Raw genomic sequence first — 271,339 nt, forward strand, 5'->3', positions numbered from 1 at the left:
ATTACAGCGCACGGCACTAACAGTAACGCTGCATATTATTACCATACAGTAACGTGGTGCTGATGTAGAAACTAACCCTGTGAGGTTAACTCCCGCTAATCAACCTGAGCGCAAAACTCCCTTAGTGGCCGCGAGAGTAAGAGAGCCGTGCGGTGGCACAGCGTTTGGTTTTCACGGGGGCGCGGATCTCGCGGCGTTTCTGCGAGTCGCCCTGCAACGCACGGCGCACGCTTCCATTAACGAGCGCAAAGACAAGCTGTCATTTTTTAAAATCAACTTTATTTTCAGATTTTATTTTACCATACAGGTCTTAAGGCATCTGCACAAACCACATTTCTGCAGAGGTTAAAAATCACTTCCTTTACATATCGGCCAAGTAAAACTGTGTGTCTTAAAATGAGTTATTTTTCAGTAATTTAAATCATTCCTCTTAATCCGTAATTTCTTCCCTACGGTTCGTCCAACGGGCAGACGGAGTGCGCTATGACGGAGACGGTGCTCGAATTCAGTAAATATGTACATAGAAAAAACACCACTGACAAGACGGGATGCACAGCACGATGGGGGAAGACCACACCAAGTCAAGCTCCAGATACAACTATTTACAGGTCCCTAGTGCACACGACCTCGAGGCGATGTTCCTGCTCTTACTCGGGGAGTGGGAGGGGTTCGTCTGCTTCATGAGGGTACGGTGGTGCGTGGGGGTCATGGAAGTGACACGGCGGTCAGCCACACGGGGGTTTTCTCCACGATGCTAGAGGGACGGCCGCCCCCGAGGCCGGTTTCGGGCAGGATGAGAGGAGAGCGGGGAGAGGGACACGCCGCCGGCATCGTGCGTCTCGGCCCTACTCCATCACCTTCACCCGGAATGCCACGCGACCCAGGAACTTGTCGCGGTCGTCATTGTTCCGCAGGTCAGTGCCCTCGATTTTACACTCCACGGAGAGCTCGGCGTTGTAGTCCTCCTTGGCCAGCAGCAGCTTAACCGCGACCAGCGGCTGAACGTAGGACGGCTGCGGAGAGCAGACGGAGGAGCTCAACCTCTGCAATCCTGAGCGAGTTTGGGTGCGACAGGAACGCTGAGGATACTACTTACGTGGGCCTTCTTGCCATAGTAAGGGAAGTACATCTTATCAAACCTGCCCTCTGCTGGAAAGTACTGCATCTGCAGTGTGCCTTCTCTCTGTCGACGGGGTGAGAAAAAGGAGTCGTCAGCTGGCAGCGAGGGTCAAAGGACAGATTGCGTGAACGGAACGAGGAAGAGAGAGCCAAATAACTAGACCAAAACACACACGCCCCTGCCGACGAGATGTTACGCTCTCAGCTGATTCTAACACTGCGAAATGACAAAAGAGGTCCGACATGGAGGGAAAAGCCACCTTCAGCCTCGGTTCAAACATCAGGATCAAAGGGTCGGGGTCACGGGTCAGAGGCTGCAGAATGACGGCACGTTTCAGATAGACATGAGTCGTGAAAACACAGCAGGTTTGTTAGAGTCGGGCAGCCCTGCTCTGGTGCCCAGAGCACGTCCTGGAAAGTGACTGTACTTGAGCCGCATCCCAGCTGTTACCAGTATTGCGCATCGTTTCTTTAAAGTCGCTGCTGAGATTCATTAGGGGTCTGCGGTGGCGCGGCGGGTTCGACCGGGTCCCGCTCTCTGGTGGGTCTGGGGTTCGAGTTCTGCTTGAGGTGCCTTGCGATGGAGTGGCGTCCTGTCCTGGGTGTGAGTGTTGCCCCGTGTTGCCAGGTTAGGCTCTGATTCGTCACCACCCTGCTCGGGACGAGCGATTTCAGTGTGTGTGTGTGTGTGTGTGTGTGTGTGTGTGTGTGTGTGTGTGAGATTCGCTACTGAAACTTCGGTCGTTTTATTTGGGCTCAGATAAACACCGATTCGTTCATTTTGCCTTTGATTTCAGTTGCTGTTGAGAAAATTTATTCTATTTATTGTATCAGACATCAAGACGCGAAGCCACCGAGACGTCCACCCCGTCCCTCCGCGATCGCGGTACGCTATGTTATTGCTCGTCACATCAACGTCACGGCAGCAAAAGTGCCACGGAATTTTCGAACTTCAGCAAACGCTTGAAATTGCTCAAAATGGAGGTAAAAGTCAGATCTTCCTGCTGGTTGCTCTTTATTAGCAACACAGGCCTTTACACGCTTCCATACAAGAACCCAGCTGCGGCACTTTGTACGCTGGCGGCAAAGCAGAATAAAAAGGCCGTCTGGGAGCGGATGCTGCTCCGAGCAGAGGATGCTGTGCTGCGTTTGCGCATCCGCACACGTTTCCCAGACCGAAGCCGAACCGAAGGGAACGCGATCACCGCGGTAGTTTACGCGGTAAAGAATACGAGGGACGAGGTCGACAGAATGACGTGAGCAGTGAGACGAGTGGCCTGTGTTACTCAGCGAGCGAGAATCTTGGTATCTGGCTACTGGTTCACTGACCACTCAGCCACTGACCAAGTGTGATTAGCAGACGGCGGGGGGTCCGCAGGGACACTCCGGTGGGCCGCCACATGATTTCTCATTAATGACGGAAAAATAAGACACGTGCTTTCATTTTTGGGCGATTTGTCCGCTGACTCTGTGGAATTTTGCAGCTGATATTTACTTTTACGTGGTGCAAAAAGCGTAATTTCTACATCTGTTTCACATAACCGCACAGATTCGCCGAAATGAATGAACCCGAAGGTCCGGTTACGCTCACTCTGGTGAGCCGCAGCAGTTCAGAACCAGGGCTACCCGAACTCAGATGTACACGTTTAAGTAACTTGATGAAAGTATGAATTTCAACTTCCGACTCAAAAACCGAGTCACTTACTTACAGGCAGTGATTTAAAGGTACAACATGTGTACAGCGGGAAAGCTAAGTAAGCACCACACACCACCACAGAGCTCAACACACAGGGTGTGACCTGCTGGTACCAGGATTCCCCAATACCTGGCAACCCTGACAGCTTACCCTCGTGTGTACCGCTGACCCTACGGGCAGCGTGGGGAGAAATGCAAACGCAAATACATGTGTGAAAAAGAGACAAGAGGACTGACATGTACACACACACACATATTATACTTACTGGACATATACTCATACTCACATGTATACACACAATCACAGGTAGTGTGTTTGCACTTTTACTCACATATGTTTTCGCACATACAGGTACATCCATCCATTTCCAAAATGCTTCACCTGCTGAGGGTCACGGGGACGGCAAGTTGAGCAGGACACACCATAGCTCCATTTCCAGAGCAACGGTTTCCAGCTCCTCCTGGGAAAGCCCAACGTTCCCTGGCTAAACCAGAGATATAATCTCTCAGGTGTGTCCTGGGCCTGTGGGATGTGCCTGGTGGACCTGCTCCACGAGAGGCCACGGGTGCATTTTTAGTAGATGTCTGTTTCCTCTCACTTTGGAAGGGTGGTGACCCAACTCCAAGGGCCTCCCTCACTTCTTCTTGTACTTGCGATCTTGTTCATTTGCTCTGTATCTAGAGCTTGTAAGCACAGGTGAGGATGGCATGTACGCCGAAGGGTCGATTGCAAGGACTCGACTCCTGGTCCAGCAGTAAAGCTCAGCAATGCAGATCGCTTTCCAGTGACGCCAACGGAACTAGAATCACATTAGAATCGTCTTCTAACAGCTGCAATGAAGCCCTCGTACCGCGAACCCGGATACGCCTCAGACCCAAACTGTGCCCCGATGTCCTTTTTGAGAATGTCACTGTAATGGAATTCATGGAAACAACAAGGGTTATGCTTCCAGAGAAGCTTTATTCAAGCTTTGCAAGGCTGATTGTCAAGGATGGTTCTGTAAACGCTCACACTAAAGACCCTGTCAAGCCATCTTACGTTGTGATGAGGCTAACAAGAACACATCATCTGCAAACAGCAGCAATGAAACCCTGGTTTCCCCAGCATGGACACCCTCAGAACCCTGACTGTCCCTTGATATTCTGTTAATAAATTCCACAGGAAAAGAGGAGACAAAACACCGCCATTCCTCCCACTGAACGGGTTCCTCTTAATGCTGAAAACATGAACGTCACTCTTGTCCAGGTCAAATGGTACTAGAAGAGGCTCTGACATCTAGCACCCACTCAAGCATTTGGAACAATATTTTGCTTGAAGACTGAGAAGTGTGATCCTTCAAAGGTTAGAAGACCATCCCTATTTCAAGATGGGAACCACCATCATCTCTACCTGCTAGAGGTACCAAAGCAGCTGTACATGAAACACTGAACAGGTGTCTTGGTCAGGAGACCCCAAGAACAACTAGATCTTTCAGCATTTCTGGACAAATCTCATCCACTCCTGCAGGTCTCCCACTGCAGAGTTCTCTCACCACCACAGAAATCTCAACCCAAGAGATAGACCCTTGAGCTTCTTGCCTTCAGATGTTCCTCAAAGTGTTCTTTCCATCCTCCAGTGAAGTCCCCAGATGAGGATTGCACAACCCAATGATTGCTGAGAACAGCCCTGGAAACATTCCTCTTTCTTCTCCTGTGTCACCGGATAGTTTTCCAGAATGTTTTAGATGATTTCCAAAGTCACCTTCCATGGCCCCCTCAAGATACTCCAACATTAACGCTTTTGCTTCAGCAACTGCCGTGGCAAGGCCTTTTCAGCCAGTACGGCATCTTTCTGCCAAATCTGGACTCCTCTGTTCCATTAATGCTCGGTAGACCTCCTTCTTTAGCCTGACGGCTTCTTTTACCATTGCTGTCCGCCAACAGTTTCTGCTATGACAGACACCGACTACTCACGTTGTGGTCAATGCAACAGCTTAATACCTCTCTTTACCGGAGTGTCCAGAACATTAGGCCTTAGATCCAACAAGACCACTACAAAGACAAATATTGACCTTTAGAGGTACTCTGGTCCTAGGCACATTGCTCATTGACCTTGTGCTTCAGCATGGCGTGTGTTCTGGCAAATCCATGGAAAACACAGAGGTCCAAAAACAACTTTGGTTCACATCAGGCTGGATGTTCTTCTTGATTTCTCCCCTGCAGGTTCCTACACATGCATTGATATTTCCCAGTGTACCAGAATCCATGGGCAGCACCACTTCTACAACTGCATACCCCATGTCGAGAAAGGCTCTGCACTACACAGCTGTTTTGCAAACAAACACATAACCATCAGTTTTCTTTCAATGTAACTTGTAGTCACACCAAGGCAATACCTGCATCCAGCTCGACAAACTGCAGCTACGCACGATCCCCTCACCACACACAACATGTGGGGCTGCTCCAGACACGGGAAGAGATCACCCCTGATGGAGACGTCTGGTACCAGAGACAATACGGTGTGAGGAGATAAGACCAACTTTTGCACCTTTAGCTCCTTCTCAACCAGCGTCCTGACATTCAACATCCAAAGAACCATTTTCCATTGCTTTGATGCAAGCAATCCAGATCCATGTTTGTCACCTGACAGGCACTGGACCTGACCTCCACGCCTCACCTTGTGGGTGGTGAGCCCAGAATGCTGCTCTATAAAGTTTTTTTGGAGCACAGCCCAGCTGAGCTATGTGGGTCACTGAGCCACCAGGCATTCACCAGCAAAGACCACCCCCAGGCCAGGCTCCAATGGTGGATCTCAAAAATCCAGTCCGGGTGAGGGACTCATTACTATTTTGAGCCTTCATTAGAATCTGTTGCTTGGAATCTGTTATTTGCATTGTTTTTGTCTTGCTCCTCATCTTAGACCAGTTTTCCAAGGATCACCCCAGCGGGTGTGTAACCTAGGGTGTTCAAACCCCAACAGCACCGCAAATTTGCAACATACAAAACACACACACTCATACCCACAGATGAACGCACGTGCATTAACATGTGCGGTACATACACTCATATCCACATGTAGACATATTCACACAGTCACATCCTCACCAGCACTAACGCACAGGGCTGAAACCAGACTGGACAGAAGAGATATAAACACATTTAACAAAAAACCCAAAGTGAAACAAAGCAGACACAGTGTGGAGAGTACAGAGTGTACGGAGTAAGTACAGTGATGTGAAACCCTTCCATTAATGCCATACCTGCTCTCTCTTTTCCTCATGGTGTCGTCATGAGCTCTAACAGTTGCTGTGTTGACAGAGGCCTGTAGATCCCAAATGTGCCTTTTGGGTTCCCTACAATTTCTCTGTGCAGCATATGGCCTGATGTTGAGGTGAACTTGCTGGGACGCCCTCTCTTTTTTGAACGTTCTCCATTTGTAAATGACCTTTCTCGCCGTGGAATGATGATCTCCACGTTGGCTGGAAATGGCTTAATGGCCGATCCCAGACTGGTGAGCAGCAACGGTTGTTTCTGAGATATCTGTTGCCCGCGGCATGCTGTGCTTCAACCAACCTGAATGCTCCAAATCAAACCTGCAAGGTTCCTGCTGCTATATACAGTTGGCAGAATTTTTTTTTTTTTGATGATCAGCGTATCATGTGTATTTGATTATCTGCACTTGGTTTCAGCCCTCAGGTTGTGTTCCAGCCTAAATTGCCATAAGGCTTCATGACATCCTTCCACACCAGGCATCTGAACATATAAAATGAATGATTTCGCTGAATTTTAAGTGTTTATTCAAATCCGGTCAACTCTGAGCAAAGGAAGTGAAGGAGGGAACCTATAACAAAGAGCAAAGAGTATCACATGCCACAGTGAGGAGTTCACACGGACGAGTGGTATCATTTCAGGTAAATGATGGCTAAAAGGAGGATTGCAGCACCAGCTATCATTTATATTTCATATTTGCTTGATAAGCAATTACAATGGACCTTCCAGTTTTGGAGGATAACACGAAAAACGGAAAACTGTGGGAAACACAACCCAAGGGTTAATCACCTTCTTCAATGATATGGAACCAGTAAGGACACAGTACACTTAGCGTTCCACATTCCTTCACTTACTCTCTCTGTATGTTCAGTGGAACATGGTACAGCCATCACCGCGTTCTGCACTGACCGCACCACATATTTTTGGCCGGACTGGATGAGCTTCGGTTATGTCCTCGTACGAAAAACTGGAAATGAACGAGGGTCGACTCATTTTCACCGCACCGTCATGTGGTTGCGTACACCGCACATGCAGTGCAGACGGGAGGTGACACGAGGAGTGTTTGTGTCTGCGTATGTGCGCGTGTTTCAGAGAGAGAGCGACACACGCACGGATCTGACTCACCTTTGCCGTGCAGTTAATGTACGGATCACCTCTGGGCTTCAGACCAATGATCTGCAAGGGAAGAATTGATTGTCATATTTGAGAACATCTCTGAGGTTGTTCCAGGGGCATCACAGTCTAGAAGCAATAAGAAACACTGCAAAAGTAAGACCTTTCTGTCACTGCGTGATGTCGAGAAGCTGAGCCACAGATTTGTCTCTAGCAGGCTGGATAACTGTCATGTTCTGCCGCTGGAGTCCTGACCAAAACAATAAAAAGCTCATACGAGCCGTGTACTTACTAAACCGCACTGGTTACCTGTGAGCTTTAGGACCGAAGGTAGAATTCTTGTGTTTGTTTATAAAGGCTCAAATAGACTGGTACCAGGGTACAGGGTACAGTACGTCTCTCAGGAAAGTCAGTGCTGAGCAGTGCTTCCAGACCTTCAACTGCAACAAAGAATATCCTTTTAATTCTACTTTTTCTCTCCAGTCTGGTCTTCCAACCTCTGCCATCAAACCTCCCCAGCTGATACAGAATGTTACAGTACAAGTCATGTTTGACCTGCCGAAGCATTCCCATGTACCCCCCCCCCCCCCCCCCGTCTCTCTCACATCGACTTCCCACAGCTTCCCAGATCACATTCAACTGTCTGGTTACGGCCTACAAAACCATGATCGATGGATCTGCTCCGGATACCTAAGACCCGATCACTCGCTACACCCCAACCGGAGAGCTACGCTCCTCCACCCCTGTCCACTTCATGGTCACACGCACAAAAGGTCCAAAATCAAAAGCATGAAGGTCTTAGATTCTGCCTTCAGTGTCGTGGAATGACACCCCCCCTCCCACTCAGAACTGCTGAATCCAACTTTACATTCAAGAAAGGTCTCAAAACTCACCTCTTTCAAAGGTGCATGACAGTGCATGATAAACATGTGTTTATGGTCAATCACTTTTTAATAACAATGTTTAATGATGGAAAATCTTTTATGCAGCTGCTCCTGTAACTGGTTTATACCATGGTAAGTCACGAATAGACTGTACTCTAGAATCACGTGTGTGCATCCAAGTCCCTCCTTCTGTTGGTGTGACGCACTCTGTGTTTTTCTCTGAGATGTACGTCGCTTTGGAGACAAAGTGTCTGCTACACAAATAAATGTAAATGTAAAGTAATGCTTTAAATTATCATTTTAATAAGCATTTATTTATTTGTTTGACTATTTGTTATTTATAAAAGGTTATTCTGAGTTACTCATTTTTACAAATCATTTTTTAATTCTAATTTACAATTAATTTTCTTTTTGTCAAGCACTTTGAGCAGCAAAAGTTTGCATGAAATGCGCTATATTAATAAAACTATTATTATTATTATTAGTTTCATTATTATCATCATCATCAAACAGCTACAAATGGGGCAGAATGTGAGCTTCCTTAAACACCATCGCTGCGTCCCCCTCGCTCCCTATGAGGTTTGCCGACGCATGAGCCTTTAAGAACATGCCCAATATAGGACACTGGACTAGGGTAGACAGCAGCTGAAGTGTGGGGGTGTACTCCTCCCGCACAACGACGTGCAGGGAAACCCCACGCCTCCCATTGCCACTCCCGGGCTTGGGGGAAAACATGTGGGGCAGACCCTCCTCACTCCTCCCAGGAATGCAAAATGCACCGACCCAGTATCGCCACCAGCATCGGTCACTGAGAGGTCCAGTCCCCCGCAGGACCGGCTGGGGGACACAGACGCACGCAGCTGAGGGGAACCTCACCCTGTTCATCTTGACGAGGACGCAGGGCTTGCCCTCGGCGTACCCGAAGGAGGGGTCCGACAAGCCGGAGCACTGCCTCAGCGTGCTGCGCTTAAACTGGCACACCTTCTTCTCGGGCTCGTTGTCCTGGTCAAAGTACTCGCCCGACACACACAGCTCGTTCTTCTCCTGCTCCGTGTCGTTGTACTCTGAGAGGAAGTCGCCGACACACACAGAAAGACACCGATTCACACATGTGCTCCCGCTCAAATAAGGAAGCACACACCTTTTGACACACGTTAGGCTATTTAATGAACGTAGACATTATCTAAAATTCGGAGAAACCTGCGTGACCAGGGAGCGCACGCTCTAAAGCTGCTTGCGGTGTGAGATCGATGAGACGTGTGGGGGGGGGTTGCAGTGAGGGGGGCCTTACGTTGCAGGAAGGCCTCCAGAGGTCGGACGTACTGGCTATACATGGCAGGGTCGGTCCGGTTGAAGACGATGTCCATGGACTTGGGCCGAATCACCAAGCCTGCGAGGCAGAAACATCAACAGTCAGCTGGTCTCAGAGACCAATGTGGTCACATGTGGTCACTGGATCTTGAAGTCTGGCCCACTGTGGTCCACCTGTCTTGTTCAGGTCGGTCCACTAAAAAGGCAGCCAGAGGGAAGGAGGCGCAAGCAGAACGACAGCAGAAAACTGAGAAAAGTCCTTCGAACATCATCACCGAGCCCAGACAGAACCAAACGCGCATTCGCCCATGATATATTTGCCAGGAAAGCGAGTCGGAGGCGTTCGTCAGCAAGCAGAGGGCAGAGGCGGTGCGTGGTCATGGAGACAGGAGGTGGGTGGAATTGAACACGAGCCAGTAAAGGATACTTGCTGGGTACAGAGAGGGGATCCTGCAGGCAAACCTCTTCACTGCGATCAACAGCATCAATACAATCAGGAGCTCAGGGCCACACCGCTGCGGTTACACCGAACACACCGAAAAGCACAGCGTGTGAGGATTAAAGCTTCTACTTCACATCCACAGCGCAGTTTTCACTGCTCATGGTGTGACATCCCAAACCATGAAATTCCCACGCTATAAGACCTGGAAAGAAGTCAGTAAAGAAGCCCTGCCACTCCCCGCCGCAACACCCCTTCCCAACCTTTTCTACTGTCACATGACCTGAAGACGGTGCCCCATCCTGGTACACGCACACCCCATATATATAACACAGATATATATTAACATTTAGGTACGAACATATGAACACCAGCACTCACCATCATACTCATTAACACCAGTAATGTAAGAGTGCTGCCATCACCTGGATTGGCGACTCGGTCCCGGTACCGCGGGGTGTAGTCGTCCAAAGTCTGCAGCATGACCCACATGGTGAGCGTAAACATCCCTGCCAGGAACCCATAGAAGACCAGGTAGAAGAGGAAGATGAGGGCTGGAGGGAGAGAGAGAGGACCGTTCACAACCCTTCCTGATAAACACACCTACAGGCATCACGAACGAACACGCAGCGACATCCACGCCCACATACACACTTGCGGTCCTGAAGAGACGGGGCAAAGTGCTCCGGTACTCTTAATAATATAGATTCCCAAAAAATAGGCAGTCCGTAAAAAAGCTGTTTTACTCAGCCGCTGACTGATTTCTGTAACAAATTGCAGCACTGACTCAGACAGACGTATTGATTTGTCATTTAGTATTTTTGACCAATAAAAACGAAACACAGCAGCAGATAAGTAACCATAATATAAACTGCTTTTTCCTCATTATTTCCAGTAGTGAACTGAAAACTTACACTATTTTCAAATACTTTATTTCAGTTTTCAGGAGTGCCTGTACACTGATGAATTTGCATATTCTCTGTCAAACGATATCCTTTGGAGAGAGAAGAACACAATAAGAAACTAATAATTCACACTAAGCCGTAGACGATAACATCAAAAGCGTTCTACTGGCGCTACAAGCCAATGGCTTAAAATCGCTGTAAAAACATCATGTATTTTTGCTTTACTATGGTGTTTAACTCAGGCTGTGCTGCCAGATTGGTTGCACTCTACGACAAAGCGGGCACATTTCAGGAGAGACAATCGAAGCTCAGTTACTAGGAAGTTCCATCAGATAAATTCTCCATTAGAAAGGGATGTAATATAAGTCCTAACAGCCACAACTGCGCTTTCAGGGTCTGTTGGGATATGCTGCTCCTCAGCATTCAGAAACTGCCTCCTAAATCCTCTGCAATCTACGAGCTGAAGGACGAAAATGGACGCCGGCATGATACGGCTTTCGGTCACTGTTCGTCAATCGTCCATCGCCACAAAACTGGGGCCACAGGTGAAGCATGAGGTCACAGCAGCAGCGTCCCTCCAGGGAGCTTGCATGGTGGTCTCACTGACAAGGAGAGAACGTCTACCAAGTACACACACGGTCCGTATGTGTTATGTGAACCTGGGTGGGATAGAGCACAGTCTGAGAAATACAACACAGACAAGAAGGTGAAAACCACACACGTACATCTGGAGATGCAGCACGGGAAGGGATGTGCACCGCAGTCAGGAGACAAACAGCATGATGAGTCGATAGAGCCTACAGTGGGCGATGCAGAGCGATCAGTGAGATACTGTACAGTGAGTAGGATGGGCCATGGTTGGGGACGTATCGTATGGGCAACGAGGCAGAGTGGTCATGGTCGTAGCTTTAGAATTCTTTATTACCTTCCGAGACTGTAAGAATGAGACAAAGAGCATGTTTTCTTAGCAACCCAGGCAGGGTTGTATCCCCACCCATTTCACCTCCACTAAGTCACCCTGCACCCATGCTGGGCATCGTCTCAGCCCCCGATTTTATCGACTCGTACCTCTGCATTCCAGGACTACCACAAGGCACAGCAAAATGAGGAATTCTAGCATGACCCATGCTACGGTAATGAGGCATAATTCGGTTTGTCCAGTGTAACTGAATACTCAGCCAGCACTGAGAGTTAAAAATACCAAGAGGGAAACTGGAGGGCTGGTATAGCAGGCATGAGTATTGGTGAAGGGCTGAGTCTCTATGAGGTCTGCTTGGTTTTGGCTCCAAACAAATGGCCTACACACTGGTGACTGAAAGCATCCTGGAAACACACCTGTGTGAGCTCGACAACTAGTAGCGACTCAGAGAAGCAGTATACCCAGGTATATCAAAATATCATCATCCATTGATCATGCTGTTGAGAGAGATGAAGCGTGACTAATCCAATGCATCAGTGATTCCCCCACTGCTTTTTCTTCATTAAACCACTCATTTTTCCCCATTGTATCTCTTGAGAAAACGAAAAGTAAACAAATGAATTACACTGATTGGTGGCCCCAAGAGAGGACAGACTCAAAGTGCTGTATTGTTGTGGCTTTACAGCACTTTACAAAGAAGAATCTTTGTAATTTACACGGAAAATCTCTCATCGCCAAGCATGAGCTCTAAATTCTCTTCCGTACTGCTCAAAAACAGGCCACCGTGGCCACGTGCGCTTTACGAATGTGTTCGGGGCACCGATTGCCGAACGTTTCCATGCAACACCACCTTTCTAGCATCAACACCAGCCATCGTCCTTAAATCCAAACATCCAGAAAAACAGGACGGACCTTGTCCCATTCAGTTGCTCCGAGTCATTTCTTCAAACCCATGTGCACATGCAAACACAAGCCGCCACCTGGATGTATCTGCTGGAGAGCAGCTCCCCAGCAATTCTGTGGCCCCGCTGGACATTGCCTTCATCCTTCCAGGTTACCCGAAAGAACCACACGCTCAGTCGCTTTGGCACTCAGATGTCGACTGAATGCTGGCATGACAATAGTGGTGCACATCACTTGTATTTTATCCGTGACTAAGTCCAATGCTGGGGGTGCGGTGGCGCAGGGGGTTGGCCCACAGTCCTGCTCTCTGGTGGGTCTGGGGTTCGAGTCCCGCTTGGGGTGCCTTGCGATGGACTGGCGTCCCGTCCTGGGTGTGTCCCCTCCCCCTCCGGCCTTACGCCCTGTGTTACCGGGTAGGCTCTGGTTCCCCGTGACCCCGTATGGGACAAGTGGTTCTGAAAATGTGTGTGTGAGTCCAATGCATCACTAGATATGGTATACTTACACATCTTTATATTTACATTTTATAACAATAGTCAAATATTACTCTTCATTAATAACACACATTCAGACTATTTTGAACTCCAAAAAGGGCCTACACGAAGACTGCATGTGGAGTATGTGCCGAATGCGCAAAGGACGCCATTTGATGCCAGAACTACATTTCCCATGATGCTCATGCGTTCCGCAGCGCGAGAACCGCCGCTCTGACCTTGAGAGTGAATTCGGCCGGGTTTGTTCTGCTCCTCCTGTAAAAATGTACCATAAACCCGCACACCTATCCAGTATATCAGCTGTGGAATTATTAGTAATATAATTATTGTATGGACCATGAATCGATTAATAATTATTATTGGATTCAGTGTGCACTGTACTGTACTGAAGAGCCACCACCGCACAGGACGTGCAATGAATGCCGGGGACCGACCGAGGAGTGCAGTCTTGCCCACTGTGTGTCATTTCATCAAAACTCACACGGCACACACTGGACACACACATGCAACGGCGGGAGGGTGACAAGTGAAAAACGTCCTGCGTTGCCAGTGCAAGACGGTGGGGGCGGGGGGCTCATTTACATGCGAAACGAGCGTGGAGCGCGCATGCGCATTCTTAGCGCGCGGGGGGTCGAGTGAGTGGGAGCGCGCGCGGCAGAACCGCAGCATCTTGACAGCCCGGCGACGAGCAAGTGCTTAGTGTCAGCGAAGGAGATCCAGTGATCATCTCCATCATGGGTCTGTGACTTCATCTACATCATCAGCGTCATAATCTTCATCAGTCATGCCATCAGTCCATCAATACGTCTCGGTGCCGTCACCTCCTTCTTGCTCTGGAGTCAAAAGGCTCTCGCGAGATACAGTCTACCTGTGCCTATCGATTATTAATTATGCGTGAACATACGGTGTGCTCCTCTGTGTTTCAGACATTGATCATACATGAACACATACATTGTGTATCTGTGTATCACACACTGATCGCATGATGATGTTTCACCGAGGGCCTGTGTGTATCCGACATGGATCATACTTGATCATATGTCGTGAATCTGTGTATCACACATGACATTGATCAGAAATCAATGACCATCCGCCTGTGTGTATAACATTATTAATTAATATATTCACAACTTATACGACACTCGCACTGCTCGTCGCATTTAACATCTTACATCGCATGATGGTGTCACTAAGAAGGGCCGATGGCATTAAATGTCACGGCACATCTATACTTAGAATACCCCACCCCCCGCCTCGCGCAAGAGCCCCCCCACCGAGACTGAGCGCGAGGAACACGAGGAGGACTCCCGCTGAACGTTCTGAATTAACAACATATTAATGCAGCACAGCAATGAAACATATTAATGAAACGTGTCAATAGAAAAGTGCACCGCGGTTAGTGCTTGTCAAGGAACACACAGTCAGTGTCATCAGAAACACTCGCTTTCATATTTGCTGTGACCACCAGAAACAATCAATGTTCCATATTTACTATAATCACAAAATACACCGTCTCATATTTACCGTGGTCGTGAGATACATACAGTGTCTCAGATTTACTGTTGTCACAAGAAACAGTTTCGTATTTTCTGCGGACATGAGATACAGTGTTTCAGATCTACAGCGATCACAAGAAACGATGTTTCATATTTTCTGTCATCCTGAGGTACACCGTTTCAATTTTCCGTGATCGTGACACACAGTTTCCTGCGACACGAGCACAGTCCCGTTCGTTCGCGGAGCTCCAGCCTATGGATGTGATCGGAAATCGGTTTCTAATGCGGATGCTATAGTATCGATCCGCTCCCGATCGCTCCGGGTTTTAGTGGCGAGAGAGCCTCGAAAAGCCGGCTACCGTGTCACAGCGAGGTGTGTGTTTTATTCCTCATGTAAGGCTGACCGATGATTCCGCCGTTAAAAATACGCTCCTTTTCGAGCTCAAAGGAGCGAACCGCGTCGAGGAGCTCGAGAAACACCGGGACTCGGGGAGCGCGGCTGCAGTCGGCAGCAGCTCCACATTTCTGCGCCTTTAAATATTTGATGAAATGATGAATTTGAGCAGTGGTGCAGAGACCGGAGCGACGCTCTCATCGCTTCTCCATTTTCACACGGAACCGCGCTCTGATGGACAGTGAAGCCTCCTATTCATGACACGTTCACACACACACACACACACACACACACACACAGGGCGCTCATTTCCCACTGTAATCTCCGCAAATCCATCGAGGAAATGAACGAAACAGCTGATATTGGCGGCGATCAGCTATCGTCCGGTGATCGTCGCGCGCGAACCAGCTGCTGCTCGGGCTTCATGTTCATGATGTTTCATTCGCTGCAGATGTGTTGTGTGTGGTGTTGCGGTACGAGCCGTGCGCGTGTAAAACCCAGAACCTCGAACCCCAGAGCCCAGAGCCAAAACCTCGGACCCCCACACCTCGAGTCACGAACCAAAGTCCGGAGTCACTGGACACCGGACCCCAGACCCCGAATCTCAGACCTGAACCTCTCAGTCAGATCACTCACAGACCTCAAACCCGGGTTCCCGGACCCAGAACCCCGAGCCCCGAGCCCCGAGCCCCGAACCCGGCTCCTCACCCCAGCTGCTGGCCGTGCGACCCATGAACTCCCCACTCCGCGGATTGTAGATGAAATCTTTCCAACTGGACTGATTCTGATCTTCTGATTTCTCCTCCTTGCTCGACATGGTTCGGTTGGGTTCGGTTCGGTGTGCGGTGAGGAATCAGGTGATGAAGGCGGTATGAGAGACGAATGAAGGGGGGCTCGTGCAGCTCTGATGTTTTATACAGAAACCCGTGACGTGCGCGACCCGCTCCTCGTGCAGCTCCGCCGCGCGGCCGCGTGAACGAACGGGCCCCGCTCGGCCTTTTCACGGCATTTAATTTCAGTAATATCACCTATGGAAATATTGCCGTCCTCGCTCGTTTAAGCGCCACCAGCGGTGCGCGCGGTGCCGTTTATTTCTCACTGCAACTCCGGCTGCCAGCAGGGGTGGGGAGGCCCGCAGACACACGCGTGCGGCACGTGAAGGGTTAACGCGCCAAGGCAGTCAGACTGCACTTCCAGAGAGTCTGCAGTTTGGACCGGGTTCATATGTGCATCCAACGTTCCTTTACGTGGTCCACAGGCGATCCACTCTAGTAAATCCAGGAGAGACACACTGGTTCGCAGGACCACTGGACCACTGGACCGCGGGAGCACGGATGCAAAGGTCCACAGCAGCAAAGATACACTGGTCCACATGACCACAGGTCCACAGCTCAGGTGAAGCAAATACCTATAATATTGACAAAAGAAGTGTGATTAAATCACAGAAATCCCACGAGAATAGGGGGGCGAGCACAAAAGCACCACACACCATTTCCTGTAAGTACGAACTGAAGTGGCGTCTCTTCCCTGCATCCTCAGCCTGTCTGCACAGCTGTCTGGACCGTTTACCGGTCTGGATGGATAACCATGAACAGAGTCCTCATAACACAGTGAGTGGTACAAATTCTTGAAGTCTAGGTAAGTAAGTGTCCATGTAAGGAATGTCCATTTAAAGGGACAGAGGTGTATCCAGGGTAACGGAGCTCAACCTGATGAAACCTTAGAGGTCCACTTTAGCCTGGCTCGCCATCTATGAATTCTTCGCCGATGGGTAAATGGCAGCGGTCGTTTTTGTCAGTATCAGTTCACATAGTGGAAGGCGATAGTGAACGCAGCTGGTTCTGTTCCCTGAATGAGATCTTTGGGAGACAAAGCGGGCTGCTGGACGTTTATATCTTGAGCTGGACAGGCTGCAGGCGTCGGCTTGCTTTAATGTCCACGGGCGACTTGTCAGTGAAGAAGGAACCGTCGTGTTTTCAGTCACCCAAGCACCTTATTGATTAGTGTTTAGTGATCATTGTGACTGTGGAGAACAGTCCAACTTCAGTTCGCCAATAAAAAGTCACCCTGTCCAACAGTCTGCACGCAGCGCCTCTATATTCTGCTTGTTGAATAAGCAGAATAAAAGTGGTACATTTAGTATTCTAACAAACAGGACTTCTCAGCTCCTTATTTTCCTGTCGGGGGTGGGTGGGGGGGAGGTGGGGTTCGTGGACAATTTCCATTACTTTTAATAGAAGAAGTTTATTTGCGGCTCCTGGAGAAACCGAACACCATCCCAATGGCTCCTTCCGACACGCCGGGCCTCGGCCTTTCTTTCTGTACTGACTGAAAGATTGCATTGCTTCACCATCTTTTATTTTACATTTTAACATTTACATTAGTATTTATGGCAAACTGAGAGTAACGCCTTCAAAAGCCTTGCTACTTTAAGTAGCACGGGAAAGCGGTGGAGCAGCGATGTCTGCAGTGGATCTTCGGTAATTATAATGGTCTCTGGATGTGCCGTTTTCATTGAGTGTTTAATTGCAGCGGCTGCAGCCTGTAAATGGGAAGCATTATAGCACAAAAGGTTTGGGCGACATGAAAACTCTCACAGGAATACGGCTTGTTTTAATGCGACAGATGCTTCCAGTGGGTACAGTGTAAGAGCCATTTCATTTTTTTGTCAAATGCGGTGTGATTTGTTAAGAGTCTTTCACGTGTGTCTGTGCATATGTGTGTAGTTGTAACAAGGGGGGAAGTACCAATACAAATACCAATACAAATATAAATACAAATACAAAAAATACAGAGAGAAATGCAACAATCAACATGCAGGATAACAACCAAAATATAAATGTCAAGAGAAGTTTGAGAGATGTGTGGAGTTTGTCTGTGTGGAGTTTACATGTTCTCTGTTTGGGTTTCCTCTGGGTGCTCTGGTTTCCTCCCACAGTCCGAAGACATGTTGTTCAGGTTCCCCCATAGTGTGTGAGTGACAGAGAGAGTGTGTGTATGTTCCACTGATGGATGGATGAGTGACCCCTTGTAAGTAGTGTATCTAGCAGTGTAAGTCACCGCGGTGAATAAGGTGTGTGGGCTGACAACACTACAGAGAGTTCATTGGAAGTCGATTTGGAGAAAAGCCTTGGCTAAAAAAATAAATGTAAATGTAAATGTAAATGAAAAGCAAAAGGCAGAAAGAGGAAACAGGACTGATGAAGAACAGAGAGATTATAGGGTCCTCTTTCCGTATGACATTTTTGCATGAGCATCAAAGAGTCAGGATTCCCATGATGTAAAGTTCGCCAAGGGAGATTCTGACCCTCTGTCGTTTCGTTCATCATACTGGTCATCACAGCCGAAGATGGAGTGGATGTTCATTGACTCTGCATTTCTGAACTGTGACCGCGTGGTGTTCGTGGCATGAGGCCTTTGAATATCTGCCACAAGCTTTAAGACAAATAACTTCACTTTAATGTTCCAGTAAAGCTAGATAACGCTATATAATCAATGATTGTTGAAGTATGATGTTAGTTTGCCTTCATTAATGTATTGAGATTAATTTATTTGGTTATTTAACATCAGTTTCCCAGCAACCTTGACTCGCTGCCGCAGGAGGAGTTTTCAAAACTGTGGCCAAATTATGGCTTTATTATAGGGAAAACATACAGGCTGTAAAATTGCCTGTTCATACCTGGGTCCTGGCAATGTGGCGCAAGAAGCCCAGAACCGAGTTTGCAGGATGAACTAATAAGAGCCTGAAGCTGAGACGTGGAAACTAGGAAGCGCTTTAATACCTATTGATTTTTTTAAAAATGTCTCTTTCCATCTCTCCTCTGGATGGTCATGGCGGAGTGCGTGTCTCAACGGCTCGACCGTGTACTCGCCACCTGCATACGAGAAAGTGATGATGGCATATGTGAGGAAGACGCAAACACGGAAAATAATCTTTATAATGGAGAAAAAATGCGGTATTAGCAATGTGAGCGGAAGACTGTGGCTGTGCAGGGTGAAGAGCAGAGGAAGAGCTCCTGAACCACCAGCTCCCTCAACACTCCTGAACCTGCTCTGGACGTTCATACTCTTTTCAATCATGAAGAGATACGATCTCACTTCTTTAAAGGCAGAACAGCTGAATTCATCATACATGAGATTTTTACAGTACCAGGGTTGACTTTTATGGCAAATAAAGGTGGACAATTTGCGTCGGAAGAATAACCGATGATGGCATCTGGAAGACATTCATCATTCCTGTGAGCAGGACCTTCAAATGGTGAGCCATGTATGAATGTGCCCTGTACACTGCAGTGAGGGTAAGAATAGAAGTAAATCAAAGTAATTATTTCAGTTGTCACAAGCCCTAATGGCAGTACCTCAGGAAACCACCTGAGATCCCCCTTTCCCAAGATGTGGCTGCCTGCCCGCCTGCCTGCCTGTCTGCCTGCCCACCTGCACACCTGGTTACCTTGGGGAAAGCAGCCAGCAGATGCAGCCCTTTGCTGAGCCTTGTTTGTCTTCCCTTGTTAGCAAAGTTCCTGAGATCTCCTCTACCGTGATCGTCCCTGCAACCCTGACCTCACCTATAGGTCCACCATCCTGCGTTTGTCTGGAGAGTCACCTCACTGTCACTATTACATTACATTTATTTATTTATCAGACACTTTTGTCCAAAGCGACTTCCAGTGAACTCTATGTAGTGTTATCAGCCCACACACCTTATTCACCGCGGTGACTTACACTGCTAGATACACTACTTACACTGAGTCACTCATCCATACATCAGTGGAACACACACACAAACACACACACACACATACACACACACACTATGGGTGAACCTGAATAGCATGTCTTTGGACAGTGGGAGGAAACCAGAGCATCTGGAGAAAACCCATGCAGACATGGGGAGAACATGCTAACTCCACACACACTGAGCGGGGATCAAACCCACATCCTCTCGCACCACCCAGGCGCTGTGAGACAGCAGAGGTACTCGCTATGCCACTGCACCCCCTGTTATGTCACTCTATTACACTTCACTCTCCGTAAATAGACTCCGCACCTGAGTTCACCATCAGCCCACACGTCGGTGTCACTGTATAAATATGCAATAAGCACAATAAAGCTGTTCGGATGCGTATCTGTCCTCAATACGTCCATATCTTAAAAGAAAGAGCAAACGATCATTTTTCTTTAAATCGTAATCAAAACATATCATTCTCCAAAGGTCAAATAGCAGGTGTCATGAAAATGAAGTAAAGCAGGTAGAAAATTTCACAGGAAAACAAATCCGGACAGATTGCATTTTAATTGGCAGAATATTAATAAAGACAGTTTACAGGTAGCTCATATTAACCGTGATCAAGACAGTTACACAAAAGGAGCATGAAGAACAGTGTTCAATGGCAGCGACAGACCAATAGCGCAGCAGCAGTGCTTTTTGAGGGCCTGTTGAGGGTGGGCAGAGTGGAACCAGTGGGGTCAGGAAGGGGCCCTATCGCCACTCTCACGACTCTCACAGCATGAGCAACTCGTAGAGAATATGTCTGATTGACGCTTGAAGCTGAACAACGGAGCAAATGAAACGCTCATCATCGCAGGCACTGGATTTCTCTCTATGGGACCTGAAGGTGTGGGCGGTGCTCCTGTGGCTCCACCCCCTCTCCGTGGATCTCCACACCTTTCAGGAGGAGGACAGCTGCGGAGGCCAGGAAGGATTGAAAAAGGTGAAAATGGTGATGAAATATTCGCAAAGCAAATCATACAAAATCTCAGCTAAAGAGTATTTTTGAGAAATAGCCCTTTACGAAACATTTCTTGCTGTGTTTACCCATTCAGGTGATCATCTGGCGACGTCCTGGCATCACCTACAAAGTAGCTCTCCGAGGACTCGGCCGCTCCGACGGTTTCGAGGGAGAAGTTCTGCCCGCGGAGACCGAGTACCACCTCCATCCCCAGAGTTCCGTTTCGAAACCACGGGTTCCATTACCTCTGCATCTTAGGGGTGTGTTTGGTACTGTTCTCACACAGCCATAGATACATCCTCTACACACACATTTTGTATTGGAAGCCACACTGGAATTGGTTACTGGAACTTCTGAAGAAGTGAGAAGTTTGACCTCATGCGGAAATCGGAGGTTCAGCTGCAGAAAGGAGCCGAGAGAAGAGTGCTGAGCTCAGCAGGAGTGCAGATCGATAGGGGAGGAGAAGATGTAACTGTGACCTGGACATCTTTCCCTAATGCACGGAAACACTTCCCACTCAGTCCCACTCGGACGACGCGCTGAGCCCCACCCTCCCAATCACCTGGTAACACATTAGCCCCGCCCACACACTATCCCAACAATGCAATTATCCCCACCCTCATAATCTCCTGATGATGCTCAGGGCTTCCCACCTCCCTCCACGACACTCACCTGTAGTGTCAAGTCCTGATTCTGAGAAATCAGGTTCTACTCACCAGACCTCCTTCTTCTCAACTGTGGGGCAGAGAGGAAGGTGCATGGTTGCGGTCGTGTTGGTGCGTGTGTGTGTGTGTGTGTGAGGGGTACCAAAGATGACTAAGCGCAGCAGTACCCAAGTCAGCCGATGCAGGTGTGGCCTTGATGCCTACAGAGACAGTGTTCTGACCACCTCTAGGTTCCTCTCACCAGACCTCCTTCTTCTCTTAGAAGATCATGGCCTTAAACACATTAAGGGCATCACAGACATGGTGGCGGATGTTCTTCTGGCCATACACCCTGTGCTGTATACACACACACACACACACACACACACACTCATTAAAAACGTAACAAAAACAATTCCCCAAAGGAGAGAAGCCGCAACCGCTGTGAATAGAGCTCAGGTCATGTGTTGGGGTCAGAGGGCGTCTCCTTGGTGACCATCACAAGCCACGCAGGATCCCTGCAGTCTACATCACTGTGCCGCTTCGTCATAAATCCTTTTTAATGAGAGTTTAAACATTCCTCAGGCTTAAGTAGATTAGCCCCCCGGACGAGCTGTGCCGCGAGCGCCCCGGGCCCAGAGCCCCGCCATGCCCCTTGTGCTCGGGTCCCTCCCCCAGCCCCATCATCCCCGCCCTTGACCACCTCTGCACCTTCTCGCACACCTTGACGTGGGAGCGACTCGGGCCTTTCCCACACCTCTCCTCCCGCCTCCATGGGAGAAACACGCGACCGCACGTAACGCCGGCACCCTTCGCACTCGCGCTGGAGAGGGACGCGCCGGCGCACCTTCTGCAGTGCGGCTGGTGCCGCAGGAAAAGGGTACGGCATCTGCGTGAACACACACAGGCCTAGCGATGCACACACACGCGTGCGGCGTGGGGAGAGCTGCAGTGCTGGGTGCTACACGTGCCTCTTTGTGGTAGTTAATGACTGTGAAACACGGTGTTGCGTAACGAGCGCCAGGAGACCCAGCAGCAGCGCGCCGGCGGCCGGAGAGGAGGATGGGTAGGGTGGGGGATGGGCCAGCGGGGGCTGGGGAACCAGGCGGATCAGGGCCGGCCCAGGGTTCCAATTGTCGGGAGACATTTGTTTTCGATTCCCGCGGCAAGGAAGTCGGAGACGATGGAAAACGGCCACTCTGCCGGGACGGCACCGGGAGGAAACGCTCCGCCGTTCTGTCGCATCAGCCGCAGCTTCAGGGTCCGCGTGAACACGTGCGGCTTGTGTGCGGCACACACATGTCAGGCGGCGCGCTTCCTGCTGTCACCGTATCTGCAGAGCGCCCGGAGACACCGGGACGGGCCGGGGGAGGGGGGGGGGGCGATGTGGCGTGCAGGGGGCTGCGGACACGAATTCTCGGAGACACGGATAGAGCCGTTCCTCTCCGAAGCTGAAAGAAGTGCAGAACCGTGAACGGAACCCAGATCGGGGGAGACAGTGGGTGGAAGAGGAGTGGGCGGAGCATGTGACACTGCGTGGGCGGAGCATGTGACAATGGGTGCGAGTCACAGACACATCGAGAGAGCGAGAAAGAGAGAGAGAGAGAGCACAAGAGGGGAGAGGGAGTGAGGGATGTATGAGGGATGTATGTGCATGAAGAGCCCCCCCTCTGTGGGGGAGCCGCCTGCAGCACCCATGATGCTCAGCACTTCCACATCCCGGAGCTCACAGCGCCCCCCCATGTCCCACATGAGCTGCACCAATCAGATTTGCCTGGAAATTCACCTCAAACCGCGTGCTGTGACGTGTAGCCAGGGAGGGAAGTCGATCGCAGCCGACCACCAGATAGGGGTACCCTGGAGCCCCCCCGAAGGGAGACAGTGGATTGCGCAATCTTTTTCCCATGATTCATTTGTGATTTTTTTTTTATTTCACAAATAGACATTTGAGAATTCATTCTGAATTGTCCTGTAGCTCAAATGTTAATTTTTCAAGATGAAGAAAATTAAAAGCGTGTGTTTAGTGTGATGTCCTGTCCTGTCCTGTCCGAGAGACGACAGACACCGCTCCGTCTGCAATGTCCCTCCCAGGTACGGCTAAGACGCACACCTGGTGCGGACGGTGACAGACGCGATGCCACAGAGGTCACAGGTTGTATGGGTGAGGGGCACAGGAGGAGGGCAGCCACAGACCCCTTGGCTTCACCTGTCCTGGAGACCCACAAGTTTTCACCATGTTTTAACCATGTTACGCGACCCACTTAATCCCAGACAAAACTTCTTTGTTTTCCTCTTGATGGGAACGATCTCCAGATTAATCCCTCCGCCAGCACTGCTCACTTTAGCATAAATGCGTTTATCGAATTAAGTATCATGGCACATTTATAACATGTCAATATATCATGTATTTTTAACCCTTAACTTCCAGTTTTTCATCATGTAGACTTTTGGTCCCAAAATTTTTTTCCCACCCGAACAACTTCTGCCAGTTTGGCGACGATGAGGGACGAGGGAACTGGGATCGACTCCCTCACCCGGCATCTCCTTCACCTGGGCAGAGGGAAGAACTCAGGAAAGTGGTCTGTGTGGAGCAGAGTGAAGTAAGAGAGATTAACAAGGGGTAATGGTCAGGTAATGGGGAGCAGTGTGGTGGTAACAGGGAGTAATTTATCATAATGGGGAGTAATGATAAGTAGCAGAGAGCTGTTGAGTTTAGCGGGGATTAATAGGGAGTGAAGACAAATACTCAGCAGCTGTCAGGAGCCACGTTAGTAGGGGGGAGCAGTGTGAAGTACTGTGCTGTACTGCAGTGAAGGGAACAAGAGTGTGGACATGTGGGCACAACAGTGAGGACAGGGAAACCCAGCACCTTGTACCCCTGGTCCTCGAACCCACTCTCTCACGCAACAGGAACAGGAATTTAGACTGAATTAAAAGGGGAATACAAAATATATGATCGTGTGCTGGAGCCCTGCTTCCTGTTACAGTGTGAACGCATGGTGAAAGAGAGGTGGTCCTAGTGGCGGCAGCGGGGGGTTACTGGTGGAAGGGGCAGTTAGAGTGGAGGTGGTTATGGCTCGTGAGGTTAAAGAGCAGGAAGGTATGAAGCTGCCAGCTGGTGACGGATACAAAGTGGTAGATGGACTGGAGGACCCGGAGGGGTCGTGGGGGTGGCGGACTGGAGCTGTGATGCCCCTCCCCCTCGTGCAATGTGGTGAAGGTCCTGAAGTTCTCCAGATGGTAATGAGCCTTTCTGTGACCACAAAGTGGATAACAAGCTCATTAGGGCAATTCGAGTGTCACAATGCGGGGCTGTTCTCAGCAAACAGGCCGAACCGGAGCAGCGGGAAACATGGCGACCGGGAGGCTGACCCAGCGCAACACAGCCGATGACCGTGCTGCCACCTGCAGGCCTCTCCAGGAACTGCTCTGCAGAGCCACACCGTATGTAAACTGCAGGCGAGTCGCTCTTAAATGAACTGTCCATCCATCCATTGTCAACAACCGCTTGTCCTGAGCAGGGTCGCGGCGAGCTGGAGCCTGACCTGGCAGCACAGGGCAGGGCTCAAGGCCGAAGGGACGCACCCAGGATGCGACACCAGTCCGTCGCAAGGCACCCCAAGCTGGACTCGAACCCCAGACCCGCTACCTCAGATCTGAAATACTGCCGATGAAGTTACAGCAGTAGGTAGGCAGTTTAATGACTAGTCTCTGTGACAGCGCCCCCCCCAAATATCCTTAAAACAAATGCAAAGGGCAGGTGTAACTCTCTATCCACCACTATTTGGCTCAAAGTCCCACATGCGGAAAGGTGAGGTCAGAGGCCTCCTCCCCTGTTAACCTATAAACATATATGTGTATACACACACACACACACACACACACACACACACACACACCACTCAAGAGCACATACATGAGGGAGGATGAACACCACAGAGCCAACAGACAACACAACAGCAGTTTAAGAACTGCATTGACCCTGTAACCCTTCTGGTGGGTGGGCAGCAGGGCATCGATACAGGGTCCCCACACACAGGAACAAGAACATCACCAGGAGGTTTTTATTATTATTATTTTACATTTATTTTAATAATTTTTTTTTTTAACTTTATTTAGTAAAGTTATCAATAATACACAACCAAAACAAACCCAACACCATTTTCCCACAGTTGGTCAACAAAGTTACTAAGCAACCATTACACAAAACACATTGTCAAGACAAAGTCTTTCCCATAACAATCCCTTTCTGGCTTCAAGAAATATAACTGACCCATGTCTTCCGCACACCAACATACCCAAAAGGACTGTCCCCCAGTAGCAGCTCAACCGAAGTCATCATCATAATACATGCTTCCTTCAAAACACATAAAATACTTCTAAATTACAACATAAAACTTGATCATACCCCTAAAAACAGACAAATAAATACAAGACAGACATACACATGAGTAATCATCAGTATTTATTTTAATAATACCTTTATTCAAAGCAGCTATGCAGTAATTATAACTACAGCTCGGTACTTTTCACTGTTGGGATACAGAGTGAGTCTGTCAAGGGATCCACTGCAGAGTGGGATTCGAACCAGAAACCCTGAGGCCACGGCACCATTCTCCGAACTACTACACGACCTGCACTCCGGCTTGAAATCCATCTTTAGAACATTTCTGGCAACGGCTGAGTGGTGCGAGGCTGCGTCCTTCCTTCTGAGGCGGCACAGCAGGACGCTGTCAAAAACGGAGACATTCCAACACAGACAGAGTAATTATTCTTTCTTTGGCCGAAAGCAACTCTGTAAGCACAGTGCTTGTTAACAAGGTCATACAGGTACAGTTCTTTAGAAGAGCAAATATGACATCGATATTCCATTGTCCCTCCAGGGGCATGAGGTCAAAGGGCAGAAAGGTGCTTCGATACAAGCAGGGATGCGATTCGGGCCGGTTGGGCGAACACTCGTTGGAAAAGTGATCGGTCAACCGAGCTTCCGCTTGCAGTTTTCAAACCATTAAAGCGTAAAATAACAAAGAGTTTGAGTGCTGCGTGAGGGTCTGCAGAAAATGGTCACCCCCCCACATCTGTCAGCTGGTCCTGCACCTCCGGTGCCCAGGCTGTCGGCTCTGATTGGATACACACTTGTGTGACGCGCAGCACAAGACGGGAAGCTGTTGGCTGTTCTGAAAAAGAAGGAGGGAAGCGACTGGATGCTCCACAGAAGATGACAGGAGGTAAGTGGATGTTGCAGGGATGGAGTCACATGTCATGCTTGGTATGCCCTGTGTTCTCCCCATCAAATGGAGACGCCTGATCTTGTGCAGTATGCAAAGTTTATCCTAGGATGCAGTTATTATGTTAAATACATGTAAATACACTGGATCCACAATGCATGAGCACAATTGTGATGGGAAGACTGATTTGTTTGTAACCGCAAAGTCACTTTAGGCTTTTTTAAAATGCTGCGTAATACAAACATCCATTCACTGGCTCATGGGTTTGGTTGAGTAAAAACTTGAAGCTGTAATAAATTTTAAAAATATTATGTAAGAATTTCAGCTCCTCAGAAAACGGAAATCTGAACCAACCAGTGACAATTTCATCAGTAAGTATCAATAAACTCCGGAGCATATCTCAGAAAGAAAAGGAGCCAAGGTGGGGTACCAGTCAACTGCAGTGTAATTTTTACTATTGACTATTGACTCTAGAGTACAACTTCATTGTCATTGAAAATAAACATACAGCTCCACAACATCCTATTCAATCCTGATAGAACACATAAACATATCTGGGGTTCATCAGCTTCAGGCCACTTTCCACTTTGCTGCCTATGTACTCAATAAAAATTTTATTAATAGACATCCTTCAATTTAATTATTAAAGTTCTATAAAAAATCTTGGCTATAGTTATAATAAATAACACTTGGTACATCTAAACTTTTTCATTTACATTGAGCTAAAAATTAAAATGATGGCAAATTAAAAATACTCTCATCTGAAATTCCAATTAAATCCCCATAATTGTGCAATTTATCCCATCTTGAAAATGCATGAAAATACTGTTTTCAATAAATATACGTATATATACTGGGAGCTGTTTTTTTGTCTTCAAATGACTCAAAGGTTTGTAACATAATGAGCCAATGTATTTAAAAATAGTTTACTTTTAAATGAGCTGTTTGAGATGTTACACTCATATTTCAATATCTTTATGCTAAATCTGAAGGGCAATCTGTTATTTATATGTTAAATGTAAAGGTCAACCAGCAGTTGATGAGCTAGGAAATTTGTCACACACAGCAGTTCAAGGACAGGTTTTAAAAATTGTTGTTGACATTAATAGCTCATTGAATAATAAAGTTCTGACTGCTATGTGTGAAGTGATGTGTACTCAAGTGAACAGGCAAGTCAGAAAAGCCTAATGTCCATCACAAAAGTGTAAAATTAAACGTTGGACCTTCTGTCTTGACAATAAGACATGATGCAGTACAGTACAGTACAGTGCAGTGCAGTGCAGTTTGTCATTTAGCTGCAATATCAATATCGGCCACAGGATGGCGACAAAACCCCTATTGACCCCCTCGTTGCAGCGCTGATCTGTTCGAATTTTTAGTTCCTGGTAGCGCGTGGACCTGTGTGCGAAACGCACATCATGTGCATAGAATTAACAACCTCGTCTAATGTTATTTACTCTGAGGTCATATTAAAAAGTCATATACAAAAGTATTCAGGCAATATTCTTCAAATGCAGATTTACAAAATAATGAAAACACTGCGTAGTAAAGGAGTTCAGGAGTTTAACTTTGAAGTAACTAAATCACAATTACAAATGCAGCTGCAAAAGTGAATATTAGGTTCACTGTCAGTTAGCTGTGTGTGTGTGTGTGTGTGTGTCAGAGCTACAAAAGAGGTCTGACAGTTAGCATGTTGACAGGTGACTTGTCAAAGTGACAGACTTTTCAAAACTACAACTACTATAGTTGGTACCTGAATTACAGAAACTTCAGTCAAAGAGTGAACATTTTCTTTGTTTGTCAAGGGGAACAGTCTCAGAAATAATGACAATATACATACAGCAAACGTGGACAAAAGTGCACCAGCAAACACACACACACACACACACACACACACACACACACACACACACATCTTCAGAGCCGCTTGTCCCATATGGGGTCACGGGGAACCGGAGCCTACCCGGCAACACAGGGCGTCAGGCCGGAGGGGGAGGGGACACACCCAGGACGGGACGCCAGTCCATCACAAGGCACCCCAAGCTGGACTCGAACCCCAGACTCACCGGAGAGCAGGACTGTGGTCCAACCCACTGCGCCACCGCACCCCCCTCGCACCAGCAAACAGGAACTGCAATTAATTTGAAGGGGCAGACAGTTAACAGGATAATTGGCAAATCCCCCAAAAGTAGAGCCTCGAAATTACAACAATTAAATCAGCATCTCTGCGTCCCAGTCTCAACAAAATGTGTGCATCCTGAGATTCACAAAGCTGGAATGTATAGCAGGGCTGCCATTTGGAAAGCACTTGAATCCAAGGCCCACACACACAAACACACAACCTGGTATAAGGAGCACAAAATCTCAAGAAATGGAGACAGCCAAAAGACCTCGCGAATACGAGGTAGTTTTACAGCACCAGGTGCACCCTATGGTGCAAGCATTGCTCTCTTGCGAATGCCTCTCTGAGCACCGCTACAAAGTCAAACAGCTGCTATGGCCTCCGCTGCCACCAGATCTAAACATAACTGAACTTTTATGGGATGTTCCAGAGCACAGTGTGGAGCAGATCCACCTCATTCATATATCTTAACTGGATGCTTTTCTTCTAGAAGAATGGTGTGAGATCCCACGACAAACGGTTGAGGACTGGTACGACAGCATTCCGAGAATTACTGGAGCTCTTCTGGTCCCACTCCTTATTAGGTCCTTGCTACTAATATGTTATGTGTTTCCATTATTCCATTCCACTATTTATATTTATATTTATAACTATTTATCACATCATATCTCTTACTCACACTTCTTTGCATTTGTATCTAGTGACTATTTTTGTATATTAGGTACTTTATATTTTTATATATTTTTAATCCCTTATCTTCTCATCTGTCTTGTCACTGTCATTCTGTCTGTGCTGTGGAAGTTCCTGTCACCAAGACAAATTCCTTGTATGTGTGAACATACTTGGCAATGAAGCTTGTTCTGATTCTGACTCTGATTCTGATTCTGATTATTTTGTCCACCACCTATCGTTTCAGTGGAGCAGAAGCCGTGTGAGGACAGTTCTCACTGCGGACACCAGAGGGCGACAAATCAGCTCTGCGGGGCTGTTCTCAATTAACGCGCCTCTTTTCCGACCTTTATTACAGTCAACAGTCACAACGTTTGCGTCAGCAGTGATAACTACTGACCTTAGGCCTGAAAGAGAAGAAAACTGAAAGCCTAATTCCTAATCATGTATTTGTGGTAATAATATTTGCATCAAATTATATTTCTGCTAGAAAAATCAAAAATTTCAATAGAAAACTACTTCTAGCATTTGGACTGTACAATTTAGGGGCATAACATGTGGTAAAAGGTATTAAAGTTCTCTGTAAATGTGCACTTTTGTCTGGAGTTAATATTTAGCATGTGTGTTTGTACTGCAGCATCAAAGATCGCGTTGGGCACAGCGGTCTGGCGACTGGTGCCAGCTGCCTGGAAAACAAATACAGCATCAAAGCGAGGTCTTTAATGTAAGTAAAGATCAATCAATTGATGCATCTCCATCTCCATCCCCCACCATGCATCCCTCCCCCTCATCTCTCTCCGGCCTTCACAGCTCCAGACACTGTTGCTATGGAAATACTATGACAACGTCTCTGTTCATTTCCTTGGTGATGTCATGACTACAACTGAATATGAACTCCAGCAGCAGTCCTGGAAAATGGCTACGGGCACTTTGTGAATATGTGTGTGTGTGTGTGTGTGTGTGTGTGTGTGTGTGTGTGTGTGTGTGTGTGTGTGTGTGTGTGTGTTACTAAGCATCTCTGTCTACTCAGCTGTCAGCAAGCAGAAATCTCCCAAGGATCCTCTGCTAACATCTCAGGCTCAATTTTAGGATGCTGAAGTAAGATTTACAGTAATAAATACATTAAAAGTATATGCAGTTTTTTAACATCAGTCAGCATGACAATAGCTTTAAATGTGACCTTATTGCTTTCCCTGTGTCTGCGTTTCAGAGCAGGTCCAGTCCGTCCCATCGATCACGGTCAGTACGGCTATAGATCAGCCTACTTTTAAACTGGCTGTTCGCGACAGTGTATTCATGTACAGACACACATCTCTGTTTCCTAAATGGTAATTACTTTTATCACTATTTCCATATATGGCTGAAAGTGGAGTTGCGTCCGAGACAGTTTCGGAAAGGCTACCGCAGCAGCACTTTCCACAAGGCAGTGTTCCCACTGCCATTAGGACTCTGCCTCTGGAGCCACAGGTTGCTGCCACCATCATCATACTTTATTGATCTCCGTGGAGAAATTCACTCAGGCTGCTGCAATGGTGCCAAATGCATGTTTTCAGACTGTGGGAGGGAACCAGAGCACCTGGGAGAAACCTGCAAACTCCACGCAGACCGAGCGGGGATTGAGCTCACTTTCTCTCACGCTGTCCGGGCACTGTGAGACAGCAGCGTGAACCACCATGCCACCCTGAGGAGAGGGAGCTGTGTACGCTGACATAGCAGAGCAGGAAACGGTGCACTTTTCAGATCTATTAGCATTCTGTCCTATTAGTAAAAACCAAAAACAAAGAATTCTCAAGAAATGGGAAAACAGAACCAAATTTCCCTGAACTTTGAATTTCCATACACTTCAGAAGTCTCTCAGCCACAAGTAAAGTTAATGTCCAGCAGCCCTCTCACAATCCAACTTCTTCGGCAAGCTTCAGCCCCTCCATCACGACACGGTCCTTGCTTCTTGGCCGAGCCAGAGGTGTGTTTCTCAGCTCCTACCTCGTACACTCCTCCCATCTGGGAATGGGACACACACCTTGCTCCTCCCTTTTCCCCAGAGCACCCCAGCATCACGCCTCACGTTCAGAGCAGAGGGAGCTGAGGACGCGTGCGGTCCGGGACAGGGAAACTGACACGCGTGGGTTTGGGAAGGGACACGGGGCGAGGAGACAGCAGGGAGGCAGGCAGGGATAAGGAGAGTTTTGGGGACGTGATCTGTGAGGAAGGGACACGGCCAACAATTCCGGCTTGGGCTGGGACGCTCCTGTGGGCCTCGGAGACCGCGGCTGCAGCCCCGCGGTCTCCACCTCCACCACTCAGAACAATGGTGGGATGTGGTTTCCACCCAACTGCTCAATGGAAGTGGGACCTCCCCCAGAAGATGTCCTGGAGATCTACTTCCATGCCCTCCAAGGTCACCTCAGGGTCAGGACACACAGGTGGGGGAACCCTGGGTCGGTGCTGCCTGGAGCTCCGTGCGTCCACACTCCCAACCCCTCGACGCCCTTCGTCACGCACGTCGGCTCCTCAGCCGACGAGACCTTTTCGCGATCTCGACCCTCCAGCTGCTCGCTGCACCCAAAACACTGCTCCCCGAACTGTCTCTGCGCCTTTGCCATTGGGCAGTCTTTCAGCCTGTGGCCCGCCCACTTAACACACCTCACACACTCCAGTCCCCCGCTCTTCCGGGCATGTGTGTATGGCGCAAACCACGCGTGCTGCCAGTTGCCTTCCATCTTGGGAAGCATCCTGAGCGCCACGCCCTGGGTGGGGCACCTCCTGGGTTCCCCTCCAGCACAACGTGTAGCACAGGGAGGCTTGTCTGGTCTGGGGGGGGTGTGGCTAGGCGCAGCAAAAGGTGGAGACACCAGGAGGACTCACCCACCCAGGGTGTACGCATCGCATCTCCACGAGTTCGCTCGGTGGAGAGAGAGAGAGAGAGAGAGAGAGAGAGAGAGAGAGAGAGAGAGAGAGAGAGAGAGAGAGCGCCAGCAGTTTCCCGGCGCATTAAATTATATTACGGTGATCGCATTATCTACTTAGTGAGGACGTTCAATTCAGTCCTTTGCCGCGTCTCTCTCTTTTCCTCTCCACGCGCAGCCGCTCACGCGACTGGGATCGGAGCCACGCGGCCGGTTGCGCGGGCGCGCGGGCTACTGTGCGACTCCCGAGCGGGAGGAGAGAGATGGCTTCGCGAGCTGACAGCAGCCGCCCCCCGAGGGGGTAGAGAGTGCCCGTCGCTCGCGCGCGAGCCGCCGCGCGCCCGATGCCTCTGCACGATGAGCGTGGCTCTGCAGGACCTGCGCAACACCGTAAGTGTCCTCCGGCCCGGTCCGCTCTCCCCTTCCCGCGTCACACTGAGTGACTGACTCGCGCGGGATGCTGGAGGCAGCGCGATCTCCCCGCGCGGCTGCGGCTGCGGCTGCCTCCCTCGCGACTCGGTGTGTGTGTGTGTGCGTGTGCGTGTGTGCGCGCGTGTGTGTCCACGCCTTCGCCGGACGCAGCTCGGGAGCCTTAATTGCAGCCTGTTACCTATTACCTGCCCCGTATTTTTGCCCCCGCCCCCAATTGGCGGGCAATTTGCGATGTCGCGTGCGGAAGCTTGAGGAGCGCCGCGCGAGGCCGTGGACGCGTCGCGCTCAAAATCCACGCGCGGTGGAGCGTCAGCGTGTGCGCCTCTGCGTTGACGGACGGATCGGGCTGCTGCAGCCTGAGTGAGCAGCGCCTGCCTGGCGTCGTTGCGCTACACGATTTTGTGGGCGATGTGCTTGTGACCGGTGACCGAGGGTGAAGCTGAAGGGTGAGTGTGAACGGCTCGCGTCCGTGGAATAAAATACCCACATCACATGATCACGAGCAGTTAAGTCCTTAAGTTAAGAGCGCGCGACTTATCCTGCGCTTTCAGCATGTGCCGCGTCAGTGTGCTTTCTGACAGAACTGGGCATTGAATGGCATTGCACGCACACACGCGCACACAAACACACGCACGCACGCGCACACACACAGCGCTCCTCTGCTCTCCCGCCAGTTGTTGGAAACACAGACAGAGTAACTGTTACCCCGTTAACTCGAGGTGAGGAAGAAGGTATCAGCTCTGGATATGAACGCGCCAACATGTACAATAAAATCATGTGAACAACGGGCAGTGGAAGTTGTTGTTGTTGTTGTTGTTGTTGTTCACTAAATGCGAACAGTAAAACGCGATGAATGAATAGCAGCGTCGTGTGAACAGTAAATATGTGAGCGATAAAATATGAACAGAGCAGAGAGAGAATGAACACACTCACAGGGAGGGTTATTATGTAAGATCATATCAGCCTTGTAATCCTCCTCTCTTTTTGGAATATATGCATCTAACCCCGAATCTTGCAGCTGCTCCTTCTCATTACATGATTTCCTACTCTTCACATCATATTTACACTTTCAAAATTGCCATTTGGCAGCAGGGTTACAGCAGTTCTCTAAATGAACTCTGGCTTGATTCGGCGGTTACATGATGTTAATGGTGCCATCTGGTGCGTGGAAGAAAGCAGCTGTACGTGTGAGGAGAGTGCATCTGTGTAGGGAACACAAGAGTAAACCACACGCGAGACCCTTCTCAAGGGTGTCTGCCTCTGTTCCGATTTCCGAGCATATGGAATTTTGTATATGAACGAGTTTTGCCTTTTCCTGCTTCTCATCGGTGTCTCAAGCCCTCTGTGTTCTGGAACATTGTTGCTCGTGCTCTCCTTCCTCTGGCGTGGCGTTTCCATGACAACCCTTGCCATCACAGCCTCTGTGGACACCAGACCGTGAAAATGTACCCCGACAAAGTAAGTGCTTCCGAGATAGCTTTGTCGTTTGAAATATGTTAACTAAGGCATATGGGTGCCTCATACAGTATATATATTCATTTAGTGGGTTAACATTTAACACATAACATTGCGGATTTGACGGGGTGTGGTGGCGCAGTGGGTTTGCCTGCGGGTCGGGTTCGAGTCCTGCTTGGGGCGCCCTGCGATGGACTAACGTCCCCTCCGGCTTCGCTCCCTATGTTTCCAACATTGGCTCCAGCTCGCCGCAGCCCTGCTCGGGACAAGCGGTTCCTGACATTGGTTGGTCGGAAAATTGTGGATTTGTACTTAGCGATTATTTTTTCAGGAAAATTCAGCAGAAATGCACTTTCCTGGGGTGGAAAAGGTGAATACACCTCTAGTTTCATAATTTCATTAACTCATTATAATTGTCCTCTGGTGCGCCGTGACCGTGTTGATGAGAGAATACATCGTGCCAAGGTCAGCAGAGCTGTCAAAGAACCCAAAAAGAAAAAGTGTTAATGTGCATATGTGTCTGGGAATGGATGACAACCATTTCAAAGGATCTGCAAGTCCATCGTTCTTATAGGAAAAACTTAATGTATAAATGGAAAACGTTCCAAGTTTATTGAAAATCTACAAAGAGCAGGCTTTCTTACTAAATCCGGACCACGTGTTCCCAGAAGTTCCAAAGTAGTCTAGGTTAAGATTAAAGAATTTACAGGCATCTCCTCCCACAGTCAGTGTCAGCACACATGAGTCAAAAATCAGAAATAAAAGTAAGAAAGAGGAGTCTGTTCTTACAAAAAAAATACATAAAAGCACATCAAAAATTTGCTGTAGATCCCCTGCATTTAGGATGTGACTTCTGGAATATTGTGCTCTGGACAGAGGAGTTTTTGCTTGGCAGCAAAGCCAGACATCACCTCTGGTGCAAAACAAACGCTGCTTCCGAACATAAGAAATGGTGGTGGGAGCATCATGTCACGGGACAAAATTCACACAAATCAAAAAGAATAAACGGAGGCTGTTGGCATGGCCAAGGCAAAGTCTAGATTTAAATCCAATTTTAAATGTTGTAGAACGGACTTGGAGGGAATGTGAAAAAGCTCCAAAGATCACGTTGTTAGTTGATATGATAGTTCGCAGAAAATGCTCTCGTGATCATTTCTGTCAAAGGGAGCAATGCGGAATACACTACTTTGTTGAATGCACAGGGGCAGTAATTTGTTCACCACAGGAAATTGAATTTCTGTTGAATTTAGTTGAATAAATCATTGCAAAGTACAAATCTCCGATTTAGATATGGTCACTTTAACCCATTCGTAGCTAAACGACATGTCATATTTATGAGATGGAATGACAAAACTTTCCAGACATTTATTTTTCTGTATCCCTGAGACTCTTGGACTTGAACAGGGGTCCGACTGAGACGGAGATCTCCGAGCTGAAGACCCCCAATGCGCCACATGCACCCGCTTGGCACGACAAAGACAAACAAAAGGCCAAAACTTCCTTCTTTCAGACTCTCATCAGACTGAAAGGAAGAATGGATGAGAGCCAGGAGAGGAGTGCAGAAGGGGTTTTTTTATTTATTTATTTTATTTTTTTTTTTTTAAATGACTCGACTGACCGCGGCAAAGAGCAGACAGCAATGAGTAGAACCACGAAGAGAACTTCAGAGAGAGATAGAAAGAAGCAGCTCGGGTCCTTCCTGTCAGCGAGGACTGTGATGTGTGTTCTGCAGATCCTGTCTGCGAAGACCTTTGGGAACATCTCACGCTTCCAGACACTGCAATCGCGGTGACTGTCGGAACCTGGAAGACGGCTCTTGGCATCGCTGTCGATTTGGTTATTCGTGATGAGTTTGCATCTGGTGTGTTGAGTCAAACTTTCCCTTTTATGCATTCAGCTGATGCTTACAATGTTAAACTACTTACAACGATTTACCAATTTACACAGCTGGGCAATTTTAGTGGAGCAATTTAGGGCAAGTACCTTGTTCAGGGGTACAGCACTTGGAGGTGGGATTCGAACCTGCGGGTCCAAAGGCAGCTGCTCTAACCAATTCGCTACCAGCTGCCCCCTTTCCCACGGTACGGTAGCGTGTGTACCGGGGTTGGGCGTGTTTGGTGTGGAGTCTGAAGGCCGTTTCATTGTAGCACAGCAGCGTTTGCGTCCACCAGTTCAGTGGTTTCCTGAAGGGGGTGCTCTGTGCTGAGCTGAAATACTCAAACCGTGGGCTGCTGGAGATGGTGTGTGACCTCTCTGTGACCTCTGTGTGGGGTCAGGGATTAAGTCCAGCATCCTGCCACTGGGTGTGCGAGTCTGGGGAGTCGGCAGCTCTTTCCTGTCCACCCTGACTGCGTCTCCATCTGGGGCGGGGCAGGGTCGCGCAAAGGTCATCTGGACCCGAGTGACACCGGAGAAGGACGGCGAACAGTAAGAACGCGAGATGGTGCTGATAGCAGGAGCTCCGAGGATGTCTCCGAGTGTGTGAGCTGCCGGTGGCTGTCTGTGTCATGGAAGCAGGAGTTCCGTTGCACGCGGCCTGGTCTTCCCCATGTTGGACACTCACACGCTCAGACACAAACCGGAGTAAATAGATCAGTGGAAGGTGGAGCCGTGTTCCTCGCTCGGCGTCCTCTCTCTCCGCCGGAGACCTGCTCTGTCTCACTGCATCTCCTCCCTGGGTCTTTAACATTCTGCCAACTCTGCACTGCAGATGCGGGGAGTAAAGGTGGACTGAAGGGGACCAAGGAGGTGAGAGGGTGAAGGTACGCAGGATGGGTGAGAAAGGAAGGCCTCGCTTTCATTGCCTAATTTAGATTAATGACTAGAGTGTGTGTGTGCGCGTGCGCATGCTAAAATTCGCTTAACAGAACCTCTTGGCAGTCACCCTGAGCCCATCAGATGCGGTAAACAAGCCTGAGAAGAGGACATCAGATGTCTAGGGGGCCTCCAGCGGGGGGGTGGAAACACATCCGGTGTCGGATGGTCAGTTGACTGTGGTGTAGTGGACCGTGTGTGTGTGTGTGTGTGTGTGTGTGTGTGTGTGTGTGTGTGTGTGTGTAATGAAGATGATCATCAGTCACAATGGATGAACTGATGTGTGTCTCTGGAAGAGGGACAGACCAGGACTCTGTGCACTTACATTAGTTCATTAAGCTGACATCTTCCTCCAAAGTTACTTAGTGTTTTGCTGAATTACTCATTTATACAGCTGGGTAATTTCTACTGTATCAGTTCAAGGTAAGTGCCTTGACCAAGGGTTCTACAGGAGGAGGAGGGATTCGACCCCATGAGCTCCCAGTCCAGAGGCAGCAGCTCTAACTACTGCGCCCCCTGCTGTAAATTATCTGCAGAAAATGAGGGTTTATCATCCACTTTGTTCATCATAGTCAGGTGTCCCGTGTGTCCCTCCGTGTCCTGCTGCGTCTCCATGTCTCCGTGTCTGTGCCCTAACAGGTCCTCGTCCTCTTCCTCTCCCGACCCTTTCCCACACTCTGTTCGGCCTTCTTTCTGTCCTCCCTCCTTTCTTCTTTCCCTCCCCCTGCTGTGTTGGACTTGGTGGAGTGACCTTGATGGTCCTGACGTCACCGTGCTGTCCCAGCGCGCACCCCCAACCTCCCCCCACCATCCTCCGTCACAACACTTAATGTGTATGGGGGGGGGGTGCAGTAGGACGGCAGGGTAAAAACAGGAGAGAGGGAGAGAGAGAGGGAGAGAGAGAGGGAGAGACTTCATGACTTCTCTGTTTTCGGTACAGTGTTGTTGTTGTTTCTCTGTCCCTCACACACAGAGCTGCTCCTCATTTACAAAAAGAAGCCGCCACCCTCCGGCCCTCAACGCTCCCCTGCGCTCTTACGTAAGGTGCTCAAGCGAGGGCCCCCGCTGTAAGCGTCCCCCCCCGTGTCCCTCTCGTCCCCCGTGCCCGTGCTGTTCTCGCTCGAGTGTCTCACTAAATCGGACCATATTTCAGTCAGCAGAAGAGAATGTCCCTTTGTGCCACAACAACAGTGGCCTTCTCTATGCTCTGCTGCGCTCGCGGAGGGCAGCGCCACCTAGCGGGACGGCCTCGCGCCCTCCTCCTTTGATGACCCAGCATGTTTTTGCGGGAGCGCCGAGAGCGGAGCGTCTCCGACGGGGGGATCCGGAGCGAAGGCTTTACGAGCCCTTCCGCCCGGCCCCGTCCTCACGCCCGCGTCTTTGTGCGCGTTTGGCCCTCCGCGGATCTCCCGGACTGCGGGAGTTTGGCGTGGCATCGCGACCGGAACAGAGAAGAGTGCGTTTTGGTTCTAACGCACGCAGGGATTGCTGTTGTAGTAGTACATGAATTTCCATAACATTTAAAGTAAGACCGAGTGTGAAGATGGTTGAGAGAAAGGTGCATAAAGAAAAGCCTCTCGACTTCCCGTTTTCCCACCCCTCCCCCGCTCCCCACTCCGCACTCCCCGTCTCTCTCTCTCTGTGTGCTCTTTTGAAACGTACAGCTTGTATGTAAGGAGGACCATCTGGTTTAAACAAACCCTTTCCTTGAAGCCCTCGCTGTCTGGCGCGTTTCATTGCGTTTCGTCCATTGTCCTCCTCTTGCCTCCTCCCAGCCCCCTCTGCCTTTTCTCTCCTCTCGCTCTTTATCAGAACTATTATGATGTTTCTGAGCCCCCGAGTCTCTCCTGCTCTCTGTCAGTTTGTCTCCCGGGGAACAGTCCTCGTTGTTTACTTTCATTTCGTGGAGAGGGGTGCGTGCTGGGTAGCAGATGGAGCGCTGAGAGACGTGCGGTGATGTGGAAGGTCGGCACCTGGTGCCGCATCTTCCTCTCCTTCCTTCGCATCCCGGCTCCGGGTGCCGCGCTCGTGGCATGGCCACGCTGCCTTTTTCACCAGGGATAGGGTATCTTAGAGCGTTACTCTGTTTGTACACTGGTGTGTGTCATTATTCGCCGTTTGTATAATGATGCGTGCGGTGCTGATGTGTATACTGGTGTGTGCTGCATGTCACTGTATCAGTTTGTTTTGTTCTGGGCGGTGGCGAGGGCAGCCAGGGTTCGTTCCGCAGGGGGCGCCGTTCTTTCCATTGCATCCCCTCGGTGTTTCACGGAGATGCGGACGCACTGAAAGCGAGTTCTCCTCTCCATATTTTACAGTCGGTGTGAAGCTATTGCAGTATTGTGCATAGCAGGAATGTGTGTGTTTACACGTTTCCAAGTGGGTGCATGTGCTGGACTTGGGGGTGCGTGCGGAAACGTGTATCTACGGGAGTCCGTTTGTGTGTGTGTGTGTGTGTGTGTGTGTGTGTGTGTGTGTGTGTGTGGGAACACATGTGGATGTATGTACCTCCCTCCCTCCCTGGGTGTATCTCCTCCGTGTGCCTTCTCGTACCGGTGGCCCGTCCCTGGCTGCTGCCATGATGCCGCTTCCTTTGAAAAACACTCAGCAGGAAACCACTTCAAACAGGCCGTTCCGCTCAGGGAAAGTTTCTCCTCTCGGAAAAGCCGCTCCCTTCCTCTCGGTGCCCTGAACGGAGGCTCACGGACACACCCTCGCACGACCACACAAACTCCCACTCCCACAAAGTTCGAGCATAAGCGACGATCTGTCGCACGCTAAAAGCAGCGGTTCCCAAACCCATGGTCAGGACCAACATGAGGGTAGCGAGGGTGTTTCAGAGCCTCGGGGGAGGGTCTCAAAAAAAGACTTTCTGTATAGTAAGTGGATTGCTTTACTAGAATAATTTGAGGGATTATTGTGAATAATATAGTGTCCACGTACAGTAGACTTGATTACGCAAGAGTCCGTTTGCATCCAATATTCGTGCGTCAAACATCCCAGCAAGGAGCCTGTTGTGAAAAAGCATTCTTTTCTGCGTGCAGTATTATCGATGGCGGTCTAATTTTAGCAGAGCTCACCCACAAAATGATCTTAATAAAAGATCTTTACTTGCAGCGGATGGGACAGCACATACTGTATGATGCGTGGCATATCCCACTTCTGGCACCACTGTACGTCTGCGCAAGCAGTCGGAAGCAGTGTGGACTGACGAGTGACGATGAAAAAAGACTGGTGTAGCGTGCAGGCGTTCACGTTTATTACTCTGTGACGTCCTACGTATCTGCGCAACCGGTCCTCCTTCCTTTTTTCCGCCAGAACGTAGCCTGGCCCCTTTGCTGCCAACAGGGCATGAGCCTCATGCGATAGCCGCAGCCCCGTCTCCGTCAGCTTACACTATAGTGTCATGGAGGTGACTGCTGCGATTTTTTTGTTGTCTGATAGTCTCGTATAAATTTTTGAATTTTTTTTCCATCTTGTCCAATTAGCAGCTCTTAGAATGTCATTATGTAGTAGCAGTTAATTCAATGAAACTATATGAATAAATAACTGGTCATGTGACTGGTCATTAGCGATGCATGTAGCAGCATTTAGGGTTGCCACCAAAAACTTTTGGGGACCGCTGGAGAAAAGGATCTGCGATGTCTGCCAGGCACAAACAAGGTCTCAAATTGAATCTTTGTCTTTTTGTGTGTGCGTCTGGAGCTTGGAGGAGTAGCTAAACAGGCAGGCCAGATGGGGTGGGGGTGGGGGGCGCATGCCGAGCAATCGAGGAAAATGCCGATCGGGGACAGGTACCGAAGGGTTCGGCCGGAACAACAGGCGTCAAACCCTGGACCTGCGAGGACCAGGCTTGCTGACTCCTGCTAGGCCTGTAAACAGTTTACAGATGAGTGGACGGGGTCACGTGGCTGCGGGCGCAAGGTTGTCATGGAAACCAGCGCATGTGTGCGCAGAGAGGTGGCTGCGTGCCGAGGGAGCTCCACCACGTCTCGCGCCGGGGAGGCGAGTCGGAGAGCGAGGCGCAACACATTGTCTACGCTGCTGCGGGCTTTGCAGTCCTCACTCGCGCACCGAATACGTCCGGACAGTGACGTGTGGAGCTGGGAAGAGGAAAGGACCTGGTTTTTGTCAGACGGACAGTCTCTGTCCGCCCCCTCGTTTCCCCACTCTTCCCCACCCCTCCCCTCCCCGCCGCCCGGTGTAAACATCAGCACCCCGATGGGCTTTAAACCATCCGTGAGACATCGCGTCGGGAAAACGATGGCACACCTCTCCCTCGGTGTCCCTCACCGGGCGACGGTCGCTGGGCAGCGGTACCTCCGCAGTTCTGGGTGTGCCTTCCTCAACTCCTCATCCTCTCCTGCAGGTTCCCATTCGCTGTCCACCCGCCCCTTTGCCCCCACAGCTGTGTGATTACGTGCTCTGGATCAGGGAGGTCTCTTCCAGTCGTTCCGACTCCGAATCTCCACGTCTGCGGTCCTGTGAGTGAGGACGGGCCGCAGCCACCCAGGTGCGGGAGCTTCAGCTCGGATTTCCATCAGGCCAGGTCTCTGGAGGAAACATCTGACTTGCCTGCTGTTTAAGGTCAATGTGGGAGAGCTGAGGGAGGGACGCGGATCCGGTCGGCCAGGGGGATGGCAGCTCTGTCTCCAAGGGAGGGCTGGAGCACCGGATGGATCTGCGAGTCTGTCTTTCTTTCCAGTCCCAGCTGATGCAGACTGCCCCATGGATGGCTTTTGTGGACGTGTGCGATAGTCCCGTCTCGCACCTTCCGTTCGGTGCATCTCCTCAGTTGGGAGCTGAGCTGACCGAAAACCCTCTTGTTTTGTGCTCTCTCTGCAGATGTCCAACTACAAGCGTGCAACTTTTGAGGAGGATGAGGTGGCTGACATCCCAGCGGACGGAGCCATCTCTCCGGACAGCGTGGAGGTCCGTGTGCCATATAATAAAGCTTTCGTTTGGATAGTCAAATTATTGCGTTTTATTGTTTGCAGTACGGCCATTTTGCCAATTAACAAACAAGTTATTTGTCTCGTCTCTAATACGGAAAAGTATGTCCCGGGCTCCGCTGCTTCTGAAGGTCCTGGAAAGCGTTGATGAATGTAAAGATCACAGAGAACGTTGAAAACGGCACCGAGGGTCTGCTGATCCGGGCCGATAGCGGTTGTGTTTCTCTGACCGCGGTCGCGAGATCTTCGCTGGCAGCTGGGTCACATTAACAAATGTTCTGTGCAGAAAACATTACAGCACACTTATTTACAGCTGTTTAAACACATTTGACTTGAGTTACTAGTCTGCTCTCCCAGTTTTTATGACCGGCACTCAAGCGCACAAATGAAACCAGGTGGAGCTGGCGGTTCACGTTGGACCTCGAGGTGGAGCCGAATCTGTTCCGTCTCGCCGCAGTAACAGCCTCATGTGGAAAACAATGATGGGTTCCTGTGCAGGTGGGGTTCCGGAAAGGGGGCATCCAGCTCCTGGGGACACTGGGCCAAAGGACTCAGCTGGAGGTCGTTCTCTCGGGTCTGCTTGTCGCCTCCTTGCTGGCCTTGTTTGGCTGCGTGTTGGCACTGGGGGTTCGCTGCAGCACAGGTGAGCTTTTAGATCTCCCAAAAGGTGCAAGTGAGCCTTTTAGCCACTCCGTGGCTCGGTACCACTAAGTATGGTAAATCATGGCTCGCTCTGTTCCTTCTGTCCTTCATCCCCTGCAGACCCTGCCCGCACCCTGTGCCTGACGGAGGCTTGCGTCACCGTGGCGGGTAAGATCATCGAGGCCCTGGACCCCCAAGCTGACCCCTGCCAGGACTTCTACCAGTATGCGTGCGGGGGCTGGGTCCGTAAGAACCCGCTACCCGACGGGAGGTCTCGCTGGAGCACCTTCAACAGCATCTGGGACCAGAACCAGGCTGTGCTGAAGCACCTGCTGGGTGAGCAAAGCTGTTCCCATAGGGGGCGCCGTTGCTGCTCTGCTCTCTGCCTTGGCCCCCGGAAGCTCAGCAGTTTCTCGCGTCTCGGCTGCGCTCCTGCACGTTGCGCACGGTCGCTCGGTCTTTTCGGCCTGCAGTCGTGAGGTCGTTCCCTCCTCCAGGGGGTTCGGTGTCGCCGTTCAGCTTACGACCCACGTTCACGCGCTCAGTGCTGCGTTTGTGAACGAGGACGCTGGACCCCGGAGCAGCAGCCAGGTGCCCATGTGCGCTGGTTCTTCAAACTGATGTTCTCATTAATCAGCCTCAGTCGAGCTGTTCGCTGAAATTGCACAGTTTAAACACACATGAATGGCTACGTTGGTGCTGAATATTTCACGTCCGTGTTTGGCACCGGTGTGATTTACTGCCGGGCTGCGTGCTGCTTCTCTTTTTATTTCGCTGCCTTCCCCCTCCTTCTTTGTCTCTTCGTGCTCTTTCTCCAGGACGTCTTCACATACAGGGGTTATGATATCTAATTCAAAACAGCTGTGAGAGATGACGGTGATTTGGTGGAATAATATAGTGCGACGCATTGCCGAGAGAAGGCCGCAAACGCACTCCGTCGGCCTCGCATTAACCCACCCCACCTGCAGTTCCAGTGACAGGGATTTCGGTGACTTCATGCATCTCAACCTCCCTCCCTCCCCCCCAGAGAACGGCACCTTTAACTCCAGCAGCGAGGCTGAGAGGAAGACTCAGCAGTACTACTTGTCCTGCCTGAATGAGCAGCGCATCGAGGAGCTGGGTGCGCAGCCACTGATCGATCTCATCAACAAGGTGTGTCTGTCCGCCCGGTCCTCGTCTCTCCATCTCTCTCCCTGTCTGTCTGTGCGTCCGTCCGTCCGTCCATCCATCTCTCTGACTCTGTTCCTTCATCACGTTCATCCAGTCATAAATCAGTGGCGTTATTACCATTCGTCTCAGCAGCGAACCGTTTCACGTTGCCGAGCCCCAAAATATACGAACGTGTGAGACTCAGCATTTATGCATCACTTCAACCTTTAATGCAAAAAACAGAGAACCGTAAAGACAAAAGAAGTCAATGAAAACGGCACAAATGAACTGACACGCAGTGACGAGTTGACGAACAGGGACGTGAGATTACAGCTGCAAACGGCAAACAAGGGCTGATGGAGGCCGAGAACTTGACGCAGCAAAGTGAGACTGTAACTGAAAAGAGGACCGCATGGTCGACACACTCGTTTCTTAGGTGGTGTGCAAAATCCAAATTCAGTTCTTCTCCTGAACAAGAAGAAATGCTGGAAGTAGTTCTACAGGGACTCTTTAGGCAGCGAGGTCTCGGAAGCCCTTTCAGCTCTGCTGTGGATCCTGAGCAGAGCTCCGCTTGGTCCCTGCAGATCGGCGGCTGGAACATCACGGGCTCCTGGGACAAAGACAACTTCATGGAAGCTCTGAAGACCGTGTCTGGACCATACAGAGCTCAGCCGTTTTTCTCTGTGGGAGTCAGCGTGGATCCGAAGAGCTCCAACAGCAACGTGATCCAGGTGAGGTCTGGGGGTGCAGAGTGTGTCACGCCAGCTGTGTCAGTGGTTGTGCAGGAAATGTATGTATGCTGCTCTGTGGCCCAAATCCTGGTCCCGTTCATCTACAGAATTACTGCCTTATATTGGAGATGAACGCATCGCTTCTGTGCTCAGCTGTGTCTCGCCCCACTCCTGCCTTAGGTGGACCAGTCAGGGCTCTTCCTGCCTTCTCGGGACTATTACCTGAACAGGACAGCCAATGAAAAGGTGAGGCGTGCGTGTGCGTGTGCATGTGCGAGCACGTGTGGGCGTGTGTTCAACCCTGACTTTGGGCTCCTGTTAGGTACTGAAGGCATACCTGGAGTACATGGTGGAGCTAGGCTGGCTGTTGGGGGGGGACAGGAATTCCACCCAAGCCCAGATGCAGCAGATCCTGGACTTCGAGACGGCCCTCGCCAACATCACGGTCCCGCAAGATGAGCGGCGCGACGAAGAGAAGATTTACCACAAGCTCACAATCGCTGAGCTGCAGGTGTGTGGAAACCGTCGGTCGCGCCGTATCCACGGAAACCTGTGCGCTTTTCCTCTGTATCCCAGCGGGTGCCGTGGCGCTCGTGCACAGGGATGGGGAGGGTTGTCACAAACAGAGCAAGTAAGTACTGTAAGAGTAGTGTTACTTTCAAAAATCTGTTACTCAAGTAAATAAACGAAAGGTGTCTTCGAGAAAAATGTACTTGGCTGTCGAGGATCCAGCATTCCAGAAGGATCTCAAAGCTCGTCTCTTCTCTCTTGATCTTCCGAAAGCTACGTAAATTTGCATCGTCCCCTTTATGATCATATTTGCATTTTTTCCTAGTTCTGCGCCACCAACAATGTTAATAGCTCAGATATCAAGTTTTAACTCAAATGTATCTGTATATATTTTCAATAAATTGAATGTGCTGTTTCAGTAAAATGAGACAAACTAATGAATTAGATGCAGGACAAATAAAAGTCCACAATCTTCTAGCTAATAAGCTGGTTAGTCACATTCTGTGAGCTTCCAATATTAAGTCGCTGTAGCGAGTTGGATGGATACAGTTCCGTCGAATTACTGGCATCCTTGGTAAAGACCAGCAAGAATGTTGCATAAAACTTTATGAAAAGTTTTCTGTGCAGCAAAATTGTTGTACGATTGTGATACTGTTGCTAAAAAGGAAAAAAGTAGCACAAATCTGTGGCACTTGAAACATATATTTCCTACCTTTGCACAAAAGTACAGAAGTACAAGTAAGGGAGTCGATGAAAGTCATTACTACCCAGCTCTGCTAAAGGAGTCAGACACCTGGATTACTGTTAATCGCGTTTCTTTATCCCCTTTTCCTCTCTTAATGTTCCGCCAACCAGTGGTGGAGGAGGACACGACGATCGAAGGGTTCTAACAGGCTCTTTTACCCGTGGGGCATCTTGACTGTCCCGACGTTTCTTGTACCAACGACCTAAACTTCTTTCAGGCCTTCGACTTCAGCTTTGCGTGAGATTCCACAGCACAGCAGTGACTCCTAGTGTGTTTGTGTGCGTGTGTGACCTCTGACCCTTTAGCTTTGGGCCCCGACGGTGGATTGGCTGGACTACCTCTCAGCTGTATTGGCCCCTCTGGAGCTGAACGACACGGAGCCGGTGGTGGTCTACGCCAAGGAGTATCTGCAGCAGGTGTCCGACCTCATCAACCGCACGGACCGCAGGTGAACCGCCCGGCGGCGTCTAGGTCGGCATCCCTGTTCGGGCTGGAGCGCCGCTCTTCCTCACGTCCCTCTTGTCCCTCAGTCTTCTCAACAACTACATGATGTGGAACCTGGTGCAGAAGGGCGTGTCCAGTCTGGACCAGCGCTTCGAGAACGCCCAGGACAAGCTGCTGGAGAGCCTTTATGGCACCAAGAAGGTGAGGGATCGTCTCCAGGAGGTCCCGTCCGAGAGCGCGCTCTGACGTGGCAGCAGCCGCCCTGGTTGCGATCCGGCTCCGACTTGGTTCCGATCGGACTCTGTGGTCTGTCCCCCAGTCCTGCACACCCCGCTGGCAGACGTGCATCGGAAACACGGACGACACTCTGGGCTTCGCTCTGGGAGCACTTTTTGTCAAGGCCACGTTTGACAAGCACAGCAAGGAGATTGTGAGTGAACAACTCGCGTAGTGTGTAACGTGGAGCATGCACGCGACACACACACGCACGCACACCTTTTTGTTTCTCGGATTGTCTTGCTCGCGTTATCAGGCTGAAGAGATGATCAATGAGATTCGCTCAGCATTCAAGGAAGCTCTGGACAAACTGACCTGGATGGACAAACAGACACGCGAAGCAGCCAAGGAGAAGGTGAGTGTGAGTGTGTGTTGTAAGGCATTCGGAACTATAAGTGTTTATCTACCCAGTGTTACATGAATTTATTTGGTTTTTTTCTCCATTGCAGGCTGATGCCATTTATGACATGATCGGCTTCCCAGACTTCATTTTGGAGAACAAGGAGCTGGACGACGTGTATGATGGAGTAAGCGGAACGCACACGGCTGCTCCACAAAAGCTGCCCTTCCACACTGTCATTTACTCTTCGAGCACCTGTGAAGTGCTGTTGAAGGTCTGGGGGCTCACAGGTCAGGGGATGTGTTTTTTGTTTTCTTTCTTTCTCTCTCTCTCAACCCCCTGCAGTACGAGGTCACCGAGGACAATTTCTTCCAGAATATGCTCAACTTCTACAACTTCTCTGCCCGAGTGATGTCGGATCAGCTGCGCAAGCCACCCAACCGGGACCAGTGAGTCTTTGCTGTCCTGTCCATGTCCAAGCAGCAGGGGGCACCGTGGTGAAAGACCTCAGTGTACCCAAAAGAGCTTTTTGGTAGCGTGGAGGCGGACGGCGAGAAGTAGACCTCATCAGCTGAGGGAAGCGGATGTGTGTGGGGGTAGGATGTGGTACTGGACCAAGTGACTGTACTTTGTGAATCCTCTGTCTCTGTGTGTATTTCTCCCTCGGTTGTTGATGCACTTTTGTTCACTCGGTGTTGTGCGTCGCTTTGGGTAAAAGCATTTGCTCAATGAATAAATGCGCATGTTAATTTGTAGCTGACAGGTTGGCACCTGAAGTCCCGGAAAAGACCGTGTTGTAAATCTTTGAGGGGAATTTGAGTTTGAGTTAGACTCAGCCGTGTAAATGGATGAAACTGTATGTTTCTTAGGGGGGCACGGTGGTGCAGCGGGTTGGACCGGGTCCTGCTCTCTGGTGGGTCTGGGGTTCGAGTCCCGCTTGGGGTGCTTTGCGATGGACTGGCGTCCCGTCCTGGGTGTGTCCTCTCCCCCTCCAGCCTTACGCCCTGTGTTACCGGGTTAGGCTCCGGTTCCCCGCAACCCCATATGGGACAAGAGGTTCAGAAAATGTGTGTGTTTCTTGTGAAAAACGTGAGCAAAATAGTTGGCAAAATATGCTTAAACGGGTTGCTGTGTGCGTCCTCCTAGATGGAGTATGACCCCCCCCACTGTCAATGCTTACTACATGCCCACCAAGAACGGCATCGTGTTCCCGGCTGGAATCCTGCAGGCTCCCTTCTATGCTCGGGATCATCCCAAGTGAGTTCTCCACCCATCCCACGTGCTGTGCTCCTGTCTGCTGGCCCAGCGTCCCGGTGACCCGTGTCTCTCCACTCGCAGGGCGCTGAACTTCGGGGGGATCGGAGTGGTGATGGGGCACGAGCTCACCCATGCTTTCGACGACCAGGGTCAGTGGGCGCGTGTGTGTGTGTGTGTGTGTGTGTGTGTGTGTGTGGCTGCGTGTGGGGCCGCGGTTTTGCCTCGCTCGTGTGTTTGCGCTGAGCTCCTGTCTTCGGCCCGCCCCCTCAGGACGAGAGTACGACAAGGACGGGATGCTGCGACCCTGGTGGCAGAACGCATCCGTGGAGGCCTTCAAGAACCGCACCGAGTGCATGGTGGACCAGTACTCCCAGTACAGCATCAACGGCGAACACATCAATGGGCGGCAGACGCTTGGGGAGAACATGGCGGACAACGGAGGCCTAAAGGCGGCGTATCACGTAAGAGCGGTGGGGAGCACGTGCAGTGTGGAACCTGACAAACGGGAGCCGTCTCCTTACCCTCACGGTGGTGTCTTCACAGGCCTACAAGTCGTGGGTGAAGGCCAACGGGGAGGAGAAGCGTCTGCCGGCTCTGGGTCTCACCAATGACCAGCTCTTCTTCGTGGGCTTCGCCCAGGTGAGGCATCACAGTTAAGGTGTCAAGCTTCGTGGGCGGGGTCACGGCCGGCTTTCATCCGCACGCTCTTTCTAAAGCCCTTCAGCTGTATCGTGATCACGTCGTGCACCCTGTGTGCTTTCTCCACAGGTGTGGTGCTCCGTGCGAACTCCAGAGAGCGCCCACGAGGGGCTCATGACAGACCCCCACAGCCCTCCTCGGTACCGTGTCATCGGCACGCTCTCCAACTCGCCGGACTTCGCTCAGCACTTCGGTTGCGCCGTCGGCTCGCCCATGAACCCCGGCCACCACTGCGAGGTGTGGTAGGGGGAGGAGGACACTGAGGAGGGCGGGGCCCAGCTCCCTCCAAGCGCTGGATTGTGTCGGAGCAGGAGGAGCGAGCCGTCGGGTTTGGGTCTGGCTGCTCTGTGGTGGAGTCGGCCGTGGTCCCGCCCCCCCGCGCCCCTTGGGCCTCCGCTCCTTCATCGCTCTGCTGAACCGGGGGACGTAGTACCCTAGTGGGCCCCCTGCCCTCGTTTCCGTGCTTCTGTATCCCCCTGGCTTCGTGCTCCGTTTACAACCTCAGCTTCCCGAAACAGAGGAAGACCACTGTGACTGCGCAGGAAGTGACCTCACAGGAAGTGCTCAGCTGGGCTGCCTGCCTTTTGTTTGCTTAAAAGTCTGCAGATTTTTCCCTGTTTTCTTTTTTGTTTTGTTTTGTTTTGTTTTTGTTTTTGATCACGTTAAAAAGCTTCTCATTTTAACTGCTTTTTGCCAAAGACGATGTTGTTTCTCAGCGTTGTCAGTTGGTCTGCACTTCTGACGGCGTCTCTGCGTCGACCGCTCCGTACGGGACGGTGTCAAACTCCGGGGTCGTGTGCTGGTGAACCTGGAAGACGTCGATGTCGCGGAATTCCGGAAGTTCAGGCCAAATGACTCAACTAGCGAAGGTGTTTAGGGGTCTCTGCCGCTCATGTGACGTTAACCAGTCCAGTCATTGCAACGTCTTTCTGCTTGAGCCCGAGTTCGATCTCCTGAGTCACGCGGTTGACTGACCACATTAACGCCCGTTTCCTAAAGAAACACCCGAAGCCTTTAGCCGTGTGTAACGTGCCCATCTGACGAGACGTGTTAATTGACGCGCCGTGTTCGCCGTTTGCTGTCAAAGCCACTCGCTGCTGCCCCGTCCCTTGCTTTGCCTTGGCTCTCCGAGGTCACTTCGCCTCTGTCTGGGTAGCAACCGGGCTCGGGGGTTCACGTCCGTGGGGGTGGGTTCACTGCACACGTAGACACGTGTACATAACTGCATACATATATTTAATGTGCAAGTGGAAGATTGAAACTTGAAGTGTAAAAGCCTTTAAATGCCAGATGAGGCCGTTGAGTGTTCGCTCCCATTGTCCCCTGCTTCAAAGAGCCTGCCAGCAACCCGCAGCTTCCCCAAGCCCCTCCATCACAGAAAACAGCAGGATTCCGTGTGTGTGTGTGTGTGTGTGTGTGTGTGTGTGTGTGTGTGTGTGTGTGTGTGTGTGTGTGTGTGTGTGTGTGTGAGATCGCCAGGGGATGAGAATATCTTCATTGTGCATTTTACTCCGCCTGTCATTTGCCTTTTTATTTGTGTTCCAATGCTGTGCCATTCCAGTGTCTTGTCTTACTGTCCAGCTGTGTTATGACAGAGTGCTTTACGCTGAAGTGCACTACGATGAGGTGTGTTTGTCCAGCTGTGTTCTGTTGTTTGCCATTTGTGTGGTTTGGATCCTGGATTTTTGATTAAGGGTGAAACTTGGCTGTATCTGACTTGGGCGGCACTCAGTTCCTAAAGACTATAAAGGAAAAACTAAAACCAAGATCCTGTGTGTTTATATATTTGTGTGTGTGTGTGCGTGTGCGCGCAATACGCTGTTCTCATTCAGCCACCGGCGATAACCAGAGTTTTGCAGGGGACTCCGCTGGCCGTTTTGCTCTTTTGGACAGGAAGAACCTGCAAGAGCCGCTCTGTATGCGTTTCTGTCACTTCTCATGTCAAACAGTAGGGGGCGGTGTGACTTGACCCAGCATTCCTCCGGCAAGGTGGTTCTCTTCTGCTGAAACACATAAATGGTAACAATATAATTCTCTCATGCTGATTAAAATTAGAGACATTAAAATGTTTTCTTGACATTATTTGCAAACTTCACACAACAGTTTCAAAGTGAAGCATTATATAGCTGAGATATACAGTTACTCGTTTACATTCCCGATCGGACATTTTTCTCCAAATTCACTCAGAGTAAACAAAAGTGCATCAAAAACAAAGAGCTGTAGAAACAGACGCAGGATTATGGACACAGTTTGTGTGTGTGACACCACCATGTTGCTAGTTCACATCCCTCCAGTAGCTCCTATAGGAGTGACTTTCAAATAAGAAACAGATAATCATAGCAGATGGTGCTGGACTCATTTATGGAGCTGTCAGGAGATCAGAGGAGAAGTGGCTCTCAAAGGGATGAGCTTAAGACCCTTTTGGAATGTGGGAGGGATTCAGCAGCTCTGAGGGACACAGGGAACTCATTCCACTACAGTACAGTGAAAACTGCTGAAAAAGCCTAAACATTTGGTGTTGGACCCTTGTGAATGGGACCACTGAGAGGCCAGAGGTAGAGGAGCACAGCACTCTTGCTGGGGTGGAGTGAGGGATCTGCTCCGGTAGGTATCGATACTTCTGTTTGTGACCTGCCCAGTTTGCTGTCTAAAGGAAAGATAAAAGAGATGGAGGAGGAAGGAGTGTGAAGGAGAGACAAACTCCACCTCCAGAGCAAACATTGCCTCTTACTCTCCCTCCCTTTCACTCTTGCTTTGGTGGCTTGTCCCTTTTTCTCTCTCTCTCTCTCTCTCCGAGTCTACTTAGTAGCTGCACACAGCTGTTTCGCACAACCACAGCACACTAAGCGCAGGTTTCAGACTCCTTGACCTCATGGAGATTCACCAGAATCACTGAGCCCAGCGCGCAGGTCCCAGAACCTCCTGGTCCAGCGAGCCGAGGAGGGTCCAGGAAAGAAGCGGCTGGAGATCTTCGGTCAAAGTGTGGCAGACAGAGCAGGTAGGATGAGCGGGAGATGCTGAGGGAGACTCTGAGAGCAACTTGGAGGGTGTAGAGTGCTGCCGTGCGTGTGTGTGCCTGTTTTTCAGGAAAATGTCCCCAAAGGAAGAGTAAACCGTCCCTTCTGGAAAGGTCATTATATCAACCTTTTTTAAAAAAAGTAGTGTGTTGACAATAAAGGAACCATGGGTATATTCCAACTTTTGCTGTCCCAATAAAAGAATTGCACCTCGGCAAAATTCAAAATAAAAACTTCACATTTTCATCTCTTATTGTATTCATTCAAAAGAAAAACTTTTTACAGGTGGAAATAGTTTAATTTTGCCCTAAAAGCTCAGAAACCTTTTCTTTTTAATGGCTTTCATACAGTTCTTGGATTTTTTGGGTGGAGTTTGGATTTAATGGAATTGAAATAAGTTGGTACGAAATACCCACAGTCGTATGTAAACGTGTGTGTGTGAGTGTGTGTGTCTGTCCGACTGAGAACGGCATTTTGCGCGTTGGAGTCACAGAGTCCAACATTTACCGCATTGCTGAAATACACACACACACACACACACACCAGTGAGCTCAGGGTGAAAATGCTTGAATTTTGGTAGAAAAATTAGTTTTGATGAAATATATACTTGTATGTGCATAATCTAAATTAATCTGAATTAGTAATCATAATAAGAGGTCATCACATCTCATGTCATCTAGGACTTGGAATTTTAGTTAATATATATTGATGGAGCACAATGGCTCAGCAGGTAGCACTGGTGCCACACAGCACCCAGGCTGTTAGTTTGGACATGGGTTTGAATCAGCCTCGGTCTGTGTGGAGCTGGCATGTTCCTACAACGCTAAGACATGTCTAAGTTGTGTGTGTGTGCGTGCAGTCCTCTCTGTACCAAGGGAACAGTGTGTGTCTGTCAGGTCCAAAGGGCCTCCCCGAAAGCTACCACGATGCGGAAGAGCGAAAAGGGGGAGGACTATACCACCCTCATCGCCATGGAGACCCCGGTGGAGCAGCTCTACGGCAGTATGGGGGTGTCGGTAGGACCTTCCACGGGTGTGAGTCCCATTTTTGTCAGCATTGTCCTGCACCTTCCTGTTTGTGGGGCTCAGGGAAAGTGTAATCAGGACCTCTGATTAGAGGCACAAAGAGCGACGACGAGCGAAGGGTCACACGCCCACAAAGAATCAACACACACACCACCCATCAGCACAACCGCCAGTACGGTACAAAACCTACAACAGGAGAGTCGACCTTATTGAAATCCCTAACCAGTCCATTTGTGTGTGTGTGTGTGCGTGTTGGTCTATCCAGGTGCTGGGCCACACAGGACTCACACACAGCAACACATTTAGCAACGGTACCACCCAGATTGGTAAGTGGCACAGTGCAGGACAGGGGACCCTTGCTCCGGGGGGGGGGGATCCATCCCACGGGAAGTCTTGGCGCGTCCAGCAGGGACACACCTGGATTCCGGAGCAGAGCCGAAGAACAAACACTCTGCTCTTGGCCTCACGCTCCTCAAATATCCTTGTGACCAAAGAATTAACGTTATTACTTCCTTGTAAGCTATGTCAAATATACAGTGGAATTACAGAGTCGGAGAGCGTGTGTTTGTGCCTTAGTGTGAAACTGTGTGCGTGTGTGTGCGTGTGCGCGCAGATTTCGTGCTGGTGTGGGAAGAGAATGGAGCGGCGGACAGGAAGGCTGCGCACATGGACTCAAGCGGCGAATCACGGGAGAACTTCTTCTCCGAGCTGCAGGCAGCAGGGATCCAGCTGGAGAAGGTGGGTGATGGTTAAAGGTCAGGGGGTCAGAGGTCACAGGCTGCTCCTAATTAGCATCAGTCTCTTTAAAATTCCTCCCGACTGGGCCGTGTCTCTCTCTCCAGGATACTGCCTCGAGCAGCGCTCTTGCACAAATATTTGTCCAGGTCCTTCTCCTGACAGGAGAACAAGTTTCTGAGCTCAGCTGGAGTCGCAGCTCGACAAGTCACACACGCGCTCGTTTGCTCTTCCGACGGTTTCACATTCCGCACCACCTGCCGTAGCAGGATGTCCAGGCTGCTCGCTAAAACGACAATAACGGTGCGTCGCTGACAGATATTAAAACTGTCAGGTTTCGGCATTTGAAGCTGGACGCGTCTTCTGCGCATTCCTTGGATCTTCTCGCTCCCCGGAGTCCAGATTTCAGCTCTTTTGGTCAAACGGTCAATCCGCACCTGCCCGCCACGTGCCTCAATATGCTCCCTTTGTTATTCTACAGCTTGATTTGCATCCGTATCACGCGGCGGCGCTTGCGTGTATCGGTCAAGGTGCACAGGGATCATCGCTGCCGTCCGATGCCCGTTTCCAAAGTGCGGAGGCCGTCCTCCCTCCACCTCCTCGCCTGCGTCCAGCGAGGGAGCTGGGAAGCGACCTGTAAGCCGGAGGGAGGTGAAACTATGGCGCGGGATAAGCTCTACAGAGTTTGATCTCGAACGACGGCTCCCTAGGACCAGCTCCACCCCAACTCATCCAAATTTGCTCGTTCGATGAAGGTTTGCTGCGCGGCGTCGTTCGGAAAATTGAGATGATCTTTCAAGGGCAGCTGCTCTGGAGAGAGAGAGGGGACCGGAAGGGAGGAGGTGATGCTCGTCTCACCCTCTTGTGATGTGCTGATCTTCTTGGGTTTCTTGGGTTCTTTTCAGTTTCGCCCACTTTCAGCTTCCCATTTGTCCGGTAAACGAGATGGTTTTGTTCGGAAGCCCTGCTGTTCCGGGCCTTTATTCCCCCATGTGTGCACCTCCAGCGCCGATGTTCACAGCGGATAACCGGAATGACTTCTGCTCACAGGCACAGCAGATTCCGCTGATGATTTCAGTCCTGAATATCACTTTTTTAATACAAATTAGTAAGACGTGGAAACAAGGACGCACGCAAACCAGCCTACAGAAATAATAACTTTAGACATGTAAATATTTGACTGTTGGTACAATTTTCAGTCTTAGGTATTAGCTTGACATCTATCAGCACATGGAGGCTCAATGGATTGAAAATAAATCTAAATAAACCTAAAATATTTGAGTTGCTGAGTCCTGCGGGTCACATTTTTGTGGTAAAATACATGTCTGGTGTGTCTTTCTTGCCTGTCTGTGTGGATTTGTCAGAGGGTTGTGGAGGAGGAGAAGACAAGGGTCACCTATGTGCTTCTCAGTGCCCCATGGAGTGTGTTGTGTTACTACGCCGAGGAGATCAGCCTGAAGGCACCTCTAGAGGTGGGTTTTCAACACTGTGCCTGGAGGGATTATATTCCATTTTGACATCTCGCTACCCACTGACAGCCCCAATACAGACACATTAATACATAAAAATGAATAGATTTCATTTTGACCATGTTACAGGAAGTCCCACAAACAAACCTCCACTGGTCAAAGAAGGTTCTGGACAAGCTGTCCATCCCAAACCTCATGGCTCAAGATGTACCAAATCCTCCAAAGGACTATTACACCTGTCAGTTTCGCAATAACAAGCTGGAGAGGTATTGAGGATGATGTCGGGGTCTGTGTACGTGTGTGTGGTGGGGGGTCGGGGGGGGGGGGGCTCCTGCAGCTATCTGTCTCAGGTCTCTTGATGATTCGGCAGCAGGAGGATTAGCGTAACACACTGATCACAGACGCCTGTGTTTACACAGAAGGTGTTGGCAGACAGTGGCACACTTTGCAAACATACTTAACTTAAATGACTGGAGAGAGTTTTATTTCAGTGCTGGATTCCCAGAGTTCCACCGTGCGCCATGTTGCACTTTCTGCTTCTCTTTGCACAAGAGGGACTGGGGCCCTGAATCCTAACCTGTGTCTGCAGGTTCCTGGGAAGTGAAAACAAAGACACCTTCTTCACGAACACCCAGAGACACCAGATTGTGAGTCCAGGTCCAGGTTGCTTGTCTGCAGGTCTCTCAGTCTGTCTCTCAGCCTGTCCCTCTGGCACTTCGATGATGGCTGTGTTTAAGCCGGACTGATTGATTGACACATGGACTCTGGACGTGTATGACCCGTGCTGCTCATCCCCAGTCTCTTTATTTGTCCAGCTGTATGAGATTTTGGCCCGAACGCCATACGGAGTGATGAAGAAAGGAGAGGTGGGAATTGACAGACTTGTTGCGGAGAAGGTGTTCACTGCTGCATACCCTCTGCATGAGGTGACTTGTCCCCTCCTTCACCACAGTATGCCCTGTCTCCCTGAACCCAGTCCACTCCATCTGACATGATGGCCCCCTTCCTCCTCCCTCTTCTTCTGGTAGAGGAGCTGGAAGATGTTGCTGTTTCCCCAGCAACCACACTCATGGCATTAGGTCTGCAGTCAAAGCAGTGGGTGTCAAGGGCTGCTCTGTGTTTCGAAGGTCATTACTCTCTGGTGGTGTGATCCGCTCCCTCCAGGGTCCGTTCAAGGTTGCAGAAGGCCAGGTGGACCCATGTTCGCTGAGCATGAGACAGATTCTGTTCCGTTACTGGGCCCGCTGGGCCTGCTGGAGGAAGTACCAGCCGCTGGACCATATCCGAGAGTACTTCGGGGAGAAGGTTGCGCTCTACTTCGCCTGGCTCGGTGCGGTCACTCTCTGACGTGGAGGTGCTGCCGTGGAGACTCTGGTTCCTTAAGCTCCGTGGTCGGCTGCTGACCCATCTCCCTCACTCCCACAGGGTTCTACACGGGATGGCTCCTGCCAGCGGCCATCGTGGGACTGCTCGTCTTCCTCTTTGGGATTTGGCTCATGACCACAGACGTGCCCGCGTGAGTGCTTGGGGGGTGCGGGCACCTGGTGCGGGGCTGCAATTATATGGCAACTACTGAAAGGTCTATAGCCATGAATCACACAGGAGGGAATAACACGCAACTTTGCACCATCAAATAAATATCTATGAGAAAGGAAAAAAGTCTCGGAATGTATAGAGCTCAGAACACACGGCGGCTGCAGGAGAAGTAAACAGAACGTTAAACTAGTTGCTGGTGACAGTCTTTTGTGGAAACTGCCTGCAGAGGGCAGCAAAGCAGCAGTGTCTCTGTGTGTGTGTCAGTGTCTCTCTGTGTGTCAGTGACTCTCTGTGTGTGTCAGTGACTTTATGTGTGTCAGTGATTCCAAATCTGATCTGAATATTTGTATCTGTCAGGAAGGAGATCTGCAACAGCGGGGGGACATTCATCATGTGTCCCCTGTGCAACATCTGCACGTACTGGAACCTCTCCAGTATCTGCACCACCTTCAAGGTGCGTGACAGTAGGTGTGTGTGTGTGTGTGTGTGTGTGTGTGTGTGTGTAATGTATGCATGCCTGCCTGTTTAAAGATGCCTAGACGAGTGTTTCAGTGACTCACAGCATAGCTCTGTGTCTTTGGGTCTCTGCAGGCTGGGCTGCTCTTTGACAATGGCGGGACAGTGTTCTTCAGTATGTTCATGGCGCTGTGGGCCGTCACCTTCTTGGAGTACTGGAAGCGAACCAGTGCCGTGCTGGCGCACCGTTGGGACTGCTCTGAGTTTGAGGAGATCGAGGTGGGAGGGGCATGTTGGAGTGATCCTCAAGACAAGGCGGACTTTGACACTGTTCACACTCGTTCACCTTTTTTATTATTCAGGAACGCCCGAGACCAGAGTTCACTGCCATGGCACCCATGACCCTCCGCAACCCGGTCACTGGCGCAGAAGAACCGTACTTCCCTCAACACCGGAGGTTCAACCGAACCATAACTGGTTGCATGGTCATCATTGTAATGGTGAGGCACTCATTCTGTGAAACCATCACCCTCAGTCGGCATGAACTCAAGAACGGGCCACTCGTACCATTTCCATTTCCACGAGATTGACATACTGCTGGTCTTAGAGAAAAACATAAAGAATAACCTCCGGGGGAACTGTGCCCTCAGCTCTCTGTGGTCCTGATATTCCTCATGGCCATCATCCTCTACAGGAGCATTCTGAGCATCATCATCTACAGGTCCAAGAACTCCTTCTTCATCTTCTCCGTGAGTCACTTCTTCACCACCCCAGAGGAACAGACTGAAGCAAATTTCCACATCCACCTCTCACACTGCTGGTGTCTTTGTCTCCACCTGCAGGCGGGGAGGATAGCAAGCCTGACAGGGTCAGTTCTTAACCTGCTGGTGATTCTCATGTTGTCTCGCCTCTACACCTTCCTGGCTCAGGTGCTGACTCGATGGGGTGAGCAAGAGTCCGCGAGACTCCCAGGAGCCCTACACTTGTTGGAAACATTGCTTTATCAATTGGATTATGATGCCAGTCTCAGATACAGACCTCTTGATTTTTTCTTTCTTCATGACAGAAATGTGCCACAGATTTAACCAACCTGACATGACTTTAGATCTGAACAAAGAAACCCTTATTTCACACATGGGTTTGGAATGAGTTGCGTGGTAGTGTAGGGACGAACTGTGTTTAGACTTCCTCCTGCTCAGCAATACAGATAAAATTCTACTATCGAATTATTAAATACATGACTGAATGGTCTTCTCTCAGCTGTCTCACTTTCTATGGTGACCGTTTATCTTCTGTGTTCCCTGACCTTTTCAATCAGAGATGCACCGCACTCAGACCAAGTACGAGGATGCCTTCATTCTTAAAGTCTTCATTTTCCAGTTTGTCAACTTCTACTCCTCGCCAATCTACATCGCCTTCTTCAAGGGCAGGTGAGTCCAACTCCTCACTTAACACAACTCAGGGCATCTTCAGCAGCTTGGGCTCCACTGGCTGCTCCAGGGACCCTGTGATACCTCAACATGGAACCACTAATGGTCATGCAAAGAGCAGGTGAAGGGAAGCTGTGTTGGTGATTGAATTCGTAAGGATGGGCTGTACATCTCGACTCCTGTCAAAACTTACTATGGAACATCGGTCTGCATCTCCTTAGACAGCTCAGTAGTCTTTCCAAAGAGCAACAAAGATCTTATTCACAAAGTCCTCCATGCACACCAGAGTTCACTTCTCACCATCACCCTGCACTCTTAACCCAAGTCTTCTCTCACTCCCAGGTTTGTTGGCTACCCTGGCAAATACCACACATTTTTTGGAATTCGTAATGAAGACGTGAGTTCTCCTCGCCGCTGCAGCCTCTGAGTGTGCTCTGTGTGTCCTGCCGGCCTCCAAAGTGTCCAATCACATGTCGCTTGTCCAATGTGTCCCATGTGCTGTGTAGTGTGGTGCAGGGGGCTGCCTCATTGAACTCGCCCAGGAGTTGCTAGTTATCATGGTGGGCAAACAGATCATCAACAACGTCCAAGAGTTTGTTTTTCCGTGAGTGCTTCTCTCAGTGACAGTTTCCTCTGTTCCTGTTCCTCCTTGTCCAAATCCACAGCAGCCTCTCTTCCCTGCTTGTCTCTGCAGAAAGCTGAGAACCTGGTGGCAGAACCGTAAGCACAACCCCCATGGAGGGAATGAGCAGGGTGCCAGGAAGAAGCCCACTCTCATGCCCTGGGAGAAGGACTACAAGCTGCTAGTGTGTGAAGGACTCTTCAATGAGTACCTAGAGATGGGTGAGTTAGCTGGTTGCACCTCCACCTGGGAGAACCAACATTATTGTTCTCTAAGAAATGCCGTATCCATATCTGATATGTGAAGTAATGGGACACAGGATCCCAGTCCAGGGTAATGTAATTGTTCTAATAATTGAATTGCTGTAAGATTTACTGGAATGTGGTTTACCGCACTGCTAGTATGGCTCTTGCAAAAAGTTGGAAGTCTGGGATGAGCTGTTTGTTCCAGGCTGTCGGGGGGTTCCATGGGTTGTGCGACCGAGAGAGGCAGACTGACAGTGAGACACGGCGAGACACTGTGATGGTGTATCACAGAGTGAATTTTGTCTTTACGCAGTCCTCCAGTTCGGCTTCATCACCATCTTCGTGGCAGCATGCCCCTTGGCGCCACTCTTTGCACTGCTCAACAACTGGGTCGAGGTTCGGCTAGATGCTCAGAAGTTTGTGTGCGAGTACCGTCGGCCCGTCGTGGAGCGTGCCCAGGACATTGGGATCTGGTTCAACATCCTGCAAGTCATCTGCCACCTGGCTGTCATCAGTAACGTAAGGCAACAATCATCATAGCCCTACAGTATGAGACATTTCAGTTTCCCAGCTGGATATAACATCTCCTCCCGTTGCCAGGCCTTCCTGATTGCCTTCACTTCCGACTTCCTGCCCCGCCTCTACTACCGTTACACCACCGAGGGCACCCTGAAAGGCTACGTAAATTTCACCTTGGCTACTGCCCCTCACAGCTACGCTGAGAACCAAACTACGTGCAGGTGGGTAAAATGTGGACACACCCCATGTAGACAAAACCACACCCCATCAAAGGGGGGACATATGGACAGTCATACTCCATTTGACTAAAAGTCACCCCCAGTGCAGGTCTTCTATCCCTTTTACCCATACATCTTGCGTTAAGCATTTTGTTAACTACAGTAACATTACGAGTCCCACTGACTATATTCTCTCTTGACATCTGTGTAAAATTTTAAGGTATTATGGCTACCGAGACCCGGAAGGACACCTGTTGCCTGAATACTACCAGCTGTTGGCCGTACGTCTGGCTTTTGTCATCATCTTTGAGGTGAATCTAATTCTGATCATCAGTATGATCTCACATTGTTACATTTACATTTATTCATTTAGCAGACGCTTTTGTCCAAAGCGACGTACATCTCAGCAAAAGTACAATTTATGCATTACATTGAGAGAAGGAGACATGGCTGCTGCAGATATGAAAGTCTCAAGCAAACCTAGTTTGTTCCCTACTACTTGCTGCACCGAGGTTCACCGCGGTTGTTAATGTGAATATTTCTTAACACAAGCTGCTGATATTCTGCAACATGGCAGCCCAGACCAGGCCCGTCTCCCAGATTCACGACCACGTCGGAGTCGTGGCCTTTTGAAGCGTAACAAGAATCCCAGTAAAAGGAGAGCAGACTTGAGAAAAGGAGGGAGATTCGAGGAGAAGCTCTGAGGACTCCGGTTCTCTGAAGTCAGAGCTGCGGTCGTTTTGTGTTGACAGTCTGTCTTATCGCTGTGTTGGCCCCTGATAAGGCTTTTCCGTTCTTTGTGTTCTTCGCTATCTGGGTCGTCAGGCCATTTGCTCGTTTTTTGTCGATTATTTTGAGAGCGTTAATTTGATTCTCGGGCTTTGTGTAGTCGGACCGTACAAAAAGCGTACGTCCGGGAACGTGCAATCAAGCCCTTTAGGAGCTGCAGGATCACGGAATTATTCACAAGGAAGCGACTAAAGGAGTTGAGTTCTGGGACTCGGAAGGGTCGCGATACCCTGGGGCAGCCGGTGGCGTACTGGTTAGAGGTGCTGCTTTTGAATCTAAAGGCCACAGGTTCAAATCCACCTCCAGTTGCGGGACCCTTGAACAAGGTGCTTACCCTCAATTGCTCTGGTAAAATTAGCCAGTTGTATAAATGGGTAAATAGCTGCAAGCAGCTTGACATTGTGAGTCACTTTAGAGAAAAGCATCATCCAAATGACTAAGTGTAAATAAAGACTAATTTATAAATGAGACCTAAAACTTAGCTGGTGACTCTTGCTATCAGTTTAAATGTATTTCCTGCTTTTAAAACTCATTCATGCTGCAGGAATGTGTGGCCTTTCATTATCTTATCTCTCACGTTTTGTTAGTTCATTTAATTTGTTAGTTTTTTGTGATGTCATGGATGACTTTCCCTTCCAGGGTGTCCCCTGCCTTGCCCCCCCTGTGCTTCCAGGATAGGTTCTGGACTACAGGGACCAAGCACTGGGGGAGCAGTTATAGGCAAAGAATGAATAAATGTCAGTTTTTTGTAATCTAGCTCAGGTTTATTGTACATCACTGTAGATGTAGTTCATAATTCATGTCAACTGGGTGTTTTCAAGAATGTTGCAGGTTGCACATTTTAAGATTTACATTTAAATCGTTTCCAGTTGATTTCGAAATGCATTTCTCAATAAATTCTGCGTTCGGGCCTCTGTCTCCCCAGCATGTCGTGTTTTTCATTGGCCGTTTGATCGACATGATGGTTCCGGACATTCCCGGGGAGGTGGAGGTGAAGATTAAACGGGAACACTACATGGCCAAGGAGGCACTGGCTGAGAACCAGGTGAGGCTGATGATCTCAAAGGTCCTGCGTCTTCAACCAGGGAAAGTTAGGAGCACATGATGTCCAGCCTGTTTGGCCCACACTGCATCCCACGGGTACACAAAGGTTTCATAAGGAACTAAAGATATGCCTGTTTCTCTCTCCGCATCTCTCTGCATCTGAAGTCACTGGCTAAGATGGTGACTTTAGAGGACAAGGAGAAGCCAACTCTGAGATGGAGACGCAAACCTGAGGCCTCGCCTTCTACAGATCCGGAATCCCCAGCTCCCTCATTGATTCCTGTTTCTGATGGTCATCAGAAACCCTCTCTTTGATTTATTGATCCCAGAGATGATGCACCTTATGGACTCATGAAAAAAGGCGCTGTCATGCTCTGGGTGGGAAGGAGTGTTCTCAGGAACTGATATCAGTCAGTAAAATGAATCACTGAGGGGACAGAAAGCTGATAAACTCCTCGTTTTGTGCTGGGACTCATCTGGAGCTTATTATGAGCTTTTTTTAACAAGTGCACCAGATCAGCTTTAACAGAACTAAGAGGAGTTTTACACTGTACTTTATGAGACGGCCGATGTTATGAAAAGGAATAGGTGGTGGCTGGAGGCCAAGATGGAGATTCTTTGCTGCCCCTGCATGTTCTCGTCTCTCCACAAATAGACCACCGTGTGGAAATCTGTGCCCATTTCCATAGTAAAATAGTGGCTGGGAAGGTGGAGGGTGCTGGTTTGTAAGATTCATATGACTGCAAATGACAGATGGGACTGACATGAACATATTGACGTGAGATAGTTAAGTTACTGAGTTAATATTACATTATATTATACAGGTTATATTATTCCCGATAATGAGCTACAGCTGACACTATATACAGTAAATGAGCTTAAAAGACATATTTGTGACTGCACAGAACAGATAATTTATGGTCTAACAGTGCATAGGGTAGGAGGAACAGGTACAAAGCAATGCTTTATGAATTTCTACGAACACTGCCAGCTGAGTGTCTCTGTACTTTTCATATACAGTATTAATTGCTCCTGGGCAACTTATTGAAAAGTGTGCTATTAAGAAATAAATTACTTTGAAATAAGTTCCTCTCTCAACCACATTGTCAGCCTGATGTTATTACTGTCAATCATAGAATAAAGCAATTAATCCACTTACTTTCATTAACACACACACACTAAGGGCAGTTTAGAGTCACCAGTTCACTTGAAACACACGTCTCTGGACTGTGGGAGGAAACCAGAGCACCTGAAGGAAACTCACAGCAACACGGGGAGAACATGCAATCTCTACACAGACTGAGCCAGATTGGAACCTACCTCTGAACAGCACAGAAGCTGTGAGGCAGCAGCACTACGTGTCGCACCCCCTACCACAATTAACTATCAGTCTTAAATTAGCCTTCAATTTCATGAAGACACTCTGGTGAGGATTCGGAGAAAAACCGAACGACTGACCCTCCGCTCTTCATAAACAGTGGACAGGGACAGCAGATGGCGCAGCGATTAGCGTTGTCACATTAACATCAAAAGACCCAGGTTGTACCCCAGACAAAGTGCTTCCCTGGAACTAGTACTTTAGTGTGTATGTGTGTGTGTGTGTGTGTGTGTGTGTGTGTGTGTGTGTGTGTGTGTGTGTGTGAGTGAGTGAGTGAGTGAGTGAGAGTGTATGAGTGTGTGAGAGTGTGTGTGTCTTGTTAGCAATGGACTGATGTCCTCTCCCAGTTGAGGTGTACCCTGCCTTACACCCTAACCTGTGCTTCCAGGATAGGCTCCAGACCACCCCAACCCTGCAACGGACAAGAGGTTACAGTAGTGGTAGGGGGTGGTCAGTGACAAAATGGTAAATCCTTGTTAGTGTAAAAGAATGCTGTAAATAGAAAATTCCAGCAAAGTCTGTGTTTTGGTTACTTAGTTTAATTGGACACAAGTGTACGCTGTTCGACGACAACATCATGCACCGAAAACGTGTTACGTGCAGAGAACGAACTACGACCGGATCATCTCGCCGAAGGCGGTTTTTTTGCGACCTCTAGTGGTCATACTTCGTACATCTCCATAAATCACTGACATATATGGTATGATACTACATTTTTTATATATATTTTTTTTAATTGGATATATTCACCATGTTAAAACTGCTGTGTCTTATAAATACAGCATTAAAAACAAAAAAAAAATAAAATGAAAACAGCAGAACTCGCTGGCGTGCCTGCGCGTGCGCGTCGCTGCTTGGCGCCAGGGTGCGCGCGTGCGCAGTGCGTTCACAAGACCTGAGCCTTAGGCGAATTTGTTCGGTTGGTTGCTTGTTTTGTAATAGAATATTTCGTATTTGTGCGCCATTAAATTACAGAGTTTGAAGTATCAACATGGAGACGGTTGAGTTCGATAAAGCTTTGTGTTTGAGTGTTAAGAACGTCGCTTTCTGACGGTTCTGTCAGAGTTTCAGTTGTATTCGGACAGATCATTCTGTGTGGCAGGTCGGTCGTACGTCTTTTAGAAAAGTTTTCCATTTTTTATTTTTAAATTAATCAAGTCGTGTGTGTTCGTGATGTTTTCAAGTGAAGCATGTTTCTTCTTCGTGTTTTTGTATCAAGTAAATTTGTTGTTCCTGATTTAAAAATTCCGTAACCTCTGTGGATTCATATTTGTTTAGCTGTAACTAACTACTCGAAGTCTGAGTTTCTCTTCTTCCTCCCCTAAATTTTCTTTTCTCTGTAAAAAAGTCATCGTGTAAATACTGTAATTTCGTAATGAACTAGCGGGAGGTTCTCGATCGATGTCAGTTTGGAATATAATATCTACATATCATAGTATATTCTGTATACATAATTATTAAACCGGTTGAATTTGGTTCAGAGTCCATCAAAACGTGAAATTTTAAACCCAGATGTTGTAGGACTGACAGCTGTTTCCTGCAGGCCTATAGGACAAACCCTGTTTGAACCCAGGACAGAGGCACAGAAACACACAACAACGTACACGCAAACATACAGGAAGATGCCCCCGGTGGCTGAGTCAGAGGCCAAGGCAAAGTTGGCCCTGGCTCAGGGGGGTGCCGGTGAAACGGGGACGCTGTCCTGGACCGACTGCCTTTGCCCTGTTTGCCTGGAGATCTTCCTGGAGCCCGTGACATTGCCATGTGGACACACCTTCTGTAAGGCCTGCTTCCTGGAGACGGTGGACAAGGCGAGTCTGACCTGTCCGCTGTGCCGCAAGCGCGTGTCCAGCTGGGCGCGGCTCCACGGCCGCAATAAGACGCTGGTCAACGCCGAGCTGTGGCGCCGCGTGCAGGAGGCATTCCCCATGGCATGCCAGCAACGGCTCAACGGGCACGATGCTGACAACGCAGGGGGTGCGTGAGTGTAAATGTGTGCAGCTGAGAAAGTCTTGTTTCCATTGATCCGCTTAGCAGACAGTTTTCTTATTCTTTTTTCCAGTGTCTCTCCTCCCAGGTTTTAATACAAAGCCGACGCTGAGCCAGCCAGGGGAGCTGCGGAGGGAGTACGAGGACCAGATCAGCCGTGTGAGTCCTTCTGAGATGCATCTCAGATCTCTGTGTGTCCCCGTGTCTGTACAACTCACATTCTAAACATATCGTAACTGTTTTGCTTCGGTGTGTATGTACGCAAACTTGTTAACTTCCTTTGACCCAGTTTGCTGAAGAGAAGCGTGCCCTGGAGGAGGCCGAGCGTGTGGCCAGTGAAGAGTACATTCAGCGACTTTTGGCCGAGGAAGAGGAGCGAGTAGCTGAGGAACGGATGAGACACGAGGAGAAGCAGTTGGAGGATGATGAAAGACTGGCAAGACTGCTGAGCCATGAACTGGTGAGAGGGAGGCAGGCGGTGTTGATGTTGTGCTCCGATGTCTTAAACCATAGTTAATAGACGGTGGTGTGTTTTTTCAGAATAAAAGTCCAGTGTGTTCAGTTCAGAAAAGTGTACGGCCAAATGAGAAGGTGAAGAAGGGTGGTGCAGGAGACATTGGAAGGTCAGACATTGTCTCCTGAAAGCTTCAAAAAGTGTGAATTCAAAAAGTGTTAGTGGTGTGTCTGCTTCTTGTGGCTATGTTCTGATGTGTGTGTTTCTGTGGTTTTAGGTTTCTACTCCCACTGCCACATAGATCTTCCTGCGGTTCTGCCTCCAGCTTCACAGCCAACAAGGTGTGTGAGTATATCCATCCCACTCCACAAGAGTAACATTTTGGTGGCTTCCAGTTTGAATGGTTCCGTTCCTTGTGTATTAAAAAAAAATTTGCACGTTTATGGAGCTAGAAGTGCCCAGTTTGTGATGTTTTTCTTGAAGGAGAACCTGCCGAGCCACCAACCGAAGACTTCTTTGCAGCGATGGGTGGACACAGAGAAGTCAGCGGAACCCGAGGCAGCCCTCCTCGTACATGGGGAGGAGGAGAGATTAACCCCTCTCACCCTGCTGTCCCAGACTGAGCAGGACAGAGGCTCAACACACCCTCCGGGGCTGCATTGTTCAGGCACACAGGCTTGCCACAGTACACAGACAGCAGCACAATTTTCTGTCCAGAGAGTGAGCAGTGACACAGAGTTCGAGGGACTGAGTGATACAGACAGCACACGGCCCTGCCCGACAACCACTCCACTGTGGAGGGAGCTGGCGCAGCTCGAGGAGGAGCTGTGTAGCCGCAAACAGCAGGAAGCAGAGGATAGGCAGCTGGCCCTCCGGCTACAGAGACAGCTGGACCGCGAGGAAGCTCTGCGCGCTGTGGACCGCAGCAAAGGTTCCGCAGACCAATACGAGCTCCGTGGGAAGTCCAGCACCACACCTGGCAATCCCAACAGTCCCAGTCCTGGCCATTGTGCACCCTCGTCCAGCAGGAAGCGCTCTAGCTCTGGTTTGGCACAAAAGGACGTGAAAGATAAAGTCAGGAGACGAGTGTCAGCCTGCAGTTCCTCTGAATCCCAGAAGAGGGTGCACGTTTCGTCTCGCGCTGAGAGACACAAGACCTGCAAGCAGACCACTCTGACGAAGATGTTTTCTTCACTGAACAGCTGATCATATTGGAATTGATCTTCTATAATAACCCCCCCAGACTGCTGATAGACTGACATGGATTGTACTGTTGACACTGGAGATCATCCATGGATGAACAGTTACCAGAAAATCACTTAAATCCTTTTTGTGAATGTATAAATCTAATGATTCTTTGAATAAACAAGTGTAATATGATTTGTGTTTTATTATGTTTTATTTATAAGCATACAGATTTCTGTTGAGCATTTCCTGGAAATGATAAAATGTGTGTAACTGCTCTCTTAAACTCTGGCTGTGCTGCACACATTACTTCTTTGTGTGTGTTCGTTGCTCCAGCTCAGCTTCCTGTGATGTTCAGACATCTTCGGGTCCAATACAGCAGCAGCTGGATCCAGGCTAGGAGCTCCATTCGTGCTCTTCTTTGTCCCACATAAGTTTCTGTCTGGGCCTTGTTGACGATCCTGAATAAATTCAGCCTTCAGGTTGGATGCTGTGAGCATAATTTCATCGGTTTCAGTCACGTTAAATGAAAGTAAAAATAACTGGCAGGTTCATTGAACAGGGTGGGACCCTCCTCAGAGCACTGTACTTTTCCTACTTCTCAAAGGTCCAAGGTTTGGGTTGCCCTTGGATACCATGGGTACCAGTGCTTTCCAGACAGTGGACCTGCAGTGAACGCTGACTTCGTGAGTCATGCCAGACCATTTGTGTTCAGAACCAGCTTAAAGCAGTGATGCTGCACTTCTGTGGTCATTTTTAATGTTCAGATCTTGAGATCTCTGTCTCTGTGACACTTTCCCCGTTTCCCATTTGTTTTCATGACTTTCAGAACTTTGACATATTTACTAATTTAGCAGTTTTGGAGCTCAGACTCTTTGACCTGTTGGTTTGAAGTCTCATGTTGAGTTCCTTCTCAGACCTCTGTTATACCTTAAAAATAATACATATTGGTATTCATATGAGCTGCTTGTGTACCTGTTTTAAATTATGATTTTTTTTAATTTTTTTTTTTTACATTTTGTCTGAGGCAGTGATGCTATTCCTGTTTCTCCACCCCCTTGGAGAAGACAGATCAGGCAGGACTCTGAGAAACAGGGAAGTTGTGACTGTTCACAGCAGCTGAATGTGACACATCTCTGTGGAAAGCTGCTGTGGGGGTGTTTGTGCTTGTGTGTGTGTTCTTGTAAGTTGTTTTCACAGCTTCTTATTAGTGTGTGTGTCATGTTTTTCATCAACTAGCTATCAATTAAACATTTACGTACATTATGTTGGGACACCCTGAATAAAGCTGTCAGTTTGAGAAGCTATTAATAGCTGTACATCCAATGGCCTTTCTGTTCAGTTGCATAGCTGTTCTTTGTCAATGTTCAGCATGACTTGACAGGATAGCACTTTATAATTGTGGGTAATGAGCTGTGACCAAAATGGTCACATGCCACCTTCCTATAGAGCACCAGATCCCCTCATGATGTGCCATTGATGGCATAATGCCTGCTATATGTGTGTGGTGTGATCATGGGATATGGTTGTGTTGCGCTGTACTGGTGCTGTACTGGTGACACTGCCTGTGGTTGCACCCGTTTGGTGAACAAGGTTAAAAATGTCCAACATCAAAGACGAGCACCTTAAGCTGTTTCCTGAAGAAGTTGCCTCGCTAGTCTGAGTTCTTGCTCTTACCGTGATGGAACGACTCGTTTCCAGTTGCAGCATCGCAACAAACGCACACGTACACGCAGGGTTTGAAGAAGCCTCGGGGCTCGTCGCCAGTGATCAACAATGCTTCTCTCCCAGTCTGCAATTGTTCAGTCTCACGATTCAGCTTTCCTTCCAGAGGACAGTAGTAACACAGGAAAAACACTGATTTCACATGGAGTGTCGCAGTGTGTAACCCGGGCATTTCCCGAACCACCAAGATCCGCCTGCACGGTTTCTCAACCAAACCCAAAATAGGCCCGGAGCGCCCTGTGATGGGAGGACCGCCCCTCCGTGGGCCGTGCCCTGCGCTCCCACAAGCTCTGAACCATGCGGGATGTTACCGATGGATTCCGTGGCAGCAGTAGGGGCCCAGGGTGTGCCAGGGCGTAGGGAGAGGGTGTGTAACTCAGACTGGACTGGGATAGCAGATGTGGGAGAGGCACATGAGATGAGGGGTGGAGCTTTGTCCCTTTCGGGTGTGTGGATAAGTGTGTGTGAGGGAACAGTATCTCTTCCGCAGCAAGTGTCTGTCACACTGATTCCCTCTGAACCTCGAGCGTGTCCTGGCTGCAGCCTGCTGTCTTCATTCAGGTAGGTGTTCCTCGAGCTCCGTTTCAGGTGTGTGCTATGTGTGTATGTGCCATGTATGTAGGTATGTATGGTACACATTTTAAATAATTGATCGATACCACGGTGTAATCCGCAGCCACCGTTTGCCCCTTTGCTTTCCCGTCATGCAGGAATGTGTGTCGCTCGCTGCTCCCGCTTTGTGGGCGTGTCCCTGGTTCCCCTGGCAGTGCTGTGTATTCTTGGCAACATCTTGCTGCTGCTCCCTGACCTGCAGACACGCTACCTGTTGGAGGGTCACGTGACCCGTGAAGCAACCTGGGGTAGTGGACTGTGGGCATCTGGCTTCTTGGTGAGGGCCCGTTGTGCGTGTACGTGTTCTCTGTGTGCTTTGAATGTGCTGTGTGTGTGTGTGTATGAGGGAGCTTTCACACAGCTTCAGTCACAGTAAACGTGGATCATCTTTTCCACAAAATCTGAAAATCTTGAGAAACATGTCCATCTCAATGTGTTTCGCAAAATAAATGTACATTTAGTCATTTGTCGCACACTTTTCTCGAAATAACAGATGAAGAGGTTCAGACACAAACACAGGAGTATCAACCCACAGCTTCTGACCACCATGTTGCTGGTTCACATCCCTCAAGTAGCTCTGATAGAAGTGACATTTCAGTAGCAAATACGGTGGGTCCTCAACTCACAAATACAATTTTGTCCCAAAGGCCACCTGTAACTCGATTTGTTTGTAACGCTAACTGCTATGGCATGGTGGCACAGCGAGTGTCCTTCCGATCTCACAGTACCTGGGTGATGTGAGAGGACATGGGTTTGAACCTTGATCAGTCTATGTGGAGTTTGCATGTTCTCCCTGTGTCTGTGTGGGTTTCCTCTGGGTGCTCTGGTTTCCTCCCACAGTCCAAAGACATGCTGTTCAAGTTCACCCATAGTGTGTGAGTGACAGAGAGAGTGTGTTTGTTCCACTGATGTATGGATGAGTGACCCATTGTAAGTAGTGTATCTAGCAGTGTAAGTCACCTTGGGTAAAAAAAAAAAAAGGTGCTGGATGAATCCTACAGAATATTCATTGTATGGTGCTTTGGGGAAAAATATTGGCTACATGAATAAATGTAAATCAGTTGTTCTCTCATAAGGAGAGCAGATGGTGTTGAACTAATTCGTGTAGCTGTCAGGAGATCAGGAAAGAAAGGGGTGTCAGACCCTTCACAATTGCTCGGAGGGACTCAGCATCTCTGAGAGACAGAGGGAGTTTGTAACGTGACTTTGGGGCCAGAACGGATCCTACAGACTTTTGATTTTGGACCCTTTGTGAGCGGGACCATCTGGAGGCCGAACGGGAGGAGCAGAGACCGGAAGAGAAGCTCTTGACTCGTGATCAGATGGAGTCTGCTGTGGCAGTGGAAAAGAGCTCAGCAGCACGCTTTAAATGGACCGCACACACACAGTCCTTTTTTCTTACCTATACACACCTTCATCGACTCGCTTTCCTCTATACACACCCTTAACCCTTCACATATCCCATCATTCCTGCAAGTACACCTTCGCACACACTAACTTTACTCCTGTTCCTGATGCTTTTCTCCAAAGAAACTTACAATGGTAAGCTACCAACAATTATTTACCTATTATTTTTACTGAGGCAGTTCAGGGTAAGTACCTTGCTCAAGGGTAGTACAGCTGGAGGTCAGAGTCGAACCTGTGACCTTCAGAGCTGAAGGACGCCATGCTGTCCACTACACTGTTAGATGCCCTATGAACGTACACACTGATAAGCCTGTCAGTTTTCAGACGTGTTGAAGTTTCCCTGCTCCTCCTTTCTCGTGTCCCACATGAACACTCGTGAGTGATCTCATGTTCCGTGTGACCGACACAGGGACCGTCGAGGTGCAGTTTCCACACGAGACCTCTGTCAGTTGTCATCGTCACCACCCTCAGTCAGTAACATCCCACATGCGTCCACCACCAAACACGGACATCGCTGCGGCTCCGGGCCGCCGCCGGCTTTGACTGACAGTTCGGTCACGTCCCCATCGCTGCTCTGACTCACCGCCACTTGACACTTAGCAAGTTCTACCGCAGTTCTGAAGAGGGACTCACGTGAGGAAGTGTTTCAGGACTCGTTCAGCTGCCTTTCCCTTTATCAGCCACCAGATGCCCTTATCGAGCTGAGTGTAGTTTGTGCAGACTCTTCCTTGTAAGTGTGTGACTCTATGTGTGTGTGTGTGTGTGTGTGTGTGTGTGCGTGTGCGTCTGTGGACCTCTGCAGGTTCTCCTGGCGGCCAGAAGCTTCATCTCCGGAAGCTTCATGAAGGGCTGCTGTGGCTTCAGGATGGAGGTGAGCTGCTCCCCCGTGAAGTGCTGCCACTGTGTGATGTGTTAGCATTGTGTGTGTGTGTGTGTGTGTGTAACTTAAGTGTGTGTCTCTCACATGCCCAGATGCTGTGGCTGGTGGGCTACTCGTGTATCGCCATGGTGGCTGCGGGGATCTGCTTCGTGACCAGCAGCACTGGACTAGTCAACGGTCCGCTGTGTCTTCACAACAGCACTGAGGGACCAGTGTGGGATGAGCCACCGCAGTGGCAGAGGGGCAGGTGGCTGCTCCCTGTGTCACCTACACACACACACACACAGTTATACATGCATATATCACAATTTGTACTGTATGTAAGTGTGGAGAAGCGTGATGTTCACCGCACTCTGTGTGTGTGTGTGTGCGCCTGTAGGTTCCTGTATGAGCAGGTGAGCTGGCCATCGGTCTGTCAAGAGCCACGGGGGGTCGTGCTGTGGAACGTGGTGCTTTTCTCCATCCTCATGGCAGCAAGTGCCATTCAGGTGCTGCTTTGCATTGTTCACACACTCAATGCCATTCTGGGCATGCTCTGCGGAAACTCCTTTGGAAGAAACAAGGTGCGTGTGTGTGTGTGTGCGTTTGTGCGCGTTTGTGCTTTCATACTGGTTGAAGGTTGTTGTGTGTTCATGGCTGATGGATGTTCTCTACTCCTGTCCACACCATGTGTTCCCTGTGCTGCAGGTGAGCCCAGCGTGACACAGGAAATGAAAGAGAAGGACTATGAAATCGGACAGAACACCGCACACGCACACGCACGTCACACACCTGTCATCAAGGACGTCCCTCCATCCTCTGCCGGGTCCCTCCACAGGAACTGGGCTAACGTATTTATTCACGGCTCACGCATCTGCTCGTTCGGTTCTCATGGGCGCCACCATGTGGTGCAGTCGGTGGAAGAGAGGAGATGGGTTCGGGGACTCGTCTTTCTCGGTGTTTGTGAAGGACACCTGCACCTGGAGATGACCTGCTGCTCCTGGGCTTCTGAAGTCTCACTGACCACAGTGTTGTCAGGTTCAAATGTTACGGCGATATGACCAAGTCAAATGGAGATGAAGATGTGCGAAGAGAGGAGCGAGGGGAAGGTCCTGGACACATGGCAGAGATACCCTCACGAAAGTCGGAAGTTAACTGGTTATGGAGACGCTTCGGGATGTCCGTCCTGGACAAACAGATCTGTGGTTCTTGGGGGATCTGACAGCGGCGCCAAGCCCTTCGGTCCCTCCTCTCTTCTGAGCTCTGTTTCATTTCTTGTCATTCCAGGACACTCAATAAACTGATCCCATTTCTGCTCAGCATGATGTTTAGAACACTTTTACCCATTTTACTCTGTTTTGATCAAAGAATTCTTTGTAAGGCACACACACACACACACACACACACACACACACACACACACACTTTCAGAACCGCTTGTCCCATACGGGGTCGCAGGGAACCGGAGCCTACCCGGTAACACAGGGCGTAAGGCCGGAGGGGGAGGGGACACACCCGGGAAGGGACGCCAGTCCATCGCAAGGCACCCCAAGCGGGACTTGAACCCCAGACCCACCGGAAAGCAGGACCGTGGTCCAACCCACTGCGCCACTGCGCCACCGCACCCCCCTTTGTACGGCAATATGAAATAAAATATTAACAAAGACATTTATACGTTTTTCGCAGCATAGAAGTAGTTTGTCTACAATAAGAAAATTGCTGTGTTTCATTTCACTTAATGTCATCAATACACTGTAAACTGTTTATGCTCTGTTCCGTTATCAGTAAGCACTTGTCCAGTGTAGGGTCGCAGTGGTCTGGAGCCGATCCTGGAGGCATCCAGTGTAAGGCAGGTTACACCCTGGAGCAATAGGTCGTTACAGGGAGACACACACACTAGGAGGCATTTAGAATCACCAATTCGATTGAGACAGTGGGAGGAAACCAGAGCGCTTTGAGGAAACCCATGCGAACACATAAGCCCTATTACATCTGTAATATTTAATTGCTGTTCCCTACAGGGGGGTGCGGTGGCGGAGCGGGCTTGGCCGGGTCCCGCTCTCAGGTGGGTCTGGGGTTCAAGTCCTGCTTGGGGTGCCTTGTGACAGAATGGCATCCTGTCCTGGGTGTATTCCCTTCCCCTTCAGCCTCACACCCTGTGCTGCTGGGCTAGGCTCCAGCTCGCTGCGACCCTGCTCGGGACAAGCAGCTTTGGCCAATGTGTGTGTGTGTGTGTGTGTGTGTGTGTGTGTGTGTGTGTGTGTGTGTGTGTGTGTCTACAAAGTGCTGCTGCACGAGTTGTGTTTGACTTGCCAAAGTGTTCCCATGTATCTCCTCTTCTCATTTCTTTGCACTGGCTTCCTATAGCTGCCCGAATCAAATTCAAAACCCTGATTATTGTCTTCAAATGCATCAATAGAACTGCTCCCAGCTATTTACAAGACTTAATCAACCGCTACACCCCAGCCAGACCCCTTCGCTCATCTACTTCTGCTCGCTTGGTGCAAGTCCCACGCACGAGAGGCAAAGCTCGGAGGTTCTCGGCTCTGGGTCCGTTGTGGTGGAACGACCTTCCCCTCTCACTCAGAACTGCGGAAACTCCGTCTACTTTCAAGAAGGGTCTGAAAACTCACCTTTTCCAGACTCACTTTGCCCAGCATCTCTCCAGCTCATGCATAGTATAAATGTTCATACACTGTAACTCTATGAGCATCACGAGATAAAGCCTTTATTCAGCCACTACTCCGGCATTGTTTTTGTTTGCTTGTGTATCTTATAATATTATTTAAAAAAAAATGGTAGGAGGGTGTATAGGGGGTGCGGTGGCGCGGTGGCGCGGTGGGTTGGACCGGGTCCTGCTCTTCAGTAGGTCTGGGGTTCAAGTCCCGCTTGGGGTGCCTTGCGGCGGACTGGCGTCCCGTCCTGGGTGTGTCCCCTCCCCCTCCGGCCTTACGCCCTGTGTTGCTGGGTAGGCTCCGGTTCCCCGTGACCCCGTGTGGGACAAGCGGTTCTGAAAATGTGTGTGTGGTAGGAGGGTATCAGGATTCATCTATCCTGCGTTTTACGCACCCACTCGAACGATAAACCTCGGTGCAGCAAGCGGTAGGTAACAAACTAGGTTTAGTTGAGAGTCACATGTCTGCAGCGATGTCTCTGTCTCTTAATGTAATGCATAAATTGTCCTTTTGCCGAGATGTACGTCGCTTTGGACAAAAGCGTCTGCTAAATGAATAAATGTAAGTGTAAATGTGTGTGTGTGAGATTCCCATCTGGGACAAGAGACATGTTCATAACTCATCCACCGAGGAGTCGAAAGGACTGTTTGCGTCTGTTGCTGTGGACTGGACTGAGCCCACTGCTATCCCGGTTAGTGCTCTTTACTGCCACCTATTGGCTCGGAAGGTGAACACACCGACAAATTTCAGAGCGCAGGTAAGAAAATTGAGAAATAAGTCATCCTCAGCCTGAGTGCTTTTCACTGCCATCTGTGGAGCTGGAAGGTAAACAGTGATGTTTTCTTCAGATAATTTTTACAAAACACAGAGTCTCCATCCCCTTTCCAGGTGTCCCACTGACTCCGGTCTCCGTGTCCGTTTCATCCCGAACACGCACGTTTGGTTCCTGTCCCAGTGAGACGGTCCTGGGTTCCTTGTTTCCGCCGGACGCACCACGGATCCCATGAACAACAAACAACCATCATATTTATAGAGTTGCATCCGCTGTGTCTCTTTCCACTCTATGTAAACACACACAGTTGTCCAGGTGACAAAACAATCACACCCCCAGCAATCACTACAAGGATGAACCCTTCTGCAGTTAACGTGTTTGGTCATCCTCGTTGCTATTATTTCTTCTTATTATTTTTGTCATTAACTCATAGTGATGAGCTGAGTAGATAGATGAACTTACTGGATGTTACTGCTGCTGCTGTAGCTGCTGCTGCTGCTCCTGCTGTGAATCTTTATCAGTGTGGGCCGTGTTCGTTCTCCCCTCTGTTTATCAGATAGAGTTATGAAACAAATACAGTTATCTGGACAAGATTTCTCTAACCCGACCCTGTGTGGGACACACTGCGAGGGTTCAACGTACCGTCACTTCAAAGCAGCGGCGCAGCCACTGGTCGTGGTCACATGACCTTTCCTGCAGTCACGGTTTTGCCAGAACTGTGTTTCCCATGCAGCCCGAAAAAAATCACGACTGGCCGACACCCACGATTCCTTAGAAGGCGCCGCAGCCGGACGTGTGCGAAGCGCCCCGAGTTCGCCGAGCCGCGAGAAAACAAGGCCTAAATGAAAGAAAGAAAGAAAGAAAGAAGTGCAAAACATCTCTGCGAGTGTCACTCGCTGCTCTGTGGTTTTCTCCATCACTCTTCACATCCGCTTCTCAGAACCGCCTTCGAAACCGATAGACCGCAGCTACAGAACAAAACTCGGATGGGTCAACACATGGCAGCGTGGCCCCCCTGAGAGTGGCTGTCGCAGGGCAGCTGGTGAGGAAGGGGTGTGACCGAGGAGCGGAGCGGGGGGGCAGAGGAGGAGAGCGAGAGAGAGAGAGAGAGAGGGAGAGAGAGCGAAAGAGGGCAGGAATATGTAACGACTGTGTCTATTACGGTCAAAACCACAAAGACTTATGAGTACTTTACAGAAGATACTTGCTGAATGAGGATGATCACAGATGGATGTGGCTGAGACCAGACATGTGATGATGGACTAATGAGCCTTCAGAGCTACACGAGACCTCATTCGCACCCCCAGGTGGGTGTGATCTGCTCACTCACTTCTCTCTCCGTCTCCGTGGCGACTGACAGCCTCTCTGCTCGAAGCAGGTGGCGAACAAGCGGAGTATCTCCTTGCCTCAGCTGACCAAAAGCTGACACCGCGACGTTCCGCTGGAGCGGCGGGACCTCCCGAGGTCGGTCGGGTCACAAGATCCTCTCTCGGGCCACGAGCGAGCGTGACTTTGGGGCGGCAGATGAGTCTCAGATAGATGATCGCAACGCAGACGCAGCTCAGCTCGCAGGAGAGAACAAGACGGGTTCTTTTCGTTAATCCCTCCAGAAGAAGGCGTGTGGTGTCGACAGTCTGACTCCGGCTGCCTGTTCCCACACGCCGCTCCGGAGAGGGAGTCCATGAGGACCTGAGCCTGGAGAACTTCAGTTCCGCACGTCCCGCCGCAGAAGAGCGTCTCTTAGCCGAAGGAAGTCGGACAGAAACGTCGTAGACGTTTTAGCTCGACCCCTGATCTCGCTGCGTGCCACCGAAAGGCGACCGTAGGGTAGGAACATGGTAGGCGACAACTCGACCGGACTCCCGTCCAACGGGACCGACTTCAGCAGCGTCTTGACCCGGGACGTCTTGCCCATCCTCTACTTTCTCATCTTCGCCGCGGGTTTGGTGCTCAACTCGTTGGCCGCCTGGATCTTCTTCAAAGAGGTGGGCGGCTCGGGTCTCGTCGTCTACCTGAAGAACATGGTGGTCGCCGACATGCTGATGCTGTTCACGTTTCCGTGGCGCGCCGCCAACGACCTGGGGCTGGGGGGCTTGAACCTCCGCGTGGCCGTGTGCCGCTACAGCGCCGTGCTCTTTTACTCCAGCATGTACGTGAGCATCGCGTTCCTGGGCCTCATCGGCCTGGACCGCTACGTGAAGGTGGTGTGCTCGGGTTCGTGGCGCACCCGTCTGCAGAGCGTGGCCTTCGCCCGGGGCATGTCGCTGCTCACGTGGCTGCTGCTGCTACTCGTCATGTTGCCCAACAGCTTTCTGAGCAGCCAGAGGCCGAGGCAGAACCACACCTTCAGCTGCATGAGTCTGAAGACGCCGCTGGGGATGCGCTGGCACCACGCCTCCTCCATCCTGAGCGTGGCCATCTTCTGGGCGACGCTGCTGCTCCTGGCCTTCTGCTACGCGGCCATCGTCCGCCGGGTGTACCGGTCGTACCGGCGCGTCCGGCGCAGCAAGGTGCACAAGAAGTCGAACCGGAGCATCTTCAGCATTCTGCTGGTGTTCACCGTGTGCTTCGTGCCGTACCACATGTGCCGCATCCCCTACACGCTGAGCCAGGAGTCGGACTCCGCCTTCAGCCCCGGCGTCCGCTACCTGCTCACCCAGCTCAAGGAGACCACGCAGTTCCTGTCCGCCCTCAACGTGTGTCTCGATCCCATCATCTACCTGTTAATGTGCAGAACCTTCCGGGAGGCTCTGATCAGCAAGTTCTCCAGCAGGTCCGTCAAGGCCAGCAGCAGGTCCCAGGACTCCCCGGCGAGTATTAGCAATGCGTGAGGAGGGGCCTTCGCGCTCGTTGTCGTCGTGTGTGTGTGTGTGTGTGTGTGTGTGTGTGTGTGTGTGTGTGTGTGTGTGTGCGTGTGTCAGGTTGTCTCCTCGCCCGCGTTTCCTAAAACAGATCAAAACGCTGCTCTCGGAAGGCGCGTCGCTGTCCTTTGAAGACGACATGGGACGGGAACTCTGACAGGAGGGTCCCCTCAGGCACAGGAAGGAAGGAAGACCATCTCATCACACAATAGGAAGCCCTGCAGGGGACATCCCTCAAGCCACCGGGCAGGACATCCCCTGGGTCCTTGTATGACCAGGGACACGTGCGAGCTCTGGATCTCATTGCGTGATCATGAGCAAAGTGCAGATGCACGACCTGTTAAACCTTCCGGAACGTTCTCTTCAGGCGTGTGGGAAAAGTGTACAATTCACACTGAAGAGACAGTGGATTCACTAAATACTCTGTAGCATTATATCTGTGGAAAAAGTGGCCATTTGTTCTCAGGCTGCGAGTGTGTTGGACTTGAGTGTATGTGGCACAGGGGACAGGCAGGAGTCACTTGTTCGCATCATCCAGTCTCTGAGATTCTGTATAGGTTTTAGCAATTTTGATGAGAGGGCTGAAGCCAGAGGAAAGAGCGAGGTCCCGGAACAGAGACCCTGCTCTCCAGAGCCAGCAGAGCGTCAGACAGAGCCTCTTCACGAAAGACTGAGCGAGAATTGGTGGAAGAGTGAATGTTTCGGCACCGTTTGCTGCTGGACGGAGGGTGCGGTGGCGCAGTGGGTTTGACCGGGTCCTGCTCTCCGGTGGGTCTGGGGTTCGAGTCCCGCTTGGGATGCCTTGTGATGGCCTGGCGTCCCGTCCTGGGTGTGTCCCCTCCTCCTCCGGCCTTATGCCCTGTGTTGTCGGGTTAGGCTCTGGCTCCCTGTGGCCCTGTGTGGGACAAGCAGTTTTGAATGATGTGTGTGCACTGGTCCCTCTAGACCCCCCAGGGCACCGAGGAAGACTCACCTTGACTCAAGTCGCAGGGGAATCATTGGCAGGAGCCCAGTGATCCAGGAAAGGTGACTCGCCACCGACCTGTCGGAGCTCCTCAAGCGTCCCGAGGCCTGGGAGCAGCGTCCAGGGTGCGAGACTCCACTCGCTCGTGGGAAAGCGATGTTCCGGCGAACAAGATGGACTATGATGTACAGTGCTCAGGAACATGCGTGACGGTCAGCTTGACATCGGGAAAGCGGAGGACTGACACCCGGAAGGCCGTTCCAAACGTGCACGCATGTAAATGATAATATGTTCCTGGGCAAGTGTTTTAGAGGCACACCTGAGGTGTATCGTGTCCTTTATTGGGGTTTATACTGTTTTGCTACGAAATACTGTCATGAGGTACATTACTGTAAGAGAGACATTCTGGTTTTGTGTTTGCAGGATCCCACCTTATCTGCAGAAACAATCTGCAGTTCAAAAGGCATCTTATTTTAGTGGAACCGCAAAACGGCCTCATACACAAACTCAGAGCTGGGAAAGTTTATGAAAATACAAAAATGAAAAATGTAAGAGGTGCTGGAATGCTGAGGCTGTCACTGCAGTATGCTGTATAAAAAAGTAAAAAACAGGTATATGAAACATTAATTCTGTATCCCTGGGGATGGCCTTAGATTATAGACGCAGCTGTTTTAGGTTCACTAGAGTTGTATTTTATTGTTATTATTTTGCAGTGTTGAAACATGCCAAAAATGATTTGGCAAAGAGAGCAAGATCCTGCTGAAACAGGGATGTGCCAGTTATTCCTCATATGATGAATGTTTAAAGTGTAAATTGTGTTCTGACACTCGTGGGAAATAAGTACTTAGTTCTGTAAGTAAACAAAACAGTTTGAAGGGCATGAATCCAGGTTCAGTTTGGTTCATTCATCATGTAACAAGGCTCTGGATCCCAGTAACATAAATATGCCTACAAGAAAAAGTAAATAAATGGATAAAAATGAGAAATATTCTGGCCAGAACTTCTTTTGTTTGTGTGCTGTGTGTGGTGTGACACTCATTTAGGAAAGGTGCCTTTGACCTATATTGAAAAGGTCACCATGTGGTCCCACTGTATCCGCTGACAGTTGACCCTTAAACACATGTCCAGTCCGTGTTGACCTCCGCTGTCTGGACAACGACACGCTTCTCGTTGCTTTGTCTCTGCACTCTTGCAAGTTGGACTGGAGATGAAACGTTGACTCTGAGGTTAAAGGGCTCACTGTCAGCTTCGTAACGGGGGTAAACCGTGGAAGGACCGCAGGTCTTTTTACACACAGACCTCCCACATTTTAGGGGACGAAGGTAATTGGACACTTGGGAGCTCAGCGGGCGTGGCTGCGCGGCACAGCATCGGCACTTCAGGCACGAGAACCCGGAGAAGGTCGGCAGGTGATTCCAGACGAGGCCTTTGCATCTCGAGTCCGTCGCTGCTGCCTCTCAACATGAGGACCAAAAAAAGTGTCCATAGTAGTAAAGGAGGCCAACATGGGGCTGGAAAGGCAGGGTATGTTCATCAGGGACATCGGCGAGACATCAGGAGTGTCAAAATGGAGTGTGTGGTACGTTGGTCAGAAGCAAGAACACGCTGGTGAGCTCAGCAGCAGCAGCAGCAGGAACAAACAATGTGGTGGACCATGGAAGAGCGTTGCGGTGGATGGCTGGAGAAGAGCTTCGGTTGTGAAGAAGAGCCACTTTGGAGCCGTTGGACAGATCGGGAACCCTGTCCAGCCAGTAGGCAGAGGTGTCATAAAGACTGCCATCAAGAGAAGGACACGAGCGTAACCTCAGGGTTCATCACACGATCCGAACCACTGAAGAGCCTCAAGAGGAGAAAGACCAAGCCAGAGTTTACTAAAAGTAGATTTAACAAGCCTGCAGAGTTCTGGAACATTCTTATGGACAGATGGAAGTGATGGAAAGAGCGATGGAAAGAGGAAAGTGTGGAGGGAATAAGGAGCAGCTCATGGCCCAAAAGCCACCAGCTTCTCTGGAAACACGGTGGAGGAGGTGCCACAGCCTGTCCGTGTACGGCAGCCACCGGCGCCGAGTCACATGTCTTCGCTGATGCTCACAGGACCGCGGCCCAAAGTCACAGGGACAAGCAGTGACCTGCCGCTCGTTGCGGCGCAGAGCTGCACTCTTGCTGCCGTAACGTCCCCTGTGCTTGTGCTGCTGTCGGTGACGCTGCCATTTCCTCCTCTGCTCTCCCAAGATGATGAGCCACCCACTGGTGTGATGATCATCATTCTGCAGAAGTTCTTCTCCTGAAGGGGAAAACCCAGCGTGTGAGTGCAGCTCATTTCAGAGACGCGGAGTCACATCATCTGTCAGGTCCTCCTGAGAACCTGCCGACGTAGGTGGTGAACCTACAGGTGGACTGAGCTCTCTTGCCAAAACATGCAAAGTGGCTACAGACATGACGTGTGACAGCCACGCTGGTGCCCGTGATGCTTTCGGGGGAGCTTGGCGCCTACGGTCCACTGTGGTCTGTCTCACTTCTTCCGACGCTCCGCATCCCAGCTGCCCGTCCTCCTCTCGAACGCGAGGCAGGCTCATCGGCAATGTTCTCGCAGCCCTTCCACGATGTCACGTGTAGCCCAGCAGACTCTCGGCAAGCTAAACTCTGACGTCATCTGAAGATACGAGTCCTGCAGAGCGGTGGCGCTGTCGCACCTCCCGTGACGTGTCCGGGCGTTACTACGTTCCTGAGAGCAGCGAGTGCTGCTGAGCTCTGTGCTCCGACTCCTATATCAGGCAGCTCGAACACGTCTTCACGTCATGGGTTTTGGAATTTTTCTAACTCTCACCCTCAGCTCTGCTCGAACAAAGCCTCTGCTGAAACACACGCCTCGCTGTCTGCGTGTTTCCCATAACATGACTAATAGACACACACACACACACGGGCTCCTCAGTTACAAACACACATGCAGCCAGAAGTCTGTTCATAACTCAAGTTGTTTGTAACTCCAGAGTCACTTTCAGCACTAACGAAGCTGGAGCTGGAAGTTTCTGTGCACCTGCTCTTCCTGGTAACACGGTGGTTCTCTGACTTGTCCACATCCGTCCCACAGCAGCGCAGCTAACGGCTCCACGGGCGGCCCTCGTCACAGAGGAGAGCGCCCCCTGCTGGCCTCACCGCGCCTCGCACCCGGAAGCCCTCAAATTGCGTGTGAACTGTGACCGCCAAAGAACCGCTAACTAACCACACCCTGAAGGCCACCTACCCCACCCCCGTGTTTCCATGGCAACGTGGGTGTTCTCTGTCAGCAGGGGCTACATTTCAATTCCTTCTCAGCAGGAAGTTCAGTCCCCCAGAGGAAGTGAGCAGCGCAAATGGAGTGTCACACACAGCCCCTCCACAGACCTCAGCCGCCACCTTTCCTTCACTTCCAGATTCTTCTTGTCTAGATCGCGAGGAGTTCGAGAGGCGAGCCACGGAAGTCCAGAGGCAGCCGCCGAAAGGCCATCCTGTCCAAAAGGGACGTGTAGGCGCCTGCCCACGTGTTCCTCGGTCTGCATTGTCCCCGCTCGTCCCCACTTGTCCCCGCTTGTCCTCACCTGTTCCCGCCTGTTTCTGTAGGACATTCCATGTCCAAAGCCACCCCGGCTATGTTTCGCTGGGTGCTCCTGACGTGTCGCACCGCGAGAGTCCCCCCCAGTTCACAGAGAGAACCTCATTCGTCTCATGGGCATCGAGAGAGAACTTCATTGACAGAAAGCGTCCATCCTGAAAGAGGAACAGACATCTCACTCCGTTTCAAGAGCATCAGGACACTCTTATTTGATTTTTTAGTTTGTTGCATAACTCCTCCATGGTTCGGCAGTAAGAAACCCTTCCATGAAAGCGTTAGAGCTCTTAATCTCGTGGTAGCGATGAGTAAATACGGCGGTACATTCAGCCGTTACTGGAAGTCTGTTCATTTTCAGGAAGAGGTCGTCGTCCAAACCACACATGTAAATTTAGGTTCCATGAGAGGCGACGCACGTTACTCATCTGGGGCATCGAGGAGAACTGAGCCTGTGTGTGTGTGTGTGTGTGTGCGTGTGTGTGTGCGTGCGCGCGCATCTTTGTCTCCGGGGGCCCCGGCGTCTGGATGTGGACTAAGAGAGCGAAGGGCGAAAAAACTGAACAGAAAGTGTCGGTTTCGAGAGCCGCGTCCGGGAAAGTTCATCTGTCTGTGACGTCAGAGCACTTTGTGCAGGAAGAAGATGCTCGAGACGCTCGGAGAGAAAGACAGAGCAAAGACAGCGAGCCGTCAACACCTCACTCACACACTCTCACTCACGTGCGCGCGCACACACTCCGCCCGTGGAGCTGAAAGGCCAACGTGCTGCAGGTCGGCCCCGGAGACGAGAACTCCAGCATGAGGTGAGTTGTCCGTGAGCCCCGGGTGCGACATCGGTATGAAATACGCAAACACTTTGAGAAAAAAACCGTTTTCAAACAGTGGGCTGAGAAGGTGTCACTTCGGCCCCACGGATATTCGTGGTGAGTCGTTTGGAGAAAAATGTCTGACAGATGAATTAATGTAAAAAACTGTTTTTCATCTCATCATCTTAATTTATCTGTTTTATACATGTATGTACAGTTTTGCCTTCCAATATTCTACTGGACTATTTCTCACTTTAAGCGTTTTACCTGAATTCTTCTTTGATATTTAAACATTTCTCTGCTGCTGATTTCATCTACAGGTATGAACTTTTGAAGTAGGTGCTTTCATATACATGTAAATAGATATATTCTGTAAATAATAGGCAAATGCTGAGGTTTGCAGAGTCACTCCCGTCAGACCGACCGGAGCCGCTTTCAACTGCAGATTTCACACCGTATCAGCTGTTCATTTACACTTGAGCGTGAACTTTTTTCAAGATGAAATTGTGTATTAATACAGCCTGAATGCTTAAGAGGCCTTTCGAGTCTATTTCTTAAGGTGAAAGAGCAGCCCTGCAATCGTCAGTCTGAGCTCCTATGATGCTTTATGATATGTCCTTCGAACCCGTACCTTCTGCTGTAAAACCCCCGTGGGCCCCGATGGTCCCTCGTGACCCTCCTGGCCGAAGCTAAGCTGTCACAGGTTGTCGGTGAACCTGCGGGAGTCACTCGGAGTCAAGTTTCTCTCAGCCACCGCGTTCGGAGTTAGAGGAAAGGTTCCCGTTGGAGGTAAAACCCGGTAATCAGAGAGGAGCGAAGGTGAAGTGCAGTTCAGTTCAGCGCTGGACAGGGTCCCAGGATCCCTGCACAGTGAGCTGTTATCCCAACTGAAGAGCCTGAGGAGAGGAAAACAAAATAACTCCCAAACCACAGAGAAAGGGAGAAAATAAACCCCTGGGGGGTGCGAGTACCGGTGGCAGCCCACCCCTCCTGGCCATTCTGCTGCAGTGACGGGGACCTGTGCGGACAAGTCTAGGGCAAAAAAACCTGTACAGCACTGTGTTCTGGTCTATGGAGGGTCACGGTTCGCAGCCGTTGGCTCCTGGCAACACGGCACAGTGGTCCTGCGAGCCTCAACGGGGGGGCGAAATGAGATGCGATCGAGGATTCTGCGTCAGCAGGGTCTGTCGGCCCCCACGGCGTACTGGTAGGTGACAGAAAAGAGCCTCTACTCACATGGATGCGTTCAAGGTCTTTACTCTGGTAATTAAGAATGAAGAATGCAGCATATGGGTGGACACAAGTGTGAGGAGCAGAACTAAAGCCTGGGTGTAAAAGCTGAGAGTGTGGGAGTGTTCCTGATACCGCCTGGAAGGCAGAACATTCGAGAGTTTAGGGGCTCTGTAGCGACAGGCAGGTCACACTGAACTCATACTGTTAGTCCTTGAGATTTTAGGACATCCAGGATCCAAGAATCGTAGGAATTGTTCAGGAATGTAGCAATTGTCAGGAAGGTGATTCGGAGCACCGCCGTTAGCTGATTGTCGGATAAGAGGAGGATCGTTTAATGAGAAGAACCTCTGTGATATATAGTCATATTTCCTGATTCCAGTCCTAGCAGCAGAGTTCTGGACCAACTGCAGGCTGGACACCAGTCCCATATGGACATCCTACCAGTAGAGCATTACCTTAATCCATTTGGCTCCAGATGAAAGCATGGAGCAGCTTGTCCACACCTCATTGAGGTAAAAGGGGTCTCTGTTCACCTGTATCTCTCAGCTAGAGGACGAAGCACCTGGAAAGACAGACGAGTATGAAACGAAAGGGCCAAGAGTGTAACGCACTCGGAGCAGTTCCAAGCGAGTCCTCGAAACCTGAACCATCCCGAACGTGAACGTGAACTCGGTTTGGGCTCCTAAACTCATTTCCTGTGTGCAGAAATTTACCGGCCCCTCGGTCAGGAGAGCAGAGGATTACAGCCCCAAAGTGTCTGAAGGCAAAGGTCCAACCAGGTGATGGCGTCCTTCTTTCACCGGTGCCAAGGTGGACAGTCAGGCGTGTGTGGGCTTCGCATGGCTCGTCTCTATATTGTCCTCACTGCTTCTTTCAGAGAGTTCGAAGAATTGAGACTGTGGTCACACCAGTGTTTCTCTGTCGCTGTGGTCAGAACGTTGGTTTCCTCCACAGGTTTGCTGCCTGACACACTCCTTCCTGCCTCCACCATGACTCTGAGTGCAGCTCTACCCCTGCAGCCAAACTCGAGCAACCAATCGGAGAGCACCCATGGCTGCAGGGTCGACGATCAGATGGTGCCCTTCACCTTCTTCTACATCCTCATCTTCCTGGTGGGCATCGTGGGCAGCCTGCTGGCTCTGTGGGCTTTCTGCCACAGTCGCAACGCCAAGATGTGCATCAACGTGTACCTGATGAACCTGCTCACCGCCGACTTCCTGCTCATGTTAGCCCTTCCGTTCAAGATCACCGTGGACCTGGGCGTGGCCTCCTGGAGCCTCCGCATCTTCCACTGCCAGGTGTCGGCCGTGCTCATCTACATAAACATGTACGCCTCCATCGTGTTCCTGGCCTTCGTCAGCGCCGACCGCTACCTGCAGATCGCACAGAACTCGCGCCTCTTCCGCATCCAGGAGGTCGGCTTTGCCAGGATGATGTCGCTGGTCGTGTGGGCGCTGCTGCTCTTCCTCATGGTGCCCAACATGGCCATTCCCATCAAGTCCCTGGCGGAGAAGCCGCACCTCAGGTGCGCCGAGCTAAAGCAGGAGCTCGGCCTGCACTGGCACACGCTCACCAACTTCCTGTGCATGGCCATCTTCCTCAACGCCTGCGTCGTGGTGCTGCTCTCCAACAGCTTCATGCTCAAGCGGCTGTGGGCGGGGCGGGGCGGGGACCAGGCGGCGCAGGCGGGCACATGTCGTGCCACCAGCAACATCGCCGGAGTGACGCTGGCCTACGTCGTGTGCTTCGTGCCCTACCACCTGGTGCGCACGCCCTACACGCTCACGCAGAACCAGGTGCTCAGCGGCTGCCAGCTCGCCCGGCGCCTCTTCCTGGCCAAGGAGTCCACTCTTATGCTGGCCATCATGCACATCTGCTTTGACCCCATCCTCTACTACTGCCTGTCGCACTCCTTCAGGCAGAAGGTCACCGAGGCCTTCGGTGCGGGGAAGGCGGTTCCCCTCAACAGTCCGGAGCTGATCTCGCAGCCCTCCCCGCATCAGGAGGAGAATCCACAGGCCCTCGCTTGTCTCTCAGAGGCCGACGATGCCTGAGGGCTCTGCGGGGGGTGGGAGGTGGCGGTGAACAGACAAAAAAGCCAGTAAAGAGAAAGCTATGTAACAACTGTGCAAGATCACAAAACTGACCTAAATAACCTAAATTCAGCACAGACATATGGCACAAAAACACATATTTGAAACTACCTGGAGTGTTTTTATTTTGCTGTAGTATTATTATTTTTATCATTATTCACTTTTGTGTACAGTCAATGGTGCCACAGTGAAGGTCAGACTGTGAACCTTTTGTAAGCATCAAATGTCAAATGTGATCTGCAGAGAAATTGTCGCTTTTTTTAAAAGCCCAGCTTCCCTCTGTACAGCACAACCCCCCCACTACACCCTGGGGGGGGCAGCACTGTGGGGGCGCTCTGGGAAGGCTGGAGGCCTGGAAAACACTCATACAGCAGTGCAAGATGCAAAACCATAACTTTGACTCGCCAGCTGTCACTGTTTTATGACACACATTTGCAGTCTGATGTTACAGGGACTTCAAAGTTTCTGTCCGACGAAAGGAGGAACTTCATGGCCCTTGAAGTCCCGCTCATTGAAATATTGAGGAACTGCAGCGAGGTCCCTCTGCTGGCGAATTGAGGAACTGCAGCGAGGTCCCTCTGCTGGCGAATTGAGGAACTGCAGCGAGGTCCCTCTGCTGGCGAATTGAGGAACTGCAGCGAGGTCCCTCTGCTGGCGAATTGAGGAACTGCAGCGAGGTCCCTCTGCTGGCGAATTGAGGAACTGCAGCGAGGTCCCTCTGCTGGCGAATTGAGGAATTGCAGCGAGTCCCTCTGCTGGCGAATTGAGGAACTGCACCGAGGTCCCTCTGCTGGAAAAAAGATGAACAGCGCGTTCTTAGGGAAAGGCGAGTTTCTGAAACTCAACAATATGGACCTGATGAAAAAGGTCAATTAAATGAAATATTTAGTGAAATGGTTTAAAATGTTAATTATTTTAACTGTCTGATCATGGATTCAATACATCAATACCTCAAACTGAATATATTTGTACCCCAGTTAATGTGTGATTTTGAAGATTATTTACATATGAAAATATATTTTTTAGATATTTTGGGGTTTTTTTTATCCCCTCTGTTTCATTCTCGAGAGAAGACAACAATATCTGTGGAGATTTGTTTTGTAATATAATTAAATATACTTTGTTTGTACCCATAAGGCGTCATAAGTATGAGTGACAAACAGCTTATCTGTTGCTGTAATGTATGAATCTCTGCTACACAGTGACACACAGAGCCACAGTTAAACGCCAATTTTAATTTCACGAAAAGCCGGTTACAACCATGGTGAACAACAGGCAGGCACAAAGTCATTCTTTCCGTTATTTTAACGCAGCTCGCGCTACCCAAACATTAGCGACACATTTGATTTGCAGCGTATAGAGCATTTATAATATAGCCGAAATATATTTTTAATAGATTTCTATACAAAGTGAGCGCCCGTCCCAACCTGGACGTTTCGGGAGCGCGCCGTTCCGTGGCTTTCCCTCGGGAGCGCGCAGTCAGACCGCCGCTCTCGCGAACTTCCTCCTCTCGGGAGACACTAGTCGGTCCATCGCAGAGCAGCAGCCGGGGCTTCGGAGAAGGACGTTTATCTCACACCTCTACAGCGACCCCGAGTTCGAAAAACGCCTCCGAGTTTCATTGATTGACAACCCTCCGGCTTCTTGGGGGGGTGGAGCGGTCCGGCGGGCGCAGCTGAGCCGCTCGAACCGCAGCAGGTCACTCAGTCAGCGTGCGTCTGTCCGCTATAATAAAGATCACTTTATTATAGCTCGGGCTACAGGTCGGGCTACAGCAGCAGGGACAGGTAGGTAGCGATCATGTCGAACCGGCAGAAGAAGGCGCTGTTCTGCGTGTGCGGCGCCCTGAGCTTCGCGTGCGTGTTGGGCGCGGCCGTGGCCGTCGGGAGCCCGCAGTGGGTCAAGGGCTCCATCCTGTGCCACACGGGCGCCGAGCTGGTCAACGCCACGGACAGCGAGCTGGAGCAGTTCGTGGGCAGAGTCGCCTACGGCCTTTTCCACGGACAGAGACTGCGGCAGTGCGGCCTCGGGGGGAGACCGCTGCGCTTCTCCTGTGAGTGTGTGTGTGTGTGTGTGTGTCAGACATAAGTAGTAAAGAGCAAAGAGCATGAATGATCATATTCGGGAGCTCACGCGCGCACACACACACACACACATAATAATTATTACATACACCCCATACACTCCAAAAGGAAAACTTGTGAAAATGTCTAGGAATAAAGTTGGTAAAAAGGTGATAATTAGGTGATCATCTGTGGTTTCATATTTGACTCAGAAGAAATTACAGACAGACAGGGGGCCGCACAATTTTGGGAGGGACACACACCAACACAGCACCACACAACACACACAGCCACAGGTGTGTGGAACACAACCCCCAAGCGGACCGCACTCAAGCAGGGTGCAGCAGGGTAACACCACCGTGTACAGGTGTACATGTATTATTCATGGTAAAGTACCGAACACCGAAACAAGGCAGCGCGACGATTAATTATTGATCCATTATTGATTAATTATTGAACGCTCTGGTGAAAATTTAAAGCGCTGCAAGAACAATCAACTATTTACATGTACCGTGATATCCGTATAAATACAGCAAAGGTGCAAACTCTGTATAATACGGTACAGTAGAGTACAGTACAGTAAATGGCTCTGCTGTACTTCACAGTACGTGTATGGATGAGATGAAAGTGATCAAACGCGTACAGTCAGTGTATCGATACGATGGTGTAAGGAAGGCACTTACTCTGAAGTAACACGGTAAAATAACCCTGCTGCTGCTGCTGTAGGGGGGAGAAAAGCATAAAAGAAATAAATGTTTGTACTGTAGTGTTTATGCGCGTGTCGGGACACCGGTGACCTTTTCGCTTCCATTTCCTTCCCGTGATGAAGAGCAGCGACTCGGATCGAGACCCGGGCAAAATGCCATGGGCTCGTTGTCCAACACAGATGTGACCAAGAAAGCGGTAAAACACGGGGAGAATCAGTCGGTGTACTGGGAGGGTTGGGTGGGGGTGGAGACACGCGCTCCTCCTATCGGCTTTATGGCGAGACTCGAACCCCTCAGCCCCCTGTCTCCGTGGTGACGGATTGCGCGCGGACCGCGTTACGCAAGAAGGGAGCGCGCAGTGAGGGATCGTTAAGCGCGCGCCGCTCCACACCAAATTCCTCATTAATGAGTCCTGGACGAGCTTCAGAAGGACTCAAGAGGAATGGAACTGGACGTCATTGTCCATTGTCCGAGTCCAGAACCAGGGCATCGGTCCTTACTCTCTTACTCTTTCCCCTGAACGTAGTTAACATCATTGTGTTCGGGTACGGACCGGGTCGGACCGGGTCAGACCGGGTCAGAATGGGGGTGGGGGTTCGCTGAGGACAAAGAGACAAAGATCCGAGCCCCTCGAAGGACATTTATTTAGGTGAATAAAGTTGTTTCTTTGCGATAATCCGAAATGAACATTTACACTGGTAATACCGTACAGTATTACCAGTAAGAGCGCGTGCAGCAAACAGCAGCAAGTTCGAGTCCGACCGAGCAGCGGGGCGATCACTGCGCTCGTGAGCGACTTTTTTACTCTCTGTTCCAGCAACTAAAAACACTTCTGTTTGTCCACTTCGTCCTGTCCACAGAACAGCAACTTTTCCCCACTTGACAACAACATCACGTGCAGAAATGTGTCACTCTTCCATAAATTGATATAAAACATTAGCAACAATATATGTCTCATTTTGTCCCTTCACCCGAATAACGGGCGTCATAATTATTCCACAAAGGTTATTATGTATCAGTTCCAGTGGACACAAGAAAATACGGTAACACAAAGTAAAGCGTTTCATTGGGCCTCAGCAGTACTTCGCCGCGTAGCCCTTTACGGGGTAAATAGTACCGTGCGGCTGAATCCGACTCACAGACCACAGCGGCAGTGTTCGTGGTAAACGGGCTACGGAAGTGGTAGTTTACCATAGTCTTTGAGCACACCCAGGGCAGGATTCGAACCTACACCCACACTCACTCACAGCCAAGGCACGACGAGGCACCAGCGCTACCCCATCCTTAGAGCGCAGCCAAGTAACAATAATGGTAAAGGCGCTCGTATGCCTTCCTCCGACATGAGCCCTGCGTGGCGTCGATGACGACTGCGTGTAACTCCGTGCGAGGGGTCCGTGACAGGCAGGTGTGTGTCGGCAGTTTTCCCGGACCTGATGGGCGTGATTCCGATGGGCCTCCACGTCTCCGTGCTCCTGTTCTGCGCTCTGCTGGTGGTCTTCTCCTCGGTGACGTCGGCCTTCTGCCTGTACAACGCCTTCGGAAGCCCCTACGAAACGCTGCACGGCCCCCTGGGCCTCTACCTGTGGAACCTCATCTCCTGTGAGTTCTCAGACGCGCAACGCACACACAGGCCGACGGAGTGAAACGCAGGGATACGCGCTCACCCCTCCAAACACATTCGCTCTCCTTTTGCTGCGGTCTCGGTGTCTCCGTCGTGTCCTCCTCGCTGTGATTTAAATCGGCAGCCCGGAGAACCAGGGTGCCGGAAGGTGACGCTTACCCAGAATTCTGTGCGGCAGGCCTCTGCGGCAGTTTGGCGATGATCCTCTTTGCGTCCGAGGTGAAGGTTCACCGTTTGTCCGAGAAGATCGCCAACTTCAACGAGAGGAGCTTCGTCTACAAGACGCAGGCGGAGCAGTTTGATCGCTCGTTCTGGATCATCCTCTTCGTCTTCCTCACACACGCCGTCAACATCCTGCTCGTTCGTCTGGCGGGAATCCAGTTCCCCTTCCAGGAGGCCAAAGAGCCGGAGCTGAGCACCGGGGCATCCGACCTCATGTACTGACGGCTCTTCGTGTCGGGATTCGGCTGCAGACGCCGGGTCCCTCCTCGTACTTTGAAACGATGGTAGATTATGAGTGAGAGTCTTTTCCCCGAGTGCGAGAATGTGGAAATATCCCGTGTTACGTTCATAGAAATTATTATTTTATACCTCACTATTAGTATCGCTAACCTTGTATGTGACCACCATCTGAGTTGATCTTTGCAAACACTGGACTTAGTTGTCGGATTTGTATTAACTCCTGGGAAAAAAAATAGTATTTAATAATATAAAGTATTGGTGGCACCAGAAGAATATTACCACACCGTAGTTTTATGAGGTTCGGTGAAATCCGGTGTCTCCTTCGTGGATGGAATCTGTGCACGGCGATGGGACGTCCACAGTACGAAGTACAGATCCTGCCTGGTCCCCAGGGATTCGGGGATAGGGCCCAGACCACTGGGGCCCTGATGAGGATAAGAGATTTATGAAGGTGTGTGCAAAAAAGTACCTGTAACCGAGGAAATGGAAACATATCCAGAGAAAAGTTTGACTAATAATGTGCCAAGTGTTGTTAAAGAGACACAAAGTTGTGTTTTTTAATCATGTTCAGAGAAAGTACTTGTGCTGTAGTCTAAATATGTGTCCGTTTATTCTTTGTTCACATTTGTATGATTAAAAGGGCTGAGAAATTCCCCGATGTTGCAGTAAAACGAAAGGTCGTGTTCCAGAAAGCAGCAGTTGGGGACGCCGTCGCGACGGACACGTGAACCGCGGATCTGCTCTGCGTGTCCAGCTCAGTCGTCAGCAGACAGTGCTGAAAACACACTTTGCATTAAACGTTCCCATGGCTCCAAAGGCATCTCGCTCACTTTCTTACTGCAAATGTGAATGTGACAGCGTCACACGTGTAACGTAACCGGACCGTGTTCGCATGACGGAGGTTTCCGGGGCCGTGCGAAGGTTCTGCGAAGGAACGAGTGGCTTTCAGGTCTCCGACACCTACAGCCACACGAAGCCTCTCTCTGTGCCTCGTGTCACGGAGGACAGAATAATAGGAACACGTGTGTTTCTGTGGACGGTGGACGGTTGGACCGGCGCCTGCACGGGTCAGGCTGCCTTAGCTGAACATGAATGACAATGAGCTCCCAGGAGATGCAAGACAGCAGCAGAGCTTGAAAGAGTCCAGTTTATGGGGGGGATCTGTCAGAAAAACCGAGCATTTTGCTGTATTTTTGTCCCACACCTGGTAAAAAGTCAGTGAAGATTTATGGGAGGTTCACGGTTCCAGTGTAGTAGTGTATCTAGCAGTGTAAGTCACCGCGGTGAATAAGGTGTGTGGCCTGATAACACTACATAGAGTTCATTGGAAATCGCTTTGGAGAAAAGCGTCTGCTGAGCGAATAAAAGTAAATGTAAGTGGATCTGCACCTCCATCAGCCCCTGGCTGGAGGAATGGAGCATTTAGCTTCTCGAGAACGTCTACACACGGTCTCTGGCCCAAGAGGACCGAAGGACCGAAACTGTCCTGAAGGCAACAGGTAACAGGTAGTGTTTCCATTATTGTGGCCACGCGTTCGTCTGGGTCAAGAGTCGAACCTGAGGTCGGGAAATGAAACGGTGCCTGAAACTAAGGAGGACAGAGAGAGGAGGGCGATGCGCGGCGCTCAGCGAAGCCTCTCAGAAGCCGAGCGGCCCCTTTAATTTAAAGTTGAAAGGCGTCTCGCGACGCGCGCGTGTCCGAGTGCAGCCAGATGGAGGAGGGATCGAGGCCGGACAGGAGGGAGCTGGAGGACATCCTGAGACAGGTGTCGGAGCTGGGGCGGTGGAGGGGAGCGCGGCGGCTCCGCGGGTGGGGACCGCGCCTTCGTCCTCCTCCTCCTCATCATCATCATCATCTTCTTCTTCTTCTTCCTCCTCCTCTTTCGATCGATGTTCTCCGCTCGAACCCGTGTTTCACACAAATCGGCCGTGTTCTCTATTCTCCCTTCGCTCACGGGTTCGGATTCTTAGGAAAAGCCGGTGTTTTTTTATTATTATTATTATTATTATTATTATTATATTGTTGTTGTTGCTGCTGCTGTTGACTTCAATCACTTCTGAATTATATTATATTATATTATATTATATTATATTATATTATATTATATTATTATATACTGAATGTCAATTTCCATCCTCCTGCCTCTTCCACATTCCAGGCTGGACTCGCACACTTGTTTTGTGAAGGTGGGTTTTTCTTCTGTTTATTTCTATCTTTCTTGACAGAAATTCTTCTCATCCACTTAACACGTTAAAAGACATTATTGTTACTGCAGCAGCAGAACAACCGTCTCTCTGTAAAATCATGTAACAATACATTTATATTTACATTTCTTCACTTTCAGCAGACGCTTTTGTCCAAACTAAGCGACTTACATCTCAGCAAAAGTACAATTTGAATTTATTTATGCATTAAATAAATCGATCGTTTCTAATCTGCTCGATTTGAGGCTTGTGAGCAAAAGCTGTTATTAATAAAAGGTGTAATAAGTGCTGAACACAGTGACCTGCTCACTCATCCAGAAGGGAAGTGTGTGTGTGTGTGTGTGTGTGTGTGTGTGTGTGTGTGTGTGTGTGTGTGTGTGTGTGTGTGTGTGTGTGAGGCACCTTGTCTCCTTACTGAACCTGATCTGCCCACTCAGGCACAGGGTGTATTGATTTACTTTTCTTGCTCTGAGGCCTTTTCTTCTGCTGTCCGGATCTGCGTCCTGCGTGACAGTGCGCCTGTGTGTGTGTGTGTGTGTGGGGCGCCCCGTGTCTTTGCGCACTGCTGTGTCCGTGCCTCATGACGGACCCTCAGGAGCTGGTGCGGTCAGTGGGGCCCCCGCGACTCCCCAACTACATCCAGCTCCTGGAGGACGATGTGGAGAGGAGCCTGCATGTGAGTGCGTCTCCCCTCCAGCAGCATCTCTTTCTGCTCACACACACTCTCGCACCACGGTTCTCTCTGGGACTCTGCAGAGTCCAGCTGCACAGGAACGAGAACTAGTGTCAGAGTAACCTTGTGTCCACTCGTGCGCGTGCGTGTGTGTGTGTGGACCATGGGTCACACGTCTGATATCTCCTGCGTGCGTTCTCTCTGCAGAAGCCTGTGGAAAGGGGCAAAGCGGAAGGAGACGGGGAGGACGCACCTAGGAGACCACCTTCCCGCACCCAGCACCCCCGCGGTCTCCCCACCCTCCCGTCGCCGCCCTTCTCGGTCCCTCGGACCCTGACCATCTCCCCCGGCCCGGGGGGTCTCCCCGTGAGTGCCGAGCAGGCTGTGGTAAGTCCGGGACCCGAGCCGTAATGCGACACCTGCGTGTGCAGATGTGCGCATCGACCGCAACCGCGTCCCATCATCAGCGCAGCTCCGCAGCCACAGAGCCGCAGCCTCTCATTTATTAATTTATATTCCCGTATTAATTTATTCATGGGTCTGACATGGAGGACAGCAAAAGAATGGGTTTCTGGAACACGTGTGTGTGTGTGTGTGTGTGTGTGTGTGTCACAGGGGGCTGTCCTCACCTGTCCTCAGTACCTTCTCAGGGGTCACTTATGTATCATCAGAAATAATTCCTTTCACTATGAATCACATTTTCTTTTTAAAAGTACAGGGACTCAGTGGGTTTTGTCTTCTCATATTTCGTTTTTTTAACTCCATCTTTCTGTGAACAGGAGCTCAGAAAGATTTTATTCGGAAATACTTTCCGCATCTTTAGCTACGAGTGGAAGAAATCCTCCTTCAGGTTCAGGGAGCCAAATTCCGAACTGTCTTACACCCTGGAGGCAGAACGAGTGAGTACAGCAGTGTGTGTGTCGGTGTGTCTGTGTGTGTGTGTGTGTGTGTGTGTGTGTGTGCATCGGTCTTTGTGTATCCCTGTGTGTGTGTGTGTGTGTGTGTGCCCCTGCAGGGTGGAACCCGTGCCGTTCACATGGTGATCCAGGCGAACATCATCAAACACCTGCTGTTCACCCCCCACGCAGACCACCGTGCCGGTCTGCCTGTGTATGTGCACCACGGGACGGTGAGGGCCAGTAGGGGGCGCTGCGGGTCGCGTGGGTTCCAGACACTGAGGCCGCCCATCTGCGTGTCTGTCTGTACGCAGCCTTGGGGAGAAGGAACAGGATCGGGCCCTGACCGCCGCTCTGGCCAATGTCCTGTGGACGGCCGGCGAGGATCAGGCTGCCACCGTTTCCCTGGTGACCTGCGGAACGAGCTTCAACCCCCCACTGGGCTACAAAGTGGACAGCGTCACCGAGAGGGCAAGTAGGAGGAGCAGGGCCGCCTGGAGAGGGGTGGACGTAGTCGTATGGGGGAACGGAGAAGCGAGGACAGTGGGTGTCGAGGACAAAAGGGGCTTTATTGGAGCAACGCAGCGCAAAGAAAAAAGGGACGTGGCCCCTTTAAATATTACATAAATACTGTAAATACTGTAAATACCACGTTCCCCATCTTACAAAGGTAGTAACATGTTCCGGAAAAACCCTTACAATGGAGCATTCCAGAACTCGTAAACTGACGCCCTTTTATGCTAAAATTGTTCAGCTCTTTGGCAGCAGATGCAGGTGGGTTCGATCCCCACTCTGTGTGTGTGGAGTCTGCATGTTCTCCCGGGGGCGTGTTTGTGTGTGTTTCCTCTCACAGTCCAAAGAGTAAAAGATAATGGATGAGTCTAGTTTGTGTGTGTTCTGGAGAGCCGTCTGTCAAGGGGAGCCCCGCCCACCTGCTCACGCCAGGAATACTCGTTCACTGTTATCAACTCATGAGGGTTTATGTGAGGGTTGGGGTGGTGCGGAGCCCATCCCGGAGTCCCTGGGCGCTGGGCTAGAAGAGCTACACGCTCACGGGGCTCCGAGGCGGCATAAACAACCACGATAACTTTGCTTTTTCACCGGTGGCCGAAACCCTGAGAAAACATTTGGGAATAACTTGCATTTTATTACTAACATAAAGTTATTCTTTGCAGTTACACCTTTTTCGCTTCAGCAGAAAAGAGGATGTTCGGAATTTTATCCACGAACACATTCGATGTGTGAGTAATAAGTACTTTTTTTCACATTTTCAGACACTGAAGAGAGCAATAAAGGACGGGTTGCTGATGTTGTGCAGTTAATAAATAGCTCTTCAGTTCAGGTGTGCAGATTACAGCGCCATGAAAAATTATCTCATTGTGCACGATATTACATCATCATCATCATATTACATGATGACATCATATCATCATCATCATATTTGTATTACATGTCAGTCTCTATCACGTGTTTGGTACCCGAAGGGGTGTAGGCTCTGTGTTTCCGCCTTTATCCGAAAGAGAAGCACTCCTGTGGGGTCATGCTGTCTGTGTTTGCGTCTGTATTATCTATTAATCTGTGTGTGTGTGTGTGTGTGTGTGTGTGTATGTGTAGTTCAAGGAGGAAGGCAGTCATGGTGTCATCCTGCTGCTCTACAGTCTCATCTTTTCCAGGACCACAGACAGGTACATCCAGGGCGTCAGCACAGACAGGGCCAGTTTCTACCTCTCTCTCTCTCTCTCTCTCTCTCTCTCTCTCACACAAACACACACACACGCAGCTGGATTTGTCCAGAAGGACAAAACGCATGTTTTTATTCCCTCAAAGGCTAAGAGAGGACCTGGACCCCACGACCTCGCAGCTCCTGCAGCCGAGTCTCGGCAGCTTCGCGTGTCGACAGGTACGCGGGCGCCGCCGCCGCCCGTTGATCCCCCGACACCCAGTGGATACACATTATTAACCCTGGTATGAGAAACAGTTGCGCCCGGTCGCACGGGGGAGTGTTTTACTGGACACCGTCCACTTAACCCCCTTCCTCAAAGGTCCAAGGCAGGACCCTCCCAGCCCCGAACCCGGGCCGCCGCTGGTCCTATCCGGACGTAAAGGTTTCGAAGTAGGCGGGAGACGTGGACACGGCTGTTGAGCCAGTGAGCGTTCGGCACTCGGCTCTTGGGTCTGGAAACCGTGCGCGCGAACGGGGGGGGGGGGTGTGTGTTGCACAGCGATACTCTGACTGCACTCAACACACATCGGGTGTATAAGCAGCGCGTCCTAACGTGATCTCAAAGAATGTACCGCAGCGATGTGCTCCTTTTGCGCCAAGCGTGTGTCGGTTTGTTGGTTTGAGACCCATCCTGGAGCTCTCTCTCTCTCTCTCTCGCCCCAGGCGCTCTTGAACCTGCTCCTCACAGGCCGCGCCACCCCCAACGTCTTCAACGGCACCGTGCAGTATGATGAGAACGGGCGCCTGCTGGAGCGGCCCCTCCGTGGAGTTCTGACCCGCAGCGACATCGGCTACCTGCACTGGAGCCGGGAGCGAGGGGGAAGCGGCAAGCTGCCCGAGGTACCACGCTTCACCCTGCACTTTACCGCACCGCCGCAAGTCACCGTGCTCCCGAAGGCTGGAGAGCAGAGCTCGGTGCAAAGTACAACAAGAGGCTCCCAGTACAACCGATCCCTGACTTGAGAACTTCTGAGTAGTGAACTCGTCGCTGATACAGACTCTTCTGACGTGAAAAGAGCGCCCGTCTACCGGTTCAGATCGTTCGCCGGGGCATCGCCGTCACGCCGGCCGATTGCGATCGCGATCAATACGCGCCGAATTAAGTGCTTCAAAGCGGAAAAGGTGGAAGGGAAGTAAACGGAAGGTGAAAAAGCCGTACGTGATGCCGTCAGAATCTGCCGGGTTCGGACCATCGGTGAAGTCGTTCCTCTCCGCCACCTTCCACCTCCGTGCAATATCAGCGGCTCCGAGTCGACGCGTAGCTGTTTTCTGCGCTGCGCGGTAAATAAAATACAATTTCTTAGAATTACGATTTTGTCTTATTGTTATGCTTGCATTGGGTATCGGTGCCCCTCCGGCCTTGCGCCCCGCGTTGCCGGGTTAGGCTCCGGCTCGCCGCGACCCCGCTCGGAACAAGCGGTTTCTGACTGCAGCGTGCGTGTATTCGTGAAATACGTGAGATGTGTGGGGTAGGAGGAGGGATCGAGGAGCCGCAGGTGAGCACCAACACCCCTGCTCCAGCTCTGCAGCGCGGCTCTTTATTGGCCTTTCTTATTTACACCGTGCCTGGGGGCTCCGAACACCCAGGTATGCGCACGAGGGGTCCCGGCTCGCCGCGAGGAGGGACCGTCTTCCTCGTCGCTCTCCGCGGTCTGCGGAACGGGAGAGGGTCCGACGCACCGTCTCTTCCTGTCCCCGAAACCCCGCGTTGCCTCCCACGCCGCAGAGCTGACCCTTTGACCAAGCGCTCGCTCCCACTTAACCTCGCGCGTTGCTGTGGACACATGTATCGCCCCCTTTTCCTCCAGGTGGGCAGCATGCTCAAGACCCCCAGGCTGCCCATCTGGGTGTGCTGTATCAACGGCACCTGCAGCGTCCTCTTCAGTCCCAACCGCTCGCTGCTGTCCGACTGGAGGATGGAGCACCTTTTCGAGCTCTACTTTTACAACGGACAGCCGACCCAGAGGAGCGCGGCCCTGCTCACCATAGGTAGGTATCTCTCTCTCTCTCTCTCTCTCTCTCTCTCTCTCTCTCTCTCTCCCCTTTTCTTTCTTTTGTTCAACTCTCGCTCATCTGCTCCACTTCTGATTTTAGACACTCATTCCCACCACTGGGAGCTGAAGGCCCTGGATGCGCACGAGGACCCCGAGAAGAGATTCCCCTCCGTGGAGATGACCATTCGGACCAAGTGGGAGGGGGCGGCTATTAACTGGAATGGGACGGTTCCATTTTTTTAGCTACGTGACGCTGCCCCTCCCTTCATCGACACTAGCAGTTTACACACACACACACACACACACACACACACACACACACCATTATGGTCAATCACATTGCTGATAGATCTGGTGCTTAACAACAAAGTATGGATAAAAACATGATGATGTGACACGTGAAATAAAGGGTCCTAACATGTAAATATATACTAAGTGATGTTATATTGCCACCGTTGTGTTCACATTACATTAAAAAGTATAAAAATATATATGTATATATATATTTAGCTACCACTATGAGTGCTTTATTCGCATTTAAAGTAACTCAGTCATTTTTTTCCATCTGATGCCTTTTTACTTTCTCACGGCAAATTTTTGGTTAAGTCCTCACACTTTAGTATTTTTGACTACCTCTGGATGATTGAGCCCATGTTGTGGGTAATTTCAAATTAAATCAAAAGATCTATGGGTAATTTCTCACTTGTTTATGTGGAACTTCCTTTGTTTGTGTCATTATGAAGTGTCCAGATGCGTGTGATCGGTGTAATGAGCTCTCATTGGGGTGTGTGGGGGAGCGGAAATAAATGGCTCCTTGGATTCAGCTGTTTTTGTGGTTTCTTTCATTACTGAGGTCAACAGAGAAAACTCTTGAAATAATTCTTTTTCAAAAAAAAAAAAAAAAAAACCTTTTTAACGCTGAAAAAGGACAGTTTCAGCTGGTTAAAAGGTGAACTTATACCTCATAGTCTTTGCAGCGTTTGATCTAATGGTCACAGTGAAATATCTGAACCGTGGGCTCGTTGACTGAACATCAGGAGAAGACCTCTTGGAGATCCATCAGAGCCTCTGACTGGGAAGTCCTTCTACTACATCAGCACACTTGGTATGTTTGTGTGACCATCTTAATGTGAGACATAAGAACGAACTGAAAAGAGTGGGTATTGCCAAGAAATGGTGCACAACAGACGTCTCGTGCTTTTATGCTGTATGAGGCATGAAGAATATGAAGCGTCAGCTGTTAAACTAGTCCGAAACATTAAGGGATGGACACCCATCTTCTCCTTCTGAAGCTCAGTAGGTTACAGAAAATACGGCGCTGACAGACTATAGTTCAACTAACTTTAACTGACCTTTAATTGAAGAGACTCTTTGACCTCCCGTTTCAGCCCTATTCAACCTGACCTCCAGCCCGTGCCAGCAGGTTACTGGCGTCCCGACGCGCTACAGCCCCTTCCCCCTGGCTCTGTGAGAAGTCCATGAAGGAGATGTCTTCCAGCCCACCGTTGCCCTGCAAGGTGTGACCGACTGCCTGTTTCGAAGACCAGCCAACAGGGCCAATGTTACAATTATTTAACCATCTTCTGAACCATTACCTGTTAACGACTGTCTTGCCTAAAAAATGAAAGTGCACGGAAGTCTGTTTCTATAGACCCTGACCCTAGCCTCGTATCAGGGAATTTTCCCCATTGACCTGTATGACCACTTGTCGCAACCCAGATTGTCTGACCTTTGACCTGTGCATGCAGTTTGCCACCACCGGCTGCCCGCTCACCCTGCGGCGCACGGCCAAGCTGGAGCACGAGGAGCTGTGCAAGTTCCAGCCGTACTCCTGCCCTTGTCCAGGAACACCCTGCAGATGGCAGGGCTCCCTGGACGCCGTCGTCCCCCACCTGAAGCAGCAGCACAAGTCCATCACGACGCTGCAAGGCAAGGACATACTCTTCACGGCCGCCGGCGTCGACCTGCCCGGCACCATCAACTGGGTCATGGTGCAGTCCTGCTTCGGTTTCCACTTCCTGCTCGTGTTGGAGAAGCGGGAAAGGCCCCGCGAGCACCAGCAGTTCTTTGCCCTCGTGCTCCTCATTGGAACGCGCAAGCAGGCCAAAAAATTCGTCTACCGCCTGGAGCTCAGCAAAAGCTCTCGGCTCCTTGCCTGGGAGGCCTCGCCCCGCTCCATCCTTGAGGGCGTGGCTTCGGTGATCACGAACACTGACTGCCTGGTGTTTGACAAGGCCACCGCACGTTTATTTGCTGAAAACGGCAACCTGGATATCAACGTCTCCATCTGCTACACCTAAAACCTGCACAGGTGTGTGGCTGTTCTCTCTTTTGTGAGAGAGACTGACTGCATGATCCTGCCTGCAGTACTGAAGCGCTGTCATCAAGAGCGGTTCTAAGGACAGGCCCTCTTCAGGGGGGCTTTTTACAACTTTCACTGTGTTCTTAAGGTCTCAGGATCTGTCTGTAAAACTTGGTCATTTTAAATGAATATTACAATAAAGTCAGCAGAACATTTTATTAAACGAATGGGCGAAGAACACGTGGCCCAGGTCCTGCACTCGACTCTACGCCATGCCGCTCCACTGCAAGGATGTGTATGCCACGGTACCCTCGCTGCTGGGGGAACAAAGCAGGACAGTCTTCTTCACGTTCACGCCCAGCCGGGATAGGGCCAGCACGTCACATAGGGGCAGCGCTGTTTCCAGGGCAACGCACAAGGCTATGAAGTGGGCGTGGAAACGCAGGGGGTCACCTGGGGAGTGGGTGGCTTAGCATTAATGTTAGCACTCGACAGAGGAACATCAACCAGGCAAGGTTGCGTCTGCGTGTGCGCACACATCCACAAATGTCCATGAGACCTACCTGGGTACACAAGGTAGTCGCCACCAAACTTCCCACCTGAGGTGAGATAAAACCCCTTATTTCTGAGGTCCCGGAAGACACGGAAGCGGATTTCGAATTGTTCGTCCCGTGTTCGCAGCAACTCGGACACCAGAAAGCGGCGCTCCTCCGGGTCGTGACCCAAACCCGCCCTGGCTGTGCTCAGCTGGACGGCCATTGCCGAGCGAGGGAAGGAGAAGGTGTCGTCGAGGTTGCCGAGACGATCCCGCACGGCCCGATTGTCGTCATCATCAGCACCTAAACGGAGCTCACAGGGTGTCAGGTGCACACTGTACAGTGAGAAAACACGGATGCCCACCGACAAAGGTAAACGGAGTACGGGGAGGGGGGGGGGGTTACAGTGCTGAGCAGAGACGGTCAAGACCTAATCCTCCAGCATTCATTAGAAATATGACTCAGGACAAATGTGAACATCTCCGATAATAAAATGAGACACTTGAGTCGGGACCACAGCAACAGCATAGATTCTCTTGTCAACTGTACAGTCAGCATGTTGTGCAAGTGTCAAAACCACAACAAGGGTTCTCCTCTTGTAGACATTGTTTCGCTTTCCCTTCGATAGTAAGCGCAAACTGCTGCTTTTTGACCCAGATCCTCAAGGGATGTGTTTCGTGGGGTTTGTTCAGAGAGACTGATCAGTGTTCAGTCTCAACAGTCACCGTGCTGCCGCCATCATCATTGCCATCGCCATCATCATCCCGGGGAGAGGTTACCTGGACTGCACTGCGGAACGTGCTCCTCACCTTGTTTCTCCGCCAACACCCTCTGCAGGACCGCTTTCCTCTCCTGCAGGGCCAACAGGCTCTGCTCGGCGTAGCTGTGCTCCATGCGCTCTCGGTGCTGCTCTGCGAGCCCTGGGAGGGGCACCGGGCTGCGCTGAAAACAAGAGTAACGGCACGGGTGTGAAGGGGTAGGGGATTCCTCTCGGGAGGGCTTTGCGCAGCGGCCATCACGACAGCCATTAGCTAAACTATTATCCAAACACGGTAGATTGGCGAGGGGTCCCAGTGAGCAAAGGGGAAAATCAGTGTAAGAGGCTTAGTGTACAAACCTCACACCATAGGGCACCTTGTTGAAAGGAGACAGGTAAAATACACAAGCTAAACACCCTCATGCACTCCCCCCCCCCAAAAAAATATTCCATCTTCAGTGAGCACTCGGGAGGAGGAGCTGTCCGTGGGCACTTTGGACTCCACTGACACAGGACCCCAGTCAGGAGCTGCAAGGCGAGCAAACATCTCAGTTCCGGAGCACAAGTTTCCCAGTCAGTCTCTTATTGCCGGAGGAATGGTGCGGTGTCAGTCCGGTACCACATTTACTACAAATGTACATGTAAATGGGTGGGACGGTGGCGCAGCGAGTGGTGCTGCTGTCTCAGCGCGCCTGGTGGGGCGAGAGGACATGGGTTCGATCCCCACTCAGTCTGTGTGGAGTTTGCCTGTTCTCCCCATGTGCTCTGGTTTCCTTCCACACTCCAAAGAGATGCTGCTCAGGTTCACCCATAGTGTGTGTGTGTGTGTGTGTGTGTGTGTGTGTGTGTGTGTGTGTGTGTGTGTCTGTTCCACCGATGTATGGATGAGTGACCCAGTGTAAATAGTGTATCTAGCAGTGTAAGTCACCGCGCTAAATAGTGTGGACTGGTAACACATAGAGCTGTGTTGGAAGTCGCTGTGTGTGGAAGCATCTGCTAAATGAAGCGACGCGAACGCACGAGCCCTCGGTGACCCCCGCTGACCTCGGAGCGCTCCGGCGCGTGGCTCAGCGCCCAGCCCTCCTCCTCTCCCAGCAGCCGCGCCTCCTCCTTCAGCAGCTCCACGGGTCTCCCCAGGCGCGCGTTCTGGCGAGGCTGTCGCGCCAGCGCCCCCACCAGGGTGCCCACGATGCCGGCCCGCCGCGCCGCACGCGCCTCTGCCGCGCGCCACAGCAGGGCGCTCGAGCCGCACGCGTGCATCACGCAGTCCGTGTCCATGGCAGCTGTTTTAATAACTCTGCGTCCAGTACGCGCCGCGCCGCGCCCGTCCCCCCCACCGGACCTCCGCCAGTCCGCCTGTTTAAACCTTAATTCTGTTAATCTTGAAGCAGCTTCCCAGCCAGCGGTGTCATTCAGGTCCGCTGCTCAGTGTAGTCACACGCGTAGTCTATCCTGTTTTACATTCGAACACCAGCGGAAAAACTTGAGAAAATACGCAAAAGAAGTGACGAGAAGAGAGACCACGCGTTCACTGAAGCCGCGCGACACCACTTCCGCAAACAGGACGTCACTCACAGGCGGCCGTCAGGAACATAGAAGCGCCATAAGCCCCGCCCAGCCCCCCTCTAAGCCCCGCCCAATTCTCAGCGCTTTGTATGTGAATAGTGGGAACCGGGCTTCTGTTAACGTCCTACCCCGTTTGTGATGAATAAATCTTTTTACGTGTACCTATGCTTTTATATTTAATGTATTAATCGTCATCTGTGTTATATTCGCCCTGACATCGCTGTTTTCTGTCAAGAAAGTTTAAAGAAATAAAAAGAGAAAAAATGTTACTCATTTTGCTTCGGCCGCTGAGCGCTTGCCACGCCTAAGGAAACAGGGCGAGGCGGCGGAAGTACGGCTCTCGCCGGAAATGACGTTTATAACAAACACTCAGCTCCGCTTCCTCTGTGTATGGTGAAACAGAGGGTTCTACTCTCTCTGTTCATAAGGGCTGAGGAAAAGATGGCTGAGCTGTTCATAACACAATGCGTGTGTGCATGCATCACAGCACCCATGGGCCAGGGGGTGGCGTAGTCATTAAGGTCAACATTTTACTAACAAAGCCCTCACTTGCAACTCACACTATAATACCCTTGATCAAGGTGTTTACCATGAACTGAAATCACCCAGCAGTATGAACAAGTAGATCACTGCAAGTACCTTGATGTACAAACACTAGCTCATCTTGGAAAAAGGTGTCAAATGGTTATTTATTAATAATTCATTACTAATCACCTCTAACAGAGTGAAGAAACAATAGTGACAAAAACACACATCCTCATACATAATCCACTTTAATATCATTTAAGTTCCACTTCATAGCTATAAAAAGAAATATAAAATTACAACAGCTGTGAAATTAATTTTAATCGTTAGACTTTCATAATCAGATCTGCAACTTATTTCTCTTCTGAATCAAATATAAAATACATATCACTGTACTTAAGCTCTAGATGGGTTCGGATGATAAAATGTTGAGATTTGGTTCTCATTTAAACGTCACAGAAACAGAAGTACAGGTAAGACGTGTGGCTGCGGGGCCTCAGTCTGCGGTGCGGAGCATGTCCTGGGGCTCGGAGGAACGACCGACTGGGACTTCCAGTCTGCACTTGCAGTGTCCTGCCTTCAGTGCAGACCTTCATTGGAGTCGTCGTCTCAGCCTGGGGATATGCACACCTCGAACCTGCAGTCTCACACAAACAGGGCAGCTGAGTCACACATGCATGGCACACCAGGAACCTGAACTGATAAAATGGGTAACAGAGAAAAATCTAAGTCAGGAAGAGAGTGATGTAGACATACAGGGGGCCCTGGGACTGCACACAGGAACTGGAGCTTGTTAGGAGCGTTGGTGCGGGAGAGCATCCATATGAACGTTCATCTTCATCTCATTGTCCAGGATCTGGACCAGCTGCTGCATGGAAGGAAGGTGGCCTGACTGCAACTTGGACCACACTGGCACATCTGTGCAAAGACGAGCAGAACTCAGAGATATACAGGAAGAGGGTGCTGCCCCTTTTGTCCGCCACATCGACAATGCGGCGTCTCTCTCCAGTGGGGCAGAAAGTGTGCTACAACCTGCCCATGCCGGAGCCCATCTTATGTAACACTGAATCTTTAGAATATTCAAAGCTTCAAAAACGTACCATTAAATGTGATTTCAAATGCACCTGTAGACATGCACTGGTTCTCAATCATGTTGCTGAGGAAGAAAACCATCATACAGGCGTAGATCTAAAAGATAGAGAGACAGAATTAAAAAGTGCAGCTCCGCAGGGATCTTCTGATGAGTAAATATGTGTGAAACAGGAGCAGCTCAGTCATTTCAAAAAGCTTGTCCTAATAAGAGCTACTGTTTGCTTTCACAAAGCCCCTCCAGAGATGTTTGCGGAAAAGATGTGTTTTCATCAGTCCACCACACACAGTCCCCAGAGCTCTCCCAGTGAACACCAGTCAACAAAGATTTCCCTTGGACATTAGTTAAGGAGTACACAGGTACAGGATAGTATTTTTAGCAGTCACCCAACTCCCCTTGTCTCTCAGCTCACCACAGCTCTGTTCTTTAGCCCTATCCTCCAGGGTCTATTCCTTCTGTAGCACCACAGTGGATCTTCAAACACAAGACACAAACCAACTCCATAAACCACAACTATTCTTCCATCTTACCTTATTCTCTTGCCCCCAGACCCAGAGGCCAGGAGCTTGCATACCAAAGAACCCAAATGGGTCCTTTCCCAGGATGATCAACCCAATCACAGCAAACTTGAAGATGGACAGGAAGGAAGCAATATACCTACAGAGGGCAAAGTGAAAGCAAGAACACCCGTTGTTTAAGTTAAGTCGTTACAGTGTCACACTTGTGGTCTAACCTGGTAGGACAGAACAGCTGTGATGGCAGCAGGAGGTTCCTTCCACACTCACCGGTAGACAGGAAGGGGGAGGTAGTTTTCTCCTTCGATGCGGATGTCTGGGTAACGCTGGTTCAAGACCCGCGTGTACTCCTCAAACACCCGCCGATATCCTCAGGAGACGCTGTGCAGAACAAGGAAACAGCTGTCGGCACACAAACTACAAACCTCAAGAATGCGAGAAGCTTCGAGGACCAGGTCTCGACCACCTAATGTCGAAAGATGGGGATTTGCGCACAGGAGTGAGGTTCAGCGGACACTGATGTGCACAGCTTCAACACAAGCCGGGTTACTAAGGGAGTTAAGGCATGTTTTCAGATTGAAATTTTTATTTCCCTTAATTTAGTCGTGAAGTGCGATTACTCTGGGAACAAGGTGCGCTGGAAAGGAATTCACCTTCAAACATAGTAAATTTCAGTCTATGCATTCTTCAGTTTAAACTGTTAGAACGGAAAGATAACCATGGAAACAACTACAGTTTTCTGGAAAATTGAATAGATTCTTAATATGAGAGGTTAAACTTTTTATAAAAAGCAAGTCAAACACAGATGTTTCGGTATGAGGGGGAAGGCTGGATGTGTGTAATCCTATAATCGACACAGCAAACTAACTTATTTAGCAGGCGCTCTTCTCTAAAGTGATACACATCTCAGAGAACAATACAAAGAGGAGTAGAGATTTGGATGCAGACATGTGATTGTAGACTACACTCCATTTGTCACATACCACAGTATAAACCAATGTACACCACACGAATAGCTGCATAAAGGTTTATCCTGACAGCCCCCCCAAGCGAAAGCTCGTTATCCCGGCTGTTTCGGTAATCCTTCGCCAATCCCCACAGGCAACAAAACGGCACCCAATTAACCCCGATTATCCCGGGACGTGGATAAAAACGGATCCCGAGATCTAGGAAGCTCCAAAAGTTGAATAACTTCCAGTGCTGACAGCCACTGGTCCAGCCAGCAACACAGAGCTAGAGGAGAATGTTCACTGACCAGGCAGTGACCACAGTCCTCATACACTGACCATATGCTGACCACTGAATTTAATACAGCTATATACTCAAAGCAACATAACATTTTTACATAATTGTTTCAAGTCTTAAGTACCCGATCACCAGTGCTAGAACAGGAAGGGATTCATTCAAACCCGGCACAACTGCAGCTCTAACCACTGCGCCACCTGCTGCTCTTCCCAGTAGTAAGAAACCCGACGAGCCGGATCACGCTCACGGGAAACACACAAGGACTAGTAGTTGAAGATGCCGGGTAGTTAGAGACTAGTAAAAGACTAGAGTAAAGGGGCGAGAGCAGTACAGGCAGCTTATGTTTATTAGCCAAAATACTACTACACTAGTCTAGTCAGTCACTCAGTGTCGCTATCGTATCGACATTCTGATCTGATTCTCTCGCTCGGGAGCAGCAACCCGCCGACCAGCAGCAGCAGCAGTACCGACCTGTGCTGTGGCAGTACTGAAGACGGACAGCGACAAAATAGGGCCGCTGCAGCTGGCAAGCGAATCATTCGCCGAATCGAATCATTGTGCCATGTGCCACAAACGTGACAAACCAGTCAGTTAGTTTGTTAACCTCCACAGCTAGTCAGTCAGCCGTTAGCCGTTAGCCTTTAGCTAACAGTTCCGCTCGCCTCAGTGAGGACGCCGTTACCAGTATCACCGCTCATCATCTCATCGTTTTAGTTTCTCAACTCGTCCAAACGGACTGTTCCCGAGTTACTCGGAGTCGGAGCCGATTAAGACGAGTTAGGGCGCGGGTCCTGCTGTCCAATAATCAAATAAAAATCTAATCATTACTGTTACTGAAGAGGAGAGGCCTGACTGAGGGCGCAAGCCCGAGCGCGCGCTGCCTCCTGCTGCCACCCACCAGATCTGGAACTTGAGAAGGGGCCCAGTGGCGAACTGCATCTTGAGCCGCTTCACGCCGCCACTATCGGCCGAGGCGCCGCACGCCAGCAGGAGCCCGATGAGGGGAAGCCCGACAAATAAGAGACACGCCGAGAACCGCGGCCACCGGAACCTCTCCATCCTCTCCGCCCCGCTGCTCGGTCTACAGCGGACAGCCGCTTTCTCGAGGAGGAAGAGGAAGAGCAGCGGGGCGGGGCTTGTGTGTGACGCACGGGACGTACAGTGACGCAACAAGGACGTTCTGGGAAATGAAGTCTGAAAACAAACGATCAAATTTGTAAAAACCAAAATTAAAAATAGAAAATTTCCTGGAATGCATGTGACTTTGTATAGATAGGCTACACGTGCTTTCAAAATACTTGCCATTTTCTTTGGTCTCCCTCCTTTCACTTTCAATAACTGTGGGGTCACTTGGGGAAGCAGCCACAAAATTGTAAAAATAACCTGCTTTTGAAGGCGTACACTTGAGGAAATCTGTCAAGATGATGTAATCATTAAACATTATACACTCAACATTATTTAAATGTTATGCAAAATTATTTAAAATTGAGTGCTTCTTGTTTTAAGTATTGTGATTTTTAAAAAAGATATAACACACAGTTTAATTCTCATTAGGGGATGTGTTTCATTTAACTAGTAATCATCATGGAAGAAATTTGAAATGACTAAATATACACCTGAACTGTACTGCAACAAAAAACATCGCGATCAGAAACGGCAAAAGTCTAATTAACCACACAGAAACTTCCAGAAAATACAAACTCACTAGCCCCCCCATTTAATTTCCTTTTATTCTCAACTTTGTTGTTAATCCAGTAAATCAGAAAAACAGGTTTGCTGCAGTTGTAGAGAAAGATCCCTTTAACAGGAATTCAGCAATTACAAATGGGATAACTATACAGCTTTAACTACTGGGTCCTAATTCAAGATGGAATTTTTTAACATAAAAGCAGCTGTGCGATTCAAAGCGTTTGAACCATACACAATGGAGAAGTGATACCCGTCACTCCATCACTCTGCACAACCGCTCTGACCTCTGAGATAAAGATTCAAATCTAACTATAGCCAAAACATTCAAGCAAACTGGTTTCAAAACGAGCCTTTTTCCACAATGCATGTTAGAAAAATGCTCCCTGTGTGTGGAACCAGGGCACTGGGCCTTCATGCAGCACTCAGCATCTGTGTCCGGGAAAACTGATTCAGCGACCAAGTGTGTGAGGGGCTTATGGATGGATTTGTGCTCCTCAGTCTATAGTCCCAACTCCAAATCTTCGAGTTCTTGCAGCAGCTGGGACTCTTTCAGAATCTTTTCAATCTGAGGATAAGAAACAGACGACAACCGTAATTCACACAGGTCCACAGGCTCCGCAAAACAACGAGCAGAGACACCCTGCTGCCCACTGATTCATGCAGACACAGAAAGATTAACAAACTGGAAATGTCCTTCACCTGGTTCTTCTCTAGTGTTTTTCCAGCTGCCTGCTGTTCCTTCAGCTGTTCAATGGCCTTCAGTTTCTGGGGTAAAAGTCATCAGGGACATGATTCTCAAAGCCTACACTGAAGCCATAGATGTAGTGTGTGTAGAAAAGCATAGTCGGTGCTGCGTCTTGCTCACCTTTCTCAGGTTCTTGATCTTCTTGTCAGTCTCTGGATCTCCTGATGTTGGTGCAGGACAGTTAGGGACAGGGGTAGGGACAGGTGTGGAGAGCTCCTCACTGATGATATCAGCCTTCGATTCCTGAAGAAACAGGAAGAAGGTCACCATGAGAGGAATGCAAAGGCGCACACTCAAAGGAAAGGAACAGAACCACATCGCTGAGGTCCAGCGAAATCCCCAGGATGACTGCTGTACCCTCTCATCTACCTGTTTTGCCGCTTTCTTTGCCTCTCTTTTTTTCTGGTTCTTCAGTGCGGTCTTGGACAGAGGCTTATCTCCAGAAAAACCTGGCTTGAGGTTTTGCGGCGGCTCCTCTTCATGCTGACAGGGACAGAGTCATTAATACGTAGACACACTCACCACTGGCACAGCTTTCCAAACGAACCACACACAGGAGGTCTCCAGTTACAGCACCTTTAGATCCCAGTACTGAGTGAAAACTTAATCCAATCTTAGGGAATAATTAAGCCTATCAGTGTTCAGGTACAACAAAAAATGCTGTGCCCACTCTGATCGACTGAGACCAGAAGCGAAGACCTCATGCCTCAGTCACATCATCATCATCCTGGTCCCCAGAATTCCCTATGCAAGTTCCCTCCTGAGGCTCACCAATTTGGAGCTGGCAGTGGCAGGTTTGTTACGCAGCGCAGGTGGGCGGTACGCTTGGGCAAGCTTCTGTTCCGTGCTACCCAGCTCACTTGATGCTGCCTGGTACCGAATGGCCCTTTCAGGAAAGGTACCATCAGCGAAAGGCTGCCACAGGACCTCCCAGAGCTCCTGTCCTTCAGGAACGAGGTGCTGGTGCAATACAGAGCCCGTGTAATGCCAGATCTTGAAACCATTGCTGACTCGGAGGCGCGGGGAGCAAGTTGCTGTGACAATGTGCTCCCCATCTGGGCACCAGGAGAAGTGGGTGGAGTCCGGCGCCTGGGGCTTCGACACCTGCTGGTACTTCTTCACATCCCACACCTCCATCTGGCCGCGCAGGTTCCCGAACCCAGCCAGCACCAGCAGGTGGCCCTGAGGACTGTAGAAAGCAGCGTTTCGGGGGCCCGTGCCAAAGTCAAACACCGTGTTGCACTTGAGGTTGAACACCGTGGCTTTGGCAGGCATGAAGCCGTAGACCACGCAGAACTCCATGGAGTTGGGGCTCCACGTCACGTCGTAGATTGGACCATTCTTTGCTGTGCAGTGGAGAGAAGCAGGTTAACTTTAACATCTGCGCGCGCGCACACTATGCGTCTGACCTGCTAACGTGACAATAAGGTGTCCGCAGAAAGAAAAACAGACAGGAGACACGTAAAGACTCACGCAGCTGCACAACGGCACTCTCTCCATTCACAGCCAGGTAATGCAGTGTCTGCTCGCCATAATAAGATGCTCCTGTTTTGTCCACCTCAGTGCTCGCTGTCACAAGAACTGCCATTGCTATAGAAATGACAACTCTTATAGTCAGAGCGCAGTCCGCCACAACACGCAGACACACATTCAACAGTATAACACACAAGATGCCTGGTGAAATTAACAATGCTATTTTACATGTGCAGACAAATAATGAAATGTTACTTCCAGAGTCCAATATTTACTGAAAAGGTAAAGTGTAGTAAAAACACACTTTTTCTGTTTAAAATACACAGAGAACTGCAAACGAGGACCATACCAAACTCACTCCTCATTGTTGGACTGAACCTCTCATTCAGAACATTCATCTGACCCGCTAGTATTTTCAACAATAAAACTGAGCCTTTTGAAGATAAAGTTGTGAGACACAACCAAGTGTAAAGACAGAGTAAAATCAGAGTACCTTTCTTGTTCCACAACATTGTCACTTTGTCTGCCTTAAAGAAGCTTTTGTTGGCCAGAGCTGACGTCGGACCCCCAAAATTGGGGTACTGATAGAGCCGGACAAAGGAAGGCGCACCCTTGCTTCCTGGGACATAGACAGCAACCTTAAGCAGCAATACAGCTGTTGGTTAGTCCTTCCTGCACTTTGACCAGAGCAGCTAAAGGAGAGTCTTACTACACAAAGGCAGCAGCAAATAAAAGGTAAACAACAACAATATTAGTGTGGCATACACATACCTTGCTGGGCTGAGACCCAGGAGAGAGGACAAACTCAGTCACCTTCTGAAGATGGAGCTTAGTAGCAATATTGTCTGTGAAAACAGCACCACAATTTGAACACACATTGTAGAGATTCATAAAGACACAAAGAAAACTTTGCTTCATTCACTTCAAACAGGCTGCAGGTTGAGAAAAGAGACATTTCACTATGGACACAATTACCATGGAAAAGGACCACATATGCAGCACAATCCTGGCAATCAGGTTCACTTGTGGCAAGTGAGCAAAACATACCAAACTTGTTGCTCTCAAAGAAGTGGAGCTCATTGTTAACATTTCTGACTGCAATGCTCTCATCCTCTGACCAGCTGGGACACCTGAACACAAATATGATAAGAAAAAAAGACACATGAGCCTGAGGTCTTTCAGCTGATCAGCAAACTGCCAAACAAACACATGCTCTGTCACAACAGCATGACATTTTACATTTAATTTATTTAGTAGATGCTTTTCTCCAAAGCGACTTCCAATGAACCCTACGCACTATAACTCAGCAGTATAATGCCTTGTGTTTTCCCCGTAGGAACCACATTCTGCAAATACACACACCACACACACTCAATTACCAGCCCTCTGCCTTCTTCTGGTAGAAGGATTTGAGTAAGTGACCAGTCTGCAGGTCCCAGAGCTGTAGGTTGGGGTCTCCCTGGGGGTTGTTTTGTGTTTCTGTGATAAAGAGGGGAACTGTGAACACCTCTTACACCTCCTGAGCTCCTGTGTTCATTTCCGAAGCAGCTGAGGTTCGCATGACAACGTACTGGAGTAAGACTGCCACGTCACCAGCACGGAGTTCAGTGGAGAAAAGTTCAACATGGCCGTCTTGGGAAGGTCGAGCGACAGAAGAGGAGAACCATCTGCCACTTTGACAACGTGGACCCTGTCACACAGCAGAATAGGAGTCGCAACCTGCAGCGTTAACGGTGCAACGCACTGACAAACCTTGACTGTGACTGAAGAACACGGACTAAAACACATTGATCCAAACAGATCCGGGTGAAGATCGGGTCTCACCTCTCTCCGTTACACCAGCCAAACAGGGAGCCGTCCCTGCTGAACGTGAAGTATTTACCTCTGCGGGCATCTCTGTGGGCGACACAGAGACACGTGATAATAAATAACTGAAAAGACACCACACAGGGGGCCGGGCAGGACGATGGCGAACCTCTGGAAGGCGTGATGCTCCTCGCAGACCGGAGGACCGCAGAGCAGCGACGTGCCGCTCGATCCACGAACTGGAGATCAACAAACGCAACAAATGGAGTGAGTGGCAGCGCGAGCAACGCGGCAGAGCCAGGCTGAGGAGAACTACAGCACTGGAAGAGCCAGACAGCGAGTCAGTGAGTGGAACCACAGGAGAAAACGCTTCTCACTAAACTTCCAAATGTTAAATCAAATGTGCTTTTAAAACTTAAAAGCATATGTTTCTACCACTATTAGTATTATTACATTTGTTATTTATTAATTTTTCTACATAACGACTTAAAATGTAATTACAGTAAACTACAGAATTATAGCTGGAACTTTTTCCTCGGCCTGAAAATTAAAAGAAAGTACCAGAAGCTAGGATTTGATTCAATTAACGTGGAATCATCTCCGAGTGAGTCCAACTGGCGGGAGTGGCCATAAGCGCCACGCAACCGGCTGCCACCTTATTTTACTATTATTATTATTATTATTATTATTATTTTACTTTTGTAATGTGCATCTTGTTTAACCGTATCTTCCCACGTTGCTTTTCGTGGACGGAGCAGCGCCGCCGCTGCGAACCAACAGAGCAGCATGTAGCTTCAAACCGCTCATAAATTCATCGTTAGTACAGATATAACATGTGACCCTCTCATCTGTACCACTAACATTTTTTTTCCTGCAGTTAAGCGGTACAACTGAGAATTAGAAACCTGTATTAAAAGTAAGAGAACCCACCTGCAAGAAGTGGAGCGGGTGGCGCCATCTTGGAAAGGAAAAGGCGTGGCGACGGCAGGAAGTGCGGTCTGACTCGCGCCGGAACACGTGACCCCTCGGCAGTTCCGGTAGACCTTTGGTGTTCTTACGCAAACTTTTTCTTTAATCCTGTTTCACTTTCGTAAACGAAGTGCGTACATTTTTCTCGGAGATTCATAATGGCGATTTCTCAGTTTTGATTATAGTAAACCAGATTTTTTTTGTGAAATTTAATTAGCCTCTACGTATTGTATATCGTAATATACGTTTATTTTTTTTATAAACACGGAATAGTTGTATTAATAATAAGGTAATAATATCATATGAATAAGAGGACGTTTGATGTACGTCGTGCAAGTGCGTCCCGCCACGTGGCAGTTCGCAGGTCGAAGGGAGGGAGTGGAAGTGTATCATTCCTCCATAACATTTTTGGAAAAAAAAATAAAAAATTCAGCATCAAAACTTAATCGTATATAGGCGAGTTATTCAAGGCTTATGTTCTAGAATAAGAACTACTGCACTTTTATTTTTGGCTGTATTTACTGTAAAATGTTCTGGGGGAAATTAAAAATTTCTTATCAATATACACACATACACATTTTCAGAACCGCTTGTCCCATACGGGGTCACGGGGAACCGGAGCCTACCCGGCAACACAGGGCGTAAGGCCGGAGGGAGAAGGGGACACACCCAGGACGGGACGCCAGTCCGTCGCAAGGCACCCCAAGCGGGACTTGAACCCCAGACCCACCGGACAGCAGGACTGTGGTCCAACCCACTGTGCCACCGCACCCCCCTCTTATCAATATACCTTACAGTAAATGCGAATTTCGTAGATGAATACGTTTAAGCGAAACGACATTCATCAATTTTTTCTTAAGAGAAATCTGTATATTATAATTTTTTATATATTTATAATTTTAGTATTTTATCCACAAACAAAAGCAGTCTAACCCTAATATGACCCTTTGGAAAAATGAATTGGTAACAATATATAAAGACACACTGTTAACTTGTTTGAATTGTATAATTTGTCTGGAATATGGTTGCAAACCCTAACAAGAAAAGAATGTAATTAGAGTTGTGTATTGTATGTGCTTTAAATGTTCGTCCATTATTGTTGTGATTATGCATGAACGTTTGTTTTGATGTTGAAATTAAATAGCTTAAGAAACAGTCAATCTTTCCGTCCGGGTGTACACCCCCCAACCCCCAGCTTTGCGCCCAGTGCTTCCGGAATAGGCTCCGGCCCACCGAGACCCTGCTCAGGAAAAGCAGTTATCGAAATTGGATGGGCAGATTATTTCAAAAGGTGTTATAATGATCAATTTCAAAAACACTGGGGGGGGGATAATGCTGGCTGCCCCGAGTACAAGTTGCCTCCTCTTGTCTTGTCCTGCCCAGCTGCCTCCAGATCATCCACAGCGTCCAGTGTCCCGCTGGGGCTGTAGGGGAGGGCGACGACGCCCGAGCGCTGCGTTCAGGGCCGGGACTCCAACTGCACTTTTCAGCCTGTGCTCAGTTTGCGGTCAGTGAGTTAATCTAGTGTAGTTCGTAGTTATCGTTCTCACCGCTCTCGCTGCGGCGCACCGCTAAGGGACGCGGTTTGCGCAACAGCTGCGCAGCGACTGAGGCGACGAACGCGACCCTATTGAGACTCCTCACCGCAGAAGGGGTTTCGTTAACTAACGACTCGGGCCGCTGGATGGAACCTGCCTGTACTCTGCAGGAACCGCCTTCACCTTTGACCTTTCTCACCTTTCACCTGTCACCTTCAGGGGCTGGAAGGCCTTGACACAGCCAGACATAGTCCTGGGACACAGAGCGACACGAAGACGGCTCTCAGCACCGGGTCGGTTCGGCTTCTCACGATCATCATCATCATCATGTTGTTGTTGGAGAAATGATGAGAACGCGCTCTTCTTCCTCCAGCCAGGAGCATGATGATTAATCTAATAATGTCCACGTCTCAGTACAACTTAATTAAACATGAACTATCAGAGTTCACTAGTTACTGTCACTAACACTGTAACTTTTTTCCTTCGTTTGTACTCTCCGCTATCATTTCTTTCACCCGTTTCTTCTTCCTCGTGTTGTCACACACAGCGATACTCCACCTATTTTCTGACTAAATGAAACGTTATTTAGCGATAAGGATAAGTCGATGTCGGTAAATAGGTATCTGTGTGTGTGCGCGCGCAGGCGAGCGCGCCGTGTGACTGACTTAGTTGACTCCGTGTGGGCGCGCGCTCTTCCATCTTCTTTTTCCACAACTGTTTACAAATAACTGCACAGCAAACACACCGTGTATCTTTTCTGAGTTCATCTCCTCGTGGACGCTCATCTTATGGTCCCTCAAGCGCTCAGGCGATGACGTCATCGTGCGCCGGGGGGAAGGGGGGTGTGAGGTGTCAAGGGTCCCAGGGGGTGGAAGATGACGTCACAGAATGTGACTCAGTTTTCTGTAGGACAGCAGGTCATGTGATGAGTTTATGGTGGTTTCACTCATGACTGTGGGGAGATGAATTCTTACACGGGTATGACTGCGCTGCCGTCCTCAGGTCTGCAGCCCCGTCATGGACAGCAGTCAGTCAGCGCTGCTGCTCTCCAGGAAGAGAAGGAATGAAGACTGGAACGGAGAGAGGGATGAGGAGCACCGGCCGAGGAAAATACCGCGATGTACCGTGGTGAGATGTGTGGACTGCAGAGGACTGGGAGAACACTGTAGCTGTCATCAGTAGGATCCCTCAGCAATCCCTCGATCTGACAGGTGGTCATCTGGTGTGTGTGTGTGTCTGTGTTTGTTTCTTACAGGGATTGAACAATCCTGCCCCCTTCACTGACCAGCTGGAGTCAGTTACCACACCCTACCGACGTGTGAGCCTGGAGGAGGCAAGGAAGGGCACCCCAGGTTAGTCTGTCCCCATTACACACACTTTATACTCCTTTCACACACACTCCCTCAAGAAGTGTCACATGTGAACCGTTCATTAAGAGCAGAGTGACACTCTGTCCTGTCTTTTGTGTGTGTGTCCACGTGTGTAAGCCACTATGCTGCAGTGTGTGTGAACTCACAGTCCACCCATGTCTTCGCACTCCAGCTGACCGTCCGGTGCGCGTGTATGCCGATGGCATCTTTGACCTCTTCCACTCCGGCCACGCCCGTGCGCTCATGCAGGCCAAAGGACTCTTCCCAAACACACACCTCATCGTGGGCGGTAAGAGCTGTTCCCTTTTGTCCTCCACCTCTTTGCCTCCCAGTTTCCCTCTTCTGCCCGTTTATGGGGTGTTTAATCTCTCCATGTCGGGTTGCTGTGTCTCTCCCCGCAGTGTGTAACGATGAGCTGACACACAACTTCAAGGGCTTTACGGTCATGAACGAGGATGAACGCTATGACGCCGTTAGCCACTGTCGCTATGTGGATGAGGTCGTTCGCAACGCGCCCTGGACCCTCACGCCAGACTTTCTTACCAAGCACCGGGTAGGACAGAGAGCAAAGTGTGCACACACACACATTCTGGGGACTCTGCCAACAGCAGGTCTAGGGATCACTGACACTTTGATCAATGAGATACGTGACACTTGAACTAAAATAGAAATGATGAAATGTCACCTGACGGGACACATTGACACTGCACCCACGATACTGCAAGGTCTGAATGTTTTGCTGCTGCCCTCCAGATCGACTTTGTGGCCCACGATGACATCCCATACTCCTCTGCCGGAAGTGACGATGTCTACAAGCACATCAAGGAGGCAGGTGGGTGTGGCTTCCAAGCGACTAGCTGTTGCCTCTGTGGACGCGCTCACCGATTAGCCCCTGCTCCCCGCAGGCATGTTTGTGCCCACACAGCGGACGGAGGGCATCTCCACCTCCGACATCATCACGCGCATCGTGCGCGATTACGACGTCTACGTGCGCCGCAACCTCCAGCGAGGATACACCGCCAAGGAGCTCAACGTCAGCTTCATCAACGTGAGTCTGGTGTGGGGGTGCGGGGCCTGGTGGGGGGGTCCTCAGCAGAGCTCGTGTCAACAGGGTGTCCGAACGGGTCCCTCTGTGCACCAGGAAAAGAAGTACCACTTGCAGGAGCGGGTGGACAAGGTGAAGCGCAAGGTGCGCGATGTCGAAGAGAAGTCCAAGGAGTTTGTGCAGAAGGTCGAGGAGAAGAGCATTGACCTCATCCAGAAGTGGGAGGAGAAGTCGCGGGAATTCATCGGCAATTTCCTGCAGATGTTTGGCCCAGAGGGGGCGCTGGTGAGCTGGGGGGGTGGGGGTGGGACAGCATGGGGACTGTGTGTGAAGCTGAGTGTGTGTTTGGAAATGCAGCCTGAGAAAGAGGGCGATGTGAGCCCAGTGAGATCCTCTCGTTGACTGGAGGAACCAGGGCTTCCTCCATTGATAGTGGGATGAGAGCTGAGTGGACTGTCTGTCTGTCTGTCTGTCTGTCTGTCTGTCTGCGGGGGTTTTGGGAACTGTGGGTGACCACGTGACCTGTCTAATAACATGTCCCCGCCCACCCCCACCAGAAGCACATGCTGAAGGAGGGCCGAGGGCGCATGTTACAGGCCATCAGCCCCAGGCACAGCCCCAGCAGCAGCCCGACACGCGAGCGCTCCCCTTCGCCCTCCCCTGCCTTCCGCCTGCCTTTCTTCACGAAGACGTCACCACCACCCTCCCCACCGCACCCCAGCAGTAGCCACAGGGGTCCTCTCCATGAAGAAAGGGATGATGATGATGATGATGATGAAGAAGAAGAAGATGATGATGATGATGACAATGACAATGGTGACTGAACAGCAGAGGACAATGAGGATGAGACATGTAGAACAGCCATCAATGAGGAAGGAGAAGATGGGACTGCAACTTCTCGTCTGAATCGCCTGCTTCTCTCTGCATGTGCAGTGTGAACACAGTCCTTCCGTGAGGGAGGTGGACGGCAGAAAAGATAGTCAGTAACGTCATACCGGTGTGTGTACAGTAATATGTAGAACAAAGTCAAAGCCCTTTCAGTTCTCTGGTTTTAAACATTAGTACATAAGCAACCTTTTTGTTTGAATAAATAATGACACTAAAGTGTTTCGTCATATTTTGTCACACGGATCTACTGTTTGGACGCTGGAGGAGTAGACGAGGGTCAGTTATGTCACATATACAGTATGTGTAACACACCCACACCCATACATATATATGTGTGTGGCTGTCTATTTGTATGTGTTCCCGTGTGTGTTTGGCCTGCTCTCCTTCGCTGTGTAATTTCCTTGAACTAACCAGCTTTGTTCTGGAGGAAAAATTGCCATCGTTTGGTTTCAGAAAGGACAAAAAATGTTTTTATCCCTCCACCGGAGCTGAAATCCATCAACACTCCTTCATACCAGTGTAGAGATAATTTGTATCCTTACATTGCAGTTCATATTAGTAACTCAAGTTTGTGAGCGGAAGATGAATTTATGAGAATTACATTTGCACATACAAGCAATTTACGTGGTGGAAGCTCCTTCAGACACTTTCGACACACAGAACAACATCAAAAGTGTCAGGGTCCCATATGAAATTTTTAAAGAGGTGCAATAAATAAATGATATACAGTTAGCGCAAAGAGCACAGTATGATTGCTTGCGTGGCTGTGTGTGACCATATCTGAGTAACATATTAAGAAATGTGTAGTTTAAACAGTTTGTTTTGCACCTCAAAACACCACATTTAATTTTCAAACCTCTTAGCACAACACCTAGTAGGGTCTTATGGCCCATCAGAGGACTGATGAGGCCATAAGAGTAAAGATGATCCAGGCTGGATGACCTGGAGTGGAGTTACTAGTTTCCCCTCATACAGCAAACATTCGTTTTGTGAGAATTATTAGACTTTGACATTTTATTGGACTAATGGCTACATGTAATTTGTACTGTAAAATTAGTGACCTATCACAGAAAATGCCTTGCAGGAACACAAATGAGCACCCCCAGCCGTGGCTGATGTGTGTTTGTTTCTCTCAGAATTCTTGTGACTTTTTAATCATAGTAAATATATCGTAATAATGAGCCCTAAAACCTTCTTAAAAAGTCTTCATGCAAGTAGTATTAAGTTAGAAAAGCAAAGGAAACCCGTGTATAGGAATTTCTTGAAAGGCAATATGATTACAAATGACTTCCTGATTTAATTTGTTCCAAAAGATGCTTTATAAATAGCTCAGCGATGAGGGGTTATGACAGTAATTACAAGAGTTGCCTCCTTAGGTAATGTTCTAAGTAACCTTAACTTTATAGAGCAATTCCCAATAAAGAAAGATATATGGTAGCGGATTACAATCCAAAGCAAAGAAATTCACAATAAATATCAGGATAAAAGAAATTACAATGACAGAATAAAACAACAAAATAAAGTAAGATAAATGAGAGGGGGGAAGGGGTATTTTAAAGAGGAGCATGCAAATATGCTACATAAACGTGATTTTAAACATGTGAGTCTTAAGCCTGGATTTAAAGATTTGGTTCTCAATTATAAAGAACTCGTGAAGCATTTATCTTTCCCCATGCAAAATCAGAGTTCATCAGACATTATAACCAAATTTTCAATAATGAAGTACACCAAAAGTCAGGGTACGTTTGTACTGGAATACAGCGTGCTAATAACTGGGGGTTGGAGAAATCATAACGTATATGTGTCATGAACGACCTGTTCTCTCTCTGCAGTGCAGCGTGGAGTCTCTCAGAAACCACCGTCGGCTTCAGGCCCCTGTTGTGGTACCAGAGTTCACACACACACACACCACCGAACGCTGCATCACGTGACCAGATGGCCGGTTTGGGATTTGGAAGGAACCTCATCGTGGCATTCAAGGGTCTCTCTGTCCTTTGCTGAGACATATTTCCTGTATTTACTCCCCACCTCTCCCTTAGAACTGAGAGTCTGGAATGGGTTCAGTGTGCACATGCACACACACAGTATGAACTGGAAAAAAAAAACAAGAGTTCATGTGTGTTTATTGAAGTGGGATTTGGTACCTCACCTTTGTCAGCAGCCTATGGCCACATTCCTCTTAACCGTCTTCAGTCTTTTAATTTGGCTCTAACCCTACATGTTACCTTAAAGCCACTAGTTCCATCTGAGGCCCGACAGCAAAGTCAGTAAGTATTTGTCCGTCTGATGTGTGTGTGCGCACGCGCGCGCGTGAACACTGGGTCCTACTGTCCATCAGGCGAACGTTATTCATCCGGTTGCTGCGGTCAACCATCTGGAGGCTCCAAGCTACTGGAAGGAACCTCTGGCTTCAGGCGGATGGTCCAGGAGTTAGAGGAGACCACGTTGCCATGACGATACGCACGACAGGTGTACGTGCCTTCATTAAACTCGTTGGCCACTATGCGCAGGTCACGGCCCTTCATGGCGATGTAGCCAGGGATGGAGGCGGCCAGCAGTTCACCGTCTTTGTACCAGCTGGACGCAGAGAGGACACAGGGTGGGTCAGCAAGCAGGACGTAGTAAGGCACGTGCTACTGGACACATGGATAAGCAGGTCACACTGATACACAGCACATCTGGCCTGAAGTTAAAAAAAATGTTTTAAACGCAGAATTTGTTCCTTTAACAAAACCGGGCTGATTATTTGAATAAAAACATATCAGCTGAATTTTTCCACCACATACAGTACCGTGGTATTACACCCCCGCCGCTTAAAATGTCTGTTGGCTTTCAATAATTATTCAGTCACCTTGTGTGTGTTTCAGCTGCAGATCAGGCGCCACTGCGGGTTTATTCACGAAAACAGGACTTTGCCCCGAGCCGTGTGCCGTGTGCTGTGTGATCACGTGACCCGTGTTCTAAGACGGCTCCGAAAAGGCGGGACTGTCATCACTGAACAAGAGGCCACCTTCCAGTACCTCACTGTAGGGGGCGCTCTCCGGACGTTCGTCCCGCAGCGGAACCCCACCACCCTGCCCCGGGGCACAAGCTTAACTCGGGCACTGGATGGGGGTGCAGTCGGAACTGTTTCCGGAGGATCTGTGGCCAAAGACGGAGACAAACACAGGAGTGTGAAGGAGAGAGCGGCTACGCCGCCGACAGCCTGGGCTAGAATGTGCTAGAATGTCTCTACGGGAGAAGGACAGCACGTGTCTGTAGGGGGCAGTACTGAGCAGTGACAGAAAGCGGCAGGTTGAGAGCTCAGCGGTGTTCACACACTCACACTGCCAGCAGTGTCTCTGCACAAAGAACACACCGGGGACCAGAGGGCTGTTCATAATCCGCTTTGTTTGTAACTCCAAAGTCACATTTCCACTAAGTCGCAGTCAATAACTGGAAAATTCCCTCTGTTTGTTTGCTGGTTAAGCTCTGTAAAAGTCTCAGATATATTTTATATTTTCTTTAAACCCTGCAATGGACCGGCGTCCCATTCAGGGGGCAACCCTAATAATCCTAGTGATTCCGAGACAGGCCCGGCACTGCGTCACCCTGGAAGCGAGGGGAGTTAACAAAAGCCAGTGAGTTACTGAGTCTCTATTTTCGTTACGAAATTAAAAATAGGTCGTCTCCACAAAGTCGTCTTCGGTGCCGATCGCCGCCCGATTCATCCCATAAACGTGCGGCGCTGATGCTCCAGAACACCAGAGGTGAGCTGTAAACGCTGTGAAAGTGAGCTGCTTTACGGCGGAGCTCAACTCCTACTCTGTTTCGGTGCTCGGTACTGCCCCCTACTGGCTCGGGGGATGAGCCGAGCGTTACGTTCAATCCACGAAAGTCGAAGAAAGAGCAAGAAAAATTCATTGCCGAACCATTCATGTCACAAGACACCCGTCGTTAACCGGACGGCGCTCCTTTGCCCCCCTCACCCAGGCAGAGGTCGCAGCGCCGGGGACAGTGCTTCTTCATGAAACTCCGCCTTCGATCGCAAAATCCAAGCCGGGCCCAAGGGTCACAGACCCGCCGCTTGTCCAGGCACCCTGTGCTCGCACCCCCAAAAGACACACACACACACAGAGAAGACATGAATCTTCCACTTTTCTCTGCTCACGTGACCCCCCCCCCGAACCCGACTCCGCCGACAGGTACCGTAGAGGCGCTGGATTCCCCACACGTCGTCCCGGGACACGTCCCGCTGTCCCGTGTACGTGGCGTTGGGGTGCATGAGAGCCGCGGGGTCTCGGGAATGCCACAGACCCAGGGCGTGACCGATTTCGTGGGCGGCGACCTGAACCAGGTCATTGAGCCACACACCTGGAGGAAGGCGGCGGACGATCAGGAAACACTCGTATTCACAGAGAGACAGGCAGCGGAGAGGGCGCCGAGCGGCCTGTGGACACGAATCGTCGCGGGCGACGCGGCGCACCGCTCTCCCCGCGCTCTCGGCCACGCGGGCTGCATCCCGTACCCAGTTTCCAGCTGAAGCGCGTCTTGCCGAGCACCCAGAACTCGTGGTTGTCGAAGTGGATCTCCCCGCGGGGGGGCAGGAAGGCGTGCGCGAGCTCCCCGTTGAGGCCGTCGAAGCAGGGGTGCAGCGGCGACCCCCAGCAGTCCGTGTGGTTGAAGGCGTAGAAGCCTGCGGGGGAACACGCCAGACACGGGTGCGTGAACGTGGCCCCTCCCAGCGACGGGAGCTCTGCGGGTCCCTCCTCCCGTCGGGCCCGCGGTGCTTCTGCGGAGCTTCTCACCGATGGTGATGTCGGCGCTGGCGTCGGCCTGCGTCACCTCGGCGAAGGAGAGCGGCGACACGGCGCTCCACTTGGCGAAGGCGATGCTCAGGGCTCTGCGCGTGTCCTCTCTGCTCAGCGTGTCGGGGAACGTGCTGATCCTGGGTGGCAGGGCGGCGGGGAGGGGAGACACACACACACACACACGCTCTGCGTATGACAGCTCGTGTGTGTACTAACAGCAGCAACGAGAGCGCGTGTCCATCGATCCCACCCCACTCCCCACTTCCCACTCCCCACTCACTTGTAGGTCAGGTTGAGTTGCTCCCACTTCTGGCCCATGGGGTTGATGGTGTAACGCTTGGATCGGGCGAGAACCGCTCGAGACCGCAAGTCTGCGGGCTGTGAAACGTCTAAGTCCAGTGGGAGGAAAGACATCTGTCCGGCCTGGACAGGGACAGATGGGTGCTTATGATATTTACTTGTGAAACTTTTTATTTCGTATTGTTATTTCCATGTATTATTATTACTAATAACTTCTCATTATTCTTTTCACACGATAGTTCAGCTACGGTGACCGTAACGTGTCACATGTTCACTTTCCTCCGGTCTTACACCTGTGTCCACGTCTCATTTACATATTTAATCCCGTGTTGTTCCGTGTCCTTCTGCGACTACATCTATGTTTAGTCAGTGACACGTGCTGCTGTACACCCGTGTGCTCTGTATCTGTCTCAGTATATATCTATGTCTCAATATATATCTCTGTGTATGTAATTATGTATCTCTATATATCTATGTATGTACCTATGTATCTATACAGTATATGTATGTATATACTGTATCTATGTATCGGTGTATGTAACTATGTACCTATGCATCTGTTGCTTTGAGAAGTGTATTACATGTTTCTTATGCCAATACAGCACAGTAAAATTGAAAAGTGAACAGCAAGTGGGGGAGGTTACAGTTCTGTACCTTCTTCTTTTCGCCCCCCACCTCCCTCAGTAAATATCTTCCACCCAGATGTGAAATCTGCGCTCCGTCCCACGTGACCTTCACCTTGCGCTCCCCCCATCTCTATGTCAGTCATATTTAAAAGAAATTTTTTAAAACTTTGAATATAAATGGAATATTTTACCTTGAAATTCATTCACCACCGGCGTGTGCGGTTCACATCTCAGTTTAGCACAATCAATGTTTACTCTTTGAAACTAAGTGTATCCGGGACGTTTTCGACCAGGACGCTCATCAAACACTGTGTGTGTGTTACAGCATCGTTAGACGTGCTAAAGAAGGAGCGCTGAAAGTGGACCCGGGCAGGGACGGAACCCGGGAGACGCGCAGCTCCACAGCGCTGAGGTATTATATTCATTATTGATCATGATTAATAATATTGGCTCGCGAGGATTATCGATTAGTCACGGTTATAAATAACGGCTATGCCGCGTGGAAGAGTCACCTCCAGCCCCACAGCCCGGTCCAGCGGGGACGCGAACAGCAGCGCCGCCAGCAGAACCACGACCGCGAGCCGCCCGACCGCCATCGGCACCATTCGGACCCGTGCGGCTCGCGCGCCGCTCCTCCTCTCTTCCCCTCGCTTCAGAAGCGGCTCCGGAGTGCGCGTTCCATCCGAGTGCTCGGGAGCGAGCGCCCGCTCTACCGCCGCAATGTTTCCCTTTACTCCCTTTATTTGGTTCATCAAAGGCTTTTTCCAGAGAGGCGCGCGACTCGAGTGAATCAAAGCGCGGCGACAGACGAAGAGCTTTAGACACAGACCGGTGTTATTGAGGAGTTTCACTGAGGAGTGCAAGGGGGGTGGGGGGTCCACGGAGGGGCTGCTCCTCCTCTCCATCTGAAGCTCTTCCCAGACGTATAGGGGTTTAAGGAGGGATGAGACACTTTGAGGAAAAGGGACTTGGCGGAAAGCAGCTGAAGAAGTGGAGTCTGGCAGCTCTGAGGGGTCTCTCCTGGTCTGCAGCTGCTCTTCATCTCCTCCCCGTGGAGCTGGAGAGGAACCTGCATGACTAAAGACCAGGGCGAGTTGCGCACCGAGGCCTCCTTAATACAGGGCCGATGGGGGGTGTCTTGCTGCCAGGAACTCCTCACATGAGTGGTCCTACCAGCCCAGAAGATATGCTGAAATCAGAGCGGACCACCAAACACATCACCCTGCAGATCACATGTCAGATGGTCTCCCCATGAGCTGCAGATGACCTTAAGCTCCATACGAATAAACAAGTAAAGGAAGTAGAGAAATCTAAAGGGGACTTCTTCAACCTAAATCTGAAGGGTTGTTTTCTCAAAAATATTGATTCAATGTATACCTACAGGTCCAATTTAAACGAGTCCTGAGTTTAAACCCATTTAAAACCGATCGTCAGGTTGAAGCAGCAGGATTTCTACTAACCCCCTCCCCAGTACTGCTGATCAAGGTACATTTCCGCAACTGATACAGTAAAAATTACTCAGATGTATAAAACGGCAAATCATAAGTAGCTTAGGGTACGAATTAACACCATGTCACTTCGCCTCTCACAGGTTCTACATCTTAGTCTCAACAAGACAAAGAACTTTAGACACACACTGGTGTTACTGACCACTGATGTTATTCTACATCTCACTCTCAACAGGAGAGAGACCCTTCTTCTCTCAGGAGGTCTACTCACCTGTTTGGAAATTTGTCAAAGCGGACAATTTAGTCACTTCATCGGTCCAGAACCTGGAAATAAGAATTGACTCAAGTCTCTGGTTCTTCCAACACACTGAAGCTGTAACCTGGTCCTAGAAATACACAGCACACTACACAGGTCCTGATCCAAGTCATGGTGATGTCCTACTGGGACTAATGCAACTCCTTCCTGTCTGCTGGCCTCCATCATCAAGCCTCTCCACATGATACAGAATGCACATCAGGAGCTGTATTTGACCTGTCAAAGTGTCTTTCCACTGGCTGCCTGTCCAACACCGTTTATGGCTTACAGGTGGTCAATGGATCTGCTCCTTGGTACCAATGGGACCTGATCACTTCCTACATCCCAGTCAGACAGCTATGCTCCTCCATTGCTAGTAATCCAATACACAATAAGCCCAAAATGAAAAGCCCGAAGACCCTCAGTTTTGACTTCAATGTGGAGGAATGAGCTCCGTCTGCCCCTTAGAACTGATGAATCCCTTTCAATATTCACATTTCATTTTCAAACCCAGCTCTGCCCTGATTTTGTATCCACTCTCTACACCTTTGCTAGTTATCCAGAGAAAAACTAATTTCTATATGCTACTTGTATAATGCAGTCAAATATTTTACTAAGTGACTAATTTGTGTGTTTATGTTTCTCTCTCTGTCATGTAGTGAAATTCACTTTTGTTTAATGTAAGTTATACAATTTGGAGAAAATCTACCAAAGAAAAGTACTAAGGAAGAAAGCAGGACAGGATTGGTTATACTGTGTTTTATTAGGATTAACTGGACAGCCACAGTTACCAAATGGAGACGAAACAAGGTCGTCTGGACACCTCTCAGGGTCAAGCAAGGCAGAGGATGAGCTTGGTGACCACGACCCAACAGTCCACTGATCCCAGAGCCAGAGAGTACAAAGACCAGTAGGGCGAGGACCAGAGTAAATGCAGAAACTCTCCTTCGATCAAGCTAGTCTCCACAGAACTCCTGTCTGAGGTGCTCCAAGATAGACAGTGCCTTTGGGACCAGAGCAGACACTTCTAGTGTGTGTGTGTGTGTGTGTGTGTGTGTGTGTATAAACTGGGAAGGTGAACACACCTCACCTGCTGCCACTTTCATACACATGCTAGTTTGGGACACCAGGCCTGCTGCCCTGCTGTGGTCCTGAGAGATGCCAAGCAGCTGCCGTCTCGGGCAGTGGAACACACACCAGCTGGACTGGACTCTTACACAGATGCTACAACTAACAAAGCATGTTGATCATCTCCTCAGCTGACACTCCACACACTGCTTCACTTCTTGCTGCTTTGTGTTCCACAAAAAAAAAAAAAAAAAAAAAAAAAGAAAAAATTGGTCACAATAAAAGGTGTAGCACTGACATGAAAAATGGGACCACCGCTGTGAAATAACCACCGTTAGTGTCAACATAAAGAGCTATAAAGGGAGGAATGAGAGCATAGAATATGGACACCAATGGGGTGATGCACCACACTTTGGGTATAGAACACACAACCTGGATCCCTTTCACCAACAACTGAGGGTGGCTGTAAACTGGACATACAAAATTAATGGAAATCATGACTACATTTTCAAAGTCCAGTAACTAAATACTACATCCTACAATATGATTACTATAGCCAAGGTAAGAGAGAGGGGAAGGGGTCGCTATATGCTGAAGGGAAAGCTGCATTTTAATAAAACACCCAATGGGTAGGAGGGGTGGGCCAGTGAAGCAGGGAAGGGGTAGGTCAGAGGGTAGGAAGCCATGGGCTCAAATCCAAGGCAAATGGAAACAGAGGAGACACATGATGCATCTTCTATGTAAGCAAAGCAAGCCATTCATGGAGCAATAGAGCAACTTTGCGTTAGAATTTGCATCCTAACGCACCATCTTTTTTTTTTTTTTTTTATTTTAAACACACGCATTTGCCCCTTATTTCACATCTCAGTGTTTTGTCTTGTTTCTAACCCTGTCGCATAACTGTTGAATAATGGGGGGAAGCAGAAGAGCAACTGCTCTGTGGCTCCTCCCTCCTCTCAATCTGACCGCTAGCAGCGTGTCTCGTAGATGCCGCTACGACCAATGTAGCGAACCCATTTGATCACATCGTGGTCGCTGTAGTTCAGCTTCGGCTCAAAGACCTTCAGGTAGCGCACCTTGAGTCCAGAAGGAGCGAAGGGGACCTGGCAAGACGACATAGAGTTAGTGTTGCCCATTACTCCAAGCAGTGTTGCCCCTATCCTTGGCTCCACATTCGGTGGTTCATGAGCTCACCTCAAAGTTCATGGAGATGGGGGGGCGAGCCCACTTCTTCTTGTCATTGGTGGGCAGCAGCTCGATCTCAGCGCTGATCTGAGACTCCTTCATCCCTGCCATGCGCTTGATCCTGCAGCAAAACAGAGACTGTTTTATGACTCCTCTGAAGGCATACGGACAGGCAACACCGCGTAAGCCGGTCGACACTCACTTCCACACTATGGCGTTCTCACTGGCCTTGTACTTGGCTTTGCCCTTCATGCAAATCACCTGTACCCCACTGGTGTTGAGTGGGGTGGGGATGCGGACCTGAAGGAACACAGGAAGGTAGACGGTTCAAATGTGGTTTTCCTGCAAGTCCAAGACAGAACACTGACCTGTACAGGTGGAAAAGGCACCATCTCATCATTCCTCACCTCAATCTTCTGCGCCAACAATGAGGGCTTGAAGTTAGATTTGATGACCACCTTGACCTCTAACTTCGTGCGGCCCACCTCTCTAACCAGTGGGATGACCCTGAAGGGCAGAATGATGTCCTTGGTCGTGCGGTACCTGCATGGAGACAGAAGAGTTAAGACAGGTGCTAGACATTAGGGCGGTGTCTATAAACAATACCCTGTGCGTTTGTGTGTCTACACACGACATCTTATGACACTTACCTCATGAGCTCATATTCCCCATCTGGAGGAATGAAGCTGATGCTCCTCTCTGAATCAAACTTGCTGAGCCGCACACACTGGTGGAAAGTGCAATCATCAATGGCAATGGACTGCTTCCCGCTGCAGGGATGGGGAAAGAAGAAACTCTTAAGCCCTACACTCAAACAGCAGAGGTGTCATGCAGCCTGCAGCGTATGTGCACTGCTACAGCAGCAGGACGAGAGCAACGACCTACAGTCCTGAGGCTCAGCAGCATCCCAGCCCACGTGTTGCATTCAGAGTGCAGAGAGACAACTCAGGCAGAACAGACATGACACACTCACTCACACTCACAGACACCTTTGTAGGGTCATTACATGTTTGAGATAAGGAAGGGAAAAGGTGAATAACTAGCAATCAGTTCCCACAGAAGGAAATGCAGGACATCTGCAATGGCTTTATCAGCATGTGAGCTTCAACCAGAGGGTGGAACAGCAACACACAGAAGTGAGAGAGCAGAAGCAAAATGATGGACAGGAGAGAAAGAACCACACACAGACATGGGAACGTGGGGTTAGAGAGAGAACGACAGAATGCTAATGTTCTTGTATAAGACTCCAGTCAAGTGAGAGGTACACTACCTGCCCCCTAACTCACTGAGGTCCAGCACAGAGAGAGAAGAAAAAAGAAACAAGTACAAAAAGAAAAAACCACCACTTAGGAACAGAATTTAAAAAAAATCTTAATACTGCACTGAAATACAATTCATAACAGAACAGCACAGAACATAAAATGCTGGGAGCAGATTATAGCTCCAAATAGAAAGATGGAGAATCAAGCATGCAGCAATGTGGCACCATTTGGGAACTTCTAAACATTAAATATGTATCAGGCAACTAAAGGTCCTGAGGAATGGGGAAGAACACTGATGACACTAAAAATTGCACCATTGTCTGCCCTACATGATAAAAAAATATGGATGCTCATACTGTATGTCAAGGACAATAAGTCCAGAGGGAAGTGTCAGTGAACTGCAGCAGTGATACTCAGAATCGTCATGTAGGAGCTGCACACAGGGTCATGTGCTTCTGCAGTACTTGCATAACTTCCTAAGTGGACATTTATGCTATAATCATAATGGTAAAAATTGTCTCTTTTCAAACGAGATGACTGCTAAACAGGGATTCTTTAAACCCTGTGTCCATGGTAAAACATGCATGAGTATAACAATTTCGTTTCTCCAAGTGGTAACGAAGCGCAACTCGGTGTTACTCTATCACCCTTCTCTATTTTACCAGATGCCGAGTTGGAACTTGGTGTTGTGCAGTCAACAGTTTTCCTCGTTTATAACTATGCTTAAGCAGCTTCTCAAGAGTTTTTGCTCAAGTGTGTCTTTTTCCCTGGTGTGAACCACCAAGTCCCGCAGCCTCAGTGTGGCTTTAAGGACAGGACTGTGGCCCTGTTTATCTGCTCCTGACTTTTGTGAGAAGTTAAACAATATTCAGTCAACAGACAAACATATTTCAGTCACTGACTAATAAAAATACTAAATCAACATGCATGTAAATATCTGTCTGGAGGATATAAATCCTACAAGAGCTGGGTAAAGACTGCTTTTTATGATTACACAGCCATTTTCAAAAACGTGACCAAGAGATGCTCAAGATAAGCCTTCATAGAATGCTGAGAGTATTTTACACAGCATATCGATTAGAACAATATTCAAAGCAAAGCTGTGTCTAAGTGTTCCGTCACTTTGTCATCTACATCCAAAATTGAAACACTAATACTTAAGAACTGCCCTTTCAAAAGTAAAAACTGGACTACAGGAGATATGTTTGGGATCATCTTAAACCTACACTGTGTGAAGGTTAATGATGCACAGTATAATGCATCTCTTGGTGACTGTCTGGGAACATCACTGCAGTGTGCAGGACAATGTGCAAAGAGGAAAACAGAGGCTAGGCCACACCCCCTCACCTCTTGCCTGCATCATCCGCTGTGCCACCTTTTCCCTGCTTGTCGATCACAATCTTGTCATTCATGCCAAACTTGCACTCTGGCATCCCACTCAGATAGCTCTTCATCACAACGCGACCCGAGACGTGGGCACTCAGCACCTGGCCTGGAGTAGAAAACAAACAAGCGAGAGAAGGTCACCTCTCGTTTTACGTTTCAGTCTTGGAAATAGTTCAATAAAAAGAACAGGAAGAAAAAAAGGAAAAGCTTAGGAGACAGGATTTATCAAGTGCATGAGAAAACAGGGTAAGAGCAATAACATCTCACCCTGAGGAGACATGAGCAGGTTGACACTCTCCAGCACATCCAGGAAGAGCTCGTTACGCCGGTACTTGATACCCTCACGACGCCAGCCAATCTGTCCAGTTACCTGGCTAGTTATCTGGGACTGTTCCTCCTTGGTCTAGCCAGGAGAGTGAGAGGTAGATGGATGGTGAAATGCAAGAGGGTAGACCAAACTTGCAAATCTAAATCATGTGACTCCCTACTGTAAAAACTGCAGCTAAGATATTAAGCAGAATTTGTCTAACGAAAAAAGGCAAACAATGTACAAGTTTACTTACATGGTGCTAGAGCGCAGAAGGAGCAGGAGGCACAAAGGAGATTGCAGTGACCAGGAAAGAAATGAGAAATAGTTTACAGACTTTCACTGTACTCATCTGTCAACAGACTGGTAACAGCTCATCTAAAAACCTAAGTCACCACAGCCATGGCAAGTGTGCTTCCCCCCCCCGGCTCGAATGGCCACTGGCCACAGGATTCCTAACCTGGCTCTTGATGCCCTGCTGGGTGATAAAGGTCTTCAGGGCTCCAGTCTCTGAGTTCTGGGGGTAGCCAAAATCCAGGATTTCTACAAGTGGAAGACTTCTGTCAGACATGACCATGGAGCTGCTGAGAACCACACTAGACACATATACCACGCATCAACACACTGACACACATTATTTCAAACAAGTGCTCACACCATGTCTTGGAGTATTTACAACAAAACCATCAAGATTATGGCAGAGTAACAGAAAGCATGATTACAGACACAGTGAAAGTCAAAGTTGACTGCAGCATCCAGAGGATGGACCTGGAAGTTGGTCTGTGTGCTGTACTTTCTTTAGGTTTTGATTTTCTCATCTAATGGCCCAAAAAAATCAAAACCTAAAAAAACTACAGCAAAGCAGAAGCTCCAGTGACATCTCGAAGGACAAAGGGACTTCAAAAGGTGAAAAGTTGCTGCCTCTCACACCACAGAGTAGCTGCATAGTAGCCTGTTTAAATGCAAAGTGGCAATATCAGTCCTCCCAGTAGTCTTCAAAAATTACACAAATACACAATTTCTGGAAGCTGGAGACAGCAGATTTGATCAAGAGAGCAAAACAGAGGGTCTACAGTCCATTCTGAACCTTAAGTACATATATATAGCAGGCAAAACGCCTCATACAAATTAATTTATGTATTGACATCTATCTATGCAATACATAGGTATGATTAGCGGCAAGGAGCATGGTTTACCGTCCAGTAGTTCGTAGATCAACACAAAGTTGTTCTTGATGTTCTCCTCGCTGATCTTGCCAAAGTAAGCTGTCATCACGTCACACATCTTGTAAAGGAACTCGAAGACCATAGCAGCGTTGACATTCTGCTTGGTGACTGCCGCCAGCCAGATGTTGGAGCGTTTGACATGGAAGAAGCTGGTGCGAGCAATGTTGGTGACTGGAGAGCGCACCTGCTGACGGGCGTGGATCACGTTCACGCGGAACGCGTCCACAGCATTGCGCCTACGCACAAATATGCCAGGCACAGCACCGCAGGAGTGATGGGAAAAAGGGTCATGAACATGGAGGAAAAAAACAGGAAGTAAGTGTAAACATCAAAAAAAAAAAGCTGCCACTTCTCCTTGTACTAAAGCACAGGCTTGCAAAAGGGACACAATCATGCTCTTATTCTAATGGGAAACAATAAGAGTGACTTTCCAATCATTAGACTCCTAGACTTCCAATGATCCTTAACTGTTGACTCAACATCGATTTTTCCAGTTTAACATGAAGCAGTTTGACATTCTCTCCATTGTGACTTCTGCACAACCCACTCTCAACATTTATTCTCAGGAGTAACCCAAGAGTAGTCCAAGGTGACACTCACCTACACCCGGGGCCCTTCAACATTTCAACTTACAGGCTTCCAAAACGTCCCGGTGCCTGGCTAACAGTTAAACTTTGCACACCAGAGTTCATTCACCCTGCTTTAAGCCATACCTTATAGGCTAATATAAGGTGTGATCACATATCTTTACAAGCCCATTCCGCTTCCAGGAAAACAGGGGCCTGCAATCAGGTTTGCAACCACCTTAATACTTAAAATGTACATACATGGTCTAAACTAATAGATAAGCTCTGTAGCCAATTCTTGTCAGACTTAATTCAAAGTTTGTTGTTTTTTTTTTTTTTTTTTTTAAATAAAGATTTTACCAGCATAGGATAGGTGTGGGAACATGAGCTGCGGTTAATCCTGCACGGGTTTTTAGGCTCCTTCAAAATAAACTGTAACAAGTATATGCATTTTCAGTAGCCATTCTTGAACTGAAGTGTACATTTGAGTTAGATCCCAATACTGGCTACATCACATGTAGTTGAGGAGATTCCACAGTTGTACTGCTATTGCCACTCTATAGACAGTGGCAGTCTTGCATGAAGGCAGGCAGCCAAGTCTTCAGATAGGCCACTACCACCCCATGCTCTGATAAGCCACAGGAAGTGATGAGGCCAGGAAAGCATCTGGGCATGCTTGGAGGGGGGGGGGGGGGCAGCAGTTGCTGAGCTTCTCTTACCTATTTCTATAGCAGCCAATGCAGAGATGGAGATGGACAGAAACGGCACCAGCAAAGGGAAGGACAGATAGACAGAAAGATGGGATGCAGGGCAAACGGAGAGAGAGGGTTAGAGAACAAAAAAAAAAAAAACCACCACCCACAAGACTAAACACTGACACACACACACACAAACAGCAGGTCTATGACTGTGGTCCTCACAGAGAACAGAGGAGGTGGTGACAGAAAGAAGGTGAGGAGTTCAGAAAAAGGGACATGGAGAGCAAAGGCCAGGACCAGGGATCTTCAACCACTTTCTCATGAGGGCCTTCATCAAATGTAAAATATAGGAAGGGCCAAATACGTAATTCTCAGATCTCAGTGCTTATGTGAACAAGAAACACTAAAAACACAAGAGGTATTAATATTAAAAATTGACATCTGAATTATGTATAATAAAGAAAATAAATCTGAAAATTATACTAAGATGTCCTTTAAATAGAGCCGTACCATCACGCCCTAAACACCTTGCTTTTTATTACATTTCTATTAACCTTTTTTTACAATGACTATTCATTTTAAGAGAACAAAACATACCCACAGGAGCACAGATTACATAAGTGACCATATCTTGATTGACCTTCATTCTCCCCCTTTACTTCTGATTTATGTTGTTCACATAAGGTACCCACTACTCTATTTGTCTATAAAATTGCACTTAGCAAGAGCTGTATAGTTATGTTCATGTGAAGTACAGGTAAACTGCAGACAGATGGAGAAGGCTCTTAAACCAGTGCAACAAGTCATTTCTTATTGCATTCATGTGCAAAAAAGCTTGAACTGCATATATGGATAGCGAATATATAAGCATATATACTGTGTAGCAAGCACAGTTCAAAGAACTACATTTCAAAATTTACAATTACAACTTTCAGTCCAATCATTATTAAACTGTACATTTTCACTACTAATTTTTCTTTAAGGTAGGGAGAGACATTTTTGGCTGTTTCACTAGCTATAAGGAGGCAGAATAGTATGGAATTCCACAACGCTGCCAAGCTTCAGAACACGCATGTCCGAAACATCCAAGTAGGACCTTACAAAGAGGGCAAAGAGAAAAAGCCATTTCCTATTTCAGAAACGGGCAGTACAATTTTAGCCAGAGACTGCTTTTTTGCAGAGATGAATGCATTTTAATATTTTATATTCAAAATCAGCTGAAGGGTTAGATAAGAATCATTTACGGCCAGACTTGGCCCCCAGATGGCCAGCTGAAGAGCCCTGGTCTAGGCAGCCCATAGTGTACTGCAGCAGAGTCTGAGTATGAGACTTAAGGGAATATGCAGAGCTGCGGCCCAGCAGAGGCTCATGGGATCACCACTAGAACTTTGATAGCATACATTGCGTCCCCACTGCCTTACTACATCCAGGATGGCTTCTGCAATCATTTCTCCACCAACATTTCACTGCTAACTACCAAGGCCTATTGACACAATCCACAGAAAGATCGCACTCGCCTTTGTCAAACCCCCCAACACACCAAACCCAACTCCCTCACAGCCCAGCATCCTGTACCCGAGTGCCAAATACCCCAACTCACCCTATGTCATCACGGTAGACGCGGGAGATCAGGACCTCCCCCTTGTGGTTGTAGATGAAAAGTCCTCCAATCATGGTGACAGTGTCTCAGACCTCTCTGGCCATGGTATATAACTACCTTGAGGGAGAAGAAAATTAAAGATTTATGCAACAATTATTTAATGGCAGCAATAGACATTTTGAGAAGGTGACCAGGCATAAACACCTATACAGGCCACCTGTATCATGAATCACAACTTCAACAGGAGGCAAGGCTCAATGTGGCCTAGTAATCCTCTTCCAATTACAAGATTCCCTATAAATACACCTAGAGAGGATGAGCACCTTGACGACACTTAGACAGAGACGGCAGCCAATTGTGCAAAGAGGAACTGGTGACACCAGACCCATCCTCGTAAGAGATCGCACGTTGCTGTCCCGGCCACACCTCAGAAACAAAGATCGATGCCAAAACAGTTCCGGCCTGGCAAGATCTGCAATCACATCCATATTTTCCTGGCTGCTCAGTGGGATGGTCAAACTGACACCAGAGTGCCGGACAGGCAGCTAGACTCCACTAAGCCCCATCTAGGGAAAGCCTACAGAAAGACCTCTCCTCACCCTCCCTCTTTTCTCAAGGTCATCACCAGAGCTCGGACTCTACCGTGGCGCAACAGGGTGGAAATACTTCTGCTACCTAGTCTACAACGGAGGAATTCAGAATCGAATGTAAACACGCAGTCCTCCCATTGCCAAATCTCTTAGGACCCAGTCGTCCCGAGCGCACACGCACGCACCCTGTAACCCCCTGCCTGCTGTTCAGCGACTTTTCTAGAACAGTCCATCCAAAAGAAACGGAGATGTTACTACACGCAGACTTGTTCAAAGCAGCATTTTAACACAATGACGACCGGTGAGATCAAATAAGCACCTCAGCTTGGAGTCCTTAACAGCGACATGGCGCTTCCTACCAGCGCCGCGCATCCTCTCCCTCCCGCATCCCCTCGTCTCCGGGGGGACCCTCTCCTCGCTCTCCTGGCAGGCTGAGGAGACACAAGCAGGCCTGCGCAGACCTCTTGCCTTTCCCCGCGTAGGGGAAACGTTAAACGCTGCAGTTACCTGGTGGCACCAACATGATGAGAGCAAACCTCGGAAGAGCAACAGAAAATATGACTATCTGCTGACAAAGAGCTACAAATGGACACATGTTCGATACGGTCATCAAGAACCCATCGAGTGCGTCTGCAGGAGAGAAGCAGTGGCAGCTAAAATGGACAAGAGCAGGACGAGTGACTGGGCAGGAAGAGGAAGTGGGAGGCCGCGCGCACAAACGTTAAGTTAACAGACCCCCCCCCCACCCCTTACGCGGACGGACAGAGAGAGAGAGCGAGAGAGAGAAAATCCTGCCGAAATCGCGATCAATTCGCAGCGCTTCTCAACATCCGTTCGCCGCCTTAAACAGATTTTTTTTTTTTTTTTAAACCAACAACCAGGTTGTTACGAGGATCAGTCTCACCCCCGTTTTCGCCCGGGGGTTTTAACCAGTATTTCACCAGGTTTTCAGACGGTCACGACGCAGCAGCACACACACCAATACACACCACCCGCTCTTTCTGCCCAGCTGAAGAATCGTCAGCCTGCGTTTGTGCTCTTTTTGCCGCAATTAATAAGACGCCTCGAAAGCTGCGTTTCGTCTCGTGCCGCCGACTGCAAGTGGCCGCGGCGCGCGCTCAACGCGCAGATCATCTTGTGTCGCTTTGCGAACCGAACGAACGGAACGTCGTTCTGACTGAGGACGAGTCCCGTCACGAGAGCCCGACCCGACCGGCAGCCGCCCGCGCTCCCGCTGCTCCAGCCACGATGTCTCCATTCGTTCTTGTCGTTTGCACCTCCCGTGAAGGCAGAAAAGTGGGACGTGAGGAGCCTGCGCCGCGCGCTCAATGAATGACACGAACGACGCAGAGAAAATAAGACCGTCACGCAACAACATCATCATCATTATCATGCCGAGCGGAAGGGCGCAGGCGGGAGAGTCTCTCGCACGGCTCCTACTCGCACCGCATCCAGCCGGAAAGTGGGCAAAACACACGCAGCCAGCCATCGTCGTACGGATCTCTCGGCCATGGAACGACGAGCAAAATGTCTCCCGAGCGCGAACCGCGTTCACCAGGCTTCGCTCCGACCGCTACCCCAGACTCAGTCCAGACGTCACGTTGGCTTCCCCTTCGAGGCTCCGTCGTGCCCGTGTCGTTTCTCCGCTTGCTCCACACTCACCTCACCGCCACCTTCTTCCTAGCGGCGCCCGTCGCCACGCGCACTCTCGCTGGCCTCTCCGCGCGCCGCGCTGCTCTCCTGCTGCTCTCGCGCGCCTCCCTTCTCCGATTCAAAATGTCTGCCTCTCCTTCCCTCCGAGACGCCCGGTCAGCTGACAGGAGCCGCTGCGCGATGACGTCACTATATACGTGCACGGACTGTGAGCCACGCCTAAAGATAACAGTGGAATCTGTCTTTTCTAAGTAGAGGAACATAGGAGCTGAGGTCATGTTCGGTCTCAGAATGATGATGATGAAGAAATAATAATCATAATACAATGTAACGTCAATCTCCTTCCTCGGTCTCACTTTGAGTTAGCCGTACCTGACACTAAGGCCGACTTCTGCTGCACAGTCGATACCAGGCGTGCGTGTGAGCGAGCGCGAGCGCGTGTCTTCAACGGCTCCAGGACGTGTGCGAGTACATATACATTATGTCCTAGAAACGCACAGAGCGTGTGAAGGGGCCTGCCTGCCCCCTAGCGGCAGTGACCACGAAGTGCACCTCCTTCCCCTCAGGCTGTAGGGTGTGGGGGTGTGTGTGCACCTGCCCAGGTTCTGTGAAGAGTTTGGGTTGCAGGATGCTATGGGTAATGAGCAGAGCAGTCTACGGCCAAGCTCCTTTCAATAGTAGCCTTTGGAACAGGAGCGTTTTTCTTGCTCCCACCCTTCCCAGCCCGTCACCCCTTCTCCACTCTGGCAAAGCGCTGAGTGTGCAGAGAAGCACAAACATGCAGCGCACTCCCTCTGTCTGTGTCACTGTAGGTGAAGACAGGGGCAGAACTGACTTCACCTGTAAGCCACCAAAGATTCACCATGAGCTGATGCAAGCACTCGAGTAACACCTTACGCTTTACTGGCAGCAGAGGCAGCTAGCAGTGGTTACTTAGGACCTCAGGAAGTTCCCCTCCTCGGTTACCTCACATTTTACTGATCATGAGTGCTATTTCGATGTTTTTGTATATTTATTATTATAGCATGGGAATCGTGTTAAGGGGGATACACACCCATTCAAAATTAAAGGACGGTATATATTTTTCTTCTTTTCTCTAAGTGCAGGCATTCTCTAGGAACAGCAGGAGTGAGTGAATGGAGTGTGTTGAAGGTGATGAAGACAGCATGTTTACAGTGGATTAGTCAGCTGCTGCTTTAGAAGTGCAAGCAGCAGAGAACTAATACTCGTTCTGGAATAAAGACTACAGCCTGCTGACAAAATGTAAAATTTGACAAAACAAAAGAACTGGGCCTGTGATGGACAAAAATAGACATTCTCTGGTGCCACAGGACATGGTACACAATCACTTAAAACTTGAAAAATTCAGTCCAAATTACAGTAAAAACCACTCAGATTTAGGCAATAAAACTATGTTTATAAATAAAAACTTTTTTCATAAAACAGCATAGAGCATGTAAAACTGCACATTTATCGCTATACATTTTCAGCTGCTAATAAATCAGAAGTGGAAAATAAACATGTTCAAGACAGAAGTGGAAGGATTACAGTGTTACAGCAAGAGGACAACAAAACAGGAACAGATTGTTAATGAGTGATTTAAAATAATAATAAAAAAAAAAACGTACTAAGAGAGGAGGAGGAGAGAGCGGAGGAGGGACCCCTGTCCATGTGCACAGCTCCACCTCAGATTCACACTGAACTGGACTCTTTCCTCTGCGTTACCATCTCAGTGTGTTCTGCACACGTTCTTTCGTGTGAATAACTCATCTGTGGACACACTAACCAGCTCCCCAAACAATCAAAAAAAGCCTTGGTACAACTGGCCCTTTGTGCAGTTACTATGGCAACATGCGCATCGTACAGTCGATTCATCAGGAGAAGCCATAAAGGATTAATGGACCCTCCACTGCCCAAGTGAACAAGCCAAGAGGATCTGTTTACGGACTGGAATGTGATACATGGGGTACGAGGCAGAGCATCGGGTCATAAATACACCTCTCCTCCTCTGGCCAGGCTGGTCAACACAGTTCTGTTCCCACAGAGTCACAGATCCTGGCATCCTCTCCCACAAACAAAGGCTTCACACACTCCTCTTTCCCTCTCACCCCTCTCTCCTCTCATTTTCCTTAACTGGGCGGGGGGAGAAAAAAGCCACATGGAAAAACATGTCCATGTTAACATGGTTGCTGTGACTGATTACGCAGGATGTCAGTTAGCGTGTCACTATGAGCCCGACATGGGTCTCACGTGTTGCCCTCACAACCAAAAAGCAGGGGGCAGGCAGAGGACACACAAGGTACACAGGACAGCTGGGCACTTGTCATTTTCAGGAAAATGGAACCAGAAGCCACTTCCACTCCCTCGTTCTTCACTGAAGAAAGTACCAGTAGCAAAAAGTCGCACGAGAGGATGGAGGGAGGATGATGTTCCTTGCTTCATCTCACCGGCCTCTGCATCCCACCATTCTCTTCTCAGGATGGTCTAACTGCCCCCCCAGGGCCTTCTATGAGGCTGCCCCCCCACGTTCACCTGACACGGGTCACATGACATCCACAAAGAACTCACTGGGGTTGCCCATGGCCATGCGGAATGACTGGCGGGATGCTGTGAGCTCCGGGGGTACAGAACCCAGGTCACGGTTCGGGGGGGATCCAGGTGGGGCCAGAGAGATGGGGGCTGAGGGCTGGGGGGGCAGGCCAGGAGCACCGTACACTATGTTGTGGGATTGCGAGTGGGTGCTGCGCACACTGTGCTCACTAGGGGGAGCCACCGATCTCTCGCTGGGAGCTTTTTCCCGCCTCTGCTCAGACTCGCTGCCACTGCCACCCGATTTGGACTCCCCTGCTCCCGGTTTGGCTTCCTTCTTGTTCCCGCTGCGATTCGAGCCACTACTGCGGCTCCCTAGGAATGAAAACATGGAGGTGTCACACACTCTGTCAAGGACACACTGTCCACCCCCCGCAGGTTTCAATTACATATAGTAACAGACAAACTCCAATTGTTTGTGAATCCAAATCCAGCTTTTCCCCTAATTCATAATCAACCAAACATTAATATAGATATCTGTCGAGTCACTGCTTACATTCTGTGAATGCCTTGGACCTAGTTTTAATGAAAATACTAACAACTTGATACTACATACTATACATACATAAATACACAGTTTTTAATTTTGAGCCACATAAAAATATGTAAAAGCAACTTAATGAAAAAACGTGCAACCACCACAAGCTCCTATTCACTAACAACAATCATCTTAAAAATGCAAAAACATCCCTCATTTTGTTACTGATTACAAACAAGCTGTCAATGCTGAGTTGCATTAAGACTGCAATCTACCAGCTTGGAAGGTGAACGCATGTCACTTTTGCACTGACATAAGAGATGTTAGGAAACACTTAAGAACATGGTCACAGTTTTGAGAATTTATAACTGGAATGTCTAACACAAGAAACTGGCGCATTGTGAGTTTAGAGCCATCTACCAGTTGAAGAATGAAGTGCTGTTCAGTGGCCAGTGTCTTACCTTCACTGTGCTGGCTGCCGGCACTACCCCCCGCAGCAGTGTAGACATAGGGGGCCTCGATGGCGGGGTGGGGGTTATAGGGGTGTGGGATCGGGTAATGATAGGGGAAAGCAATGGGCCAGGGTGCAGCTCCAGGGTGGGGCAAGGGAGCCAGGGTGTCCTGGTCAGAAGTGCCGCTCGAGCCGTCCTGCTCGTGCAGGGAAAGATGGGCCATATCTGGGGGGATAAAGGATGGGGAAGAGGACGGAGTTAAGCGTACCTTCAGGACAAAGGTGTTTCACCTACGTACATGCAGCTTTTACCAGGCAGACGCATCATTCAAAGAGTTAACACGGACGTTCCAGGACCCCGAGAGGTGGTAGCAAGGAAGAGGGATACAGCTCCACTCACTGCCACACAAGTCCCCAAAGATGTAGTAGCACTGCTCCGAGAAGGTGATCTTGTTGACGGTGTGGCGGATGTAGCCAGCCTTTAGCAAGTTGCTGGCATACTTCCTTGCCTCACGGCGGTCTGTGAAGCCCTCCACATGTCGATAGAGCCAGTCCACGACATCCGAACCTGGGGGGGTTCCAAATGGCCACGTTAAAATCGCAGCCCTTAAAGTACCAATGCATGTGCTGAGAACTGCAGCAGACCTACACAGCGTACCTATAAAGGCATTTGGTATTGTGATCTTCAGCCACATCCTGTCCCGCACTTCCAACCCAGATTCTGGGGAGGCCATTGCCTTGGCAACAGTCGCCATGTCACTATGGATGGACAGGTGGAAGTCATCAAATCCTGATGGTAATGAAAAAGACGAATGAATCACACAGACTATCAATACGGAATGCAGAGGGAGAGATCAGGGTCAGAGTCCGAGTCTGGAGGACACTTACGCTCCGTCTCTGGGATGGAGCTGGTGATGGAGGAGCTGGTGGATGTGATGGTGCTCACAGAAGGGCTCATACCATATACCGGGTATGCTCCCGTCATGGCTGCGGTGTGGGACACCCAAGCGGCTGGGTCAATGGGCCGAATAGGCTCACCTGCAAAGGGAACGCAAGGCAGAGAAAAGCAAAGACTCAAGAAAAACCCAGCGTGCTCCTGCTTTCAAAGAAGAATAGTAGGAAAAGACACCAATCACTGAAACCTTCAAAGTACACATCAAACTAACAGCAAACAACTAATGCGTTTTGTCCGGTGTATGAAAGGTGGCAGGAACCTGCAATAAATACTCACTCCTGGGCAGTGTGAAGCAGCCACGTGGGTTGGGGTCCCAGCACTTGGCTACAGTCAGAGTTATGGGCCTGCAGACACACAGAGCATCAGGCTGCTTTATGCATCATTTACACTGCAGCAATACACTAGTTTCTAAAAGTAAAATTTATACTTCCTCTAGCCATCCATCCATCCATATTTCTTTCCCGCTTATCCTAGTAGGGTCGCGGTGGAAACAGGGAGAGCAGAGAGGCCCAGCCGCCCCTACCCCCTCAACTTCCTCCAGCTCAGCCTGGGGGATCCCCAGCCGTTCCCAGGCCAACTGTGAGATAGAATCCCTCCAGCGGGTCCTGGGCCGACCTCAGGCCCTCATCCCAATTGGCCATACCTGGTATACCTCCAAAGGGAGGCATCCAGGGAGCATCCTTATCAGATGGCCCTAACCACCTCAACTGGCTCCTCTCAATGCGGAGGAGTAGCGGCTCTACTGAGCTCCTCCCGGATGTCTGAACTCTTCACCCTATCATGGAGAGTGAGTCCCAACACCCTGCAGAGAAAACCTATTTCGGCCGCTCGTATCCGCGATCTTATTCTTTTGGTCATTACCCAGAGTTCATGACCATAGGTGAGGGTAGGGACGTAGATCGACCGGTAAATGGAGAGCTTTGCCTTATGGCTGAGCTCCCCCCTCACCACTACAGTCTGGTACAGCGACCACATTATCGCTGCTGATCTCGCACTCCCTTCTCCCCTCACTCGTGAGCAAGACCCCACAATACTCAAACTCCTTCACCTGGTGCAAAAAATTTATACTTATACTGTGATGTCTGTCTGTGTGCATGTGATCATGGGAGTAGAAAATTTATACCTTATTATTAATGCTCCATCTCCCGTCACTCACCCTGGTTTGTGTACAATCTCCCTTAGCACCCGAACCGCATCATCATTGCTCATGTTCTCAAAGTTTATGTCGTTCACCTGCAAAAACAAGAGAGATTCAGAGAGCCAGAGAGAGGAGCAAGTCATAAGAGAGACTGAAGATGCTCGCCTGAAGCAGCATGTCTCCTGGCTCAATGCGTCCATCAGCTGCCACAGCTCCGCCCTTCATGATAGAGCCGATGTAGATTCCCCCATCTCCCCGCTCGTTGCTCTGCCCCACAATGCTGATGCCCAGGAAGTTGTACTTCTCTACAGAGATCAGAGGGAAGATGCGGGCTACTGGTCACTGTGGATCTGATGGCAAAAGGAGTCAGTCTGAGGATGGGGACAGAATAAGGCAGCAGGACAGGGAGACACGGGAGGACAGAGACAGAGGGAAGGACAGAGGACAGAAAGACAAACTGTTGTCGTACTCACCCATGTTTAAAGTGACAGTGATGATGTTCAGGGACATGGTGGAGTCTGTGATGCTGCTGAAAGAGGAAGACTGGGGGGGAGAGAAGGACAGCAGTGAACACACACACACACACACACACACACACACACACACAAAACACGGCTAACAGAGACACATAGCATAAGGGGATGCTCAGTTCGCTGTGTTGCTCTGAAAATCTCACCCTCTCCATCCGTGGTGCTTTGGGTTTCCGCCGCCGCCGCCGATGGCGTCTCATTAGGCGGGAGGAGCTGCTCTGCTCAGTAGAACTGCTGAACCTGGGGAAAGATAATATCATGAGGTAGGTCTGTACTCGTGTATGTGTGTGTGCATGTGTGCGTCATTCACCGGCTTGCAGCATCCTCCTCCTCCGAGTCAAAGAAGCTCGTAGACTCCAGCTCGCTGCTCATGAGTGTTGATGAGCTCTCGTAGCCTCCAAGCTCCACCCGCCGTGAATGGCCATTCATTCTCCCGCCTGGGGGGGTAGCCAAGAACAAATGAGGTCACATTATATGTCACATTATCACTGCATTTAAATTCACAGAGAGAAGAAAACGGAATTGAAGGAAAAAAAGTGTCCCACCGTGATCGTGGGCGTCTCTTCTCCGTGGTCTCTCCCGCTCTCTCCGCACAGACGCCACCGAGTCCGTCTCCGTTTCATTGTCGAGGTTGTCCTGACTGCCTGCAGCATTAGCACTGCACAGGAAAGGATGCGGGGAGTGGGGGGGTAGAGATGTAGACACTAGTTATTTGCTAGCAGATTCCTGCTGACTCGGCTGTAACTCAGACAAGCACTAGAGGGCACCACATCATACAATTTCCACAGTTTTTATAATTAACTTGGGTTCACACATGTACACAGAGAGCAGGAAACAGACACACACAGGATGAAGCAGGAGCCACAAACCACGTACAACAGACATGTGCTCGCAGAGATAAAGTGCAAATTGGCCATAGGTGTCCACAGGGACTTAACACAGAAAGGGAGTGACAGGGAGGAGAAGCACAGCATAGATAAAACTAACACAGGTGAGCAAACAAAAACGGCCGTCTCCATCGTTCCCTCTCGGTGTGTTCATTACTGCTCTTGGTAGGACAGCGGTGTGTGTGTGTGTGTGTGTGATTTCTCACACACAGACTCACTGGAAAGAAGGAGGCCTGGAATCCCCAATTCCCCCAGTCCTCTCCAGCGGAGGGGGGAGGTCCAGCTGGCTGTCCACACACACAGAACCACCATCCGACTGGGCCCCTTCTGCTGACACCAGCTGAGCAGAGAAAAGCCAAAGAGACAAGACAGAAATGAACGCCATGGTAAGTCAATATAGCAATCAGAGGGATGGCCAGACAGCAAACATCTTCACACTCATTTTCATCTGATTTTCTCAGAAAATTATGCATACGCAAGTATAAATATGCAAATATATGCCAGATCATTCTAAGTGGAGAGAAAAAGGGTGAAAAAGCAGAAGCGATGGAATGCAATAATGGGTGTAATGACAATCACTGGACTGCCTGTATGTGAGCCATGAGAAAGAGGACATTGAGCACATCAGGAGCCAGGGACACACTCCAAGACACCCTGAACACACCGCTGTCCCTGCAGGAATGTGCCACTCGCATCTGATTCAATCTTCTCATTAAACGATTTATTTGTGGAGTGTTTGAGGAGATCCTGTGATTCCACTTGCTTTATTAAATCATGGGCTCTGAAGGCCACTGTTCTCCTTCCATCTAATGCAGATCAAAGCGAGGGATCACTGGACACAGTGTCCTTTCCCTCATGACCAGCAGGGGGCTCTGTCTCAAACAGCCATTTCCTCTCCGCCTTCCAGCATCCTACCATGCAAGACACAGGAAGACACGCAGGCACAGAAGTGGCATGTTTCAGACAGCTTGAACACTTTAATGATGAACAAATCTGAGTGCGTGCAGGTGAGTGTGTGTTCATTCACAAGACACCACTCGGAGTACGCCCTGTGGCTCCTCGGAAGATGGATGGAAGCAACGGGCTCCCCACTCAGAGTTCGGGGGATGGGGGTGTCCTCACCCAGCTTACAACTCGGCCATTAAAGCAAGGCAGTTTGGCGTTGTCATCGGAGATCTCTTCCTTTACCACTCTGGGGAAAGAGAAGAGAATCACAGTGATTACAGAGTCCAGCCATGTTCCTACACCCCACACAGACACACACATACGCAAACGGCCATCGACAATGGAGGCCCAGTATTTCCAGCCCTCAGCTCCACTGGGAAAGTGGGATCACACTGTGGCCCAGAACAAACACCACCCACAATGCACCGCCCCCCACCCCACATACACACAACTCCTTCCCAGCTGCTCACTGAGGAGGTGCTGACCCCAAATGGCCCTGTTACCATGGGTACCAATGTCAGCGGAGACAGCTGTACACTGGTCATAGAGGGGACATCGCAGGACAAAACACTCAACCAAATCTGTAGTGTCTACTTGACATCATGAATATAATGACAAGAGATTGTGAAAACACACTCAAGCATCACACATGCTGGCATCTGAATGGCTTGTGCATCCTGTGTTTGTCCAGTTGGAGCCAGGCTGCGCGCAACACCAGGGAATAAAGACTAAAAACCAGGCACGTAGAGAAAACACCTCTGAGCGGCTTTGATGGGGACAATGAACCTGTCAGCTAACGACATTTCCCAGGTTTCGCCCCACATCCAAACAACTGTTCCAGTTCAGTTCGGATCTCCAAGAAGGTGGGGGTGGGGGAGGAGACATGGCCCAGAGACCTCGACTGGCAGCTGAATACACGGCTTTGTCCATCTCTCGGGCACGTGCGAGGAGCCGTGTGTCAGCGCCTGAGGTTTCTCCACTCCTCCAATCAGCGCCTGCTTTCCCCACAAGAGACCACATGATTGGCAGCAGCAAATGAGGACACAGCGAAGAGGAGGAAAACAGGAGCAGGAGAACATAAGGAGGGGGAACACAGGAGAAGATGAAGAGACAAGCAAAGAGTCACCTGCTTTGAGGAGGGAGATTGTCACAGTGGAAGATGAACACATTCAGGATGGGCCAAAAAAAGCAAGGAATAAAACTGAAAAAATGCAGCCTTTCCCCCAGATCGTTCACTCACAAACACACACGTAGTGCCCAGCGCTTCCCATCTCTGGGTAAATTATTTTTTCCAACATGCATGCGAAGCAGGGAAGGGAAAGAGGAGCAGAATGGCATTGCAGCACATCAAATGCGAACAGCAGCCCTAAGCTGCTGGTGGAGAGAGCAAGGAAGAGAAGGGAGGAAAAGATGCGTCGAAAGAAGGGGAAAGAGGAAGACGGGTGTCAGAGGAAGGAGGAGATATGAGCAGCCCTGCAAATCCGGGCGTCATTGTGGCCTGGGGAGAACCAACTCTTCAATATTTCAGCGCTCTGCGTCACTCTGCTGAGAAGAGCTCTTCACAGAAATAAATTTAACCGAATATTTGCTTAAACACAACGATGGAAGATTTCCACAAGCCCGCCATTCATATGTTTATCACCTACTTTATGAAGGTGTGAAAGTAGGAAGGCTTTTCAGTTTAGCACTCTCATTTCAATAAAACAGATGATGTGACTAACACAGGTTATGGAGGCTCCCGTTTCCTTGAGAAAAGACGCATGTGTGCTGCCAAATTAAACGAACAAAGTGTGATTTCTGAACTGAACCAGGGACACCCACCGACAGCGTGAGTGCTAAATGACACCAGTGGGCCCTGGTTCAATTCACTTAATAGTCTTTACACATTCAACTGGCCAGAATTTAAAAAATTTCCACACTGGCTAGTGAACCTGTATCAGGCCTTGCCAGGCAGCCTGTCCAGGTGAGTGGATCAAAGCAACTTCCTCCATCTCTCAAGACAGGTGGAAGAGAGCCCAGGGAGAGGCCCACATGCAAAGCACCAAGAAATGGGCCCAGCGCATCACACAGCTGTTCACTTCCGCATTGCCCTCCTCCCCAGCAGCCTCTGTCCTCCACGGGGGGTCCGGGCACAGCTCCACTGTGCAGGGAGCGGAACTGAGCGCTAATAAAACAGCTGGACCCTGAGCAGACCCCAATTATTAGATTACAGGAGGCGATGTAGTGCAGAAATGGGGGAGGGGAAAGAGGAGCCACAACGCGAGCTTTTACATTTATTATCTGACACTTTTCTCCAAAGTGAATTACAGCGAGAGGTTTGAACACTTTCTGCTTGAACTGTCCTACCCATTTATTCAGGAGGGTAACTTTTACTGTATCATTTCAAAGTAAGTACTTTATTCAAGGGTACTGCAAGGGGAACAATGGGAACAGATCCTATCGAGCGCAACACGACAGCTCTAAACACTATGCCACCTGCTGTCCAAATGAGATCCCAACGTCAGCAACATCACTGGAGGACGGGCTGAGGGACTCACACAGGCAAACTGATCTCAAACAAACCTTCTGCACCCAAACAGAGAGGAAGGACACTGTCCTCTTACCTCGAGTCCAGCACATCCCACCTCTGACACTAACACATCTGAACTGCATGCTGCTGATCGGAAATGGTGGAAATGTAGAAGCCCCACTGAGTTAACAACTTACAAGGAGCTCCTTGTTTTCTTACACTCTGCTGTTTCCTTGGCATAACCAACATTTTTTTTTCTTTTTCACAACAGTCAGCATCCAATAATCCCTGCATACTTTTTCATGCATTACCCCAATTCCTCCACCATCGGCACCGAAGATTTCACCTCATTCTTCAGAGAGAAATACTTGACCGTATTTCAGTCTCGTTCACTTACTAAAAGGAACAAGGTTTTGGGAATTACTCACTCAGCCTCACTTTTCGCTTGTTCCCATATTGGTCCTCTGCTAAAGAAACCCATCGCAAATTATAGACCAGTCTAACTACTTTGCAGGAACACAGCTAGTTATTTGAACTCCTTGCCCTTAGTGATCGCCTCAATGAATATTAGCGTGCGTTCGACATTGGTCACTCATCGATCACTCCATTGAGAGGACGCTCCAGGCAGATGCTCTTTTATCCGCTGGACCGGCATCGCTCTTCTCAATCTCTGCTGCGTTTAACAGTCAAGCACAGCTTACAGACCTCCCACCTTCACTCGAACAGCTTAGTATCAAATGATCACTGCAATGGTTTGATTCTTACCTCTCCTCCGCCTCTTTAGACAGATGTTCCACTGGGCTCCGTACTCGGCTCCATGTTCCTCTCTATCTACACCGCTTGCCTGGACTCAGTCATTGCCTCATAGCTTCCCCAGGCACCGCGATGCAGACAACATACAGCTCTTCCTTACCGTTCCCCAAGGAGCAAAGATACTGTATATCCTTGCACATCACATTTGCTCTCTCCAACATCTCCACCCGAATGACTGAGCACCATCCTCACCTCAACCTGTCCAAGATCCCCCTCCCTGGCACCAACTGTCAAGCAAACCAGTCATCTCCCTCATCTCGTCTACAAGGAGGACCGCTGACATCTCTGCCTCGGTCCCACACGCGGGGTCAAAAACGGTTCTACGTTTCGGCCCAGATACGGCGGACTAGGCGTCGTCCTGCGCGGAGAGCTTCCGAATCCCTCCCACGTTGAAGAGGGCCTCGAACCCATGTCTCCGAGAGCCACTTCTCCCCTGATCTCAGCTCCAGCAATGAGTCCGACACCATCCGCTGTGACCTTCTCTCTTCCAGCCATCCGAAGGCCACCTGTAGGAGCTGGGCACTGAGCCCCTCTTCCCACCCGCCACCAGGACACACTCCACCGCGGTGTCCGTGGCGTGGGCGCCGCGCCCGGAGGGAGGAAGGGAGACGCGGGACTCGGCGCCTCAATCCCCGGGCGATGCGGCCCCTCCAGCTCGGCATTCCTGGCGCTCCAGAAAACGCCCCTCCGTCTCCAGCACCGTTTGCTCGGTGTTCTGTGGCGGTTGCGGGGCCAACGGAGGCGCCTCGGTCGTCAAACGGACCGCTGCGTGACGCACAGAGAAAGTTGGGCGACAAAGAGGCAATTTAGCCTCTTTTCTTCGGACAAAAGCGCCGCTCCGTCCGCCGCCGCCGCAGCAGCCGCCATGTTCTCGGGCCGAGCGGGACTGCCAGACTGGCAGCGGAGGGACGGGCGACGGAGCCCCGCGCGAAATTCACTCGGAAAGCGGGAGGGGGGGACAAAATGCGAAGAGAATGTGGTGAAAACGGAGAACATTTCATTTGAACAGAAAGCAGGCGGAACGGGACAGGCAGAGGCGAGCTGAGAGAGGAAAGGACCCCGCCGGCCCGATGGGCTCCGTCCTCCGCTCGGCGAGACCCGCGCGCTGCTGACGTGGGATTAACAGCCGAGCTCGACCAGCAGACCCCGGCCCGACTACGAGAGATTACTACACACTTCGTTTTGCACTTTCTGACGTAAAAAAGCCGTCCAATTCGGCCCCTCCCGGCGGACCCCCTAGGCAAGCCTGGGCCGAACGGGACAGCAGCGGCCGTCCCTCCACAGACACCACTATTGCTCCACTAGTTTCCACGAGCGCTCCGAACCAAAATAACAAGGTGTAGCAACAACAGCAGCTGCAGAGCAAGAGCACAAAGAAAAAACAAACAAACAGAAAGGACCCGGCCTGCGACCCCGAGCTCGGCTCCCTCACGCCCCCCTCCCACCGTCACAGACCGACCGACCGGACTCGGTTTCCAAGATGGACGCTGCGCGCGGACGGCAGCCACGGCCACCGAGCGCGAGAGAGGCGAGCGCGGAGCCCACAAGTATCACCTCCCCCCCCCCCCAAAAAAAACCAAACCGAGAGCGGACAGGGAGCGCAACCCGGGGACAAGAAGGGACTGGGAGGCCGGCGGCTTGCTTGGTTCGTTCGCGTCGGTCTCGGCCCGTCCGACGACGGGCTCGCGCGGAGAAACGTCCAGAGAAAGAACGCGATCGGATCGCACAAGTAACACGCGAATGGCACAAAAATAAAAACAGATGAGATGTACAAAGAAAGAGAGCCCCGCGCGCCACTCCGCTCCCCTCCGCTCGGCTCGGCTCGCGCGCCCTCAAGTTAGTCTTACCCGAAGTCATCGTCCATGGATTTGAAGAAGAACTTGTAGTTGGGCTTGTTCAGCACGTTCTTGAAGTCGGCCAGAGTGACCCGGTCGGCGGGGACGGGCACCTTCACCAGGTACGGCGTCTCCTGCTCGTCCAGGTGGTAGATGATCTTGGTCTCCCCCATGGCGCGGCTCCCCCCCACGGCGCCGCCGCCGCCGCCGCCGCTGCTCACCGTGCGGCTCCCAGAGCGGCTCCCGGAGCCTCTGTGTGTGTGCGTGTGTGTGTCGCCTGTCTGCGGCCCGGGACTCAGGGCTGCCTGGCACCCGGCGGAGCTCGGATGCCCGCCGGGGGCTTCCTTTGTTCGGACGTCGCTGCCTCTGCCGGAGTGCAGAAAGAAGGTGGCTGTGTGTGTGTGAGTCTGTGTCTGTCTCTATCGGCGGCCCGGTCCAGGCTCCATGCGCGTCCCTCCGTCTCCAGCTGCCGTCTGGCTCTGCGACTCCGCAGCCCTGCGCCTTTTGCTCGGGAGCGCCGCCTGGAGCGCCCCCTGCAGGCAGCGGGCAGAGTGGGCGGAGGCGCGCGGAGGTAGGTCGGGGGGGGGGGTCCTGAATGGTCCGAAATCACTGGATGAAGACGAGCACCGCTTCCCCCACACGAGTCTTTTTTTCAAAATTCCTGGTTGTGTTAGAGGTGGTGCAGCGGTTAGACTTCGGCCGCACGTGACTGTCGCACCTCCTTTTCTTCGAGCTTCTCTATTTGCGCGAAATGGCTCCAGTAAAAATGGCCCTGCTGTATAAATGAGCTAATCGGTGCACGGGGGCTTTCGGGAAACATGTCCAATAAATGGATTTCTCTGGAAACACACGTTTGTTATTCTGCGGCACAGCAGGTAGCACTGGTGCCACACAGCTCTAGGGGTATGGGGCTCAGTCTGTGTGTGTCCTCCTGCGACTTTCCTCTCTGTGTTGAAGGTGAATCAGTAACTCGAAGTTGCCCTGTGTGTGTGTGTGTGTGTGTAACTGCCCCATGACAGACTGGTCCCATCCAGGGTGGATCCTGCCTCCCACCCCGAGCTTCCAGCTCTGGACCACCACGTGTGCTTGGACCACCCTGGGAAACTGCACCAAACCCCACTGGACTGAGGAAAAGAGGCTTGATGGCTCCACCCCCTGGATGTCCCCCCCCAAAAGGTGCCTGTATTTCACCACACACACGTGCAATGCATTAAATACAAGTTTTTATTCATTCATTTGTGTCACCGACTTAAAAAAGGAAACTGTTTGCTTTGTTTGCCTGGTCCCTCTGTCTCCGCAGCATAGGGGGGTGCAGACCCTGCTGGTCAGCGACATTGATAAAATGCCTACAAAAGTGATAACGGGGTAAACAAAGTGAAGATGGCGGCGGAGTCTTCCATCATGAGTCATTGTGAGCAGTATCACGAACAAATCAATGTGCCGTGGTCAGTGGAATTTCGGGACCGCAAAAGAATTTACTTGAGTCAAGTTTCCATAGCAACCCGCTGGTCGCAGCAGCACTGCAAACACTGCAAATGAATTAGACATAAAGCATTAATTCACTTTACGGTACACGTGTCATTCTTTAAAAGTAGTGCAGGAGACTGCGATGGCGAGCATGACGGTGACATCCAGGCGGCGGTCAGCGACCATCTGCCGGACGAGGTCCAAAAAACAACAAAGCCAGGAGACTCTCACGTGCAGGAAAATCTGCCTTTATAGGTACAAACAATCAAAGTCCACTGGAGACGCGACTTGTGCAAATCAGTGACCCGATGAACGGCTGCAGTCGTGGCGAAGAACAGCGCCACTGACCATCGACCCTCAGGGGGCCACTGCTCAGGTGTTCAAGACACATTCAGATACAGCAGAAGAAACGGAAATAATCACACTGGGTAACTTTTACCCCATTTACCCCCCCACCCCTGATGTTAAAATCATTTACCAGCTTGTCATGATAGGTTGTGCAACAATGTGCAGAAGAATCTCGGTGCGGAGGGTTCGAGAGGCACGAACACAGTCAGGCCATCCACCCTGACCTGAACACGGAACCACAAACGGCTTCTGCTGGAGTGAGATCTGCACTCCAAACACACCCAAAAAGTCGCATAAAATAGTGTTTTATCATAAATATGAGCATTCGGCTGCTTTGTTCTTATAAAATCTGCTCTTTAATCTCTGAGCCTTGCATCACCCCCCCCTTCTGTCCTCAACCAGGACGCACAGGAGAGGCAGATCGCATCACACTGCTGCTGACCGAGGGTGTCCAGTCAGGGTAGGAATCTCTCTCTCGCTCATACACACACTCCTCACGCACAGTCCAGTCCAACACAACCCAGCCCAGAGCAGCTTCAGCACTGAGCTAGAGACACAACACAATAAAGATGTGCACAGGTAGGTGTGTGTGTGTGCGCGTGCGTGTGTGTGCGCGTGCGTGCGAGCACACAGTAGTGTGTGTCTCCCCAGCGCCTTCTGCTCCAGTCTGTCCCAGGCTTCTCTGGCACACCAGTACGTGCCTCTTCACCCGTCCTCAGGCCGACACATTGACGTCGCGCAGGGAGACGGGTCCGGAGGGCACCTGCTCCGTGGGGGAGGGGGCCGGCGAGGGCAGCATCCCGGCAGGGGTGCCGTTGGAGGCGGCGCCGCTCTGGAAAAGGATCTGCTGCAGAGTCCTGCGCAGGTTGGGGTGCAGGCGCCCCTGGGTCTGGCAGAACACCTCCACGGCGAAGCACTTCATGACCCCGGAGCACAGGTCCTCGTACAGCGGCACCGTGTACATGCGGGACGTCTGGGGGCGGGGTTACACAGCAAGGGTGGAGTTAAGTCTCGGAGCAGAGTAGCGAACATGGGTGAGATCGAAGAGGGTAGGAAGGAAGGCGCGCGGAGCTCATGGCAATAGAAAGTGAGAAATACGCCGTTTAGGGTTCACAGCTCTGGCTCCACACCCTCTCGCTCATCCCCGTGGCCCACCCTCCGTCCCCAGGTCGCATGCTCACGTGTTTGTGCAGGAAGCTGCGCACTCGGGGCAGGTCCGGGTAGAAGCCGTTGCGCACCACAATCTGCAGCCAGCGGATTTGCACCTCGGCGTTCATGCCGTCCAGCAGCGAGGAGTAGCAGCGCGACAGCTGGGTCATTGCCTCTGACGGACACACGGGACAGCCAATCAGGAAGCGGCAGCAGCACACAGTCACAATGCAGCAATACGAGCAGGCGGGGCAACGCTGCCCCAGCAGCACACAGCCCACACATGGGGGTGGTTGTCGCGGGTGTGAGGGAACGAGAGCGTTGCAGACAGAACGAGAGGGACACCTTGGGGCAGCGGTGTGCTGTCCAGCAGTCGGTCCAGGAAGAGCACTGTCTGAAAGGTGCTCCAGGAGGAGAGGTCAAAGGCAGCAATGGCCTCCAGGTCGGGGGTGTCGTCCCCCCACAGCTCACAGAGGCGCTGAACGGGCTTGGTGAGGACCGCCCCCGCCGAGAGGTCCGGCTCGTACAGGGGGGGTCCGCAGTCGTTCAGCCAGCGCTCAAACTCCAGCCCTGGAAGACGAGGAGAAACGCGACATTGTGCTTCACCTGCGGTCACTGCAGTGCCGCCAGCGCCATAGCAACAGGGCGGGAAAGCGATCATAAGGGTGCTGACGGGTCAAGAGCTCACCCTCCCTCTGCGCCACGCAGGTCTCCTTCAGATGGGGGAAGAAAGACAGGAAGAAGCCGAGCAAGTCCTGAGCCACCACACTCCTGAACCGGAACTGCTCGATGTAAGCCTGTGCAGGGGGCGGGGCCAGAGAGAGCAAATAAGTGACATCATGATAACAGAGGATGAGAAGATCCAAGCGGCACATGGTGGGAATATGTCGGTTGCTTGCGTGCATCTTGCGTGTGTCCATACGCTCATCTGCCCTTGTAGGGTCGGGGTGTGTGAACACACACACACACACACACACACACACACACACACACACACACAGGAGTGGCCCCTCACCCTGAGGAAGCTGTCGAAGCGCTTTGTGTCCCCGCACAGCTGGGACAGGTAGGACACGAAGCAGTAGCCCTTCTCATAGGTGAACAGGTTCATCAAGCTGCTTGGATTCACACCTCGAGGACACGGAAGGGGGCGTAAGAACAATCACGCGTGCCGCACATTAAGACACACACTCACTCGGGCACGCAGACATTTTGAACAATAACAAAACAACCTTCCTGCTGCAACGAACACACACACACACACTTAGAGCTGCTGTCTTTGGACCCAAAAGTCACAAGTTCGAATTCCACCTTCAGCAGCAAGGCACCTACACTAAATTGCTCCAGTAAAATTACCCTGCTGTATGAATGTTGAATAACTGTAGGTAACTTAACAGTGCAAGTCACTCTGGAGAAACGAACACTGTAAAGTAATAAATGTAAATTTCTGCTCCTGGGAAGAGGAAGGACTGACTTGTTGTCTCCTGCAGAACATTGACAAGATGCCATTTTCTATGACCTTTGGAACAGATAAATTGTGTACGAGGCACACCTGGTTCGAATTTCACCTGCAGCTTGCTCACGGGGTGGTTGTCCCCTAGGAGGCGCAGCTGCCTGTGCAGGGCATCCAAGCGGAACCCGGTTTCCAGGCAGGTGAACGCCTCACCTGGAGGACAGCAAGAGCGCATGTGTAACAGCTAAGAGACCAGAGGTGAGAGAATAAGCGTGCGCGTGTGCGTACCGTAGGCCTCGGTGGTGATGCGCCGCTGGGCATAAGTAGCCAGTCCCTCGCTGAGCCACATTTCCTCCCAGGAGGCGTTAGTGACGGCGTTGCCAAACCAGCCGTGTGCGATCTCGTGGATCACGTCGATGAGCAGGAACTCCTGGCTCTCCAGGATGGATGAGATGATGAATGTCAGGCATGGGTTCTCCATGGCAACGATGGGAAAGGATGGTGGCAGGAAGACGATGTCATACCTGGGGGGGAGGGGGCACAGCTGTGGCAGCGGCATTACAGTGACTCACACTGGGACGCCACAGGTCACCCAGACACTTTCGCTGACGGAAATCAACGAGTCGCGGAAGTCGGGCTCTTTGGCCACTTCCTGCTGCCCCCGTCCCCACTGACCTTCCCCAGAAATAGGGTCCGAAGAGCGTTTCGGCCAAGCCCAGCCAGTGCTCCACGCTGTCCCCTAGCTTGCTGACAGCGCCTGTGAGAATGCAGGGCTCTGCCCAGACGCGGCTCCTGGCAGCAGAAAACGGCACAGTAAAGCCCGCAATACAGCCCTGTAACCATAGCGACCCGGACGCTTCTGCTGTTACTCTTTGCAACACCATGTCCCTCAGTAACTGAAACACAGGCACAAACCAGCATCTACCCTGCCCACCTGGGGCCGATGTCAGCGGGCTGCAGGTCTCCCGCTACCAGTGCCACCAGGTAGGCCGGGACGGGAAACTTCATGGAGAAGTGGAAGGCGTCGTCATCTTCCGAGTACGCGCTGTGGGAGGCGCTCATGAGCACAGTGACGCCCTCGGGGACCTGCGGGGAAGCAGGCTGGTCACGCATGCGCGCGCACGCACACGGAGCCCGGCGGGCGCTGCGGTCGGCGACTCACGCGGACGGTGGCCGAGTAGGTGCTCTTCACAGCCGGCGTGTCGAAACACGGGAAGAAGGAACGGTTGCACACGGAGTGACCCTGCGTGAAGACGAGCGGCCGAGTCTGTCCGCACGTGAGCTCAGCGTCCAGCCACCAGATCTGTGCGAGAGAGAGACCCCGTGCGCGACCGTTACCTCCACCGGTGAGAGTCCCTTATCCGAAATAATGTCGACGCTCGTGTCAGTGAAGCCCTTACAATAACACATTAACAAACATTAATAAACGGGCCCCTCGCAGGCCTTCAGAGCGCAGCGAGCAGCTGGCAGAAGGCGGACCACGGAGGGAACGGAGGGTCGCAGGTCGGTGTCACTCGTCATTCTGCATTTACGTTCACCTGGCACCGTCCTCGCAAGCGACTCGCTCGCGTTAAGTTACTCGCAGGGATTCATTCAGCCATCTGGGGGGGATCTGAACCCATGTTGAAGCCATGTCCACCTGCCGCCTGCCCGGCATCACCATCCACTACTACTAGCGCTCCGTGACAGACGAGCTAATTAGTTACTCAGCTGCAGCCCAACCAACTGGCCGCTTAATTGGCTAATTAATGGGTTAGTTCTAGTTAATCAATGGGCTAGTTAGCTTAGCTCCTCAGTGGTAGGGAGCGCGGAGCGCAGCGCTCACCGCCGGCCCGTCCGTCGTCGTGTAGCGCACAGTGACCCGGAAGGGCCGGCGCGGGCGCAGCGCCCCCTGCGGGAGGCTGATGCTCAGCGACGAGCCGAACTCGGAGAAGGGCTCCACCCGGAACGTGAGCGACACGGAGCGGCCCGGCGAGCCGCGCGCCCCCGGCACGGCGCAGTCCACCGCGTGCACGAGCACGGACGGGTGCGTGTCCAGCACGAGCGTGTGCGCGCCCGCCTCCAGCGGCACGAGCTCGAGCACCTGCCAGCCGCTCATCTCCTTGAGGCCGAAGTCGAGCCGCAGGTCCAGGTGGAAGTGCAGCAGCCGGAAGCTGCGGAAGTTGGAGGCCGAGGCGACGTCCACGTCGGGCCGGGAAAGGCGCTCCGGACCCCCGCCGCCCCCCGCCTCGCTCGGCTGCCCGGCCCCCGGGAGCGCCTTGCGGCAGCAGCAGAGAGCGGGACGCGGCGGGAGCTCCGACATGGCGGCGGGGGAGACGGACGGAGACGCCGGTTGTGCCTTGTGGCGGCGGCGGCTCAAACTTCAAAGTCAAAGTGGTGCGAAAAGAAAATTCCGAAGAGAAGTAAACAAACAAGGAGCCGAGACAGCGGTCGGTCGGTCGGTCCGGACGGACAGACAGACCTAGACGAGATTCACAGACGGAACGGGACAGACAGGGGGGCAAACCGAACGAACGGGCTCCTACGACCGGCCACCGCCGCCTCTCGCTCTTGTGACGGAACTCGACAAAGTTTTTAAGTAAAATCCATGGGGCCCGAACCGCCCGAGAGCCCCGCGCTTCGCTCCCCCAAACTCGCACAGAAAGAGACGGAAAGTCGGCGGAAAAAAAAGTTGAGCGGCGAGACGGGGAGACAGGAAGTGGGACAGCGGAGGAAGTCCCTTCGGCCCGCAGGGGGCGCGCACGAGGCGGCCGAGGAGCCCCGCGCCGCCCCGCGCCGCCCGTAGAGGGCGCCTGCTGCCAAGGCGCGTTCACACGGCTCATAGTAGGACGAGCGCGCAGCTCTTCCGTGGGGTTTTTGTGTGTGTGTGTGTGTGTGAGAGAGAGAGAGAGAGAGAGAGAGAGAGAGAGAGAGAGAGAGAGAGGTCCAGAACAGCTCGAGTACAGCGGATGGTTTTACACTCCCCTCATCCACAAAGTCACACAGAGGCACAAAAAAAGCCTAAAATAGTTTTTATTAACATCTTTCTAAGAAACCCCCCCCAACCCCCCTCCCCGTTACAAGGCAATGATGCAGTCATGCTAAGGCTATAAAAATGAACAGAAATGGAGACATTCTGCATGGCCCCTTGCAGGAGCAGCGTGGGCCCGGCCCCTGGGACCCGCGTCCAGGTCCGTGCCGTTCTCATCCTGAAGCACAGCTGCACACGCTCCTTCCTGGGAAGGAAGGGTCGCTGTGTTTCAATAATGGTGCAGTGGCTGTCGCCCCCACCCCCTCCCCAAATACACAGCTAACACAGTCACTGAGACCCCATCCAGCAGAGGGAGCCCTAGAGCAACTGCAGCTCCGCTCTCAGTGCAGGGGCCTCACAAGAGCAACGGCGCCACCTTTCAACAGATGATGCCGCAAATGGAAAGTCACAGGAACCAGGCTGCAGGCCCACAGGGCCTTCTGGAGGGCTAAACTCTGCGCTCCGAGGGAGGCCGCTCCTCTCAGAGCGCACAGCAAACACAAACACTACAGTACGAGTCCCCGCTGCGCACATAAGTCACACCAGCTGGGGTTCAGGGTTCAAGTCACATGACAACGGCATCACAGAGCTCCGAGAGCCATCGAGTTATTAATCAGCCGGAGCTCACAGTACAATAACAACACGTATGTGAAAATACAGAACACATCATACAAGGAGGTACAAACAAAGTCAGTACAAAATAAGCTCGGCATACTTCCTGTCCACTGTAAATATATTTTACATATTCTTCTCAAATGATTATAGCTAAACATTTAAAGCTGTATAGTATTAGTCCAGGTTGTTGCACTATCAGGAGGTCCCTGACCATTCTGAGCAGGCTTCTCTGAGGACAGCCCCATGGCACACTCAAGACTGTGTCATCACAGAGCTCAGCGCATCAGCCTAGTGGAGGCAGCACTGTCAACCACAGGTGTGCAGGCAGAGCTGTGGCCAGGACAGGTGAGAGGAAGCTGTTGCAGCCCCTGGGCTCTCCTCCACCACACTCTGCCCTTCGCTTTAGCCTCTCACGGAGATCTTGTTTTCCACCGCTGCCAACATGGCACAGAACCGCGAGTTCTCATTGGCCAGCAGCTTAGACGGCTCATCGAACTCCACCACCTGCGAAGAGAAAGGGTGACTGAAAAATATGCGGAGGACATGTTGGGCAGCAGCAGGAGGGCATTACAAGTAACGTTCCAAGCACAGGCGACCGTCTCTGTACCTGTCCCTGATTAAGCACCATGATGCGGTCACAGCTGAGCACCGTGTGCAGCCGATGTGCGATCGTCAAGGTGGTGCAGTCCTGGAAGGCGTTGCGGATCGTCTCCTGAATGAGCAGGTCTGTCTCTGCATCCATGGCAGCAGTGGCCTCATCCAGGATCAGTACCTGAGGACAGGCAACACAATCAAAGGGCCCATCTGCACACCACTCTGGCTAAAGTACCTGCCGTGAGTTCTACAGGCGATCGCTGGGATACAGAGTCGGCCCTTCGCCCTCATACCTTGCACTGTCTCAGCAAAGCTCGGGCCACACAGAGCAGCTGTCTTTCTCCTACAGAGAAGTTTTCTCCATTCTCCACCACTTCGGACTCCAGCTTGAGAGGTAACTGGGACACCTGGGGGTAAAGAGAGAGAGGGAGACGCTTCAGCTCCAGATCTTGCCCTGTGGACCTTTTCACAGAAACAAAGTTGTGAAGCCCCAGTACTCACGCATTCCTTCATGTGCGTTCTCTCCAAGGCATCCCATATCTGCCCCTCGCTATACTGACTGAAGGGGTCCAAGTTGGACCTGCGACACAGAGGACACCAGGTCTCAGTCATACGTGGTCACTACAAGCGCACGTGCATATAAACAGCACGACGATGGGAGCCAGGCACGGGACCCTTACCTGACGGTTCCGCTGAAGAGCACTGGCTCCTGAGGAATGATGGACAGCTTACTCCGCAGGTCTGCCAGGCCAATGTCACAAATGTTGACTCCATCAATCTTGATTGTGCCGCCGCAGGGCTCCACCAAACGGAAAAGCACCACACCAAGAGAGGACTTCCCTGAGAAGAAATTTACTCCCCACTCAGTATTCAGAAGTGTGCAAATTGACCAGTTAGCCTTTATAAGACAGGGATACAGTAAGGTTCATGTCAAGATAAGTTTCCGTCGTTGTTTCAGGTGCTGCGAACACGAGCCTGGCGGTAGTAACCTGATCCGGTGCGGCCCACAATGCCGACTTTCTCCTTGGGCCGGATGGTACATGACAGCTTCTTCAAAACCAGTGGCAGATTCTCTCGGTACCTCATTTCCGTCTCCTGGAACACAATCTCTCCCTCCTGGGGCCAGTCTGCTGAGGGGGCCTTGTTTTTGATCCTAGCCGGAGCCTCCAGAGCCAGGGACTAGGGGTTTGAGGACGACGTCACACAGAGGCCAGGGAGGGTGCAGCGATGTTAGTTATGGCCACCAGTTACAACTGAGTGCGAACTGATGGAGGCTGATACACACCTGGATGTAGTGGTGAATTCTCTCCACAGATGTGAAGCGGGCCTCGGTCTCCGACGCCAGTCGCACAGTGAACTGAAACAATCCGGTGAGCTGAGAAGGGGGGGGGGGTAGGAGAGGAATGTCTGAAGTTTGATTCATGCAGATTCATCTTCATTTGAAACACGAGACAAGAAGCAGTACAAGACCAAAGAGGAAAAAGAATTTACCGCACTGTTTCTTATTGTTATCTAACAGCTTGTTAGTGTGCTTATTATCTGGTTATTTAGTTCTCTGCAGTATTTGAAAATACAGCATTTAAAAATTTTCTTCATTTCAGATTACAAAAAAATTTTCTTAAGAAAATAGTTAAACTATTGCTTTGGCAATACAAGTGTATAAAATTAGTTATCCAATAAAGCACAGTAAGTTGAAATTCAGAGAGGGACTGGCATTTACCTGCACGGCATAGGAGATGGCAAGTCCAGCATAGGCTGGGGGAATCTTGCCATGCATGAGCACAATCATTAGTGCCGTGATGCTTATGAGCGCAACACTAATGACATCGAGGCGGATGGCCAGCCAGCGCATTGCACAGCTGAACAGGTAGAAGGGGGCCTGGTTCTGGTCCAACAGCTCCTGATACCTGGGTGTGTTGGGATCACAAGCAACACATTGAGTTTTCTGAAAACCAACTGTGAGATTTTACATGGGAAGGTAGCTCATCAACATCCATTCCATTCTCACCTGACCAGGAACTCATCCCCTTTGCCGTAGGCGTGCAAGGACGTGAGGCCCTGGATGCTCGAGGTGATGTGTGACAGGAAGGGCGACTGTGTCACATTGTCCAGCCGCTTCAGTTCACGGATGAAGATGCGCGAGACGATGTGCAGAAGAGTGAAGAGCAGAACCAGGGGTCCCACGGCCACCAGGAACCAGGGGAACACGCAGCCAATGACTCCGAGGCAGAAGAAGACGAGGATCACATTCTGGATGAACATCTCGGCTTGGAAAGGCAGCCGGGTATCCACTGGAGGAGATGGGGGTTAGTGAGAGAAGCTGTAAGGAAGTGTGTCACCACCAGTATGTCTGAAAAGGTAATCTGCATGAAGAAGTTTCTGTACCTTCATCCATGTCTTTGGAGAATCGATTCAGAATACGAGCAGTCGGTGTTGTGTCAAAAAACTTCATAGGGCTGCGAAGAATCTTGCGGAAGAGCTCCTCATGGAGGCGGGATGAAGCTCGAAGTGTCCACTGAAAGTGACCATGGGAACACTGACACACACAGCTAACACCACGGCAACATACGGGTTCAAACAGAGACACAGGTGCAGACACATGAGTGAAACACTCCAGCCGTACCTTGACAAAAGCAATCCCGCGCACCAGCTTGAACAACAACATGACGCCCATGGAGAGACTGTAGATGGCAGCATAATAGTGCATCTTTGGGTGGTCCCGCATACTGCTGCTCACCACAGAATTGTTGCCAAGCCACACGGTTGTGTTCTGCCCGTTGAGAAGAGAGAGATTCACGGTCACTCACACATACACATTCACCCCCAAGTGCTCCACTTCAACTCTACTTCACGATGGCTGCAGCAGCATGAGACACCATCGCACTGGAGATGAGAAGAGGCAGTGCTGTCACTCACCCCGCTGCCTTGCTTAATCCAATAACTGAGCCACCAGTTGCTAAAGGCAGTGCTTCCCACATTGAGCACAAAGAGTGTCAGGATGAGCAGGGCCAACAGGGGGCCCCCTGAAGCCTGGATGTAGACCCTGTACACCTCCCAGGGCACGGAGCCACGCCCTCGCTCCTCCACCTGCATCAGCTGATCTGCTTCACCGAAGATGTGGAAGAATGAGGAGTGAGACTTCAGCTCCAACAACAGGTCCTTTCTCTTTCTCTCTCACACACACTTACCATTATTCTTGTTAGCAGGCTTTTCCTTCTTTACAGATCCAGCTTTGGCTTCTACAGGTTTCTTCAAGGAGTTCCCAGAGTTCTTCTTTGTCACCTGATAGAACCACAGTGACACACAAAACCGTGACACATCCATAAAATATGTAGCACGTACACAAACTCAAGAGGCAGTGCTACCTCAATGCAGGGAGCCTCGCCAAGCTGCAGGTTGTTAAACATGGCAGCGTAGTCTCCGTTGAGGTTCATCAGACTCTCGTGATTGCCTTGCTCCACAATGCTGCCGTCCCTCATAAAGATGATCTCATCACAGTCCACCAGGTACTGCATACAAACAAACAAAGACTGTGCACATGAGATTCATGACTGACCACTACAGCACTTCAAGGGACACAAACAGTGAAGGCCAACTATGCAGTATGGGGAGAGATGGAGAAAACAAGCAGTAACACTGCAGCAAAGGGCTCCAGCTTCACATGGTTTTGAGGAGCCAGCAAGATCAGGCTGAGGCCACAAAGTCACCTGTAACTGATGTGTCACAAAGAGGGTGGTCTTCTGGCGCAGCTGCTTTTTGATGACATTGTTAAAGATGTGGTTGCCCACATGGGCATCCAGGGCACTGAGTGGATCGTCCAGGATATAGATGGCCCGGTTGCTGTAGAGGGCACGTGCCAAGCTGATCCGCTGCCGCTGGCCACCGCTGAGGTTGGCACCACGCTCTCCAATCTGTGTGGCCATGAAGAAAGCTTTAGAACCACAGTGTATGGCAGGAAAAAGGTCCAAGGACAAGACGGTACTGGCAGCTCACCTCAGTCAGGTCACCGTTGGGCAGGATGGCCAAGTCAGGTCGCAGGCAGCAGGTACTCAAAACCATGTGGTACCTGGAGGGTTGACAACCGGAGAGGTGAGATGGGTTGCCACACCTATTGCGTAGCACACCACACCCATTCCCCTCCTGTCGCCACCATGCCACATGCATTCCGGTCACATTCGTCAATGCCACTCGTTTCCTACCCACCATGAGCCACGGCTCTACACCAGCATCATTGCTCTGTCCATCCTTCATACATGACACACAGATATTGAAGCACCGATTCCTTTTCTACAGCCCCCATTGCCCATGGAAAGTGGGACTGAGACTAACTCCATTATCTGGGCTCTAAAAAAAAAATAGCCCTGGTAGAGACTCCACTTCAGTCCCCTTGGTTCTCACCTTTCCTCCTCATACTCTTTCCCAAACAGGATATTGTCTCTGAGGGTTGAGTTGAGGATCCAGGCCTGCTGAGCCACATAAGCAAAGTCTCCACTGACAGCCACCCGACCCTCCAGTAGGGTCATCTGTGGATGTTAAAGGTCAGGGGAACATAAGACTGATTTGCATTTGATATATCACAGTTTCATCAAGACACTAGCCTCTTTACAATTCGAACACTAGCTTGTACTATCCTGCCGAAATGGGGCGGGGGATCTTTAGCTCAAAGTGTCACACTTATTAATTCATTTTATAACTGTTTACTTTTATTCTCAATCACTTAAAATGAGTCAGTCACTAATACAGCAGCATGTTTTGATCAAGAGACATAGTAGGGCTTGAACTAGTAACCATAAGGACAGTCCCTGTCCTGAACTGCTTTGTTTGCTGCTCAATTCTCGCACAAAACCACTCTCAGCGACTTCAGGTGTCATTACAGTACCTGGCCCAGAATGGCGGAGATCAGGGAGGTTTTTCCACTGCCCACACTGCCACAGATGCCCAACAGCTTACCCTGCAGTCGAGAGAGGTGAGAAGCAGAGATGGGTCACATCTGGGCTGCTTATTCCTGCCACCATCAGCAAGGCGCATAAACTTGCATATTTGACTGCAGACATGCGGCTCTAACCTCTGGGACAGTGAGATCGATGCAGTGCAGGGTCCTCTGTAAGCGCTGGCTCACAGTGGGGATAGGTGTGCTTTCATCCCCGGGGCCAAGGGGCATCTCTCCTTCTGCCAGCAGCTGTCCGCTCTGCTCTCCCAACACCTCACTCCGGCCAAGGCCTTCCTGCACTTTCTTGTGGCCGCGCCTTTGGGCCACACCCACTGAAGGCGTGCCACGGGGAGTGGGCTGGGCGCTGTGGCCACCTGTCTCCCAAGCAAAACTGGCACCACTGAGCTCCACTGCCACGCCGGGGCATTGTGGCCGTGCCCTGATCGTCTCCACTTCAGGCATCAGGAGCAGACTCTACACAGCAGGGCAGGTAAGGTCAGAAGCTAGCACTCAGACCAAATCACAGCACAGGAAATATAGGGAAATGTGGAGGAAGCTTATACCTTGAATCTCTCCATAGCCACAGATGCCTCAGACAATGACTTGACAGAGAAAGGCGTGACTTTGAGGGCAAATGTCATGGCATTAAAGACAGTTACCACAGTGAATGCCTGAGGGAAAGACAAAGGGCCACAGTTAGAATGAACAACAATGACGATGACAAGCACAACCCATTTCAGTCAATCTTTTTTCCTGCCCAGTTGGCGGGGGGGGGGTCCCCACATGGATCCTATATACATAAGCCAGGTAACACACCTGAGTGCTCAGAAAAGGAGTTCTGCACCAAGCTGTTACCAAGAAACGGTGAGATCTTACCTGGGCAGCAGTGAGGTCAAACCCAAGAAGCATGTGGGCAGAGAAAGTGGCCACACTGGCAATCACCACCACAATAGGAGCCACACCGACAGTGACACTCTGGAAGTACCCCGTCCGCGCCAAGATCAAACGCTCCTCCTCACGGATCCCTGCAGGAACACAGGTCACATGATCATCTCACACCACACTTGCTCCCAGTCCAGATGACCCTCTTACACCACTCTTGATCCTAGGTGACAAAATGAGCACTTACTGCGCACATCCTGGGAGAAGGGCTTCACCCAGGCATACATCTTAATGAACTTTACATAGTTCAGAATCTCGTTCATCTTCTGCACACGCCGATCGGTTACAGCCACGCCCTTCCTCCTGAAATAGGCTGTCAGCCTGGAGCTGAACATCTGATAGAGAGCGAAGGTGGTCAGCAGTCACACTGCACACACCCCTGGCTCTTTGTGACCACATACTGCACGCCAAACTACATTTGTGTGTGTGAAAGACAGAAAGAGAAGCTTTACCATGGCTGGATAGAAGAGAATGAAGACTGCTGAGCCCAGGAGGGAGGTAGGCCCCAGGATGGCCAAGTTATAGACCATCCCCAGCACAGCGATGAGGGGCCCTCCGGCCAGTAAACTACCCACTGCGGCCGCTTCAAACATCCGCTGACCATCACTGGAGCACATGTTGATCAGCTAAGGGCAGAAGCCAAACAAGGTTAGATCTTTAAAGTCTCTAAAGCCTTCTGACTAGCAGCACACATCTGCACCAGCTTCTTTCCATCCTGCCCAGAGTTTTGCTTGACTTAGCGACCCTGGAAGCACTGTCTCACCTCCCCCACAGACTTGTCCCGAATGCTGCGGAGCCGTAGGATTTTGTGGAAGGCCATGGTGAGGATTGCACCTCGCAGACGTGTTCCGGTTCGATAGTTCAGGGCCCAGGTGAGGGCTAAGGACCAAGACCGAACCAGTTCGGTGGCCAGCAGCCCCAGAACGAGGAGCAGGCCATAGGGCAGATCAGGCTGCACCCGTTGGGTGTACTCCAGCAGCCGCTTCACTACGAAGGCCTGCGGGGCGGAGGAGGCAAGACAACACAAGCACAGGGACTGAGGACACATCCATAGCCATACCAAGGCAGCTTATTCATGGCTGCCACCACCACCACCATCATCATCGCTACCACCAGTAACACAACAGTAACACTCAGTCATGCCATTCTATATCCATCATTATTGCATCACTCATTTTCTCTTCAGAAGAATAAAGGAGTACCATAATACCTCTGGAGATTAATTTAAAGAGGCTCTTTGAAGGTTCTCTTTACATTTACCTTTGGGGGCCTTTTCTATTAAGATCCTTTGAAAAGAACAAGAGAAACAATAAAAATACCAACTGTGCCATTCCAAATGATCAGAAAGACACAGTACATTCCACATCATCATGACAATTCCTTGAACTTTGCTTTGTCTGCATCACGTGGAAATAAGAGACATTACCTACAGTGACACCAAGGCGGGCCTTGACAACGAGCACTCTGATTTTTAAAGGCCTGAAAACAAACATCAGCAGTTTCAATATTCAGAAACAGACAGAAAAAACCACAGAAGAGAAACAAATAGGGAGTTCTGCGACACTCTCACAGCCAGCAGAAAACGTATGGGTGTCCTTTTCCAGATACTTGTCGACACTTCTCTCGACATCAAGCAACTTCAACACGCACGCACATGCACACGTACGCACACGCACACAGGTCTTCCACAAACAGGTAGTGTCAGCAAACCCACACAGTTCATGTTATCGCCAATCTGTTTATTGGAACTTTATTACCGCTAAAGGAAACTGCCTGTACCTCATTAGAGGGAAGAAGTTCAAAGATGCATTCAGTACATCGATTGCTCACATGATGGTCAAACTCTCACACAGAGGATCAAAGAAATGCACGGAAAAACAGAAATGACACAGTGGTTCCCAAGTTCCAACTCTGTACAGTCTTCCCCGCAGGCTGTGTTGTTTCATGTCTTTCAGTGTTTCGTTCTTTATGTTTTGTCCTTCGGGTAGCCAGTCAAACCATGAGCATTGATCTTTTGTTGCTTGTCCAGAGCAATGAATGTCCACAACAGAAGGGAAAAGACCAGCCCCCAAATATGTTCCTTCCAGAAGCGAGAGCCCCAAGTCAGGCTGAGGGGTCAGCAGCGTTCGGCAGCAGCCAGGAGGGCTTTGTCCACTGGTTTTGAATGGGAGCATGGTGCCGGTCCCAAATGCCCCCGTCCTGTCCCACACGCCCCCTGCTATGCTCTCCCTCCTCCTCACCCCTCCAGTGGCTTAGCAGTCCAGCCACCGCACAGAAAACAGGAAAGTGTTCGTCACATCATGGCAACAGGAGCAGCGGCGCAGAGGGAGCTGGTCAACAGTCTGTGCACCAATCATCAACGGGGCAGGAGGTAGAGGGTATTACAGAGCACCTGCTAACAGAATGTACCAGTGCACAACCTCACAGCCAGCCAGGGTGGTCTCCCTGGGTGGGCGGACACAGGCAGGCATGTCCAACACGCAGAACAAGCATTGACATGAGGGACACCCGGCAGAGACAGCGGCCCTGCCGCGCAATCTGGGGGAGTGTGCCCTTACCTCTCTGGCGTTGGACGGCGCCGCAGCCCGCCTCCCGTGTTATTTCCTTCCGCGGTTTAACGGATGGCCTGTGGAGTCTAAAGAACAGCCTCTGTCACATGTCCCTCAAGGGGGCGTGGCCAACTGTGGCTCCACCCAACTTTTCCACCCTTCCACCCTTCCACCCCCACCCTTCTCCACCATACCCAACTATCACACATTCTCTCTCACATGCACACACACGAACACGCACCTATACAAACACTCAGCAGGCTATGGGTTCTGCTGTTGGGCAAGATGCGTAATCACTCCTGCAATGTTTAATTTAGAAATTAAACTGACTGGAGGAAAATCTGACCCACCTGTGATGGTGGAAGGGAGCATTTGATTAGATTTCTAAAGATGCAGGTGAGGCTGTATGAGCCCGAACTCACCTGGGTGGGGCACCACCCTGGGGCTGAGGCTGTGGATCAGGCAGACAGTGCAGGAAGCACACGCCAGACCCCGCAGAGGGACAGTGACAGAAGCTGTCCTTGGAAGAAGGTGATGTGTTAACCCTGAAAGCCCTGTACCACTGAACACCTGAAGCCACCTGTTCACAGAGCCTTTCAACTGCATTAGAGGAGCAGCAATGTAATCCTCATGGCCATCAACATCAGCATCATCATCACCAAGACATAGTAAACCCAGGTGTAGGGGTGTTAATTTAAGACAGCCAAATGAGTAAACTAATACATTTGTGAAAAACAACATGACATGGGCAAAAAAAATAAAAAACAACAAAAAATAATCACAAAATAAAGAGGAACACGGGGCTGCTGATGAGCGTAAACAGGGTCTGATGTCCTACTGCTCTAAAAAGAGATCTGTGCTACAATGACCGAAAGAGCACAGCTGTAAATGTTTTTACTGCTTCAGACGCTCTACTAATCACCACTTTGCATTGCCTGCCCTGGCCAATCAGCTGTTCTTTTGTTAGACTCGGTCATTTTATTCTGCTCAAAGGTCTATGACCGCCTTTCAGCCTTATTGCAATACTGTGTGACATGACCTCCTACCCAAACAGTGACTCCAAAATACCACAACCATCACAAGACAGAAGGAAGGAGAAGTGGAGTTCCCCTTGTCCAGCCTGGAGAGGGTTACAGACAGGCTTTGATAAAAATCTGAGAAACCACAGTAGAAAGATGCAAGATCAGCTCAACTATTTCACGTGTTTCTGTTAGACTGAAGTGGTTCCTTTATGTGGGTGAGTCATTAGCAAGGCACATATTCCACCACACATTCTTCACTAAACTAAAATATCTTCAGATTTATCTGGCCAATATCCCCACACCCACCTGTGACAAATACGTAAAGAAAACTAAAGAAGAACACGTGCACAAAAAGATTCTTCCGTTACCCTCACCAAAACCAGACCTTCAACAAAAGCCTGAGGGAGAAATCAGCTGACAAGTTTTCACACAGCGGTTTGGGGTGAGTTGGTTTTGCACGAGGGTAAGAGTCTCACAGTAATGTCATGTCCCACCAAACTCACCTGTGTGGTTCAAGAGTGGGACGGGACGGGGGGGGGGGGGGAGCAGAGAGAGGGGGAGAGAGAAAGAGTGTGGTAGAGAGCTCAGAAGGACGGCACTGTGGTACTTACTGGACCGCTGAAGCCAGCCAGCTGGGTCACCATGAGGCACACGATGGAGAGCAGCAGTCGAGTGCGGCAGAAGGCCCAGACCACATGGTGCAAGGAGGCCTGATGCCCCTGGGCCCTGCACTCAGCCTCCCACAGCCCTGCCAGCCTACAGACATACACACAGCAGGCATTGGTACTCCGACAGCTATCTGGAAACACAGAGACATGCTTGCACACCTAGGAGTGCTCATACCTGTTCCTGTTGACCTCGCTGCTCTCCCACCGCGACACATCCCAGATGTCCTCCAGGAAGAGCTGCCCTTGACGGTAGGCTCGCACAACCAGGGGGGTCATCCAGCTGAACGTCATAAAGGAGAAAAGGCCGGCATTGTCCACCGGGTGCAAGTGCCTGGGGAGGGGAGTGAGGGCAGTTCGTCTTACTTTTCATTCACAACAAAGACCTGACCACGAGAAACAAAGGAGCTATGGACCCACTTGCTGGTGGAGCGGAATGGCTTCAGCACGCTCATGCTGTGGTGGTACTTGCTGCGCCCACCCTCCTCATCCTCCTTCAGGTGAGGAGGACACCCGCCATCAAGGGGCAGACCCCCCTCCGCCCGTGCAGCCGTCTCCAGGGCATCCTAGCATGAAAACACAATGACATTATAACCACAACCTTAAGAGTGCACATAGCCATCCTGTCCCACTGCTAATGACAATAATGAACCCCTGCTGAGTTGTCCTATTCAGGTAAACTGCTGTTCACCCAGTCCCTTCTGCAGTGTTTCTCATTACTATGTGTACTCAAGTGGTTTACCACAGGAAACAGCATAAAGTGACAGTGAAAATAAGGTAAAAACTAAGACAATCGGTCACAGTGTCAGCGAGGAGTGACAAAAACCGTCTCGAGAGCAGCAACGCTCTTCATGATGACAGGACCGACATAGGAGGCCTGATCAGACTCAAGACTCCATGCTGCAACAGAGGACGCATCACAAATTCCACCTGTCATTCAAAGCCACCGTTGGAAGATTGTCCTGCCAACGCTCTTTTAACGTGTTAATGAAAATCAATCATGTCAGGCAGTAACCTAGATTGCAAAATGATATGAGGGAAAACGTCGGAGAGAAAGGAAAAAGCCTCCATTTTCAGAGCCCAACAACAAAGGCTCGTCCCTCCCCAGCAACGCAACCCAACATCCTCCCGTGTTCTCAGAAGAAGACCGCTGGCAGCACGTGCAGCCCCCCTCCCCCATACCCCCCCTCACGTTTCCCTGATGCTCTCACGTTGCACAAACACGCAGGGACCATAACTGCTGCTGCATCAGTCAGCCAACAGAGGGCCCCAGCAGCGCTGACATCACTGCAGCTCATCAGGCCATTGGCTGCTTCACCAACCAAGCAGCCAATGAGATGCTGAGCGTTATGTAAACAACTGAAGGAAGGCATGGTGTGTGGCAGAGCAACCAATGCACTGCGGGCAGTTTGGACAATATGTCTGGAGGTAAAGAGAAAGGGAGGGAGAGAGTGTGGGGGAGAAAATGGGTGCAGAGAGGCTGCTCTCCTGTCCTGCTGACTCAATGGTGACAGGAGCGCAGCCCAGATGAACAAAAATGCAGAACACACACAAAAGCTCACACACTCTGTCCATGATAGAACAATGCCTCTCTGCCAATCCCTATACAAGTGCCCTTAATTACACAATGACACCGATCAGGCTGCAAACAATTCACAGATAATTTGGCAAAAATCCCACAATAGCCACAGGTATGACTAAAATAACTGGACAAGAACAGATTGCATTGATTCAGTCATCTGTCGGTAAAACTGCGTTACTGTGGTGACAAATCTTTCACCTTTCAGCCATGTTCAATCTGCTTTGAGAAGACCTTCCGCTGACTGCGGACCACACCTTCTTGCGGGTCCCCTCCCACACCTCGTTTGGCGGACCCTGATGCAGCAGCAGGTGGACTGACCTGCACCTTGGAGAGCGGATACGGGTCAGCATCCGGGCCCTGCGGAGCATCAACAGTGGGTACGGTGCGGTATCCGGGGCCCCCAGCCAGGTAATCCTTTCCCAGGTCCAGATCCTTCATGGTTCCTCAGGACCATAGAAGCGTCAACTGCCTTCTCTGTGTTTTAACTGCGTTCTCACTGGCTGCCACACTTCCAGGGACACAAAAACGAGACAAAGAAGAGTCAGGCCGGCACAGGAGATGGACGTCCTGCATACCTCCCACCAAATTCCGACATGTTCGCCTTCCGATTTTCACGGGCGCGAACGAGGACAGCGGCTCCTTAACACCCAGGTGCGGCCGCACCGCCCCAACATTAAATACTGTACTGCCCCGTCATCTGAGGGTTTTAAAAGATGCTCAGCGACCAGCGATGAACACACCTCCACCCACGGTCTCCTGCTGCTAAAGATGTATCACTTGCAGCATACCCCACCCCCCACCCCGACTCGTCTGGAGAAGAATTGAGAAGGAACAGCGAGTTTCCAGAGTTTCAACAGGAAAGAATGAAGGGGGAGGGGGCTGTGCCTCTTCATCTCACAGACACATTCAGTGAAAGAGGAAGAGGAGGTCAGTGCGGTCACTAACGGTCAGCGCAGTGGACAGTGTGTGGAATGGACCATGCATGATCATCACAGACACCTGCATTTTTTAAAACACACACGGTGTCACGTTTGTGCTTTGTATATTAATACATTTTATATGTGACCAATAATATAGTATATTATTGCACATTTGCATTCATTTACTTTTTGGTCCATTTTGTAATTAAATTTATTTTACTGTATATTATGCATTTTATTTTACTTGTGGACCGAAATATGATCATCAACTGTTCATACCGACACAGTCAATTTCCCCGAACCCGAGAATTAAACACACTTCAGTTAAAACTTCAACATTAAATATTAACTACTTACTTCACTAACCCGTTTATTTTTAAAAATCGATTCATTCAACCGTCGCTACGGAACCGCTTGACTCTGTGTATCGTATCGAGAAACAGAACGTCCGAACGGACGTCGTTCGAGAACAAGAAGAAGAAGACAACGGACCTCCGTGAAGAAGACACCATGATAATAATAATAATAATAATAATAATAATAATAATAATAATAATAATGGAACAAAAACACGACGAGGTTTACGATCACGTCCTTCGCCGGTCCGTCTTAGTTAATCGGAACTGGACAAGAAGAAGATGATAATCTATCTATTATCAATGTCCGATCAATGAAACGAGATGTACTAGCCTAGCTGACATCACTAAGATAAGAGGCCAGAAACAAAGACGCGAAAAACATACGAAACAGAAGAAGCGAGGGAACAAAAGAGAAAACAGATGAAAGAGAGAGGAGGTGAAGCAAGCAGCTTTTTTACCTCAGCTGAGGCGCATCCCTGTACCGAAACACAGAGATAAATACAGCACATGAAATATCTCTGTACGTTTAACACTTCCTTTGTCGACCCGCTTTCGGCAACAACTACTCAAGCTCCCTGTTAAGGAACAATTTGGAGGGGGAAACACAATTAATGTTCAGAAAATCTCCCTGGCAACCGATACCTGATTCCCGTTCCTGTCAGGCAGCAGATCCAGAACAGAAGCTGCACGAAAACAACTTCGTTATAAAGCAGCTTTCTGTGGCAGGAGAAGCGCAAGAAAAGTAGGGAAATGTAGTCAATCGTCATACGCTTATTAGTTGATGCACAGGAAGGAGCTAGCCCTGTGGACTACAATTCCCGCAGGCTCAACGCTCATTGGAGGGCTCGGACCGCATCGCCAGTGTAGGCACAGCTGTAATTTGCCGGATCCCTCCGCACTCAAATCCGTGTGCGCTCGCGAGTCCCTGGGCACCTTTACCGGCTTCAAAAGGAAGTCGAACTAACGACTTAGTTCCTGGTTTATAATATATAAATGTGTGTAGTGAAAAGGGTAATCCCGCTTGGTGTACTGCATTTTTTCCACTCTAAAGCATGGCGCTGTGTGCGCGCGCGCTTTACATAATGCGGAACTCACGCTCACGCTGTCACTTAGTTCGCACGAGTCGTGCTGCCCGACCGAACCGGCGGCGGCGGCGGCGAAGCGCAAGCGGTACTTTTCCACTGCGCAGCGCCTCGAAGACGAACCCAGAGGCCTGGACCAGAGCGATGAAACCTCTCAGTCCTTCGCCCATACAGGAAACGTTCCGCATTCGCGCCCCACTGGCCGTGCTGACGGTTCGTGGACAGTCAGTGTCCCTCAGTCGGTGGGCTGCAGGACGCGAACGAGAGGAGAATCTCAGTCAGAATCTGTCCAGGCCTCGGATGGATGCGTGACAAAAGCACAGAAAACCACTTTTCTCCTTCACCCCTCCCCACGTGTGTAACCCAGAAGCGATGAACCCTCTGGGGTGCTAACATGTCGGGGTATCGCATTTCATCTGTATTCTGGAGAAAAGCTATTTATACACGTACCGAGATTTTTGGGGCTGTAAAAATGTTCCCAGTGGAATTCTGACGTCAATGAAAAGAGAACAAAGTGACGTCACAGAATTCGCAGTGAGCCCGTAATAAAGAATAACAACAAACAATGAGACAGACCTTCCAGTACGTGTACAGCACAGAATGTCACTGCAGGACATCGACCTGTTTGTTTCCCATCCCGTCCGATCTTGCTTCTGCTCTTACTGTGAACTCATTCTCAGTGCAATGTGAATTTCCTGCCAACATTCAATTTCTGCAGATAAAAAATAAGCTTCCTTTATACTTACGTTTGTTTATTTAGCAGGTGCTTTCCTCTGAAACAGTGTAAAACTAACTTGTATCTGGCTCACAAACTCCCAGGTGACTTACGGTGACAGATACGCTGTGCTGCAATCCTGTAATTGGAGTCTTTCACACATTTAGACAGCAGGGCGATGTAACACACATTTACTTGCTCATGCACTTTGAGTAACCGGTTCTCCTTGTGAAGGTCACAGCGGTTCAGAGTCTATCCCAGAATTGCTGGGCAAGAGGGGTACAGCACAGACTGTCATACTCCCATTCACACACTATGGGCAATTTGGAGTCAGGAATTCACCCAAAACATGTCTTTTCACCATGGAAGGGAACAAGATCACCAGTTCCAACTAATGAGAAGCATTCCCACAGCATGATACTGCCACCACCATACGTCATTGTCAAGATGCTGCATTTTGTGATGTGGGCAGCATTTCAAAAAAACTTTGTGTTACAGTGAAACAGCTCAGCCTTTCCAACACCTTACCCAGATATCTCTGGTGATATCTGGCAGACTCAATACAGGTGTAAGACTGTTCTTCTTGAGCTTCTCTTTCACCACCCTCCCACCATACAGGTTGACATTATGTGAATGTTCTGACTCTTGTGCACCTTCACTTCACTGTATGCCACTGAACTCTGAAGCTCTTTTGCACTTATTTTTGGCCCCTCTGTAGCACCTCTCTCAAGTTCCTTGATCAGATGGTGAGCTTTGAGGGAAGGCCTGTTCAAGGCAGTGTCTGGATGCACTTTCCAATTCTAGCTAATGGGGCTCAGTGGAACAGCCATACACTTAGTATTTACACACACAGGCTGAAGTCACTTGTCCTGAGTGGGGTTGCGGCAAACCAAAGCCTAATTCGGCAACACAGGGTGCAAGGCTGGAGAGGAAGGGGACATACCTAGGACGGTACATTGGTCCACCGCAAGGCGCTCCAAGCAGGACTCAAACCCCACACCCGCCAAAGAGTGGGACCCGACCAAACCCACTGCACCACCACGCAAACCCACTTACTCTTTACAACCATTTCCTTTTGTATCCATATGTATAACTTAGTTTTTCATAGGATGCTCTTCAGTCTTCATTTTCATGCCATTTCTTCAAAATCACTGTCAGAAAAAGGATCCCTATGGGGTTAACAGAGAAAACGGGGACATTTTTTCAATGACACAAAGACCAATGGGAAGGGACACAGCGATCCACCCTCCTGAGAGAAACGTCTTCCACTTAGAGATAGCGAAGCACAGGGTCTGAATATCTGTGCAAACTGCAAATTTCAGCTTTAGCCTTTAAGATAACCATGGAGAAATATGCATTTTTACCTTCATATATTTTTAGGAAGAACGATGACTTTGCAATAAAAATGCTACAAATGATCAGGAATGTGACTTATTTGTAATCCGTTTGCAGAAATCACAGTCCTGGTCGGACAGCCAATCTGTAAAAACAGGATTGATTCTTCTGTCAACAAGGAACTTAGCACTCTGGCCTAAAAGTTATAACACTGAACTACAGGATGTAAGAACATCCTGTTAATTTTTCAGACACAAACACCCACTTTCAGGTTTTCCACACCACTCAATGATGAGGAGAGGCTACAAAGTTCTGAGGAAATGGCAGTACAAGTGTCTTTAGGTCTTACAGAAGAGTCTGGCAAGTAAACACAGCTGAGTGCCCTTAGCCATGAACATGTCATTTTCAGTTCTTTAGAACCCATCATCTGCAAAGGGGAAAGAGTAGCTATGCCACACTATGGACTGACCTGTTCTCACCTGCTGTAAAGACCAGAACCAGTGAACTCTGTCAATGTTACTGCAGCCAAACCCTTCCCTCAACCCCTTAGTAGTCACTGGATGTGATTTCACTCTGGTGTTCAGAATTCACTCAAGAATTATTCACATGTAGCACTATAAGATTTATATGCAGCATAAAAATAAATGCAACCATTTACTCATCCAAATATAAAGACCATCCCCCAAAATCCAAACATTTAGGCTTAAGTGCATTAAGGGTGAGGGAAAATGTCTCTGATCATATAAACTATTTACAGCCACATTGTTATAAAAGAATAGATGCTAGGATCAGACACCCTCGCTTTGTGTTCACATGAAACATACTTGTTCTCATTTGTACACCCTCATGTTCAATTATTTTTGCCCCTTTCTTTTTGTATTTATTCTGGTCTTATCAGGGTATAAGCAGGTGACAGTGGCTAGCTTTGAGACAAAGCTGCAATAACTAAGGTAACCAGAGCACATCCTACTGAAATTTCCATCACTACCACATTTCCCTTTTCCACATCCCCTTTCAATACCTTCTACAGTCACGTTCCTTGAACAGCTGACCAAAAAAAAAAAAAAAAAAATCAGTCTTATGATACTGTTTGTCTAACTGTGGAAATTGTCCTGAAACTTAGGAAAAAACCAGTGCGACAAGAACAACCTTCTTTATGCAAATTAAAATGTTATGGATGCCTTGGAACAGATTAACTTTTCAGACATGAAACAGAACTTCAGTATGAAGACGTTCACTTTGCAAAAAATTTTAGGAGTCCCCAGCACACAGTAATGACTCAGCATGTGGGATTGTTCAAATCTTTATTTTATGTACAGCTCGTCACACTCGCGATGGGTACAGCATCTGTAAGGAGAGGAAGATAGGCAGTGAGCACTCAAGGGCTGCAGGTCCAACACACAGAGCACAGCCTGTTGTTGGAGGAATACATCACCACTCAGAACAGAACAGTTTTACTTCCTGTCTACGGGAAGCTGAGCAAGCAGCACACAGCCAACATACAAGAGTGGAAAAATACCCATTGTGGCAGCACACATTTACATTTGTTCATTTCGCAGACCCTTTTCTCCAAAGCGAAGCACATCTTATAGGAAATACAATGTATGTGTTGTAGCAGAAAGAGGCAGATACAGACATGTGATTGAAATTTAAGTCATTAACATAAGTGAACTGTGACACAATCATCCACAGTATCAGTTTTGCAGTCAGTCAGCATAAACACCATGTATTCACACAGCTGGCTCATACGAAGTGAGGTGCTGTGCTCCAGGACAGATGCTGCTCTCCATTTCCCATGAGCAGAGCCTCAGCACAACCCAACTACAACTCAGCCTGGATCTAAGGGGACCAAAGTGGTCTCCTAAAAGCAGTCCCAAAGTTTCTGCAGAGCAGTGTTTCCTGTGACCAGAAACTGCTTCAACATCTTTGCTTATCATAAGATCAAGATCAGCAGACATTTGGGCCAAGATCTGATGGCAGCTATACAATACTAGCAGACAGTCTAGATACAACTGAGGTTCACATACAGCTCAACTGCAAGCTGTAAGGCCAGGAAAGGACTCAGAATTCACAAGTGAAATAAAAGGAGTACACCTGACACTCACCACTCGCACCCTGTGCCCAATGGCCTTTGCAGGAAGGTTGCTGCTGAACTTGGCACGCACCATCCCGCTGTTGCCATGGGCACGTGTGACTTTGCCCCAGATGACCCTTGTCTTGTTGGGTTTGCCCCCAGGGGTCACAGTGTTCCTGGTGAAAATTTTCAGTGAATCAAAGCCGCTCTTTCAGGTCACTTAGCAAGTACTTCACTCCATCTAGACAGGCTTTAACTTTTTTAAATGAACCATGCCAAAGCAACCATTTTGGTCACTGTTCCTCACAGCACACTAGCCCTGTAAAGTACTCTTTAAAAGCAGTTACAGGCTGGAATGAGACTGTTAGAGTTGCTGTAACTCGTAGCCACTGGCAGCTTTAAACCACAACAATAATTTAATAAGCTCTTAACTTTGACATTTTAAAGGGGTGGGAGATCTTTGAACATATGAAACGGGCAAAGAAAGATGGAGAGTTAGCAGAACCAGTGGGATGATACGAAGGCAGAGTGAGGAGAGAGCCTGAGACACTCACTTCTTGGCCTTGTAGACATAGGCACACCGCTTGCCCAGGTAGAAGTCAGTCTCCTCCCGTGTGTAGACACCTTCCACCTTCAGCAGAGCAGTGTGTTCCCGCTGGTTCCTGAGACCGCGCTTGTAGCCCGCAAAGATGGCCTTGCACCACAGCCTAGAAGGAGTAGAACGCACAAAGCAGCAGACAACAAACAGCAGATTTAAGGCCAAAGCATCATCAGAATTGTGTGAAAAGCCAACCCTCCAGGAAGAGCCCGATTCACCACAAGGTTGAACGTCTCCTGCTGGTCACAGAAAACACACACCAATCATGTAGCTTAAGTGAAGACTGAGGCCATAGAGTCTAAACTGAATTAATAAAGAACACAAAGCCACATAGAAGGGGAACTTCAAGTGTGGGTGGGGGGAACAATTCACATCTTTGAAGGAAAATTTTGACAAAGCTGTCTGTGAGGATCTGGCCCTTACAAACCAAAGTGTGCATCCTTCCTTGTGTTTACCTTGGTCTACCAAGCAGTCCCCAAACACAAAAAGGGGGTGAACAACTAAAGTCATCTCAGACACAACAACCTACTACTCTCAATCTTTACACGAACAGCTTTCGCGCAACACCACATCCAAACCATCTTCTCAAGAGAAGCTCAGACCCAAAGGACGTGCGCAGTAAGAAAAGCAGAAGGGCCGTATGATCCACATGCTGCAACTCAAAGCACATGCAGGACATGACACGTCACGTTGTGCAGTGACAACAGTGGGAAGGAGAGGACAGGACAGTCTCACCTTCCTGGCATCGTGGTTGTGTGGCGTCCAGGCTCTGAAAACCTGGAGGGAGGGAGAGATTCATCAGAATTCCAAGCCTTCATGAAACTACGTATAACAATGCGGGCCATCATCACACACTGTACACTCGGACAAAGAGAAATGTCTTAGGGCACAGAAAAAACACAGTACACAAAATGTAAACGAGCCGAGGTACACGCGCGCGCACTTCTCGAGCTTCGGTACAACTTGCAAGCCGCAAGTACACCATACTGTCAAAGTACTAAAGAATAGGTCGTGACTGCTTTGGCAGCGGCTGCCTAAATGTCTCTCCAAAAAAGTACTTTAATAACAAAAACCATTAGACCAAGACAAGAGACTTCGAAGTTCGAGACCGGGGAGTAACGGCAACTAAGAGAACCGCAGACAATCCTTTAAATATCATAATCATCCAACAATCAGCATTACATAAAATGAACTATACTTCAATATAGGGGTTAATTCTGTCTAGACGGGGGGAAATTACAGACAAAAATATGTTTTAGACTTATAAAATAACTTTGAATGTTTCAATATTTCCGTTTCTCACCTGCACAGAAAAGAAAAATGGAGGAAAAGAAAGAGCGTGGTGCATGCTGGGAAATTAATGTCATCGATGTCCCAGAGGCGCCTGATCAAAAAGACATCTCGTCGTCGCGCAAGAAAGGATGAAAATGCTAGAATTCAACATTTTCAACAACAACAAAAAAATACTTATGGGATTGCCAAGTGTGGAAAAACCTTGATTTTTAAAAAAAAAAAAAAAAAAAACATATTTACCAAATAATCAAATGAATGGACTAGGTAGGTATCCCAGCTCGCGCCTGCTCAAAAATACATAAGCGTAAAACATGGGGAACTAAGGAGTATGATTCTCCGTTAAAAACGTTCTTCCCGCTGCCTGTAAAACGTGTACCAGGTACCATGTTATTCCGAAATAAATGCTGTATTTTCTCTGCAGAAAAGATTTAAATTCTTAACACTCAACAGTTTCCTGTAAAGCCCCTAGTACATCCGCCCATGTGTTGTCATGGTGACAGCGGTATGCGTCCGACTCGCTCGCTACCGTGAACAGTCTGTGCTGTTATTATTATTTATATTTATCAGTAGTATTTGTATTGACAGGATGAGTTCTCCGTGGCCCAGGGAGCAGCAACTGAGGTTATCCACAGTTTTGATGGACTGTGTAGAGCAACTGACTGCTTTGGGAAGAATCATGCTCCACTCAGGCAGGGCATGTCCTGCAGCCGGACCCCCCAGCGAGGTCTCCACTGCAGCAGTCTACGCAGTTATATGGTTTACAGTGTGTGTGTGTGTGAGCGAGAGATGTGTTCGTAAGGCTGGGCAGCACTATCTTTTCCTACTGCATTCCTTTAGCATCAAAGAAGCAAAGACTTTTTTCATTCTTGCTCTGCCCACAAGACTGGGAAGATTGCAGTAGCTCATATATGAGTGAATGAGAGTAGAAAATACCACAGTATGCACGGTGGTGGTATTCATCCATCTTTATGCTGCAGCGGGCAAAATGCAGAGTGTATTATGATCCGAGTGTACACTATTAACTTCCTCTCTTTGCTGTCGCACGCTGAAGCCCGTGACTCCCTGTCTGTCTGGGTCTTCTGTCGCTCTCAGATTGTCACAGTGGATGTAGGGGAGATGCAGGTGCAGGTGAAGGTTCTGTGCCCGGCTGAGGGCGAAGGGGCCAAGCCGAAGGATTGTCCTCCCTCACCTGAAAAGCTAGTCAAGGTGCAGCGTGACAGGTGGGTAGTGGGTGAAGTACACCTGCCAGCACTCAGTGTTGGCAAAAACATATAACAGCACGCTTAATTCAAACTGTTACCGTAGCGTGTCTGCGGAATCCCTAGGCAATTTGTGGCTCAGGTGATCAGCGATGTGGCAGAGGAGCTGCGGGAATCTGGAACATTCCACACGCTGCTAGAGACTGTGGGAAGAGAGAGGAAGAAGGCAGCTCACCTTCAGGACCTCATCCGCAGGTCAGGCTCTGTGCAGGCTGTCCCCCAAAAAGCTGGAAAATAATGCTTTTGCAACATGCATAGGATTTCACAGTTCACAGGTCATGACCCTGAATGTTGCAGGGAGGAGGAAGGCAGGGGCAAGATGAAAGCCCTTCAGAGACAATTGCTGGACATCCGCAAGGAGAAAGCACTGGAACTGCAGGTGACTGGGTTCCAGGCAGCACTGCCTTACACACCTGTACCAATGCATATCTGAGGTCTGCACCTCCAGCTGCAGAAGGGGTTTCATACACACACACACTTTGACATGAAAGTTTCCTCATGTGATGGTAAAGTGTTTTCTCCCTTCTCCAGAAGCGAGAGGAGATGATCGCGCATTTGAAGGACCAGCTGCAACAGATGAAGGCTAAGACGACCCTGGAGAAGAAGTATGTGAAAAACAGCTCGGAGCTGATGGTGTATCAGGGGCAAAAGTTCAACGCACACAAGGAAAAGCAGCTGGAGGATGATATTAAGGTTGTGTTTCAGTGTCACTGTGGATCTACTGTGCAGTGAGCTCCAATATGTTCTCCTCGAGTAGGAGAAGCTGGATCTCGCCTGACAGTCAATTACACTGCAGTATGGGACGTACTCCTGGACTGTGGTTACACTCACTGATCAACCAGTGAAAACAGGATATCATATGGATATAACAGCCAGTTGCTGTCCAGGAAGCCCATGCTGTGTCAGTCTCCTAAATCAGAACCTCTCTTCTGCCACCAGCACCTCCAAGAAAAGATAAAAGAGGAGAAGCGAGTCCACAAGGAGATGGAGGGCTTTCTGAAGGAGCACCAGACAGTGAGTAACTGGAATTCAGTGAAGGTCCAGGTCAAATCAGAGTCAATTTTAAGACTAATAAAAGAAGCTTCATGAGATATTTCTGTCCAGCAGACAGCGTGTGATGGTTGTTCTCTTTCAGCAACTGGTACAGAAGCTGGAGATGTGGATGGAACGCTATGACACTGAGACGGACATCAAGCAGAAAGAGCTCAACAGTCTGAAGACCAATAAGGCCAACAATCTGGCGTATTTTCAGGAGCTATGTAAGACGGTGAGCGTGCGCACACACACAATACACAAATGTGTGTACTAGGGCCTTGCCTCCATGTAAACAAACTGCTTCTGTGTTTCAGTACCAGGAGAGCGAACAGGTGGTGATCACTGACCGGCTAGAGAAGGAGGAACAGCGCAGGTTGCAGGAGAAGGAGGAGCGGGAGAGAAAGGCCGCTGTGAAGGTCTGAGAATCTGAGTGCTCGTCCTGCTGTGTGTATATGTGCGCTCATGCACACGTTTGTAAATGTGAGGAGTGCTGCCCCCTAACCTCACCACCACCTTCTCATTCCAAGTTACTGTGTTTGCTCCTGCACCCAGATCCAGGCATGGTGGCGGGGTACCTGTGTGCGTCAAGGCCTGGGGCCCTACGGTAAGGGCACCAAGGGCCCCAAGGGCAGCAAGGGCAGCAAGGACAAGAAGACCAAGGAGGCTAAAAAGGAAAAGAAGAAATGAGCAGATGACTCTTTCTCAAGTGCAGGAACAGAATGTCGATCGCACACACACACAGACGAAATGAATGAGACAAGTTTATTAAAGGATTTTTAAAATAAACAAGCATCATTTCACAATATACTTTTAAAAAATTTTACCCAAAACCAAGTACAATGTGTGTGTGTGACTTTGTGACACCCGTTGATAAAGGTGTGAAAGTGGAGAGGTCGTGTTCAGGCTGCCCAAGGACACGTGTGTTTGGAATGTGCCTGTACTGAACGCGCAGAGTGACACCGCATTAAGGTCATTGTGTGTGGTTTAAAAAAGCAAAACAAACTCTAAACCATAACAACTAATAATCAGGTGGTCATTACCTTCCCTTTTCAAACTTGAAGTCTGTAAAAAGTGAAGTGTTTTACATGTATACAGACATACATATATGTTCTATAGTGTTGGCACAAATGAGAGGGAGTATCACACCTGTGTCTTGGGGGGCGGGGGGTTCAGCCTGCTGTTCCACATGTGGACCCACAGACGGTGCCCCCTGGACAGCAGGAGTGGGATCAATCTTCCTCTCAAATGGCACAAAAATACCTCCTCCTCCCGGTGAGATCATGCGAGATACCAACTGCTCCTACAAGTTGTGATATGTTGGGCTTATAAAAGAGGCCACACCCACTCACACCTGCAGGGCCCTGACCTACCTTAGGTCAGAACTAGATGCACTTTTGGACAGTAGTGTTTCTTTGCCTGTCCAAACCTCCACACAGTAACACCCCAAATTACCCACTGGCTGCCCCCTAAAACACTAGCTAGACAAGGTGAGGGATCCAGTATTCACCCCAGAGCTTTATTTTTCACCCTGGAAGTTTTTGTTTTCCTTTCAACTGCCAGATAGTCTATTATATATTAATATTAGAGCACCAACTATTGTGCTTTCACTTTGTGCAAAGTATCTGTCATCCTGTTCAACACTAGGTTAAAAAAAAAAAACGAACCACTGCCTGCTGAAGACCTGCCTCATGCTCACCTGCGAGAATCTACCTGCTTAATAAAGTAAAAATGTAGTGTTTTTTTATACTAATATTACAGAAAACATGTCAAGTGCTTTGCCAAAAGCCCTTCAGGGACCCCTAGAGTCCTCAACTGCATAACTATTTGATATAATAATAGCTTAATTTGCTCACATTATGGACCTCAATGTTGAGTAAGTCTGTCGTCCAGAGGGGCACCCTGTTGCGCCGCCTCAAGTCCAGGAACGCAAAGTTCACCTTAGAAACAAGTTCAAAATAAAGAGCTATAGCTGATGTAGCCTTTCCAGGCAGGGTTGGACCCACACAACTCATTTGTTAAATTAATGAAACCAGGAAGGGCTCAGCTACTCTGACCACAGGTTGACCTGTCGTGACACAGAACCGCAAATGCATTATGCCCGACAAAGGGGCACAGCAGGAACCATGGCGACCACTGACCTCCGACAGTGAATGTGTCAGTTTTCTGATGAGCTTAGATATTTAAAAACAATCCCAGAAAGAGTTTAATAAAAAAAATAAAAAACCTTCCACCCTTTGCCTCTTCGTTCTCCACCTGCTCCTAAAGACAGTCCGATCTGTCTGCTGGCGACTGTTAAGCTCCGCCCAGTGCCCATATTGATTGGCAGGCTCCGCCCACAGTCTGGTGGCAGCTTCCTGCTGGTACAAAATTGACTGCTTTTCTCCCTCTCCCCTTATCTCAATTTGAACCACAGGAGCCCTTTGGGGAATCCGGGGCTGAGGACAGCGCCCCTCTGGTGAGCTGGCAAGGAGAAGCTGGAGTCTTGTCTGGTCCTGGGGTAAAGGGGGCGGGTACTGAAGGAATAGGACATAAGAATTTTCTGGGATTTTCCATTCGTGCATCTGTCCTACATGGCGTAGGTGCCGACCGGTGGGACAGAGGGGTGCTTCGGCGGGGCCAGCTCCAGCAGTGCCTGCACCGTCCCAGCCACCTGGGGCAAGCCCCGTTCCTCCAGGATGTGGAGGGGCAGGCAGAGTGAGGCCTGATGGGAAATGAAGGCATGGCCAAAAAAAGCCATGGAAAAGAGATGTGGTTGGGGGAGAAAATTAAAAAGAAGGCAGGTCAGTGGATGAAAACATGGCAACAGTGACAAAACCATATTAATGAAATAAAAGCAAAAGAACCAAAACAGGACTCAAAACTATGATGGAAAAACAAGGCTAATGACACAGAGGTGGTGTGAACGGAAGAAAAGAAAGAAGCTCGCTGTGAGCCAACTAGAAGGAACAGAGAGGAACAGCAGCAAACAGCCCACCCTATCAGTAATGTGTGTACTGTGCGAGCCCTAGCCACACGTGTGTCCAGTTTTTATGGTGCACGTGTCCCTGTGGACGTGTGCATGATTCTCGCGGCAGGTTGGGAACATGGGGGAGTCGAAGAGACAAACCCAAGGAACAGCCGTCAGGACAGAACAAGGTTTTGTCTTTATTACCAAAGAACAAGCTCATTCAGATCAGTGTTACTCCAGAAAGATGGATGACACACACACATGGAGAGAAGGTTTGAGAGGGAATAGAAGTCATTCTGCTCTGTGTGGGGTAGTTGTCGTTCACCCTGCCTGTCTTTCTGTGTTCATCTGTTCCTCTGTATGTTCTCCCTGCCCCTCCCATCTTGCCTCATCCCAGCCCTCCGTCTATGTGTCTCACATGCTCTTCTCACACTCTACAGCATGTCAAGTTCTAATTTAGGATGGACACAGGCTTCGTGTCCATTAACGTTCAGGTCCTTTCACACAATGGAAACATGGTCGGAAAACACCCAGAAAGGATCATCCGCTGCGTGTGTGTGGGTGGGTGGCACCTGTTTGGGTGCTCCGTCAGGTAGGTGCTGATGTCAATACGCTTGCTCAGGTGACCGAGCAGGGTCGGAGTGTGCTTGTCTATGTGGCATGGCTCGGCTTTAGGTTCACAGCTGGTCCACGTGTGCCATGTGTACGGTGCAGCTGTGGTAAGGCACAGAAAGGGCCCCACTGGGGGCCGGGAAATCTCCCATGGCTCTCGGGTGTAGTGACTAACAACAGAGGAGGACTGCCGTCAGAGATCGCCGCACCATCCTTTCACTCACACCAAAGATGAGCTCATGCAGCCGAACTGCTCCCTTTAAGGCAAACTGTTTTCCACCATAAACTCTGACTTCCTCACAGCCCTGAATATCCCTTAGGGGCGGAGCTTAACACACACGTCCCATACAGCAGGAAACTGGGGGAAGGTGGTGGTTTTGAGGGGGGACTGGTTTTGCACAAGCAGCTCATAGGCAGGGCACCAGGTGGCAGTAGAGAGCACAGAGCAAAGACATAACAGAAAGGTAGAAGAGGGCAAATCCAGCAAGGTGGTTGGAGGTTGGGGGCACAAGGGGCGGAGCCAGGGAGAGTAAGGCCTCCATGGTCCTATAAACACGCATTCCCTCTGCCCCCACAACTTCTGTCACAGAACACAAGCACTCCTGCCAAGGAGAGTATGAAGGAGTGAGGGATGGTGGAATTGTGGCAGGAACATGACAAAGGATGGAAAGAAAAAGGAGTGAAAAGAAGAGAAAAGAAGACTGTTAGTAGCAGACAGAGACCAAGCTGAGGTTAATCAGGATCATCAGTGTGTGAGTTGCTCTTGGCTACAGGTTAATTAGCTCTGTTCAATCTGTGTGAGTTTGTGAACGGGGCTACAACCCAGTGCCTGACTGCTCTGCCTCACCTGCGGAACGCCCATTTTGCGACATGCCTCCAGGAAGTTCTCCACGTTTCGCCGACACTTGGCCATGGTCAGCTTGGGCTGCAGTGACGTTTTCCACACAATAATTAATATACACATGACACATTCCTTCTACAGAACCTGTACATCTGTTTGGAAGAAAGAGGGGCCTCACCACAGCAGGCGACGGAACGTGAATGCTGGGCACGGATCGCGGTCGCACGTGATTGGCCAGGTGGCAGAGCACAACTCCGTCTGTCAGAGCTGCACCCAAGTCACTGGGCAGAGACACCTTTAGCCGCGACTCGATATTCTGCACACAGAAACAGGGGTCACATGTGAGTGCCTGCCATGCCCGATAGGTAGCGAATTGTCCATTAGAGGGGACGGTGCAGAGAGCACAGCGTAAGTAGTGTGGCAATGCCACAGGAGTGATGGAGGATGGAGTGCCTGCTGAAACTCTTACCTTGCGCAGCTGCTCCACCAGCTCCAACTCTGCTCCCACAGGGCTCTGGGGCTCAGAGAGGTGGGTTTCTTCAGCTTTGGTCTGTGAGGTGCCACACTCTGGAAGGAGGGCAGAGAACAGGGAGAGAGGCGTTTTACACACAAATGCACATGCATGTACACATACACAAAGAGTGGACACACAGTGCTGACAAACACATGCCTTTAGGAACACTGGGGCATGGCCAACAATCACAGCCTACCTCTCTTCCTCTCCTCTCTCTGGCTTAGGCGAAATAAGAAGCTTTCAGGTCGAGGGGCGGTGCCCCGGCAGGAGGTTGGGGCAGCAGGGCCAGGGTAGGAAGGTGATTGGAGGGCTGTGGAGGAGATGTGTGCAAGATGGAGGTGGGGGTGGTGGGGTTTGGGTGCAAGTGCCAGAGAGTGAGGAGAAAGGGGTGACAGACACACATGCACAGACAGACACATGGAGCAAAAAGCCTGGTTCCATGTACACACGTTTTCTATCATGTGAAGAACAATGACATGTAACAGAGTGTGATCCAGTGTAATACAGAATAGGGATGTGTAACATGGTAAAGTGTTAAAGAATGTAAAAGAAGCTTAGTAAAGGGCAATCAGTATCAGAAGGTACTAAAATTTAGGAAAGGATACTTAGGTACACTGGCTCATTGCATTATGAGCTAATGCAAATTTTCTGAGATGAAAATCGCCCAATGTATTTACTTGAATTCTCTCACTTATGTTTTAAAAATAGTATTAATAGTAGGCCAAATCTGACACATTTACCTTTCAAGGAAAATAAAAGAACACCAAAACAGTAGGGTTATGGGAGCATTTCAACTGAACTTGATCACAGCTCTTAAATGGCATGTCTTATGCTCCTAAGCATTGGTGATCAATTACAAGCAGGGAAGCACTGCACATGTCTATACCATTAATGAAAAATCAACATTAAACAGGGGTTTGTAGAGAATGTAGTTTTTCAGATAAAAATCTAAAAACTAAGTACAGAATATCAGAGCTGTTCTGGACACTTTTAAAACCAGGCTTACTACCCTTATGTTCAAGATCAATAAGAATAAAACACTTGCATGCTCACTTTTTACTATGGCCCTCCCTATTCCCCTCATTTCTTTTGCACCATTATTTCCTTTATTTCATTTTATTCTGCTGTTCTTAAGGGGCATGATGACATGGAAGGGTTTCGTGCCCCAAAGAATCTTTGCTTTGGACTTGGCCATGGCTTTAAATCTAACTGAGGAGTCTGCATGTTCTCCCCATATTCATGTGGGTTTTCTCCAGGTGCCCTGGGTTCCTCTTACAGTTCATAGACATATTTCAGGGAAACTGGTGACAGGTGTGTATGCGTGAAAGAATATATGTCTGCTTAGAGGTGGAGTGACATACTATGCTACATATTCCCTGCCTCACATCCAGCGATTGCAGGACCAAATCAGCCCTGCACTACAAGTGGTTACTGAAAATGAACAGACTGATTTTATTAGTATTTCTTGAATTTCTGTAAATTTTCCGTAATTCCCAAACTTCCGTTTTATTGTCGTAATTTTCTAAACGTAGTTATTTTATTCTCCTCATATCGTTGGAAAGCTTAATTGCTGTTAGGTATTGGAAATCACATTAGATGTTCATTGTAATTTATTACACTACGTTCAGGTTAATGAATGAAAGTCAAAACACTTCAGAATAAAATCTTTTGAGTAGTTTTAATTTATTATATCTACCTAAGGTTCTAGAACCCAACTAATGCATAAATGCTGAAATGTTTGTTAATCTTTTGATTGTGACAGTGGTAAAGTGATTCTGGATGTACAAAAAAAAGATACAAATAGACTTCTGGTCCCAATGGCACGATGGGAAGCCAGCATATAGGAGCACAGGAACGTGTAATACAAGGTGTAAGAAAATGTAAAGTATAGTGAATTGCACTAAGTATAGAGAACAGTAAGTAGTGAGAACTTGAAGACACTGACACAACACACTAGCAGCAGCACAGCCTCACCTGTTGGGGAGAGGGGAGAGCGCTCCTCACCCAGCTACCAGAAGGGTGTATGGTGGGATTGGCCATTGAAAAGAGAGAGAAAGAGAAACAATGACATATAGTTCATTAAAATACTAGCCATTTAATACGTGACCGGCATGACAGCAAACTCATCTGTCACAAACACACACGAAAAGGGTGCAGCTGACAGCTGGACAAGGGGACTGCTCTTCCCACCTGCCGGAAGCAAACAGGAAATGCAGTACCTGGGATAGACACAGAGTGGCGCCAGGGAGTTCAGCAGCCTGAGACAGCCATGGAAGGAAAAAACGGTGTTTTAGAGAAGTGAAAAGATGGCAAGGGAGCAGAGAAAGATGGGATAAATAAGCCTATTTGTAATAACTAAACTTAAAAAAGATCAAAAGATGAAACAGGACAACTGTGTTCTTGAGCATGCTCTGTAATGTGTGTAATCACTTGTATGTTCATGCAGTTGGATATGTCATTGCATGCATGAGTCTGTGTTCCTGAGCCAGCATTCTCGCCACATGCACACACAGTGTATGGACATGTCGGTGACGCGTGTGTTCCATCTGCAGTGAGGACACTGCCCATCAGTCACCTGCTTGTGAGAACCTGGCCTCCGCTTTATAGTGTTGGTGTCAGTGTCTATCTCAAAGACAAGCCGGGGCCAGTGGTCCGGCTGGTGCGGCATGGGGGGGGAGGCAGAGCAGAGCAGAAGAAAAGCTTTCAGCTTCAGCAAGCACGAGACAGAGCAGCAGAGCAGGAGGACAGTTTGAACAGTTCAGGTACAAAAGGCTAAAAAGAACAGGGCAACTATGCAGAAGACACAAGGAGCTTGAAGCAAGTCCTGGAGCTGGGGCCTCGGAGCAGAGGATCATGGGAAAGATGTAATGTACGGTATAAGTGTTATACTGCTGAGTGTGACAGAGGTCTGTGGTGGATTGAAGAAAACAGTGCTAAGAAACAGAACAGCAGCAGAACTGCTCCACCGTCAACGGTCTCCAGTCCTGACCTTTCACCTCCCCAATGGGGAACACAGACAAACAGGAGCGCTGGGCTGAGTTTCTGAATGCATTGCTCAAGAGATGATCTTCAGTCTCTAACACACACACACACACACGAATGTGCAAGTCAGGGGTGTCCAACGTGCTGCCTGAGGCCAAAGAGCAGCCTGTCATTTCGAGTAATGCAGTCTGCAAGAAATTTAGTAAAATATACACTATTCTTACTGTAAATTCAATGTAATCACAGAGTTAGAGAGACACACACTTGAACAGACCATGCCTAAAAAGCATACAGTAAAATAATTGACATGACTTGTGGTCCTCCCACCATCTCACAATAGTGACCGTGGCCCATGAACAAAAAAGGTTGGACACCCCTGGTATAAGTAGTCTCATCAGGATGAGGTTTAGAAGCGACCCATACAAAAATCAAAGGAAAAAAAAGACAGCCGTATGAGAGGAGGTCATGTAGACACACATTATTAGAGGATCAGAGGCGTTAGAGAACCGTTGAGGGAAATTTTCTTCCAGCATTACTGGAGTCACACTCACTCCATGCCGATGGGCTCTTACCATGAAGAGGGCGGAGTCATCCGTGTGAGTGGAACGTCGGGAAGGACACGTGTTCTGGGGGGAGGGGTAGACAACTCACATGGGGGGGCCAAGAGGGCAACCCTGGGGCTGTTACCTCAATACGAGCCACTTGTGACAGTGGATCAGGTGAGCAGGGACAATGGGCGGGGGGGGTTCAGCACATCCTGCAGACACATCCCTGCACCAACCCCAGTGGGACAGGACACTCACCTCGCTATCTGTTGGACTCAATTTCGTAGGACTCTGAGCTGCTTTGTGCTGCAAGAAACCAACAAACTCCATCAGAAACAGTAGTAGCTCAACTCACAGGCGGGGGGGGGGGGTACAATAGCTGACCCCTGACCTTGGTGCAGGTGGAGACGACCTCCCTCTGCACACGCACTCTCTGTCGCTCCTCCTCATAGCGCTGGGCTGCCAGTTGCGCCTCCCTCCTCATGCTCTCAACGGCACTCCCCGACCCCACAGGCTCGTCCGCACAGAGCTGTGGAGCAGAGGGAGAGCACACCTCGAACCTGGAGCCATGCGCAAACTGAGCGACAAAACAGCTGCCCAAGTGATAGTAAAATATGGAGAACACACAAATACAAGTAATGTGGTAAGAAAGGTCAAGCGAAGGTCATGTCATTTCCTTGATTTTCGGCTGTGCACCACACAGGAAGGACACGCATGCAGTCAGACAGCTCACTGTGGACCTATAAGTCACAGCGACTGAAGGTCACTGGACACCACAGAGATGCTCTGTATAAGGATGAGTCGCCTATGAGAGGTGCACGATGGTCAAGTTGTTCTCAGCAGAAGCGGACCACACTGCAGCAGGTCAGATGTGACAAGTGGACAAGCCAGCGTGTGCCGGTCTCTTCCATTTGATTTGCATTAAAGCTCCTGTGTGGTGGTGTGTGTTGCACCGCCTGGACAAACATCTGCAAGGTACAGAGTCTCCATGGTTTGCACTTTACTGACTGGTTTCACCACAACGTTTAGTAGCTTCGGTAAAAGATTTGCATGTAGAAAAGGGTAAAACTGTCATAAAGAAGGAGCACTTATACACAGAATCGTCACCTGTCCGTGAGCAGCAGCAGAGGGAGACTGAGGTGAACTCACACCATCTAACACGTTCCTGTACAGGAGAAAAGCAGAAAGCGGGAATTAGACATCACACTGACGGTTTCCTGTGTTTGTCATTTACGTCACACAGGAAACAGCTGCACTTTCAGCAGTAAGGGGTCTGTGTGTGTGTACCTGCTTTGGAGAGCACTGTGTCGACGTGACTCTTCTGTCCGTCCTTCCCGGGAGAAACTGGATTTGGCTGGTGAACCCTGTGAGCAACAAGAAGTCTTAGCTACACACACAGTGCACTTGTACATCCACTGCAGAGCTGCATCCTATCAAGCTGCAAGCCAAAACTCACATCCACTCATCTTCTAAGGGTTTTACACTGGCACCTTCCCCGCCAGGGCCCATCGCCAATGTAATCACCCACCTCCCTGCCAATGCGTCGCTCAATGTAGGCCATAAACTGGGAGCTCAGGCTGACTGACTCCGCCCCTCTGCGTCGTGGCTCCTCCTCCTCCTCCCCGGTGCAGCTGTCAATGTAATCGATCTGCTCAAGCTCTGCTTCCACTGTGAATGAAGCGGTGACATGGTGTGAGAAAGACTTGACTGCAGGTAAATGAACACACACACACGCATTTGCACACATCAACTCACACGTGCCATTGAGAGCCCCTGGGCGACCCTCCTCCCTCTCCTTCTCCCTTCGCTGTCGCTGCTGCTTCGTGATCTCGGCCACCCGCAGTGGGAGGTCCACCAGCTCCTCTGTGGGCTTCAGGACACAGTAACAAAGGAATGACTGTCAAAATCAGGTGAAACAGAACAGTGGGTGAAGTTGGGTGTTTGAGTTTGTACAAAACCCGTGAGCAACAGACCAAAGGCTCCACCTCCTCCTCACCTCGTTACCAGACCACCGCTTATCCCCACTGTCCACACTATTAAAGCCAGAGTCCAGCGCCCCATATGGTCGTCCAGGGTACAGCTCCTCAACACTGAAGGAAAAGGGGGTGTTAGGACCACGCAGAGAGCACCCCCCCCCCCCGACAAACGCACACCAGGAAACAAAGGACATGCACAATGATAGACTGAGGCACATCTAAACTCTGTGCAAACATACTTGATTGTCTTCCTTGTGTGCAAGAGGAAACTTCTCAATAATACAGTGGAATCTCTTCTCCTGCTATTGCAGCAGCACTGAACATCCAGACACACAGATTCTATCACCTCCCACCATCTGTACCTCCTCAGCTGTTCCTCACAGACACACAGCTGTCAGTAGAGCACTGTGGGTGCGGTGGAAAGCGGGGGTGTGTGTGTGTTCCATGTAACAGCATTTCTGTATCCACAATCTGTGCATTCCTCAAAGTGTCCAAAGAACCCTGCTGTTGCGTGTGTGTGTGCGTGCGTGCGTGTTGACGCGTTCCCCAACTCACCAGGATCCGAAGGCCAGTGCTCTCCTGTCAAAGTCTGGCAAGTCAGATGCTGCTGTCTTGCAGGCCTCCATGTTCAGGTACTTGAAGATGTGGATCTTGCCCTTAATACAGATCTAAGGCACAAGGATGATCAGCTCTCTCATCCCAGCAGCCCACGGTGCAGCAGGACAAGTGGTGCCCACAGGAGCACACATGACACAACTTACACTGCCGGGTGCAGCAAGGACACAGATACAGTACGTTACCTGTGCAGGTGGGCTCTGCAGCGGATTGTTGTCCAGCACGATGCTCTGAAGGTGTCGCAGATTGCGGTAACACACAGGGATCGATGTCACCTTGTTACACGAGAAGTCTAGACGTACCAGCGGCAACTCTGCGAGCTCTGTGTCCACAGGGCACAAAAATAATTCCAAAGGATGTCAATGTCACGAATCAGCATCAAAAAAAGAGGCAAACAGTCTGCCAAGAGCAGAGGATGAGTCTTCTCAGGACACGCAATTCAGGAGGGGGGGGCGGGCAATCAGATCACAACACACACAGTGGCACAGCGGTGTTACCTGGAGGTAGCCGGACCAGGTTGTTCCTGCGGATGTTGAGGTCGCGCAGCGCCTCCAGCTGGCCAACCTGGGGTGGCAGCACCTGAATCTCATTACAGCTCACATCCTGCAAAAAAGAGATGTCGCAGGGTTAGGGTGGGTGCCGAAACGTCAGCAAAAAAGTAAACATTTCACATAAACCCACAAACTGAACTGTAGCAGAGGTATATGACCACAGTGACGTTTATCCACTGGCATTTAGTTCACAAATAAGACAAACCTCATGGAATCATAACAGAGGATTTTGGACCAACTTAGGCAGCAGTTATGAAATCGGAGGAGAATTGGGCCTGACAGATGGGTTTTGAGGCCCTTCTTAAACGCTGCCAAAGACTCAGCAGTTCTGAGGGACACAGGGAGCTCATTCCACCAGGCTGGGGCCTAGTGAGTGGGACCACCAAGTGAAGGTGGAGTGTAAGACAATGCAACTGACCAGTTCCGTTAGTTGCCGCAGCTGGCCAATCTCCTCAGGCAGAGACAGCAGCTTGTTGTTGCAGGCAATGAGGACCTTGAGAGGGAGACTGCAGACTGGAGCTGGCAGGGTGGACAGCTGGTTCCGGCTGTAACAGAGGGGGCGGGGTGGGTTCAGAAGAACAATGCAGGAGAACACTGACTCGTGGGTGTGTGTGTGTGCCCGCCTGTGTCTGTAAGAGGTACCTGATATTGAGGTACGTCAGTGCCTGCAGGTGTACCAGGCCCTCGGGCAGAGAGCGCAGGCAGTTCTGGTGCAGGTTCAGGCTTTCGAGGGACACGAAGGTACACACCTCCACTGGGAGCTCCGGCAGCCGGTTGCGGGACAAGTCTGTACAGATGGCATCAGGAGCGTCACTTCACTAACCAGGGGCCATGTGCAGAACGCAGAGAGCGCTGTGCTTTTCACACACACTTCTCCACCAGCAGAACGCTCAAGTGGAAACCCACAGTGCCTCTGAAGAACGCTTTTCACTTCACCTCAGCATGCGTGCATGCACACACACATCTATTAATATCACAGGCTCACAGCCCTCCCCTGGTGACACACACGGACAGTAAAGTGCAGCGAGTGTTCTGTGCTGCAGTGTAGCCGGATACAGAGACATGTCTTCCCCTCATGGAGCAGCATGGCACCCTCACACTGTCATACACCTGCTGCGCTGCACCAAGCGTATGTTTACGCAGTACTCAAGTCTGTGTTTCCCGAATCCAGCCTTCACGGGGGAAGAGCATACCCCAACCTGCCTGAGAGCGGCACGCAAAGCCGGTCCTACAAAGCCTTGCTGACACTAGTATGACAGCATGTTCCAATTCTTCACGGCACAGAAACTGCAACAATTTCACCACTGCCTAGAGCAGAACAAAAACACACTCCACGCTGTAGATAGTGTCACACACCCTGTGAGAGTCCCTTCGAGAACAGAGACCCGCAGTTTAATAAATTTGTGTTTGTACCCATATGACGAGTGTGTATTTGGGCAGAACCACGCAATCCCCGCCCGTCAGGTGTGAGATAGTGAGTGCAGTGACAATTCCCTTGTGAGAGACACTCTTGATGGCTGACACAGCATATCACAGCACTAAGCAAGCTCACCACCCCTGGGTGTCTCGCAGGGACGTTCAAAACAAGCATACACGACTGTGTGTGTGTGTGTGTGTGTGTGAGAGAGAGGAAGTTCTTCTTTCCACCAAGAATACCTTTTTCTGCGCAGTTCCCCAGCAAATGCCTTCCAGCACACACTTCCCACACTGACACACCTCTAACCTGTGAGCTGCTAACCAGTTCACCAGAGGTCAGTTCAAACCGTGCCCCGTCCTCCCTCGTAACACACACACACTGACTGCTTAGAGTGGTGCAGGGACAGGAGACACAACCCTTAACTTGGAGTGGACGACACAGACAATGGACAATTTCTGCTATAGCTGGACATTTAGTTGTGTGACACTTTTCTCCAAAGCGAGCCTTACACTAATTGACCCATTTACATCTGGGTAACTTTACTGGAGCAATTCAGGGTAAGTACTGTGGCTCAAGGGTACTACAACAGGAGGTGGGATTCAAACTTATGACCTTTGGGTCCAAAGGAAGTAACTATAAGCACTTTACTACCAGCTGTCCCAAACAGACCTAACTGAACGGCAGGGAACAGAAATGCCTGCTGAGACACGAACATGAAACGGTGCAGAGCAGTGCCAATGTTCAGTGCGCGCACAGTTACTGGAGGTGTGTGTGAAAGCCTGTTCTGTACCTTCCGCTAATAACCAGCGTCCACAGCAGTGCTGGAGACAAAGGCCCTCGGTGATGCAACCTGTGTGTGTATTTAACTAGTGCACGAGTGTGTGTGTGCTGGGGAGATCAATCCCTGCCTGAATCACTGTCCCCTCCATCCGCCCTCCTCAGATACACACACACACACACACACAGAGCGAGTGTTCAAAGACAACACAGACAGAAAGAAGTTTAAGCGCCCAAAAGGCCACGAGATGAGACCACACACACACACACAGGGCAGGCGGAACCGAAGAGGAACCAGAGGAAAAGAATACACTATTTTACTATATTTCCACTCTGTTACAGTAATAAAACTGTGTGTGTCAGTAATGCGAGTTTTATCGCCACAATTTAAAATTTTTCGTGTTTTACACTGTGTTGTAGGGAATTGTTTACCACGCTTTGAGTCTGTCTTCCTTGTTAGCGCGTCAGAAACACACACACTGACACACAGAAAAATTCCCTGGACCTGCAGAGCTGACAGGGAATTCCGGAGCTCCTCACACCCGCGCGGTTTTTACACTCGTACGTTTCAACAACTACTTTTTCCCGTGTTGAGGGGCCTGAGCTCACACTCCTCTCGCTCTCCGCTGTGTGGCCTCTCTGCTCTCCGCTCCCAGACCGGTGGCCTCTTTCCCTCCCTCACTGGTCCCGCGCGACTCCTCTTCCTCCCTCCTTCCCTCCGGCCGCTCGCGACCACATACCGGCGCGAGTCGTATCCGTCAGGTCGTGGTTGACCGCGCTCCTCGGGAATTCCTTCAGCTTCCTGCCGCTCAGGTTCAGGCAGCCGTTGGCCGCCGCCTCCTCCAGCGCCCGATCCAGGGAGCGGTTCCAGGAGGCGGGCCCGGCGGCTGCCCCTAACCCGTTACCGGGGGCTCCCGCCGCACCCCCGCCGCCCACCGTAAAGGTGGATCCGGGACCGTCCGCCGACAGCAACAACGCGGCCGCCATTACACAGTTCACTCCCAGCGTCTCCGTCCTCTGCGCAGCGGACCGACTGGGCTGCGCGCATGCGCCCTAGCCACGGCTCCCGTCGGAATCGATGGACAGAGGAGGGGTGCGGCTGGGCACTGCCCGCGCGCGCCGCACATGCGCGTCGGGTCGAGGAGGCGTGGCGTCGGATGAGAACAAGGCGAGCGCGTGGCAAGTTCAGAAGGGAGAGATTCGTTTGTCAGGACTGAAAATGTTATTTTCACTAAAAAACTGGATCGTAACACAACTAAAGAAGAGGAATTAAAGCAGTTCAAACTGAGTATAAAGTAAAATATATCATCCTCTAAATTACTTTTTACAGCAATGATCAGACGTCAACAGTTACATAACACACATTTAACAAACAGAAATTCCTCCTACAAATGGAATAAATTTGAATTACGGCCGCGACCCTCCTTTCGACTAGTATATGAGGGAAAGTGGGTGAGCAAGTCAGTGGTCATACAGTAATTAGCACAAATACAAACTGAAACGCTGACACAGTGTAAGGACTGGTGATAAACTCAAATTCCCACAATGCAATGCACACTGTCCTGCCTCGTGCCTGAAGCCCTGTTGGTTATAAAATCAAGGCAGAAGGAATATCGGGAAGAACATACACGGCTCTTTCAATGCACGTAAATAATGCACCGGCCAAAACAATTCATTAAGATGTTTATTATTATAGATGTTACTTAATTTTGTACGGACGAACCGAACACATGTTTTAAAAAAAGGTTATAATAAACACAAAACATCATGGAGTGATGAATTGCATTGAACAACCAGCAACATCTACGAAATAAACAGATTAAAAGAATTCCGTAATACTCCCTCCCCTAGGAATCTCATTACACAATATGCTTTCCCTAGCTGGTGACCTGAGATTTCCTTTAATGTGTAATTACATGAAGAAAAAAAAATCCCAGTCAAACTGCCCAGTTTCTGTAAACTGACCCTCTGAGCCTTACAAACATGACTTCTTTCCGCATTATTGTTCCATTATCTGGAACAATAGAAGTATTTTTCTATAAAAACAAATCAATGTTTTTTTGAAAACTGGGTGGCAAAAAATGACATTTTGTTTATAAGCCAACTCTTTACTGCGAGTAGACATGTGTTGAGCTACGATGAACTGCTGAAAAAGTACAAAAAACCTCTAATCTTTAATGCCAGCCCTTCAGGTATTACCGTGCTATTGAGAAGCCAACAGTCTTCCGCAACCCCTGACACAACAGATATAGACCTCTGGAGCCCTGCTGTGGGGCAAATATGCTTCTCACCCAGTCTTCACAAGAGATTTCAAAGCAATTAGGGCTTTTTTTCCAAAGAGTTATTGGCTATTGTTAGAGTGTCAAGTGTGGTCTCATACTGGAAATGATTTGTCGATGATATCCCTTGGGAAAAGATATGGATTTCACCCCGAGTACCTTTAGATGAATAACGTTGCTTTTATATTAATTCACAGCTCACACTTTTAACCCAAAGCAATGAGTAACCGATTTACATATCAGGATAATTTTTTATTGAAGGAATTCAGAGTCATACTGTAACCTTGCTGAGTCAAAGGTACTGCAGCGGTAGGTGGGATTTGAACTTGCTGTTTACTCTAAGTTCTACACTGACTATGAGCTGCCCCTAGGGAAATAAGATTTATTTGTTAGTTTTTGTTTATTTTTTTCTGCTGTAATCCTATTGGTAATTTTGCAATATATCAATGTCTGTTCCCTAATTCTCTTCGTGACGTACGTTCTGTAAGTGGCGACGAAAAGGTCACAAACTTGGTGTCCCACAATGCAACGCGCACCAGCATGCCTCGCTTCTCACAAATTTAGCTAGAAACTCAGTGTCCCACAACGCAGCGCGCACGGCTCTACGTTTCCTCGTACAAGCTTTGGTTGTAAACTCAGTGTCCCAAAATGCAACGCACTTCGTCATGCCTCGTCGGTGAAGCATTTGCACGTTCCTTCACGGGGCCGGTGTATCATGGCGACCTACGTGGATATTCTGAAGAGCGAGTTTCCCGAAATCGACACAGAAGTCTTCGATTATATCACGGGTAAGTGCTGTCGGACGCCCGAGAATCGGCCCTCGCTGCCTGGCCTGCTGTGTGTGAGTTTGCAAGAGGGCCGCCGCCGGGAGTTCGACGTGAGAGAGGCGCTGGGGCCGCTACTACTACTAGCTAGTATGTATCATGTTATGTATCATGTATGGGGGCAGCAGCACAGCAGCACCACTAGCAGCAGCGGCTCCTCCTCCTCCTCCTCCTCCTCCTCCTCGTCCGCGCGCGGAAAGAAAGGGCGACTGGAGTGTCTCTGCGCTTCGCTCTCTCAGTCCCTTCGCGTTGAAAATGTGGTTCGGGTTCATTGTTTCTTGTCTGGTATCGAGACGTTCTGGTCGGAGGGTGAGTTTGGCGCATTCTTGATTCATTGCTGCTGCTGGTGGTGGTGTGTCACGCGGGCCGCTGCCACGGCCGGTGTGTGTGTGTGTGGCGCCCCCTGGAGCCTGGGCACGAGACGCCCCGACCGACCCCTCGAGGCTGGGAAATGAATCACAGCTGAGCCGTGACGTTTTACTTCCTTCAGTTCTGTTCTGTTCTACATCAACACGGCTAGCAGTCGTACCGGCTGTGTGTGTCCGTGTCCTCGTCCTCTTTCAATCATTGGCATCCTTCCTTTTGCCAAACATAAGAGTAGTGAAACCTCTTATGGGTGAAATACTGTAGAACAAGGCTTCAGACGTACCTTCCAGCACAGCCAGCCCTCCATAGGTAATGCAGCATGGTGTCACAGCGAGTAGTGCTGCTGTCTCACTGCACCTGGGTGGTGTGAGAAGATGTGGGTTCGATCCCTGCTCAGTCTGTGTAGAGTTTGCATGTTCTCCCCGTGTCTGTGTGGGTTTTCTCTGGATGCTCTGGTTTCCTCCCACACTCCAAAGACATGCTGTTCAGGTTCACCCATATAGTGTGTGTTCCACTGATGTATGGATGAGTGACCCAGTGTAAGTAGTGTATCTAGCAGCGTAAGTCACCGCGGTGTGTGGGCTGATAACAGTACATAGAGTTCATTGGAAGTCGCTTTGGACAAAAGTGTCTGCTAAGTAAATGTGTGTGCGTGTGTGTAGGTGTGCTGGACTTCAGCGGTGCGGACTTTGAGGATGGAGAGGAGGTGTTTGACGCCATCGGGGGGGTCCTGCAGGAGGTGTCGGCCGACTGTAAGAACGAGGATGACATCAGGGGGATCTGCGCGCAGATGTTCAACACACTGAAGCTGTGAGCGTGTTCAGCTCTGCACACACTACAACAGACACACGCCTACACTTGTACCTGCTGCCCTTTTCTCAGTCTGCCCCCCATGTCTTTGCAGTAACAACTGCCACCCCGTGCAGAAGCAGGTGCTGCTGGACGCTCCGGTTCAGCTCTCTCAGGTGTCTGCGGAGAGCGGTGAGCTCCAGGAGCATCTTCCCTCAGCAGAGCTGCAGTCGCCATCGTTACTGTTATTACTCTTATTGTTACTACTAGTGACACTTTTAGTTTTACACAGCTGCTCTGCTCTCCCAGGCAACTGCTAGATGACGTGTTCATATGTGTGACAGCGATTACATGTGTCAGTGATTAGGGCCCAGATCTGTCTGACCATCATGCTCTGCTCCGTTCTACACCTGTGTGATCTTGTCACACCCCCACCCCCAATCAGACATGGCTGTGAGTGACGCACAGGGGATCTGGATGGTGAAGCGCAGTCAGAACACGGTAAGACCTAATGCAAAGAGAGCGGTGGACAGACACTCCTCTCGCTGTGTGGATCTGACCCCCCCCCGACTCTCCACCCAGACTGTGGATCAGAAGAAGCTGGAGAAGGCGGAGGCCAAGCTGAAGGCCAAGCACGAGAGGAGGAGCGAGAGGGACTCCCAGAAGTCCTTGGGCCCCCTGTAAGGGCAGCGGCTCCTCACATGCACTGCTCTCGTCTCACACACCTTCTTTCTGCTTTTCTGTCTTGCACATGTTGCCTCCATCCCCTTGTGTGTGTTGCACACCCCATGTCCTTCCCCATCTTCCCTTTCGGTTTTGTTTGTTGAAATGTGGAATATTGCAGTATCTCTGAAACGCTACGTGCTCCATCGTCAGTAATCCACACTCAGAGAGAACACTTTCATAGTAAAAACAAAAAGGTTGTGTGATTTGCTTCATGGTGTGAAGCATTATCCAGTATTTTCTTGCCGTGTTGCTTTTCTCGAACCCCTGATCGGCTCTCAGCCTTCTGGAGGAGGCGTCGGCCAGTCAGGCGAGCAGTAAGAAGGAGAGCCGCGTGGACGCCTCGGGGAAGAACCGTAGCTACGACATTCGCATTGAGAACTTTGACGTGTCCTTCGGGGAGCGGTGAGTGAGTAAGGGATGGGGGAGGGGCTCGACCGCAGCAGCGCGTGCGTGACCACATGTAGCAGTGTGTCTCCTGTCCCTGCTGCAGGTCTCTGCTGCAGGGGGCGGAGCTGTCGCTGGTGAGCGGCCGGCGCTACGGGCTCATCGGCCGGAACGGCCTGGGAAAGACAACGTTGCTGAAGATGCTAGCGAGCCGCAACCTTCGCGTGCCCCCCCACATCTCCATCCTGCACGTGGAGCAGGAGGTGGCGGGTGATGACACGACCGCCTTGCAGAGCGTGCTCGAGAGCGACGCCGTGCGGGAGGGGCTGTTGGCCGAGGAGCGGCGGCTCAACACGCTCATCGCCAGCGGAACGTGAGTCTGGGGTCTCGTGCTGTGATGTCATCGGTGATGTCAGCGGTCCCCTTGGTGAGCCAAAACGTTTGCCAGACGGATGGCCACAATGGAGAATGTGCGCTGATCACCAGGGGGCGATAGGCATCGCTCATTACTGTTAACGTTACATGATAGCGTTAACGCCGTTGTTACTGAACATTTACGTTTATTCACTCAGTTAATGCTTTTCTCCAGTGTTGAGTGATTTAACTACTGCATGTGACCTCCCATCCAGCATGTGGTTCAGCTTTAGGAGAGTGTGTGTGTGTGTGTGTGTGTGTGTGTGTGCGCGTGTGTGCGTACGTACACATGCGCATATGTCCCTCCCCCCCAGACATGATGTTTGTTGTGCAGTGATGATGATCTACTGCGCTTCCTGGTTTTAGAGCTGATGCCCAGGAGACTGTGCACCTTTCTGAGATTTACGCCAGACTGGAGGAGATTGAGGCTGACAAGGCTCCGGCCAGGTAACTGTGTGTGTGTGTCTGTGTGTGTGTGCGCGCGCCCAATACACATTTGTGTCCATTACACTGGTTACAACCACAACTGGTAGAGCCAGTCTTTCCATAACTCAATTTGTTTTATCATGAGCACTAAGTTACGATCGGTAAAAGATTTATAACACCAACGTCCCTTTAGTTTATTCAGGGTTACTTGAATCTACAGAAATGCATGGTATTCTTTGCGTTTTTATTGATCGCCGCCACTCGGCAACACCAGACACAAGCAGTAAACGCTGTGGAAGTGAGTTGAAGTAAAGCGGTTCCGCACTCCCGTTGTATTTGGGTGCTCTTTACTGGCACCTCTCAGCTCAGACGCTAAACACAGGTTGTGTTTCATTCACAAAAGACAGAACTTTAACAAAACAAAGTGAAGAAAAAGCATTTAAAATAAATAGGAGAATAGTGTTTCTTTTAAAAGTCGAGACTGGAATGTACTGCTTTATGTCCTTTATCTGCGCCTCTTTATAACCCAACTGGCTCTCATTGTCCTCCTCCTTCCTCCTCCTCAGAGCCTCCATCATCCTCGCAGGTCTGGGATTTTCTCCCAGGATGCAGCAGCAGGCGACCAGGTGAGTGTTGGTGACGTGGGGGGGGTACGTTCTCGAGACGCTGACGCTCCATCTGCTCCCTCCCTGCAGGGAATTCTCGGGAGGCTGGAGGATGAGGCTGGCCTTGGCCAGAGCGCTCTTCGCCAGGTGAGCCCTGTCCGCCGTCAGCCCTGTCCACACAGCCTCGGCCGTCCTCTTTGGACACTGCCTAACGGCATCTTCTCTGTTTTCAGGCCCGACCTCCTCTTGCTTGACGGTGAGTGAGAACACGTGCGTGTTTGCATGTGCAAAAATCCTGCTTGTTGTGTCGCTGTGTCCATCACATTGCCCTGGAGTCTCCATGTTCCTTCCTGGTTCTTCGTCCTCAGAGCCGACCAATATGCTGGACGTTCGGGCCATCCTCTGGCTGGAGAACTACTTGCAGGTCCCTCTCTCTATCTCTCTCCCTCACACACACACACACACACTCTCTCTATCTCTCTCACAAGCTCCTGGGTGCTGTACGTGAAGTGGGATTAAACGTCCTTCATCTCTCTCCCCAACAGACATGGCAGTCCACCATTCTGGTGGTTTCCCATGACCGGAACTTTCTCAACGCTGTGGCTACCGACATCCTCCACCTGCATTCTCAGCGGCTTGACAGTTACCGTGGCAACTATGAGAACTTTGTGAAGACCAAAGAGGATCGTCTCAAGAACCAGCAAAGAGAGTATGAGGCCCAGCTGCAGTACAGAGAGCACATACAGGTACAGAACACACACACACACACACACACACACACACACACATACAAGTAGAGGAAAGCTGGGCCCCCTCCTAGCCATGCTGACCTGCTGAAGTATCTGGATTCTTTCTCTGCAGGTGTTCATCGACAGATTCCGCTACAATGCCAACCGCGCTGCTCAGGTGCAAAGCAAACTGAAGCTTCTGGAGAAACTGTGAGTTGTGCCCCCCCACCTCACACATTTGGCCCCATGTCCTGAACCCCTTCCTAACAGCTCTTGGGTCTCTGTCTTACAGCCCTGTGCTGAAACCCGTTGAAAAGGAGGCTGAAGTCGTATTACGGTGAGCAAATATCCCACGGTGCCATGTGTCCTGTGTTTTTTGTGCATATTCATCATGAATGTGTGTGTGCTCCTGCTTCCTGTTGCAGGTTTCCCGACAACTTTGAGAAGCTCTCTCCTCCGATCCTGCAGCTCGATGAGGTGGAGTTCTACTACAGTCCTGACCAGCCCCTCTTCACTGGGCTCAGTGTGTCCGCCGACCTGGAGTCGCGCATCTGTGTCGTACGTATCGCCATGGAAACGGCTCGTAATGGTACCGCACTTATGCTGCTGCTGTCAGTCTGCTGGCCGTCCTTCTACGGACCGAACGGCCAAATCTGAAGATGCTGAGATGCGCAGTTCCCCCCGTCCCTCACCGAGTCGTCATCCTCCTACTGTCAGGTTGGCGAGAATGGCACTGGCAAGTCCACCATGCTGAAGCTGTTGCTGGACGAGTTGACGCCCATCGGTGGCATCCGCCATGCCCACAGGTGAGTGTGTTGCTCTGGGGCAGGTGAGCTCACCTGTACCTGTGTGTCGGTGCGAATTGCAGCTGCATGTCCATCTCGCGCAGAAACCTGAAGATCGGCTACTTCAGCCAGCATCACGTGGACCAGCTGGACCTCAACGTGTCTTCAGTGGAGCTTCTGCTTAGCAAGTTCCCAGGTGGGGGACACGTGCACGCACTGGCACACGTAGACACATTTGCTTCACTGTCACACACCTGAGCACCACAGCTCACCTGTGCTGATGGGTGGTGTGTCGTTATTCAGGGTGTTAATGAACCCAGACACTGTTAATCCCTGCCACCCCCCCAGGACGGCCCGAGGAAGAGTACCGCCACCAGCTGGGCAGGTACGGTATCACAGGCGAACTTGCCACCCGGCCCATTGCCAGCCTGTCGGGGGGCCAGAAAAGCCGTGTGGCCTTCGCTCAGATGACTATGTCCAGGTAGGTGAAGCTTCGCCCCCCTTCCTCTTCTCACCTGCTGATTGGGGTTACAGTACGGCTCTCGTTCGCTTCACCGTTCCGCTTCCCTCTTTCAGCCCAAACTTCTACATCCTAGATGAACCTACGAACCATCTGGACATGGAGACCATCGAGGCTCTGGGAAAAGCGCTCAACAAGTTCAAGGTGCTCATTGTCACTCTCGTCGTTTCCTCTTTTGCGCTTGTGTGTGGCGACAAGCTGCTCCCGTCCCCAGGCGGTGTCGATCTGTTCGTTCCTCAGCCACGCGTTGCAACGCCTCTCCTGTCCCTCGCTCCTGCAGGGCGGAGTCATCCTGGTCTCCCACGATGAGCGGCTCATCCGCATGGTCTGCAAGGAGCTGTGGGTGTGTGAGGGCGGGAAGGTGAGGCGCGTGGACGGCGGCTTCGACGAGTACCGAGATGTCCTGCAGGAGCAGTTCCGCAACGAGGGCTACCTGTGAGAGACTCGCCGAAAACACGCCGAGCAGAACTGCCAATCGACTCATCTGCGCGAGCTCTGAATCGGCGCCTTCCGGAAAAGACTGAACACGCAGCTGTTTACCCCAGACGTCCCGCAGCCCTCCTCCTCCTCCTGAGGACAGTTTGTTTCCGTGGCCTCGCCTCGCCTCCCTGCGGGACGATGGAACCTGGCTGACTGGACCGCTCTGTGCCGCGCTCACCCACAGGCTGTCTGTCTGCTGCATCTCACCTGTGGGAGTGTGGGGGACGGGGGCTGGGGGGCTGGTCCAGTCCTGCTGCCGGTGAACAGACTCGTTCTCAGCCAGAGGGACTTTGGACCGAACAGCTGTTCCTTTACAGCAAACCCCTAAGAATGGAGAAACCTATAAATATCTATATTAAATGAAAAACATAAATAAATGATTATTGAATACCACAAATCACATTTCCTCATCTCTCAATGCTGTACTTAATTTATAAATAGCTGTTTTTGAATATTCATAACATCCTAATAAATGAATAAAACTCAAGGTGTAATCTGAGTTACTGCTTTGCTTCCACATGGCTGTAAATGTCAGTGGGGCATCTTCTCAATTTCCTATGTGAAATGACTACTTTAGAGTTCCTGGAGCTGTCGCTTTGCAGTCAGAAGGTCCCAGGATCACGTTCCACCTCCTACTTTAGTACCGTTCATCAAGGTATTAGGCCCAAACTGCAACAGCTGTGTTAACAGCAATGTACTGTCAGGGCATAGGGGTTAGAAGTGTTACCTGTGGAGCCAAAGGCCACAGGTTTGAATCCTAGCTCTAGCTCTAGTACCCTTGAGCAAAGTACTTACCCAGCTGTATACTGTAAATGGGTAAATAACTGCTGGCATCTTAACATTGTAAGTTGCTTTGGAGAAAAGCATCAGATAAAGGAAGATGTAAATCAGTCTAAAAGTTAATGAATAATGTACATCGTCTTGGACAAAAGGCTCAAATGAATGGAATGAAAATGATTCCAAAGTGCTGCTGCTGAAGGTGAGACATGGGGGTGTGTTTCTGACTTGCTCACACTGAGTTTTACCTCACACTAAATAAAATCACACTTAGTAAATCAGCATGATCTGTGCTGAACTGAGGATGTGGACCATCCACCCGCAGTTGATCTAGACACAGTGTGCGCCTACATTACAGCTCTGTAATAATACAAAATAAGTGGGGGTACGACCAACGGCCAGATTTGGAGTTTAGGACCCTGGAGGGGAGAGGCTGCTTAGGGGTGTCCCAGGCTACCTGGGCAACACCATGGGATTAAATACACCCCACTATTTATCTTCTTTTCTGGCCAGCAGCTTTTTTTTAATGCAGTGAAAGGGTCAGTAGTCAGTACCTGTGTTCACAGTAGACTTTCAAAACCACCAGCTCTCCTGATCACGAAAGGACCAGAACCAGTAATTCAGACTTTAATAATTTCTCAGACTCATTTACACACACTTTCATTAGTACTTAGTTCGTAAGAGGCTTCAAAGAGAAAAATACATTTTAAAAATGTATAAAATATGCATAAAAATTGCAAATGTTTTCCTGTTAGTTGGTAGTTCAAGTTACATAGTAATGACAGTTTGAGGAGTTAAACTGTTTCTTGCACACAGCATTTTGGTATTTTCACTGTCCCTGTAACTATAAACAGCTCACACTCCTACACCAGGAATCCAAATCACTTTTTCTACTCATCCATCAACATATTTATCTATCCCCCTTTGAGCACGGTATACAGCGTGTTTTTCAGAGCTCTGCCGTTCGCCTCTCCTCTGGATCCACGTGCCTTGTCGGTCAGAGCACAGCGCTCCAATCGGAGTGCTGCAGAACATCTTCATTATGTTGCTCTTCCCTTTTGTACCCCAAGGAAAAGAGTAAACCTGTCACCCATCACCAGTCTGTCCCTCCTGCTCAGCACAGAGGCGCTCTACAGCTCGGGACGCAAGGCGGCGGCTCGCTGCGCTTTCTCTCTCAGACGGGGGATCACTCCCTCTGTGTAGAAAAGCTCCAGCTTGGCCACGGTATCTTCCCAGAACTGGGCATCGAAGGTCACAGGTACGATGGCCACTTCTTTCAAGGTGAAGAGCACAAAATCCATCTTGTGGATCCCCACCACAGCCATCTGGCACTGCACCTGCGTGTAGTAGCTGTGTTTGGCCTTCAAGCGGTACCGCTGAGCCCCTGCCCCTGCCCCTCTGCCCTCCCCCAGCTCCAGGCAGAAGTTGCGGTCCTCGCACGCCTCAGCCACCGTGTGCTCCCGATGCTTGTACGGACACTTGATCTCGAGCAGGAGGAGACGCTCGCCGGTCGACTCATCTTCAACAATGCCATCGGGGCTGGCAGCGAGCCAGCAGCGCAGCGGGTCAACGAACAGGCCGCACTCTCGTACCCGGACGGGCCGGCCCAGCCGCTTGCTCTTCAGCCGCTCGTACTGCCTAGCGGCAACGGCCTCGTTCTTCACGCCCCAGTGCATGGCACGCGTCATCACGCGGGGGCCTTCTCCCAGGACGGAGGACAGGTAGGAGGCTGCCGGGGTCTGGCTGCTGCCATTGACAAAGCGGCTGTGGGAGATGCTGTGCGCGATGGAGGCTGTGATCCGGTTCTGGCGGCAAGCGAACCACAGGGGATTTTCCCTCTGACCCCGAGTCTGCCGCTCCACCTCCTCAACCACCTGCCTGTCCAACTTTGTGCCCATACCCAGGAGCATGGCCTCGGCGCTGGGCAGCCTGACCTCCACTCTTGCGCTTGGCTCCTCCTCCTCATCCTTCTTTTGGGAGCTCCGAGGGGGGGTCTCTGCTGGCAGAGAGATCTCATTCCTCACCTCTACCTGGGCTGCTGGGGTCCCCCTCCGATAGTTCTTTTTGGCAGCGGTCGTGTCTTTTTCCATCTGTCTGGCTGATTCTCTGCTGCCCCCTGGTGGACTGGAGGTCTCTGTAGAGGCAGAATCCGCTGCTAGGGCTCTCCGTCCATCTCCCGCAGAGGATGTGGCAACGGAGCTGGAACCTGCGGCGTTCACTTTCACTCGAAGAACGTTCTTTGGACGACTCACCCCATCGCTGCCAGAGACGTCTCTTCCTCTGTTAGTTGGCATTTTGACTGCTCACAAGCCACAGGTGTCCAAACGGTCTAGCAACAAAATTAAAGATATGGTTGTAAACAAAAGCTACATGTCATGGAATTAAAGGGGAACAACTGAGCACATCTTCAGAGGGTAATGAGAGCTCTTTACAGCTGAGACAGCGGCACAGTTCCCTGTATAATACACCGCGCAACACGCTGCAGAGAATGTACTCGATGTGGTTTGAGGCTACGAAGGCAAAAAAAAACCAGACTCGCTGCAGCTCATCCTGCTCAGCATCAAGTGTAAAAATCACAGGGAACCCCCCTACCCTCCATCCCCCCCCCCCAAAAGCCACCAGACCTCTCCCAGTATCGCAGTACCACTATGGTCACATCCCTTCCAGGTCTTTCTGTTCCTCATTACCCCTAAGAAATGTGGAAAACATGTAACATTTATATGATTTATTCATTCAGCAGATGCTTCTTGATGGGAAACTGCATATACTCCAAAAGATGTATATAAGAATGATCATTTCTGATACGTAACTTTTTGAAAACTTACCATAACTTGCATAGTTTTGGAGCATAAAAGTAGATCAGTCGTAAAAGCTTGCCTACCTAGTTTTGTAAGACTTTTGTTCCTTTTTTCAAACATCCATTCCATGCACGAGACACACAGAGAACTATATACTATAGCACTATTGCTGTAAGGGAAGAGACCGAGCACAGCGAAATCATTACGTTGTCTATAATTTTTAATTATTCTCCAAACTGGACCAAATTTATTTAATATTATACGCTCGCTCACTCACTCAGCACGAAGTACGGACACTAACCCGCCGGCCGGGCGTTACAGCAGCGTAAGAACTTTCTTACTTTTTACTTAATACTTGTCTTAAGCATCACAACATGGCGACAGAAAAAAAAAATAATAATAAAAATAAATAAATAAATAAAGTGTTGCATGCAAAAACATGCCGTTCTATGCAACAAAGCGCTACGTACCAGGCAGCCGGATCCCGAACCCAATCGATCCGACGGGAAACAGAAAACGGTACCGCCTGTCTGTCGCGCTCAGCGAGTTTATAAACGGCAGCGCGAGCGCCCCTGTCCACGTGACCGACCGCACCTGACTCGCTCGCTCATTCGCGGAGGAGAAACACGTCACGCGGTGAGCGCGTGGCGAACACGTCATTGCGGGGAAGTGCAGCGAAGGCAACCGGGTAAACAGTGCGAAACACAGCAGGAAAGAAAAGCAACGGCGCTCATTCCTACTTCATATACAGTGGAACTAAATAAATGCAAAGGCAACTTCGGACTTTCTGACTTCGTAGGACTGAAAAAAATTATAATGTTGATCATATTGTAACATCGCTGAGGGGAGTAAATGTGTAAATAGTTGACATTAGTGTTTATGTGTGTGTACATAGTTGTGTGTGGTTTCCGATTGGTTGTCGTCCTATTTTATGTTCAGTGTTGGAGAGTGGGATTCTGGGGAGTCCCGGGGGGAACCCCTTAACCATAAGGTGCAGCAGGGGGGCTGGGAGTGACCCAGGGGGATTCTGAGGCGTTCTGTGTTTTGTACTGTCTGAAGTGTCTTTGTTAAGACTGCTGTTGGAAACATGTATGCTTTCAATAAAGAGCACGTTCTTTTTATCCCGTTTGTTGAGCCAGTTTCCAGTAGTTCTATGGGGGATGCTACAATATTATTATTATTTTTTATTTCTGACAGTTTTTGCCAAAGAAGCAGGGTGGTAACACGTGATCTATTTATACTGATTTACCCAAGCAAATGGGCTGGGTAATTTTTGCTGTGCTGAGATCAAGGGTACTGTACCGGCAGGATACTATAGTATAAATACAACAATCATAGACGGAAGGAGGGGGATGCCGGATGGAAAGATAGACGGGTGGATGGACAGACGTAAGGAGGACAGGTCGGAGGGCGGGTGGGTGGAGGGACAGACGGACGGACAGGAGCCCCCTGGCCCCCTACTTGAGATTGCGGCAAGACAGCAATAACCGCTACGCCACCTGCAGCCCTCCCAAAGTAGCTTACATTTTTTGTTTATTCCACGGTATTCTTCAAAGAAACACCGATTTACCCAGTTTGGTACTTTTTACTGTACCCATTCAGGATAAGTACCTTGCTCGAGGGCACTATAGTGGGGATTTGAACCTTGTCCGCTGAATAGAAGGAAGCTGCTCCAACTACTAAGTCATAGCTCAGACTTTTACATGGAAGACAAGGAATGTGACATGAGGATCATAATACCATGAATCCCCCAAGTTGTTACCGACTACACACACACACACACATTTTCAGAACCGCTTGTCCCTTACGGGGTCACGGGGAACCGGAGCCTACCCGGCAACACAGGGCGTAAGGCCGGAGGGGGAAGGGGACACACCCAGGACGGGACGCCAGTCCGCCGCAAGGCACCCTATACAGTATATGGGGTGATGTGAAAAAGAAAGTACACCCTCTTTCAGTTCTAAAATTACCCACAGGTGCCCTTATTTTTTCCACACATGGTTTCTGCATGGTAACTTATTTTTGTTTGAATAAATATTTACAGTAACATCTCTTGTGTTCTGTGTCACATGACTTTAGATGTACGGTATGTACTGTCAGGATGTTACGGTCATGATATTGTTCCATCCTCAGTTCCTTAGTTCATACATGGAAGGCCTGATCACACACTGATGTTCACAATGCAGGTACAGCACATTCAAGATTTAAACAAGCTTTTGTGTGAAAAAAAGACTATGTTAGGTGAACAAATGAGTGTGGAAACAACTAATTAAATTAAAAAAAAACAGCAAAAGAACCGCAGATTAAACATGGCAGTGTTAAAGATGGGATCCAGTGGAGCAGCTGTGAGCTTGGAGATGTGGGTAAAGTCACCCGTAGAGCCTGATTTAGTGGTGGAAAAGTCAGTTGGGAAAAGTGAGCAGATTTATCTGATGTAGCACAGATAACTGACAAGATAGAGCTATATGATACAGAGTAATGTACAGCACCATTAATCAGAGCATGCGCTAAGGGCAATAAATAGTAAATACCTGTCAAAGGTCTATAAAAGTTTAACTATTCTCATCATTCTCTGGTGACAAAGTACCGTGTAGTGTAAAAACAGGAGGTCGGCAGCCCCTCTGTCATGGAGTGGCGTTGGGTTCACTGTTTTGAAAACGGCTCTGCTGTAACGGAGTACGAGTCGGTTGGTCCATTTAAAGGATATACTGTAACGTTCAGGTCAATATAATAGTGATTTAATAAGTTTAGCAGCAAGTAATGGTAATATGTATAGGGAAGGGAAATAAAGAGTACAATACAGTGCCTCTGTAAAGGTGGCAGAAGTGCTTGTATGGTGCTTGTATGGTGTTTGTGTGGTGTATGATGGCGTGTTGATGGTGTGCCACAGTGATGGAAACAATGAAGACAAGGTGACTGGTCACATAAGGGATCTGATGGGTGGAGTCAAGAATTGGTTGTTATGACAACAAACTTTTCTTAAATTATTTAGTATAAATGACCCTGTATTAAACACTGAATTTATGAATCAATGTGCATTAGCCAGTTCACCCAGGAAGAGCTTTAATCTGAAGTTCATTTCCATAGAAACTCTTCCAACAGGAAGTGATGTAACTGGAGATCCGTTGCCATAGAAACTTCCACCAGGAACTGCTGTAACTGGAGCTTTAGTGTGCGAGGTAAGACCTTCTACACAGAACATGTGGTGAATATCTGACTGCAGCATCTGAGTGTAACTGCTACTATTAAATAACTCAAAGAAACGGGGAGTTTGTGATTTGCAGGAAATGACCACGGAGAGAAAAGAGCTCTACTAGCTACATGGCTACCATGAGCTGTATGGCTGACTGCCATATGTACACCTCTCACTATGGCCTCCCTGAACATCTCACGTGGAGATGAAAGACTTTATCAAAGGGGACACAACTAAACAAACTTATTAAGATGCGTGACCATTCATGTCTGAGGTTTGTCTGAATTCACTGACTGCTATAGGTACAGGGTGTTGTTACAGTGTGGAAAACTAGTAATACATAAGGCACCTCTGATACCTGAAGACATGGCGTTCTTCTAAACACGCTGGGATAATGTCTTATCTCACTAATGTTCTCTATGTCGATACAGAATATGGATCAAAACGGAGTCCAGCCTCAGTGTTTATGTCATTAACATGATCCTCTGTTTCGAAACAATGTTTTCCGAGGAGAGGGAACTCACTTCTCAGCAGGCGCTGTGGCTGACCCCTCTCTTGAACCCCAGCAATGTCCCGAGCAGTGATCCGGCCCCTGCAGGTGGGAGTCACCCCTCCGGAGACCCTGTCCGTGCTTCAGCAGCGCCTCCGGATGGCCGAAGAGCAGGCGGATGAGCTCGTTCGGGGCATGGAATCGTTGGGGGTCCCGTGCAGGCAGCTCCCGGAAACCCTGGGATCAGTACAGCATCCTCCACCCGTCACTCCCGCTCACGCTGGCCATGTCCTTGAGAGGTGCAGCTGTGAGGCGCTAGTGAGCCGGGTCTGTCGACTGGAGAGCCTCATGCAGACTCTGAAACTCAGTACTTTCCGCCTGGAGGCAGAGAAAGAGCTCAGCTCCACTCACTCTGGTGAGGGATTCATGGCACTGCATCTGACTCCTTGTTCCTCACCACACCTGGCTGTTGGCGAGTCGGGAGGTCAAAAGATCCCTTGGACATCATGGGGTTCTCTCTGTGACACACTGTCCTTCCACTACTGTGCCTGTCGCAGCCTCTCTGATGGAGCAGCTCTCAGTCCTGCAACGGGAGAGTGAGGAGGAGCGACAGGCAGCGAGGAAGGAGGCAACACGGCTTCAAGACCGCCTGCATCGAGCCTGCCAGGACAGAACAGAAGCCCTGGAGAAGGTGAAGCAGCTGGAGGAGGCCCTGGAGGCAGCCGCCACCTCCAAGGTGATCTGCAGTGAGGAGTCCGGGATATGGTTACTAGGCTAATGGAGGCAACCGCTAGCTGTACCTGCACTAAAGCACACTCATGTTCACATCTGTGTGCTATGTAAAAGATCAATATGTTATTATTAATGTTAACATTAATACATCTCAAGTGCAGTGCTACCTGTTTACCTGCATAGGTGGATGTGGCCCTGGAAGCTGAGGAGCTGAAGGAGGTTAAGTTGCAGATGAATGGGAAACTGCTGGAGGTGAGGGGCTCCTCTGTGGCTCTGGGTTTGGACCTGTGAGACCTTTAGTAGATTCCTCTGGCAGACTCTGGAACTGTAGAACAATTGATTGGTCGGTCAGGTTTGCAGCGGTCAGCCCATGTAAGGTCCACTCTGTTTTGATCCTCTGGGCCTCTGTTTTCCTCTCTGCCTCCGTGGTCCTCAGCTGAACGAGCTGTTGTCTCAAGAGGCTTCCCGCAACTCAGAACTGAAACGGTCACAGGGTGCATTGTTGCAGAGGATTCGGAGGATGGAGAAAATGATCGAGAATGAGAGAAGACAGGTGGGAGAGATAGCAGAGGGGTTCTGGATACACCGGCAGCAGTAGAAGGAGGGATTAAAGGTGGGCACTTGCCACTTTTGGTCCCATGTTCCTCTTACAGAGGGAGCTGCTGCAAGCAGACTGCCGCACCGTGCGCCATAAGAAACGGGAAGCAGAATGGCAGTGGCACAAAGAGGTGGCACGAGCACAGCGGCTCGAGGAGCAGTGCCAGCAGCTCCAACAGCAAGCAGGTCAGGAGCGCGGCCGTCTTAGAAAGGCCTTTGTCTCTTTTTGTTGAAGCACAACATGAGGGGTCAACAGTCAACAGACCCCTTTAAAAAAATTCATGCTTTTTTTCAGATATAAAAGAATCCCTGATTTCCCAGTTGACTGGAGAATTAAAAGTAAGACCTCTAGCATGCATCTCACTAGTGTGTATGCGTGTGTGTGAGAGAAAAAAAACAGTTCGTAGCATGCACTGTATGCTTCTTTGTGCTGCAGATGTAGTTATCAAAGTGTTTTCACTTCCTGGGTAAAGTGTGGCATTCTCTTCTGAGCTATGATTGCGCATATTTTGCATTTGTCGGTGTGTGACTGTGTGTGCCTGTGTGAAGCTTCTTGTACTCCGGCTACCTGTGTTGCTCCCCAGGAGCTGCTCCAGGAGAATGGCAGGATGCTGAAGGACGGTGAGGACCTGAGGGCTTCGGCCCACAAAACTCAGGTGAAGAGCTCCAGAAGGTTCTGCTCAGCTTCCTAAGCTACACAAACTAAAGAGTAACAAGAAAGAAATGTGTCATGTGACCTGACTCTTTGTTTCATTGCTAACCAGGTTGGTGCCATATGATGATGTCATTTGTTTGGTGTGATGTCATCATGACTGTCGTTGTCCCACTATTTTGTCCAGGCGCTGAAAGCCCAGCTGGAGATGCAGTGCGCTGAGCTGAGCACTGCTCTGCGTTCCACGATGATGGAGAACGTTCAGCTCCAGACCGAGCACCAGGCGAGCCTTAAGGTGCTTCGCTGATTACTGACCCCCAGCAGGAAAACCCAATGACTGCTCAGGTTGCTCAGGGTGAGGGTGCACCTTGAGGATAAAGTGAGTGTGTTGGTCCCCACAGGTGGAGCAGCACTTGCGTGAGCAGGACCTGCTTTTTGATGCTGCACGGCGCAGCATCCAGGCAGAAATGAAGAAGGCACAATCGGAGAAACTCAGTCTGCAGGAAGCATTGTGAGTCACTCGAGTTTCCCGGCTCAAAAACGGCGTGAGGAGATAATGTGACACAGGCCAGCGTGCGCCCAATACGTGTTCTGTTCCTCGGCTGTTGCCGTCTGTGATCCTCCGGTCACTTTCTTCACTTGCGCCTCTGCTGATCTTGCCTCCTGCCTCTCTCCCTCACCCCTGTGCTGTCCCTTTTCTCTCTCCATCTTTACTGTGAGAAAATAGTTCAAACTGCAAAACCACCACATTTAGCTATCTGTGAATTGCATGGCATTTTAAGTTAGTGCACAGCGTCACTCACCCTGTTCATGCTGTTTGTGTTGGTATTGATCTTGTAATTCATTAGATTTTATCGAGCTGCTGAGCTGTATGTTAAACTGAAGGTGTTATTTGAGGATTCTTTAGCCTTTTAAAGGTGGTAAATGGGAAATACCCATTGCATTGCAAATGTTAGCAAAATTTGTAATACTGTTTGTGCTAAAAATGCTCTTTAATACATTTATCTGATTTTTGTTAAGCTACCTATAACTATTTAACCATTTATTCAGCTGGATACTTTTTACTTGAGCACACACACACACATTTTCAGAACCGCTTGTCCCATACGGGGTCACGGGGAACCAGAGCCTAGCCGGTAACACAGGGCGTAAGGCCGGAGGGGGAGGGGACACACCCAGGACGGGACGCCAGTCCGTCGCAAGGCACCCCAAGCGGGACTCGAAGGCAGGACTGTGGTCCAACCCACTGCGCCACCGCGCCACCGCACCCCCGGCTTTACTTGAGCAATTTAGGATAAATAAAGATGTGCAAATAAAATACATACAGTAGTAGTAGTCAAAAAAATAATTCATTATTTACCTGTATACATTAATGAATAATGCACATAATATTTTATTACTTTTCTGTTAAAAACTATAGTACTTTTTATCCATTGTGTTTTTCCATAGAACATTCTGCAATAACACCATAATATTAACATAATTTAATGGCTTAATTCTCAGTCAAAATTTAATTAGCCTGAATCCTCAGTTTAAAAGCAGCACATGTCTTTAGTTAGTGAAAGACTGAAAACACAAATGTGCATGCTGATACACACACACACACATTTTCAGAACCGCTTGTCCCGTACGGGGTCACGGGGAACCGGAGCCTACCCGGCAACACAGGGCGTAAGGCTGGAGGGGGAGGGGACACACCCAGGACGGGACGCCAGTCCGTCGCAAGGCACCCCAAGCGGGACTCGAACCCCAGACCCACCGGAGAGCAGGACTGTGGTTCAACCCACTGCGCCACCGCACCCCCTGCTGCATGCTGATAAAAAGGCTATAAAAATTTTAAATGGTTTTTTACGGTCAGCAAAGTGGCCACCTTTAATTGTTCCTCATAAAGTCCTGGTGTCTGTGTCCCAGCGTATCCAGTAATCCGTGTCCCCGCAGGCGCAGTCTACAGGCTGAGCATGCCGAGCTGCAGCGCAGCTCCATAGCGGCCCTGGCCAACACCGTCACTCAGAGGGAGCTCTTGGAGCGAACCGTTGACATGCTGCAGGGGGAGCTGAACGCTGCGGTGGTGCAGGGAGAGACCCTGAAAAGAGAGAAGGAGAGCACGCAAGCCGAGGTAACTCTGATTGCATTTGAGGTTGTGGAACTGCGAGAGTGTGTCATGCGCAGTTTGCCCGATGGATACCTCTTGCTCGTGCTGCAGGCCTGTGTCTCCATCAGCAAGCTGGAGGCAGAGCGCAGTTCCCTGGAGGCACGGTTAACCGAGGTGAAGGTAGTGTGAATCTTGGTCTTGCCCAGGTCGCTCAGCCCTCCACAGTCTTATCTGAATTATGGCACAAACTGTTTCCATGTGATTTTCAGTTAAAGGTGGGAATGCTGGAAGAGAAGAACAAGGTGCTCGTGGCGACGCTGCCTGAGGTAGACCAGGTAAGCGATCATTTACAGAGAAAAGTGTTGGTGAAATAGAGTTTTGCTTGCTCTGAGCTGTATGTCACCTTGGGGAAAAGCGTCTGCTAAATGAATGAATGTACTGTGAGGTGTTATACGCTGTGTAGGTGTCTTGCAGTAAACGTCACACGCCTCTTCTGTCTGTTCGTGTGAAGTCGTCATGGATGTGGCCCTGGGGTCTGAGACCGGATGGCTTCTGGCTGGTACTGGGAAGCCACCTGTAACAGTTTCATCCATCAGGTGGAGGCCTTGCACATGGCCCTGGAGCTAGCTGGGGAGGACAACAAAAAGCTGGCCCAAAGCTTGGAGCAGGCACTGCTGGCTTACAGCAAGCTGCAAGGCAGGCTGTGTCAGGCTCAAGAAGATCAGCAGGACCTCATGGAGAGGTGTGTCTTTATTTGTACTCTGGGCATCCTGTCTCTGGGTGATCCTGGAGCATCTGACTTGTGTGTTTGGTCAGGGCAGAGGTGACACAGCTGAGAGAACAGGTCTGAAGGCAGAGCTAAAGAAAGAAAGGGATTTAAGGAGAAGAGCTACACAGAAGGTGGCTGAGGTACAGTTGCTCTGTACACATGTCCACTGTGATGCTATACATGGTCATGTACAGAACCCTGGCTGTCCATTCCCTGTGCAGGTGAAGAAGGCTCTGGAGAACGCGTTGCACACATCTGATAACCTGTCTGTGGAAAATCGAAAGTTGAGGGAGAAGGTGTATGAGCTGGAGAAGGTGGTGTCTAAGCAGAAAGCCCGAATTGCAGAGCAGAAGAGCCAGCTGAAACAGCACCTGGGCAGTAAAGCAGAGCTGTGGAGCACCCAGAGGGTGAAGGTAACTGTGTCCTGTCTCACTGACTCCCTCACTGAATTTCTAACACATTCAGTAAGTGTCTGACTCCTTTACTCCTCCAGGACCTGGAGGCTGAACTGAAGGATCGAGAGAAGGTTATGAGTGAATATCAGAAACATAATTATGGACAGGTAGAAAGTCTAAAGACCTGGGCTGGAGGATGAGGGCAGTTGAAGTTTCAAAGCTAAATGCTGAAATTGTTTTGGTGCAAACATACCAACACCACAACATGTTTGAAAACAAATAAAACATGTATCGTTTAGACACCAAAGTACAAAATGAGCAAAGTATATACTTTTAGTTATTAGATCAAGAGACCCATTTCTTGTAGAGTCTCAGCTGGTCAAGACATTCCCAAGCAAAGAGCTGTCTCTCTGGCAGGGGCTGCAGGTGCTATCAGCCAGTCAGCAGGGGGCACTGCAGGGAGAGAGAGCATTTCTGGAAACTTCAGGACAGGTGCTTGGTGAGTGTGACTGATGAAGGGAGCCAGGTGCCCTTTCTTGGCTAAGTGTGTGACACTGTGGACATCTTTGTGGAAGTTGGACGGGACCCTCAGGCAGCTGGACAGAAAGGAGACCATTTGAGAGGCCGACCTTGAGCTTCACTAGATCAGCTGTTCCATTCGTGTCATTATACACTTCTCCTGCTCCCTTTCTATCTCACTGCCTCTCTGCTTCCATATTCCTCACCTGACATCAATGAATCTGAACAGAGATAATCAATTAAACACAACTGCAAAGCAATAAAGTAGGTATTTCTTATTAAGGTCTAGTTATATTATCATATTCAGTGTAATGTAATTGGACTGGAAAGGTGGCGATTGATTGAATGTGTTGGTAGTAAATGAGCAGGGAATTTTCCCACCAAATCAGTTCCCAGAGATGCACCGTGAGATTTCAGTGCTGTTGTCTGGCACATTAACCATGTTCTTGTCTGTATGTATGGTAGTTACCTGGGATTCAGCATGAGCAGCATGTCAGTGAGTTCTGGGAAGCCATACTTGGTTTTTACCAACTCCTGTTTTGGTTGTCAAATCCAAGTGTTCACTGCCTTGCTGTGTTTCACTCCTGGTGCGTATCCAGCGCTGTATGAGCTGTAGAGCTGTCAGCTGAGGCCTCCTTGTGTCCTGGTTCAGACTCAGAGCAGCAGTAGGAGCAGGACTGGGTTCTCTGGTAGGACATCTGGGACACCATATCTAAAAAGCTCTGGAACATGAACATGTGGACTGAAGACCTGACAGACCAACCTGGGTTGAGACACACTAGCAGACCAGTAGCTGGGAACGAGGGATGTGCGTGAACTGATCTCTCAACATCCTGTGCAAGCACACACGGACACACTGACAAAACGGATGCACAGTGACTCTCTGTATTTATTTGAAAGACAGAACAACAAGACATATTTGTTAGCAGCATTGCTGAGAGCTCTGCGTAATGTAGTTCAATGTTCTCAAAGTCTCTTACAGGGAATCTTGTGTTAACATGCTTTGTCGTAGTAACAATTCTAGTTGTTTTATACGTTTATGTTGATATAAAGAAACAGTTTTTTGTGAATGAATAACTTTGTACAAAATTAAATATTTTAATATTTTTGTATAAATTTATGATTCTCTTATCAGACAGAATATGAGTGATAAACTGTTTATAATAATATATAGACATCTTTTTGGAACACAAAATGTCTAAGATCAAATCAAGAATTGCTCTAAGCATCTAAATTCAGAAAAAACACAGGATCACAGATATAGACAAACAACAAGTTATTTATGAAAGGGGGGTGGGGGACTGTGGCTCACAACACACCTTTCTAACACCTCTGCAAGCTACATAGTGGGGTATGTGCTGACAGCCAGGCCAGTGCCCTGCCCCCAAAACAGACAGCCAACAAATAAACCTGTAATATTGAATGACCACAAAGTGGAAACATCTGCATACCATAATGCACAAACAATTCTGATAAACTGGATCTCAGTCCCAAATCATCATCTACTGTTTAGAAACACAATTCACTCACATTTTTTGCATTTAGAGACACACACACTTAGAGACGTGTTTATGCCCTCCAGTACATGCATAAGCCCAGTGATGTACGGGTTGGGCCACCAGAGGGCAGTGTAGCCAAGTCTCTCACATAGCTGGAGCCAACAGTGACATGTGGGTCACTGTGTTTCAGGTCCTGTCCCAGACCGGTCCGAGTGCTGGACCAGTCCCAGTCCCAGAGTCCAGCCCAGAGCCAGCTCTGGAATACCCTTCTGAGGCTGCAGCTGGGCACTTGTTCCTGAGCTGCCTAATCAGAACCTGCTGTATCCCTGGCAGCGAAAGTTACAGCATTTGCTTTATTGTGATTTGTCAACATGGGAACTCATTTGTCACATCCCAGCCCCAGAATGAGAAATGTGAAAATTTATACCATATGTATGCAACATGTACAGTGACAAAAAAATAAACTCAATAAATCATATTATCTATATAAAACCAGGCTTTCTAACATACTTAAAATGAAAAGGTACGTTTAAACACTGCATGAATAAACCAATTTCTAATTCAGTAATGAGAACATTTTACGCAAAAGTAAGCTGTCATTCTGTAGAATGAGAGAATGTTTTTTAACACTGTTTCGCAAAATTTTACTAATTTTATCTGGTCTACAGTTATGCAGATTAGGTGAAATACATAAACACAGGCCAGACCTCGGACACATTGCAAGAAAGTGAATGATGAAGAACAAAGAGGAGCAAAGCACAAAATGGTCAGTCAGAATTTGGTCCAGAAAGAGGGTCGAAAGTCAGCATTCACCATACAGAGCACTTGTTGATGGGGTGCATGGGGGACCCTCTGGGACAGTGGAATGCGCGGCCAAACTCATCAAACTGTGACACGCTGCCAATGACCCTACAGGAGGCAGGGGAAACAGAAAGCGCATTGCAGACTATCACAGTCAGAGAAGTGGAACTGAAACAGTGCACAATGTCTGGTTATAGTATTTTAAGCATGACATTTGACTACCTGTAGTGCTCGGGTGCGTGTTTGTCTGTAAGAAGCTGCAGGTAAATTGACTGGGATCTTCTCTTCATACACCAGTTCTATTGGGAAACAGAAGTCAGTTGTGAAAGAGGACAGAACAGCAGAGGAAGCTCCGAGTGGTGAAGTGAGAGTTAATGTGAAATGTGTTTAATGTGGAGTTTGATATCTATTCAGAATAAGTGGCTATGGCCTCCCCAGCAGCTTTTCAGTTGGAATCTGGGTTCAGATCTCCACTGTACCACACTAGCCATCTGTGTTCACCTGGGTATGTTCAGGCAACAGTGGGAACTGCACACAATGCAGGTGGCTCTCAGTGTGTACAGAGGAGGAGCAGTTTGCTTGTGTTTGCCCCTCATGTCACGATCTCAGGTGGAAATGTAAAAACTGGGTAATAGGCTATGAGTACATTTGAGGACAAAAATCCAATAAAAGTATTTACTGATTGGCCGGGGGATAGGGGGATAGGGGCGTGTTTGTGGGCAGACAGTGTGTGTTGAAAGTTCAGTACCTGCGCAAAAGCAATGAAGAGCAGCTGTTCATGGGTGTGCTTGAGTCCAGGAAGGGGCTGTTCTGGACCGTGGTCCCTGATCCACTTCTGGTATGCCTGGGTTTTGGAGAGTCATGAGACATAAATATGAGCACTGCAAAAAGAAAGACAGTAGTTTGTAGTTCGATGCAACAATAAACCTGCATTAGCAGTCTGCCTTAATTATCATGTTGGTGGTAGCTATTCCTTTTCCATTTTCTGATCATAATCCATTAGTATCCTATCTTGGCACCGCGAGCCACCACCAACCTGAAATGCCAGAATGCGCATCATAGAATGTGACAGGGCAGCCTTTTGGAATTTCGTTTTGACAGCTTTAGAGATTTCGGGGAATGAATGACCAAGTCCTTTACAATTACCTACTCTAAATCAAAATAAGTACACTGATTCCCCTGGTGGGGTAGTGACTGGCCAAAAAGCCTAGGTCACTCCAATTTATGTGCTACTAGACCACAGCCCACCAGAATTTTATTATCTCTAGTTTAATGTCAGTCTGGAGTTTTTATTTTCCTCTCCTCCATTGCCTGCTAGGTAACTTTTCGTCATCATGGAAATTTTTGATGACACTAATAGTATATCATATTTATTGAAGATTATAATAAGTTATTTGTTTTTATTCCCTTCTTCATTGCATTTGGTTTAGTATCTCTCATACTCAAATTTTGTATGTTACAGAGTATCGATGAAGATTGACTGTAGATAGTATACTGTAATGTGTCTAATACTGCAAGTCACCTTGGACGAGAAAGCTGTCAGCTAAATACTACAGAGTATTCACTGTACGTTGCATTGATGAAAATCATTGGCTTAATCAATAAATATTAATCTAAATGTTAAGGTTTTTCTTTTGCTTTATTTGCAATCCTGTGTATTTGCTCCGAATCTCTTTGGGATTGAGCACTTCATAAGAATTATTTCTGCTGAATCACATAGAGACTCACATAGTAGGACAGCTTTAAGCCTCCCATGTCTGCAATGTTCTCTCCAAGAGTCAGGCGTCCATTCACCTGCAGAGATAACATTTGTGTGTGAATTTAACAGGGTGAAGTGGTGGTGTGTGTGTGTGTATGTGGATGTGTAGACATGTGCTTTATTACCTTCTGATTGTAAACAGTGAAATTGTCGTAGAGTTTGATGATGCACTCAGCTTTCTTCTGAAACTTTCTGTATGATTCCTCTGTCCACCACTGCTTCAAGTTGCCATGACGATCATACTGCCCTCCTAAAGTTTCATGTCAGATTAGATATATAATTAAGCGTCAGTGTCACCTCGGCGGTGAGAACACTTGAACAAAGTCATTTTATGTAAATCACTTCTTGTGAGTGTTCAGGCCAGTGGCCACTGTCCCTGACCCCAGTCGTCATAGCCATGAGTCAGCTCGTGCCCAATGATTGCTCCAATTCCTCCATAGTTCAGGGATCTGCAAAGAGAAACAGAATGTTATTTCTGTAACTACAGCTATTGCTTAAGTTTTCATAATTCATAAGTTGCTAGAGGAACTGTTCCAAACAGCAAATTTGTTTATAAAGCTGTGAATGACCTGCAGTATGACGTGCAGCAAACAATGGCAGTAGAGAACAATGTATGAGAGGTATGTGAAGTGTGTGCATACAAAGAACTTAAAAAAAAAAACGTTAGGGAAGCTACAAAGGCAGCGTTACAGAAACTAGAAGCCAGGATAATTTTAACAGTGAATGGCATTAGGTTTTTCACCAGGGATAGGTGTGTGTGTGTGTGTGTGTGTGTGTGTGTGCGCGCGCGTAATACTCACTGTGGAAACTGGGGGTCGTAAAGTGTAGGCTGCAGGATCCCAGCTGGGAAAACTGTAGAGATTTGATGGAGAATCAGACAGGGAAAGGAGGGTGAAAACATTGCTTTTGGCTCTGCGTCTCTGTCCTCAATTGGCAGTAGTGTAACTTCATTGATTTTCCTGCTCAATTTAATTCAGACACAGGACATAAAAACTTCGAAAGGATCAAACACCTTGTGTATATTTATGAGTGAGCGTGTGTGTGTGTGGCTGTACACGCCTACTGTAACAGGGATTCACTCACCCATTTGATTCTTGTTTGGAAGATAATAGGCATTCAAAGCTTGAGGAGGTAGCAGCCATCTGCAGACATACATGCACACAGACACAAATTAACACACACAATAAGCAAAACTACAGAAAGACTAGTTTTTATGAAGTTGCACTTTACAGATGCCACCATCAGTGGACCTCAGCTGCTGAAACATAACTAAGAATCATACAAAAGACCTGCTCAATGGACATGCACACTGGACACATCCTCCCTACAGGAGCCTCTGGCTGCAGGGGGTGGAATGTGTGCTGTGGTCAGGGTGTTGGCACTGTCCAGCACTCACGCTGTTTTGTCCACCTCCTTGTGAATCTTCTTTACAGACAACTTGATGTTAAACTTGATGCTGCTGAGGATGTTTTTGAAGTATGTCTTCTCGTTCACACCAAACTGAGGGTGGGGCAACATGAGAGGAGGTAAGGGGAGGTGCAAGAAGTAGAGAGTGAGTGCAAGGATTAGAGTAGATGGAATAAGGCAGTGCTGTTCAGAGGAGAGAAGGATCAACACAGAAATACAGCCTTTCCCCAGCATATAAGAATTTATTTCTGTAAGAAAGTGACATGTATGCCTTAAATTCAGTTTATGAGCCACTTTCCCTACAGTTACAAAAATATCCTTAAGGGCGAAAAACTTCTAATTTAAAACTGCACTCATTCCTGATGTGGAGGAACAGACAAAGTGACAACAGTTACCACATGCACCTTTCTCTTGTCTCAATGCATAAGCATCCTGTAACCAAGCTTAACTCACCTGTAAGTTGTCTTGTGTCTTTTTATTTTAACTTAACCTTAACTTAAATATTCATTAGCTTATTATGCCTCTGCTTTTTGTTAATATTCACAGTCATTATTATTTTCATGCAAATCACACTGCATAACAAAACTCAATAAAGGCAGGTTATGAGCTTTATGACTTCCACTAAGTCAACTGCCTTGTTGGGTTATAATAACCAGCCCTCAATAATGAAGTAAATTTGTCCTTGTTTATATAATCAGGTGATAATTTAGCATATTTGCATGAAAAAAACATACATTTTTGAGCTCAGAATTACTTAGTGATACTTTCTCATTAAATTAATGGTAATTTTTAGTTATAATTTAGGAGAATTTACAAGCTGTTCTCAGGTAGACATTATGCTGTTAAATGGTGTGACTCACCCCGTACTCCTGGTCTGTGAGCTCCGGGTTCAGCAGGAAGTCTGGGTAGCCCGTCATTACCATCATGTGTTTCAGCTAAGGGGACGGGAATATGCAAAAACTAAAAATTAGAAATCCACAGACAACCTGAGCAAGCTGGCTGAAACTCAGCCCTGCTCATTACCCTGGACTTCACACCTTGGACCTTGCTGCTTCCTTGGTCTCTGTGTCCATCCAGTCCAGCTCCTGCAGGCGCACATCCAGAGCATGCTTGATATCCTCCACTAGCTCTTGTACCTAGGGGGAAATCAGAGCAGACAGTCGAATTTAACACATGCTGTCATTGGAAGAGTTCACAGTAAAGGTCCTAAAGTTTTCTTGGTTAATTGAAACTTAATTATTTGTGTGTCTATTCTTCTGTAATTGTGTTTGATTTGTTGTGTTGAAAGTACAATACTGCTAAATCTTTGCAATTAGAAGAATTTGTCCCCCAACAAAATAAAATGAACAGAAAGCTGAGAGGTGAGCCCTGGACTCAGGGTCCCTGGGAAAGAAGCCTCTTGCAGGCTGGGCGGGGGTGCAGGCTGCATCACACACACCAGCCTGCCACAGTTTAACCCATTTAACGGCTCAGTAACACTGCTAATGGCTTCTTCTGGGGAATACTGCATTTCTTTATCCTGGGTGCAAATTGATATTTATGTAAACGCTTTCACAATGTTAATGTCAATTTGTCATGCCAATTAAGCAGTCTTCTAGTATACTAGTAAACCAGCTGAATTAGGACAGAGAAGAAACAAATTAAATGTGAAAACTTATATATACTTGCAAAATTTCTGCTTCATTATATAACAGTAAAACATTTTTGGAATCTCAATCTCAGATTGCTCCTAGCAGAGGGAAATTGATGATTAGGGGTATAGCGAGGGACACGGCCTGCCTTGGCTTTGCTGTGCGAGGAAAAGTGCTCCTCAACAAAGAGTGCACCCAGGGCCATGCCAAAGTGCTTATTGGCCTGATTGAGGCACAGCTGGCCCAGGTCCAGCTGTCGTTCTGTGCCGTCGATCTCGCGTGAGAACTCGTGGATGGTGCTGCGGAAAGCTGTTGACAGGTGCTCACTGAGGGCCGCGACGATCCGCCACAGCATATAGTTGTGTAACACCCTGTAACAACCAAAAAGATTGTTTCTTTTCATTTTTTATTCTTTTTTCATTTTTTTTTGCTTATTGACAGGAAAACAATTAAAACGTGCTAACCAAATACAGCAAGATAACAGGCACTGATCTGTTGCTTTGATCTTGCAACTATGGGCAGTCTATGAAATGTGGACTAACAAATTCTGGACTCTGCCCCATAACAAGGTTCGAGGGTTCAACAGTGCAACAGTTTGAACCTGCCATGGAGGGTCTACAGCTTCTGACAATTTACAGTGAAGAAGGCAATGATGTGGGCTGCAGGTGACCTGACAGTGTTATTGCCCACCAAGCAGCTACAGGGCAGCTATCACAAGCAGACAATGACAGACACACTGCACAATACCGCAGCGACAGCATTGCATGTTGGGAAGAGTGTAATGGTTCTTTGCATCAGGATACAAGGTCATTTGGTCATTTTAGTCAGAGTCTGAAAGTCAGAAGACAAAGATTTAAACCTTTATTCTCCAGTTAGAAAAATCTTTAGCAGCACCAAAAAAGTGACGGGACTATGTGCTGTATGTTTGCCTGCGTAATAAACGAGAATGTTAACAGGGAGTGAACCGTGGGGCCGTTTTTATATAAACATTATGGGGAAACTGGACCGAAGCCTAAAAGAACATTTATGTCCAGAAGTTGAGAACAGTCTGGCCCCCATGTTCTCGCGAGCGCAGCCAATGGGCCATGCCGGCCTGAGCAGCGCAGATAGGCCAGCTTTGCTCCTCAGAAAAGAGCCATGAATTACTGCGTCCATCAGCAGTGCACAGCTCCGCAACCCCCCACCCCACTAGCATCCCAGCAAGCGAGCAATGAGGTTCCGTCAATTATCTACCACTCTCACATCTCAGCTGCAAAACACATCCATACAACTACCAGAAATCAGCTTGTAATGTACTTATACTTTATATTAGTGAAGGAAAATTAAATTAGACAGTATGTCTGAATCATCTTTGCATGATTAAAAAAGTTGCAAAAATGTGAAATGTCAAACCTCCTGGCTTTGACGGCGTGTCGTTGGATTCCATGGCTCTAGAGAACACTCAGGTGTTGTATGAACTCTTTAACAGCATAACAGGAGCGTTTAAAGAATATACCTGTAAGCTGCATTCACAGGTCCCAGGAATGATGAAGTAAAGACATCTAAGTGTTGCATTCATCATCACAGTGTTACACAGGTGGTAACTAGCTTATAATGAAATAATTACTAGTTATAGTTACAGTTAATATAAACCACTGTATTACTTACTGTTTTATTTTTGTGCAACTTTGTGTGTGAAATTGGTGACATTTTGCAACCAGAAATGGATTATAAATTTCTCCTTTTCATTTTATTTTTTGCCTTAAGGAATTTCACCTAACAAACTGATTTCTCGGAGCAGATTATGTTCATGTTGGCTGTGACATACTGGTGGAGTGTTCAGCTCCACATCATTCATGCTATTAACCTAAGTGCTGAATTGGCACAGGTGATGCTATTGTTTAACTTATGAATGTCAAACCTGGTGAACAATCACCAAAGGAAAATAGAAAGAGAGAGAGAGAGAGAGAGAGACAGAAAGAGAAAGAGAAAGAGAGACAGACAGCCTTGTTGCATGATAGAGGTGAACTCATCTGTGGCGTTGCACTCTCTGGATCACTGACTGTCATTTATAAACTGGCAAGATCCTCCAGCCACAAGCTACAGCTCTTCCACAAAACAAATACTTAATCACAAATAATTAGTGCCACTGTTTGCTACAGTTTCTCACATGGCAGCCAAAAGCCAATTGCACATCTGCAGCTATCCAAAAGAACAGATATTTGCAGTTCCAAGTATTCCACTTTCACTTTACTATTGACCTGCCACCTTTAATCCCTACAATAACTGTAGTTGTACAGAGCCCTAGTTGGGATCTGGACTGCTCAGCTAACATTCGTTACACCACGCCAAGTATCAGCAAAGCCAAGCGACCGCACCTGCTGCTGAACAGCATGACTAGGTATAAAGGGAGCGCCATCACCACACAGGGTTGTGGAATCTTACAATGCCGACCTGCCTGGCTTGTGATTCAGCGGTCTATTCCCTATTCCTGATTCTCCTGGCTTCTGACCCCTGCTTGCTCACCTGGTTACTGAGATCTGCTTCGCCCTAGAAAACGACGTCCATGCCTCGGGAGACCCACGCCTGTCCCCAACCTCCATTCTCTGTCTGATCCTGTGACTGCACCAAAATAAATGTACCCGCACTTGGGTCCAAACCCCTACCTCCTGTCTCCCGTCCCTGTTTGTGACAACGTTAAAGGTCAAAAATTATTATTTGTGCAGTTGTTGAATTCTTCAGCTATTTACTGAAGATGAACAGCCATTTTTAGAATTAGGTGTATTGTAATTTTCAAAGTCCATGTAGTGTAGAATTGGACTGCTCAGATGGAAGAGAGAAAATTAGGGAGACATACAACAAACAGGTTGGCATGCAAGATAAACACTAGACATTCAAGTGGAAATAGAAGAGAAGAGTGAGATGAACACAAAATAAACTAGCTGAACTGGAAGAGCAGGACTGAACACAACCAAAGAGGATGCACCATGGCTGGTTAACAGAAAGTTTTGGTCATTCCAGCTTCCGGGTGAGTGCTCACTTCTATATCTGATTTGTGAAATGAGTTGCAGATGCTCAGCCTTGTTACCATTTCTTCAGCAGTGCTTTAACTCTAAAGACTCCAACAGTTACAGCCACCGCAGGAGATGACAAGAGAAACACAAAGTACTTCTGTGTACTGGCAGAGACCACAAAGGACACATCATTTGTTGCTTCCAATCGTATTCCATCGGGTAATGTGACAGCACTATGACAGTTCTCACACACACACACACATTTTCTGAACCGCCTGTCCCATGTGGGGTCGCAGGGAACCGGAGCCTACCCGGTAACACAGGGCGTAAGGCCGGATGGGGAGGGGACACACCCAGGATGGGACGCCAGTCTGTCGCAAGGCACCCCAAGCGGGACTCAAACCCCAGACCCACCGGAGAGCAGGACCCAGTCCAACCCACTGTGCCACCGCGCCCCCCACTGACAGTTCTCATAAACTCCAAATTCTATCTCCTCCATGAACCCGTATCCCACAGGGCAGTAAGGGTAACTCACAAACAGCGAGACAATGGGGCTGTGGAGGTTACTGGACATGTTGGAAAATAAGGAGATGGTGTTGCTGAACAGAATGCAAGCTATAGTGGTAGACAGCTACATGGGAGGTAGAGAAACATCACTGGTGGAAGATGCAAGCAGGACACTGGGAGCTGACAGAAAAACACTGCAGAGGATGACAGAGCCATAGTACATCCCAAAGCAGTTGTGACACAGAGCCAGGTCTCATTTGGTGGGACAGAACCACAACAACAATATGAGTGACAGCAGCACTGCAGGGACCCCTACCACACCACAATGGACAAGGGCTCTTTTATGAAACCACTGCAATTTACTTCTTTACTTCTGTTTCATCAGACAGCCACTCTGTTTAAAAATCCTCTAACCATCCTGCTGAACCAAGACTTTTGTGTATGTGTATATGTGTGCGCACAGGAGGGAGCACTGCTGTCACGGCAAGATGCTGAAAAGTGTAAACAAAGGAGGCCTCGTTAGTCCTGCACAGCAGTTCACCCAGGGTGGGGGGGTGGCAACTGAGGAAGTGATACAATCAGAGGCAAAGGCAGATGCCTACTGGCAGCCGGCGTGGAGCGCTAACAGCGACACTAACCTTTGATTAAACAGAGGTAATGAAATCAGCGGGGCGTCCCACACAGCAGGGCACTGAGACGCACACACATACACACACAGAGGGCGACAGCCTTATTAACGCTGGTGCTAGGAGGAAGATGCTGCGAAGAGGATAAGAGGAATGCTGCCCCCCGCTGGTGGCCAGGTCATGTGACACACTTGAGATGAAAAGGACTGAATGAGGTACAACTTCACTGTGATAATACAGCTCTGATAATGCCATGCGCATGGAAGATTACATCTCAAGTCTTTCTTGGGACAGAGCTGAGACAGATGTCACACTCTTACTGTGAATGTCTCTGTGTTTCTCCTTTCAACCAATTTCCTCCTTCAGAATGTAGCTGTAAAAATGTGAAAGAGCAAAGCAGATGGGTAAATGGAGAGCAGGGGGCCAGTGTCCTGCTGTTATTTACAGCAAAGGGCAGAGTGGTGCAATGAGGAAAAGAAAAGGCAGAGATAAGCAAGACATAAAGTCAGGCATCGTGTGCCCTAACTGCAGTATGTGTTGGTGTTATCGCTCTCTCCATAACTCGACCCAGGGTGTTGGTGAAGCAGCAGGAGGGGGTCAAGGAGATCATTGCTGATCGATATCAATCAACTGAGCTAAATGGAGCGCTCCCAGAGCCTCCTCTGCAACTTCCCTGTTGGCTTCTCTCCTTCATTTATCCCCTTTTCCTTCATCTATCCTTCTCTATCTATGCTCCTTGTATCAGTCACCACTACCGTTTACTTTTTTCACACCTTAACACTCCCAGGCCTCACCTTTTTGAGGTAGTCTTAATGATCTCAGACACCTTCTGCATGTAATCAGTGGCCAGGACCACAATCTCTTCATCTTCTGAGAAGTTATCTTGGAAAATTCTGTCCAGCAGGCGCTTCCAGTGAATCTGAAGAGGTATAGAGATCAACCAGAAGAAAGTGGAGAAAGCTGAACAAGGAGAGGATAAGAGGGTGAAGTACAAGATAATTTTGTAACTTCAGCTGTACTAAGTTCCATTAGTGAGGCTCTACTTATGCCAGGGGCTATTCCACAGCTTCTGTAAAACCTGCATACCTGCCATCTGAAGTACCCCCAGTGTGGCTGCACACCCCCACACATGCTGGTGCTAAGTCGGCCTCCTTGCCAGGTTCTCAGGGCCAATTTCAAAGTGATTGAGCAGTGCCAATTTCTCCATCAGCCCCCCATGGTTGCCGGAGCTGGAGCCAAATCTCCTACCCATCAGCCCCCTACGTCGACCCCTCAGACTGCACCCCTACAAGAAACAAGCATGCAATCCTCCAACATAGGCAAGCTTTTTCTCTCACATATACAAAAATGACCCCATACCATAAGAATCTCTTACCATAAGCACAAAAACAAAATATCTGACTGAATCAGAATGAGAATATCCGTGCTTTTGTGAACATAGGTATGTGTGTGCAAGTGTGTTTGAGCGCATGTGTGTACACATGCAGCGAGCATGTGTGTATGTGGTGTGCATGTTTGAGACTCACGCTGGGAGCGATGCGCTGCAGCTGGCGCAGGGTGAGGCGGTTGTACATGGTGCTGATGTCCTTCCTCTGCTCGTCGAACTCTGACACCGTTATCTGGGTTGGACATTAAAGCAGAGAGGATTATCAGCCCACACACCAGAGTAGCAGAGAGATGGAACTGATAGAGACATAAAGATAGACTAAGAGAAAGAGACTTCAAACAAAGGCCAGACTCTAAGGCAAATATGAATGAAGACAAACTCTCTCTCACACACACACACAAAGGGGAATCAGATTAAATAAAGACTTTGATCCACTGCTAATCTGAAATGACGAGCTGGCTACAAAACACCAGGATTGTTCACCACAGTGCACGCAGTTACACACAGATGTACACACAGACTGCATTCTTTTTTCTGTCGTCTACTCATAATGAAGTACTTACAAGATAATGGCTTACTAAACTACAATACCTAACATGGCAAAATAAGTATTTATATTAATGGGCAGAAACTGTATGAACTGTTTAACTGTACATTCTTAAAGATACACTGACACCGAAAACTGCTTAACACCACATAATGGACGTAATGGCAAGGAAATCTCTTATTTTTACTATAGTACTAATTTCTGCTCTGCTTTAAAAGACAGACACCAGAGGTGGCATGGAAAAGCACACACATTGGCTAAGCGTGTCTCCAACTGAAGGATCTCACGGGATTTCTGGGTGGCATTGTGTGCTCCCAACATGCTCAGCAGCCGCTCCATCAGGGCCTTGTAAGCTGCTAGGATCTGAGAAAAGGAAGAGTGGTGATATCATCATAGCATGACAGCGGTGTGTTTGAGAAGATGATCGGACAGCATTCAGACAGGGAAAAAGGAAAAGGAATGGCACCTTCACACTGTCTTCATCCTGGCCAAGGTAGAGAGTTCTCTCAGGTAATGTCAAGCCCTCCTGGTCAATCTACATACAAGATATACACAGTCAGACAGGAGGAATCGTGCACACATCGCTCACTTACCCACTCTCTCTCCAACGCACACCCCTGTTAAGCTGCTATAATAGAAAGCCTAGCGGGTTTGTGTGCTAACTTTGGTGTCACTTTGAAAGTTGGCGTGGATGAGAGCGGGTGGGCTGTGGGGGGGGGGCTCTAATGATAATCGGTGGTGAAGGGGAGTCCCTGCCGATACCCCAGGCACATTCATCTCAGTGTTTTTTCAGCCAGAGTCTTGGGGAGCAGCCGGATTCTGTCACGCCCCATTATTCTCACTGATGCCTGACTGTGTCTGAGCTGCAAGGAGATGGGCTAAGTCTCCATCATCCCTCTCACACAGAGACACAGATAGACACACACTGAGACAGAAATACATAAACTGAGACACACCTAGATACATAGACACAGAGAGAGTCAGAGACAAGCATACACATACTGAGAGAGATGCACACATACCCCAGAATGAACTGAGGTAAAGAAACACATGAGACTGGACTACACACAGTGAGACAAATATATCTGGAGTCTGAGATAGATACACAGTGAGACATATATTGTACACACAATGAGACAGAGACACACACTGAAACTCCCCACATCCTCATTGCTCTCACCCGGATGGCATTACGTGATGAGTTCTTGTCATCCACGTTGACTGTGAGCGAGAAGAAGACAGCCGTGCTGTACACTCCCTGGGTCCGGTACAAGAGCTCATTAAAGTCTGGCCTCTGGGGAGCATTACTGCTCTCCCAGCCAGCTCCACCAGGGGGCACCCCAGACAGGTCCCAGCCCCCGCAGCTTTCGATTACCTCGGTCATGGGTGCCGAGCCCAACCGGTCAATCTCCTGCATGTCCATACAGGAGTGGTAGAAATCCTTCACCTTGCGTTCAGCAGAGTTTGGCTCACGCCGTCGCACTGGCTGCTGCAGAAGGTGCTGCAGCTTTTCCTCGTTGTGTTCTCCAATGGCAGTGATGATGCCATAGCTCAGTTTGTCCTCAGGGATGCCATGGCGCCGCAGCCAGCCACCGCAAGCAAATGAGTAAAAGTCAGTGCAAGGGTTGATGGTAGGGTCAATGTTGGCAGAGATGAATCTTGAGGCCTTCAGCAGGGCCTTCTTGCGCTGGCAGTCCAGACGACAGTGGCCCTCCTGCTCCAGTGACAGGTACTTCAACACCAGCATGGAGCCGAGAATTACACACAGCCCAGCTGCAAACACCAAGCCTGACAGAAGGCAGACTTCACGCCGACTCCAACGAGGCACTCCACTGGGTTGGTCACGGTCACGGCCACGCCCACCCCGTCCCCGCCCACTTCCCTCAATGCCACCTCCTAGGTGCAGACTGAGTCCGTTACTCAAAGTTCCACTGCTATACCGGCTTCCATACTTCACCTCCTGAAACTCATCATAGTGTGCTGTTAGGGAATATGTCTTCTCCATGGTGACCAACACACTATGGAAACAGAGATTTAAAATATATTTAGATCTTCCTCTCTTCAAAATACGCCCGTGCTTTCTGACAGCTGGCACAGGACTGCCGGTTCGCCAAGGTCACGATGCTTCAACTAAGGAGCAGCCCCTGGACAGTGCAAATGTGTACAGTAGTTCTCTAAGTGTGCACCTTAGACTGAGCTTGGATTTTGGTCAGTGCCTAAGGTCTCCCTGATGTCTTTCTCTTCCTCTCTCTGTATGGGCAATCCCTGGTCTTGCGGGCTGGGGAGGAGACCAGAAACAAGATCCATGATTAAAATTCTGAAAAATGAGATAGGAATTGTTTTTTAATGTTCTTTGTTTTTTTCTTTTTTGATGCCCTGAAATAGTTGATTACTGACATTCATCCATCAAGGAAAAAGATGATGACTTTCTGTGACTCATGAGTTCTATTGATCCAGGAGAGAAGACTCGAGTGTGTGTGCGGGGGGGGGGGGGGCGGCTTGGGTGCATAGAAAGATGTAAAGTAGAAAATGGGATGGTGGAATGGGGGAGGGGCAATCACAGTCATACTTGGATGACATGATGTCTGTACAACCAGCTCTCACAGCATCATTCCCCTCCTAGACACAATGGATGGAAGTAAACAAGTGGAGTAAATTTGTCAACTTGCTGCCATGATGCTCTGACCCTTTCCTAACCAGTGAATATCAAACCTTTGCAATTTTGCACACTCCCAAAACAGAACAATGAATGATAGTTAATTCCTCAGCTGAACATGATGCACATACAACTTGTTTTTAGTTACATTATTTAGACATACATTTGCATTTTATTTGTTTAGCTGACACTTTTCTCCAAAGTGATGTATAATGTTAAGTAACTTACAGTGATTTACCCATGCTTACAGCTGGGTAATTTTTTACTTGAGCAATTTAGAATAAGTACCTTTCTCACGGGCACAACAGCAGAGGGTGGGATTTAAACCTGGGTCTCTTGGGAGGAAGGTGGCAGTTCTAACAACTAAATTACTGTGGCTGGGCAATGTCATTCTGTACTTCTATACCAAAATGTTGACAATTCCACATAGTTGGATACTTTGTAAATTAATGTATATTAAAACTCTAATCTAGTTCACACAGACCCTCAGTTTGAAAGGGGGGGATATAAATTCAGCTGAAAGAATCTAGCTGACTGGAGAAGTTTTTCTATCAGTGCTAATACAGGTTTTTGTCTTCCTGACATACACATAACCATGATTCTTTGTATGTTCCAATAGATGTTTCCAAAGGAAACATGTTGCTTTTTAGTGAAAAACACTGAAACACAGCTATCAGAGTAAGATCCACAGTACAGCACACAGAGACACAAGCCAGAACAGTTAAACCTTCAGTAGAGCAAAGAGAAACACAGACCAGCATAGCTCTCGACGGATCATACAAAGATACATGCCAGCACAGTCAAACATCCCACATAGAACATAGACAGGGCAGCATCACAAAACCTACAGTGGAGCAAAGAAAGACAGTTTGCAACACTCATACGCTCAAACATAAAATGAAGTACACAAAGTAATTTCAGAAGGGAAATAAAATCAGTTGAATCAAAAGGTCAAATCACACTACTGACACCCTGTTTTCAAGACACCAAGGTAGAAGAGAAGGTAAAAAGCAGGGTGCTTCAAACAGTAGGAAGATGTGATAGGAGGTTATAGAGAGGTATGGGCAACAGAAGCCAGACTGCAGAGCTTGAAACAGCAAAATAAATAGCAGAGAGGAAAACCTTCCATAAGGTGTTTTGCAAATGAACAGAACAATGTGCACCTGCTCTGCTCTGAGAGCAGAGTGGGCTCTCTCCTTGGGGGGTGGGTGGTAAGGGGGAGGGCGGGTGTTCCTCCAGAGAATGTCATCTTTCATGGTCTTCATCATCCATCACATCTCTCCTGTTACCCGCCCCTTCACCCATTCGCTCAAACATGTAAATCGACTGTTTACCCAGAGATACCAAGAATTTTTTCAACACAGTGACCAGTTAGGTGAACTTCCATACTTCAGTCGGAACACTATGGAATATAAGTTCATTATTAGTAAGAACACACTGCACTTCTCGTCCTTTCTGTCCTCCTGAGTACAGGCTTAATAAGCCACCTAAACAGCCACGGCCACTGTAATGCATCTGCCTGCAGCCAAGAATTTGGCATAATTCATCCTCATCAAAGGGAATGCATATGCCAAAGATACAGAAATATAAGACACTACAACCAGTGCACCCAGAATGTGTCACCCAGCAGATAAATTTACCTTAGACACGTAGACATCGACCCACTGTTGTATCCCTGTTGACTCTACTTGGTCTTTCACACATAAAGCCATTAATCAGTTAGCTAATCAATCTATCAATAAGTAAAGTGCTTGGGGTGTCAAGACCAGATCGATTAATTGAGATGTATTTCATTTCTATCCACTCTAAAGCTGCATTGTGCTCCAGAAATGAGGGCACATACTTTGCTTTCACTGTTGAGTTTGAGTTCAGTTCCACAAATAGGTTTATCATCCTCAATCAAAGTGGGCATGGACCACTTGGCCTTTATGTCGATCAGTGTTGTATGAACACACACACACACATACACATACACACACTCTGTGAGATGGAACTCCTGTCTTGAGCGGGCATGTCCGTGCTGTGGATATAAGTGTAAATGCAGGTTTCGACTGGGTAGAGGTTGATTTATCGGAATGCTGGCACTGGACAATAAGAGATAATATTTTAAAATACTTATTAGAGAAACAAACACATGAACACTTCTAAGAAAAGAAGCCCAAAACCCCCCGAATTCTTCATCCTGCCTCCTTGCGCCATCTCCTTATCCAGTCACAACAATCTTTAAATCACAAAGACAAAATCTATATCACAGCATATAGTAGATCATATCATTCTATAATTTTAGAAAGTAGTTATGAACACATTAATATGCATTCAATTCAGTCAACACGTGTCACAAAACAAACACTCTCAGTACACACTCTCCTTTTCTCACACACATGCACACACTCTCACTACAAACACACACAACCACAGACACACTGAGCTTTTGGTCTGGAGGTGAAGGAAATAAGCCGCTCTATGATCACTGAATGAGCTCAATAAATTCAAACATAAAGAGTCAAACTTCTCAATTAAAAACAGCGACTCTTGAAAACCTGTTAAAACATCTTATAATATTTTTCTACATTCGGACTTTTAACACATTGCAGATGTGTAATATCACTTGAAAAACGGGTGTTCTCGTGTTCAAGTGGCCGAAAAGGAGCGTTCAGTTCAGAAACAGGACCGCGGACTCTTCATCACAGAAACACAGGTCGAAATAAAACGAAAAACTTGTAAAAACCTGACGACAGAAAAATGAGCCAGAACCGTCCTGCCTGCCTGGACCCCCGACCCGTCCTCATCACAGAGAAATAAACACGGTGTCTCTTACCGGTACAGGTAATAACAAAATTATAAACTGACAGAAATACGACGTAATAATGGTTCAAATCAATGTTTCGGAAAACTTACAGAAGGAAAACTTCTCCTCTTATTTAAAACCGACGGTTCGGTAATGTAATCGCTTTTGTTCACGGAGCAGATCACGATTCATGTGTCTCGAGAAAAGAGCATCTCGCTGAGGGAGCGCGAGCCGGGGGGATGGCGCGCGCGGTCACTCACCGCTCTGGAAGCCGCTCGAGGAGCCGCGGGTCCCGGCGCCGAAGAGCATCTGGGCGCGCGCAACAGCACTAAACGGAGTTGACTGCCCGCGTGTGTGCGTGCGTGCGTGCGCGTGTGTGTGTGTGAGGGAGAGAGAGAGAGAAAGAGAGAACGAAGGAGGGGGGAAAGAGAGACGGAACGCGTGAAAGAAAGAGAGCGCGAGCGATTGTTGCAGGGTAGCGGAGGTGCTGTCAGGATGGGTGGCACGAGCCCAGCTCCACTCCACCTGCAGTCTCGAGCCGAGGTGTGTCACTATTGCCGAGAACCACAGTGAGTGAAGTAAAACCACAAGATGAAGATAACAAAAACAGGACAAATAAAAACGAGCCAAATAATGATTTAAAAAAAGAGGACAAATAAAACCAGTGTGGATATTAATTTAATGAGTATTGGAGAGGCACCGCTCTGCGTAAACATAAATATATAATATATATATATGTACTTATACAAATGAACGCACTCACTGCCCATGCCATTACTAAGTCTTACCTCACAGCCCATTTCCTGGAATAAGTAAGGAGATTAATGGGGAAACAAAAAAAACGCATTCTATTAATCTATATAATAATATCATTCGATATTGCCATCATTCTGGCGTTGTCTAATATAATAACCCGTCGTGACTCCAGCTGCCAACTATTCTTTGAAAGTCAATAAACCGCTACCTTCGTCAAACATTACAAGGTTACTGTTTAAATTATTAGGACAATACATAAGTAAATACGAAAAATACCCTTCATTTCAATCCAACCGGCAGGAAAAGGACACGGGAGCCGGAGGGCGCGCGCCCACTGCGAGCGCGGCAGCCGGTCGCGTGAGGAGGCGAGAAGAAAAAGGGCGGGAAGAAAGCGCCGCCGTCAGAGTCGATGAAACGGAGCGAACCTGCAGAAGCTCTTCTGCACCTTCCTGCGTTCGTCCAAAATGTAAAGACCATGTTCGCGCAGGAATGTGATAAATAATAATATCATAACGGAAGTTGCCTGCGGAGCCGAACGTGAAGAGAGGCCTGAAAAGGGAGACCAAAGAGGTAACATTACCTGAACATCTGTGGACCTGACAACTTGCTCTCTCTGTGACTGTGTGTGTGTGTGTGTGTGGGTGTGTGTGTGTGTGGGTGTGTGTGTGTATGTCCTAACGGACCTTTCAGTTTCTGTCTGTGGTAGTGACAGAAACACCTGTGACACGCAGCTGCACCAGACAAACATGTCGTCATGGTACCAATTCCTCACATTTAGCCAATTAGGAATGTGACACAAAGTATGTATATAAACTGTAAACTGTATGTAAATTGTATGTATGCAAAGTTTATATTCACCTGTGCAGGTGCTGGTGTTCTGTCAATCTGGTTTTATGCATGTGGCATCTCCAGTGTGTCAGTGTGTGTGCGCCACTTCAGCTCTTTGCTTGCACAGCACACACGTGGACAGCGTGTATACACAGCGCCTGGCGGGTGTTGGCTGACCAACCCCCCTCCACCAGTGGGACACCCGCGCAGCTCTGTCTCCACGCTGATTAACAACAAAACCCGACGCCTAACTGAACTTCTGATGCAAAGAACCTCAAAAGAGCCCAAAACTCAAAAGAGCCAGAAGACATTAATAAAACAAAACAAAGCCCACAAAGATGTCTTTTCTGAGCTCGCATGGAATTAAAATGATGTATTAAACTTAAAGAGACCTCTTGAGTCTGCAAACACACACACACACACACACACACACACACACACACACACACACACACACACACAGTCACACACATAGTAAAGGGAGACTGAGGGGAGCAGTTGCTGTATCCTGACCATAAGAGGCAAGATCTCTTGGGGAATATGAGCCGTGCGTTTTGTCTGAGGACGGCGTCTCTTATTAAAGCAGCAGCAGCTCTGCCTCCGTGGCCTCACGATGGAAACACCATTACTGTAATTAACACTCGTGCCGCATTCAAAGCTTTCCCCTGAGTGTACACTGGGGGCTGGGGGGTGGGGAGTCATGGAGGATGGAGAGCAGCAGGAGGGGAGCCAGAGTCACCAAGATGATGTGTGCGAACTGGAAAAGGGGCAAGGAGGCCACGATATAGAGAGGGGTGCACCCCCCTGCAGGAAATGCTGAAGCAGGGCGAGCGTGCGTGTGTGTGTGGGGGTGGTGTGCCACGCCTGATCATTGACAGTCTGAGCTCATGCCTGGCTGACACTCCAGGTTTCACCTAATGGCCTAACGCCGTGATGTCATTGCCCGTCAATCCATCAGTCAGATGTCAGTGTGACACCCCAGTGGCAGGGCGTGTGAGAGGAAGGGCGCGCTGTGAGCATTTACAGATCCGAGGGCACTGCGGGTGTGAAGCCGATTAAGTTGGAGGCGCAGGACCAGCGCAGTGGACGAATGTGTTATATTGGCCATCGCTCACTGCGTCCATCGCACTCTGTTCTAAATGCCATCAAGCTTATGTAATAACTTTAAGTGTTTATGGTGATGACCTGCAGTAGCTGAGGGAATAAATCAAAAAAATAATAAACGCATAATGACGCAGCACTGGTTTCAAAGCCCCCACCACCACCACCCCAGGTCAGAGGCCTTATAACGTGGCAGCTGGATTGAGCTCTTGGCTTAATTAAAAAATTAGTTTCTGCACTTAAAAGTATGGTATTAATAATGGCTTGAATTTTGTGGCATGGCTTTTTACTCATGTTAATAGAATGGTGTAGTGTACATAGGCCAATAAGCCCAATAAGTACAGTTATTACTGAGAATGCATCGTTCGTACCAAGAATGACCATTGGCTGATGTTATGGGTAGAGAGAGCAAATATAGACTATGGTGACAACACTGAAGGAGAATTGTGGTAAATGCAGGACACCGACTACCTGTGATCTGGTACAGTTGATGTGAATTGATTGAGGAGGTCATCTGTAAGTTATAGCCACGGTTAAGCCTGGAATTAAAACACAGGGCAAATAAAGGCTACCTTCATGCCATTTTTATTCTGTGTAATTAAAATGTTCTGGTGGAGGCAGTGGTATTGGAGCAGCAGCTGGGGGCGGGGCTTGGGGAGGCAATTGATTAATGAGGAGCAATGTGAGGGCACTCGGAGAACCTCAGCGTGGAGCTTCATCTCGTGCAGATCAGCCGAGCCTGTGGTGTTGCGGCCAACGGCGCTGAGAACCACACTTTGGATAACAAGCTTATTACAGCAAGTACGTGTCTTTGTTGTCTTCATGTCTAATTAATCATTCTAGAGCATTTTAAGCGTAAGTATGCCACTTGTGCGAGTGTGTGTGCATTCATGGGAGTAGGGCAGTGGCTACAAGGACATCCTGTTGCCATTCTTACGCCATACGTCCCATAGCCCTTATTCCCTTCTATACCACTACACCAATTTTATTAGCGGCCTAATAAAAGAGCGTGAAATGAAAACATAATCGGGATTTAATTCCACTGTAAAGCCCCAGCCCTCACTGGCTCATTAATAGTGAAAAAAACTCCTGCCAAAATAGAAATTTTGTCAGACAGAACCAATCTTAACTGTGTGTGATAGGGTGTGTGAATGCGTCCGAGTGCCTGACACATATCAACGCACAAAAACACACAGGAGTGTCTTTAATGCAAAGTTGCACTGACAATTGAGTGTTTAAAACTTTCCCAAACCATGAGTGTCTAATCTGAATCGATTTCAACTCACGAGTGTCTAATCTGAACATAGTCCCACTTGTGAGTATGTTTTAACCGAGTTCACTTACTGACCCCCCACTAAGCCCTGTCAATCCCTCCATTTGTTCCTTTATTCCTTCCTCTCTCTGGGAAAACATAAATACCAGTTTTCTATTACATCAGACTGATGAAGCATGTGGTCTGGGTACAACTGCATTACCACAGCAAGCAAATGAGCCGGAATGTTTGTGTGTGTGTGTGTGTCTCTCAATACATCACATTTTATTAGCTACAAAGCTCTTTGGTCTTGCAAAAATCTGAAAGGAAGATAAAAATGCATATGGACACAGCTTCATGGATTTGTAAGAATGACTTCTTGCATAAATGTCATAAATCTCATAACTAAAGTATTTTTGCTGTGTGTGTCTCACAGTGAGCCTGTTTGATACACTATGTGGTTATAGGATCAAGATGTCAGACAGACATGGTTCTACGTCAGTTACAGCTGTCTCCATCACAGCCAGGGCCCAGTTGCTCACAACCTAACTCCACATTGAGTACAGCGAAGGGTTTGGGACCCCCCAGCCGGTGGAGAGGCTTTGGTGCAGCATGTAGCTGCAATTCAGCACACTTCTCAGAATCTGCAGTCACAGACACCAGCACCAATGGTCTTTTCCACCCTCTCTTGCACTCACTCCGTCTCTCAGAAGTGTAAAATTGGATGTATAAGGAGAGATAATGTGTTGTTTTCTCTGCACCCTTATGCCTGTATAATGGCACTCCTCCCACCTTTGGGGTAGATGACTCATCAGCACACTGTAAAACCCTGAAGGTTGGGCCAGGGGTCAATGACGGAAGCTATTTTCATTTTGAAGGAATTCTGTCAATGCAGTCTCCAGTCAAAGACCTATTGGCATTTTAGAGAGCAAACCCACGGTTTTGTATTTTATCTTCTTTAATGAGAGGACAGTAATTGTATTGTTCGACTTTAATTACGGTTGATTTGAATTGCTTTATATTAACAGGGGGCCTGTCAAGATTCATTTTCAATTCTCTCTCCTGAAGTCTCTGGCTGCTGCCCTCTTTCCAGCTCAAATCTGGGAGACTGGAACTCAAACCACCTGAAGCTGTGAGTATGAAACACATTTGCCAGAAAATGAGACTGAAAAATACAGACAGCTGAAGACAGTGTAGTAGATAGGGATCTGAACACAGATCCTCACCACAGGGTGCACAACAATTTATCTCACACTTGGGGCTGCCTTAGTCACTTTTTGTAGTTGACACCAACTAGCCTTCTGCCAGCTAAGCCTTGTCAATCACGAATGTCCAAATGTCTCCCCCTGGTGGTAAGACATGTAAACCACTAGACCAGTTCTTTCCTATCTTAGCTGTCTACACGCTGCCCAGAAGCATTTTCCAGATACTTGCAGTTTAGTGCTCTGTAGCCACGCCATGCTTATGTACAAACATGCACAAAGCCGCCTGGCCTCTCTGATGCGTGATGATATTCTAGTCACACGGCCAGAGAGAGATGAGGTGGAAAGGATGCATGCTGGGATATAGCCCAGCTTCCTGTCTCTGGCGCTATGTCATTATCAGTGCCCCAGGACCCCACCCCCATCACACAGCTGCAGAGGGGAGCAGAGCAGAGAGCAGTAGAGAGAGAAAATAAGAGAGTTAAAATATCAGGGCTTGAAGGGAGATTATATGAAAAGTGTGTGCGTCAGTGTGTCCACGAGTGAAAGCGTGTGTGTCCACAGTTGCGGGTGTGTGTGACATTGTTGTACTGATTTCTGATTAACAGTGTCATTGGCAGCACACCAGGCTGGCATTCATATGTCACAAAGTCTGGCCTGACAAGAACCTTACCATGCCCATCGTGTCTTTTATGCAGTTGAAAAGGCATGCGGCTGGTGGAAAGGGCCCCGGTGGTGTGTATTGGCTAGGGGCCTCAGAGGTAACAGCCGCAGTGGTGAGGATACAGTTGTGGTTACACACAGGCAGGTCCACACAAAGCAAGCAGACAGAAGGGCAAAGGCAAGATAGTGATTTAAAGTTTTCTTTGTCCCTCTGTTCTCCTGTGAAATTAAAGAGGCTTTGCAAAACCATCCCATGACTACTCCGCTATCAGAACCTCTTTTTTTATGCAGTCAAACAATTATAAAAAGTAATTAATTCATTGTGGACGTGTCTTTTTGCGTGAGGACCACAGAGCAACAAAGAAATGCTTCTCTCTCCCTTCTATGTACTGCCTCTCTTTATCAGAGAGAAAAACTCATTTGGCAGAGGTGACTGGACCACACTACCTATATTGGGATAAACTAGGCAAATCTGGTCTAACTATATGGTAGACAATCGGAGTAACTCCTGCTGGTGTTCCTCTCTACGGGAGAGCTTCAAAAAAATAGAGGTTCATCTCCTTCCACCGTGTTAACTGCAGCCCCCCATAACAGCCCAGCTCACTGCAAACTTTGGTCAGAGGATCCCTACCCACCCAAGTAGAGCTACTTTGTTTATAACCCTCTGTGTTAATCCAAAGTCAATTTAGACTCCATTAAATAAACCACTGGGAACACGTTAGCGAATTAGAAATATCTACTTGAGTGAGTTCTTAATTAAAAGCACATCATCCACCTGAGGAGTCATTGTGCAGCAATACAGAAGTCCTGTTATTAGTCGCACACACTGCACATGCACACACACACACGCACATACAGACTCCCATAGCACACATACACGTGCACAGCAGTGCAGCATCTTTAATCCAGCCACTTAACTGTCACCCCTGGTTTCCTGTCCACCCTGACCGTGTCACGTTGTCGCTGTACTCATGACTTCTAAATTGGCGCAGTAGGTGGCGCGGTGGTTAGAGCTGTCGTCTTGCAACACATAGACCCCGATTCCCAGTGCCAGGGGCCCAGGCAGAGCTCGGGTAGATCTACAGAAGCATGGAAAGCAATGAAAAGAGCTCCTTCTCGTGGAGTACAGAGGAGTCAGACAGAGAAGATGTGTGGAAATGAGATGAGTGTGAGCGAGAGCAGAGAGCGCACAGCACAGACGCAGGAGCCGAATTGACTTCACGGGTAGTGGAGTATGAAGCTTCGGGGTGTCTATTACACACATGACTGAGGAGCACAACAAAACAGACACACACAAAGACACAGACACAATTATGCATGAGGACAATCATACACACAAGCAGGGATACACAGACTGACAGAAACAGACACTACTGGACACGTGTACAGTTGGCTAGGGCAACTGAAGGGATTCTGGGAGCTCTCGGTGCAGGGGTGTGTGATCGTAGCACTTGACTGTTGCACATAGCAGCTCCGGCACTCATCCTGTCCACTAGCCACCGAACCAGGAGGACAGTAGACTGCACAATCTCCTTATCATTACTTAGCTGCACTAATTTCAGTGACGACTTTGCGACCTCCTCCTGCTCTGCTGTCCCGTTCTAGATCATTTCATTCCTCCGGGTTCTGCTGCGTCCAACTGGCCCGTCTACTGTTGTCCGCCATTAGCAGCTGACTGACAGCTGCCTCAGCCGAAGGGCTGCATATAAGGCAACGTTTCCTCATTTAACTCCATGGCTGACGGGCTGCTAGCAGCGTCTCACTTTGCTGGCGCACAGAAAGAACATTTTGTCCCATTTGGTAACACTTTTACCAAAAGAAACTTCAGTGTAATTTTATTTAAAATGTAATGGTGTCTATCTTTAAACCCACTCAGCTTGTGAGCTTTATTTGTTAAGCAATTACTCACCAGGACATCTGGGTGTGCAAACCCTGCTGTAACAAAATAACCTTCAAAGTGCAGAAAGGCTGCTGTTTCTGGACCGGAACCCCGGCTCTGCACGGGCTCAGTGAAGACCGCTTTCTACCTGCATGCTGGCGAAATGACTGCAATTTCTGGGGAAGTATGCATGTGTTTAAAATCTCATTTGACATTTGGACCTGTGCAAAAGACACATCAGGGAGAACAGGGAGAGTGAAATCAGTCCAAGATGGGAACCTGTGGTGAGCGAGGCAGCAGGAGTGGGAAGAGGCAGCAAGAAAAACCGAGAAGTGAACTGGGAGGGGGGGGAGGGGGCACAGCTGAATATTCACCACAGACAGAGAGAAAGAGGCAATAGAGTGCACAGTTTCAGGCCAGAGTTGGTGAGTAGGAAAGATGGATCAACAGCAGATGGATAAAAAGATTGACATACGAGTGGTCCAGGAAGTCCTGAGATGGAACAAGAAGCAGGGTGAAGGGGCGAACGAGAGGGGCCCTCTTGGCCGTCTGCCCTGGAGCCCAAACACGACTCTGACAGGTTTTCATTACCCATTCCAGGCACGGGGGCGTACAGTGAATTACACGCGCCAGCACTCAGGCCCAAGTGCGCATAAATACAATCTCTGGCCTGGACAATGCATCTCCAGCTAACAAAGTTAGTGAGCTTCTTACCGGGCTCAGGAAATAAGGGACTGCAACAATGAGGGGACACACACATACACACTCAGACACACATACCACTAGAGAGGCCATCACAGAACACACACACACACAAAGTGCTGAGGGGCAACCTGGTAACTTACCATGAAGAGATAAGACAAGAAGACTGTTAGTTTCTCTTGTCAGAGACGATGGGTCATGAGGTGACTAGAGAGGTGATAGATGAATGTTTTCCAGTCTGAAAAAGGTTGGGGGATGGATGGGGGGTTTACTCTGTATGAGTAATTGCTTTGGCTATAAAACTACAGTAACCAGGCCAAGAAAGTGCCTCTGAATTTTAATGTAAAATAGATGGAAAACAAAACAGTACAGAACAATGAGAAGAGCTTGAGAGCCTAAATCTGGAAACAAGGCAAGAAAAACAAAGTGCAAAGTGAGAGACAGAGAGGAACTCCCAGGAGACAGACGACTGAACCCAGAAGATGTCATTAGTCAATTAATTAGGTGGCTGTAATGTGACACCTCTCGGTTATTTGTTAATGACAGAGATTAATGTACATGTGCGTCTCCTCGCACAGTCCCCATGTCTCAGAGAGTGTCAGTGTACTCCTGCGCCTCAAGAATAAACTCCCCCAGAGATTTTGGCAGTGAGTTCTTTTAGAATTTGTACAACACGCCCGATGAGAAGCACAACAAATGAGACACGGCACAGCGGTGTTCCTCCTCCTTCTCCTCCTCCTCCTCCTTCTCCTTCTCCTCCCATTTATTCTCCTTCCATTGGCGGAGGAGCAGCTCGCGGCCGCAGGTTGGCCAGAACCTCTCTTCGTGGCGTAAGCGTCCGAGACATGCTGCTGTGGCTAAAAGCATCAGACAAATGACTCAATAATTGAATGGGCAAATGAAGTGCTGGCGCTGCGAGCCGATCGATAGGCACCACTCTCTCTTTCTTATTCTCTGGCCGTCCTTGCTGGTGTCCCAGGAAGAGATGGCGGTTTTAGTCTCCTCTGACCAACCAAGGCAGCCACAGTTAACACAAGTCTAAATATCAAGCGTAACTTGTCACCATGCACTCCATCTCTACTCTGTATCATTCCCTGTTCCACATGTACATCCAGATTCTTATTAAAGCTACACAGGGACTTGCTGTCAACAAGCTGCACATATCAGCTCAGAGTCAGTCACCTGGTATCTCTGAAAGGTCTAAAGAGGGATGTGGGAATACGGATTTACACTCAAACCCTTGAACGGTACCCTTGTTCAGGAGAACTCTGTCTTTATCTTGGTGCTTCAGCTGTGTGGAGAAGGAGTGTGTGGTCCAGCCCTTTGTAGCAGGTCGCTGATCATCCTCTTTGAGTTTGTCTGTACACAATGAGAGCTGTAAGGAACAAGAGCTGAGGAGAGGAACTCTGGACCTGTGAGCAACACATGAACAGAGACCGTCAGCACTGCTGTAATGAAAACCTTTCAGGGACTTTGAGTCCTGGTTAGATAACCTGCAATGAGCTCAGTCTCAAACTGTTCATCACCCTCATCCAGCTCCTCCAGCCTGTTTTCCAAATAAAGAGTCACGGAAGATGCAAAAGTGGTGCTCATCCCTGTGCGGTGACCTACTGGTGCTCATCCATGAGTGAGGAGCCAGGGGACAGAAGGAGGAGGTGCCCAGAGACCCGAGCTCCTGTTTCCTAATGGCTTGTCTGGCACAAGCACTGGGATCCGGCACGGACGGCTCCTGCTTTTATAACACTGATTTATTGGACCATTTCTTAACAGTGTCCACCATAATGGACAGAATAAACGGCCGACTGCTCACTGACTGAGACAACGATGAGTAAGAGCACCGTGAGAGCGCTCCTGGTGTGTGTGTGTGTGTGTGTGTGTGTGTGTGTGTGTGTGTGTGTGTGTGTGTGTGTGTGTCCCCTCCTTCATTGGCATCCTTCCTTTTGCCAAACATAAGAGTAGTGAAACCTCTTATGGGTGAAATACTGTAGAACAAGGCTTCAGACGTACCTTCCAGCATAGCCAGCCCTCCATAGGTAATGCAGCATGGTGTCACAGCGAGTAGTGCTGCTGTCTCACTGCACCTGGGTGGTGTGAGAAGATGTGGGTTCGATCCCTGCTCAGTCTGTGTAGAGTTTGCATGTCCTCCCCGTGTCTGTGTGGGTTTTCTCTGGATGCTCTGGTTTCCTCCCATAGTCCAAAGACATGCTGTTCAGGTTCACCCATAGCGTGTGTTCCACTGATGTATGGATGAGTGACCCAGTGTAAGTCACTTTTGTGAATAAGGTGTGGGCGGATAACAGTACATAGAGTTTGTTGGAAGTTGCTTTGGAGAAAAATGTGTGCTAAATGAATAAATGTAATGCTCTGGACCCTAGTAGCACCAGGGCCCTGGGGGGTATCAGGGGGTATCAGGGCTATGCCAACAGTTTGTCCTGAGGAATAGGAAGTACAGAGAGAACAGGTCTGCCGGCATCACTAGAGAGAAAGTTCAGAAAATGCAGGAAGGAAAAGTGTAGGAGAATATATATGGTGATACACTGACACAACTGCATGCACACATATACATATACACACAGAGACACACAGAGACACACACACACAAGGCAGGTCAGAACTGCTCTTTGCTTTGCTTCACTCCAGCTGTTTGTCGCTTGCATGTTGCTTTATTTATGAGTGTGTTTGTTTATCCCCCTCTTCCCATCCTTGGCTCATCACACTCAATCACTGTGGGGACAGTGAAGCCCCCTGTAGACTGAGAATGGGACACTGTGTTTGCAAACACCACACACACACGCGGGTGCGTAGGTGGCAAATGTACTAGAATTGCAATGTGCTTCCATACGAGAAGCGTGACAGTCCAGCTTCACTCCCATCTTTGGGAATACTGCGAATTGTGGGATAGCACTTTCCTCCAGCGGGGCTTATGGGGGGTCCAGATAGATCCCCCACCATGCCGAATGACTTCACCTGTCTCCGCTGCTCAAACACCAAGGATTGGCATCTACTAATTTCTGACTGCTCTGTGCCCTGTGAGGGCGCCTGCTGGGGGGGGGGGTCTTCCCCTGCGCTGCTCCTGGGGTTTGGAAGGGTGGGAGGGCTGGGGGTGTCTGATGCCTGAATGGCTTTTCCAGCCTCTCTGTGCAGGATGTTTGACCACAGATGTGGGTTCCTGTCTGCGATGGGTTTAAATAGGGATCAGCGGTCAGACAGCCGAGCTCTGGCCACGTATTCATATAGCGTCATGCGAAGGATCCCAGCAGAGCAGGCAAGCACTGCAGAGGACAGAGCTCCCGCTGACACACACCCAGACACAGACACACATAAACACACCCTCTCTCTCTGGCTCTGTCTCTCTCTCTGACCCCGTGGGAAACTTGACACCCAGCATCACGAAACAGCTCACCTGGAAAATGCTTTAGAGTCGGTTGTGGGTATGACTGCTGTACTCATTCAGCTTCTAATGTTTCTATTTAGCTTTCCTTTTTAATGTCAGGTGGCACCATGGATGTGGGAGGAGGGGGGGGGGGACTGAAGACGAATTCACCATGTGTGTATGAACATTTCCTCTGAAAACCGGTCCTCGGGAGAAGGAAATAGCAGGGAGAGTTTTTCTAAACTATGGGGTGTGTGAAAAGCTAAGATTATTATAAAACAGCCAAAGTCTGAAAAGTGGTGCGATCCAGTGAGCAGAGGAGCATCGGAAGGGTGTCATTTGGAGGAGAGATTTCCTTCTGTGCCTCAGACCCCCCATCATCTGTGAACGCAAGTGACCATACGATCATACGACCAGAACTGTAGTGAACGGATGGCGATGAGAGGGGAAAACACACTTCTTCACTAGAGGGTATGTGGTTTACTGTGAAAGGAGCTCATCTTCTCTTACTGAATCTCAGGGTTCCTCACATGTTCCCCTTCCCGGTCAAATGCTTTCCTCTTTCCAAAGGTCTTCATCCCACATGTCTTCTTAGTCACACATTTAATGCAAATGAAACACGTATTGGATTCTGAGGACGGGTTGCGAGCCGAAGCTCCGAAACAGCATTATCCTTCCAGTAACCTTCACACAATTAGATTCCCTCCGAAGCACAACGCTAATGGGACTCGGGCTTCTTGGCAGTGCAGTGCTGGGGGTCTGTGGGCCCAACACCATCACTGCAGCTCACTGGCCACCCGGAGCTCCTAAGACCGAGGTGACCATCTCTCTCCGACACAGTCATTGCTGGAACATTGCGGAATCAATTCATCCTTTAAAGAGAGAGAGCGGGTGGGGGGCGAGGTTTTCTCCCGGCCCGATACTTGGCTGTTGGGAACATTGGGACACGGAAGGGATGGGGGTTGGTAGATGGGGCAGCAGCAGAACCTTCCCACAACAGCAGTGCGGAGAGGATGTGCACCAATCAATAACGGATTTGTTTAATTGAGTTGAGTCCCACATGTTTCTGTCCTCTTTTTCTGAGGAGGGTTGATAATTGCAACCAGCTCTGGAGCTCGTGCTCAGCGGCGTCTCCGCATCGACTCTGCACCAGTTACCCACAATCCCTCGGCGCGGAAATGCTTCCGGAGAGCACGGTGACCACTGAAGTTCCACAGCACCGTGCGCTTCGGTTTGCTTCTCTTCCCAAATTCCTGCTTCCGATGTCCCCCTGACACCGAGGCACCGATAGATCACAGCGCGTTCGCGTCGTGTTTCTGTCTCGCCGGAAACGTATTAAAATTCACTTTGGAAACAGGTGGCTGTAAATCCTGTTAATAAAGCAAAGTGCTGCACCCAGACAGCAGCAAACACAACAAAAAGAGGAGAGCATGTTCAGGGCCGTAGCAACGACATCCCGAACGCCGCTGCCGTCTTCCTTCGAACCTTATTCGCAAAGCATGCCGCAACCCGTCCAAGTGGGGGAAGGGTAAACATAGGGTAAAACAGAGATTGCAGATGATAGAAGCAAGGGCCAGAGCTCTTGAATTATTCATTTTCATACATAATGCCACAATAATGCCAGAGGAATGTCAGGCAACATTAACTCTCCCTTTGTTTGTGTTAATTATTGCTCTGTGTTGCCAACCAAATCAATCACTGTAAAACATGACTAACAATGAAAAGACTAAAACAGACCCCCCGTTCCAGCTCCCGCCCCCCCCCCACCCCCTACGCTCCACCGTGTCCCGGCCCCCCGAACGCCGGCGTCCTCACGCTGCTCCGACGGGGCCTGGAGGGGCACGATGGTGGACCGGAGCACCTCAAAGAGACGCGTTCAGCTTATCAGGCCTCGCACAGACTGCCGGGCGGCAGCGGCGGCCTCTGCGGACGAAACAGCGCGGCGGCTGCTCTAGACGCGGCATGCCGTTCTGACTGACTGACGCACACACACACACGCGCACAGTGCAATAGAAAGAGGGAGGGCGAAAGGAAGGAAGGCGAGCGCAAGGAACCTTCACACCCTCCGTGCGAGAGACTGGCTGGAGTTTGGAGGTCAAATTCAACTTTCCATGCACTGAGGCTGTTGAAAATCTTTGCCTTTTCGAATCAGGCAAAGTCTCACTGTGGTCACATGACAAGCTGGGCCAGCTGCAGTGTGTGTGTGTGTAGTTCTAAGGTGAAATCTTATTAAAATGAGATGGGGAGAGACGAGACGTGACCACTCAATGAAATACAAAGTACGAGGTTCGTTTTTCCAGCCACAGCATTAGGGGGGTGGGGGGAGCAGCGCGGTCGAGGAAACCGCTGCCGCGCCGTCGTTCCAGCATTACTGCGGTGTTGCCTTGTGAATGTGAACGCCTTGACGGGATGCGAACATATGGCCCCGCTCATCAAAAAGTAACTTACAGCCACATAAAACAAAGTCACAGGTAACGTCCCCCCCCCCGCCCCGCCCTGCCCCGACCCCCCTCCGTTCTCGCTTTCTCTCCCATCTTTCTCCGCTCCTTCACATCGCCTCGCTTTATGGCGGCCGTGACGGCAAGCAGCCCGAGCGCTGATGGGTCTGCCATGTGTGAGCCGTGCGTAAATCTGTCAGCGGCCGACGCTATGAGGAAGCGCAGAGAGGAGAGACCCCCCTGGGACACCAAATACACACACAGAGGGGGCCGTAAACCCCCCCGCACATCCCCAAATCTCACACCCCTGTTGGCAGACAGCCATCCCGCTGACCACGGGGGGCGTCGGAGCGCCGCAAATGGCACCGAAGCCGCGCTCTCGGTGGGGAGGATCACCCCGCCGAGCTTGACGGAGGAGCAAGAGGGTGAATTGGCCCCCCCTCACAGGGGTCTCGACAACCCCCGGCGCTGCTGTCACTGTAGAGCAGAAGGTGGCGCCACGTTGGAGGCCATTCCAGTCCAATCCCTCCTTCTCCTGCGAGAAGCTCCGCTGTGCAGAAGGAAGCCGACGCTGAGAGCTAACCCCCCCCCCCCCCCCGCCTGTAGGAGGGGGTGCAGGGAGCACTGATCCTCATCCTATTACTGCCCAAAGTGAACTAATTACTGAGCTAATTACAGAGCGAGGGACGGAGACCGAGTCGCACACACACACTGACACACACGCACGTGCTTGGAGGCCTGTAGGTGCTCTGATGGGCGCAGAGGGAGGAGGAAATTAACACAATCGCTGCTCCTCTTGCTCACAGCGGTAAACAACATCCAACCTGAACAAAACCCAAAAAAGCGCGGTGGACTCTCTTTCTCTGCCTCACTTTCTCTCTCCCTCTCCCTCCGCCTGTGATTTATCTCGATGCCACGCCTGAGAAGATTCAATCAGGAGGAAGTCTTTGTTTTTCTTGGGTTCTGCTCCCCCCCACTGAGGCCAAATTGCTTTTGTTTAACTGTTCTGGATCCTGACGGCGAAACGAAACGGGTCGGACCAAGCGGCTCTGGTGTGCCGCAGGACGGGAGGGTCTCCTGTAAAGCCCCTGAAACGGGGGTTTAAAAAGACAGCACAGAGATGTCCACACAAACGGTACTTATGCGCACACGCACGCACGCACACACACACACAAACCCAAATACACACATAAAGAGGCAAAGTGAGCAGCAGAGAATTTGCCTGTGAGTTACGGCTGTTGTTCGGCTGACCATCCTGCGGTGCGGTGAAATACCGCACTGTCGCTCGCAGTGATTGGACACGCTGGAGATTTATTCACTCCCCCACCCGAGCCTCAGCGCCCCCCCCCAAGCCCCGCCCCCATGCCTCCCAGCTGTGTTCAACACAAGGTGGCAACCCCCAACCACAACCGTGCTCATAAATCCAGCTTACAGTCTCCGGAGACCCCCGTGTACGAGGCGCCCGGTGCTGAACAACGGTCCTGTCCGGGTTGACCGCGTTCTCCAGGGAGACGTCTGAGCTGCGGACCAGTTAGTCTGTCCACAGTCAGTGCGGTCGGCTGCGGTCGCACACACCTGCAACCCTGCGGTCTTGAACCGTCAGAGACTCTGGGAATGAGGAGCGCTCGGGTTCGAGTGAGGGGACCGTGGTCTGAATGGAGGGGTTTCGGGTTAATCGCTCCCTGAAGAGCCTCTCACAGCCCCGCTGCTCAAACTAATCGGTCCATCAATATCCCTTCGGAGGAAGAAACCCGCACGGTATCACAGGAAATGCGGCGCAACTCTGTTCCGGTTTGTTCGGAAACGCTGCCGCCCTAAAACTGGGGACAAAACGGTTTCCACTTAACGAAGGTCAGAAAAAGCCAGAGCTCCAACACATGGAACGGCACACGGGGATGAGCAGCGGCGCTTCCTCAAAACACTGGACAGCTGGACGTGGAAGTGAGGAAAAGTGATGAGGGGAAGGGCTCCCGACCTGAGAGGCTCTCTGGGTCGCGACTGCGCTCTTGCGCTGCACCACACCACAGCGTGTTTGCTAGGATTTATTTTCATTCCAAACATCTTTTTTACAGCGTTACAAAAAGCACCTTGAACAACTTACTGAAAGGAAAAAAAACAAATGATTAATACATCTTATTTCCGCCCATCAAGTACAATTCTTTTCTGCTGCTGTTCTGCTGATTCGAGTGACTTAACGCCCCCTATGGCAGGGGGGGTGGTCCTTCGTAGGGTCATAGAAATGTCCCAAAATTCCTGTCCCCCTTCACTGCTCCGGTCGTTCACCTGCGCCGATAAAGCAGAGCCCTCGCAGCGGCGGCGCCGTTCACACACTAAACTGCAAAATCGATGCGCGCGGCTCTGATGGAGAGTTTCACAGCCGTGAATTACACCCTCATCACAAAGCAAAATACAGCACGGGTGAGCAGCTCAGCCCGTTCTCTCACGAACAATCAAAACAAACGCACTCGCGCACGCACTCACACTCTCACTCACTCACACACACACACACACAAAGACATTTCACAACTCAGTGGAGACACTGAATTGCACCTTAAATCCGCTAGTTCTGCATACATTAGCAGGCAGACAGTGGGATGTATTAGAGCTCTCAAAGTGATGTGGGGGAGCAGCGTGTGTCTTTCTCTCACTGGCAGGCAGTCATTGCCCCCCAGCCTCGCTCAGGTGGTCGCCGGTATAGAACGACCCTTCAAGGTGCTTCATAGTTGCAGCACGACTTACAGCGACTGTCACACCTCATCCCATGTTCCTCCTGCCCAGCAGTGGCGCCACCAGGCTGCCGATCGTGGTCACACAGGAAAGCGGACAGTTTGTAACTCGCCCACTTCATCGAACTTTCGCTTTTAGCTCCTCGTCGTCACATTTTCAGCTGGTCCTCAACTTACATCAGTGACTTGTAACGAGCCTGACCTGTCCTATCAACTCGACTGGAATATCTGGTCATAGAATGTAAGGAACGCTCCATGTGCTATCAGAGACCATCCACATCTGTTCTTAGAATTCATTTATCTGATGATTTTCTCAAAACTGACAGTGTTAATCTACCTACAATTATTCACCCATTTATACAGCTGGGTAATTTTAGGGGAGTGATTTAGGGTAAATACCTTGTTCAAGAGTACTACAACTAGAGGTGGGATTCAAACCTGTGACCTTTTGGCCCCAAGGCAGCAGTTCTAAGCACTGTGCTACAGGCACCTCTGTTTCCCTTTGGATCTCAATAGTTGTCAAGCAGCGACTCCATTTGTTTCCAAAACATTCCATTTTTGTTTTTTTGGTTCCCTTCAATCTACTTTTTAAAATGACCAGAAGACACATTCTGGTGGTGCAGAATGTAACGGATGCAGAAACAGTGAAAATATTATAGCGGGAACACACATACAATACTGTACTGGGCAAATTATTCAGCGAACAAATATAGAGCAAAACCCATTATTACAAAACAGCATCAGTCTTAATTGATCACATGTCCTTACAGTTCATATAATACAGCATCAGGGATTTGCGGCAAACGTCAACATTGGAAGGGAACCGGTCAAAGCACCTGTATTTGTTCAGCAGACATGTCTCTCCCTGGGGAGGCGCAGTGATCGGTATTTCACACTTTTCTCTCATGACAGTGCCTGACACCACACTACAATCACTCACATTGGTACAGCAGTCACACGAACTCAGGCACACACAGCAAGTCACCACTGCACCTGGAACACACCTGACTGTGAAAGGAAACCAGAGCAGCTGGGAGGGAGGTGAGAAATGGGGAGAATATGGAAACTCCATACTCAGAGTCAAAGGCATGTACAGATGCACAGCCGAGGACCTGTGAGGCACCAGCACTACCTGCTGAGTCACCTAATTGCAGCTGAGGGGGGGACAGACTGGAGGACCTGCTAGGTGGAGTAAGATGACAGAGGGATCTGAGGTGTTTATCGGTATGAACCGTAAGAACCGCAAGAACCGCAGCTGGCTGACCGCATGTGCCTTGCAGGTCTTCGTACCCAGAATGACCGTCTGCCCTCCTTCCCTTACCTTCCACTGCGACTGTGAGAGGTGGAGCCAAAGATCAGCATTTGGTCTCCAGCATCACTCAGAGAGCAGAAGTGGACAGAACTGATGAGCGCCGACCATGCCAGAGGTGGGGAGTGTCGGGTACAAATGTGGTGTTCCGAATGCCAATGAAGCACATCGCAAGCCACCCAACCCCCCCATCTCCCCAAAACACACTTTCTTGCTCGCATCAAATCGATTTCTTGCACCCTGCTTAGCAAAAGAGCAGGTACAGAGCTCCCCTCGACCACACCGAAAAAACCTGAGATGTTCTCCACCCAACCTCTGCAATTTTATGTGAACCACCCGTTCCGCACAATTGTAACCATAGAAACGATTCTGCTGAGCCCTTTTGAGTTTTGAAATACACACACCTCTCCACGTAAAAAACATTGCAGAAAAGCTCATTGTTGAATAAATAAACTTTTATTTAAGATGGGAACAAAAAAGTGGCCATTCCACAAATGTGATGTAACAACTTGTGTAATTCTTTTGTCAGTATAATAAAAAAGTACAAATAGAAAAGTGTCAGTGTTTACCATGGTCAAGTACACCGTTAAGAGCCCAACCGATGGGACGACCCATCGACACCCGATGAGGTTCCCTGCTGTGCGTGCGTGTGTAGGCACTTGGGTACAGGGAGGAGCGAGGCTCACAGGTCGGTCGTGATGACCGGCGTTACCCCATGGATGAGCAGCGTGGGGCCCAGGTCACGGGTCAGGAGGTCCAGCTGGTGCAGATAGGTGAGGTAGCGATGGGTGTCGGCAGGCGGTCGGGGCAGGTAGAGGAAGCGCACGGCAGGCAGGGGGCATGACTGGTGCAGGATGAGGCGGTTCACGGCCTGCAGGTAGTCGTCGGAGAGCCGCGCCGTGTTGCTGGGGAAGCTGTTGACGTAGTCGTCTTCGCCCTCGTCCGATACCTCCGCCACGTCCTGATCGTCGCGCTGCCGTGCCCTCGCTGCCGCCGCTGCATCTTGCCTCTGCCAGTGCAGCGCCACCACCTGGTCCCAGGGCACCGTATGCACGTCGGCTGTGATGCGCAGGTCCCGCAGCAGGTGGCCCAGCTTCCCCTCCGGGCCGCGAAGGCTACGGCCCTCCTCCACGCACAGGAAGAGGCGGAGCCGAGCGCGGCGCCACGCCCGCACCATGTTGAGCACGCAGGCCATTTGGAGCAGGAAGAGGCTGCAAGTGTCCACGTAGCTGCTGCTGTCGGGCCGCAGCAGGTTCAGAGGCCACACGTCCACGTAAAGGGGTTCCCCTCGTTGGCTCAGCGCCTCGGTTCGATCGAAGTGGCAGAAGTAGCGAGCCAGCACCACGTTCTTGAGCATCTTCACCGCATCGGCGATGATAGCGACGTACTCGCCCGGCCCCAGCACTTTCCCCCCGCCGTTTATCGCCATGCTCCGCAGAGCAGGGAACTGCAGGGGCAGCTGCTCTTCGACATCCTGAGAGGCAGCGAGGCTGTCCGGGAAGATGGCCGACTGTGCCGGGGGGTCCTGCAACAAGTCCTTGGGGTCGCAGTCATCATAGAACCCCAGTACCAAGGTGTTGGGTCTCATCCCACCTGCAGGGGGACAGAGGAACAGGAGGGCTCAACAGGGACTCTTAAGGGGGGTTGGCAATGGGGTGGGGGTGGGGTGAGGGGGAGCAGCAGCTGCTCTTCTTGCCGTACAGATGCTCACCAAGGCCCGAAATGAAGAGCAGGTGCTGGACGCCATGTCGAACCGAGTCGGCCAGCGTCAAGTTGACAAATGCCTTGATGTTCAGGCGGTCCACAAGCGAGAGCCACGATTCATAGCGGGACTGCAGGGGGTCCGAAGGCAGGGAGTCTGGGGAGAAACGCAACAGTGGGACAGGTGTGCACCACGGAGGGACGATCGGCGCCCCGGCACCCGCGCAACCCTCGTACCCAAATCGCCAAGCGTGACGTGGCCCAGCACGTAGAGGCCGCTCTTCTTGATGTCGTTGATGAAGGTGATGAGGCCCACGCTGCTGCGGGGATTGGCCACCATGAGCAGGACCTGTGGTCTCCAGAACTTGACATGATCCTTTCTTACGTCCAGCATTAGCAGGTACTTGCGCACCTGTATGGGGAGGACAGGACCGTGCACAGCATGAGCCTTCCCACCTGGCAGGGCTCACGGTTTGAGAGCATCACCGAGCGGCGGAGAGCTGTTGGAGCATGTGTGTATGTGACAGAGAGAAGGACCCCTGGAACAACTCGTGTGGGACACACCTGGTGGAAGATGAGCGCCTGGGTGATGTAACCCCAGCTGCTGGTGGGTGACAGGTAGTGGATGACCAGCAGGAGCAGAAGCATGAAGGCGATGCTGGCCGATGCATAGATGGCATTGATCAGGAACATCATGACTGCACATCCCACGATGCCGAGCATGCACGTGTGCCAGGTGAAGTAGCGGAACGTAGGCCTAGGTGGGGAAGGGACAGGTCAGCAGTTGCCTTGGGGACCCCCATACAGGAACACAAGACAGCTGCTTCAACAGAGCAGCCTCACTGATGAGCTACAGTGTCAGTTAAGAAAACTGCAGAGGAAATTAGCATTTGGGGGGGGCAACACTGACATTAGTGAAACTGAAGCATGGAAGTTTTTGCAGCTGCACATCAAAACAAGTTTCTCTGCACTTCACTTTAAATGAGGGCGAAATGTATGCAATCCTATTAAACATTATAGAAATAAATCAGCTAAAACAAATAAAATGCAATGAAACACTTGGAGGCCAGAACCGCAGCGGACGCGTGAGCAGTACAGCGGCGCAGGTCTCCAGCAGGACAGCGGAACACAAATGGTAGAGGAAAGTCAAGGAGGGACAATAAAGGTTTCATTGATGTGGAAAAAGGCGTTTGACTCCATCGGCCACAAACACGACTTGTCAGAAAGTGCGGGCCCTCACAAAATCGATGCTCGGAATAAACGGAGCGCCAATACTGGAGTGCAACTGAATTCCTCTCCGAGGCAGGAGGGACTTGGGGCTGCAGTTCAACTTCGATATTGACGATGGCATCCAGTAACCCCCCCCCCCCCCCCCCCCCCCCAATCAAAGCGCCTTTGTGGGAACGGTGATGAAGAGCAACTTAAGGAACTGAAAGTCAGACTTGAGCCAGAACAGTGGACCCCCCCCCCAACCCCCATCAGTGCTGCAGGACTTGTTCACATGACCAAAGGGAGTGAGAAACAGGAGAGCAGGCGCTGTGCGCTACACGCTGTCCTGTGCAGGAGAGAACCAAACCAGAGCATGCACAATCACACCAGGCCACAGATGGAAGGCACTAGAAGGCACACAAGGAACGTGCGAATGCACAGAGCGCTCGGCCAACATGAGGTTCCCTCCATTTCCTCCACTGGCGCGAATTAACATGAGCGACACGGTCGGGGTCCCGTGCCGAAGAGCGAGCGAGCGCCCGAACTAATGAAGTGATCAGCGGCGCATCCAGGCGCACGGGGCAGGCCTGCTGGTCGGCATGGCGACGGGGGTCATCAATCACAAAGTGACCCCCATTTGCAGAAACAAGAGGCGCCAACAACAAACACACATTAAGCGCATTTCTGCGCCTCTAATTACCATTTAAATGACTCTCGTCCATCGATGGACCCAGCTGGGCCAGGAGCACCGCGAGAGGCGCCCGTCCGCGGTCGAGCGCCAGTTAACACCTCCCTCACCTCCACGCACTGATACCATAATGACTGCCTCCCCCCCCAACCCCCACCCCCAACCTAAAGCTTTCTGTTTGATTTATCCTGCATTTTTATTGACGTGCATGTTCCCCTCCCCCAACTGTGTAATTATGCTAAAAGCCTCGCGGTCCCTCTCCGCACCGGGTGTCTAATCTCTCTCGCTGGTGACAGTGTGTTACTGGCAGCCCCGCCCACCACGCTCCTGTCATTGATGTCACTTTGCTGACATCGGCGGAAAAATTGGCCAAAGTACTTCCTGCGGCACATCGAGGGCAGGAGCAGCAAGCACTCCACACACACACACACACACACACACACACACACACACACACACACACACACACACACACACTCTTCCTGCAGCTACCTGGAAAGACAGGTGCACCGTGGTAAAGGGGACCAACTGCAAAGCTCAAGCTGCAACCCACTGGGTCATGCTGCTCATTCCCTTACACCGGATTCCCCACCTGGTTGCGTCCCACAGCGAAACCATGTTTTACCATGATGTCTTCAACTTCACCACGTCAGCAAACCCAGAATCCCAGGTTTCATCATCAGTACCATGATTACTACTAGTATTACTGCGCTGAAGCTGTAGGAACACACACAAACCATCACACTTTATCTTGTAAGGACCCCCTGCCAGCCACGCTGCACCTGAACTCTGAATTGACAGAACATTCTAGAAACAGGGCTCACGCGCACACACACACAGAACTGGGACCTGACTGAAGCCACTGCACATCATTATTCAACTCAGAACAACATCGGCATGAGCCAAATTTAAGGAAAAAGGCAAATATTTCTGCTAAATTAGTTATGCTAATTAGAGCACAGTTCTCAAAGGACAGAGCAGCGCAACTAAATGGCTTTTAATTCCTTTCGCCTCAAAAGACAGACTCAGAAAAAGGAAGCAACAAGGCAGACAAACACAGCAAGAACAGGGACAGCAGTGGGTGCCGAACAAGGTCCCGCTACCCTGCGGGTAACGGGTAATGTGGGCCTGCAACGCGAGGCAGCGCAACTGGCAACAAACACACACACACAGGGGATGGGCCCCAACATCAACGTGAGCCGTACCTGAAATTGGGTGCCGATGCCCACTCAAGGGCCAAGCAGGCGAGGTCCACAGCAGCGTAGACCAGCAGGAAGAAGATTGTGACGATACTGGCGATGGTGTTCAGCTTGCCGGAGAAGAGCACGAGCTGGGGGGGCGTAGAACCCAAAGAGTTAACTGTGGATGTGTGACAAACCCCGTGAAGGTATAATCTGTCCATGCCTTTGCTGCCCTTCTCTAGCACACAACTCCCATGTGGCCAGCAGGGGGTGCAGCGAACAGAAATCCCAAGAGGATGACACCAGTAACAGGGAGAAAAGTGCATCTGCTCACACACATCATGTACAACCAAGTGTAGAGAAGTGTGTGTACACACACACACACACACACACACACACACACACACACACTTCATTCTCCATTTGAGTGTTGGTCAAGGAAGACAATCTGTATGATTCTCCTCTAACGGTTCTTTGTGCGACTAATTGCAGCCCTAAAAAGTGCTGCTAATGGAACTAATGTGGGTTTAATCACTTCCATCTGAGAAGTGGCACCATTCTCACTATGGCACAGATGACAGCGGCACGTGTGCGTATACACAGTATACACACAAACACTGACCTTCTGGTGACCAAAGGTCAGTAATTGCCACATGAAGGCGCAGCAACACCATTAGGGAAGACGCTCAGTGGACTAAAGGTTTGGACCAGATATCAACTGCAGTTTGGAACCAGAATAGAGACCCCGTTAAACCCATTTCCTCTTTCCCAACCTGCACCAGGAACCAGGATATGAGGACAGCCACCCAGGGGTTCCCGCCACGTGATGTCTTCTTCGCTGGAGACAGCACCCGACCTGCACAGGGTGACGCACGGGCAGAATCGTTACGGCCCACTGAATAGGGCAGCTCCGCGAGCCCCATCGGGGGTCCGTCACACAGCCAACGGGCACGAAACCTACCGATGAGGTCGTCACGGGCAAGGGCGTACAGGATGCGGGACGCCCCGATGAGGTTGCTCATGGCCGCTGACAGCGTGGATGAGTAAACGCCGATGGTGACAAAGGGACGCCACGCGTTGATGTCGCGCAAGAAGCTGTAGTCCCTCTGCAGCAGGAGCCTGAGGACGGAGACGGGGACATCAAGAAGTGCAGGGCAGCACACACAGCACCGCTACTCCGGGCAGAAGGCAGCACTTTAGCCACATTCACTTGCATGAAAGCGCACGGCTCCCCCTGCCCTCCACCAGGGGACGAGGGCTGCGTGGGCCTTCGCCCTCGTTGAGCGCAACTGCGAACAGAATCGGCACCATCAACCACATGCTGCTCAGATCAACGTGAAGGAGCCTGGAGCCACAGAGCACTGAGGAGGAGGAGGCCATGGCAGCACAGCAAGGATGTGATTTAACACCACTTTTAAGGCCTCAACAGGCAACGCGGTGGGAGAGGCAACCGCACTCGGTTCTCCGCTGTCGCTCGTCCACGTCTCAGCGCTCGCTGGTCATTAAGACTCCCATCACGAGTCTTTCAGGTCCAGCGGTTTTAATACTTATCATCAGAGACCTATTAAGTACCGCTTGGTCGATACAATAATCTGAACACACAATTATTCCATGGGGGGGCAAAAAAAAAAAAAAAAAACACAGCTTTGAGATGAGTTTGAGCATTGCCCAGGATAATAGAAACTGCCATTCACCTTTGAGTGTGTGTCTCAGTGATAGTTTGTGTGTGCAGCTGGGAGACCGGCAGGGAGGCACAGAGTGGTTAAGGGTGTCGAGACAGCAGCCACATCGAGGCAGATGCAAAAGATGGTCCATGTAAGAGCTTTCCAGGAGGGTGCAGGAGCAAAAGGAAGATAAACTTACGTGTGTGTGTGTGAGAGACTTGAGTGACGGAATATGAGAGGAAAGTGTGGGGACGCAGCTGTGCGGTCGTCATGCTGGATGCTGAGTGGCGTGTGGTCAGGGAGGCTGGAAAAACGGTCTTCAACGCAACCATGAGAGCCTCAGTGACAAGCAGCATGAGGAGGGTAATTGGGGCAGGTACTGTGTGTGTGCGTATGCGTGCAAATACAATGTCACAGCGCTCACACAAAACCCATCACATAAACCATTGATTGTATTGCCAGCCTGAAATTAGCTCCAGTATGAGGAATAAACAAAAAGCCATGAAGTTGAGATTAAAATGTTTTTTTTTGGACTGGGGGGGTGGTGCTGATACATTTGACAGAACAAAAAGGTGTAAAAGTTGAAAATCGTTACTTATTAACAGCTGCATTCACTTCTCACACTGCGGAAAGAGTTGACCTATGAGTATGACCCCTGACCTCCAGCAGGTCACAGGTCGAGTTCCAGTCCGCATGGGTCTGAGGCAAGGCTTCCAGAACACACGCCATCTTGTATTTAGTTAAGTGCTCCCTGGGGTGACTGTACACCATACAGTGGGATTATTAAATGGGATCAATATCTAACAAGCCCAGTAGAGCACCCCCAGACTGCACCCGAGAGAGCGAGAGAGACAGTAAGGTTACAAAAGACTGAACAATGTAAGAGATTGCCACCCAGCTGCAGAGCTCCAACGTGATAAACTGCACCCTTATTGGATCCCACAGCCACCCGATGCAGGAATGGAACAAGAGCTTAGACCAGAGACTAATTTACATAACTAGCACTGCTAATTAATAGCCACACAATTCAGTGGCACACCGCCAGGAGCGGGTGCATACGTGCGTCTGTGTGAAGTATAAAAAAAGTGTGCTGGAACACACAGGTAGTATCCATGGTGAGACCACTAAACCTGCAATCCTTCACCCCAATTAAAAGAGGTCTGAGAACAGCGAGAACTGAGCTTTTTACTCGACTCCCGAAAGTGCAGCACTGTAGCGCCCCCTAGTAGTGGCGTGGCTTCGCATTGTGCCTGGTCCAAGATACCATAAAAATGGGGTAAAACTTCAAAAGGAACAGCCAGCAAGGGAGCAGAGGAGCCGATGCTGCATGGTTGGACTGTCGGTCCAAATGGTGGGACGAGTTGTCTTATCCCTGGGTCAACGATCGGACAAGAAACGTTCATTTCTGTGACCCATTTCCATCGGTGATGGTTCATGACCTCGTGCGAAACTGTTCAATGCGAGGACACGCTCGCAGTCCAGGAAGACCCCAGCAGCACTGGCGTTCATATGGACTGCAGTCAGTTGCACTGAAGGGCAAGTTAGAGCGTACTGCCATCTAGTGGCAAAGTGTGTCTCTGCATCCCAAGGGAGGGACCTGTGGACACTGGACTAAATGACAAAGGACAGTCACAGGACCAGAGGGCACCATAAGAGCAGCTTGGTCAACTGCATCTGAGGCCAACTGTCTGCCCTGCAGCATTACAGCAACCGCGGTGGAACAGAAAGGTCTCACGACAACAACCGTCTGTCTGTCTGTCTGTCTCTCTCTCTCACACACACACACACAGTACCTTTCTAAAGGGTACAACAAGCAGGAGGTGGGATTTGAACATGCAACCTTTGTGTCTAAAGGCAGCAAACCTAACCACTACGCTACCAGCTGGTTAATGTGCGTGTGTGGGGGAGGGCATCTGAGAAAGGCTTTGAAATGGAGCAGCACTCGTGACAGTGGGAAGCAGAGCTGAAACGCAACATTTGACGCAGCTGCCTAATGGAGATGTGAAACCACACAGTTCCTGTAACAAGTGCCAGAGTGAGCGGTGCTCCAGCTGCAGCCGACACTTCTTCCTCCCTACCCAGAGGGGCAACGGTGTGGCTGGAAACCCCCGAGAGGAGCTGCTTGCAGAGCCGTCATTCCAGCGGAACACACAACAGAAAGTGACCATCAGCGTTTCAGGAAGGGAAAGAGAAACACTGACGGTCCTTCCTCTCCACGACAGCATGCGACCGAGCGGCTCAAAGGTTCAACCGCAAAGGAGTTTTTCGCACCTCCAGCCAAAGCAAAGGGTGTGGTTCAATGTGCGGTTGTGCCAGACCACTGACAGGGACCCACCGCTCACAGGAACACGCCACCAACAGGCTGAGCACGATGTAGGTGACAAAGGTGAAGATGACAGCAGTGATGGTGCCACGGGGGATGGAGTAGCTGGGGTTCTTCAGGTCTCCTAGGGCAAACATCAGGACATGTGGATGATAGACACTGACCAAACACACACCGCCTCCCCATTCACGTCCCTGGCGCCCACCTGACATGTTTGACCCGGCCATAATGCCGGTGCAGCCGTTGAACATGACGGCGAAGACTGTGGCAAAGGTCATCGTGATTCCCGTGGTGTAGTCCACCGAGTAGTCGGCTGGGGAACAGAGGCAGCAGGCATGAAAAACAGCAACAGGCACTGACCCCCCTGGGAGTAAGTGGTAGCACTGCACACTGTCCCAGGACCCTCTGTAGGCACATGCGCGCGCGCGCACACACACACACACACACACCATACAGGTTGCCCAGCAGCGTCTCCAGCTTGAAGCCTGTGAAGTTAGCGCTGCTCAGGACGCTAGAGTTGAGCGACGGCACTGCGATGGACCTGGGCGCCACCGCAAAGAAGCTGATGAAGATGGTGCACAGGACCACGATGACAATGATGAAGATGAGGAAGGTGGCACGGGCGTAGATGTGCGCCCCCACCAGACACACCAGCAGGCACACGAGCAGAATGGCTGTGGCGTAGAGGAGGGACCACCAGTAGCCTGTCGGAAGGACATGCTGTCCGCTTGGCACATCTGCGGGGGAGGGGCAGTTAGGGGTCAGCGGTCACACACGGGCCGGGGGGGGTTGGCGTGTGCGCGCGCTCCACTGGCACCACACTTCCGCACACGCGCCCTACCTTGGGAAACGCCAAACGTGGAAATGATGGCCTCCACCAGACCCAGCACATAGAGGGCGCTACCGCACACGTTGGCAAAGAAGAACATGATGCCGATGCTGCCACCAAACTCGGGTCCCAGGGCTCGGCTGATCATGTCTGTCGGGAGCAGCGGTTAAGGGGGGTGCCCGAGGATGCAGGAGGGAAGAACAGATGTAAACAGGGTAAAGGGGAAGTGCAGAGCAGAGAGATGGGCGCTGCTGTACAGACAGGATACAATAGGCTCCGCCCGCATCCAGCGCCCCATTGGTGGAGATGGCACACACGGACAGCACCGTCATGCAGATGATGAAGTAGGCCACCAGCAGCATGCCGAAGGTTTGGTACAGTCCACTCTGTCCCACCACAAAGCCTGTGAGGATGAGGACAAACAGGAATTAGCATCAACCACACTACACCCTCTGGCACACACACGTTGGACGTAACTTATGGAGAAGTACAGTACAGGCATCTTAAAGGGCCGGCGTCCACAAGGAGCATCTTTGCGTAGGACCCGTCTCGCACCCGAAGCCAACAGCTGATGCTCACAAGACCCACAAGAGAAGGAAGTGGAGACGGTGTGAGGGCATGCAGCCGCAGAGGGGGGTTAACAGTTAATGATGATCTGCAGAGCATCACGTGACAGCAATTAATACCAACCTGAGGATTGATTGATTGGGTGGGGTCAGGGAACAGAAGTGTCTCGCTCTCACACACAGCGGCAACTTAGAACACCGTCGAAGCGAAGGGCCCTGACTGAAGTGAAAGGAACGTATTTTACACCTTCCTCCAAAGCCGGTTTACCGCGTTCACTCAGGGAAAGTACGTCGCTCGAGGGTTCGGCAGCGCCGGTAACCACTGCGCCACCCGGCGGACACCCACACACAGGAGTGCGGTACGAAGAGGTCGAAGGCGACTCAGTCAGGGAGTAAACAAAAAAAGCGGCGGGAAGGCGGTTGGGCGCGCCGCGAGCCCCAGCCACGCGGGCTTCTCCCTCCCTCCCTGGACCCTTCGGACGCGCGCGCGCAAGTCTCACCGATGCGCAGGAAAACCACCACGCTGAACATGGAGAGCAGGGTGGGCACCACCACGCCGAAGAACGTGGACAGTTTGTGCTGCGGGCGGCTCTCGGCGCTCCGGCCCGGCGCCCCGGCAGACCGCTCGTCGAGCGTCGCCGGTCGCCGCCGCTGCTGCTGCTGCTGCTGCTTCTCCTCCTCGGGCTCCGTGACGCTCGCCGACAGGCGGTAGTGGAGCAGCGGCGTCCGCTCCGTCATGGCGGCGGCTGCGCGGCGGGCGAAGCTTCGGGAAAGGAAGGCGCGCCGCGGTCAACGCTCCGCTCTTCACTGATTCAGTCCGCGAGACCGAGCGGTCATGTGACGCCTCACGTGGGACGCCGCCGCGCGGCCGTCAGCTGACTCGCTGCAGCCGTCCAATGGGCTCCGGGCGCGCGCGCGCGCGGGAACGCATCGCACCTGCGCAAATAATCACCGTTTTGTCCTGGGACAGATGAAGTGCGCGTTCCCGCGTTAAAGTAAAGCGGAACGTCAAGGGTGTCCGGCTGCAGAGCGCTTTAAAGTCGTATGGAAAGGTGAAAGAGGCGCGCGAGAGAACGGACTTTGGGGTCACGTCACTGACACCTTTTGTCCCGTTCAACCGGGCGGGGGGGGGATCGATTCCCGACCGAGGGGTGCGGGGGCGGAAGGACAGAACCTGGCAGAGTCGTGTGGTGTTGAAAGATCTGGGCCAAAAAAAGGTCCTCGAATGTTGTGCAACGTCCGCAGATGTTCCAGCGGAACAGCGAGTTCGGCCCACCTTCTTCTCTTTGGGGGCGCTCAGTACCGTAGTGCTTGGACCCTGAGGTCAGGAGCCACGCGGCCCACAGGTTCGAATCCCACCTGAGCTGTTGTACCTTTAAGCAAGGTTCCTACCCTAAATTGCTCCCATATAAACGGGTAAATCAGTGCAAGTAGATTAATGCTTTAATACAGTCTCTTTGGAGAGAAGTGTCAGAAAAATTAATAAATGTAAATGTGTGTAATGTCTTTGACGCTGAGTGGATGTCGGCGTTGGACACTGAAGATACAAAACGCCAGAATCACAGAGTCCTTTGAACCTTGGTGCCGTAGGAGATGTTCCGGTGCTTTGTGGACAGAGACAGAGAGTACAAACAGGTGGATGTTGGATCAGATCGAACCAGAACTGTCACTGGACGCTCAGAGGAAGAGACCAAGGTTGTTGTCCTTTGGACACGTCATGAGACGGTTGGATTCTCAGTGATGTTTGGACAAGTTGGAGGAAAAGATGAAGAGGACAGGAGGTGACCAGAGGGATGGACTCAGGGCCGCGTCTACTGTCGCTTCGACTGTCAGCACCAATGGAACTTACTGGGGCACCTCCGAAAGTGTCAGCAAGCGTTGGCATGGATTCAACGGCACTTTGAGCGTCACGCCTCCAAAAAGGTCCTCTTTCAAGGTTGTGAACACCGAAGGCTGACAACAACAGCAAAGCGTTATAAAAGCATTCATATGAGAACGGATCGTTCCGTATTGAATAAAAAAATATATTTGTTTTCTCAAACTGCAGCTACAGTCAATAAAAAAAAAAAAAAGGATTACGGCACAATCTATGTAACATCTCCTCTTCTACATTCACTTTAACAACAACATGTTGCCACAACTTTCAGATTAAGGTGGTAGTTAAGGCAGTGAGGGGAGGCGACCCAGCACTGATGTTGTCACCAGGGTGGGGGTGCTGGGGATCTCCAGCTCCTCCACCCCCCCCCCCCAGCCCCTTTTGAACTCACTGCCCTCGCTTCTCCCCCTCACCACGTGCGCGCGTCCAATCCAATGTCCCAAGCCTCAAAGGTTCCTAATTCAGTGTAATTTTTCTCATATTGCTCCTCATAAATAAATACATGCTGACTATACTCATATATGAAAATATGGAACTATCAGTGTGTGGATAATAATCATACTGTGTATGTTTTGTATCTTCAGCAAAATTCATCGGCGTGTCACAGCAGCGTGACCAGGGATCAACAGAAGGTCCAGTTTCTTCACCTCAAAGTTGCGCAGCTCCACTGTCCCAAGTCCTTGGGAGTCAGTATCCAAGCGGAGCACATCACCCCTGTGTGCGTGTCAGCGCATGTGTGTGTGTGCATGGGGACCCCTGGACACCGATGTCCTGATCTGAGAGAAGTCAGCTGTCCCCATGGCAGGAATCGGCCAGGTCCCCAATGAGCCACTCCAGTTTGCCTCTGAGCAGAGAGCTGTACAGCTGCAGGACGTCTCGCAGGTCCCGGGTGTCTCGGCTACGGCACGTCGAGTCCAGGCGCTCCGTGTCTCCCTGTACAGCGACAGTGTTTGGCGAGAATGAAAGGGTCGGTGTCCGGCTAGACTCTGTGTGTATGTTTGACACCTTGCACGTGAGCAAAAGAGGCGGAAACGCCCCGTACCTGCACACCTGTCCCTGGGAGTGCCAGGTGTCTCACTATGAGGAGATGGTTGGTCACGCTGCTGTCCAGCTGCTCCAACAGGATGGACTGACACGACGACAGGAAGTGGCCTCGCACCGCCACCACGGCCCCCCTCAGCATCTCCAGAGCTGCGCAGATCTCAGCTCTTTTCTCCAGCAGCTGAAGACAAACAGAGACAGTCAAATGGCTGGACAGAGGGTCAGATGAACAGCTGGTTCACGAGCACCGCAACAGTTATCTTCTGCACTCTCCTCGCTACTCGCGCTTGTGGGCCTGGCTTCCTGAAGGTGGTTTTGTTCGAGACTCAACCCAAGCGTCCAGCTGCCTTCTAACAGCATCTCTTTGTGCGCTTTCTCTCATTGTCAACACAATGAGTCCAGTTTTTCGAATCGGAGCACTCACCGTTTGTATTTCCCAGGATGCCTTATGAATCTTCGCGCAGGGCAGCTGGACGGGGACGGGGAGGACGGACGATCCACCACACGCGTTCTGTGGGTGGACATTGGCAGATGGAAAGGCACTGAAGCAGAATGTGCTGCACCCCTGGCCTCTACATACGGCCTCAGGTAAGCTTGTATTCCCATGTTCTGCTCATGTAGGGTGTACCTCACCATAGCTGCCTCCAGCTCCTTGGCCTTGTTCATGTCTCTCCTGGCACTATCATCGCACACAAAGTCGGCTGGTCTGGCTCGAGCGTCCGGAATCTCAGAGGCAGCCATGCAGAGCAGCAGGAGCAGATGACCTGGAAGGAGGGAGAGCACTGAGAACTTAGCAGTTTTGCAGGGGATTGTGGGCCGGAGCTGTGCGGCCAACTCCACGGTTGAGAAATGGGTGGCTCCGACGCCAGGAGGGACTTTATTCAGAGTCACCGATGTGCTCTTTTCAGGGTATGGCTTCAGTATCTCTCTCAGAACCAACTTGAACCGCGTTCAACCCTTACCCTGCTGAGGACTGAGGCAGAGCAAGACGCACTACACTGGCCTTCACAGCAGTGTTCTCTAGCTCCTCCTGGGCATCTAGAGCATTCCTAGGTCTGCCTCTCCAGTACATCCTGGACCCGTCTCTGGGCCAGTCCCTGGGGGGCATCTCCGAGACACCTTCCGCTTTCTAACAGAATGCTCACACCACCTTGAGTGGACCCTGTCCATGTGGATGACCCATGGATCTGCTCTGGTCACCGAGCTCCTCACACTGTGCGAGAACTTCTTTCCTGTCGGTTACACTCACAGTCCTGTCACTCACTACGCGAAACAGGAGACCATTGCACGCTCATGGTAAACTGTAAGCTCTGAGGACCCGAGGACGCAGCCCCCGCTTCGCCGTCATGTCTCTCGTACTACAGACGCAGGGCTGAAGTGAGACGCCCCTCATCCCATAGCATCGCCTGCAGAACGTGGCAGGAAATACATGCAGCTTGTCAGTTCCATGGCCAGAAGGAGATCTGCATTGTCCCTCCTGAGAGCCCTCTCTCCAGCATCCTGGCATAGGCAGATCAGCGTGATCCTCCATGGAAACTCCATCATCTGCCCCCCCTTTTTTGGAAAAGAGAACAACTGCCGCTGAACCAGCCTTCCACACTGGATCCCAGTACCATCCAGCGCTTGCACCATTTCTGGAGCGACATGACCAGCACTGCAGCCCCTGCCAGATCCTCTCCAGCATCAAGTCCACAGGATCTCATGGAGGCACCTCTCAACTGCTGAGAGAAACCTCTGGTCTCCCATGTGGGACAGCTCCAGAGGGGGACAGAGACCTTACCAGCGCCATCATTCCACAGCTATAAATCCTCTACAGGTGGATATTTTTACAGAGACCCTTCAAGGTTAGTCTCTTTCTCCTGGACCTCTACCCGGGTTCGAACCCAGGGCTCAGCCCTTCACTCAGAGATCCAGCAGCCTGAGCACTAAATATCCTAAGGCACCGAGCACAGGGTCCCATCGCCGCACTGGACCAAAGTGACACACCACCTCAAGGAGCACATGGGCGAACTGGTGGACACACGAACACCCATGCACGAGCATGTTAGCGCACACATGCGCATGCAACTCCGTTTGGCAGCCCAGTGTCATGCACAGCCCGAACGCTGCACGCATTCCACAGCGTTCATTGTGCGCAACCCCTCGGATCAATGCACAAGAAGAAGAAGAAAGTTTCTCTACTCACTCCTTAAATCCATAAGCTAGTGATGAATGCAGGGCCCGTGGCAGAGTGGCAGCGCGCACATTCCCACCAAATTCCCGGTTCCGTTTGCAGCAAGTCCGCAGTATGGTTCCCACAGGCGCAGACTCGCACGGCCGCGAGCACCTTTCCTAAGCTCCTTCCTGGCCTTTCCTGTTGTGTGACATTCCCCACAGGGAGTCAGCAAAGAGATTTGCCATCTGTGGAGATAACTGTTCATACCAAACTGCAAGTGTTTACATTGAAGGCTCCATACAGCGAATCCGATGGGAATGAAAAGAGCAGATAGAATGTCACAGAATGTGCCGAGACACGACAGCAATGTTCCAGTGCATGCTGGGGGACTGACGAGTAGTAAATGGCGTGTGGGATTTACACTGTGTTAATGTTTGACAGCAGAGCTCTTGTGATCTCTGGACACCTGCGTCACGTAGTGGAAACACGCAAACGTTTCCCGAAAACCCTGGGGACACGGCGCTGTCCTGCGAAGCACCACCTGGACAATAGCACATGGAGCTGCTGGATACCACACCTGAGCTCCGCTCTGTTGCTTACGTGAGGTTGCGGTGACCCACTCGGACAGTGGGCTGCTGAGTCACGGGTGCTGAGTCATGGGTCCTGGGTCAGGTGGACCTCGAACCGCAGCCCCAGGCAGACTCTCTGAGTTACCTTTCTAGGAGACACTTGCTGCGGTTTCTTAGAAGTGCAGCACCAACTGCCAGGTAGGAGCAGCACAGCACTGGACCAGCTGGTTCTCAACTTAATTACTTGTTTGAAACGTGAATTCCTTCAGTATTGTATGCTTAGAACTGCAGGCGCCTTGGTGGCCGCCCTGTCTCCACACAGACCTTGGGATTACACGATGGATGTCCTGCCGGGAGCCTCTCCCCCTCGGAGCAGAGTTTATCCCTTGTCTCTCCCTGAGCAGAAGACCATGAAGGAATTTGTGTCCAACGCTTTGGCCTCCAGTATAATCCGGCCCTCAACCTCTCCGCCTTCAGCAGGGTTCTTTTTTATCAGTAAAACGAACAGGGGTTTATGGCCTTGTTATGATTATCGTGGTCTCAATGCCATCATAGTACAGTATCCTCATCTCTTGCACCTCATTACAGCAACACTGCAGCAGATGCACAGTGCGCAGGTGTTTACAAAACTGGATTTGCGGTGCACGTATAACCTAATCTGGATCAGGGAAGGGGACAAATGGAAGACCACATTC

At 49.8% G+C, this 271,339-nt stretch overlaps 28 protein-coding genes across 59 annotated transcripts; 13 read left to right on the plus strand and 15 right to left on the minus strand.

Annotated features, from left to right (window-relative positions):
• Positions 1-259: 259 nt before the first annotated feature.
• atp1b3b (ATPase Na+/K+ transporting subunit beta 3b) lies at positions 260-15,738 on the minus strand. The gene is made up of 7 exons (XM_018748808.1): positions 15,630-15,738; positions 10,236-10,364; positions 9,352-9,450; positions 8,937-9,124; positions 7,189-7,239; positions 1,097-1,183; positions 260-1,013 (listed from the first exon to the last, which is right to left on the minus strand). Exons 1-7 carry the CDS (start codon positions 15,736-15,738, stop codon positions 846-848), a joined length of 831 nt encoding a protein of 276 aa, XP_018604324.1. The 3' UTR covers positions 260-845.
• A 14,281-nt stretch (positions 15,739-30,019) lies between these two features.
• Positions 30,020-50,428, plus strand: ece2b (endothelin converting enzyme 2b). 7 transcript variants are annotated; one of them, XM_029255257.1, is made up of 19 exons: positions 30,020-30,037; positions 41,766-41,852; positions 42,371-42,515; positions 42,635-42,850; positions 43,542-43,666; positions 44,248-44,394; positions 44,575-44,640; positions 44,717-44,905; positions 45,955-46,097; positions 46,180-46,294; positions 46,413-46,523; positions 46,626-46,724; positions 46,819-46,896; positions 47,055-47,158; positions 47,856-47,966; positions 48,048-48,115; positions 48,237-48,427; positions 48,510-48,605; positions 48,735-50,428. In XM_029255257.1, exons 2-19 carry the CDS (start codon positions 41,766-41,768, stop codon positions 48,909-48,911), a joined length of 2,268 nt encoding a protein of 755 aa, XP_029111090.1. In that variant the 5' UTR covers positions 30,020-30,037; the 3' UTR covers positions 48,912-50,428. The 7 variants fall into 7 exon arrangements, with proteins under 7 accessions (XP_029111090.1, XP_029111085.1, XP_029111088.1 ...); XM_029255252.1 differs by lacking the exon at positions 30,020-30,037 and adding an exon at positions 32,442-32,609; XM_029255255.1 differs by lacking the exon at positions 30,020-30,037 and adding an exon at positions 32,728-33,097.
• A 32-nt stretch (positions 50,429-50,460) lies between these two features.
• ano7 (anoctamin 7) lies at positions 50,461-62,801 on the plus strand. 2 transcript variants are annotated; one of them, XM_018748642.2, is made up of 24 exons: positions 50,461-50,467; positions 52,522-52,716; positions 52,973-53,033; positions 53,321-53,445; positions 54,807-54,914; positions 55,041-55,177; positions 55,501-55,558; positions 55,727-55,837; positions 56,076-56,241; positions 56,337-56,427; positions 56,805-56,901; positions 57,039-57,182; positions 57,266-57,403; positions 57,554-57,652; positions 57,746-57,848; positions 58,222-58,333; positions 58,676-58,730; positions 58,840-58,937; positions 59,028-59,176; positions 59,514-59,719; positions 59,801-59,940; positions 60,158-60,248; positions 61,652-61,771; positions 61,936-62,801. In XM_018748642.2, exons 2-24 carry the CDS (start codon positions 52,609-52,611, stop codon positions 62,083-62,085), a joined length of 2,667 nt encoding a protein of 888 aa, XP_018604158.1. In that variant the 5' UTR covers positions 50,461-50,467; positions 52,522-52,608; the 3' UTR covers positions 62,086-62,801. The 2 variants fall into 2 exon arrangements, with proteins under 2 accessions (XP_018604158.1, XP_018604157.1); XM_018748641.2 differs by lacking the exon at positions 50,461-50,467 and adding an exon at positions 51,483-51,663 and having other exon boundaries at positions 52,579-52,716.
• A 1,210-nt stretch (positions 62,802-64,011) lies between these two features.
• Positions 64,012-66,971, plus strand: rnf168 (ring finger protein 168). 2 transcript variants are annotated; one of them, XM_018748645.2, is made up of 7 exons: positions 64,012-64,067; positions 64,692-65,125; positions 65,211-65,296; positions 65,427-65,597; positions 65,678-65,760; positions 65,869-65,932; positions 66,075-66,971. In XM_018748645.2, the coding sequence occupies exons 2-7, from the start codon at positions 64,771-64,773 to the stop codon at positions 66,795-66,797; spliced, it is 1,482 nt and encodes a 493-aa protein (XP_018604161.2). In that variant the 5' UTR covers positions 64,012-64,067; positions 64,692-64,770; the 3' UTR covers positions 66,798-66,971. The 2 variants fall into 2 exon arrangements, with proteins under 2 accessions (XP_018604161.2, XP_018604160.2); XM_018748644.2 differs by having other exon boundaries at positions 64,025-64,250.
• A 2,194-nt stretch (positions 66,972-69,165) lies between these two features.
• Positions 69,166-72,678, plus strand: LOC108932230 (transmembrane 4 L6 family member 5). Its single transcript, XM_018748475.2, has 6 exons — positions 69,166-69,390; positions 71,323-71,391; positions 71,493-71,647; positions 71,780-72,018; positions 72,088-72,230; positions 72,667-72,678. The coding sequence occupies exons 1-6, from the start codon at positions 69,214-69,216 to the stop codon at positions 72,676-72,678; spliced, it is 795 nt and encodes a 264-aa protein (XP_018603991.1). The 5' UTR covers positions 69,166-69,213.
• A 3,954-nt stretch (positions 72,679-76,632) lies between these two features.
• On the plus strand, positions 76,633-77,657 carry LOC108932231 (P2Y purinoceptor 14-like). Its single transcript, XM_018748476.2, has one exon. The coding sequence runs from the start codon at positions 76,662-76,664 to the stop codon at positions 77,655-77,657; it is 996 nt and encodes a 331-aa protein (XP_018603992.1). The 5' UTR covers positions 76,633-76,661.
• A 5,259-nt stretch (positions 77,658-82,916) lies between these two features.
• LOC108932288 (probable G-protein coupled receptor 171) lies at positions 82,917-87,340 on the plus strand. Of its 2 annotated transcripts, none has more exons than XM_018748545.2 (2): positions 82,917-83,040; positions 85,231-87,340. In XM_018748545.2, exon 2 carries the CDS (start codon positions 85,266-85,268, stop codon positions 86,328-86,330), a length of 1,065 nt encoding a protein of 354 aa, XP_018604061.1. In that variant the 5' UTR covers positions 82,917-83,040; positions 85,231-85,265; the 3' UTR covers positions 86,331-87,340. The 2 variants fall into 2 exon arrangements, with proteins under 2 accessions (XP_018604061.1, XP_018604062.1); XM_018748546.2 differs by lacking the exon at positions 82,917-83,040 and adding an exon at positions 85,034-85,055.
• Positions 87,341-88,037: 697 nt separating this feature from the next.
• On the plus strand, positions 88,038-91,204 carry clrn1 (clarin 1). Of its 2 annotated transcripts, none has more exons than XM_018748590.1 (3): positions 88,038-88,422; positions 90,559-90,742; positions 90,892-91,204. In XM_018748590.1, exons 1-3 carry the CDS (start codon positions 88,170-88,172, stop codon positions 91,202-91,204), a joined length of 750 nt encoding a protein of 249 aa, XP_018604106.1. In that variant the 5' UTR covers positions 88,038-88,169. The 2 variants fall into 2 exon arrangements, with proteins under 2 accessions (XP_018604106.1, XP_018604107.1); XM_018748591.1 differs by having other exon boundaries at positions 90,559-90,738; positions 90,939-91,204.
• Positions 91,205-94,007: 2,803 nt separating this feature from the next.
• mindy4b (MINDY family member 4B) lies at positions 94,008-99,620 on the plus strand. The gene is made up of 11 exons (XM_029255892.1): positions 94,008-94,103; positions 94,308-94,487; positions 94,880-94,999; positions 95,116-95,200; positions 95,280-95,467; positions 96,172-96,237; positions 96,611-96,681; positions 96,824-96,896; positions 97,383-97,559; positions 98,528-98,708; positions 98,814-99,620. Exons 1-11 carry the CDS (start codon positions 94,008-94,010, stop codon positions 98,954-98,956), a joined length of 1,380 nt encoding a protein of 459 aa, XP_029111725.1. The 3' UTR covers positions 98,957-99,620.
• On the plus strand, positions 99,578-101,167 carry LOC108932116 (E3 ubiquitin-protein ligase SIAH1-like). Of its 2 annotated transcripts, XM_018748328.2 has the most exons (3): positions 99,578-99,818; positions 100,102-100,230; positions 100,462-101,167. In XM_018748328.2, exons 2-3 carry the CDS (start codon positions 100,192-100,194, stop codon positions 101,011-101,013), a joined length of 591 nt encoding a protein of 196 aa, XP_018603844.2. In that variant the 5' UTR covers positions 99,578-99,818; positions 100,102-100,191; the 3' UTR covers positions 101,014-101,167. The 2 variants fall into 2 exon arrangements, with proteins under 2 accessions (XP_018603844.2, XP_018603843.2); XM_018748327.2 differs by having other exon boundaries at positions 99,772-100,230.
• A 21-nt stretch (positions 101,168-101,188) lies between these two features.
• Positions 101,189-104,179, minus strand: tsen34 (TSEN34 tRNA splicing endonuclease subunit). The gene is made up of 4 exons (XM_018748330.2): positions 103,353-104,179; positions 102,361-102,493; positions 101,579-101,854; positions 101,189-101,468 (listed from the first exon to the last, which is right to left on the minus strand). The coding sequence occupies exons 1-4, from the start codon at positions 103,584-103,586 to the stop codon at positions 101,281-101,283; spliced, it is 831 nt and encodes a 276-aa protein (XP_018603846.2). The 5' UTR covers positions 103,587-104,179; the 3' UTR covers positions 101,189-101,280.
• Positions 104,180-104,647: 468 nt separating this feature from the next.
• Positions 104,648-108,705, minus strand: LOC108932145 (thioredoxin reductase-like selenoprotein T). The gene is made up of 7 exons (XM_018748363.1): positions 108,552-108,705; positions 108,148-108,443; positions 106,275-106,385; positions 106,020-106,146; positions 105,500-105,587; positions 105,156-105,317; positions 104,648-105,036 (listed from the first exon to the last, which is right to left on the minus strand). Exons 1-6 carry the CDS (start codon positions 108,552-108,554, stop codon positions 105,193-105,195), a joined length of 750 nt encoding a protein of 249 aa, XP_018603879.1. The 5' UTR covers positions 108,555-108,705; the 3' UTR covers positions 104,648-105,036; positions 105,156-105,192.
• A 256-nt stretch (positions 108,706-108,961) lies between these two features.
• On the minus strand, positions 108,962-113,982 carry eif2a (eukaryotic translation initiation factor 2A). The gene is made up of 14 exons (XM_018748614.2): positions 113,893-113,982; positions 113,132-113,201; positions 112,981-113,052; positions 112,728-112,846; positions 112,536-112,635; positions 112,204-112,286; positions 111,928-112,001; positions 111,650-111,794; positions 111,157-111,273; positions 110,455-111,029; positions 110,053-110,166; positions 109,804-109,926; positions 109,638-109,703; positions 108,962-109,503 (listed from the first exon to the last, which is right to left on the minus strand). The coding sequence occupies exons 1-14, from the start codon at positions 113,918-113,920 to the stop codon at positions 109,438-109,440; spliced, it is 1,752 nt and encodes a 583-aa protein (XP_018604130.1). The 5' UTR covers positions 113,921-113,982; the 3' UTR covers positions 108,962-109,437.
• A 92-nt stretch (positions 113,983-114,074) lies between these two features.
• Positions 114,075-119,098, plus strand: pcyt1ab (phosphate cytidylyltransferase 1A, choline b). Of its 3 annotated transcripts, none has more exons than XM_018748619.2 (11): positions 114,075-114,220; positions 115,315-115,438; positions 115,689-115,762; positions 116,472-116,597; positions 116,725-116,821; positions 117,012-117,128; positions 117,241-117,392; positions 117,593-117,671; positions 117,745-117,887; positions 117,981-118,169; positions 118,442-119,098. In XM_018748619.2, the coding sequence occupies exons 4-11, from the start codon at positions 116,487-116,489 to the stop codon at positions 118,706-118,708; spliced, it is 1,155 nt and encodes a 384-aa protein (XP_018604135.2). In that variant the 5' UTR covers positions 114,075-114,220; positions 115,315-115,438; positions 115,689-115,762; positions 116,472-116,486; the 3' UTR covers positions 118,709-119,098. The 3 variants fall into 3 exon arrangements, with proteins under 3 accessions (XP_018604135.2, XP_018604136.2, XP_018604134.2); XM_018748618.2 differs by lacking the exon at positions 114,075-114,220 and adding an exon at positions 114,922-115,222; XM_018748620.2 differs by lacking the exon at positions 115,315-115,438 and having other exon boundaries at positions 114,199-114,220.
• A 983-nt stretch (positions 119,099-120,081) lies between these two features.
• Positions 120,082-125,608, minus strand: mmp23bb (matrix metallopeptidase 23bb). 2 transcript variants are annotated; one of them, XM_018748622.2, is made up of 8 exons: positions 125,001-125,608; positions 123,843-123,985; positions 123,560-123,699; positions 123,280-123,447; positions 122,961-123,125; positions 122,741-122,851; positions 121,793-121,913; positions 120,082-121,349 (listed from the first exon to the last, which is right to left on the minus strand). In XM_018748622.2, exons 1-8 carry the CDS (start codon positions 125,391-125,393, stop codon positions 121,139-121,141), a joined length of 1,452 nt encoding a protein of 483 aa, XP_018604138.2. In that variant the 5' UTR covers positions 125,394-125,608; the 3' UTR covers positions 120,082-121,138. The 2 variants fall into 2 exon arrangements, with proteins under 2 accessions (XP_018604138.2, XP_018604137.1); XM_018748621.1 differs by lacking the exon at positions 125,001-125,608 and adding an exon at positions 124,680-124,737.
• Positions 125,609-127,524: 1,916 nt separating this feature from the next.
• ap2m1b (adaptor related protein complex 2 subunit mu 1b) lies at positions 127,525-137,939 on the minus strand. 2 transcript variants are annotated; one of them, XM_018748615.2, is made up of 13 exons: positions 137,782-137,939; positions 135,530-135,646; positions 132,636-132,901; positions 131,900-131,982; positions 131,696-131,701; positions 131,400-131,535; positions 131,094-131,238; positions 129,755-129,769; positions 129,135-129,254; positions 128,892-129,027; positions 128,687-128,784; positions 128,494-128,605; positions 127,525-128,402 (listed from the first exon to the last, which is right to left on the minus strand). In XM_018748615.2, exons 2-13 carry the CDS (start codon positions 135,601-135,603, stop codon positions 128,268-128,270), a joined length of 1,326 nt encoding a protein of 441 aa, XP_018604131.1. In that variant the 5' UTR covers positions 135,604-135,646; positions 137,782-137,939; the 3' UTR covers positions 127,525-128,267. The 2 variants fall into 2 exon arrangements, with proteins under 2 accessions (XP_018604131.1, XP_018604132.1); XM_018748616.2 differs by lacking the exon at positions 129,755-129,769 and having other exon boundaries at positions 127,529-128,402; positions 137,782-137,887.
• A 2,334-nt stretch (positions 137,940-140,273) lies between these two features.
• On the minus strand, positions 140,274-151,413 carry dvl3b (dishevelled segment polarity protein 3b). Its single transcript, XM_018748760.2, has 15 exons — positions 150,915-151,413; positions 145,923-145,992; positions 145,019-145,140; positions 144,459-144,571; positions 144,224-144,350; positions 144,060-144,153; positions 143,857-143,926; positions 143,549-143,688; positions 143,402-143,478; positions 142,522-142,589; positions 142,179-142,328; positions 141,949-142,080; positions 141,691-141,858; positions 141,301-141,516; positions 140,274-140,676 (listed from the first exon to the last, which is right to left on the minus strand). Exons 1-15 carry the CDS (start codon positions 151,073-151,075, stop codon positions 140,315-140,317), a joined length of 2,070 nt encoding a protein of 689 aa, XP_018604276.1. The 5' UTR covers positions 151,076-151,413; the 3' UTR covers positions 140,274-140,314.
• An 872-nt stretch (positions 151,414-152,285) lies between these two features.
• On the minus strand, positions 152,286-158,013 carry rnpepl1 (arginyl aminopeptidase like 1). Of its 2 annotated transcripts, none has more exons than XM_029255451.1 (11): positions 157,400-158,013; positions 156,479-156,619; positions 156,251-156,402; positions 155,992-156,108; positions 155,605-155,840; positions 155,416-155,529; positions 154,882-154,994; positions 154,555-154,663; positions 154,212-154,436; positions 153,899-154,041; positions 152,286-153,690 (listed from the first exon to the last, which is right to left on the minus strand). In XM_029255451.1, the coding sequence occupies exons 1-11, from the start codon at positions 157,616-157,618 to the stop codon at positions 153,433-153,435; spliced, it is 1,827 nt and encodes a 608-aa protein (XP_029111284.1). In that variant the 5' UTR covers positions 157,619-158,013; the 3' UTR covers positions 152,286-153,432. The 2 variants fall into 2 exon arrangements, with proteins under 2 accessions (XP_029111284.1, XP_018603994.2); XM_018748478.2 differs by having other exon boundaries at positions 157,142-158,013.
• Positions 158,014-158,310: 297 nt separating this feature from the next.
• Positions 158,311-174,079, minus strand: abcc5 (ATP-binding cassette, sub-family C (CFTR/MRP), member 5). 5 transcript variants are annotated; one of them, XM_018748670.2, is made up of 30 exons: positions 174,037-174,079; positions 173,600-173,833; positions 171,544-171,733; positions 170,064-170,209; positions 169,822-169,977; positions 169,590-169,734; positions 166,171-166,404; positions 165,860-166,033; positions 165,595-165,742; positions 165,342-165,490; positions 165,029-165,136; positions 164,601-164,939; positions 164,415-164,486; positions 163,934-164,058; positions 163,529-163,601; positions 163,243-163,446; positions 162,901-163,044; positions 162,724-162,817; positions 162,452-162,639; positions 162,159-162,305; positions 161,921-162,050; positions 161,544-161,826; positions 161,256-161,442; positions 160,821-160,910; positions 160,525-160,714; positions 160,216-160,375; positions 160,037-160,115; positions 159,829-159,942; positions 159,549-159,713; positions 158,311-159,445 (listed from the first exon to the last, which is right to left on the minus strand). In XM_018748670.2, the coding sequence occupies exons 3-30, from the start codon at positions 171,661-171,663 to the stop codon at positions 159,344-159,346; spliced, it is 4,266 nt and encodes a 1,421-aa protein (XP_018604186.1). In that variant the 5' UTR covers positions 171,664-171,733; positions 173,600-173,833; positions 174,037-174,079; the 3' UTR covers positions 158,311-159,343. The 5 variants fall into 5 exon arrangements, with proteins under 5 accessions (XP_018604186.1, XP_018604185.1, XP_018604187.1 ...); XM_018748669.2 differs by lacking the exon at positions 174,037-174,079 and having other exon boundaries at positions 173,600-173,983; XM_018748671.2 differs by lacking the exons at positions 173,600-173,833; positions 174,037-174,079 and adding an exon at positions 173,147-173,593 and having other exon boundaries at positions 162,452-162,636.
• Positions 174,080-176,923: 2,844 nt separating this feature from the next.
• rpl35a (ribosomal protein L35a) lies at positions 176,924-179,739 on the minus strand. The gene is made up of 5 exons (XM_018748534.1): positions 179,612-179,739; positions 179,044-179,085; positions 178,265-178,417; positions 177,742-177,886; positions 176,924-176,983 (listed from the first exon to the last, which is right to left on the minus strand). Exons 2-5 carry the CDS (start codon positions 179,052-179,054, stop codon positions 176,960-176,962), a joined length of 333 nt encoding a protein of 110 aa, XP_018604050.1. The 5' UTR covers positions 179,055-179,085; positions 179,612-179,739; the 3' UTR covers positions 176,924-176,959.
• Positions 179,740-180,094: 355 nt separating this feature from the next.
• On the plus strand, positions 180,095-182,638 carry drc9 (dynein regulatory complex subunit 9). 2 transcript variants are annotated; one of them, XM_018748846.2, is made up of 9 exons: positions 180,095-180,325; positions 180,694-180,821; positions 180,927-181,055; positions 181,158-181,239; positions 181,392-181,553; positions 181,800-181,874; positions 181,996-182,127; positions 182,210-182,311; positions 182,448-182,638. In XM_018748846.2, the coding sequence occupies exons 1-9, from the start codon at positions 180,188-180,190 to the stop codon at positions 182,580-182,582; spliced, it is 1,083 nt and encodes a 360-aa protein (XP_018604362.1). In that variant the 5' UTR covers positions 180,095-180,187; the 3' UTR covers positions 182,583-182,638. The 2 variants fall into 2 exon arrangements, with proteins under 2 accessions (XP_018604362.1, XP_018604361.1); XM_018748845.2 differs by having other exon boundaries at positions 180,253-180,821.
• Positions 182,639-184,781: 2,143 nt separating this feature from the next.
• On the minus strand, positions 184,782-196,714 carry lrch3 (leucine-rich repeats and calponin homology (CH) domain containing 3). The gene is made up of 22 exons (XM_018748479.2): positions 196,413-196,714; positions 194,121-194,265; positions 193,897-194,023; positions 193,425-193,530; positions 193,113-193,249; positions 192,868-192,980; positions 192,333-192,426; positions 192,092-192,206; positions 191,865-192,004; positions 191,624-191,700; positions 191,444-191,501; positions 190,728-190,865; positions 190,595-190,642; positions 190,364-190,417; positions 189,385-189,465; positions 189,029-189,067; positions 188,784-188,817; positions 187,006-187,119; positions 186,765-186,862; positions 186,474-186,611; positions 186,302-186,379; positions 184,782-186,056 (listed from the first exon to the last, which is right to left on the minus strand). The coding sequence occupies exons 1-22, from the start codon at positions 196,657-196,659 to the stop codon at positions 185,862-185,864; spliced, it is 2,376 nt and encodes a 791-aa protein (XP_018603995.2). The 5' UTR covers positions 196,660-196,714; the 3' UTR covers positions 184,782-185,861.
• A 1,866-nt stretch (positions 196,715-198,580) lies between these two features.
• abcf3 (ATP-binding cassette, sub-family F (GCN20), member 3) lies at positions 198,581-205,501 on the plus strand. Its single transcript, XM_018748296.1, has 21 exons — positions 198,581-198,739; positions 199,804-199,951; positions 200,046-200,122; positions 200,376-200,431; positions 200,513-200,610; positions 200,936-201,058; positions 201,147-201,413; positions 201,821-201,901; positions 202,447-202,506; positions 202,576-202,632; positions 202,719-202,741; positions 202,854-202,909; positions 203,031-203,231; positions 203,347-203,423; positions 203,506-203,550; positions 203,639-203,771; positions 203,931-204,019; positions 204,103-204,194; positions 204,347-204,479; positions 204,575-204,662; positions 204,799-205,501. Exons 1-21 carry the CDS (start codon positions 198,667-198,669, stop codon positions 204,955-204,957), a joined length of 2,136 nt encoding a protein of 711 aa, XP_018603812.1. The 5' UTR covers positions 198,581-198,666; the 3' UTR covers positions 204,958-205,501.
• Positions 205,502-205,831: 330 nt separating this feature from the next.
• Positions 205,832-209,114, minus strand: LOC108932272 (uncharacterized). The gene is made up of 2 exons (XM_018748523.2): positions 209,044-209,114; positions 205,832-208,104 (listed from the first exon to the last, which is right to left on the minus strand). The coding sequence occupies exon 2, from the start codon at positions 208,067-208,069 to the stop codon at positions 206,906-206,908; it is 1,164 nt and encodes a 387-aa protein (XP_018604039.1). The 5' UTR covers positions 208,070-208,104; positions 209,044-209,114; the 3' UTR covers positions 205,832-206,905.
• Positions 209,115-211,733: 2,619 nt separating this feature from the next.
• ccdc150 (coiled-coil domain containing 150) lies at positions 211,734-220,047 on the plus strand. Of its 9 annotated transcripts, none has more exons than XM_018748384.2 (18): positions 211,734-212,671; positions 212,814-212,992; positions 213,172-213,240; positions 213,425-213,541; positions 213,642-213,771; positions 213,881-213,924; positions 214,170-214,241; positions 214,425-214,532; positions 214,639-214,748; positions 216,176-216,353; positions 216,441-216,509; positions 216,599-216,664; positions 216,926-217,071; positions 217,151-217,238; positions 217,320-217,511; positions 217,592-217,660; positions 217,911-217,992; positions 219,702-219,861. In XM_018748384.2, exons 1-18 carry the CDS (start codon positions 212,335-212,337, stop codon positions 219,782-219,784), a joined length of 2,139 nt encoding a protein of 712 aa, XP_018603900.1. In that variant the 5' UTR covers positions 211,734-212,334; the 3' UTR covers positions 219,785-219,861. The 9 variants fall into 9 exon arrangements, 8 of the variants coding, with proteins under 8 accessions (XP_018603900.1, XP_018603901.1, XP_018603898.1 ...); XM_018748385.2 differs by having other exon boundaries at positions 217,920-217,992; XM_018748382.2 differs by lacking the exons at positions 217,592-217,660; positions 217,911-217,992 and having other exon boundaries at positions 211,734-212,040; positions 212,277-212,671; positions 219,702-220,047.
• Positions 220,048-220,320: 273 nt separating this feature from the next.
• Positions 220,321-233,174, minus strand: ecel1 (endothelin converting enzyme-like 1). The gene is made up of 17 exons (XM_018748581.2): positions 232,350-233,174; positions 231,636-231,704; positions 231,422-231,532; positions 230,762-230,854; positions 230,030-230,154; positions 225,258-225,480; positions 224,516-224,614; positions 224,339-224,413; positions 223,468-223,571; positions 223,155-223,213; positions 222,872-222,923; positions 222,453-222,520; positions 222,197-222,321; positions 222,041-222,106; positions 221,061-221,156; positions 220,535-220,611; positions 220,321-220,420 (listed from the first exon to the last, which is right to left on the minus strand). The coding sequence occupies exons 1-17, from the start codon at positions 233,172-233,174 to the stop codon at positions 220,321-220,323; spliced, it is 2,367 nt and encodes a 788-aa protein (XP_018604097.1).
• Positions 233,175-255,287: 22,113 nt separating this feature from the next.
• Positions 255,288-265,741, minus strand: LOC108932236 (solute carrier family 12 member 9). Its single transcript, XM_029255603.1, has 13 exons — positions 265,504-265,741; positions 264,706-264,840; positions 264,450-264,587; positions 264,058-264,345; positions 263,814-263,921; positions 263,621-263,732; positions 260,583-260,740; positions 260,395-260,477; positions 259,646-259,770; positions 257,108-257,300; positions 256,781-256,955; positions 256,554-256,700; positions 255,288-256,435 (listed from the first exon to the last, which is right to left on the minus strand). Exons 1-13 carry the CDS (start codon positions 265,739-265,741, stop codon positions 255,525-255,527), a joined length of 2,811 nt encoding a protein of 936 aa, XP_029111436.1. The 3' UTR covers positions 255,288-255,524.
• Positions 265,742-266,478: 737 nt separating this feature from the next.
• thpo (thrombopoietin) lies at positions 266,479-270,609 on the minus strand. 3 transcript variants are annotated; one of them, XM_018748409.2, is made up of 6 exons: positions 270,377-270,609; positions 270,106-270,273; positions 268,554-268,684; positions 268,345-268,431; positions 267,922-268,101; positions 266,479-267,812 (listed from the first exon to the last, which is right to left on the minus strand). In XM_018748409.2, exons 2-6 carry the CDS (start codon positions 270,116-270,118, stop codon positions 267,666-267,668), a joined length of 558 nt encoding a protein of 185 aa, XP_018603925.1. In that variant the 5' UTR covers positions 270,119-270,273; positions 270,377-270,609; the 3' UTR covers positions 266,479-267,665. The 3 variants fall into 3 exon arrangements, with proteins under 3 accessions (XP_018603925.1, XP_018603924.1, XP_018603923.1); XM_018748408.2 differs by having other exon boundaries at positions 270,361-270,609; XM_018748407.2 differs by having other exon boundaries at positions 270,106-270,609.
• Positions 270,610-271,339: the final 730 nt, after the last annotated feature.

The sequence above is a fragment of the Scleropages formosus genome, chromosome 10 (assembly GCF_900964775.1).
Source record: "Scleropages formosus chromosome 10, fSclFor1.1, whole genome shotgun sequence".
Taxonomy (NCBI): domain Eukaryota; kingdom Metazoa; phylum Chordata; class Actinopteri; order Osteoglossiformes; family Osteoglossidae; genus Scleropages; species Scleropages formosus.

What these genes read in the sequence shown, in the direction of transcription:
- atp1b3b (XM_018748808.1), bottom strand. Translation starts at nt 15,738, where the DNA reads ATGTCGAGCAAGGAGGAGAAATCAGAAGATCAGAATCAGTCCAGTTGG. An exon ending in GGACCGAGTCGCCAATCCAG is followed by an intron (nt 9,451 to 10,235) that starts GTGATGGCAGCA and finishes TCTGCCTCGCAG; the next exon opens with GCTTGGTGATTCGGCCCAAG. An exon ending in ACATTAACTGCACGGCAAAG is followed by an intron (nt 1,184 to 7,188) that starts GTGAGTCAGATC and finishes CCCCGTCGACAG; the next exon opens with AGAGAAGGCACACTGCAGAT.
- ece2b (XM_029255252.1), top strand. Translation starts at nt 32,577, where the DNA reads ATGAGCGTGGCTCTGCAGGACCTGCGCAACACC. An exon ending in GGGGGTTCGCTGCAGCACAG is followed by an intron (nt 42,516 to 42,634) that starts GTGAGCTTTTAG and finishes CATCCCCTGCAG; the next exon opens with ACCCTGCCCGCACCCTGTGC. An exon ending in TATGCTCGGGATCATCCCAA is followed by an intron (nt 47,967 to 48,047) that starts GTGAGTTCTCCA and finishes CTCCACTCGCAG; the next exon opens with GGCGCTGAACTTCGGGGGGA.
- ano7 (XM_018748642.2), top strand. Translation starts at nt 52,609, where the DNA reads ATGCGGAAGAGCGAAAAGGGGGAGGACTATACCACCCTCATCGCCATG. An exon ending in CAACGGTACCACCCAGATTG is followed by an intron (nt 53,034 to 53,320) that starts GTAAGTGGCACA and finishes GTGTGCGCGCAG; the next exon opens with ATTTCGTGCTGGTGTGGGAA. An exon ending in GCCTGAAGGCACCTCTAGAG is followed by an intron (nt 54,915 to 55,040) that starts GTGGGTTTTCAA and finishes ACCATGTTACAG; the next exon opens with GAAGTCCCACAAACAAACCT.
- rnf168 (XM_018748645.2), top strand. Translation starts at nt 64,771, where the DNA reads ATGCCCCCGGTGGCTGAGTCAGAGGCCAAGGCAAAGTTGGCCCTGGCT. An exon ending in GACTGCTGAGCCATGAACTG is followed by an intron (nt 65,598 to 65,677) that starts GTGAGAGGGAGG and finishes GTGTTTTTTCAG; the next exon opens with AATAAAAGTCCAGTGTGTTC. An exon ending in CCAGCTTCACAGCCAACAAG is followed by an intron (nt 65,933 to 66,074) that starts GTGTGTGAGTAT and finishes TTTTTCTTGAAG; the next exon opens with GAGAACCTGCCGAGCCACCA.
- LOC108932230 (XM_018748475.2), top strand. Translation starts at nt 69,214, where the DNA reads ATGTGTGTCGCTCGCTGCTCCCGCTTTGTGGGCGTGTCCCTGGTTCCC. An exon ending in TGTGGGCATCTGGCTTCTTG is followed by an intron (nt 69,391 to 71,322) that starts GTGAGGGCCCGT and finishes GGACCTCTGCAG; the next exon opens with GTTCTCCTGGCGGCCAGAAG. An exon ending in GCTGTGGCTTCAGGATGGAG is followed by an intron (nt 71,392 to 71,492) that starts GTGAGCTGCTCC and finishes TCACATGCCCAG; the next exon opens with ATGCTGTGGCTGGTGGGCTA.
- LOC108932231 (XM_018748476.2), top strand. Translation starts at nt 76,662, where the DNA reads ATGGTAGGCGACAACTCGACCGGACTCCCGTCCAACGGGACCGACTTC.
- LOC108932288 (XM_018748545.2), top strand. Translation starts at nt 85,266, where the DNA reads ATGACTCTGAGTGCAGCTCTACCCCTGCAGCCAAACTCGAGCAACCAA.
- clrn1 (XM_018748590.1), top strand. Translation starts at nt 88,170, where the DNA reads ATGTCGAACCGGCAGAAGAAGGCGCTGTTCTGCGTGTGCGGCGCCCTG. An exon ending in GAGACCGCTGCGCTTCTCCT is followed by an intron (nt 88,423 to 90,558) that starts GTGAGTGTGTGT and finishes GTGTGTCGGCAG; the next exon opens with TTTTCCCGGACCTGATGGGC. An exon ending in TGGAACCTCATCTCCTGTGA is followed by an intron (nt 90,743 to 90,891) that starts GTTCTCAGACGC and finishes GGCAGCCCGGAG; the next exon opens with AACCAGGGTGCCGGAAGGTG.
- mindy4b (XM_029255892.1), top strand. Translation starts at nt 94,008, where the DNA reads ATGACGGACCCTCAGGAGCTGGTGCGGTCAGTGGGGCCCCCGCGACTC. An exon ending in ACACCCTGGAGGCAGAACGA is followed by an intron (nt 95,000 to 95,115) that starts GTGAGTACAGCA and finishes GTGCCCCTGCAG; the next exon opens with GGTGGAACCCGTGCCGTTCA. An exon ending in TTTTCCAGGACCACAGACAG is followed by an intron (nt 96,682 to 96,823) that starts GTACATCCAGGG and finishes ATTCCCTCAAAG; the next exon opens with GCTAAGAGAGGACCTGGACC.
- LOC108932116 (XM_018748328.2), top strand. Translation starts at nt 100,192, where the DNA reads ATGAAGGAGATGTCTTCCAGCCCACCGTTGCCCTGCAAG. An exon ending in GCCCACCGTTGCCCTGCAAG is followed by an intron (nt 100,231 to 100,461) that starts GTGTGACCGACT and finishes CTGTGCATGCAG; the next exon opens with TTTGCCACCACCGGCTGCCC.
- tsen34 (XM_018748330.2), bottom strand. Translation starts at nt 103,586, where the DNA reads ATGGACACGGACTGCGTGATGCACGCGTGCGGCTCGAGCGCCCTGCTG. An exon ending in ACGCGCCGGAGCGCTCCGAG is followed by an intron (nt 102,494 to 103,352) that starts GTCAGCGGGGGT and finishes TCTTGTTTTCAG; the next exon opens with CGCAGCCCGGTGCCCCTCCC. An exon ending in CGACTACCTTGTGTACCCAG is followed by an intron (nt 101,469 to 101,578) that starts GTAGGTCTCATG and finishes CCCACTCCCCAG; the next exon opens with GTGACCCCCTGCGTTTCCAC.
- eif2a (XM_018748614.2), bottom strand. Translation starts at nt 113,920, where the DNA reads ATGGCGCCACCCGCTCCACTTCTTGCAG. An exon ending in ACCCGCTCCACTTCTTGCAG is followed by an intron (nt 113,202 to 113,892) that starts GTGGGTTCTCTT and finishes GTTGATCTCCAG; the next exon opens with TTCGTGGATCGAGCGGCACG. An exon ending in CCACTGCCAGCTCCAAATTG is followed by an intron (nt 110,167 to 110,454) that starts GTGAGCCTCAGG and finishes TGTCCCTGTCAG; the next exon opens with CATGAAGAGGAGCCGCCGCA.
- pcyt1ab (XM_018748619.2), top strand. Translation starts at nt 116,487, where the DNA reads ATGGACAGCAGTCAGTCAGCGCTGCTGCTCTCCAGGAAGAGAAGGAAT. An exon ending in ACTTTCTTACCAAGCACCGG is followed by an intron (nt 117,393 to 117,592) that starts GTAGGACAGAGA and finishes GCTGCCCTCCAG; the next exon opens with ATCGACTTTGTGGCCCACGA. An exon ending in TTGGCCCAGAGGGGGCGCTG is followed by an intron (nt 118,170 to 118,441) that starts GTGAGCTGGGGG and finishes CACCCCCACCAG; the next exon opens with AAGCACATGCTGAAGGAGGG.
- mmp23bb (XM_018748622.2), bottom strand. Translation starts at nt 125,393, where the DNA reads ATGGAGAGGAGGAGCAGCCCCTCCGTGGACCCCCCACCCCCCTTGCAC. An exon ending in CAACTCAACCTGACCTACAA is followed by an intron (nt 123,700 to 123,842) that starts GTGAGTGGGGAG and finishes CCTGCCACCCAG; the next exon opens with GATCAGCACGTTCCCCGACA. An exon ending in GGGAATCCAGCGCCTCTACG is followed by an intron (nt 122,852 to 122,960) that starts GTACCTGTCGGC and finishes GTGCGAGCACAG; the next exon opens with GGTGCCTGGACAAGCGGCGG.
- ap2m1b (XM_018748615.2), bottom strand. Translation starts at nt 135,603, where the DNA reads ATGATTGGAGGACTTTTCATCTACAACCACAAGGGGGAGGTCCTGATC. An exon ending in GATCTACGAACTACTGGACG is followed by an intron (nt 131,983 to 132,635) that starts GTAAACCATGCT and finishes TTCCACTTGTAG; the next exon opens with AAATCCTGGATTTTGGCTAC. An exon ending in TGTTGGCGCAGAAGATTGAG is followed by an intron (nt 128,785 to 128,891) that starts GTGAGGAATGAT and finishes GTGTTCCTTCAG; the next exon opens with GTCCGCATCCCCACCCCACT.
- dvl3b (XM_018748760.2), bottom strand. Translation starts at nt 151,075, where the DNA reads ATGGGGGAGACCAAGATCATCTACCACCTGGACGAGCAGGAGACGCCG. An exon ending in CACTGTCACTTTAAACATGG is followed by an intron (nt 143,689 to 143,856) that starts GTGAGTACGACA and finishes TGATCTCTGTAG; the next exon opens with AGAAGTACAACTTCCTGGGC. An exon ending in CTTTGGGGACTTGTGTGGCA is followed by an intron (nt 141,517 to 141,690) that starts GTGAGTGGAGCT and finishes TTATCCCCCCAG; the next exon opens with ATATGGCCCATCTTTCCCTG.
- rnpepl1 (XM_018748478.2), bottom strand. Translation starts at nt 157,618, where the DNA reads ATGTCGGAGCTCCCGCCGCGTCCCGCTCTCTGCTGCTGCCGCAAGGCG. An exon ending in CAGCACACCGCTGCCCCAAG is followed by an intron (nt 154,042 to 154,211) that starts GTGTCCCTCTCG and finishes TGTGTCCGTCAG; the next exon opens with AGGCAATGACCCAGCTGTCG. An exon ending in GCAGCTTCCTGCACAAACAC is followed by an intron (nt 153,691 to 153,898) that starts GTGAGCATGCGA and finishes CCCCGCCCCCAG; the next exon opens with ACGTCCCGCATGTACACGGT.
- abcc5 (XM_018748670.2), bottom strand. Translation starts at nt 171,663, where the DNA reads ATGAAGGATCTGGACCTGGGAAAGGATTACCTGGCTGGGGGCCCCGGA. An exon ending in GCGGGATTGCTTTTGTCAAG is followed by an intron (nt 162,051 to 162,158) that starts GTACGGCTGGAG and finishes GGTCACTTTCAG; the next exon opens with TGGACACTTCGAGCTTCATC. An exon ending in TGTGGGCCGCACCGGATCAG is followed by an intron (nt 160,376 to 160,524) that starts GTTACTACCGCC and finishes ATTTCTTCTCAG; the next exon opens with GGAAGTCCTCTCTTGGTGTG.
- rpl35a (XM_018748534.1), bottom strand. An exon ending in TATGTCTACAAGGCCAAGAA is followed by an intron (nt 177,887 to 178,264) that starts GTGAGTGTCTCA and finishes AATTTTCACCAG; the next exon opens with GAACACTGTGACCCCTGGGG. An exon ending in TTGGGCACAGGGTGCGAGTG is followed by an intron (nt 176,984 to 177,741) that starts GTGAGTGTCAGG and finishes CTCTCCTTACAG; the next exon opens with ATGCTGTACCCATCGCGAGT.
- drc9 (XM_018748845.2), top strand. Translation starts at nt 180,541, where the DNA reads ATGCACGGTGGTGGTATTCATCCATCTTTATGCTGCAGCGGGCAAAAT. An exon ending in GTCAAGGTGCAGCGTGACAG is followed by an intron (nt 180,822 to 180,926) that starts GTGGGTAGTGGG and finishes CGGAATCCCTAG; the next exon opens with GCAATTTGTGGCTCAGGTGA. An exon ending in TTCAGGAGCTATGTAAGACG is followed by an intron (nt 182,128 to 182,209) that starts GTGAGCGTGCGC and finishes TCTGTGTTTCAG; the next exon opens with TACCAGGAGAGCGAACAGGT.
- lrch3 (XM_018748479.2), bottom strand. Translation starts at nt 196,659, where the DNA reads ATGGCGGCCGCGTTGTTGCTGTCGGCGGACGGTCCCGGATCCACCTTT. An exon ending in CTGCTGCTGCTCACGGACAG is followed by an intron (nt 190,866 to 191,443) that starts GTGACGATTCTG and finishes TCTGCTCCACAG; the next exon opens with CTCTGTGCGGACGAGCCTGT. An exon ending in GAGAGAGGAGAGGAAGAGAG is followed by an intron (nt 186,863 to 187,005) that starts GTAGGCTGTGAT and finishes CCCTCCTTCCAG; the next exon opens with AGTGTGGCACCTCACAGACC.
- abcf3 (XM_018748296.1), top strand. Translation starts at nt 198,667, where the DNA reads ATGGCGACCTACGTGGATATTCTGAAGAGCGAGTTTCCCGAAATCGAC. An exon ending in AGTCTTCGATTATATCACGG is followed by an intron (nt 198,740 to 199,803) that starts GTAAGTGCTGTC and finishes GCGTGTGTGTAG; the next exon opens with GTGTGCTGGACTTCAGCGGT. An exon ending in AAGCGCTCAACAAGTTCAAG is followed by an intron (nt 204,663 to 204,798) that starts GTGCTCATTGTC and finishes TCGCTCCTGCAG; the next exon opens with GGCGGAGTCATCCTGGTCTC.
- LOC108932272 (XM_018748523.2), bottom strand. Translation starts at nt 208,069, where the DNA reads ATGCCAACTAACAGAGGAAGAGACGTCTCTGGCAGCGATGGGGTGAGT.
- ccdc150 (XM_018748381.2), top strand. Translation starts at nt 212,335, where the DNA reads ATGTCCCGAGCAGTGATCCGGCCCCTGCAGGTGGGAGTCACCCCTCCG. An exon ending in AGTTGACTGGAGAATTAAAA is followed by an intron (nt 213,925 to 214,169) that starts GTAAGACCTCTA and finishes GTTGCTCCCCAG; the next exon opens with GAGCTGCTCCAGGAGAATGG. An exon ending in CTCAGTCTGCAGGAAGCATT is followed by an intron (nt 214,749 to 216,175) that starts GTGAGTCACTCG and finishes GTGTCCCCGCAG; the next exon opens with GCGCAGTCTACAGGCTGAGC.
- ecel1 (XM_018748581.2), bottom strand. Translation starts at nt 233,174, where the DNA reads ATGGAGAAGACATATTCCCTAACAGCACACTATGATGAGTTTCAGGAG. An exon ending in ATTAAGACTACCTCAAAAAG is followed by an intron (nt 225,481 to 230,029) that starts GTGAGGCCTGGG and finishes TGGTTGTTACAG; the next exon opens with GGTGTTACACAACTATATGC. An exon ending in AAGGAGGTGGACAAAACAGC is followed by an intron (nt 223,214 to 223,467) that starts GTGAGTGCTGGA and finishes GTATGTCTGCAG; the next exon opens with ATGGCTGCTACCTCCTCAAG.
- LOC108932236 (XM_029255603.1), bottom strand. Translation starts at nt 265,741, where the DNA reads ATGACGGAGCGGACGCCGCTGCTCCACTACCGCCTGTCGGCGAGCGTC. An exon ending in GCTGCTGGGCAACCTGTATG is followed by an intron (nt 263,922 to 264,057) that starts GTGTGTGTGTGT and finishes TCTGTTCCCCAG; the next exon opens with CCGACTACTCGGTGGACTAC. An exon ending in GCTCTTCATTTCGGGCCTTG is followed by an intron (nt 256,436 to 256,553) that starts GTGAGCATCTGT and finishes GTCCCCCTGCAG; the next exon opens with GTGGGATGAGACCCAACACC.
- thpo (XM_018748409.2), bottom strand. An exon ending in AGGAGCTGGAGGCAGCTATG is followed by an intron (nt 268,432 to 268,553) that starts GTGAGGTACACC and finishes GTCCACCCACAG; the next exon opens with AACGCGTGTGGTGGATCGTC. An exon ending in TCCCAGGGACAGGTGTGCAG is followed by an intron (nt 267,813 to 267,921) that starts GTACGGGGCGTT and finishes GTCGCTGTACAG; the next exon opens with GGAGACACGGAGCGCCTGGA.